The sequence below is a fragment of the Pseudorasbora parva genome, chromosome 5 (genome assembly GCF_024679245.1).
Source record: "Pseudorasbora parva isolate DD20220531a chromosome 5, ASM2467924v1, whole genome shotgun sequence".
Classification (NCBI taxonomy): domain Eukaryota; kingdom Metazoa; phylum Chordata; class Actinopteri; order Cypriniformes; family Gobionidae; genus Pseudorasbora; species Pseudorasbora parva.
In genome coordinates, this window is record NC_090176.1 from 35293682 (window position 1) to 35579168 (window position 285487).

The 285487-nt window shown below is 38.0% G+C and overlaps 8 protein-coding genes across 27 annotated transcripts; 4 read left to right on the forward strand and 4 right to left on the reverse strand.

The window, feature by feature from the left end:
- Positions 1-337: 337 nt before the first annotated feature.
- Positions 338-30745, forward strand: pikfyve (phosphoinositide kinase, FYVE finger containing). Of its 9 annotated transcripts, none has more exons than XM_067444022.1 (43): positions 338-475; positions 3790-3980; positions 7585-7632; positions 7871-8029; positions 9440-9549; positions 9720-9891; positions 11366-11573; positions 13412-13438; positions 13593-13676; positions 13771-13909; positions 14024-14181; positions 14368-14479; positions 16826-16973; positions 17061-17279; positions 18321-18383; positions 18822-18951; positions 19290-19470; positions 19549-19623; positions 19702-19809; positions 19940-20080; positions 20220-20346; positions 20888-22119; positions 22654-22754; positions 22854-22925; positions 23129-23300; positions 23406-23584; positions 23699-23812; positions 23894-24002; positions 24108-24262; positions 24344-24440; positions 24715-24769; positions 24852-24983; positions 25063-25186; positions 25278-25373; positions 26279-26362; positions 26450-26544; positions 26658-26717; positions 28714-28890; positions 29033-29136; positions 29247-29375; positions 29778-30039; positions 30119-30193; positions 30286-30745. In XM_067444022.1, exons 2-43 carry the CDS (start codon positions 3800-3802, stop codon positions 30399-30401), a joined length of 6330 nt encoding a protein of 2109 aa, XP_067300123.1. In that variant the 5' UTR covers positions 338-475; positions 3790-3799; the 3' UTR covers positions 30402-30745. The 9 variants fall into 9 exon arrangements, with proteins under 9 accessions (XP_067300123.1, XP_067300118.1, XP_067300116.1 ...); XM_067444017.1 differs by lacking the exon at positions 338-475 and adding an exon at positions 2096-2252 and having other exon boundaries at positions 9720-9870; XM_067444015.1 differs by lacking the exon at positions 338-475 and adding an exon at positions 2097-2252.
- Positions 30746-34716: 3971 nt separating this feature from the next.
- ankrd44 (ankyrin repeat domain 44) lies at positions 34717-67653 on the reverse strand. Of its 4 annotated transcripts, none has more exons than XM_067444026.1 (28): positions 67175-67653; positions 57813-57896; positions 56269-56347; positions 55904-55974; positions 55460-55660; positions 53902-53989; positions 52441-52583; positions 52118-52330; positions 51957-52035; positions 51467-51581; positions 51285-51367; positions 49196-49259; positions 48600-48668; positions 46901-47041; positions 45322-45387; positions 44005-44116; positions 43721-43792; positions 42781-42982; positions 42606-42693; positions 41913-42030; positions 40947-41166; positions 40753-40840; positions 40574-40657; positions 40302-40447; positions 40105-40187; positions 38596-38675; positions 38295-38386; positions 34717-37955 (listed from the first exon to the last, which is right to left on the reverse strand). In XM_067444026.1, exons 1-28 carry the CDS (start codon positions 67199-67201, stop codon positions 37720-37722), a joined length of 3144 nt encoding a protein of 1047 aa, XP_067300127.1. In that variant the 5' UTR covers positions 67202-67653; the 3' UTR covers positions 34717-37719. The 4 variants fall into 4 exon arrangements, with proteins under 4 accessions (XP_067300127.1, XP_067300128.1, XP_067300126.1 ...); XM_067444027.1 differs by having other exon boundaries at positions 34717-37858; positions 49196-49313; XM_067444025.1 differs by having other exon boundaries at positions 49196-49313.
- Positions 67654-71071: 3418 nt separating this feature from the next.
- Positions 71072-81112, reverse strand: sf3b1 (splicing factor 3b, subunit 1). 7 transcript variants are annotated; one of them, XM_067444029.1, is made up of 25 exons: positions 81015-81112; positions 80100-80272; positions 79902-80003; positions 79632-79746; positions 77595-77674; positions 77261-77449; positions 76703-76952; positions 76403-76615; positions 76184-76305; positions 75881-76078; positions 75574-75675; positions 75313-75492; positions 75127-75213; positions 74746-75016; positions 74492-74637; positions 74220-74366; positions 74006-74131; positions 73706-73927; positions 73443-73625; positions 73224-73335; positions 72644-72764; positions 72432-72563; positions 72077-72349; positions 71753-71969; positions 71072-71642 (listed from the first exon to the last, which is right to left on the reverse strand). In XM_067444029.1, exons 1-25 carry the CDS (start codon positions 81040-81042, stop codon positions 71484-71486), a joined length of 3948 nt encoding a protein of 1315 aa, XP_067300130.1. In that variant the 5' UTR covers positions 81043-81112; the 3' UTR covers positions 71072-71483. The 7 variants fall into 7 exon arrangements, 6 of the variants coding, with proteins under 6 accessions (XP_067300130.1, XP_067300133.1, XP_067300131.1 ...); XM_067444032.1 differs by lacking the exons at positions 79902-80003; positions 80100-80272; positions 81015-81112 and adding an exon at positions 77973-78027 and having other exon boundaries at positions 79632-79646; XM_067444030.1 differs by lacking the exons at positions 79632-79746; positions 79902-80003; positions 80100-80272; positions 81015-81112 and adding an exon at positions 77973-79560.
- Positions 81113-82344: 1232 nt separating this feature from the next.
- Positions 82345-92798, forward strand: coq10b (coenzyme Q10B). Its single transcript, XM_067444036.1, has 5 exons — positions 82345-82504; positions 84603-84755; positions 87015-87207; positions 90601-90702; positions 91322-92798. Exons 1-5 carry the CDS (start codon positions 82404-82406, stop codon positions 91487-91489), a joined length of 717 nt encoding a protein of 238 aa, XP_067300137.1. The 5' UTR covers positions 82345-82403; the 3' UTR covers positions 91490-92798.
- Positions 92799-94458: 1660 nt separating this feature from the next.
- hspd1 (heat shock 60 protein 1) lies at positions 94459-106244 on the reverse strand. The gene is made up of 11 exons (XM_067444037.1): positions 106092-106244; positions 104235-104410; positions 103197-103532; positions 102891-102986; positions 102704-102797; positions 102454-102622; positions 97610-97709; positions 97221-97466; positions 96887-97061; positions 96608-96786; positions 94459-95823 (listed from the first exon to the last, which is right to left on the reverse strand). The coding sequence occupies exons 2-11, from the start codon at positions 104406-104408 to the stop codon at positions 95665-95667; spliced, it is 1728 nt and encodes a 575-aa protein (XP_067300138.1). The 5' UTR covers positions 104409-104410; positions 106092-106244; the 3' UTR covers positions 94459-95664.
- Positions 106245-106766: 522 nt separating this feature from the next.
- On the forward strand, positions 106767-121857 carry LOC137075466 (MOB-like protein phocein). Of its 3 annotated transcripts, XM_067444041.1 has the most exons (9): positions 106767-106925; positions 108302-108460; positions 111178-111240; positions 111653-111753; positions 115390-115432; positions 115600-115686; positions 117839-117918; positions 119431-119542; positions 121340-121857. In XM_067444041.1, exons 1-9 carry the CDS (start codon positions 106923-106925, stop codon positions 121469-121471), a joined length of 780 nt encoding a protein of 259 aa, XP_067300142.1. In that variant the 5' UTR covers positions 106767-106922; the 3' UTR covers positions 121472-121857. The 3 variants fall into 3 exon arrangements, with proteins under 3 accessions (XP_067300142.1, XP_067300141.1, XP_067300140.1); XM_067444039.1 differs by lacking the exons at positions 106767-106925; positions 108302-108460 and adding an exon at positions 110360-110467; XM_067444040.1 differs by lacking the exons at positions 111178-111240; positions 111653-111753; positions 115390-115432; ... (2 more) ...; positions 119431-119542; positions 121340-121857 and adding exons at positions 108569-108658; positions 108847-109029.
- A 70-nt stretch (positions 121858-121927) lies between these two features.
- rftn2 (raftlin family member 2) lies at positions 121928-138487 on the reverse strand. The gene is made up of 9 exons (XM_067444038.1): positions 137975-138487; positions 129897-130077; positions 128692-128800; positions 127595-127772; positions 126794-127012; positions 125764-125870; positions 125570-125673; positions 125403-125481; positions 121928-123530 (listed from the first exon to the last, which is right to left on the reverse strand). Exons 1-9 carry the CDS (start codon positions 138111-138113, stop codon positions 123333-123335), a joined length of 1314 nt encoding a protein of 437 aa, XP_067300139.1. The 5' UTR covers positions 138114-138487; the 3' UTR covers positions 121928-123332.
- A 9852-nt stretch (positions 138488-148339) lies between these two features.
- plcl1 (phospholipase C like 1) lies at positions 148340-222784 on the forward strand. Its single transcript, XM_067444042.1, has 8 exons — positions 148340-149057; positions 199939-200562; positions 201678-203375; positions 208921-209283; positions 215003-215206; positions 217058-217133; positions 218006-218115; positions 219985-222784. The coding sequence occupies exons 1-8, from the start codon at positions 148884-148886 to the stop codon at positions 220150-220152; spliced, it is 3417 nt and encodes a 1138-aa protein (XP_067300143.1). The 5' UTR covers positions 148340-148883; the 3' UTR covers positions 220153-222784.
- The last annotated feature ends 62703 nt before the right edge of the window (positions 222785-285487 follow it).

A 285487-nucleotide genomic window follows, 5' to 3' on the forward strand; every position in this document is an offset into this window, starting at 1 on the left:
AATTCACTTGATGGTGTATAGGCTACTGAGTTACTCCACTTAATATTTTTAAATGAGTTTCCTTGGCTTTAGGAGCCACTGGAAAGCTGGTGTATTCACAATTTTTCTTTTACCAAAGCTTGCAAATACTTCCACAAACATTCATTAAATGAAGAACTGACCAGACATCTCCAAGCCGATCAAGAATACAAAGGTAATCACGACTTCAGAAGTGTTGAAGAACTTTTTCTATGGCTTTGGGCAGTACCCTGAAACGTATCGTTGTTTTTATTCGATTGGCTACGCCTGACTACGATCACGAGAAGCGCTATCATAACACTAATCGAACTCTCTGTAATCGACTGAGAGGGTCTGATCAAGTCGCCGAACATCACAAGGGTGGAATTAACTGAATATGTCTTTTGATAAATGCATTAAGGATTAATGACATCTCTAAACAGCTGATATTGACATGGTGTAAAAAGAGACGGCACAGGTACGTCTAACATTTATTTTATGCCATGATAATACATGTATGCGGTTATTAGTTTACCAGCCAGCTAGCTTTGCTAACTTTACCGGGGCCTTTGATGGATGAAACAGGAAATTAGTTCTTGTCAGAGATAACCGTGTGTGTTAAATATATGATGTATATGTTATTTAAAATGACCGCGAGCAAAGTTGAATGTGTTTTAAGCAAGCCTAGCAGATTAAATGAATGAAATAGCATCTAACGTTACAGCATCACATCTTAAATGTGACATCTCAGTATTCATCTGTATTTCATCTCAGTATTCCTCTGTATTATTAGCTCTGTAGCATTATATGAACCGTGTGTTCGCTTATGTGCATTTTGAAATAACGTTACACTAAACCTATGTATAGTTTTTCTCATCCACTTCGCACATGATCTGTTTTGAGTTTGCTTAATAACGCTATGGTTTGTAATAGTAATGCAAATGTAGTTGTTATGCTTTGCAACAGCTGTAAAATTAGCTTAACGTGTAACGTTACATGATAAAAGTATAATAAACGCCACGGAATGCGAATGTAATTGTTCTACTATGGCGAAGGGTGCTTCACGCTTACCTGATAAAGCGTGAAAGGAAGACGTCACCAGAGCAATAGAAAAACGACTCTGGTTGGCTCTAATTGTCAGGTGAGCAGTTAGTTCATTGGACGCTGGTACAGTTAACGTTAGTATTGGCCTTCGCCACAGTATAATTTTCAGGGAATCACATGACATATTAAAGGGATCCCATGGTGTTGAGACTTGTATGGCTTAATATAACATAAATGATGTCTCTTACTGAATTATGTGGTAGAAAACCCATGAAAGATCTACGTTATTTTAAAAATCGATTTTATATTTGGACCATGGGCGGCGCCATTTTGTTTGCGGTCTAGGTTGATGACGTAGTATGGTTGAACTCCTCAATCAGCTGGCGTTACCCGTAGCTATTTTTACCGCAACGCAACTCGAAAATTGTTTCAGAGTTAAACAAAACCAATGAATTGCTTTGTAATTGTACTTAAAACACACTCAAACATACATGTGCACACAAACTCACCTACACAAGTCACAAACAGATCGGCGGGCGCGCACACGACAGGCTCTGTTTCAATCGAGATGTTGGGCTGCTCAGTCTCCACGACAGGGGCTGAATCTGAAATCGACCCCTATACCCTTAAATAGGGCATTATTTGAAGGGACGGCCATTTGTAGTGTTTTCCGACACCATAGTGGACATGTTCGAGTGCAGTCATTCAGTCTCACGTTCCACCGCAATAACGAGTGTACAGCCGATGTACACACAACAGCTGTCCGACTTCACGCACCCAAACATACATGTGCACACAAACTCTCTCTCTCACACAGACTCACACACACCACAACAGATCGGCGCGAACACACACACACCCCAACAGATCGGCGCGAACACACACACACCCCAACAGATCGGCGCGAACACACACACACACACACACACACACACACACACACACACACACACACACACACGCACGCAGTGCGTGCGCGAATACATAACCCTCAATCTATTCCCTGTGTTGATATCCTAGATAGACTGTTGATAGTAGATTAACTGTAATGCCTAATGTGACCAGCAGAGGGAAATATCTAGGTAGGACGATGGGATAAAGTAACGTGAGGAAGAGAGGCAGGATGTTTTGGTGATGATGCATGGGATTGAGACAGAGCAGTCTGTCAGGTGTCGTGTGCGCGCCCGCCGATCTGTTTGTGACTTGTGTAGGTGAGTTTGTGTGCACATGTATGTTTGAGTGTGTTTTAAGTACAATTACAAAGCAATTCATTGGTTTTGTTTAACTCTGAAACAATTTTCGAGTTGCGTTGTGGTAAAAATAGCTACGGGTAACGCCAGCTGATTGAGGAGTTCAACCATACTACGTCATCAACCTAGAACGCAAACAAAATGGCCCATGGTCCAAATATAAAATCGATTTTTAAAATAACGTAGATCTTTCATGGGTTTTCTACCACATAATTCAGTAAGAGACATCATTTATGTTATATTAAGCCATACAAGTCTCAACACCATGGGATCCCTTTAAAACTCATGCGTCGTCGCTCATCGTTTTCCGACCTTTTTGAGCCATTACTCTAATAATCTATACACATCACTTGTTCACATACAGTTACTCTAAAGTGCCTCTCCTTGTTTTGAAATTAGTACATTAGTAGCTGTAGTGATTGGCTATTAACGTACTTTCTCACTGACATGCCTACAGAGAAATAATTTAAAAACCCTTATTTACTGGGTGTTTGAACTGATAACTCATTGTGCAGAAGGTCTATTGTTTATAAGGTCAACTTCTCTTCCATATTTCCTTGTGATTTTTCTTACGTTTTGTTCTGCAGTCAGCAATCATGTGTACTCTCACATGTCCTTATTTATAATGTTTTAGCGAGGTTAACATTATATAGTTCACATGACTGACTTCCCCATAAACTTGAGCTTCAACCTAGAGTTGTGTTGATATCAGAGAAGTTTTGTTTACGGTGCAGTGCAATGCAAGACAAGACATCAAAAGCATGAAACAGCAGTGTTTTATCAAACCTGCACCTCTTCAGGAAAATGTAATTTATTTCTGTGGGTTTATATAAAGGTCCAGTGTGTAGTATTTATGAGGGTCTATTGACAGAAATGCAATAATAGACATAACTATGTTTTCAAGTGAAGTATAAAGACCTTAGATTATTATTTTTGCAACAAGTTCAGGATGCTTATATACCTGGGTTGTCACACAAGACAAAAATGAATATAATTAGTGTTGTCATAATTTTAAATGTAGTAAATGGTTAAACATTTATTTGTCTTACATGGACCTGTTGATATAAAAATTGTCTTTAGATAAAAAATAAATAAAAAGCCAGATCTCAAAATTATCCTATGGTGTGGCTGTGCCTGTCTCAAGCAACTTTCATAAATTAAAACAAAAAGCAAACAAATGTAAATAATATTCAGGTATAATTTTACACATGTTTATTTTATCAAATTACAATCTTTTTTTCCCATCCATATATTTCTAAAAGTGTAGGAACGTCATACATTTTGTCCCCGAAAAACATCTCAGTCAAGATAAAGTGAAAGAAATGACAAATTTAGTGACCCCTTATATTTCCAAACATCATACTTCACACTGCTTACTTAACAATATGCATTTTTTTTTTGCATTTTGACTGCTTGTTTTTTAACTACCCACCTGTTTAAAAAGTGTTTGTAATAAAGCTTCAGTACTTAAATCCTTTGACATTTCTCTTTACTGCAGGGGCAGTGACATGGCTGCCGAAGACAAGACTTCCTCCTTGTCCTCTGTGATGGACTGGAGCTCTGAGCCGCCACTCTCGCCCACCAGTCCCTCCCATCTAACGCACTTCAAACCCCTGACCCCTGAGCAGGAAGAGCCGCCTCTGCGCTCTGCTTACAGCTCTTTTGTCAGCCTGTTCCGATTCAACAAAGGTGAAACAGAATTATTTCACGCCATTATGCTGTAATCAACATCTGTGCTCTGCATTTCTTTTTTTTAAGTCTTCAGATCATTAATTTGGTTTCAAGGGTTCACAGTTTGTTTTCTGTCATCAAACTCTGATTCATGGATATCTCCCTTCATTGCATAGCTTTATGTAATTATATGAATGTAGACATTTGGTACTGTACCCACCAAACCTTTACTGGAATGTTTGTAATCATTTTAGTAACTTTTGATTTCAAGTTCAAGGTTATATAGTAGTCATTCTGCTTTAGAGCTCTCAAAATAATTAAAGGGGTGGTAAAACGCATTCTTTCGAAGGCTTGATTGTGTTTTCAGGGTGCACTGTAACATGTGTTCATGCTTCGTTTTTTAAAAATCACATTATTTTGCATACATTTTACCTTTATTATACACTGCTCTGTCTCTCCTTGTAAAAAACGGTCTGATAGTTTCCGGGTTCTATGAAGCCGGTTCCTCAAAAATACGCATTGGGCACAGATTGGTTAGCTGGCACAGCTGTGTTGTGATTCGCTAACCGCCTAGCACACTCCACTGCCCTTTGCTTTAAACTTTGAGCATTGTAACTTTGCAGATGTCGTTTATGCTCAAACAGCAATATGACACACTAGCTAAAGCTAGAAAAGTGAAACCGTGTTTTACAACCCCTTTAATTGGTTTGAGTAGAGCCTACTCAAATTAAACAAATTAACTTTATTAGAGTATTTAGAACTTTCTTTTTCTTTTTAGTTAAATAATAATAATAATAATTTATTTTAATTTAGAATAATTTACATTTAACCGATGCTGGGCTGAGATTTCTATTTCCCAGCATGCTTTGCCATGACACTCAAAATGAAGTGTTATGTTTATTGTGCAAGATTAACATTAAGTTGGAGATTTAGTAGTGATTCATGTTTTTCATGAAGAGTTTCTGTTATTTTGTTTTTTATGTAGGGTTACCATCTTGGTGACAAGTGGAGCATGAGCTTAGTATATGTTAAAGGTCCCATTTTTCATTTGCTTTTGAAGCTTTGATTGTGTTTACAGTGTGCAATATAACATGAGTTCATGTTTCGCGTGTAAAAAAACACAGTATTTTCACACAATTTTCTTATCTGTACAGCGCTGTTTCCTCTGTCCTAAAAACGGCCTGATGATTTCCTTGTTCTATGAAGTCCCTCCTTCAGAAATACGTAACGAGTTCTGATTGTGCCAGCGATTTGTGTTGTGATTCGACAGCAGCTTAGTGCACGTTGCCCGGAAAGGTCCCGCCTCTTACCATAACGGGGAGATGCACACGCTCAATGTGTGCTCTTCTCCACGTGGGAGAGCAACAAGACCACGCCCCCTTTTTTGTGCATTCTTGTGGGTGGAGGGTTAGTCAACAAACGGTTCTAGTGACGTCATTCCTGCAGGAAGTGTAGGGATGTACTCCAAACCGGCCGTTCGCTGTAGCCTTTGAAAGGGAACTTTTAAATAAAATATCTCGCTTGGCATTGAACTTTGAGCTTTATAATTTTACAGGTATTATTTATCCTCTAACAGCAACATTACACACACTAACTAAAGTTTGAAAGATGGGATTGCGAAGAACAGGACCTTTAAAGGGATATTTCACTGCTGGAAAGATGAATGTGTATTTAAATTGGGTCATTTATGTGGTAGAAATGTAAAATATTTTTAAAAGTTGGTGCCTTCTAGAGAAAAGCCAGAAAATGTATTTTTGGCTCATGTAGATGAAAGACAACAACTCCCAGAATACACTTGTTTCGCTGACCTACGAGGCCACTCCCAAGCCACGCCTTCTGGTTATATCACTTGTCCACCGCGAGACCATCGTTTTCATTTTTATAGTAATAAAATAATTTCGTTTAGTGAGAGAACAGACACTACAATTAAAACCTGAACATCTCTGCTTAATACAGTGTGAGCTGAATGAGAGTCTCAGCACAGACCAGCAGTAGGAGTCTGATCATTCATAAGGAGTTCATTCTTCACGAGAACGAAGAGCCGACAGTCAAGATGATCGCAGAAGATTTGGTTTCAAAGCGAAATGTAAAATTCGCTTTGAGGGAGTTTGTCATTGTACCGTTTTGTTTTTGTGTTTTTCATTAAGAATAATAGGCTAACGAATCCACAATTCAAGCAACCCAAAGCCCCTGCGGGTGATACCGGTTTAATTGGTGCTGTCACATGTCGATTAACCAGAGGGAAAAGTTCCTCACTGTCATGTCCCTGTTCTCCACAGAGCAAGTTAGCTTAGCTTCAAAAATAAAACGATAGCTGACACTACTTGTACATTCTGTGAGTGAAATCTCACCCCCTATGGGTGGGTTGAAAACATGCAGAGCTAGCTCCTATTACTGGCTGCAATCTCTAGCCTCTGGCCAAAAAATCCTCAGATTATGCTAAATTACGATTTTTGATTCATCTGAGGGTTTTTTCCAGACACAAAATACAGAAATCTCTCATCTCACTCAGAGAGACTTGAGGGAGGGAGGGAGGGAGGGAAGCACGGTCATTTGAATATACTACTTCATTTCTACTGATAAAAAACGTAATACTAATCAGTGAAGTAACCCTTTAAATGTATTATATTGTTATCCTCATTCTATGCTAATGCTACCAAAGCAGTGTGTAACCAATGAGTAAGGTGGCATTTATTGAGTTAAAGCTAGTCAAGTTTCCACTAATACATTTTTTTGATTATATACATTATATTTTAAGATAAATTTAGGAATTAGCTTACTCAAATATTTCAACTTAAACTTTACATTTCTTAACTTAACACATTTTTGCCAACGTATTCGGGTTTAAAGTGTGTACAGGATTCTCCTCTGCTAAAAAATCCAGAATAGCAGAGCAGGGAATTGTATTAAAGAGTCATGTGATGGTGCTTGATATGTGCGAAGAACAGAGCGCATTCCACTCGACTATTTCTTTTACTCATGTTGTTGTTTTTTGTCCCTATGTATTGTATCAACAGGTTATTCCTGCTGGAAGTATTGCAGTACAAGACTGAAAAGGGAATCATTAAAATGAAGTTATAAAAGCATAGGAGTTTTACTCCAAACTGTTTATATGGCTGACAGGAATTGATGACTAAATAAATAATGATGAATGAATAAATGATGAATAAATGCTCTCTATTAAAGAATTAGTACACCCTAACTTGAGAGGTAAAAATCTTATTGTAAGAAGATGGTGTTCTCTAAAGGACACTTTAGAGAAGTCAAACTCTATACTGTATGTGTACTTAATTACAAAAAAAGAAAATCGAACAGGTTTAGCATCTATAATTATGGAATACACAGATTCTCTTATTCTCTGTTATAATGAAGTTGCATTTGTGTTGGACATTGTTATTTAATGATTATTTTTAGGTTATATATTTGATCATCAAGTCAGTGGAGCTGAAGAAAACTCTGAAGTACAAGAGAGAAGTTTCAGGAAGTCAAATAACATTTCTTTAAATATTAGTCTTGATTTGCAGTTAATCAATGTGATTATCTGTAAAAAAATAAATAAAAAAAATCAATAAATATATTTATATATTTATAGACTCTAACCTTTCCCTTTCATCCCTTTTAGAAAAAACAGGTGCAAACATTGCACCAGCAAAAAAGCTTGCTAAGTTTGGTAAGTCTAGCTTTTGTACAGAAATAAAAGTATAGAAAGTAATAAGGTAAATAAAAGTATTGAATTAATACATTGGGGGAAAAATTTGGGATAAGAAGATTAAAAGAAGAAATGTCAACACAATGCAAATTCTTTCTTGAAATCATACAATCACCACAAAATTTCAAACTAAATCCACTGTTTCCACCTAAATCTTCTATCTTTTGACCAAGCTTTTGTGTTGGTTTCAATTGTTCAGAGGAAGGACGGCCTCCTTCGGTGGCGGAGAAAAGTCAATCAGCTTCATCATCACCGCAGGGGCCACGGCGCAACTGGTCAAGTCCCTCTCATTCCATACATGGCTCCGAAACCCACAGAAAACATTCAGAACTTTTTAGAAGAACGTCCACTGCTTCAGGTATAAAAACACAGCTTTACATATACTTGTACCTATTTGCCTTTTAACTCGCCCACAATTATCATCCAGGTTTTAGAATGTTTTTACATTTCATCTTTTGATTTTGAGGTGAAATACGACCTGAACAGCTAAAATCATTTGTTCCTCCGTAGTCCGTAGACAAACCATTGTTCTGAACTAGAGTTAGAAAAATCAACCCTATCAGTGGTCTCTTTGATTGATGACTAGTCACTGGAGGCTGGCTCTTATAGGGTTTATCATTGAAGATAACAGTTGATTCAAAGGCTAGACTCTGCTCTCATTTGATCCATACCACTCTCAGGAGGGCCACTGGACATATAATGTAAGTGAAAATTCCGGCAGCTGTTGAGGAAATTCATGTTTCAATCAAGTTTGTCTAAGCCTGTAAAACTACTTCCTGGAGTAATGACAATCATTTGAGTGTGTAAATGAGTAGTGTTAACCATCACTTCTTATTTGGAAGCTTCAAACAAGATGATTTTAGGAGTGTTGATTGCATTTTACAACGATAAACGTATTGCATGTGCAGAAATATTTTAGGCTAAAGTTGTGTGTATGTTCCTTTCTGTTCACAGTGGAGTGGGAAGGTGAGGATTCTTTATTTTATTTCATATGTGTGAAGTCAGTTTTATAAATCCCTGAGATGATTAACTGCTTGAATTCATCAGCTCTGAGTTGGATTATATGTGTATACTGCAAAAAAAATCTTTATCAGCACTTTTTGTTTGTTTTAGAGATGAAAATTAATAAGATAAATGTCCTTGAGAAACAAATAAACTAAGGCTTGTTTTCAGAGAATATATCTTTATTTAGGTGTTTTTTTTGTTGTTTTTTTATCACTGGCTTTATAAAAAAAATACCAAAATAGATAGACTACTGGCCAGTTAAGTCAAAGTAAACTTTTTATCTGAAAGCAAGTCTTAGAATCTTATCTTACTCTCAAGTAAATGTATCTTGTTTTAAAGATATTTAGATATGTTCACTGGAAACTGATACAAAAATACTGATTAAGAAAATAGTTTTTGCAGTTTATCGTTTTGAATTAACTAGTTTGTTGCATGTGGAAGGGTGTGCCAAACAAACTGCCTGAAGTTCTTGCTCGACTCCTTTGGTGCAGTGAACTGAACATTTAGATGCTGTTCTAAGTAATTTTATATGCTTCTATTCATTCATAGTCTAGTTATTAGCTAAAGAATACACCCTGGCCTATGCTGGCTGACATGAGCAATCATTGATGGGATCAAGAGCGCTGGTGGATATTTCACTGCAAGCTTTGGTTTTGAATGAGCATGTGTGCCATGTATTTTCGTCTGCATATTGTACGTTGGAGTTGGTTTTACATCTTTATTTGTACATTACTGGTGCTTCTGTGTTTCTTTGCATTTATAGAGGGTCGACGGAAATCAGAAGCCCCTCTAGGCGGCCACGACCCGCGAACAGCTGTCCAGCTACGCACAGCCCTCAAGAGACTCAAGGAGATCATGGAGGGGAAAAGTCAGGTATTGATTTCCAGTGAATTAGTTGGGGAAATTTCTATACCGATGATTCAAAGCTTAAAGACAAAAGAGGCAACGGTTCAGCTGTGAATGGAATCCACTACAGATTACAACAGTGGTGTATTTTGTTGTTGTTGGATGTAAGAGAAGTGAATTGTGTCTTTGTGTTCCAGGACAGTGATCTGAAACAGTACTGGATGCCGGACAGTCAGTGTAAAGAGTGCTACGACTGCAATGAGAAATTCACAACCTTCCGACGGCGTCACCATTGTCGACTCTGTGGCCAAATCTTCTGCAGCCGATGCTGCAACCAGGAAATTCCTGGCAAGTTCATGGGCTACACGGGTGAGTGTTGTTGGGGTGTCTGCTTTGGGGAGCGAGGGTCTCGTTCTGAGCGCTGGTTTGTGGACGTAGCCTCTTTAAAGAGGCTTTCGACAAGGAGACAAGCAGCTATGTCAGAATAAGAGTAAGAACACCTCTAGCATGCTGTGTGTGTTTGCAGTGGGTTTCGGCCTTTGATTTAAATGAGCTGTAGTGTGACTTTTGAACTTTGACTTCATCAACTTGACCAACTAGTGTGATTCTGAAAAAGGTAAGAATTTGTACTATGACCTTTTAGGAAGGATCAGTACTTAATTAAAAAGCCTCATTATTTTTCAAGTTATTTTTTCTCATATAACTTAATGTTGGAAACTCACCTAAACAATTCAGATCATGACATTCAGTCAGACTGAATTCTCTGAGAAACAGTTACCCTGTTTTGGACCCCAAAATAGACAGTTGTCAGAATACAGTAGTCTAGAGGTATACAAATGCAGCTATGTCAGAATAAGAGTAAGAACACCTCTAGCACTCTGAGTAACAAGGGAGTCATTCTAGTAGGTCCATGGAAAATGTAACCAAATAAGTAATATTCAAATGTAAATATTTAAACAATTATTATATAAACATGCAATATTGTTGACGAAAAAAAGACGAGGCTAAAATGTAGTTTAAAAACGTGTGTCATGACTCACAAGCCACTTGTGCTGTTTGCGATTTTTTTTTTTTTTGCTGAATAACTGCACTTGTGTGAGCTACTGAAATGAGCCTTGCTGCCAATCATATTATTATTCAATATATTACTCAATACTAGTACTTAATATTATTATTCATAACCCTTTTAAAACAGCCCATTTCATTGTAGGGTTGTAAATGAACCTGTAAAGCCATATCTGGAGAATTTTTGCCCTTAAATAAGCCACATACCCTCTATTTAGATATCAGAGGACAATTTAAAATATTGTCATTAACTCATTCTAGGGCCCCTTAAAAATGACATTTTATGTAACAATTTACTCATTTTTATAGCATTCTATTCTTTCTGGTGACAGCCAAATCTGTCCTGTTTTTGGAAAAAAAATCGCTTTTTGTTATTTATTTATTTAGTTTTATTATAGTCTTATATTCATATCTTGAATTAGCTTTTATTTTATACTTTTAACTTTCTTGTAAACATTTTGTCGTTTCATTATGTCCTTTTGTCATTTTTATTATTTTTTCCCCTTCTAAATATTACTCTTTAGGTTTGATTTATTATTATTTATTTATTTACAGGTAATAATTTTAGTTCCTCAACTTAAATTTATTTCATTTTATTGCCAGGCAACATTTCTAATTTACCTTTTAGTTTACGTCTTTCAACTAATATTTATATTTTGTTTTATTTAAGCTTTATTTCAATGAGCAGAAATGTTTATAATACTTTTCGTTTTAGCTTTAGCGATAATAATCTTGGTTGGTTGTCAAACTTCTTGTCTCTTTTGGCTTCATACTGCAGGTGATTTACGGGCATGTACGTACTGTCGTAAGATCGCATTGAGCTACGCTCACTCAGCTGACTCGAGCTCCATCGGAGAAGATCTCAGCGCCCTGTCAGACTCAACTTGCTCCGTGTGTGTGCTAGAGCCCACCGAACCACGCACACCTGTGGGGGGCCGCAAATCCAGCCGGAACATCTTCCTGGAAGAGGACTTGGCCTGGCAAAGGTGAAACTACATAAAAGAGGCGGGGCATAAGGACATATCATAATCTATTCCACTGTTCTTGCTCACTTTACCTTATCCCGCTATGGTGTTTCTCTGCTCTGTTTTAACACTGCTTTCTTACCATAATCATTTATAACACTGTTTATCTCTTCCACATGAGGATAGTAGGAGGATTGGCCCTCCTAGGTCCATCTAGTCGAGTATCTCCCTCATAATTTGTGATTCATTTAAAGCATAGAAGCAAATGGGTAGTTAACAAATAGCATGGGATGTGAAAAGAAAAGTGAACCTTAATATGTTTCTTTTAATTGTATCTCCATTAAAAATAGTTTGCTGTTGAAATCATTTTAAATGGAATAAAGCATGTTGCTTGATAAAGCTCATGAATCCTGTCAAGAAAGAACATGTTTGGGGTTATGTTTCACATTAAAAAAGAGAATAATACATTATGTTGTCGTTAAAGAAAATAGAGCCTTTGTTTAAGACTCTTAAGATATTTTGCAAGATAATTATGTTTATTAATTATGTTATAATAATAATAATCATATAATCTTTTAATCATATTTATTAAGCAAGGAGCCAATTCTCATTACTGAGACGTAATAAACAATGATAGATTCATTAACTGATTAAGTATTTATACTGGTAATATTATTTAATATTTATGATTGAGTTGATTTTAAAAAAAAAGAGAGAAAACCATAGAAAATAACTGGAATTACAACAAACAAAAAAAAGTTAACTATTTAATGCGTAATTGTCATGAAAGTAATGCACAAAAAAAAGAACAATGCAAAAAACCTAACTGTCCTAAAAGCTTAAAGGGTTACTTCAGCGATTAGCATATGGCTTTGTATCAGTAGAAACCCTGGAGTATATTCAAATGATTGTGCTTTCCCCCCTCATATCCCCCTGAGATAAGAGATTTATTGCATTTTAGTTCTGGAAAAATTCCTCCCATGACCCAAATATCGTCAATTTGCGCAATCTGAGGAATTGTTGACCAGGGGTAAAGACTACAGCCAGCAGAGGGAGCCATTTCCGCATGTTTTTAACCTCATGCGTTTACTGAGGCTCTCATCACAAGCTCATCCATGACTGTCAATATATATGACTCCTGCAGCGTTTTGAGATGTGAGACTCCCTCAGCGGCTAAATCACATATTGAACAGACACTTTCAGTTTTTAATTGTAGTGTCTGTTCTCTAACTGAACTGATTTTATGAAAATGAACGCGGTCGCGGTGGGAAAGTGATCAGTGATTCAGTAATCTTGTAGCTGTGGCTTTGGGAGTGGCCTCACAGGGCAGTGACGCATTCTGGGAATTGTTGTCTTTCATCCCCATGAGACAAAAATACGTTTTCTGTCTTTTCTCAGTCTAGAAAGCACTAAATTAAAAAATAATTTCACATTTCTACTACATTAATGACCCAGTTTAAATACGGATTCAGCTTCCTAGCGCTGAAGTACTCCTTTAATTCTCTTTATCCAAAATTTGTGAAATATGAACTAAACATGTTTTGTGGGATTCTTGTCATTAGCTTCTTTAAATAATTTGGACTGGCAGACATTCTTTAGACAGTTCTGAGTAAAGACTCTCTTCTTGCTGTTTTTTCCTACTGTAGTCAATATTTACTCTTTTATGATCCATGCCATATTACTCCTAGAAAGCTTTTTGATCTGATGGCACATCATACCCCCAGTCACAGGACTATTACGATGCAAATGAACTTCAACCCTCTCTGCTTGCCTATATTCAATCAGCTTGCTCCTACTGTTCCATGTGTTGTGAGTCTATCTCAATGCACATTTTTTCTCCTTTCTCTTTCCATGCATAGAAAAAATTCCATTGGGATGAGGAAGAAGTGAGTTTTAGTGTTACTTTTGTTTTGCATGACCTCCTAGAGAAGACATGCTGCTGCTCTTGAGTGTGACTGACATTTATTAACATTTGACTATTTCAAATGGAAATGATTAAGCTGTTGCTGATGTTTTTGTGTATGTGTATGATCACTCTAGTCATCAGGAATCTCAGAACAGTAGTCTCAGTTCCAGACTTACAGCAGTACAAGAGGATATGGGCAAGTCACCAGCCAGGAAGAGGTGATTATGCTGTATTTTGGTCAAAGATTCTTCACTCAATGCTTATGTTTACAGAGTATAAATACAATGTTATCCATTTACTGCTTGTGTTAAGGTCAGCTAGTGTGACCAACCTGTCTTTGGACCGCTCCGTCTCAACCATAGTTCCTGCCTACGAGAGTTCAGTTAGTCCACAGAACAGCCGAACCCTATCCAAGACTGACCACAATGAAGAGGAGCGAAAGATCCTTCTGGTACGAACTGTCATACAGATTGCTCCTCAACTTTTCTTAACTTACTTGTCCTTTTATAGTGGTGTGTTATAGTATGTTGGTATATAATAATTATAATAGCTGATTATCTTGTAGGATTCTTCTCAACTTAAAGATCTATGGAAGAAGATTTGCCACAACAGTACAGGGATGGAGTTCCAGGACCATCGGTACTGGCTGCGTACTTACCCCAACTGCATTGTCGGTAAAGAGTTGGTCAACTGGCTTTTACGAAACGGCACTATTTCAACTAGGTAAGAACCAATCAAAATGGTTTTGACAAGCTTTTTTTGTTCATTACTTCTTCAAGTGTGGTCAGACGAAATGGTGATTTAACCTATAAAAGGGTTTTGTTTTCTTTGCGTTCTTCTGAGCTTTACATTAATAAACAGTAAAATAACAGTGTTAATGTTGTTTAACTTTCAATTAATCTCACATAGGGCTCAGGCCATAGCTATTGGGCAGGCTTTGGTAGATGGCCGCTGGCTTGACTGTGTAACCCATCATGATCAGATTTTCCGTGATGAGTACGCCCTCTATCGCCCTCTCCAGGTGAGTAACAGAATAAATATATGCCAGTTATATTAAAGGCACAATTTGTAAGACTTTTGCATTAAAGGGGGGGTGAAACACTCAGTTTCAGTCGATCTCATGTCAATCTTGAGTACCTATAGAGTAGTATTGCATCCTTCATATCTCCGAAAAGTCTTTAGTTTTATTATATTTATAAAAGAAATATGGGCTGTACCGAGTCTTTCTGGAAAAAAACGAGCGCCTGGAGGCGTATCAAGTGGGCGGAGCTAAAGAATGACAAGCGCGCAAAGCGATGACGTCCTCAAGCGTGGAGAAACTCATGGCTATCACAGATAATGATCCAGAATCATTCGGAGGCAGAAATAAATTGAACAGGAGAAATGGCAACATCAGGACGTCTGTCTCTGTGGTATGTACTGTATTTAGTGGCCTGTCAACATTTGTGTGTCTTTACTCGGAGTTTATGAGGACATGATTCAGTTTATGGACTATTGTATGTGATTAAACCTTAGCAGTAGCAAGCAAAACGGATTTGCACGTCAGATTAGTGTACATAGAACAACAATAGAGTCCGTTAGCGCATTTGAATGACGAAGCACGCGATCGTGTCGTTTACTGATGTTTACTCGCGCGACGAGCCAACAGCAGAGACATTTGAAGCAGTTTTACTCACCGGCTGCTTCCAAAGCAGGACCGAACCTTTATCGCTGGGACCGCTCCGTCAAAAACACACTTCTTTGGTATGATTTGGTGAAGTCCTTACAGCAGTGAACGGTGGAGATCCACTTTTGCGTCGCGACTGAAGCGATGTTGTGAAGCTTCCCGTCATTTCTGCGTTCAAATCGGGTCAAATGCAGCGCTGCCTTCCCGGAATGCTGTGCTGAAGCGTTGAAGTCACCCATAGGAATAAAGTGGAGCGCGGCGCCTGGATAGACTGGATCTGCACCTGAGTGTTTATGGGCGTGCATTTCCTCTCTCGCTCTAGTCACGCACGCGCACCCTACCGGAAGAAGAGCCCATGCGGCCCATACAAGGACCTTCCGATCTATTAACGTCAAGTCGACCCATACTCGAAAAAAACTCGCCGAAACTTGTGAGAAACCGGAAGGAGTATTTTTAACACAGAAATACTCCATCAAACGTCCAACATTAGTTTTTGAAACTTTGTCTATGTTTAGGATGGGAATCCAAGTCTTTAACAGTGTAAAAAGCTCAGTATGCATGAAACAGCATTTCACCCCCCCTTTAAAATATCCAAAAAACACCAGCACAGTGTTATAGATTTTGTTTAATTGTATACTTTCATCATATCTATAATTTGAATTTAAGTGATCAAATAAACTGTAACTGTAACATTGTTGGAAGGAGACAGGATTCAATTTAATTTGAATTGTATTAGACTGAAAGATAATGCGTATTTTTAATCATCTTCAATCATTTAGTCAGATGCATTTACATTGTGACTGTCCCTCAATGCAATCAATTCTATCTGTATCTGTAAAGGTGGATGTATGGCCCATAGAAACTGATTGGTGTGAAGAAACAGAATTGCTCAGAATAGATTGCAGGGCAGATTGTTCACCTGTAGGATGTATTAACAGTTTTCTGTTTTATGTAGCCCTTTTGTCTTCATGTATAAAGGTCTGTCCCACAGACAGAACTTGCGGGTAAGATTATTTGAAGGCTGACACGCTAACATTGCTGACGAAGAACTGTGCTACACTAGAACCTTCTATAAATTATTTTCCCCACAAGAACTCTGGTCTTGACCAGAGTCTTGAACACTTTGCTTTGTCTTGAACGCTTAATTATTTTATGTATTAGAGAAATCGGATACATTGGTGAACCTCCCAAATAACCGCTTGGACAAATACAGAGAAATCTAACAAGACATAAACAACATAACAAAAGGAGTGACAGCGGCCAATTTTGTCATATAAATTTATTAAAAATGCAACGTAAAATGCTCCAGGCCTGGTCCTCTCTCGCTCTTCACTGCCATCATTCCTTCTTATATATTTCCGGGGCTCCTCCATTGGAATGGAGACTGGTCTTGCCCTGCTCACAGGCTCTCGGCCCCACCCTGCTTTATACCACAGTAATGTTAATAAACTGGAATACATTAGCTCATCCAATGATCTTGATTTCTGCCTTGAGTTCCGTTGGATTGCTTTCCATCAGCTGTGGAAGTGGAGCTCCCACGACTCCACACTTATTCACAGCATCATCAAGCTTCGCCTTTGTTATTGTTTTGAATAACCGACCCGATTTGGATTGTTAATTGTAATGAGCTCTATAAAAATAAAATGGAATCCATTAATTTTTTTCTTTTGTCATATTAGTAATGTGTTTGTTGACTTTCAGAGCACAGAGTTCTCAGAAACCCCCTCTCCAGACAGTGACAGTGTGAATTCTCTGGAAGGACACTCTGAACCGTCATGGTTTAAAGACATCAAGTTTGACGACAGTGACACCGAGCAGCTAGCAGATGAAAATGACTATGTCACACCAAGTAAGTTTCCCATGACTGCTGATATCCTATAGCAGTCAGGACGTCTTTCCCTTACCAATATTCTGGCCCTCTCTCACATTTTTCCAGACTCGGCCAGCCCCAGTAAAAGAACATCCGTCAGCAGTTTCCATTCTGCGGTGGACAGTGACTCAGCCGCCTCCATCAATCTAAACATGGAGCAGGACAATGTCAATTTCCACATCAAGAAGCAGGCCAAGTACCCTCATGTGCCTCCTTACCCAGCCGAGCAAAAAAGTATGGAGCCCTATGACCCGTTCACCCCAGAAACCGACATCCATGCACCAAGTGAGGAGAGGCGGAGAGGCCCATTGGCCATCCTGGTTTGCCTCTGTCTGCTTCAAAAGCAGTACTAACTCACTGGCTTTGTTCTAAACCCTAGTGAACTGTCTCACTATATACTGTCTACATAGGCAGCTACCTCGTAAGGCTACAACCTAATGGCATAGAAACCTCATTGATGACTTGTTAAAGGCGCAGCAGTTTAATATTCAGGGTCAAAAAAACTAAATTATTGTTCAAAATCTTACTAACAAACACTTTAAAAATGAACAAAAATGTTTTATAATAAATAAAAAAACTGAAATTAGAAATAAAATAGATGACATGACATTGTATTTTGTATGACATTGATTTTATTTATTATAATATGTTTATATTTATTTTAATACATTATTTAAAAATAGTTTATTGTGTAATAAATGCTATCTCTGATTTTTTTTTATCCACAGAGATCTCCAAAATGCTTTCTGGGATTCTTAAAAAGAATACATGTGCCACTGCCTTAGACTTAAGCTAAAATGAGGCATCTTATGAGACTGCATGGTAATGGTGATTAAAAAATGAAATGGTGATGATACCTGAAAATCCTATCTAGGTTGGCAGTTCACTAAGGTTTGGAACAGAGCCAATGTCTTGCTGATCTGAGACCCACCATTCAATACTAGCCCAACCCTCCAAAATATAATTAACATTTGAAGTAACAGCCCTAACTATGGCATACAGTCCTGCATGACTGATTTATTCCTACCCAGCCTCACATGATTGCCCTTCCCAGTCAAACATTTACTATTAATGCATTTCCAGTTTGTCATACTACCTCAAAAGCATGGCTTGGTGCTACATCATGCGTGCCTCACAGTTACAAAACAGTAACACTGACTTCCACTTCCTCAAAGAGACTTGTTGAAACTAATTCATTGTCATGTACTAGACTGAGGCATTGCCGTATGGCGACATTTACTCTGTTAAATCTATATAATCCAATGTGTCTTCCGATGTCCACTCATGACTGTCTTGTCTCACATGTACTCTCTCTCTCTACATCAGTGGAAGTCCTGCTTTCTGAAGATGGAGGTCAGCATATATCCATTAGTGATGCCTTCATTAAAGGTAATTGTTTCTCGCATCCTTTATTTCAGTTTGTTGCAATACTTCCATTTAAAAGTTTAGAATCACTAAGACATGTTTTTGAAAGCTTGAAATTTAATTTAAACCTAAAGATGGTAAATGCCAATAAAAGAGTATTATGAATAGATTAATCAAAGAGCTGTTGGGGGAATCATAATGTTCCATCATAAGGACACCTATGGGAAGTGCAACAGAAAGCATGGAATGAAACTTCCTAATTATCTTCTTAAAATTACTGCTTAAAGGCATAGACTCTGCAGTCTGCTCAGCTGTCAGTTTGAAGAAAAAGTAATTTGTACTTATCTCTGTACTGCATTTTTACCAATTTAATGCATCCTTGATGAGTAAAAATATCAGTTTCTTGCCAAAACAGTGTAGTAACTATTGTCTTACCTATGCTGATGGGTTTTTCCTCCGTAGAGTCTTTGTTTAACCGGAGGGTTGAGGAGAAAGCTAAAGAAATGCTTTTCACTCCTCTCGGCTGGCATCACAGCTCCTTGGACCAGCTCCGGGAAGAGAATGGGGAAAAGAAAGCGATGGAGCGTTTACTGTAAGTCTCCTGAAAATTGCTATTTTAATGCATAAGATGTCATTTTTAGGTCGGTAACTTATATTCATGAACAATTAGGAGCAATATACTTTAAAAAGAAAGTGTGGTTGAACAATTCCATTATGACATAAATGCATGTATATGAATGAAATGCTAGATTCACTGCTGTACTTTTATCAGCATGTAAAGTACTATACTAATAATAAATACTAATATAGATGAAATTACTATTAGTAAATACTAAATATAAACAAGTGTCTAATGTATGGTCACACAAGCATCACATGTAAATGAGTTCAGGGACTTTTGGAAACACATGATTAATGGTTCCTCTTCAGGTCTGCTAATCACAGCCACATGATGGCGCTGCTGCAGCAGCTGCTGTACAGCGAATCGCTGTCTCTCTCCTGGCGTGACATCATCGTACCTGTGGTGAGGCAGGTGGTGCAGACGGTGCGACCGGATGTGCGCAGCTGTGATGACGACATGGATATCCGTCAGTTCGTCCACATCAAAAAAGTGAGGGACGCAAGTGGATGCAAAATCAATGAATCTAGATTTACTAGATACATTTGTCTAATTCTGGATATTTTGTAGATTCCAGGGGGAAAGAAATTTGACTCTGCTGTAGTGAATGGCTTTGTTTGCACAAAGAATATTGCACACAAAAAGGTTTGTATTGATTCAACATTATGCCACAGAGGAGGTCATATGATATTTGCACTAACAGTGCTGGGACTTTCTCAACAGATGAACCCTTACATCAAAAACCCCAAGATCCTTCTCCTCAAATGCTCCATTGAGTATCTGTACAGAGAAGAGACCAAGTTCACCTGCATTGACCCAATTGTGTTGCAGGTAACGTACGACCACTAACCTCACCTAAATGATCTCTGTGAATGTGATTTCAAGACTTTGTATCTCCAGACAATATGCTAAAAACACAAGAATCTGAAAAATACTTTAATTTACTATTTGCTTTTTACAGGAGCATGAGTTTCTGAAGAACTATGTTCAGAGGATTGCTGATGTCCGACCAAACCTGGTGTTGGTGGAGAAGACTGTTTCTCGTATTGCTCAGGACATGCTACTGGAGCATGGCATTAGCCTTGTGATTAATGTCAAACCTGTGAGTAACCATCTTTAAGGCACTGTCTGAACATTATTTACACATTGACCATTAATAATGCCGTAATTATGGGTTGTGAAGAGTTATTTTGGTCAGGTTTGGGGATGTTTCACGTAATAACTCTCTTTAATCGCCACAGCAAGTCCTGGACCGTGTAAGTCGAATGACTCAGGGAGATTTAGTCATTTCAATGGATCAGCTTCTTACGAAACCTCGTCTGGGTACCTGCCACAAGTTTTACCTGCATTCCTTCCAGCTGCCAAATAGTGAGTTATTATCTCTATTTATAATGTATGACACTCTTTCCCTCGATTTAACAGACAAGGCTTAAGTCTATTCCCAGACTAAAATGCATGTTTAAGCTACTTGCACTCACATATCTTAAAATATATCAGTGCCATTGTGTAGTCTCAAGATGCAATGTTTTTTAAGGCACGTTTATAAAAGCTATTTATATAGGTTTAACTCGCTTCTCATTTTATTAAATGGTAACCATATAAGCTATATATTTATCAGTACCTGTTCCTTTGATATCCTCTAACAATCACCAAAAGCTAATCTCTAAAAACACAAGAAAGTATTCTTTAACTAACCTGAAAGTGAATATCCATTTTTCATGCTGTACATTATAATGTTAAGATGCTTGCTTTAATTCACTTAAGGACAGTTGTGATGTTACTTTTCTAAGTGATCAGACCTAGGATTTGCACCAAATTAGTTTTATTCATATTTTTCAGGTCTAGCATTTTTAAATTGTTTTAATATTAAAAAAGCTTTTTTAAATTCACTTGATCCTTCTGTTTACAGATGAATTGAAGTCCCTGATGTTTTTTGAGGGCTGTCCTCCTCAGCTGGGCTGCACTATTAAGCTCCGCGGTGCCTCAGAGTATGAACTGGCCCGTGTGAAAGAAATCATTATTTTTATGGTGTGTGTGGCATACCACTCACAGCTAGAGATCTCTTTCCTCATGGATGAGTTTGCAATGCCTCCCAGCCTTGCTGAGAGTTCTTCATTCCCGTGTCTGCTGGAAAGCACCACTTTAAAGGAAGAGGACGAGACTGGTGGGAGCCAAGAAAATGATGGGTCCATGCTGGGGGATGACAATCTCACACTTCTTCCAGAAGCAGACTTTGAGCCAGGACTTCAGGAGGTTATCAAACTCCACAGTAGAGAGTCTTCCATCTCTGAATCTTTTTATAAAGATGGAGAAAGCCCCAGAATAGACAAAAATGGATCAGTTGCTTCCTTCTCTGGAGGAGATGATGACATTATAAAGACCTCCACACCCCTTTCCTCCTTTTCCAAACTTCCCCAGCCGGTGTCACCCCCTTTCCTGAATTCAGACCTGAGAGAGATGTCAAAGGAATTGAACAAGGGGCCAGGTGAGGAGGAGAAGAACAAAGAGCTAGAGGAGACTCTCGTTCATCGGGACAGCACAAGCTCTGAGACCTCCCTTCCCCCAGCCCGGCTCTTCAGGGATCCCTTACAGGATGACACAGACCTGTTTGTGACCGAGCATGTAGATTCCTCAGATGACCGCCTCAAGTCCATCTCAGCTTTATTTAAACAGGAGCTAAAAGATATTATCCTGTGCATTTCACCTTTTATTACCTTTCGGGAGCCGTTTTTGCTCACAGCGGCTGGACTGCGTTGTCCTAGCCGGGATTATTTTCCAGAACAGGTTTACCTCTCACCTCTATTAAATAAGGACTCGAAAGAGCTGGATGGACGCCGCAAGAGGCAGCTGCTGAAAGAGTCTGGCCCAAGTTCTGCCAGCCTGACTAATGGTATTGTGCCGCACCAACGGACCATCCAGATTTTGCCCTGTCACAAACTCATGAGTGCCCGTATAGCAGAGCAGCTAGGCTGCAGTCAGAATCTGGCACGCATGCTGGCTGACTACCGAGCCCAGGGAGGACGCATTCGGCAAAGAGAAGGAATGCAATTCCGCGAGGCCCCGCCCACAAAGGCGCCAGTAAAGGCAGATAGTGAAGAAGATAAAGGGGCAGGACAAAGTGAAATGACATGGGCTACTAAGGTGGGGGTCTATTACTTTATTCCACATTCTGAAAAGTGTAAAGCGCTTTCCATGATTAGGGCCTTAAACTCTTCAAACTTGAAACTATTGTTTTTGGTCAGTGAAAGGAGGTGCTTAATCTTAGGAAAAAGTCAGGGTCAAAGTAAATATTATATAAGCTATATATTTTTTTTATTTTATTTTATGAGGTTTGCTGTGTTTGTAACTTGTTTCTGAAAGTTTTAATGCAGTGTAGAATCCTGATTTATGATAATTTTTTATACTTATTTGCATTGACATGGATTGCAAATAACAAAGTTGGAAATGTAACTAAAATTAAACAGCTACTCATTAGGGGGCAGCTAGGTATCCATTATATATTGTGGACAAATATTTGTTTTCTGAGATATTTCATAATTATTTACAAATAAATTATTACTTTTTGTAGTGAGGGAAAATCATTCTTTAACATCATTGCATGCTAAATGTGTGGCTAAAATTTGTTAATAATTCAAAATAATTTTTGCTACAATGAATTGTTTTTAATTGTTTCAGCTGGACTGTTTAAATCCAATCAACCATCAGAGGCTCTGTGTGCTGTTCAGTAGCTCATCAGCTCAATCTAATAATGCACCAAACCCCTGTGTTAGTCCATGGTAAATCAAGATTTATTAACATTAACAAGACGGAATGATGTTTCTGACTCTATTCTGAATATGTCTATGTTTTTTAATGTATCTGCTATGTATTTACAGGATTGTAACAATGGAGTTTTATGGCAAGAATGACTTGACTCTTGGTGTATTTCTGGAGAGATACTGTTTTAGGTAATGTATTAATCCACTCTCTTATTTTTGTTTGTTTCCCTTTTTCAGGAAAATGTGTTTGTCACTCCTATGGTTGTCACTCAATACAGAAGTTCTGATGCTACAGCAAACAAAAATTATTAACACTCACCTTTTTATAAATGTGTCATTTATATTTTAATAAATCTTTGATATTTTTTTATATATATATGGGTGCAATTCAGACCCTCTTACCAGTGCCCCAGCATGTACTGTGAGACCCCCATGGTGCACCACATCCGGCGCTTTGTGCACGGTAGCGGCTGTGTCCAGATTGTTCTGAAAGAGCTGGACTCGCCTGTACCCGGATATCAGCACACGATCCTCAACTACTCTTGGTGCCGTATCTGTAAACAGGTAACAGGGGATCCTTTGAATAAAATAAAATAAATGAACAGACTTAAAGTAAGCTGTTTTGTGCTATAGTATGATTCGTGCAAATTTTTACCCGTTTTATTTCAGGTGACTCCCGTGGTCCCGTTGTCTAATGACTCCTGGTCCATGTCCTTCGCCAAGTATCTAGAGCTCCGTTTCTATGGTCACCAGTACACCCGTCGGGCCAACGCCGAGCCTTGTGGCCATTCCATCCATAAAGATTATCACCAGTACTTCTCCTATAACCAGATGGTGGCTTCCTTCAGGTGTGCTTCTTCACAGTGTAGATCTCATATATTTGAATATGCAGAATGACTACCTGAGTACATTTTTATGAACTTTGTAATCCAAGCGTGTTTCTACACTTCCGTCAACTGTAGCTACATCTCAGTGAGGCTTCTAGAGATATGTCTGCCTCCTCCAAAGATCATCATCAGGAACCAGGGGCCCTCTAAAGCTACCTTGCAGCAGGATCTCAAAGACTTTACCCAGAAGTAAGATTCCCTACTGGGTATCTGTCACCCAGCCTCATTAAACTGCTAAATCAGCTAAATTAATTGTTTCTCCATTTGTAGGGTGGCTCAGGTGTACCTGGCCATAGATGACCGGCTCACTTCTTTAAAAACTGACACTTTCAGCAAGACCAGAGAGGAAAAAATGGAGGACATGTTTGCACAGAAAGATGTAATTTCTTTTCATTTGACTTTACTCATGAAAACTCATCACTTTACTTTATCCAAAGTATTGACCGATGTCAAATTATTTTAAATGAATATTCTTCTGTCTTAGATGGAGGAATCCGAGCTCCGCGGTTGGATAGAGAAGCTACAAGTGCGTCTGCAGACCAGTGCGATGGACTCGCCACAACAACTACAAGCTTTTATGGAGTCAGTGGTGGTCAAAAAGCAGGGCTTGTGTGAGACCTTGCAGTCTTGGAATAACAGGTGAGGACTGCAGTCATACAGCCATAGAGACTAAATATCTGCCATCAGAAAAAACAGAACTGTTTTTTCTCTTGTCTTTAGACTTCAGGACTTGTTCCAGCAGGAAAAAGGCAGAAAGCGTCTATCTGTTCCTCCCAGTCCTGGCAGACACAGACAAGCCACATCAGATGACAGCAAGGTCAATCATTTATTTAGCAAATAATGTATTAATAACCAGGTAGTTTGTTATTATTTTTAATGTAGCATGTTAAAGCCCTCACTGAGACGTTAAAAAAAAGAAATACAGATTTTTTTTTTAGATAAATCCATTACACGATTAGTCAATTATTGGACCACTAGTTGCCCTCCCTGGTTCATCTGTACTGGGTGGATCTAGGGCTGGTAACCAAAAGAAGGAAAAAAAGCATCTACTTCATACTTTTGGTAATTTATTTGTTGTTTTTGATTCATAGACTAGTGCTTTGGAGTCCTCTCCTCGTAACTCATCCCAAATAGATGGAGAAAAAGGTGAGTTAATTAGTCCTTTATTCATCTAAAAAGAGTTCATCTTGATTGTTGCACACACTCAACTCACAGCCTTTTCCCACAGAGGACCGTCATCTCAACACATTTCCATCAAGTTCATCATTACTACAGTTACCGTCTCCAACTGAACAGGCTACAGATGTCATTACGAGCGGACCATCTTTTCCTGATCAGGACTCTGTCAGCATCCCAGAGGGTAAACTTACTTTGAACTCTTCCATATTTAAAACCACACAACATCCCACCTGATTTTCTAAACTTCTTTTTCTATTTAGACATGTTTGATGGACACTTAGGTGGCTCCAATGACAGTCAAGTAAAGTCAGAAAAATCCACCATGAAAACCATCCTGGCGAACCTGTTACCGGGCAACAGTTACAATCCCATCCCTTTCCCTTTGTAAGGCTGTTGTAATATTATGGATACTAAAAAGAAAACCAATGCTCTGCTCAAGCTGATAAAGGTCTTTTTTTCTTTTTTTGTACGTTAGTGATCCAGACAAGCACTATTTGATGTATGAGCATGAGAGAGTTCCTATAGCCGTTTGTGAGCGAGAGCCCAGCTCCATCATTGCCTTTGCACTCAGGTACAGCTTTTGTACACTTATAACTATTAATACTATAACACTTGACCCATTAATACTAACACTTACTATTCTATATATCAAAAAAATAAATGAATAAATAACCTTGCTACTTGTACTCTGCTAGACTAACTGGGACTAGTCACATCACTTGCATGTTGTTGCCCTATTGTTTGATTGCTTCTATTGTTCTCATATTTGTAAGGCGCTTTGAATAAAAGTATGTAAAATGTAAATAACGACAAATTAGATCTGGATATTTTGAAGCCCTTTGATGTCAATATTTATGTAATAGCTCAAAAAATGGCTTAAACATGTTATTTTAATATATATTGAATATAGAAAAATTATTTCGGGCCCACTTTATATTAGTTGGCCTTAAGTACTATGTACTTACATCAAAAAATAAGTACAATGTACTGACTGTGTTCAAATTGTATTGCAAAATACTTTTGCTAATATTGAGGTGGGATATGGGTAGAGTTAGGGATCGGTGTGGTGGTATGGGCTAGTTTAAGGGTAGGGTTAGGTGTAAGGGAAGTGCCAACTGTGTAATTACAAATGTAATTAATTACATTTGAAAAAAATCTAAACAGCCATTTTTGCCAGGTAGATTCAGTAAATCAATGTTGTGAAAAACAATAACTTCTCAGTAGTATCAGCATTTTAAATGAGACTCTTAAAATATGTTCTCATACTCACAATTTGTGAAACTGCCCTACCAGCATGGACTTAGTCATGTTAAATTCATAGAAATATTTCCGATATTGATTGATTTTTATTTTGTCAACGATGAATATAAAATACTTTGTAAATGTATAGCTGAAATGTCACTGCAGTGTTGTTTAACTGATTGTACTCAGGTGTTTTTTAAATATTATCCTAATGTTTCTATTTCCATCATCCAGCTGTAAAGAATATAAAACTGCACTTGAAGAAATTACAAAGACTACCGCAAAGAGCGGAGGTGATGACGCATCTCAGGGCATTAGGTACATCAAACACTCATTTCCCTTATTTGTTGTATTTTCTCAGTGTATATTGGTAAAACAGCAATTTTTCTTTTTTGCCATCTATAGTGTTGGAGAGAGTAGAGCAAAGAACAGCCCTGCTAAACCTAGTGATAGTAGCATGTCACAACTGAGCCGCAGCAGCGTTGATGCTGACCCTCTCAGTAAGCCAAACCAGTTTATCAAATACTAGCTACATACAAATAGCATGTATCATTTTCTCTGTCTAATATGGATTTGCATATGAGACTAAATGTTAATGGGATCTCTTTTGCAGAGGACCCTGAAAGTGGAGACAAACAGAAGAAGCAGACCGGAAACCCTCACATCGAGCTGCGTAAGTATCAGGCTCAAATGGCAGATGGAAACATATTTAGGTCAATATTATTGACCCCATTGTAGGTCAAACCGACTAATCAGTGAGTCCATTGTTAAAGTTATGCTTTTTCAGGTATTATGTTTCATGTAGTGTGTAATATTAGCCAGACCCACATCAAGAGGTTGGGTCTGAGAACACACTATTGGCAGGGCTCAATCCGAGGTGTGGGATAAACAGTTGTGGGATAAACTCCCTCTGCATGCAATAGGATAGCCTCAACCAGAGCAACGTCGAAGGGGACATATTCAGAGCAAGTCTTTTTAAGAATGACTTTAGTGCCGTTCTTTAAAAAAAGCGTAACTCCCAAGTCTTCTAGAGTCACGGCCATAGCCTAGTCGAGAGACCGCTGTTCGCCAGCTTCTTCGGTTTCAGGTAGCAGGGAATTCAAGCGGAACCGTCTCAACTCGACCGTCATATTAAGCCTGTCCACCAACTCTATACACAATATGATTGGCCTGACTAGAGTTTGCTTTTTCAAGCTTGGAAGCCAACGGAAAGTTGCTAGATGACCCTGGCTACAAATTACATCTGCTGCTGCTAGGGTGCGTCTAGATTTCTAGGCTAGTGTAATATTTGAATTTACAGTTGTGTAATTAGAATTACCGCCCCCCTGAGGTCTATGAAAATAAATCTGCATTGTTTATCCTTTTGACCTTTTATTTTTAAAAATTACACAAATCTAACCTTTCATTGAAGTGAAATAATTGAAATTGTAATAAATCTCTTTATGAATGAAATGTTTTTCTCCTAAACACGTTGGACATAATTATTAGCACCCTTTTATTCAATACTTTTTCAACCTCCTTTTGCCAAGATAACAGCTGTGAGTTTTCTCAGCCATGGCAGAAGCTTTATTTTGTGCTTAGTGAACCATTTTTGTGTTGATTTGATGTTTGTTTTGGAACATTGGCCTGATGGAAGATCCAACCACAGCCCATTATGAGATTTCTAGCAGAGGTAGTCAGGTTTAGATTTTGTATCTGCTGGTAATTACTAGAATCCATGATACCATGTATCTGAACAAGATGTCCAGGACTTTCAGGAAAAAAAATAGGCCAACAATTTCACAGATCCAGCAGTATATTTAACCTGGGCATTGGGTTCCAGTCATGTCTGACAACTGAATATGCAGTTTGTTTTTGGGTGAGCGAGGAAGATTTTTCTTGAATTCAGCTATTTTCTAACAGCCACTTTCTATTTTGTGAAGCTCCACAATCTTTTGCTGCACATCAGAACTATATTCTGTGGTTTTACTAATTGTGATGAATGATTGAGGGAATGTGGCCTTTGTGTTTCCTCATATTCATACTCCTGTGGAACAAGTTATAGCTGGACAATTTCATGTTCCTAGTCACCCCGGTGTGCTAAAAAAATTAAAAATTAATGGGCATATACTTCAGAGATATTGTACTCATAAAAAATTCTAGGGGTGCCAATAATTGTGTCCAGTGTGTTTTGGAGAAAACAGTTTTTTTAATGAAAGTTCAAAAGGATAAACAAGGCTGATCATATTAAAGGGTTAATTCACCCTAAAATGAAATTTATGTCATTAATGACTCTAATAAAGATTCAAACGGTTGTGAATCAGTGTATTGATTCATGATTCGATTGCCTGCCAAACTCCTGATTGAAAACAAAACCGGAAGAGAAGACAATTATGAATAAACTCGTAACTGTGTTCCGAAGATGAATGGAGGTCTTACGGGTGTGTAACGACATTAGAGCCAGTCATTAATGACATTAATTTCATTTTTGGGTGAACTAACCCTTTAAGGGGGCTAATAATTCTTACCTCAATTGTAAAAGGTCTGCAAAGTGATTGAAAAGTGTTATTCTGACTGATTCTGAACTGCCTAAAATGGGTCGTCAGTAACTCCTGAGTAGGTTTGTAACAAATTTGCATGATGCCAGAACATAATTAATAATAAATCTGAAAATTATACTTTTGATACAGAGTTCTCAGATGCTAATGCCAAGTTTTACTGCCGGATCTACTACGCGGAAGAGTTCCATAAGATGCGGGAAGAGATTATGGAGAGCTCACAGGATGAATTTGTGCGATCGCTCTCCCACTGTGTAAACTGGCAGGCTCGTGGCGGGAAGTCCGGTGCAGTTTTCTACGCCACTGAAGGTGCGAACTGAGCTAAGAGTGCAAGATTTACAGATGATTCTTTACTGAATGTTTTTTTTTTTTTTTTCATGAAGCTAGTTGTCGTAAGCGAAGACTCGTAGAGTGTTGGGTGTATTTTGCTTAAGCTGCTGTTTCTCCTCAGATGATCGGTTTATTTTGAAGCAGATGCCCAGATTAGAGGTCCAGTCATTCTTAGACTTTGCACCCCACTACTTTACTTATATCACAGGAGCAGTTCAGCAAAAGGTAAGCATATTCTGTACGTACCTCCTTTATATTAGTCTTGTGGTAGCTTTGTATGTGGCAGCGTTTTAGCATTTCTTTCTAAACTCGTCGTTTTTGCATCTGTTTTATAGCGGCCCACAGCACTTGCTAAGATTCTGGGAGTGTACCGTATAGGCTACAAGAACTCTCAGAACAACACGGAGAAGAAACTGGACCTGTTGGTGATGGAAAACCTTTTTTATGGGAGAAAGATGGCACAGGTACATTTATTTAAAGTGAAGTAATCATTTACTCAACCTGGTGTTGTTGCAATGCCATATGCCCTTCTTTTTTTATGGACCACAAACTGATGTCCCGCTCGTTCTTGTCCATATAATGGCTGTGAATAGTGAAAAGCACCTAGCGCTTTAAAAAAAGATGCAAAATGTATCACAGAATGATCCCATGCGTTCTGGAGGTATACTATAAGGTTTATTTAAAAAAAGAAATGTATTGTATTATTTAATATTGTGACTTTGGCCACTGGTCTTCGGGAGCACATTCATGAGACTTTATTAGTGTCGCAATTCATTCGCGCCCAGAAAAAGCACATAAGCTGTGAGAAATCAAGATCTTTTAAAAACACCTAGAAATCCCCAAAAAATTATCCTGTGTTTGAGCAGGTGTTTGACCTGAAGGGATCCCTGAGGAACAGGAACGTGAAGACAGATCAGGGAAAGGAGAGCTGCGAGGTGGTGCTCCTAGATGAGAATCTCCTGAAACTGGTGCATGACAATCCCCTTTACATTCGGTCCCACTGCAAGGCCATTCTCCGTGCTGCCATCCTCAGCGACGCCCACTTCCTGTCCAGTCACCTCATCATTGATTATTCCTTGCTGGTAGGCCGTGATGATACCACGGATGAGCTAGTCGTGGGGATAATAGGTGAGAAAATGTTATGCTATTGTAAAATCCATTTTGGACTTTTCTTTTAGTGGTTGTTAAGACTCTTGTATATTTGAAGATTATATCCGGACTTTCACCTGGGATAAAAAGCTTGAGATGGTGGTCAAATCTACTGGGATACTTGGAGGTCAAGGTACATTTTTGCCATTTAAAAAAAAAACATTCATAGTCCTGATATTTTTAGAAGAAGCTTAAACTTGTGTTATTGTTTTTCCGTCCTGATAGGTAAAATGCCCACGGTGGTGTCACCAGAGCTGTACCGGTCACGTTTCTGTGAGGCCATGGACAAATACTTCCTCATGGTCCCTGATCACTGGACGGGTCTTGGGCTCAACTGCTGATGGGCAAGAACAGAACATTACAGCTGGAAATGTATATGCTGCTCTCTTATGTACTTTGCAGTAATTATTTGAAAAGTTGAACCCTCCTTTATCTGCAGTGATGAAGCTGGGTGAAACTGAACCTCTCTTTTTATGCTGTGTACAGTTTGACCAAAACTGATGTGCCAAGACCCAGTTCCTGAAGATATACTGAAAACACTGAACTAAAATGGCATAACGTGTAGAACTCTGATATGCAGTAGTGTTTGTTTATAACCTATTAATCTGAACTGTGTATGATGTAAAAGTTTATAAATGTACAGAGATGTCTAATTAAAGATTATTAATACAGATAAAAGTGCCAACCTTGTGTCACTGTCAATCTCTATGAGGAAACTCTGAGATGTTTCTTAACCTAAAGAAAGTCCACTGTGAGAGACAATCTAAATAAAAAAATCCAGAAATCACACTGTATGATTTTTTAACTATTTATTTGTATGATAGAGTTATTTGAACACCTGAGAAAATCAATGTTAATATTTGGTACAGTAGCCTTTGTTTGCAATTACAGAGGGCAAATTTTTCCAGGTAGTTTTTCACCAGGTTTGCACACACTGCAGGAGGGATTTTGGCCCACTCCTCCACACAGATCTTCTCTAGATCAGTCAGGTTTCTGGCCTGTCGGTGAAAAAAAACAGAGTTTGAGCTCACTCCAAAGATTCTCTGCTGGGTTTAGGTCTGGAGACTGGCTAGGCCACGCCAGAACATTGATTTGCTTCTTACAGAGCCACTCCTTGGTTATCCTGGCTGTGTGCTTCGGGTCATTGTCATGTTGGAAGACCCAGCCTCGACCCATCTTCAGTGCTCTAACTGAGGGAAGGAGGTTGTTCCCCAAAATCTTGCAATACATGGCCCCGGTCATCTTCTCCTTAATACAGTGCAGTCGCCCAGTCCACCCCCCATGCTTCACAGTAAGGATGGTGTTCTTGGGATGGTACTCATCATTCTTCTTCCTCCAAACACATTTAGTGGAATTATGACCAAAAAGTTATATTTTGTTCTCATCTGACCACATGAATTTCTACCATGACTACTCTGGATCATCCAAATGGTCATTGGCAAATGTAAGACGGGCCTAGTCATGTGCTGGTTTAAGCAGGGGAACCTCCCATGTCATGCATGATTTCAAACCATGACGTCTTAATGTATTACCAACAGTAACCTTGGAAATGGTGGTCCCAGCTCTTTTCAGGTCATCGACCAACTCCTCCCGTGTAGTTCTGGGCTGATTTCTCACCTTTCTTAGGATCATTGAGACCCCACGAGGTGAGATCTTGCATGGAGCCCCAGTCCGAGGGAGATTGACAATCATGTTTAGCTTCTTCCATTTTCTAATGACTGCTCCAACAGTGGACCTTTTTCACAAAGCTGCTCGGCAATTTCCATGTAGCCCTTTCCTTGTGGAGGTGTACAATTTTGCCTCTAGTGTCTTTGGACAGCTCTTTGGTCTTTGCAATGTTAGTAGTTGGATTCTTACTGATTGTATGGGATGGACCGGTGTCTTTATGCAGCTAATGACCTCAAACAGGTGCATCTAATTTAGGATAATAAATAGAGTGGAGGTGGACATTTTAAAGGCAGACTAACAGGTCTTTGAGGGTCACAATTCTAGCTGATAGACAGGCGTTCAAATACTTATTTGCAGCTGTATCATACAAATAAATAGTAAAAAAAAAAAAAAAAAAAAAAAATATATATATATATATATATATATATATATATATATATACAGTCTTGTTCAAAATAATAGCAGTACAATGTGACTAACCAGAATAATCAAGGTTTTTAGTATATTTTTTATTGCTACGTGGCAAACAAGTTACCAGTAGGTTCAGTAGATTGTCAGAAAACAAACAAGACCCAGCATTCATGATATGCACGCTCTTAAGGCTGTGCAATTGGGCAATTAGTTGAAAGGGGTGTGTTCAAAAAAATAGCAGTGTCTACCTTTGACTGTACAAACTCAAAACTATTTTGTACAAACATTTTTTTTTCTGGGATTTAGCAATCCTGTGAATCACTAAACTAATATTTAGTTGTATGACCACAGTTTTTTAAAACTGCTTGACATCTGTGTGGCATGGAGTCAACCAACTTGTGGCACCTCTCAGCTGTTATTCCACTCCATGATTCTTTAACAACATTCCACAATTCATTCACAATTCTTGGTTTTGCTTCAGAAACAGCATTTTTGATATCAATAAGAACACCCCACAAGTTCTCAATTGGATTAAGGTCTGGAGATTGGGCTGGCCACTCCATAACATTAATTTTGTTGGTTTGGAACCAAGACTTTGCCCGTTTACTAGTGTGTTTTGGGTCATTGTCTTGTTGAAACAACCGTTTCAAGGGCATGTCCTCTTCAGCATAGGGCAACATGACCTCTTCAAGTATTTTAACATATGCAAACTGATCCATGATCCCTGGTATGCGATAAATAGGCCCAACACCATAGTAGGAGAAACATGCCCATATCATGATGCTTGCACCTCCATGCTTCACTGTCTTCACTGTGTACTGTGGCTTGAATTCAGAGTTTGGGGGTCGTCTCACAAACTGCCTGTGGCCCTTGGACCCAAAAAGAACAATTTTACTCTCATCAGTCCACAAAATGTTCCTCCATTTCTCTTTAGGCCAGTTGATGTGTTCTTTGGCAAATTGTAACCTCTTCTGCACATACCTTTTTTTTAACAGAGGGACTTTGCGGGGGATTCTTGAAAATAGATTAGCTTCACACAGATGTCTTCTAACTGTCACAGTACTTACAGGTAACTCCAGACTGTCTTTGATCATCCTGGAGGTGATCATTGGCTGAGCCTTTGCCATTCTGGTTATTCTTCTATCCATTTTGATGGTTGTCTTCCGTTTTCTTCCACGTCTCTCTGGTTTTGCTCTCCATTTTAAGGCATTGGAGATCATTTTAGCTGAACAGCCTATCATTTTTTGCACCTCTTTATAGGTTTTCCCCTCTCTAATCAACTTTTTAATCAAAGTACGCTGTTCTTCTGAACAATGTCTTGAACGACCCATTTTCCTCAGCTTTCAAATGCATGTTCAACAAGTGTTGGCTTCATCCTTAAATAGGGGCCACCTGATTCACACCTGTTTCTTCACAAAATTGATGACCTCAGTGATTGAATGCCACACAGCTATTTTTTTGAACACACCCCTTTCAACTAATTCAACTAATTGCCCAATTGCACAGCCTTAAGAGCGTGCATATCATGAATGCTGGGTCTTGTTTGTTTTCTGATAATCTACTGAACCTACTGGTAACTTGTTTGCCACGTAGCAATAAAAAAATATACGAAAAACCTTGATTATTCTGGTTAGTCACATTGTACTGCTATTATTTTGAACAAGACTGTATATATTGTGATTTCTGAATTATTTTTTTAAGATTATGTCTCTCACAGTGGACATGCACCTATGATGACAATTTCAGACACCTCCATGATTTACAAGTGGGAGAACTTAGCTCAAAATAGCAGGGTGTTCAAATACTTATTTTCCTCACATGGCTACTTTCTCAGTAAAGCATAAGGTTTACTTGATTATCTGCATGTAAAAAAAAAAAAAAAAAAAAAAACGGCCACACCAGGATGTCATGTTGTTTCATTAATATTTAATGTAATTTTTTTTAGCATACTGAGCAGAAATGTAAATTACAGAAATGTAAATGCAAAAACAAAAAGTACTAGTACTTATTAAGTTAAGAATATATTTTGTCTAAAAAGATTTTTTTTTAGATGTTTTAATCGTGGTTTAATTTCACCGCAGTAGAAAAAACGATTAACTGGGAGCTGTCACTCTGCAGGGCGATCGATGCGAGTGCGTTAACAGGTGGCAGTGACAAGTTCAAAGGGATGTGTGGAAGAGTAGGGGCAGGGGCTCGTGCGCTTCCGCGAAATTACAACACAAATGCAATTCATTAAAAACTAAAATATAAGATAAATCTAATTATCTAATCAGAGTCAAAGCCTATGCCCAACACTGTCCTTTTACCCTTACGTGTTCAAAATCTAAGTAACCTCACGGCTATGACGTTTGCGACCCTTCCCTCATTTGCTACACACACACACACACACACACGTAGCAAATGAGGGAAGGGTCAGTCATTATTCTGACCCTTATATTCTGATTTTATATATCTATATGTGGTGCTTTAGTTTTAACAGTAGGCCTACGGTTACATGTCCCCACATATTTATGAGTTCATTCACTGAATAAAATTCATATTAAAATGGGTAAACAAAAACAGACTAGACAAAAAAAACTCTGTTAAAACATTTTATATAATAGTCATACAATTTATGTATAAAAAAACTTGAGCTGACAAAGAACCTTCAAAATCAGAACGGAGGAGGAAACCATGATCTAGATTGTCATATTTTTCAAAGCTTTTTTTCTGTTATAATACTGTTTGACTTCTTCCTTCCAATCATAAAAGAAAAACAACCATGTGCTTTTATAATAAAGTTGTGTGCAATTTCTGCTCTGGTGATGATAATGTCCATGAGCTGATATGTACAAAGACTATTTTCTATTGTAAATCACACACTCGTAGGCACAAACATCAGGACTTGGTTAGAAAAAACAATTGTCTTATGATTGGCAGGTGTGACCCAGACTTATTTTCACATCTTCAGACTTTCATTACACTCTAATACATACACACCACAAACTCACACTAATGTAATCTAACAAACTCTGAAAATGCAGAACAAGGCACTGGACATGGAGAAACTGGCACATTGTGGACAAAAGGCAAACAGACAAAGGGTGGTTTACATTTTCGTTTTGAATTTTCTGAGAAGATTTTAAAACCCAATCTTTGCTAAAAAGCTCTTTATCTTTTGAAGCAAAATGGATTCAAATTTGAAAGCAAATAAACACTCTTGTGGCATCTCCCAAAAGCATGTTAGAAATCTGTTTAAAAAGGATTAATATTCAACCAGTGCAAAATAATTTCCAAAGGAAAGAAACAAGAAGACAGGGAAGGTTACTCATAGTTCTGGATTCAATGTTAAATTAATAGTTATGCCCAAAATGGCAATTTTGTCATTATTTACTCCCACTCATGTCACTCCAATCCCTGGTGTTGTTTTTCTGTTCATGTAGCACATAAGGAGAAGTCTTCTAAAGCCATACAATAATTTTGTGCGAGGAACAGACTGATATTGAAGTCATTATTCACGGATAAACTTCCCTGTTAACTGTTGTGACCTTATCAATGAGTCAGTGAGTTCAGTGGATCAGTCCATTAGTGAACACAAATCATTCTTTTGAACTGGTTCTTTTCAAAGAAATGTTTGATTCACCAAACAAACTAAATGTATTTTCATGATTCAGTTCTCGAGTTCAATTCACTGACACAATGACCAGTACCAACATCTCACTGAAGAGGAAGATTTTCAGTGGTTGACAGCTTCTCAGACAAAGCTTTCATTTGACTTCAGAAGACTTGAAATACAGTACATAGTCCTTTTAGGAGATTGGAAAATGTTGGTCACCATAAACTGCCAATGTAGGTTCTTCAAAAATCTAGCTTTTTGGATTCACAAAAACAGATTTTTTTTAAAAAAACATGAGTAAATAATGACAATTTTAATTTAGGGGCAAACTATTCCTTTAAACTCCCATTTACTCCTTTACATAAGTGCATACAACTGTAGTACCATTGTTAGCTAAATGTTAATAAATATTGGTACATGCTTGAGAACATCCTGGTTCACATAACATGCCATGTCCTGTGACTAAAACCTAAAATTCAACCTGAATAGAAGTATAATTTGAACACTGTCTCCATGTCTGAGAAGGAACAGAGCGACAAAGCCACTCTCCAAAAGCGTCAGACTTAAGTTTAGACCATCAAGGCCTAAAAATCTACTTATCTCTATAGCATAAAAATGCTCTTTTTCACAATATAAACCTCAAGAGCCTTCTATTCACAACGTGTCAAATTCAATATGTAAAGTACAACTGGTGTACGATCTTGACATGTAGAACTTCCATTGCATTTATCACATTACATTGTGCTTTATGGACTTGTAGTCTAAAGGCTGGAATACACTACACAACTTTTCAAATCTAAACACGTTTTTAAAACACGACGCGTCAAACGCGTGGGAACAAGAAAACACTGGGCATTTTACAGTAAACGACTGAGGATCACACACACACTACTAGATTTCAAAGTCACTCCAAACACAGCACAACAAACATGCGCCTTGTTGCTAGGAGATGAATGACAAATGAAAACAATATGTTGTAATATTGGTTCAAAATGTATAACATGTTGGATATTCACACACTAGATGCTATCTGGTGCATTCCGTTGGTCCTCGGAAGTGGGAAGTTCCTAGTTCCCAGTAGGAAATTTTAACTGGAATGCACTGGGAACCCAGACGGCAACCTAGTGTCGGTCCAGATCCGGCCCATATCTGGTACGTGTGGATTCCACGTGTATCAGATAAAGGCCGGATCTGGGCCGCCACTATGTTGCTGTATGGGAAACTTGGGGGAACCGCAACAACTCCGACTTCAGAATACAATATGGCTGCATCAACCGTAGTGAATCATTTATAATATAATGTTTATTAGAATTTTTGTTTGTCTGTCTCACTAAATTCAGTGCCTAGTGCACCATTTTCCAAGGTAAATGGAACACAGCAATAGTCTAAAATCAAATACTCTGTGTTCCCATCATATACTGGGGATTTCTATGAAATCTGTAAAGTCTAATCTGCAGACTAGCTCTGACTTTTGGCAAATATTGTTGACTTGTCCAGACTGAAAATCTGGGCATGTAGTGTATTCCAGCCTTTGCTCTTACTCACAAATAAATACTAAGTGACATCGGTAAGATTAAAGACAATTCCCTGTTGGTCCAAAAAAGTGATTTCTTGGTTCCTGATTGGTCCCACAATGACAACAGGAGTGTAATGGCTGTGACCTCACCTTTTGCAGGGTTTGTGCTTTCAAAAATCCACAGATTAAGACACACCGACCCCACCATACTATACTTTATCCTTCTTCAAGCGTAAGAAATCGGTCAACATTTGGTGATCTCAATCAAGTGATTAAAATGGCTTTCGAAAAAATCTGCTGTGCAAACAAGTGTGGCAAAACAAAAGCGTACCAAGTGTGCTATGTCATGCTTCATAATCTCTTGTTACAGAGGCTGCGGTCCAAAATAAAAAATCTGTACAACTTCTGTAAGGTTCATGACAATATGTGCTTTGAAAACTACGATGGGCGACTCAAGAAGGAACCGGGGTCAAAATGTCTCTGAGTCCGAGTCGTTTTCAGTGGTCGTGCCCTCGCTGGAGGGACCGGAGGGGTCCCTTGGACTGCGGGGACTCTTGGCCTGGCGGGGCAGCGATTTCAGCAGGGCGCCTGGGGAAGGAGTTCCAGAGCTGCAAGGGGAGCAGAAAGGCATCATGGTAGCCAGAATGAGAGCCAGGCAGTCAGCCACTTCCCTGCTGGGAGCGCAAGCCAGAGCAGGGGTGAGACCTGCGTGGAAAGACAGCCAAAGAGCGAGAGAGACAGGATAGCAGAAAGAGGTGAAGGGAGGGACGGAGCAGTGGAACAAAAGGACAGTGGTGGGGAGGTGATGGACGAAAGCGGCATTCCATTAGTGCCTCACTAGTCAGGGAGCCAAACACATGGTTGGGGCAAAAGGGGACACGCATGACACTGTCAAAGCTTTGAAACACAGCCACTGCTTTGGCAAAAGCTTCTATGGCACTAATAAAAGAAGAGTAAAACAGAGACTGGCATAGACAGATGCACATACACTGACAATCTAAGCATGAACCCTCTCTGTTGAGATCTAGTTTCAGGAAGACGCACCATTCTCATCTAGTACTTGAACGCTGGCCCCACGAGAGAGCAGCTCTTGCACAGTCTGCTTCATCCCGCTGCGAGCAGCCAAATGGAGAGGTCTGAGAAAGTCAACGAAAAACAATTGAGCATCAATTACTTCTTTAGTAATTACATAAAAGCATAGCACTATAGCAACGTCATAGGGCTTGAAATGTATGAACTGATAAAATATATTCCTTCAATGCAACGCAAGTGGCTTTGGATAAAAGCACCTAACAAATGCATATAAGTAAACATAATATGTAATATAATGTGGAGGGGAACTCACGTTTGCAGTGCAGCGTTTGTAGCAACGAGGGCAGAGTCTGGAAGTTTTCCAAGAATGAGCAATGCACATTCCTCCATTCCCTGGACATGGGCAGAAAGAACAGGAAAATCATCTTAGAAAGACCTCAGGTAATGGATTCATATAAACATTCCCAAATACTGTTTGTAATGTTTGTTTTCATATCTGACATCATTTTTTTTTTTGATAGTAATAATGAACATTACTAATATTATAATCTGGAACTGTCAGTGTCTGCATTACTGCATTATTAAAGGGATATTTGACCCAAAAATGTAAAAAAAATTACGCAAGACCTTCATTCATCAAACAAAAATGAAAATATTTCTGATGAAATTCGAGAGCTCTCCGACCTCTCCATAGACAGCAATTTAATTAACACTTTCAAGGCCCAGAAAGTTAGTAAAAACATTGTTAAAATAGTCCATATGACTCTGGTGGTTCAACCTTAATTTTATGAAGTAATGAAAATAGTTTTTGTGATTTTAATATGATTTTAGCGTCAAATAAATCTTAAAGGGTTACTTCAGCGATTAGCATATGGCTTTCTATCAGTAGAAACACTGGAGTATATTCAAATGATTGTGCTCCCCCCTCTCATATCCCCCTGAGAAGAGAGATTTATGCATTTTATTTCTGGAAAAATGACTCCGGTGACACAAATATTGTCGATTTGCGTCATTGGTCAAATGTTTATCCAGAGGCTATAAACTACAGCCAGCAGAGGGAGCTATTTCCGCATGTTTTTAACTCGCACATGGGGGATGGGGTCGCACTCACAGCTCAGCTCAGACATTCATGGAAACGCTGCGGCCGGCGGAGCAAAGTGAGTATTTTATCTTCTCAAGTTAATTCCTATGAAAGTTAATATTCCAAAGGCATGAACTGAAAGCACGCCAAACTGAACACGCGCTGAGAACTACTGCCCCGAGCGTGGACGCGTTTACCTCAGCTCTCATCACGAGAGCTCATTCAGCTCATCACGATGCGTGTAATCTGACTCCTGCTGCGTTTGTGCTGACACTCCTCAGCGGCTAAATCACATATTGAACAGACACGTTCAGTTTTTAATTGTAGTGTCTGTTCTCTAACTGAACTGATTTTATGAAGATGAAAGTGGTGGTAAGAAAGTAAAAGTGATTAAGTAGCTGTGGCTTTGGGAGTGGCCTCACAGGGCAGTGAAGCATTCTGGGAATTGTTGTCTTTCATCCCCATGAGACAAAAATACATGTTCTGTCTTATCTCAGTCTAGAAAGCACCAAATTCAAAAATAATTTCACATTTCTTCTACATTAATGACCCAGTTTCATCTTCCCAACGCTGAAGTACCCCTTTAAGATCAATTTGCACAAATGGGATCATTTTCTGAGAATAAGAATGTGATTTTATTTATGACAAATTATGAAATAATTATGAAAGATCACTGCACCACTGCTGAAACTATAAAATTATAGGGACTGATGAACCTTGCATGCAAATGGCTATACTTACATTATTGCAAGCTAGATGAAGTGCTGTATTGCCCTTATGGTCAGTCAGACTGAGGTTCACATTGGCACCAGTAAGCAGAGCTTCTGTTTAAAACACATGCCACACTTTGCATAAGTGAGCTCATTTTCATAACCCTTTTATACAAATGAACAGAGGCATGATGCAAAAGAGGAGAAAAAAACACAGGGAATCCATACCTACAACCTCAACTCTTCCTTTCTCCGCTGCCATAATCAGTGCACTGTGCCCTGATTGGTCAACATCATCCACAGATGCATTATGGGCCAGGAGCAGCTGAACACAATCAATGTGGCCAGCAAATGCAGCAGCATGGAGAGGTGTCCTGATAAACAGAGAAAGTTCATCTTTAAAAAATAATTGCCAATTGCTAATGTTTATTTTATTTGTTCATATTTTGGAGCCACTGAAGGTACAAATCTATTATCTCTAGTATAGGACTGTTACAAACCTGCCCTTGGAATCTTTGCAAGTTACAATCTTTGATCCCATGGCTTCTAATAAAAGGGTGGCACAAGTCTCATGGTCATTGACCCTGTAGGGGAGAGGATTCAGAGACAGACAAATTGAAACAGAGAATAAAAGTGCAACAGATGACAGAGATGAAGACAGATCTCACAGCAGACATACACAGCACAATGCAGCGGAGTGAAGGGGTTCCCATCAAACTGACGAAAGTCTCTTTGTTCGAGTATGACCTCCACACAGCCTTCGTGACCTATAACACAGACAGTGCTAGTCCACTATATTTCAAAAGCTACATTCTGTTCACTGATAAATAAAAGCAACTTTTTAAACCCATAATGGAGACTGTTAAAACTAACCATAGTAACAGGCCCAGTGTAAGGGTGTGAATCCCTGGTTGTCTCGCAGTGTGGGCATTGGGGGTTCAGAACATGCGATATTGATCAATTCGCTCAACCAGGACGCGTGACCCCTCGCAGCAGCCATGTGGATGGCTGTCCGACCCCGACAGTCCCCCAGTAACACTGATGCCTCCAGCTCCAGCAGGGACTGAACACATTCCTCCTGTCCACACAAGAGCTAAAAGAGAGAGATAGAAAGTTTAAATAAACAAATAAAATACCTATAAACAAATAAAATAACTCCTAAGTCATGACAACAAAAATATTTAAGAGTACATCTTAAGATATGCAAACGTGTTTTTTTCATTATTATATTTTTCAAAAGTTTAGGGTCAGTGTAATTTTTCTTTTTTTAATTAATACTTTTATTCAGATAGGATGCATTATCAAAAGTGACAATAAATACATTTATAATGTTACAAAATATTTCAAAAAAAATATTTTCTTTTAAAATAGGATTTGAAGAATCCTTAAAAAAAAAACATTATCACGTTTCCTAAAATATATTATACAACAACATATTAGAATGATTTCTAAAGGATCATGTGACAATGAAGACTGGAGCAATGGCTGCTGAAAATTCAACGTTGCCATTATTGGAGTAAATTTAATTTTCACATACATTCAAACGCAAAACGTATTTTAAATTGTAATACATTTTTACAATATTTCTGTATTTTTAATCAAATAAATGTAGCCTTGGTGAGCCTGAGACATTTATTTTTATTTTTTTATCTCACCGACCACAAACTTTTGAATGGCAGGGTATATAAATGGCAAGGAATCAATATGTCTGGGGGTTGTGCATCAACCATTAGGCCACTGCTCTAAATGTTTGCATACATTTTAATCTTTAGATTTTGCACCCTAAAGATTTTTTTGCACCCTAAAGATTTTTAATCTTTAGATTTTCCGGTAACTCACCCCCAGGTGTAGAGCAGTCAGACCCTGATGATCAGCCATGTCTACAGTGGCCTCACGCTCCAACAGAAGAGACACAACGTCCACATGACCCCCCATTACAGCCAGCATTAGAGGGGTCCTGCAAATACACACAGAATGAATGCTCATTTAAGCTCTCTCTCTTTTCACACATTTTCAACACTTTTCCACAGAAGGCGATCGGCCTGAAATTTAATTCAAAAAGTTTTAAATATGGATATTTTTCTTACACAAACGCAATGATTCGCTTCAGAAGGCCTTTATTAACCTCCTGGAGCCTTGTGGAGCACGTTATTTGACGGACACATGCATTTTTATGGACTTCAAAAACAGAGCAACAATCCCTGCCATTAACCAGGACTTTTATAATATAACTCAACTTTTATTCATCTGAAAGAATAATGTCATATACACCTAGGACGACTTGGGTGAACTATACCTTTAAGTTCTTAAGCACTTTTTTATCTCTTAATTTGGGCAGAGTTTTGTTAAAATACTGCAGTTTATCATTGTTTTTAATTAATTTAATAGCTGCATAGTAATTTTTTTTTTTTTACTAAAAGTAGTTATTGACTTAAGCGTAACTAAAAAGTTTAGCTTGAATGTAATCAACTACTTTAGCTTAACATATAATAAAAGTCAGAGTTATTAAGAGTTATTAAATGAATCACTCACTGTCCCTGAGAGTCCGCTGTGTCAACCAAATCTGCATTATCAGAGTCTTCCAGCAGGAGGCGCACACATGACGAGTGACCATTCATTACTGGAAAAAACAAAAATCTGTATTTAAGTTTCAATAATAAAAAATGTTGCACAATAGTGTAATTTCCACCTAACATAGGTGCAATACCTGCAAGGTGGATGGGTGTACGTTCTCGTGTAGTATCTCTGCTTCTCGGCGAGGCCCCGTGGTTCAGAAGTGTGAGAGCGCAGTCAGTGTGGCCCCTGAGGGCTGCAAGAGCCAATGGAGTCCGACCCACCTCATCCCCCTGATCTACTTCGCAGTGACCCTCTAAGAGCACCTCCAGAGCTTGTGCGTGACCATGGTATGCCTGAATAAACACATTCACATGTAAATCTAAGCACAGGCAAGACCAGCTGTCTCAAAATGTCTTTACAAATATTGGGGTCTTATTGCTATCCCAGCTAACAAAAATACGTTCTAAAAATATTTAGCTAGTGTTATGAAAACTTTATTAATGTTTTTTTTTTTTTGGTTATGAGTGTTAAGGGAATGTTTAATTTTATTATGTTGCAACTATGGGAACATTCTGTAAACATTCTGAAAAAAGTAGTAATAATTAAAAAAAAAAAAAAGTTAGACAAACATCTAACAAAAAAAAAGTTCCTTGACATGAATAATGTTTTTGTGCTAATGTTTTGAGAACATTATTAAATACCTGACAACTTGAAAGAAATATTCTGTCAATGATACTGAAATAATGTTTGTCCATAACTTTAAGCCAAAGTTCTAAAGAACATTCCCTGATAGCTGGGATGCCGTTAAGTATTTTGTTTTTAGCATGTTGCTATGTGGATGTTCTTGGAGTATACTATGCGCTCAGAAGTATTTCTTTAAATCAATAACCCTATGAGTGATAGCTATTGAGATGCTAGTTTTGCCAAACACTGCTTAATCAGCTTCATTTACAATAAATTGTCAATTTTATAATATTTTTATTCAGCAAGGTCAAGGATGCATTAAATTGATCAAAAATGATATTTCAAATAAATGCTGTTTTTTTTTTAACGGTGGTGTAAGTGAAAAGTGAAAAGGTGTTTGGACTTACAGCCAGATGCAGTGGGCTTCTGGTTTGGCTGTTCTCCATCTCATCTGGATGGTTCTCCTCTCTGTCCAAAAGCTGAAATTAAATGTAATCACAATTACAGCTGTTGTCATCAAAGGTAATTAAAAAACAAAGTGCAGGCATTAACACACATATCATGGATGAAACAATGAAACTTCAAACTGGACTGAATTCATTTGCATGTTAGACTACATATTTAAATGTAATGTTGTTGTGAAGGTTGAGTAGAGATGGAGGAAGTGCACTGGAAATATTTGTGTCCTCACCAGTTTCAGACAGTGTCTGTGGCCGTACGCTGCAGCATAGTGAACGGCACTGTAGCCTTGTTTATCTTTCAGTGACGGGGCGGCTCCGTGCTGCAACAGGAACTCAAGGCATCTACACACAAATATAAATATATATTTAACAAACTCGTATAACAAACACATATGTCTATTTAAATCTTGTTAAATGCATAGCTAACCAAGAATTATATGACCAATATCACACTCATAGTCATGCGATATGGATCTATATCAGCACAGCTTCGATGCCTATGGCCTAATAACAGCTGTACTTATATAGAGCCATATCGCACTTCTATTCGTTTGATATTGCATAATATATATATATAATGAATATGAAGTTGAATATGAAGTTGAATATGAAGTTAATATGAAGTTGGTCCACCCTTTGCAGCTAAAACAGCTTCAACTCTTCTGGAAAGGCTTTCCACAAGGTTTAGGAGTGGGTTTATGGGAATTTGACCATTCTTCTAGAAGTGCATTTTTGTGAGGTCAGGCACTGATGTTGGACGAGAAGGCCTGGCTCGCAAGCCTAACCCCTAAAAAACAACCCCACACAATAACCAAACTTGAAACTTGGCACAATGTAGTCAGGCAACTACTGTTCTCCTGGCAACCGCCAAACCCAGACTTGCCCATGTGATTGCCTGACAGAGAAGTGTGATTTGTCACTCTAGAGAACACGTCCCCACTGCTCTAGAGTCCGATGGCAGCATGCTTTACACCACTGCATCCAGCGCTTTGCATTGCTCTTGGTGGTGTAAGGCTTGGATGCAGCTGCTCGGCCAAGGAAACCCATTCCATGAAGCTCTCTATACACTGTTGAGCTAATCTGAAGGCCACATGAAGTTTGGAGTTCTGTAGATTTTGTAGTTGGCGACTTCTGCGCACTGTGCGCCTCAGCATGCGCTGTTCCCGCTCTGTGATTTTATTTGGCCTACCACTTCCTGACTGAGTTGATGCTGTTCCCAATTGCCACTTTGTTATAATGCAACTAACAGTTGACCGTGGAATATTTAGTAGTGAGGAAATATATATATGTGTGTATATGTATGTGTGCTGTGGACACATAATGCATAATTATGTATGTGCACTACTGTGAAAGCAGAGAAAGGGACAGTACATTAAGGTTGTTCAAATTATGAGGTTACAGATGCACAGAGATGCACGAGACTCAAACACCCAACGTTTTGGCATCAGAGCAGCACAAGTATAAACAGTACGAGGGAAGGTGGGACATAGAAGTGGGACAGAGAGATGAGGCTGAGCAGACAACTCTTCAACTCCAGAGACACTCACAGAGCTGCCTCCTTCTCCCTCTCAGCTTGAACACCGTCACTCTCCGGTTCCAGAACCACACGCCGCCTTCAGAGAAAAAAAACATTTACACAACCACTTCTCATTCAGCAATAAATATTTTTCCAAAAAACCATCAAGTAAATACAAAATAACTAATATTACATTATGAAATGTAATCAGGCATATGATCAGCAAATTTAAAAAAAATAAAAAAATATATTTACTATGCAGATTAGGGTATATATATAAAAAGTGTACATATATACATATACATACATACGTATATGTACATACACACACACACATATATATATATATATATATGTGTGTGTGTGTGTGTGTGTGTGTGTGTGTGTGTGTGTGTGTGTGTGTGTGTGTGTGTGTGTGTGTGTGTGTGTGTGTGTGTGTGTATGTATGTATGTATGTATGTATATGTATATATGTACACTTTTATATATGTACACATACATACATACATATATATATATATATATATATATATATATATATATATATATATATATATATATATATATATATATATATATATGTATATGTATGTATGTATGTATGTATGTATGTATGTATGTATGTATCATTGAAATCACATCCTTGTTAATTCAATATTAATCTACATATTTGTAGTTAATAATAATTAAAAGTGTACATATTTATAATTACATTATTTATAAATAATGTTATGTCTGTGAAACAACACTGTGGTATCTTATTATTAATCAATCAAATGACAATTTATTACATTGTAATTATACATTTAAGTACTGAGTAATAATAATTGACATACACACGTACTTACTACAGGGTTAGACTTAGTCTTTGGTTTAGTGTTAGTTATGCACAATTACGCTAATAACAATTACTATAATAACTACATGTAATAATGTAATGTGTCACAATGAAAAATAAAGTGTTACCAAAATTAAACAATAATAATTGAAATGGTACTATGATATTAAGTTAGAAACGACAATTGCCAAAATATTACTCTTTCACATTTTTTTGTTTTTTTTGTGCCAGTGAAATCTGGCAGCTAATCTATTAAACTAAGCACAAAGGTGTTTCCGTAACTTGATGTCAAACCCCTGTCTCTGCACACAAACTATCACAATGACATGAGACATAAAAATAGCCTGTGGTTGCCATGGTAACACAGATATGTGTTACCGTAGCTTCTAGCAGTCTCTAGAGATAAGGACTGGCAGTGCACTTGATTTCACCTGCTGTTGAACTATAGCTGCTGGTGTCTACACCATTTAATTGTGTTAGACATGCATCTACATCAATCAATTGCATGTTTTTTGGCCACAGCTAGCTCCATTTGTGCACTGTAAAACATACATGTGGGGATCCTCACTGTTAAAAGTACAAACTATAATTAGGGTGAAGGATGATTTAGACTGATGAACTACAGATTTTTGTTTTTAAACATTTGAGAATATCAGGTCCCAAAGAGCTCCATTATAAGTAGGTTTATTTTTTACAAACTCAGTGACAAATCTATTTAACTAAATCTTGGAGGAGGAAAACAAGATGTTGGTGTTTGTGTAAATGTGTATACCTCCTGTCCAGATCAGAAGCAGCAGCGTAGTGCACAGCAGAGCGCCCCCAATGGTCAGTGGCATTAATGCAGGTACCGCAGGACACCAGAGTCTCCAGGCACTGAAAGTGTCGACTAGCTGCCGCATAGTGGAGAGGGGTCCTGTCAACAGCCATAACAAAAGAGAGTGATTTAGTTTAATGTGTGTACTAGCAGGGGCGTTTTTTTCCCATTAGGGCGATTGGCAACGTACCACCAAAGTGCAAAAGGGAGTTTTCAATCACATTTAACTACAGAGTTAGGTTAGCTGTCACTATTTAAGACTGTTCTGCCTCTGGATATATAGTCCAATCAGCGTCAAGTCACATTCTGTGAAGCATCACCTCTTTTTGGGTGATTTCACTCTGGCCGAGAATCGCCCACACAGTTTACATAGACCTCCATACAAATTATAATATTTTTTTTTAACTGCAGGAACTGCAGTGCATTTTCAATGGGTTCCGGAAGGGCTAGCCCTAACAAAGAATATAGAAGATACAATATAAGCTCTTTGGCACCAGAGCCAGGACTCTGGCTCTAACGTGCTTTCGTCACCATATGTAACCTTAACTTGTGCATTGATTGGTAGGAACAATAACTTTATTGTCTTTAAGCTAATCTTTAAGCTAAAGTGACATAAAATAATTTCTTCAGTGCATAACTTACATTTCACAGACATATTCTTATCAGAACATTTTAAAAAGTCAAGCAAATATTTCCATTTTGCTGTCAGGAGTGGACGAGCCCTCTCAAGTACAAACTTCTTTGCTTTCGTGAACGGAGAGTAAATAGACGGAACACAATGGAATAAGAGCGCAATTATTAATAGAGACTAAATTATTATTATTATTTATAGACTAAAATATACATTTTGCAAAAATATTTGTTGTTGTTGTTGGTGAACAAAAATGTGCCATATGTTCAAATTCAAACTGTAAAGTGAGATATTGTTAGGGTAATCAAAATGTTTTTATTTATATTCTATTTATTAGTTTAGCGAATTTAACTTCTGCTATAAAAAGCTTGATTTTTTTGTATATAATGTAAGAATGTGATGCGATTTAACCCTTTTCTGCACATAATAGGCCTAATACGTTTTCATAGCCTTCAATATGAATATTGTTTGTAGGAAATATTTGGCAGGATCATACATTTTTTTAAAATAAATATATATAAAAATAAAAAAAATCGAATAGAAAAGTGTACATCGTCATTCAGCCCAAAAAACACAGATATATAATTTTCAGGCCATATCGCCCAGACCTACCTTATGGCATGCTTTAAATGCAGAATTTTTTTATAGTTTAGCTAAGCAGTAATGATACAATATCATAACATTTGTTAAATTCAGTTGTTACTGTATTACAAAAGTAACAGTTTTCCACTAAGTTAACTATTTAACATACTTAAATATTTTAATTGCATTAAGAACAAAACATGTATTATTTTGTCTTAATGCTTACTTAATTTTATAAAGCATTGTTAATGGTGAAAAAAGAAAATGCATGATTTTAGAAAATGTCAGATTTGCTCACTGCTCCTGAAGGCAATGAACAAGGCAGATATTTTATTGTCTATGTAGACGACTCGGTACTTAACTGCAGCTGAAGTGAGCACAGGCATAAAAAGTGAATGAGCAATTTTCCTGATGTAAATGTCTCACATTTACCAATTAACTTACCTTCCGTGTTTGTCCCTGCGGTTATGATCAGATCCGCTGCTAAGCAGTAGCTTCACACATTCCACATTACTTTAGAGAGAGAGGGAGAGGGAGAGGGAGAGGGAGAGGGAGAGGGAGAGGGAGAGGGAGAGGGAGAGGGAGAGAATTTAGCCTAAAATTCTGCAGGCACAGAACAGATCAAAAACATTTTTCTGAACAATGGAAGACGAGGTATTCATTATATATATATATATATATATATATATATAAAAATATATATAATTATAGACTTCTACATTTTGTATCACATTTCAATCAGAATCAGTCCAATCAGAAACAGAATAAGGAAACCGAGAGATCACTTATGGAAAAACAAAAGGGAGAAATTGCAATGCTCAATTATGGCAGCTGTAGGAAAGGATGACCCGCCTTTCAGTTAAAAGTTCCAGTCATCTTATTGGTTAAGACTCTACCTTTTAATTCGTTTAATTTCGGCTAAGCTAGATTTTTGAAATATGTTTTTGAAAAGTAGACTTAGCCAAAACCAGCACAACACCTGATCACAGGTATTTTTTCCCGCAGTCTAACTAGACTGTCTGCAAGACAGACAGACTCACCCGCCCGCAGCCGCGGCATGTAGACATGTCCTCCCGAGGTTGTCTGGCGTATCGATTTGAAAGCCTGCAGATAGGACCGAGTCATTATTGAGAGGGCACATTATGCTATACCGCCGTCCTGTAGAGGAATGGAAAGATAGGAGGAAGATGCAGTGCACAGAAGAGGAAAGTGCCCCCACAACCAGACGCAGACAGCCACAGTGTCAGACCGCAGGAGGGGAAAAGAATGAAATGGGGGGGAAAAGAAGTCCAAAAAAAGAGACGTGAGGGAAAGAGAGACAGGGAGAGAAAGTATGTTAGTGCAGGAAAAACAAAGACGTGCACACAAGACAAACACACATCGATCACACATGTGAGAACACAAATGTGTGCAACCAAGCAGAACAGTTTAAAAGTACAGATTTACAGCATCTACAATCTAGTGTGTTCCCTACAACAATCCTATGATCACGAGTCCAAGTTAAGCAAGCACAAATAAGGGCATTCCAGACGTCAGCAAAGACATGAGGAAAAAATCATGCCAATCAAATGTGAGACAAAAGATCTTTAACTCACAAAATAAACGTAATCTCATAAGGAAGAATTGCGTTTAACACAAAAAGTCATTTATTTTTTTAAATATGAGGGTTGACTGGGTCACATCCATTTGAGGGGTATCTCATGGTTCAGCACTTGGCCGGATTCTCATCTCAATAAAGACAACAACACTATATGGTCAAAATTATGTGGACCATTGGCAGTGATTACTGAATATTTCATTTCAAAATCATGGGCATCCATAGGGAGCTGTTCCTCTCTTTAAAGATGTAACAACTTACAGTTTTCTGGGAAGGTTTTTCACTAGAAGATGGAACATGGCTGCAGGGATTTGCTCCCATTTAGACACAAGACCATGTAAGGTCAGGATCTGTTGATTTACAAAACATGTCAGGTGACTTAAAATCATCCAGATATGAAAGCTTTTTTGGGGGAAATGGATATCAATGAGTGACCTTTGTAATTGCTTGAAAGAACATACAAAAAAAGCCTCAATAATAAGTGCTCTAAGTCTCCCACACCTGGTGATTTTTGGTCAATGACATAAAAATAATTTTATTCGGAAAGGATTAATTCTCTCACTCAGCAAGAATGCATCAAATTGTTCAAAAGTGACAGTGAAGACATTTCTCATGACAACTTTTACAGTGTTTGGCATTGTAATGCTATTAGAATGCTGATATATTTGCTCTTGGCCGAATAGATCTGCTACATTGCTGCTGTCATTACTGCTGGTGAAGAGCAAGTGCGGGACTTGCGATTGTCTATACATACACGACCAGTGCATGCTGCTGTGAGCAAGTCAGACATGCTGCTGCCGTACAATATACCGTACATCAATTACCCATAACAGATCTATACAGGTGGAGCTGGGGAAGGTGGAGGGTTTGTGAAAGCATGCTGCACTACTTGCACAAACAAGTGTTTGAAGGTTGAATATGCAAGATCATTGGTTACTGGTACATCAGCAGTGCCCTATAGAGAATGATGTGATTGCAAGCAGGTTAAGGACCTGTGCCCGCCTGTTAATCAGCCTGTGCCATGTAGAGTTTCATGACAGAACTTTGTATGTATGATGTTAAGAGATTTCTATTTCAAATAAATGCTTTTCTTTTGAATATTCAATTCATCAAGCAATCCGGACAAACATTTGCTGATAATAATAATTAGGCTATTAATGCCTAATTAATAATTAGGTGTTGATTAATCAAAAAAGCACATTAGTAATATTTGTAATATTCTTCAATTGTAATAATATTTAACAAATTGACCATTTTTACTGTATTTTGATCAAACACGTGCAGCCTTGGTGAGCAAGCATAAGAGACTTCTTTAAGTAGAGTAAAGTGAAGTAAAGTACTATAGAGCAAACAGGAAGTAATAGGGAGAAGTAAAAGGAACGGGATCAGGAAATGTCCAGAGCCAGATTCAAACTTGCAACTTCCGGCTTATAGTTTACGTTACATGTGCATTTCAGTCAAAAAAAAAAGCTAGGTTTAGATTGTTATATAATTGCAGTGCAACTAGTTTGATTCAGTGGCATAGTTGGTACCTGAGGAGAGGAGTTTACGGCAGCAGTCGGAATGAGCATTCAGAGCAGCCAGATGCAAGGGGAACATGCCGTGTACCCCTCTTCTGCAGAAGAATATAGAGGATAAGAAATAGTCTATCAGAGGCAACAAGTAACAATGCTTTACCAAGATTTTTGACAAAGATCCAAATGCAGAGTCAAACCTGGTGCAGTCAGCTCCACTTGTGATTAGAGTATTTATTAAAAGTTCATGGCCGTATCGAGCAGCGACGTGCAGCGGAGTGTTTCCATCCTTATCGACACAGTCAATCTCTCCACCTGTATCCAAAACGCACAATGTGTACACACAGTGTATATGCAAATCAGTCGATATCAGACTCAAAGGCAGTACAGATTCAGACATCTAAGGGGCCGTACACACAGAACACGGTTTTCCATTCCTACTTTCCCATTGTTTTTCATTTTAAACACAATAGACGTGTTTGGCTGCTAAACTTGTCTGGCGTCTTTTGCAGATTCCTGTGCATGACATGGCTTTCCAAAAATTAGGTGCTCAAGTTAAAAGGAGTTCATAAAAAATTAATCAAATCACTAGGCTTTGCTTTTTTTTATTCCACTGACCTGTGTCTCGCATTTTAACCGCAAAAACGCATTCTGTGTGAATGGTCCGTCAGCCAGCTAAAACAGCTTTACCGTTTTGGATGAGCGTCTGGGAGCGTGTGAATCGTCCGTGGACTGCAGTCAGATGAAGAGGGCTTTTCCCATCTCGACTCTGAGAAAACATCACAAAATATATTACATATAGCACAAAGGATTTGGACTGTCTGTCTATATTTAGTCGAAGTTGGGGATACCTGGACGTTGACATCAGCGCCACTGTTGACCAGGAACTCCAGACACAGAGCCCCATGGGTGGACGCAGCAGCAAAGTGGAGAGGTGTGAAGCCCTTGTTATTTGGCTGACTGACATTAGCGCCGTAGTCGATCAGCTCGCTGACCACTGCGTCCTGCCCATTAAAACACGCCACATGCAGTGCTGTGTTCCCAAAGGCATTGGCTTCGTCTATCTAAGAGTGAAGCATACAATGTGATGGTCAGCTAAAACTAGATGTTTTTTTCAATGACCCCATGTTCCCTTCCCTATATGTATATATGTCTCTATTTGCATCCTGGGTACCTCTACAGCCAGGCTGAGCAGGTGTTTCACCACAGCGATCTGACCGTTGGAAGCAGCAGCATGTAGAGGTGTGTATCCCCTCTTGTCCTTGCAGCTGATCTCGGCCCCTTGACTCACCAGTAAACAAACTACATCTAAGTGACCTGCAACAGCATAGAAAGGAGCTCATGAATACATAAATGCATATATAGCTAATTAAACATAGTTCAACCCAAAATAGAAAATCTGTTATTAGATACTGTATATAACTACATGTAAGTTCAAACCATGTAGATTCTGTAGAGCACAGGAGATGTTTTCCAGAATGTTAACTTCTTTCCATAAAAAACATCAGAAAGTGACCAGGGTCTGTCAAGCTCAGAAAAGGACAAAACATTTTTTTTTTTTTTTTTTTTGCATAACATAATATAAGTCTTCTGTTCTGAAGTCATGTGATAGTTTGAGGAAAAAACAATATGAATGTTTTCAAGTGCCAATTTCTTTTTGAATACTTGTAATAAGGGCATGCGATATTGACTAGTAATGATATCTCAGTATGTTTGGCGATTTTGTCGATATGACAATCAGACAATATTTTGCTGAGGAATAGGGAGCTGGTCCTCTCTTTGACGTTGTAACAACTTACAAAAAAAAATATTTTGCTGAGAAAGACTTCTGAAGATTTTAATATTCCAGTGTGAGTAAACTGAGCAGTGTTTAGTTCACAGCAGTAACAGAAATTATAAAGGGTCAATATTTGACCATCCAAACAACCAATGTTTTTTTTTTATTACATTATTAAATGTGTCATCTTTTTTCTATCTAGTTCATAGAAATTCTAATTCGAATGGATTATAGTCTATTACCAATCAAATGAAACCAGTATCAACAAAAACATTTTTTGCACTGATACCACAGTATGTTAAAACTAGAGTAGGAAATTATATTATGGAATTGTATAATTTTGCTTAAAAATGCCCATATATGGTATGGAAAATGCAAATGTATTTTTTGCCATTTTGCATATTACATTTCAAATGAAATATTGTTACCCATAATATGCTTCCAAACCACAGAAGCTACATCTGAAGTGGTATTTGGATGGAATGATTAGTTCAAAATGGCTGATTCATTCTAAAATGAAACTCTCTTTATGAATGGGTTATTCGCTCAAATGATTCATTCAGTAATGGAAGGCTGTTGTGTTTAACAGATGTGCAAGAATTTTGATTCGGGCTTGTTTGAAACAATTTGTTTGTCTAACTGCATTCTAACCATAACTTGAAGATGTCGGTTTAGTCAGCTTAGTACTACGAGTCGTGATTTTATGTCCTTTTTGGAGCTTATCAACCCCCATCCTAACACTTTTTTCACCTTTGAATGGCAGACAGTGGAATGGAACAACTCCTTTTGTGTTCCACAAAAAAAAAAGATAAGAAAACAAGTGTGTACAAGTCAGTTTTTATAGGACAGTTCCCTCACCCATATACGCTGCCCAGTGCAGTGCACGGCAGTCTTTCTTATCAAAGGCATTGATGTTGGCACCCTTGGCCAGGAGGAGGCTAACCATCTGAAGGTAGAGAGAAAGGAAAGTGAATAACAGTGACAAGATTGAGATGGAGTAATGGAGGAGAGAATGCATGTGTCAATAATGCGTCAATATTATGGGTCTACAGAATCTCTTATTGTGTGCTGCGTGTTTGTGTCACAAGTCATATAATGACTTTCTAAACCATTCTGCATTGTTGAGAGCTCAAGAAATGGATCTCTGTGTTGACAATGCAGTGCGGGAAAATTGAGTATTTAGCAGCAGGCTAAGTGACTTTATATCATTACCCAGTTGGATCGTCACTGCGGTCCTTTGGACTTGCAACATTCATTTAGTTAAACTGCAGCAAAATAAAATATAATCTAATTCTGTATTGCTAAGAATAAAAGGGATAGTTCACCCAAAAATGAAAATTACCTCATTATTAACTCACCTTCCAACATCCTAGATGTAAATGACACTCATATTTTAAAATGTCCTGGCTAATCCAAGCTTTATAATGGCAGTGAATGGGAGCCCAAAATTTAAATCCCAAAAAAGTGCATCCATCCATTATAAAAGTAGTCCTCTGCAGGGCCTTCTGTAGCCAATCTATGTTTGTGTAACAAAAATATCCATATTTATAACTTCTAGCTTTATAATTTATAAATATCTAGCTTCCCCCAGACCGCCTTCCATATTCAACTTACGAAAACCGCATAACTGAGCAACATATGACATCAGCGTACAGTTTGAACAGCGAGAGGCGCTACACTTTCCTCATAAGTTGAATATGGAAGATGTCTGGCAGAGGCTATATATTTCACTTTATAAAATTGTATTTTTCTTTATTAACCCCCCAGAGCCACGTGGATTATATATCTTTTTTATTATGGATGGATGAACTTTTTGGGCTTCAAATTTTGGGCTATAAGGGGTTTTTGAAAGAGGCGGACAGTAGTGGAGTATTTTTACTTTCTACTCAAGTACATAATAAATATATACTTTATTAGTGTTTTTCTGTGGAAAACTTTTACTTCACTACATTCCAAAGCATAATATAATGTCATACTTTTTACTGCAATACATTTTATGAATGAAAGTTTTTTGTTTTTTTTTACCTTTAACTCTTAATTACATTAAAAATGTAGTGCTGTATACTTTTACTCAAGTAAAAGTAAGAAAGTACTATATGTTTAATGTCATTAAGTATTAAAGGATATCCAATATGAAATGCAGTGCAGTAAAAAGTACAATATTATGTTTTGAAATGTTGTGAAGTAGAAGAACACCGATAAAGTACGTATACTTGAAAAATAATATTACTTGGAAAGTAAAAATACTTCAATACTGTCCGCCTCTGGTTTTGGCCAGGAATATTTTTTAAATAGCTCTGATTGTATTCATCTGAAAGAATAATGTCATATACTGTACACCTAGGATGGCTTAAGGATGGCTTTTTGGGTGATCGATCCCTTTAGGCACAAATATTTAGTCTTGAAATCGCAATACCTCTGTGTGCCCATTGAGAGCGGCGTGGTGTAGGGCGGTGCGTCCCCCGCGATCTGAAACGTTGACGCTACTCAGGAGCGGGATGATGACTTCAGCACAGCGCAGGGCCTTGTTAGCAGCTGCGACATGAAGCGGAGTCTGCCAGTTCTTATCCCGTGCATTAACATCAGCAGACTGGCGGATCAACACGCGAACGGCCTCCTAGATTTGTGCAAAAAAATATATAAAAAATTGTCAACAACTGTGTCACTATATTGTGTACTAGAGAACAGCTGTAGAAATACTGACAAAAAAGCATCCAGGTTTGAAAAAAATCCTTTTCTAATCACACAAGAGTTGCTGCATATGATTAGCATTGTTTTAAAGACATCCTGCCGTGTGACAACATCCCACAACATCTGTTTCTCATTCAAACATGTTTGCGTGTTTAACAACTGAGCCCACCTCGCTACGTGATGCCACTGCCCTGTGGAGTGGAGTCAGCCACATGTTGTCTTTGGCATTGACCCGAGCCCCTAAAATGAAGTAGTACAAGAGACATTAAACAATAATCATTTTTAAAGGAATAGTCTACCTAATTTTTTTTATTCTGTCATCATTTACCCACCCTCATGTCATACAAAACCATGCTTTATGATTTCTGGAAAAGAAAACAGCAAATGATGACAGAATTTTTCTTTTGGGGCAAACTATTCTTTTAAATTGGGGTTTTGAACATGCATTTATTTTTTTTGAGATGCAGTAAAGGTACCCAGGAAGGAAGGTGGGGACGGAAAGGAGGGAGGGAGAGAGAAAGAGAGAAGCTGTACCTGACACAATGAGGAGCTCTATGATCTCAGCATCTCCGAGGAAGGCTGCTGCATGAAGGGGAGCGCGCTTCTCAGGGTCCTGAAAGAGATTGGGGGAAAAAAAGAGTGAGACACATAGAAAGAGGTGGTGGAAAGATGATGTTTAAAATTAAATCAAATCAAGGTTTTTGTGGCGTTTAATACATGCCTGTCAGCTTTGAACCCATCTATATGCTACTGTAATCTCAAAAGCTGAATTAGACACATTTAGAAATTACAGTCTTCCTTTATTGTTGTTCTCACAAATCTTACAGATCCCAAAAGTTTGAGATGTTTTTATGTTTTTAAAAGAAGTCTTGTGTTCACCAAGGCGGCATTTATGATCACAAATACAGTTAAACAGTAATATTGTGAGATATTACTGCAATATAAAATAACTGTTTAAATATAATTTAAAGTAATATTCTTTAAGTATTTATGACAAAACTGAATTTTGAGCAGCCATTACTCCAGTCTTCAGAGTCATAAGATCCTTTATAAATCAAGCATCATATCTTATTCTTCTTCTTCTTATTATAATTATTATAATAATAATTCATTTTATAAAATCAGTTGTGCTGCTTAGTTTTTTCAGGATTTTTTTATGAATAAAAAGTTCAAAAGAACAGCCTTTATTTGAAACAGAAATCTTTTTAAGATTGTTGTTCTTTACTGCTTTTACTTAACTGGTTTCTAGTAATCCTGAAGATGTTGATTAACTGGTTAAGTTGTGTTTAATTAGGGTTAGACCTAAACTCTGAAGGACATTAGCCCTCAAGGAACTGATTTTGACATCCCTGGTTTGAAAGGTTGTGCATCTTGCACTTGGAGATATACTTTTTTTGTCTAATAAAATATCTATCAGATTCCATCTAATACCATCTACAACCACATAGCAAGAGCAAGCAACAAATCAACTGTGGCATAAAAATAAAGAAAAATGGCCCTAACTTCCTGTTTCAATAGGAAATCTACATCAACACTAGAATAAATACTGAGTCATTCAAACCAGACTCATGTGATCTAAATGTAATCTAGATTTTACCTCAAAATCTTGTATATTTTCGAAAGTCCCATTATGGGCATAAACATGGTGACTTCTGAATGGATTTTGCTGATTGGGAGTCATAGCAAGGGATCCTCAACAAAGGAGCATTGACTGGCTTTCTACAATCACTGATGGAGATGTCAGTGTGTATTAATGCGTTCATACACTTGACGTGTTGACATCTCAACGTGTGTACTGTCGGAACCTGTTTGCACATGCAGCCTGGAATCATGAGTTTGTCCAGCGGCCCTTTAAAAAACATTCAGACTAGTTCTTGCTGGAGCCATTGGGCGGACATAGACAGACAAGCAGAATAAATAAATATTCTGGAAGAAGAATGGCCTTGAAAACCGTTTTGTGTCCTGCCGTCTTTACTGAGACAAATGTATATAAATCTCTGGCAGTTTTCCATGGGGTGTCTTGACTATTGTGCTGCAAGAAACAAAGAGACAGAAGAATAGAAGGAACTGATTCATACCAGTGCATTGATGTCTTCAGATTTACATATGAGCACACGGATCTCATCAGGGTCTCCATTAAAGATGGCTTGGACGAGGGGTGGCTGTGAAAAACAAGAGATTATTTATAGAGTAAAAGCATGATGCATTGGTTTGAAATGTACTCTTTTGCTACACTATCAACTATTAGAAAAATAGACAATTCATACATTGGTACACTAGTACTGACAATAGATAATTGACTTTCCTTGTGACTGCACCTTTCAGGTTACACATTTAAACAATGCCCAAATGCTAGAAACCACCCAAAACACAGCAACCACATTGGAACACACTAAAACCCACTCAGAACACCTCCGCATCATACAGCAATGTGATTGCAACCACTATAACATTGTATCAGCAAGTTATGCAATGGTAAGCACCACATTTCCTTCAGAAAATGCAACAATCTAGATTATCCCTGTGCTGATTACACAAACGCAATGTTAATATCTACTGGAATAACTTAAAGTTTGTCATTAAGTTCAAATGATAAGTTCTTCGAATCTCTTTCTCAGCATAAATCACTAACACAACCAGACAAGTAGGCTTTGAAACCACACAGCCTCACCATTTCCATAAAATGGAGTCATTACAGGGAGGCCAAATCGGGTCCCAGAGAGCCTCAAGGAGGCTTTTGCACCACACAATGAATTAAAGTCATGCTTCCTTTACATAATTAACATCTTCAATCCTTGTTTATGGAGACAGACTAAAGACTAAACTGTCCCAAATATATTTATAAACTCCATTTTCTTGAATTCAAGCGCCAAGATCCAAACATTAAAGGCAACGCAATGAAAACCATGATAATCTGACACATGCGTGGGATAAGAGGCACAACTACACAGGGGTGGTTTGAGCCAAACTTGGCTGCATCTATACTTCCAGTCTCTATCTGCAATAACCCCCACATCTCACTTCCTGTTGCTCTTTTTCACCTTCTCAGAAGCAACACAGAGGAAGCGTGGAAAGCATTTTCACTTCCGCTATACAACAGAACACATGCAGTCAAGCCATCATGCAAATGAACACATACTGTGTTTCAGGGTTTAGCTTACGCTAAGGATTATGTCAACTTTTAATGTCTTACCAGTATATCAGAATACTGTGAATTGCAAACACTGAGTTGATAGCTGTAATGGTGTTACGCTATGTTTTTTGTAAAGAAAAGTTAAGTTTAAAGAAAATTATAAATACATTTTTCCTATGTTTTGAAGAAAAATTTCTTTCACTCTTTGACTTTCTCTTTAACATGCACACACACACGCAAACAAACTGTCAACAGACAGAGACAACAGGAGATGTGTTGTTGAGATCTGCTCTATTTTCAGCTGCAAAAACAGGCCATCTAACACCCACTCACTTCAAACTCATTTCATCATCCATTAAAAACGATCTCTGCTGTGCCAATTTGCCACAAGCCATCAGCCATTTCTGTTAGTCATTTCAAGTAACTCATCTCTCTAAAAGAACCAAGGGCATCTTAGGCATCTAAGTATATCATATGTATGACTAATATATTATATATATAATATGTATATATACAGTGCCTTGCGAAAGTATTCGGCCACCTTGAACGTTGCGACCTTTTGCCACATTTCAGGCTTCAAACAAAGATATAAAACTGTAATTTTTATCAACGACAAGTGGGACACAATTATGAAGTGGAATGAAATTTAATGGATATTTCAAAAAATTTAAACAAATCAAAAACTGAAAAATTGGGCGTGCAAAATTATTCGGCCCCTTTAAGGCGGGCGTACACTGTGCGAATTCGGACACTCGGGAGGTCATGAGATATTGCATTTAATTTGATCATCCCATCAAATCAGCTGGTACACGGCACGACTGTTTGCACCGCGAGCCGGCCGCGATCACACAAGTTTTCGTGTTAAACAGACACTGGAGCTTTCAATGTTGCTGCTTATAGCTTCAGATATAAAAAATAAAGAAAAAATGTGCGTGCAAATGATTTGTAGAAAAGCAGAGAACAGTAGCCATTCCTTTTAACCGAAACAACCAGAGGGAGAGAGAAGGGTGCACGTGAGAGAGAGAAAGTGTGTGTGTATGTGTGAACGCTGTAGCCTATGTTTGCAGCCACTGAGCTAATAATACTCATAGATTGAGCCTGACGTGCTTGTGCATGATTTGGCAATATGCTGGTAAAAATCGGGCCGACTCCCCGAACTTTTTAAACATGTTTAAAAATTATCGTAAGGTCGGGAGGTGCTCTTAACGTGCTCGGCTTGTCTCGTATTTCCTCTCACACGGCGCGAGCCGCGACCATACGAGCATCCACGATGTCCACGCGATTTCTCCCGAGAAAAAAAATTTGTCTGCAAGTTCATACAACAGCAAAAATCTCACCGTGTACGCCCGCCTTTACTTTCAGTGCAGCAAACTCTCTCCAGAAGTTCAGTGAGGATCTCTGAATGATCCAATGTTGACCTAAATGACTAATGATGATAAATAGAATCCACCTGTGTGTAATCAAGTCTCCGTATAAATGCACCTGCACTGTGATAGTCTCAGAGGTCTGTTTAAAGCGCAGAGAGCATCAGGAAGAACAAGTAACACACCAGGCAGGTCCGAGATACTGTTGTGGAGAAGTTTAAAGCCGGATTTGGAAAAAAAAGATTTCCCAAGCTTTAAACATCCAAAGGAGCACTGTGCAAGCAATAATATTGAAATGGAAGGAGTATCAGACCACTGCAAATCTACCAAGACCTGGCCGTCCCTCTAAACTTTCAGCTCATAAAAGGAGAAGACTGATCAGAGATGCAGCCAAGAGGCCCATGATCACTCTGGAAGAACTGCAGAGATCTACAGCTGAGGTGGGAGACTCTGTCCATAGGACAATAATCAGTCGTATACTGCACAAATCTGGCCTCTATGGAAGAGTGGCAAGAAGAAAGCCATTTCTTAAAGATATCCATAAAAAGTGTTGTTTAAAGTTTGCCACAAGCCACATCAAAGACACACCAAACATGTGGAAGAAGGTGCTCTAGTCAGATGAAACCAAAATTGAACTTTTTGGCAACAATGCAAAACGTTATGTTTGGCGTAAAAGCAACACAGCTCATGACCCTGAACACACCATCCCCACTGTCAAACATGGTGGTGGCAGCATCATGGTTTGGGCCTGCTTTTCTTCAGCAGGGACAGGAAAGATGGTTAAAATTGATGGGAAGATGGATGGAGCCAAATACAGGACCATTCTGGAAGAAAACCTGATGGAGTCTGCAAAAGACCTGAGACTGGGACGGAGATTTGTCTTCCAACATAAAGCAAAATGGAATGGTCCAAAAATAAACATATCCAGGTGTTAGAATGGCCAAGTCAAAGTCCAGACCTGAATCCAATCGAGAATCTGTGGAAAGAACTGAAAACTGCTGTTCACAAACGCTCTCCATCCAACCTCACTGAGCTCGAGCTGTTCTGCAAGCAGGAATGGGCAAAAATTTCAGTCTCCCGATACGCAAAACTGATAGAGACATACCCCAAGCGTCTTACAGCTGTAATCGCAGCAAAAGGTGGCCGAATAATTTTGCGCGCCCAATTTTTCCGTTTTTGATTTGTTAAAAAAGTTTGAAATATCCAATAAATTTCATTCCACTTCATGATTGTGTCCCACTTGTTGTTGCTTCTTCACAAAAAAATTACAGTTTTATATCTTTATGTTTGAAGCCTGAAATGTGGCAAAAGGTCGCAAAGTTAAAGGGGGCCAAATAATTTTGCAAGGCATTGTATGTATAATATATATATATACACACACACACACACACACACACACACACTCACTTACCTAAAGAATTATTAGGAACACCATTTCTCATTAATGCAATTATCTAATACCAATCATATAGCAGTTGCTTCAATGCATTTAGGGGTGTGGTCCTGGTCAAGACAATCTTCTGAACTCCAAACTGAATGTCAGAATGGGAAAGAAAGATGATTTAAGCAATTTTGAGCGTGGCATGGTTGTTGGTGCCAGATGGGCTGGTCTGAGTTTTTCACAATCTGCTCAGTTACTGGGATTTTCACGCACAACAATTTCTAGGGTTTACAAAGAATGGTGTGAAAAGGGAAAAACATCCAGTATGTGGCAGTCCTGAGGGCGAAAATGCCTTGTTGATGCTAGAGGTCAGAGGAGAATCGGCCGACTGATTCAAGCTGATAGAAGAGCAACTTTGACTGAAATTACCAGCAAAGTATGCAGCAAAGCATTTGTGAAGCCACAACAAGCACAACCTTGCGGCGGATGGGCTACAACAGCAGAAGACCCCACCGGATACCACTCATCTCCACTACAAACAGGAAAAAGAGGCTACAATTTGCACAAGCTCACCAAAATTGAACAGTTGAAGATTGGAAAAATGTTGCCTAGTCCGATGAGTCTTGATTTCTGTTGAGACATTCATGACAATGAGTTCACTGTACTAAAATGGCCCCCACAGTCACCAGATCTCAACCCAATAGAGCATCTTTGGGATGTGGTGGAACGGGAGCTTCGTGCCCTAGATGTGCATCCCACAAATCTCCATCAACTGGAAGATGCTATCTTGTCAATATGGGCCAACATTTCTAAAGAATGTTTTCAGCACCTTGTTGAATCAATGCCATGTAGAATTAAGGCAGTTCTGAAGGCGAAGGGGGGTTCAAACACAGTATTAGTGTGGTGTTCCTAATAATCCTTTAGGTGAGTGTGTGTGTATATATATATATGTCATATTAAAATGAGATCTCTTTACAATCTCAATTGTTTCCTCTACACAGTAATGAAATGAGCTAATGGCAGTTAAAATGACAGATATTTCAATACAAACTCAAACTGCAAATCATCTGAGCAATGTGAAACAAATCTTTTAGCTCTGTATTTTTAGGTGCAGTCAAAAAAAAGCTCTAATAGTGTATCGATATTTGAAGCACAACTCACAAATAAAAGTCACTTTTGAATCAAGCTGCGTTTTCTTTAAACGTGACCAACTTGAACCCGTTGCAAAATCTGCGTGGGGAAATATTTTGCCCTCACGAGAAAATCCCGATCATGTGGATTTCTATTAAAATGGCCCAGATTTCACCTGCAAAAATTTGCCAGACAACAATAAACGTGATCTCAAATGTACTGCAATTCAAATTTGTCTCAATTCAATTTTTATTCCTCTTAAAAAAATTATCAAGGGGTGGTTGAATGCAATTTCACTTTTTTAACTTTAGTTAGTGTGTAATGTTGCTGCTTGAGCATAAACAGTATCTGCAAAAACAGATGGTTTGGGCTACAACGTGCTTCTTCCCGGGTTGGTGACCCATCATAAACTCTTGCTAGTCACCCAGATGTGAATTCTGCCCGTAATGGTAAGGGGCGTGGCATTTCCGGACAACCTGTGCTTGGCACGTCAGCCAATAAAAATACATGAAACTACATTTGGCCATCTAACCAATCTAAGACCATTGCGCTTTTCGGAGGGATGGGCTTCATAGAAGCAGGAAGCAAATGAGCCGTTCAAAGGACAGTGGAGACAGCAGTGTGTAATAAAGGTAAAATATAAGAAAAATACGGCATTTTAAATAAAAAAAGAAGTAAGACATGTTATACTGCGCCCCATAAACACAACCAAGCCTAGATAAAAACCAGAAGATTGGAAAAATGTTACCCATTTAAAAGATACATCTGAGATCAAGCTGAAACATCTCCTGAGCAATGAAAGAGCAAAATCTGAGCAATTACAAATATTTTTAAAAATAACCTTTAATAATTAGTTCACCACTGAACCCCCAAAACTTTCTTCTCTTGGTGACATTTAAATCAGCAGAACATTCAATAAACCAAATATTTAAGTTTGCAAGGCATAAAACCACATGCACAAGATAAACAAATGTAAGATTTACAACATAGAATTGGCCCAAACTCTCTTATGCTGGCCCTGGGCCATCCTTATTTAGCTTTTTTATGAGAGCACTGAATCTATGAGAACACAATGTTGAATTCTCTTCACTATGAGATGTTGCCTCTGTTTTGATCACATACACAAGCACACATCTCGTCTCTCCCTGGAAAGAGAACACAACAGCTGGTGACAACAGTGGTGTCTGTGTTATGGCACCGCAAAGCTTCAGGATGAGATGGCTGAGCGCTGGCACAAGCAGGGATCTGGACGGGGCTCATCACAAATGAGGACATTCCCCGACCTCCCAGCGCCACTCCATGCCAAAGCCAAACACTCAAACACTGAGGCCATTGTTGACATGCATTAGGCCACACGGCCTCTCCCCAACTCCTCGTCTCCATCATCTAACTCTACGCCCAGAAGAACTGAGCTAAATTTCCTTCTTAGCCAATGAGGGCTGAGGTTTCTCCATTTTTGACACAGCAGGTTCTTCTTCAAAACAGCAGAAATAAGGAACTGCTGATGTCTCATTATAAATGAACTACGAAACTGAAATCTGGTTCCTTGTGACAGCGTTTTTCCCAGATGTATAAAATCAGCATGAAATGGAAATTTAACCAATCTCTTTTTTTTTAAACCATTGTGAACAATTCATCCCTGCATAGGTTTCATTTTGAAAATGTTTTTGGAACTTAATATATAATCAAACTTGAACTTGTCCACTTAAACCCGCCCTTTTCTTAAAATTAATTGTAAACTCACATTCAGATCTGCCTCAACCCAAACACAAACTGACGGATAGAACCAAAGCTATAACTAAGATAATTTAGGTAATCTAAAGTGTAAAAATCTAAACTGTTTGTTATGAAGAGCATAACTGAACCGTTTAAGCAATGATGTATAAGTAGCAAACACACTATCCTCTGTTTCCTCCCTCTCGGGCCCTCTGAACTTGTGTCATGTAACCCTCTGAGACTACAAAAAAGCATGAGAGAGGGGAATGTTGAGATTCAACAATTTCCTGTTCCTTTCCTCTTCAGGGGAAAAGTATGGAAATCAAACTGTACACAAGACCAAAAATGACTGTAAACATTACTGACGCTCCGAACACTTACTGTCACATATTAACTTTCGAAATAAATGTCATGGATTTAATGGAAGCTGAACTTTCTATAGGGCATGGTGTCAATTACCACACAAGGAATAATTTCAACTTGTGTTTGATTTTTGTAAAAACAAAACAAGACATGCGTTTACATTAATGCACTTTCAATGGAAGTCTTAGGGGAAAAGCAATGTGCCAGAATAAACGATAAAATACACAGTTTTTATTGCCACAAGACTTAAACAACTTCACAACATTATACGCTTGAGATGTTCCTCATTTTAAATTGCTAAGTAAATTAATGTAAAATATAAATGTGTTAAAGTATTATCCAATCTTTCAACTCCTGTCATGACACAGAAAAAAACTACTCTCCTCAGTAAATTATTCCAGTACCTACATTTACACTTTATTTCTGAAAACAGAAGTTTATCCACCTAAAATGGTAGTACCACCACTAAAGAAGGACCCACAAGTACAATGATATTGTGAGGGACTTTATTGATGAAAAGAAATGCAACTGTATATTTTTTGTAAAATATAATTAATTAAAAATCAATTTGCAGTATGATGAAAATATACATTTAATATTAAAATTAAGTAACTGTTTCCAAAATTAAACAGTTAGCATTCACATTATCATTATACTCAAACTAAATATATTCTGGAAAATATTTACTTTTTATTAAGATTGTTATTAAGTACATATCTGAGATTAGCACTTGACTTCTTTCCACAATTTTTTTTTAATTGACTGAGAAAAGAAAAAAGACTGTTCTTTTTTTCTGTTACTGGCAGTTGTTTTTTTTTTTTTTATAAAAATAAAAAATGGTGAAAAAAATGTTGTTAAAATGTGCTAATCTCAGATATGTATAAAATAATGTGTAATGTATAAAATGAATGCAGTTGCCATATTTTGCCATATTTTTGACCAGTCTTTAGAAAGCAACATTTTAAATATAGTGAATGTTTTTTTTTTTGTTTTTTTTTAAAGGACTATACTTTATTAATACTTTAACTGCATTTTGTGAAACAATACATGTTGTACCACAAAAAAAAACATGAATACAGCTCAAATATGGACATGTATGACCAAATTCATTTAAGTGCTTGTCAAAAATATGATCTCACTTCTGCTTTTAAACCCTCTGGAATCTCTGACCCTTTTTGTAAATGTTTTACTGTACACACAATTTTTGTTTATTACAAAGTGAAGGACAAGTTGGTGTTATTTTCTGTGGCAATCAACAACACAAAGCTGTCGATAGATTAACTTGTTTGAATCCGAAACATTCCTTTAATGGAATGCTTAGTGTGCAAAGATTTAGTGCACACTTAGATTTAGTCTCTAAAGTCTCACAGCTAAAAAATCTTCTTGACCTTGACATGAAGTCCACGGGGCCCCTGACAGACATCAAGTTACTTGTTGCAAGGACAACCTACTAGATCATTTGCAATAGTGTCTCACAAGGGCATCACATGACCGTTAAGGAAGTAGATCTACTTCACACAAAAACTAAACCTTCTCACTTTTTGCCCACCAAGTGACATATGAAAAACTAACAATTTGAGCTGACTAGACTCAAAAGATGTAACATGTCATTCCAAGTGTGTCACTGATAAAATCAGATGACATTGCATTCAATCTTTCACTAACTAGGCTGCAAACACAAAGCATTGTTGGAACCTAAATTACCTTGTCACAAGAAAATATTCAGAGAACAATCATAATGTTAATGACAAAAAGGAACTTAACTTTCTGAGCTTAAGCTGGGTGGAGCATATACATATATTGATATTCAACTTAAACTATAGTTAAAACAGAAAACTGACTAGGTGTGCTGCTGATGATGATATAACAGCGGTTTTGTTCTCGAAAAGCCATATCGACATCAGCATCACTACGGCAGACTGCAGGAAGTTTGTTTGTTCTCTTAGATTAAACCAGATAATTTTCCTTGCACAATTGTGTAAGTTAAGTTATGCAATAAATGTGAACAACGACTTGCACGAATTGCTCAGGATGTTACCGTTTTTGACTTTCAGTTAGACATTAATCTTACAACAAGAATAATGTCGTTTTATTCAAATGCATGAAAGCAGAAACAGACTTGCATGTGCTGTCAAGGTTTATATCGCCTATATGACTCATGTAACGCATATGCTGCACGCACATATCATGCAGTTTCTGCAGCAAGGAAGCATCACATTATGCGTTCATTGGAAATTACATTTAATCATGTGCAGACCCCTCAGTAAGATACAAGCAGCATGCCATCCTCCAAATGAACTGTTCATTTTGCAATAAAAAAATATATTAATTTAAAAAACCTTGCGCAATTACCTGGTCGACTAGTTTAAGAACAGCCATATCATGTGAAACAGCACATCCAAACTCCTGAAAAGACCTAGGGGTGAAGATCAATAAAATCCAGACGAGCCTGTTCGCTTTTTTTCACGAGGATGATGCTGCACAATGATGTGGCATCAAAAGCTTGCTTCCTGCTTTTGATGTGGATCGCACCCTCCAAGGGCCCGGGGTGATGTGACGGCCGTGGCCGGGTCTGCAGGCGCTATCTTCGGTCAGCGTGAGCAGCTGTGGCCGCTGCCTCACCACCAGCGCTCCGGCGCTCCGGGAAAGAGGAAAAGGGGAGGGAGGAAAGGATGCGAGGGCTGCTGTAAACAATCCGCATTTACAGCAATGGCAACAACAGCGACAGAGATTTCAGATATTATATCTCACTCGCTTATGTTCTGCGTTATGTATTCATTCGTTATAAGAAAATACAGGAAGTCAGCTTTTTTGTACGCTTCCCCCTTGCTATTTTCGGGATCCTACTATGGCGAAGGCCTGACTTATGAATATTAATAACGTGCCCACATTTGCGACAGATTGGTTGAAAGGCAGACCCTGTCAGAGTGGGCGCTGTTGAGATGACCAATTAAAGAATTCTACTGCGAATTTCTGAATTAACTAGTTGTTTCATGAATATTAATTAGGATATGTGGCTGGCTGCTCCAGGTAGAATAGGAAGTAACGTCACTAAAACCTGATGTATATTCATGAACTATTCCGTCACCATAGTAGGTTTTGTAATTTTGTTTTTCTGTATCTGATGCACAGGATTGTCAGTTCTTCCGAAGGGCCATCATCATCGCCTCACTGATGCCATCGCTTGACGAACCAATGAATCATTCTAATGAATCTTCTTTTAAAGGGGGGGTGAAACACTCAGTTTCAGTCAGTGTCATGTCAATCTTGAGTACCTATAGAGTAGCATTGTATCCTGCATATCTCCGAAAAGTCTTTATTTTTTTTATAATTATATAAGAAAGATGCGCTGTTCCGAGTCTTTCCGAAAAAAGCCGAGCGGGTGGGGGCGTGTCGTGTGAGCGGAGCTAAATAATGACGTGTGCACGCCGCTGCTATTGAGTTGAGTGCGTCGAGTGCGTCGTAAAGCTGTCATCCCTAACAGCGGGGAAAAAACTTTATTCAAAATAAAAATATGGCTTTTAATCAGATACAGCCATACATCTATGATCCGGAATCAGACCCAGAGGCTGCAGTTGAACAGGAGCAGCAGCAAAAACGACTAGAGCAGGACGTCTCTATGTGGTACGATATACACTAACTATATAATATGCTTAGCAGCTTGTGTTATTTACATATTTATACTTGAATTATATCGTCGTATTTTTGTCTTTGAAGGTGTACATGTGGGAAGTGCAGTTGTGCACGTGTGTTTGTGTGTTTACGCGTGGTTTGTGTAGACAGGTTAAGTTAGTGTTTACATAGATAGACACGGAATAGTAGCGCATTTGAATGAAGAAGCGTGCTTATTTAGTTCAACATATTTCCCCCCTCTTTGTGTATTGTTGAGTGCTTTTACAATACACAAACATAAAGTTACACATATAGTGGCCAGCTAAACAAATGTACACGCACTACACATCGCATGCTCCATTGATCAATTTCTATATATAGTAATATATATAGTAACTATACGTGATCATGTTTGGGCTACTTGATGAGCATAGACACAGACATTTGAAGCAGTCTAACTCACCGCCCGCGGTTCTAACGTTGGGACTGCTCCATCCTTCAGCATTAGGCTATTGGAAAATCCGGCGTCATGCTGGGCCATGTTTATGAAACAGTCGGCACCGAAATGCAGCGAACAGATATAAACATTCGCGCAACTCAGTTGCTGATCCGGAAAAGCAAATTACATCCACTGTTGCCTTACCGCGGGGTTTGGGGGGAATCTGTGCAGGACTGTCTTGGTCTGGCAACCAAAAACGCACTTTTTGATGTCATTGTTAATTGTGCACATTACCTGTGCAGCGCAGCCTACGAGCGCTTTGATGGGCATAGCCTGTTGCTTTCGCTCTCTCCCTCTCTCTCTCTCCCTCTCTCTCTCTCTCTCACGCTTCCGGTAGAATTGTCCGTAAGGCCCATACAAGGAAATTCCGCCCCCACTAACGTCAATGGGGACGCATGATCGCAAAAAACTTGCCGAAACTTATGACTAACCGGAAGTAGTATTTTTGACAAAGAAATACTCCCATCAAACGTCCACCTTAACTTTTGAAACTTTGTCCATGTTTAGTATGGGATTCCATGTCTTTAACAGTGTAAAAAGATCAGTATGCATGAAACAGCATTTCACCCCCCCTTTAAATGATTCGTCCAGTGAGTGATGACTCCAACGTATACGTGAATCGTTTTAGTAAACTTGAACAACGAACCGATTTGCTAAAATGAACAATTTTCAACGCTAGTTCTCCCTTATTTCATCTGCGCATAGAATTCAGCTATTCGATCTATTTGTTTTATAACTCGGACTAATAAATTATAATGTCATTAATAGCTTGCTTTGGTAATTAACGTCTTTAAACTGCTTTGACCTGTTTTAATAAGAATTGATTCATATGAAATGCAATTTTTGTTAACAGTAAAAAACTGAAAATTAAGGTGCCCGATTTTCATGAAGCTTTTATAGTTTGTAATTGACACTGCACCCCTTGATTTACACTTAAAAGATGAACACTTTTAAAACGTTGTTTAAAACGTTTATTTTGCTGCTGTTCTGTTGGTCTTGTTACCTGTTTAGTTAATAAATGACAGCACTACATTCTTCAAGGCAGGGGCGTGGGACTGGGGGGATAAAGGGTACTGAGTAACCAGGGCCCGAGGCAGGGGGGGGCCTTAGAAGTCAGTTTTCTATACATACACATACATGGTACGGGGGCCCAGCAAGATGGTTTGTACCCAGGGCCCAAAATTTGGTGCTACGCCCCTGCTTCAAGGAATGAAAAACAGGAACTTGCCCACAATGTCACTGGAAGCAAATATCAGTATTTGTTTGTGCTCTGCTGGATGACATCACCTAACAGCCTGTTACTGACCGATACCGAGGCTATATTTAAAGAGGCATGAGAGATTGGCCTGACAGGCCAGGAGACCACAGGAAGTAGCCGTTATGTATTTACACAGGAGAATATAATGAAATTAATGAAAACCCGAGCTAAAACATTCCAAAACGTAGTTTAGAATGAATGTGCAGTCTTCAGAAGAATAAAAGCCATAAAGATAATGTTTTGGCCAAGAACCACTGACCAAGAAAAAGGCTACAGAATATTTTCAGTCAAGACCAGCTCAAACATATAAAGTCCACAATAAACCCCTTTGTTTATAATTTCATAGCAAAGAGCAGATGTTATCAGAAAGGGTGGATGTAAAAAGACAAATGGTGTCTGAAATGTTCTACTCGAGTATAGCCCCACATTGTTTCAGACTGAGGAACACCAGGACCCTCATGTTTGTGCAGAACCACAAAAGACCGTCGTCCCTCCACATCTGCTGTTATGTCTAAGGAGAATGTGGGAAATAAACAAAATCTCATATAAATGGATGTATTTAACTAAGATCCTTGTGCAAGAAAAAGATAAATATTGTACCAGAAAAAAAAAGTCAAAATATGGCTTTTATTAAACAGGTTGAAAACATATTCATTTAGCTACAAGTAAAGGCTAGAAATATACCTTGATTAAAAGGTCTTTGATCCCACTACAGTCTCAAATGTTAGGAATGACTTTTCCATTTGTCATTTTGCAGGTAAACAAGTGTAATCAGTTTGTTCAGACAACATTTGAAAAGATTTTAAAAACAAAGTGTAGAATTAAATCAGTACTTAATTTGGTTGTGTGTAACCATCAAAAACATCACAGAGGAGCTCAATGACTTTTAATACACAAACGTTTATTCAGCCAAACTAAGCAACATTATAATAAGAACAGATGTGACTGAGCAAGAATGAACTTGACAGACCAGCACAAGCCTCAAGTTAAAAGACTTACTAAAGATAAATCAAATTCCTCAGAAACTCTGCTACTACCTTTACTGTCACTGTGCTTGGTGCCACGGCATAAAAACAGAAACGTCTAATCCAAAGATCTAAAAGCGCCACGTTTGACATTCTTTTTTTCGACATTTTCCTGTTCTTTATTAAGAAATTAATTTTAGACCACAGAATCTGTGGTACTGGTTGCAATCTACCAGAGAACATAAAAAAAAAATGGACCACGTCCTATAAACCATGAATTAGACAGATATAGGTGGAGAGAGAGTGCACATGTAAGGGTAGACATATTCACAGGTAGTACTCCAGCTCATAGCGAACGTATGAGTTCTTCTCATCATTGAAGACAAGAGGATAATGTGCGATCAGAGCGTCCTGGGAGCCGATATAGATGGAGTTGTAGATCTTCCAGTACACGTCACGCACTTTGCGAGCAGGATGAAACAAACCCTATTGAAGGAGAAAAAACATTAAGCCATTAGATAAGTCTTCATAACTCAATGTAAAAAATAATAAATAGCAAACAAATGGGCAGACTACATGTTGGAAGTGAAACATACCTGTAAGCAATACTGTAGCATACGACAGGGTCCGATTGCCACCCGAAGACCCTCGAGGGCCCCCATTACAGCCTGGATGACATGAGGAGATGTTTCAAAGACATTGGGCCAAACATAGTTGAGCAAATGATTGAGAGAATCTTCACAGCCAAAGCCATAGACTCCCAGAGACATATGCTGCACCACAGCACTGGCTGTTTGCCTGTGTACGAGATCCCTGTGACCGAGAGCAAAAATACAGGAGGTTTAGAGAGTACTACAGGGAACAATCTGCATGCTTTAAGTGGCAACTGTCTTGTAAAAAGCAATAATCTACTTCCTTACCTATCCATCAGAGCATCCTCCAACAGAGGTGTGACAGCATAGATATAATCTTTGCCCATTTCACCAATGTACTCAAACAGGAAGGACAGAGACTTTAGGACACCGTTCTGAACATTAAGCTCAGGTACACGGTACTCATTCATCAACGCGGGAAGCACGGTGAATGGCGAACACGTCTCGGCCACGATAGCGATGGCTACCGTTGTGCACACACGGTTCTGACGCTCCTGCACCTTCAGATTGTTGAGCAACGTGGCCAGCACATCATGAGGACTACAGGAGAACAGGACAAATTAAAAACCAACATTTCCATACCTCTAATAACAGATTCTGAGAGAAGGACATTGTGTTTTACCCAATGGCCTTGGCAATGTAGCCGAAAGTGTTGACAGTAGCTCTGCGGATGGCCTTCTTGTGGGCTTTCAACAACTCCAGCAATTCAAAACAGATACGCATCCATTCCCTTGCAGACACGTATTCCGCACCCCTGGAAAGGACACGATACGTTTAGAAGGCATTTTCAACATTTTTACATTTCTTAAATTCTGTGAAGACTATAGGACTGACCTGTCAGCGATTCTACCCACTAGATCAATGCAGTTCTCCTGCACCTTCTCGTGTCTGTTCTTCAAGATGGGAGTCAAACGTGGAAGCAGGTCTTTGATAGGTGGTGTCATCTTGTGCATACCTGAGAACGGGACAATTAAACATTTATTCAAAGTCAAAAGAAAGGAAAACAATAGAAATAGCATTCAAATGTATCAGACATTGATTAAAACTAAATGTAATGCACACAAAAAAAATTATTTAACCAAATCTAAACGAAAAGTTTCCATTTAGCCAATAGCAATTTTTCAGGGATAATTGGGTAACTGAACTAGGCAACTGTATGCTGTTCATGTTGTATTTTCAGTAATAAATTGAACCGGTCATAGTAAAGTTCCTCTGCCATAAGAAGCCTCTCGATAATTCAGTTGAACACATTTTACATACTGCTTCCGGCCCTTCAAAATCATTTTTGTTGCTTTGGATGAAAATTTTTGTTTGACGAAAATGTTTTGGATGTATCACTAAAAAGTTTAATAATTAGGATTAATGCATAGATGCTAGCAAGCACAAGTAAAGAAGTGATTTTGCCAACACTCACCAATGACATTGACAATAGCTTTAAGGGCTCCAAGAATGCTACCAAGCACTTCTGGGTATTCTTCTCCCAGATACTCATACAACACCACACCCAAATGGCCCATGAGCTTTTCCTAAAAGGAAATGTCAGAACAGGATATATATTACTAACTACAAGTAGTTTCTTTTAACAAATATAAATATTTTCTAGACCATAAATTAACATAAGGGCTGCACTCACCTCTTGACATGTCTTCATGACCACCGCTGTCCGAGAAATAAGGTCAGCAGCCTGTTGACGGACTTTGGCAGATTTGTTGTTGAGACGCCACAGTACTGTACCACAGATCTGAGGCAAGTACGGTTTAACTCTCTTTCCCAGAGCATTCACCACCGTACCAAAGCCATTCAGCATCACAGAGTCCTGGAGTCATAGGCAAAATTATGATGCAAGAAGAGTAACGGAGCAGGATTTTTAAAATTGCAGCAAAGACTGAAACTCACCTCAGTGGTCTGTTCCTGAAAGGCGTACAGGATGCCGTCAATAAGCTGCTCCTCCAGTTTGTGATCAATGTCAGCGGCACCAAGGTTGCCCATGATTTTCTCAATGGTCTCCATGACCATCTTTCTGTATTGCTCAGCTTCATCCTTCAAGTCATCCACGATACGGGAAATAATCTCAGCTGCGCCTACCTTATTGGCCAGCTCCACTGTAGTGTCCACTAACTGTAAAAAGACAAATTCATTTAAATGTGTATTGATCGTGTTTATAGTTATTCCTAATTAGGTGATGACCTTACAAACCTGTCTGTAGTTGCGCCTATCCAACGCCATTCTGTGCTGCCAGAAATGTTTAAAGAAGGGGGGCAAGATCTCAGTTTTAATGTAATTGGCTTCCACACCATCTGTGCCACAGCACTGCTTCACCACCTACAACATATAAGGAAAAAAGAGTTAGCCTAAACTGTTCAGTAAGATCATGTTTTTAATGGTTCCGAATAGTTTTTTCCTGACGCACCTTGAGGACAATCTTCTTCATCTCCTCATCAGGAGACTGGAACTCTCGAATCAGGATAAGCATCACTTCTCTGGTGTAATAGTTGGCATATTCGGCATCCATAAGAGGAATCAAGTATCCAATAGCTTTCAAGAAAGCAGCAAGACCCTGAGAAGACAAGTGTTACAAACATTCAGTAAAACATATTCTTTTAACAAAAACTAAGCTTGAAAGCAAACTTACAGGACAAGTAAAACAACAATGTAAATTTTCCAAAGAACAAACATCCTCACCTTGCCTCTGTGTTGCCTAATACCTTTCCAAAGCGGCTTCAGCACAGAATCAAAGGACTCGATACCATACGGTGTAGCAGCTTCAGCCAGGGCAGCGATAGCCAAAGCACTGATGGTTCGCACTTTCTGCTGCTCATCCACGAGACCTGAGGGGAAACAACAAATTTAGACTGGCCGATATAGGAGACAATGTAAAATATTCTTTATATACACACATACAGATGGAGTCAAACAGACCAAAATGCCATACTAACCATGCTCTATAATCTCCACCAAGCTGCGGAGATGGGGCAGGATAGCACAGCCCATAAGAATAGCGATCTGCTGTACGATCTTGATTCCTGTGTGACGAGCCTGCCAGGATTTCTTGCTCTTACAAACAGCCTTGAGGAAAGGCAGGAGAGATGGAATGCCCAGGGCAGACGCCACGACGGCAAAAGCACGAGCTGTTGTATTTCTCACATACTCGTCCATGTTGTCAATGTCAGGCCTCATGGTGGAGATCATGGTGGCCAGACCAGCAGCCTAAAAAAGAAATGTACATTTAATTAAAGCCTAAATAATTTCAACATATTTTGAGAACTGTTAACAATGTGATAATGTTGATATTTGCTATTTGAAGTCAACCATCTTACCTTTGCCAAGTTGGAGATGATCTCTCTACCCTCTACTCTAGCATAGTAATCTTCATCAATCAGCAAAGGCTCAATCACCACAAGAATCTGCAAGAACAAATAGGCATGTTAGAAAAGACAAACGAAAAGGAATGCATTTCTCCACTCATATTTCAAAAACAACACTTACAGGTAACTCCGACTTACCTTGTGGACGTATGGTCGAACCAAGTCGTCAAGTTTGTAGAGAATACGATCGATGACTTTCACCAAGAGATGACGCTCTTGGTCCTCCAGTGTAGGAGACATCAGCAGTGGCAGGATTTGGTTAAATAGGGGTCCTGCCCCAAATTCTCTGGCCTTATCTGTGATTTGACGAAGAGCAGCCTGAAAGGACAGAAATGGTTAAGAGATAATTTTTGCAAGATTACATGCTACAGGCCAGTAGGTATGAGAGGGGATACTAACCTTTCTCATGGGAGGTGTTCCATTCTTAATCTTCAGAAGAAGCTTCATGATCTTACGCTCCTTTTGTTCTTCTGGACTGAGGGTGGACTCATCAACTTCAACCTGCAAACAGAGATTGCAGAAAAAATTATTAAAATAATGTGCTTATATAATAATACAAATAAATTATTGAATACTACCACTAGTGCCACTACTACTGCTGCAAATCAATACATATAAAAATATACATACAATTATATTTGGGATAGTTTTTTAAAAAGTATCCCAATATTATACACAAGATATCCCTGGTGTACATGTGACTCACCAGCAGTTTGTCAAAGTACTGGATGTCATCTGGCTTGAGGAAGGGCAGGTTTCCAGAAGGCTGGTCGTTGACTTGTTTCATAGATCTGTCTTCTGTTTGCATGTGGAAGCCAGTCATTCCTCCGATGGGGGTGGGAGTGGCGGCCAGCTTACGAGCAGGGGTGCGGATGGGTACATAACCTGCTGGTGGGGGCAGTACCTGGAAGAATTGGCAAATGAAAACCAATCAGCAACCAAGGAATGTCAAATTCATTTTCAGACAGAAACAAATTATGTTCTGTAAACGTGAATATAAATTACACACTTTGTATCCTTCTGGAAACATGGCATCAAGTTCCTCATCAGTCAATGGGCGGTTCCTCTCATCAATCTCTCGCTCCCAGCGCCAAGCCTGCAGCTGTTCTGGAGTCATGCTCATCAGGTGACCTGCAAAATGAGAAAACTTTACAGCAGCGGCCACAAATTGATGCACAAACATTACATTCAACAACAACAGATATAAACAACAGCATTGGTCCAGTACCTGGAGTGGGCGTGGCCATATTCATGGCAGGCGTTCCCAGAGGGGTTTTTCCAGGGGTAAGCAGAGGAGTTGAAGAGCCCATCTGACTGGCTGGTGTTTCATCCCATCTTGACTTCCTCTTGCTTGCACCCGGGGTGGGTGTCTCACCCACTGACTCATCTCCTCTATCTGTACGTGGAGTTTCAGCCCAGCCACTGCCATGACCAGGTGTTTCTGAAACAAAATAAAAACTTCAAATCACTCTGCTTTAAGTGTCTACTATTAGAAATTGTACCACAAAATGGACAGAAAATTAAAGACCTCGCTCTGTCTTTGGTGTCTCATCCCAACGGTTCTTGCGCACGCTGGAAGAGGCCCCTCCATGTCCGGGAGTAGCATGTCCAGGGGTGTCTCGACCAGGTGTGGCAGCACCAGCTGGAGTGTGACTCGGTGTGGGCTCCCACATACGGGTGCTCGGAGTGGCTCCCGGGGTCTCGCTACCTTTGGCACGGCCAGGTGTCTCGTCCCAACGACTGTTGGAAGGTGTGTGTCCCGGTGTATGTCCGGGAGTCTGGGTAAAGAGAAGATCATGATTAGTAATATTCCTGGGCAAGTGGGCACAAATGTGATAATTCACAAAAATAAAACCTGTGCACAAAAAACATCCACGAGTTACATCAATCTACAGGAGTGAATAATGCATTTGTATGGACAAAACACAGATGAAATACAGCGAAGGACTTTTCATCTGCTGTGGGGAAGGTGCATGAACCAAGTTAACCAAATATGAGAATGCTTTAAACAAGCTTGTAAAAATATGTATAACAGTCTGTGTGCAATAAATTGCAGCCCTAACATTGTTAGTGAAAACAGACTCACTTCAGAAGATCCATCTGCCTGGTCCCAACTGGACATTTTTTTGGGTGTGGAGTTGGTGGGGGTTTGGTCAGCTGTCTGGTCCCAGCGACGTTTGCGTTTGGCCACAGCTGCCTGAGCAGCAGCAGAGCCGTTTACTGCTTTCAGCTCTCCAGATTTTGCTTTCTCTACCATCTGCAGCCTGATCTCTCTCTGTTGAAAGTAGCATAGAAGGTTTTCGTCAAAAGAAAATCTTTTAAATTAACTTAAGGTTCTTGTGACTTTTTTCAATCAGTAACATCTTATAAACCAGTAGTTTCATTATAAGAAGAGCACAAGGATGTGGAGTAACATTCACCTCTTCTTTGGACAGATGCTGCTCCTTCATAACATCCATGTACGTCCTGACCTGCATCTTGGGGTCCGGTGTTTTGCCCCCTATGCGAAAGAGCACCAACAAAATGCGAGACCGTTAGTCAAGTGAGTCTCAAAACCAGTGTTTTCACACACAAAGCACTACAGTCAATTGTCCCTGAATAGATGGCCTTAAATGTTTAAATTACTGTCCTCTCATAACACAAAACAACCCTAGACAATAAAAGCTAAACACTCTTTACAGTCATACATTAAGAACAGGCAGGTACAAAGAGGTTTCTGTTGTTTTTAAGAGGAGATAAGGAGAGGATATAGCCATCACTGATGCAGGGTCCTGGGCTGCGCTCTCCAGAATACGTACACTTTCAGTGCCAAGGGTCCCTCTGCAGTCAGACTTCAACCGGCAGAAAAGAAGCCTAGAAAATTTCTCTTTACCATTAGTAACACTTTGGAAAAGGGTTTGAACTCACACACACAATTGCATACCACCTGTTCTGCTCTTGTCACTCATTTATAAACAAAAAAGGGAAAAAAAACCTTGGAGTATTCAAAAACCGACTTCTAAAATCATTTATTTTACTATACGTGTTGCAGCCAGAGACACTGAACACTTTGGGGAATTTAATAAAATCTTAAAAAATATATATCAGAAAAAAATTAAGGATTTAAAACGCACACTTGTGTGCATAACTGTGCATCTGGTTTCATAAATAAAAAAAAGCTGGGATGAATTTCTTGAAAAAGATGAAATGAGAGGGGAGGACATGAAGTTGAGAAAATTGTCCTTGATGAGGCTTTAAAAATAACATAACTAAAAATATATATATATATATATTAAAAAAAGGAAGTTTCGTGAAACCATGGTGGATTCCCCTGAAAGGCCCTCTGACCTCACACCAAAGCAAAACTACCAACTACGGTCTTGATTTATTTGATAAACACGCTTCTTTTTGTTGACCATAACCTACACAGGACGAGTTGCTGCACCCTTAAGAGAGTGCAGACAGGACTGGCATAGCAGTACTGCTGTAGGAGAGAAATTAAGGACAGTTAGTATGGGCCTGTGGAATCTTGGTACACAGATTCTTCAATAGATATATCTCTATTTTATGATAATAAAATAGAAATATATTTACACAACAGTTTTGTAAAGCTTCCTCTGTCTGGGACTACATGCAAGACGGTTTGCCTGATCCAGAATCAATTCCCTCCCATAATCTGATCCAGATTGTTGCAATTTTGAGAGTGTGTAGCCTGTTTAAACATGTTCTAAACTTCCTAAAATCCTTGCAAATTTGTAGCGGTATGAGCACCCACAGGCCATGGGTTCAAAGATGCCAAATAGCTGGAAAAGATATCAATGGATATTCAATTTGGCTTTGAAAAAAAACACTACAACTGGTAAACAGTTCAATTGTAAGGTTTGTCCACAGGTGGCTCAAGTTTATCTAGAGTTCCACTCTTGTTTGGGTAAAGTAAAAAATATTTACTGACTTTGACACATCAGGGGTGTCTAGCAAACATGCCATTGGTCAAATATCTAGAATATATTATGGGACAAAAGAAACCAGAAAAGAAAACTGTAACTGCACAATGACAGTATGCTGCAGCCTCTGGTAATAATAAACTTTTGCTTATACTTCAAAGTGTCTGTGTTGGAGGTGCCTGACTATTATGTTGCCTGTTTCACACACAAATAAAATACATTAACCCTTCGAACAACACACCTACCTGCAACCTATGCCTTGATGGGACAGATGACACCACCCAACCAACTGTCTCCCAAAACCTTTGCTGCCCAACTCATTTATAACCATTAATCCATCATAATTAGCTTTCAGGGCATTCCATTAAATTATCTGTGCTACTGAGACAGTCTTACAGGTCAGTTGAGTCCAGGGAGCAAGCTGTTGGGTGGTGTTCGAAGGGTTAAGCAGCGAAAAGGAACTTCATGGGCAGAGTAAATACTGTTCGGCATGGACAGATAAAATAAACAGGAGAATGATGGTGTGAAATTTACCATCAGCAAACGGGTCATGACGCTCTGGGGAGATGATCATCTTTTGTCTGCGTTTCTTGTACTCGTCCTCGCGGTCCGAAATCTTCTGTGGTCTGTGTTCAGCAAAGGGATCATACTGTAGGATAGGCAAACGAGAGAATATTTTATAATCACAGTTTTCTATACTACAACAAATGCATTTGGAAAACATATAAAAGTGAACCTTCATTGAAGACTTAAAGCAAAACAAAATGAATATCGGATCTTGAAGATGTTAAATCTGTTAATTACCTGCTCATCTGACTGAGGGATGGAATTGAGTATTGCAACCGGTGCATGATATCCAGGTTTCTTCTGTCCAAGCAGACTAGTGGAAGAATCTTCATCATCATCCTGAAATAAAAAGAGTAGGTATCAGAAACACCACAATGCAGTGTTTACACATTCTTACATTGTTCTAAAACCATCAAGAGCATTGTCACCACTTACTTCTTCCTGCTCGTTGGCAGCAATTGAAGTCACATATCCAGCAAAGCGGCTGTCACTGCCTCCGTAGATCTCCTGGTCATAATATCCAGTGGAATCAAGCCCAACCCCCTGGTCAGCTCCCTCTGCCAGGGCGGCTTTCATCCCCTGGATTTCCAGGATCTGAGCCTCTATGTCTAAGGGGAAAAAAAACAAGTTAAAAAAAACAACAACTTCAGAACCCCACAATACCTATAAACTGCTTAAATAATATATAACCATCACACACACAAAAAAACTATTTACATACATATACACACACATTTATATATATATATATATATATATATATATAGTAGAGAGACATAAAAATGTACGCGCGTGAACATGTATAACATTGATTTCAGGAAATATAAAAAGCCATGCGCTTTACATAAGCAAAGTAAATAACTGAACAATGAATACAACTCATATTTCTACAAACTGATAGAAATAACCACACTCAGTTTAAACCTACATGCAGATAAACACACAATGGGAAAAGTTGTTCTGTGTTTGATAACGTTAGTATGTTTGCAACGCCATTTTGGTTTCAATACATCGGCGTTTAACCATTGCATTTTAACATTTACACAGTAAAGGCAAGTTGCATACGAATGAATACGTATTTCTGCAAATTAACGTCAAAAATTACTCCGCTATATACCAAAATACAAATCTCCAGATGGAGGATTTGTTGATCTTTCTCTTGTACGCCACGGTCAGGGTTTTATTCCAACGATCAGACGCCATATTCTATTCACCACCTCAAACTGATCTAATGATGCTTATTTCTCACTAATTCCACTTTTTAAGAGTAAAATTGCACCCCAAATACAATATATGTCTATGAACAAAAAAAATGCGATATATTCCTACGAAATAATTGAATAAATTTACCGTCATGTGTTTTGGCGATCTGCGCCATTTTCGTGCTGTTGTGTGCGCCTCAGTACCGGAAGGCCTTTGACTGCACATCCGACTCTACTGCGGTCAAGAAAACGCGCATGCGCAGACGCACTAGGCGTCCACACACTCCACAAAGCTGGCAAATGTCAACATTCTGCCGTCTATCCCTCACTCTGAGAAATGTAGCCATAGTAGCTTTGGAAAAGTTCTGTGTGTGTGCATTTTAATTGCAAGATATAGGTTATATATAGGCTGTTTTAGCCTATATCATCACAGCCTGGCAATGAGTATACTTGCAATTTATTAGCCCAATGAAAAATAATGAAAACAGGACATTTTCATCACTTTATAAAAACAGACAGGACGGTCAGGACAGGGCTTGAAAACAGGATATGTCTTGGGAAACCGGGACCTTTGGAGACCCTAAGCTATTTATAACACCTTAATAAATGAAATATTTATGTGGCAAAGACCATGTCATGTCATGTTATAGTTTCTATTCAGAGACCCAACTACAGTTTTAAAAAAGTAATAATAGAGTTATTTGCAGTTTTAATTGAGTAACTGTGATGCAAAACTTGAAAAACTGATTAAAAGAATAAATGGCAGAATTCAGCCATTACTGATTTAAACATGGACCTGGTAGAAATACATAATATACTTGATCTTAATTATTTGTTTTTGTTTTTTCAATGGAAATATTCTACTAATTCTAAATTAATAAAGGTGAGGTCAAATGTAAGTTGCCAAGCAATGAGCATTTTCTTAAATGCTAAAAAAGAGGGAGACCTACTTTGGAAACATAGTTTGGAAAAGTGTTCCAAACTAGGGCTAACCTATATTATATACATTTCATTGATGTAAAGACAGGCAGTGTGGTTCAATATAGCTCAGTAGTATTTTAACAGCTATAATACGGGGCAGACATAAGTGGACTCAGGTTGATTGGAACACTTTTTCCAAGTCAATTAAATGGCAAAAGAAGTGTCCCAATCACTCTGAATTCACCCTATGTATTTTAGACTAAATGTATTTTCCTCAACCTTATCGTTTTTAACGTTTTTTCTTTCAGACTTATTAATGCTTTTACATTGTGTCCTCAAACAAATTTAGCTGTAACCTTTACTAACTATGCACTGTAGGTCGCGCAGTCTGGGCAACCCAATCCCGCATCCCGTGACAATTCTGCGCACGCAAACCTGCACAATTAAAACACTTACGTCAGTTGACTCACTATGTGACGGACGGAAGATTCAACCAATCAAACGCCAAGAAAAACAGCGTCAGCAAATGAGATCCTAGGGCGGGTCTCTGAGAAGGCTGGTCTTCGAGACGGGAAAAGAGTTCTCGACGGGAGGCGAAAAAAGAGGTGAAGTGAAGATGGCGAGAGGCTCCCGGTGTTTGAGGAGAGCGGTGGCGGAATGTATCAGAAACTTACCGTCCACAACCAGTCGAGAAACACCGGGCAGGAATGGAGTGAGGTAATTAACGACGGTTTAATGTTTCGCACGGTCTGTGTGCGGTTATGTGAAGATCGAAGTGATTAGTGAGAACTCGCGAGCTACTGACGATAGTCGGACGGTTAGTTTCGCTCTTACAAGTGGATACAATTGAAGGCCAACTTGACACGTTTGTGTTCATAAAACCTTTTTTTTTTGTCCAACAATGTTTTAATGCATTTGACGTACTCAAATAAGTGTGTAAAAAAACACTAACTTTCGGTAGGGGGTTGGAGGGAGTCACATATCTGGTTGCCAGATAAGTGACAGTGGCAAGGTTAAGATATTATGTAATTGACCAGGTGTAACTTTTTAACAAGAGCTTTTCTCATTTTTGGTACAACTGATTATCAACTGTATGAAGTTGGTGGTTATTCTAGTTTATTTATTTTATTAATATAGCCCCAAGCTCAGATGCAACCAAATGTTTTTTATACGGAGAAAAAACAAAAGTGTGAATTTTTTTTTCTTTTTTTTTTTCTTCTTCTTTTTCTTTCCTTTTTGGAAAATCTGGTCATCAACAGTTATTCGTGTTAGTTAAGATTGAATTATTTAATATAGGGCATATCAGATGCAATCACATTTTTTTATTGGGGAAATAACAAAATATGTTACAATCATTTCATTAATAATTCTTTCCAGACACCAAATATTTCTGCACAATATGTGACGTCACAAGCCAAGCAATGACGTTTATCACCTGTGGCCAGGGACCTAGTGTACCCATACCAAGTGCTGGGCAGCCAAGTGCTATAAATGCTTGGCATAAGGCCATTTAAAGTGTCTGTGGTCTGCACTGACATGAATGAATTTTGGTGCCGCTCTTTCCATTGAGGAGATATTGTGCCATTTTTAGAGCAAAGCCCCATCCCCTTGCGTTTCAGATATGTACGTGATTGATCTGACATACATCAGACACATTTAATGGAATGGAGTGTTACTACTGCCCTTGACTTGGTTATAGTGCAGTGATCACGCTCTTCTTTCGATTTATGTCTTGACAAATAGAGGGCAGCTTAACATATCATGGATTGCATATCTTATATTTCCTGTTAACCATGCTCCCACGGCATGAATGTGCAACTCCATAAGGTTTTGTAGTTAATGATGAACTGTTTGAATCAAGAAGTACACTTTCTAGTACACAACAGCTTTACGCAGCTTGTTTTGTGGATTGCTTGAGTGGTCTAATTTGTAAGGTTGGTTGCATCACAATTGGCATTTTTAAACTTGTCATTAGCATTTCAAAAGTTTGTCATTCAAAGCCTTTGTAAATTAAATTACCCAGCGCATAACAATTAAAACAATACAAGGAACTCCTAAATGCTACATTTTTACACAGAATTCCAATTGTACATACATTCTGTGCCACCACATCTTGGCTACATGTACTTATCACATGCTGTTTGGATTTTGGAAAGGTTGTTGACAGCTGGCTAACTTTTTTTTCAAATTCAGATCTTCAAAGTAACAAAGAGTCTCGATAATTATAATATCATTTATTAACTGTTGCTTTTATTTGTTAGGGATGCCTCAAGTAATATGTCTTAGTAATGTTGAGATTGACATGATCACTGAAAGTGATTCAGTGTGTTTACTGTTTATCAATGAAGGATTCATCAGACTGCTAGCTCGACAGTTTGTGAATCTTACTGAATGATTTGATAAAAGAACTGGCTTCAAAGAGTTGTTCATGAATTAGACTACAGTGGTTGTGCTATATGTTTGTGTGCAACCCACAAGGACAAATTAATTTTGCAGTAGTCTGTTTTTTGTTGTTGTCTGTAAACACATTTTTGGGATTAGATTAAGGCGAGCGAGCAGTTGTTTTCACTATTCTTAATCAAGGCTCTGTCTTGATTGGGAGTCCAAATCTTGTTAATTGCAAACAGCTATCTATATATTTCATAGATACACACTTATCTGACTTGTAGGAGTCGTCTGCTATCTTGAAACATCCAACAAGAAGATAGTGCCTAAATTATCCCACAAAGTATTTTGCAATGCCTCTACCTGTCTATGTATAGGTACTAAGTATGCTGTTGCTGAATGACATACTTTCACCCTGTTTTGTCAACAGATATCTGTCTTCATGTGGAATTCTGATGACCAGAGTGCCGCCCCTCTTCAGGGCTGTGTCAGGTCGGGCTGTGGTGGCACCTGCCAGGAGCTTCTTCAACTTCTCTGAGTCTTTCAACAAGAGGAAGGAGTACTCTGAAAGACGTATCATTGGGTATGTTTCCAACGAAGTTGGATATGATGCATGATCTGTTGCTATTTTTATTGAGGTCCATGATTACATTAGCCCTAGTGTCCTTGCAGATGTTGTTTATGTAACAGGGCATGGGAATATTTATTGTGTCAGCTTTCTAGGTATCTGGAGTTATTGGAGTATGGATCTGTACTTGTTATCTCGTGTCATCACAAGTTACTTAGGAATCGTTTCTGACAACTGATGCCTGAAATTTTAGAGCAGAGGACTAGCTTTCCTGCAGAATAGAGCCCCAGCATTTATGCAGCACATGTGCACATACAAAATGATGAAAAACTTGTCTACAGTATATGAAGTATGTTCTGTAGGTATGCAGATGCATAGTAAATGCATTACAGGACACACTACATCTGCCATGTTGGCATCCTCCTTTGAACCGTGTTTTCTTTAAACTTTGACATACTAACAAAAACCTAAACTATTTCCTTCGTTGTTACTTGAACTTGAAAAGAGCCATCTAGCTCACAGCTCCCCTCACCCCCTTATTCATATATTTATTCTGAAAAGCTTTAACATTTTTATTGAATACATTTGATGGTTTTCTTTCTTTCTTTTTATTAAATTTGATAGTTCCATTGGCCTTATGGAATAGCAAAATCTCTACATGTTGCAACTTTGCACACTCAAAGCATGCATTGTGGTATCCAGGTATTGTTCACCTTCTCAGATTTTGCTTACCATGTAGGAGTAATGTTGCGTTCCAGACGAGGTTGGACGTGGGAATATCCCAAATTAAATGTCCCACTTCAGACCCCAGTGAGTTCCAGGCAATCAGATGTCATTTTCACACGTTGACCGAATAATGTCGCCACCACTCAACAAGAGCATATTATGATTTTGTTTCAATTATGGAAAAAAAATAGAATACTTTTTGTTGAATACAAGCAACTTAAAATCACTCTGAAAACAGCAGACGATAAGCAAAAACAAAGGTATTGTTAAATAAACGTAATGTCTAATGGTAAAGTTTGTTTTCACATTTAAGCAGAACTTGCTGACATCTTGGAAGTGATGTCAAATGAAGCATCTCGCTGAGGTCGGGGTTGATTGATGGACCCTGAGTTCACAGGTCGAATGTGTGACTTTGAGTGCCATTCCAGAAGTTATTTCCAAGAACGAGGTGGGAAAAATCTAAATCTCGAGCTGTCTGGAACGCAGCATTAAAACTAGTCTTAAGAACTAACTTGTGCAACTAACAATTATCCAAGGAGTAATAAATCAGGCTTACTATTTTTTGAAATCAGATTAGAACAATCCAACTTTTTATGTCAGTCTACATTCAGACTAGATTCTATAGGACGATGGTTCTCCTGAGGCATAGTATTGGTATCCAGAAGGCTGTAAGGAGTGAACCATGAGATTCGCCATTGTACCCTTGCATTGAACCATACATTGCTTCAGGGGAAGTCCTTGTAATAAATGTACCGTCAGTAGCTTTGTATAAAAGCATGTTCTAAATGATTATGTGAATATCCAGGAAATAAACTAAGCACCCGTGTAGTCAGTGCATTTTCAAATGGTTTGATTGTGGCTTACAAGCAAATGGTGAGGGATATTTTATCTTATCTTTCATTTTTAACTTGTTCTTAACATGCTCTAAACTGAGGACGTGTCCACATTTACCTCTGATGGACCCCGTGTAAAAAAGTGACTGTAAATAGTGTTTGACCTTTCTTCTATCTTGATTCTGTTCTGGAGTGACTCAATCCCACACTGATACCTGTGCCATCATATCTGATTGGTTGTCTGAATCGACTATTAGAAACATGTTTCAGTGACAACCCTATCCATCCTCGTCTTTAGCAAACAACCTTTTGTTTGGGTGTTTGGAGTTATATTTAAATCATCCAATTTCCTTTGCAGAGGTTATGAGCTGCCATGCCCCTATAGTTTGATTTATAGGAAAGGTCATTGCACTCTTCAGACTATAAATGCAGATTCAGTGGTGTGACGTAATGGCTAAAGGAGCTCAGGGCTGGTAATCAGAAAGTTTATGAGCTATCACCATTGTGACCATGAGCACTTAACCCTGGACTACTCCACTGTATTCTGTGTACTGTAAGTCACTTTGAGTTAAAGTGTCTGCTAAATTACTACTTACCTGGGTAGAAAGACACCCCCCAAGAGATCTACTCCCAAAATAAAAGCAGAACAATTGGTGTTATTTACATAGAACATTATTATATTATCCTGGCTAACAGTCTTGTCTATGGCATGCAGGTACTCAATGCAGGAAATGTATGAGGTTGTGGCCAAAGTAGAAGACTACCTGCTGTTCGTGCCCTGGTGCAAGCGCTCAGACGTTGTATTCCGCCGCACAGGATTTTGCAAGGCCAAGCTGACTGTGGGCTTCCCTCCTGTGGTAGAAAACTACACCTCTCTCATTACTACAGTCCGCCCTCATTTGGTAAAGGTATGTACATCTTAATTTTTTATGAATTGATGGAAGTGGTTTAGTGGCATATACACTGTGTGCAGAATTATAAGGCACATTTATTTTCTGATTATATATTTTTTTTCCAGGCACATTTTACCGATTCAAAATCACATAAATCTTAACAACAACTATTCATTTTATTTATATATATATATAATTGTCTATGAAGGTTGGAAATCAAAAACACCTTATATTCGGGTGTGCAGAGTAGGGGGGACACGTAGGGCTTTGCGATATCTAAAATTAAAAAGGGTATCTCGATATAGTCAATTTTTACGATATTTGATATGTATCTCGATATATTTGCTTTAATAATATAATTGCTTTTAAATAAAAAAATGCCCCTATTAAATACAAAATATTTACGTTTACTGAACAGGTTGGGATGACCAACATCTTAAATCATGATAGGAGTAATTTAATATTTTTTTAAATGTACTTTTATAATTACAATATAGATTTTTTAATTTATCTTGTTTATTATTCTTTTTTAATAAGCAAAACATGCAAATTACTAAGGGTGACCCCTAATAGTCGAAGATTCGATGCATCGATATGCAGGACCGTATTCGACCACTGATCTCATGGTCGAATCTTCGCGGGTGTTATGAAACGAGGATCATACTATTTTGGCAATATGGGGGTGCTCAATATTAGTGTTATAAAGACTTGTCACGGCGCTGAGTGATCGCCCCTTTAAGGGCACTGAGCTTCGCACCGGACGCGCCGCGCCTTTAAAATTCGAACACATATACACCTACACCGATGGCGGCATTCGACGCCTGTCTGCGGCGATTAAATGTATATTTCCCTCAAATCGTGAATGTACGTGCTGATTTCACCCTGTGCTACAAGATACACTCATCGTGCAGCTCTTCTGTTAGAAGTCGATTGAAAATTGAGCTCGCGCGCGGCACATAATGTTCACGTCTGCCTGAAGTGAGATAACGTTAACTTTACCTGAGACACGGCACTGAGCTTCAGTCCGGTGTGCGACCCCCTTCAGGCACAATCGGCTTGAGAACGTGCATATAAACGCACTCAAAGTGTACTTTCTCTAGGCAGGTATTTTTTTAGGTTTATTTATCAAAATGTTCTTTTATATATTTGTGTGATGTTCTGTGTTCTCTAGGCAGGTATTTTTTTTAGGTTTATTTATCAAAATGTTCTTTTATATATTTGTGTGATGTTCTGTGTTTCCATCGCGGCTTTTAAATGTTATGAGAGAACGGTTAATTTACAAATGTGTAGTGTAGCCTAGTTTTGATCACTTTATTAAAAGTGGTGGCTGTGTGCCTAAGAAAGAGTGGTGGCTGTGTGTAAAGTAAAATAAAAATAGTCTTAGCCTCCTACTGACTATTGTCCTGCCTTTCCCAACCCCTTTATACCGTTTTTTTCCCCCCAGTCTATGGTTTACACACACACACACACACACACACACACACACATGATTCGACTATCGGTCGACTATAGAGAGTTCGAAAATTCTGATTCGAATGTGTAAATCCTTAGTCAGGGACACCCCTACAAATTACAAACAATATGATAAAAACAGTGCTTTATTTTCAGCTACAGTGGGTCCATTTAACAGTAGCAAGTCAAGAAATAAATCAAATATATAGACCCCTGAGGTGTAACAATATATGCATACCCCTGAGTTATCTGGTAACATTTTTTGGGAAAGTATGAATATATGAATACATGACATAGAAATGGCATGTGGGAGAGATAAGGAAGGCTGGCCAAAGTTGGAGGATGCGCCAGTGTCGTATAACACAGGCTTTACACCGCATGTGCAAGCATTGCGTTGGCAGGCCAGACGAAGTGTGAATGGAGAGAGGGAGTCGCGCACGCCCGTTGTGCATTCACACTGCTAGCATTTGTCTCGCGCAGCTGAACACGGCTCGTGTATTGCAAATACAGACGAATATCGACCATTCTGTCACCTTTTCAGGTGTTCTCCTCCGACACCTGTCATTCTCTTGCTTTGATTTATGATGGGCAGCATATCTACTGCATATGCAACCGTGTTCCACTCTGTCACAAACACACATGTATATAGCATGTTGTATACAAGTATAGTTCACATGATAAATGTAACATTAAAGTGAAAATTCTAGTTTTAATAATTTAAACAGGCTTTGAAGCTTGGGCAAAAAGCTGCACATGCTGAATTAAAGCTAAAGGTGCTTTTTGATCAAAATTGACATGATTACATGAAAAATGTTACGCCAATGTGTTGGACTCAGTAGACAGCGTAAGCAGAAGACAGCCAGTTAGGAAACAGCTTCTACATATAACTTTAAATACTGTATCCTAAATTGTGTATCCTAAAATGTGACCCTAAAACCGTGATATGAACCGAACCGTGGGTTTTGTGAGCCATACCACGCCTAGTGCAGTTATTTGTTATTTTCTTTTACAGAAAACTTTGCCATAAAAAGATATTCAACTCAGACTGAAAAGTCAAAAATGATTAAATGCTCATGAGAAGGATACAATAATAAGGCAATACAAGAAAATCTAAAATGGAGAACTTGTTCGTATATGCATTTACAATTACTATTTCTCAAAAAAATTGTGTTGGTAAGTACTTTGTGTATCCTTAAAACACCGGCAAAGATCATCTTCCTCTTCTACTTCTTTCAGCGTGCTTGCAGCTGAGTTCTGCTGACAACTGTGTGTCACTCCGTTGCTCTGATTGGTTGTAGGTTTATCTAATTAAAATACGCCCCATAATCTCAGCCCAATGGAGCAGTATCAGACTCTTTAATCTGACTCTGATTAATTCAACTAGAATTAAGTATGATAATGTCAGGCTAAGTTATAAGGCATGACAATTGACACTAGAAGATGGCACTGGAGACCAAAGGGTTCCTGATGGTTCATACTTAATTCTTCACCTTAATTTCTCAATTCTTTTGCAGTTGACATGTTACAGCGCCACCTGTTTTTGTCTGACCCTGCTGACCCACTGAGCATTTCAGTGTCAAATGATCATGCCTTAACTGCAATTTCTAGTATTGTATTAGTATTGTATCCTTCTCATAGTATTGTATCCTTCTCATTATCCTTCTCAATAATTTTTGACTTTTCGGTCTGAGGTAAATCTAATGTTTGGCTTATTTTATCTGTAAAAGAAAACGTGCCTAATAATTCTGCAAACGTGAATATAAGGAGTTTTTCATTTCCAGCCTTCATGAACAATTATATTTCACATATAAAGGATTAAATACAAAATGAATAGTTGTTATTAAGATTAATGTGGTTTGGAATTAGTAAAATGTGCCTGGAAAAAAAAATATTATTATATTTTGTTGATCGGGTGTGTGAGCTACAAGTCATTTCTGTCTGACTTTTGCTCTTAAGGCATCTTGCTCTGATGGGAAACTTTTCAATAACCTTGAGACGGTGTGGCGGTTCAGTCCTGGTCTTCCTGGCTACCCCCGCACATGCACCCTCGATTTTGCTGTGAGTATAACAAACACAAACAGGTTTATCATCCTCAAGTTAAGCTGCACTGACTTTGGGAGTGCTTTTGTACTCCCAATTCTTTTTAGTTTTTCTCAGCATATGTAGATGGAACGAAAAAATAGAGCTGAACCTTTTTAGCAGTCTTAAGTGTATTTAGTGTATATTGAATCTTTAATATTATGTCTGGAGTATATTTAGAGGTGTTTGCAGAAATTAAAAATCATTAAATAAAATAAAATAAAAAAGACTACTTTGCTTCTATTAAGAGGAAATTAAAAATCCACTCATTCCATAAAGCATTGTGAAAAATCTAAATAAATACGTTTGTGCCTTGATTATGGTATCCTAAAATTTCATAACAGTGGCTTTGCTGCAATGCTGAAACAAGATCAACCAATCAGTTTCATTGCTTCCGGTGTTTGACAGAGGCACATTTTTGTAATAATTTGGTTTATAAGTCGTCTCACTGACTTTTACACAACCTTGTACCATCATTTAACAACCTTAGAGCTTATGTTAGGTCTCTCTTGAAAGGTTTATGGGTTTTACTTGAGGAACTTTACTTGTGAGCTTTATTGTGAGCAGCCTGTGATTCCCTGCTTCTGTTTGTTCCTAGATTTCCTTCGAGTTCCGCTCGCTCCTGCATTCTCAGTTGGCCACCGTTTTCTTCGACGAGGTTGTGAAGCAGATGGTGTCAGCCTTCGAGCGGCGGGCGTCCAAGCTGTATGGCCCAGAGACACAGATCCCACGCGAACTCATGTTCCATGAGGTCCACCACACGTAGTTCATTCCACAGCTTCAGATGGATGGGGAGGGGGTGTCATTTAGGGAACTGGGGGTTTTATTGAACGCATACATTTAGAGTATTATAAAGACAGTCAGGAGAATGTGAACGCTGTGTGCCTGAATATCGTCAGTGCCTGGTCCAAACAAAAGAGCTGATTTAAACAAATGTTATGCTAAGAAACATATGGCTGGATCTTTTTATGGGGGGCTTGATTGTCCCCACTGAGCCCTGCCCCACTACCTCCATGTTAACTTTTTAAAACCCGCTGTCAATATGGCACCAGGAGCTGTATTTTTTTATATGAGGACCTTGACATGGTTTTAAAAACAGCTGCCAAAAACCATAAGGGCTTCACGAATGGCACAGTGGACAAAGGTCATGGGTTTCTTCGAAAGGACGTTATTTTGAGGTATTATGAAAGATTGTCCATCATGTTACACAGTTTATGTGACAGGTGAGTGATGTATTTATTTAAAAGCTTTTAGGTGATCCTTTAAGATTTCAAGAAAGGAATAAGGAGACTTAACTTGAGTGCATGCCTTACGTGCAGAAAACTGACAGATACTGCACCCAAATGCACATTAATCGCTATAAGGGTATCAAGGCTGCACGCCTTGTTGTGTTGTGTTGAACACTGTTGTGTTCTTGCATACCAGCACAGACAAGGGCTTGAAAAACGAACGGCTAACAAAAACCTACGCTGCCTTGCGTTATACAAATTTGCGCCATGTTTTTGTGGCTCCAGTTCACTCCTTCGATGGGAGCGAAATCTCTCATGATTTTAAGTGTCTATATTAAAGAATCCTTTTCTCTCCTAGAGGTGTGCAATATATTTGTATGTAGTTTTTAACAGACTGCTCACCCATCTACGATATCCACTTCTTCTAAAAGGGCCCAAACTCTGGGAACGGAGAACCTTTCCCAGAGCTCTCATCAGATTGTAGTGAGGTAACCGTCACCACCGACTTTTAAAGATTCCAATCCACACCCTGCTCGCATCATCATGCTTACTGCCTTTTTACAGAGAAAGTAACATTATTTATCCTTATCTTAAAAACATGTATGCGTGTATCCTATATTTATTTTGGTTATGGGTTAACCACGTGTACATATCTGATGTAAGACCACAGACTAAACTTCAGTGCACAAGTGAGCTATAAAAAACCGAATAATCTTTTTTTTCTTCTTCTCCTTTCTTTTTGGGATCTATTGTTTTGTTTTAATTGAGGTGTTTTAATGAGTGTGTTGTGGGTGAATATATATCCTGCCTGCATGGTTTATAAACTATTTTTATATGTAAAACCTAGCCTTGTGTCCGGTGTGGTTTGTGTTTTGTTTATCAACATATGGTTCAGACTAGTTTCTAAACTTAAAATAGGTTGATCATGTGAGGGTTAATATTAGAATGCTTCCAAGTAACCCTTTTTATGACCCCTAGTGGTCAGTGCCAGTGATGGCTCTAAAGATCTAATTACATCACACTGGCTGTTGCGATGGAATATTCGTGTCACACAATATACTATTTTTATTTTGGGGGCTGGGGGGGGGGGGGGGTTACATTATGTCTCAACTCTTACATTACATTAGAGTTGAGACATTTTACATTTTAAATGGTGATTTCGTATTGTTATAGAATACTACATTTCTAGTATTATTATTGAACAGAAAACGTGTAAAAAATACTGAAGTTTAATAGTTTTAGCATAATAGTATTATGTTATTTACAAACTTTGGCTCATTGAGGCAGTCATTTATTATCCTGAGAAGTTTTGGTAACTCTTTCTTTTACAGTGTCCTTGTTACATGTACTAACTAGTAATAAAAGTAAATTGTGTGTAATTGCTTGCAATTCACCCTAATTCAAACCCTAAATTCTTAATGAATATTACTCGGACGTAAAAGTATAAATTCACTGTAACAAGGACACCTTATTTAAAGTGCAACTGTTTTTTTGTGTGCAAAGTACAGGAACATTCTATTTATAAACAAAACTATTATATAGTATATTATACTAGTAATAAACACTATTAGTATAAACACTTATTGGTAACTGATTACTGAACATTATTAAAAATATTAAGTGTTACGTTATACTTGCTAACTGATCATTAATGTACATTCAGATAAAGTAATGAAGCTCACCCAGGTAGCATTTATTTAATTAGAAATAGAATAAAAAACTAAATGTATTATTCCTGTGATGGCAAAGCTACATTTTCAGCATCATTATTCCAGTCTTCACTGTCACATGATCCTTAAGATCTCATGCTAATATGCTGAATAATTGCTCGAGAAACAGTTTTTATTTTATTTATTTTTTTTTAAATAATACAAAAATGATTCTTACTAAACACAGACTTTTGAAAGGAAGTGTATAGGAACTACTAAACTGGATTAGTTTGGCCAAAAATTAAGTTCTGTCATTTACATCAAACCTGTTTAGAGATATTTATGTTTTTAATGCAGCTCTTTTAGATACAATGTTGAATTATCTGGTTGCCATGTGCTGTCAAGCTCCAAAAGTGTATCATCAATAAAAATCACATACCCTATAGTGAAGTTTGGATTTCAAACCAACATAATTTTCATGCAAATAATTACTTTAATAAGTCCTTAAAGTCAAGACTCGGCATGAAATCAGAATGAACCAATTTCTTCTTGTTCCTGATTTCTAAATATGTTCCTTGTTGCATCAGTGCATATTAAAAAGGAAACAAATGTTTGTCTTATAATCAAAACAGAACTTGCTTCATTTTCAGCTGATGTTCCTGCTGGTGTTTTGAGGGGTGTAGTCTAGAATGGAATGCCCACTTTTCACATTCCAATTCTTCAGTGGATGAAATAAAGTTGAGTGCTGTCTTACACTGACTTAAAATGTCTTTAGTCCTAGACAGGCCATCTCTATAACAAGTTCATTACTATTGTATGCCACTGAATGGCTAGGACATTGATGGGACAAAAAAATATTTCTTTGTGAACACTGAATTTTATTAAATAAAAAATACAGAATTAATGACTATATTGTACAAAACATTGTTGGATGATTGTTGCACATTCATAGAGAGAATGTAGCTTTAAAAAAAACAAAACAAAAACAAGTAATTCTCTTAATGAACAGCAGTTTTTCAAACACGATTGCGTACCACTAGACTACTCAAAAGTTAGATCTTTAGAATTAATTCACACTAATTTTATTCGGTATATTGTTGCGCATTTATTCTTGTATAGCCGTTTTAAAACTGCTGTGCAACAAGTTCACCCATCCCTCCACTCAACCTTCCTACAAACTCTTGTTGACCAAAAGATGTTTATCCCTCAGATTTTAAAATAATAGTTCACCCACAAATAAAATGGTCATCACTCACACACAAAAACATATTCACACATCTCTCAAGTCAATAAGGTCCAGTATTGTTTTGGACCAGTATTGTTTTGTTTCACAGTAAATAGAAAAAAGAAAAAGACGTACAGATTTGGAACAACATGGGGTGAATAAATGGCCATTTTCATTTTTGGGTGAACTATCCCTTTTGATGTTAAACCAGAAACAAAGTAAAACAGCAGAATTCTTCAAGAAGAAGTATTTCTATTCATTGGGAACCTTTTCAACAACTGAAAAGCAAAACAAGTACATGCTCTGTCAGGTTGTGTAAACTTTAAATGAGGGTTTTATTTTTTATATGAAACAATGAACAGTGTACAAAAAAAATTAACTGACCAGTGAATTGGATTTTTTTAAAGATACAACTGGACAATTTATAGTATTTTCTTGCTCACAAAGGCAGATGCCTGACTTTTTAAGCCCCTACAGAGGGTCTGATTTAGAACCAGCTATATCACACAATACAACAGCATGACTATGTAATTTGTTAAATGCACTTTTCCATTAGACATTGGTGAGCACAATGTTACAGATCAAAGGCGAACAGACTTATCCCTGGTCACATGAGAAGGAACTTGTCTTTAAAGAAGTAGGGTAACGTCTTCAGCCATGAGTAAAGAGATGAGATCGGACATGGTGGTGGAAGGATGGGAGACTGTAACGTCCATTTCTTTTGCTCCATGTTCAGACCACCAACACTCAGTTTCGGCAGGTTTTTCCAAGTCGAAGGGGAGGGGCAAATCATGTCCCCTGCCCACAACCCTTCCAACTAAAGTCAGTGCAGATCGGTTTAGAATCCCATGCCACCCATTCCGCCCATGCCTCCCATTCCACCCATTCCTCCAGCCGGCGCGTCCTCCTTCTCCTTCGGTAACTCGGTGACAACAGCCTCAGCAGTAGACAGCAGAGATGCAACACCTGCGGCGTCTAGCAATGCTGTCCTCACAACCTGCAGGGGAGACAAATTTCATTTTAATAAAAGCATTGTGTTTTTGTTAGGGATGCACAGATGTTACAATTCAGGCAGATAATAAATAAGCCAATTATTTTCATGTTATGGCCAAAAACTGGTAAATAGCAAATATTAAAATGCATTACTATTTTGTCTAAATTGAAGACAAAAATAAATTGAAATGCTGCAAATGAATTTGGGCAATACAATAGAATGTATTGGGCATCACAATAAACGTGTACATATTATTTAAAGTATATGGTCAGTGCAATTTTTAAAAAAATTTTTTTTAAGAATTATAGCAAGGACTCAACAAACATCAATTGACATTAAACACTTTTATAATGCCATAACAGATTGTTTATTTCAGATTAATGCTGTTCTTTTGAATCATCCAGAAAAAAATGTATCCGAATTTCCATAAAAATATTAAGCAGCACAGTGTTCAACATGGATTATAATAATAAATTATTCTTGAGCACCAAATCAGCACATTAGAATGATTTCTGAAGGATCATGTAATGCCGAAGACGTTAAATTTAGCTTTTTGAGAACTAATGATTCTCAGTTGTTCCTGCAATTACTGCATTATTTTTACTGATTAAAATAAATGCAGTATGGGTCAGCATAAAACAAACCTTTGAAAAGGTAGTATGTATAATCCCAGCCAATATGGTCACGATATATTGAACATGTCATATTAATTTAGAAACGGTGCTCTGATAGATTTGTTACTGATTTAAACAAATAACTTCTAAGTTTGTCAACCACACATACACACCTTTGTGGGGTCAATAATGCCTCTTTCGACCATGTTGACATATTCTCCAAGCATAGCATCATATCCAATCTCTGGAGTGCCCTGCAAGATCTTCTCCACCACCAGAGAGCCTTCAACTCCTGCATTCTTGGCAATGGTCATTGCAGGAATACGAAGAGCTCTGCGAATAATGTCGATACCTTGAAGAGCAAGAAAACGAAAAGAAAAACAGTCCGTTTTAAAAAGTTAACACAGGGCTATTTCTTTCAGGGGCTGTAGGATGAGATCTCCTGTCCCTACCAATCTTCTGATCGGAATTGGCTGGCTTGATGTTCTCGAGGGCTGGGATGCAGCGAAGCAGGGCACATCCTCCTCCAGGAACGATTCCCTCCTCCACAGCAGCTCGAGTGGCATTCAGCGCATCTGTAACACGGTCTTTCTTCTCATTCACTTCAACGTCACTTGTTCCACCAACCTAACAAAGAGCATGGTTATTTTTTGATGACAGATAAATACATTCAACTAAGCTACATGATTCCTGCTTTCATACTTTAGCTACATGATTCCTGCTTTAATACCTAAGCTACATGATTCCTGCTTTAATACCTTAGCTATATGATTCCTGCTTTCATACCTTAATCACAGCCACTCCATCAGAGAGCTTGGCCAGACGCTCGTTGAGTTTCTCCTTCTCGTAGTCACTGTTCGTGCTATCCAGCTGTTCAGCAATCTCATTTACACGCTTCTCAATGGCTGATGGATCACCGCGGCCTTTTAGAAGCATTGTGTCATCCTTTGTCACAATGACCTCGCCGACCTTGCCAAAGTCATGGGACTGGATATCCTCAAGGGCCAGACCCATAGCATCATCACCAAACACCTGGAAACGGTTCAGGGGTGTTAAAAGACTACTTCATGATATGATACACGTCACAATACAATATACTATTGCATCATATAAGCAAGACATTTTAATAAGTTAATTTATAATCATGAATACAAATGAAGATCTTAGGAACATACTGTGCCTCCAGTGGAAACTGCCATATCCTGCAGCTGGTTCTTCCGGTTGTCCCCGAATCCTGGAGCCTTGACTGCCACGACCTGAAGTCCAACCTTCAACCTGTTGGTGAGATTTAGCATTGACCTTTAACCCAGAACCTTTAAATAACAGACTTGATAACAAAGAAAAAAAATGACCATCCATAACAAAAAAAAAAAAATAACAAAAAAAGCAGTTTCCACCAAAATACTAATATTACTACAGCACTTACACTTTTTTATTTTATATATATATATATATATATATATATATATATATATATATATATATATATATAAAAGGGCTGTCAACGTTAATGTATGCAATTAATTTAAAGTTGGTAACGCGTTAAAATAATTTTAAGCAAATAAATTACAGAAGTAAGTGAAGCTGCGACATTAACGTAAATTTGCATCACTCAGTCGATCATAGAAGTCGAGAGTTTATCAATCACACTGAACATCTGCACCTGTAACCCTGGAGGAAATTTCCATTCTAGCTATTTAATCGATTCTGCGTTTGTGATTTTACAATCACAACTGCGATTCTGTTTGTGAGTTTAAGCCATTAAACTCTCTGAAAGAGTTCAGTGATACAGTAATCGAAATCATTCAAACAGTCCAAAACAGTGCTAATGTAAAGAAGGCCAGGCTGATTAGGCTACATCAGAAAATAGAGACTCAGTACGTTTTAGTGAATTGTTTAGCGAACAGTGTGATTTGCTTTAAAACACAAGCTGTCGTATTCTGCAATTGTTTCTGTAGAGCACAATGTGTCGTACAGGAAGCACGTGAGAGACTTTTATTGATGCACAGAGAACGCGTGCGCACTCTCGATCACTGATCTCACGCAGCATTCATGTACATTTCAGTACATTCGCGTTGTTTCCACACACACTCAGGAAGGATGTTTGATTTGTCACGTGTGAACATTAATGATGACCGGTTCGCGAACGAATAGTTCGTTTGAACCGGTTCTTTTAAGTGAATAGTTTGTAAGACTGAAAAAACTATAAATGCCGAAATGTCTAAATGAGGAACAAGGACTCTCTGAGAAGATAAACGAAATTAACATCTGAACTGCCCCTCACACACCACTGGAGACGCAAGTCTCACCTCACTATCAGCTAATCTAAATCTTTCCCTGTTGACCCCCTCTCCCCCAATTGCTTCCCTCTCCCATGCTGAGATCACTGAAAATACACACAAAATCTCTCTCTTACAATGTCAATCCACACGATAGTATTATATGCGTTTGATATCATTTAAAATGTCTCAGTGCGACTGGTACAAATATCTCAACTCCACAGAAGTTAACCAAAAGATAATGAATGTTTAAAGAGTTTAGCAATATCTTGTCTTAGTATGGTGGGTGTGGCTTTCAGCCATTTGGCCTTCGCATCAATACAAGTCTTGATTAATGCAAATTCCCATTGTAAACTCTTGTTTACATTTGAAAGAGTTTGTACATTTGTTTCTGGGTATTTAAGGGAATGTTACAAAGAGCTCAGGGCTTGACATTTTAAACAGGTCAGCCCGTAACGCTGGATGTCTCAAGATAGCCAGCATTATGTAATTTTCAGAAGTCTACATTTCATTCTTTACTTCAGAGTATTTGATGTTATATATGGATTACCTTTGAATTGATTATGTAATTGGCTTTATACATTTATCTGACTGTTAATAAATTGTTACACTTTGATTGATTCTGACTTGCTCTGGAATTATTCAGGTTGGGTATAATTTCAACAAAGGGTTAAACGGAATAATTAAATGTGTACTTAAACTATTAAATATAATGACCAAATAACCAATTGGCATTCTAACCTAAATTCTAAATTATGATTCAACGGAGTCAGATAAAGAGAAATTTGAATAAAACCCCTTTGCCCCACCTTCACCCGCCGATCATTAGCCTCCATTGGGACGATTTGGGCGGCCTTACAAGTTCACCAAATCAGACTAAACCGTTCCAAACAGTTCACATCTCTAGTAAGCATTAATCCACACATTTCTAAGGTTATTCACTTTTTGACGTGTCTGACTCTAAATAAACCGGTTATTTGGTTAACCGTATACTGACTTAACCTACTATTAAGAGAGAACTGATGATGATGATGATAATGAGTAGCAGAGCCGATGATATGATGAGCAGGCGTGCAATGTCCATTTTAGATAAAATGTCTAAAATGAAAAAAAAATCTTGTTGTTGTTGCTCTGTACACATACTATTCACTGTGATGAATTCTGCTCAGGTGTGTACAAATGTATTATATAATAGAATTATATGAACTCCTTATATTTGGTTTCCTTTTGGAGTCTCCAATGATCCTTTTGAAGCTTGCCAAAAATACAATTTTGTGAGAATCACCCCTCAATCTGATTGTTTACTTTGGTTATGGCAAATTATTACAAACTTAATGGCCCTCATTTATCAATCTTGCGTAGAAACTGGTGTATATGTTGGCGTAAGATTATGCTTACACTCCTCTCACCGCCTGATTTATGAAGATGTGCGCACCTCTGCAATCCAGGTGTACGCAATACCTGCCCTTGATAAATGCGGCGGCTGAAAACGATCGTCATTAGAATAACACGCCCCTATATATTCAAGTCTCCGCCTCCCCCAAGGCCTTAATTTTACGCCATGGATACACGGAAGACGGCAAAGAAGCGAAACTTCTCCGACGTGGAGATCGGGCGCGTCTCAATCATCTCACTAGTCAGGGCACTGATTAGGACATAAGTCAATGGGCTGACTCCCTGATCAGTGCCCTGACTATTGAGATGATTGAGACTCGTCCATCAAGACCATCAGGGAAGTGGAAAAAAGCTAAATTGTTTTATTTGAGAGTTTAAAGAGTGGGAATAAAGGCACCTGCAAAAACAAAATGTGGGCCTAAATTAATAGGCCTACTGTTAATAGTGTGGAGGTTGAGAAGCGCACTCCAGCAGTTTAAATAGCTGTTTGGATGAGAAGTTATCACAATGCATTATTTTACAGAACATGTTTTGAAACAATTAGCATTTAATTTCGTACCACGGCACATGTAGGCTATTACATTTGGGTGTACGATAGTGATGATGATGTGATGTCGAGTACCATTCATTCACATTAATAACTGAATGACAATTTGTAAGATTCTTATTATTATTATTATGATTTTTATTATTAATGACGCGTATTGTTATTTAGAAGAAGAATGTCGTTATTATTTATTTTATTATTATTATTGTTTAAAAGAAGAAGAATGTAATTTTTATTATTTTGTCAGTCTGAATTATTTTCAGTCCCAGTCCGTGCGCAGCTGCCGGGCCAGGCGGGCATGAACCGTCAGGTAAAGCGCACAGGCTCGCGACTGGAGGAATACATGCCTACAAATCAGATGCTTTGGTATAGTCACACAAATTAAACATTGAAGTCCATGTTGCACAAAAATAAACACTGAAGTTTATAATTACTATGTTGTTGTTTTTTAACAGTGGGTCATATAGCATATCTTTGTCAGTGTGTTTTGTGGTGTTAGGAATGGTTTTTCTGCGCATTTTCCCACTAACTCAAACGTGCATACACCACCTCCTGAGCTGGCGTAGGATTTAAGCGTGCCGTACGCCAACGTCCATATTGATCAAATTTAAAGTCACCTTGGGTTTGGGTGTACGCAAGGTGTACGCTGGAAATTGGGTGTACGCACTTTTGATAAATGAGGGCCAATGTGTTTAGTAAGATAAATGGCGACAACTTAATTTCACAATAAGCATGCGATTAATCACAACACAGGTGCGATTAATCACGCTTTAAAAATATATTCTATTGACAGCCCTTACCGTATTTTCCGGACTATAAGTCGCACTTTTTTTCATAGTTTGGCTGGTCCTGCGACTTATAGTCAGGTGCGACTTATATATCAAATTTAATTCATACTGACTGACAAGAATAAACATATAGCCGCGAGAATGCGCTCTATGCTGCTCCTGTAGCCTAATATTTACTTATAGACAACAACTTAGAAAGACTGAACACAAACAAAATCCTCCCATAAAGAAAATCTTATTCTGCAAAATACAAACAGCATGTAGTAAAATATGCAGCGGAGAACGATTCTCACAGCGTTCGTCTCGCGCGGCAGAGCCTCTCCCGGCAGAGAGTTCAAGCCTCTGTGGACTCGTTCCTTCAGCTCTGGCCATCTTGCTTACAGTCCGCAAGTAGATTTCTTTTTCTTCTTCATCACAATTAAAGTAACCTCTGCTTTTCGCCAGTCCCTTACAAGTTTCTCACTCACTTCAAACTTTCTTTCTTCTGCTCGGGTTATGCAGTGAAGCGGGCACGTCGGCACGAGCGAGTGCACGCGAGCAGGTGCTCGCATGCGCGCGCGGGTGCTCGCGTGCTCGCATGCGCGCGGCTCCAGCTCTGCCCTAATGCGACTTATAGTCCAGTGCGACTTATATATGTTTTTTTCCGCGTCATGACGCATTTTTTGACTGATGCGACTTATACTCCGGAGCGACTTATAGTCCGGAAAATACGGTATATGGTTCTCATGGATCTAATTTATTCAACAACAACTTTTGTGAGGGACAATCTCATTAAAAATATAAATAAAAGTGAATTCCTTTTAATAGTAATTTAAAGGAGTTCCCATAATCAAATATCTAATACTATATCTAAAGTATTTTTATGAAAAACATGGTATTATGTGTGAGGGATGCCAATCAAAACCAGTCAGTACATACTTCTTTTTTTTTTTTTAAAGTTCCATTTAAATAAAACCATATATATATACACATTTCTTGTGGACTTGTGCGAATATGTTTGAGAAACAAACCTGTTGAGGACCAGAGTGCTGAGTGCCTCTCCATCCACATCTTCAGCCACGATGACCAGAGGCTTGCGATGCTGGTTGGCAATTTCCAGAGCTGGTACTATGCTCTGTACGCTGGAGATTTTCTTCTCACTCAAAAGCACGTAAGCATCCTGGAACTCACACTTCTGGCCTGCAAGCAGAGAATAAACGCTGTTGTCATTCTAGCCTTAATACTGGTGCAGACACATGACCTTTAACACAAAATACACACCTTTAGAGGTATTGATGAAGTAAGGAGAGATGTAGCCACGGTCAAACTTCATGCCTTCAATGATCTCAAGCTCATCATGTAGGGTTTTACCATCCTTTAAAAAAGAATAACAGTTTGAGTCAGATATTTTAAGGACTAAACCATCATTCCATCCGTACTAAATACTACTTTCACTGTAGCAGCCTACCTTCACTGTAATAACACCCTTGCGTCCAACTTTCTTCATTGCATTGGAGATGATGTTACCAACTTCAACGTCTCCATTGGCAGAAATAGTGGCCACCTATATCAAAGAAAGATTGACAGAAATTAGTCAACATTTAGGACTACATACGTACTACCAAAATGACCTGTTTTTAGTATTACTTTTTTTTTTTTGAAGTCCCGCCTTGCATTTTTTCAAGTTTGAGAAGTTGTTTTACTTGGATATACATTACAACAGGCAAGAAAAAAAATGATTGCAACTTCTATTTCAAGTCAAATTTAATTTTACCTGAGCAATTTCCTCTGGTGTTGTAACTGGCTTGGAGAGTTTCTTGAGTTCATTGATGATTTCTTCCACCGCCATCATGACTCCTCTACGGATCTCCACAGGGTTTGCACCTTTGCTGATGGTGTCAAATCCCTCCTTGGCAATAGCACGGGCCAGTACCGTTGCGGTTGTAGTGCCGTCTCCAGCCTCTTCGTTAGTGTTGTTAGCCACGTCCTGTACCAGCCTGGCCCCGATGTTCTTATACCTATCTTTCAGGTCGATACTTTTGGCAACTGTGACACCATCTTTGGTGACTTTGGGGCTTCCCCAGCTCTGCTCAATGATAACGGTGCGACCCTGTGGGAAAGAGGCCAATTTAGTTGTGTTTGTTCCATTAAAGGTCCTGTTCTTCGCGATTCCATCTTTCAAACTTTAGTTAGTGTGAAATGTTGCTGTTGGAGCATAAATAATACCTGTAAAATTATAAAGCTCAAAGTTCAATGCCAAGTGAGATATTTTATTTAACAGAAGTTCCCTTTCAAAGCCTACAGCAAACAGCCGGTTTGTACTACACCCCTGCACTTCCTTGCTTGAATGACGTCACTAGAACCGTTTGTTGACTAACCCTCCACCCACAAGAACACGCAAAATAAGGGGCATAGTCTTGTTGCTCTCTCACGTGGAGAAGAGCGCGCATTCAACGCTTGCATCTCCCCGTTATGGTAAGAGGCGGGACCTTTCCGGGCAAAGTGAGCTAAGCTGCTGTCCAATCACAACACGGGAAGCGCTGGCCCAATCAGAACTCGTTACGGGTTTCTGAAGGAGGGACTTCATAGAACAAGGAAATCATCAGGCCGTTTTTAGGACAGAGGAAACAGCGCTGTACAGATAAGTAAATTGTGTGAAAAATACTGTGTTTTTTTACACGCGAAACATGAACTCATGTTATATTGCACACTGTATAACATAATCAAAGCTTCGAAAACACGCGAAGAACGGGACCTTTGATGACTACAAACTTGTCTGTTGTTTATCTAGAAACATGTCAAATTAGCATACCTTTGGTCCCATGGTGACAGCCACAGCGTCAGCCAAAAGGTCAACACCCTGAAGCATGAGGGCCCGGGCATCTGCTCCAAACTTCACGTCCTTGGCATACGCACGAGTCAGGTGTGGGGCCAGCGCCCTGCACACTGGCCTCATCTGTTTCATTACACTGGGTAAACGCAGCATTTCTAAAAGAAAGAGCAGAAGGCATAACATTCAATTTAAAAAAATAAAAAATAAAAAAAGAGAGAGAGAAAAAAAAACACTCCAATCCTTAAAACTAATGGTTCACAACCTTTTTGACTCAAAAGCCAAATGACAACCCCCATTGTCCAAAAATTTTTCTCAAGGGCCCCTTTTCCAGTTAACAATTACTGCTTTCTGTATTTTAGAGCTTGGCATAACTAGACAAAATGCATATTCTTTTTAAACATGCCCACAAGATTTTGTTAATTTACATGACTTTAGAAAAAAAAAAAAACACTTTCAGAATGAGCATCTCATTTACAGGTTTTTAAATGCTAGTTCTACAATTAACGTTATATATATAATTTAATTTTTAGTTGTTTTGTCTTTTGTTAGTCACCGTTGGAAATGTGCCTGGGCCCCCTAGTTTCTAAAGGGACAGTTTGCTGTTAATTTATTCACCCTCAAGCCATCCAGATGTAGGTAACTTTCTTCCCCTCAGTAGTAAAGATTTTTAGCTGAAACCATGGTCCTCGGTGATTCACATAGCTAAAGTCAATGGGTGCCATCACTTTGAGATTCAAAAAAATGTGACAGAAAAAAAAACTTGGATGGCCCGAAGGTTAGTAAATTAACAGCAAATGTTCTTTTTTGGGTAAACTCCCACCTTTAAGAACCATTCATTTTAGACCAACATGTAGCCCCGCCCAAAACTAACGGCATTGGTTGAGGTTGGCAGACAGCCGTTTCTGATTGGCAAACAGTCACCGACAGCACTCTTTTTCTTACTTTTTTGATTTACAGAGCCTAGACACATACTACTGTGATTTGTCGATTCAGAGATAAATAAAAACTTTAACAAGTATCTTAATTTAATTAAGTCACTGAAAAAAACGTCTGTTGTCGAGGTCACATGAAACCTCAGATTCCAAATATTAGACTTTGCCCCCCGCTGGCCCTTGAATGGATTACAATGCCCGACTCATTCATTCGTTAACCTACTCTCCTTCTAAAATATTATAATGTATTTAGAAAGAAAAAGAAATCAAAAGCGGAAAAAATGTTTTAAAAAGCAGAGCTAAAAAGGTAAACTAAACTTAAATGTGTTCACTACATAGGTTCACTCAGACGACTATAGATGCAGCGAGTCCCTCATCTAAGTTACCCCACGTGTGTTCAGGGCGTCCGTCACAAGGTCAAAATTACTCGCGTCACGACAGAGACGGAAATGATCCCTTTCATCTCCATGAGTTCACGTTACTTCCCGGCGTATTCCTTCTGTTTTATTAAAAAATACCTATTGTAGCCCTGACACCGATTATGTACTATCCTTAGGCCTCATGCATAGAATTTGTTAGCATGCGAGCTATCATCACTATATTTCACTCAAGACTACGCTTAACTTGTTTTGCTAGTAAAACAATAACGTTAGTCAATGCAGCAGATATAACACTGCAATATAACTGTTAAGCAGTGCATATGATGTACGAAACACGTTTGTTACTCTAATGCCGGTTATTCTGATAACAAACTGACAGTTCTAACGTTACATGATGATGTTACGTATCTGCCTGTTTGAGCTCATAATTTTCATTTTTATATTACCAGACCAGTAAAAAGCAGTATGCAATGTAATATGCTCATATTCTTTTACAAAGGAGAATAATGTTCTAAATGACTTACTGCAGAGTGGTCTGGAGGTTGAAGGGATGCGCGTGACCGTCAGTACAGAAGACTGAATGATACAAGGAGAGGAGCCGCTTTAGAGCTGCTGCAGTTACACTTTACGCACATGTGTTCTTCATCCGGGTAACCTCCGCGCTGCCCTGACATCTGAATAATTTAACAATCTCATGATAGACAGGCGTTATTCGCTTTAAAATACATGTGCGCTTTCATTTGGTTTTTGCCTCAATGGCATTGAATATATTTATTCGATACTGAGGGAAAATACACACAAAATATACTAATATTGGTCCTTAAATTGTTAGTATGCTCGTTCCTGGGTGTCAAGTTCGAGAAATTTCGTAGATTCTATTGGAGAAAAAAAGACGTCAGAGGTCAGGATTGTGCAACCACAAATTTTATTGCGTTTTACAAATGTCTATGAATTTGTTAATAGTCTTGCAATATATTTGTATTATATAATTATCAGTGTTTATTAATCTTTATTTTATTATATAGGCATTTAACCATTTATTCAAAACCTTTATTTTGCTTTGGTTATTATAATAATCCACTTCAGTTTTGCATTTTTCATGTAAAGCATTCAAGCACTCAATGTCTTAGCCAAATGTGCCATTTAAAAAATATATATTAAAATGTATTTGTGTAACGTTAGGCGATCGAGGAATATTCTAGATCGCAGGACGGGGTCGGTAAGGATCGTCTTTTGGCGCATGCGCAGTGGCCTTCCAGACATTTCTTCTTCACGTGGATCGCAGGAGTGAAGTGATCCAGTGTGACTGTCTTATGCTTCTCTGCTGGACGCTCATTTAATAAAGATCAAACAAAATGGTAAGACGCGTAAGATAATCTGTCTAGCTGCATCATATTAATGAGTTGTTTCAATAATTATTTGATCTTTGTAACTGAGATAGCGCAATGTTTTATAATCCTCCATCATTTGTAACCGCAAGGTCACGGTTAGTAATGTAGTCATGCTCTTTTTTTCATGCTCGAGTTTATACGAGATAATGATGTGATGCTTAGTATGTTACTTAGTGCATGTAAAGCTAAAACTACACAAATAGTGGTTTTCTGTGTTCAGGATTGGTGATTTTGCAGGTCACCCGTTTTGTTTAATGAAAAGCTTAGCTGGTGGCTGGTTTGTAACGTTAGACAAGTAACTTATATAATCTTAGTAACGTTATAGTATTGTTTAAAGGGTGGACTAATTATTTTACTGCATACATTTGTATATGACAGTCTGTAGTATGATAACTTCTGATCACGTGTATAAATTATATTGCAGGTATCTGCACATCTTGTTTGTGAAAATGAACATATATCCATTATCATAACTAGATAACGTGAATCAGGTTTTCGCTAAGCTCCAAAACCAATAGCATTTCAGCAAGATATGAACTTCCGGGTCATTTTGAATGGCGTGCACACGTGTGGTTTGTGATGTACAGTAACTGTGATGCTTTTGCCTTTAGTTAGATTGAGTCATACATATAGCTATTCAAGTGTTCTCTTAAGCAGGGCCGACTGATATTTGTATGTATTGACCCTTGTAATAAGTTGCCATGACGTAATAAAGTATGCTTATACTTAAGTAACAAACGTCATTTGTGACTTGAATTATGAATAACATTGAAATGTATTATGAGGACTAGTGAAATGCACAATTGATTCATTCTGGAATATTCGACTTTCCCGACTGTTTTGCCTTGGGGGGGTTATCTTGTCGCCTGTCCTTTTGTCCTTCACCAGGAGGGTAAACATTTACAAAACCTCAACTTTTCTCCTCCCCTACATGATCTCTCAACATCTCCTATGTCCCATCTACCCTCCCTCACACACGACCTTCTCTCAAGGTCACACACACACACACATCTGTTCTCAGAAAAGCAGCTGCTTGTGTCTTTGAAACTGTGATACAGGGGGATTGATGGTCAATATTCTTTCTCCTAAGTTTTCTGCTTCAAGTGTACGTCTAGTTTAGCCTAAAATGTGTTGTCTTTTAAAGAAGGTAAATAACCAAAGTCAAGAACTTGTAGGAAAGGGGAAAAAAGGCTTGTGATGAATTAAACCTATTGGGTTTTACTTTGCTGGTCTGTAACACCCCCTGGTGGAGCGTGTTTTTTGGGGGGAATGCAGTTTTTAGTGTTGCAAAACATGAAGTGATTGACTTTCTACACTGCACTAAGCATACCTTTGCCCCACAGCAGGCTTTCCGGAAATTCCTTCCCATGTTCGACCGTGTGTTAGTGGAGCGGCTTGCTGCAGAGACCGTTTCAAGAGGAGGCATCATGATTCCAGAAAAGTCTCAAGCTAAAGTGCAACAGGCTACAGTGGTAGCAGTGGGTCCAGGATCCACCAGGAATGTAAGCTAATCAAATCCAAACATGTTTTAGGACCTCATTAAAGCATCTTTACAGTGTGTGATCTATAGGTTGTACTTCAGAGTTTTAATGATGTCTGTTTATTTTTAGGACGGGAAAGTAACGCCTGTCTGTGTCAAAGTTGGGGATAAAGTTTTGCTGCCTGAGTACGGAGGAACTAAAGTTGTACTTGAGGATAAGGTTAGAACATTTGCCATCATCAGTCCTCTTAGTTCTTTCATGATGTATTTCTTATTAATAAACATCTATCCATTGTTTTGCCATTTTTGTATATCTTGGCTTTTTAGTATAGAAGACATGTAACTAAATTATATATATTTTTTATAATTTGTATAAAAGTAACTTGTTTTTACTATTGTCTTTTGTAGGACTACTTCCTTTTCCGGGATGGAGATATCCTTGGCAAATATGAAGACTGATTGTTCAACTGCGTAATTCTGTAGTTCATAGAGCGAAAGGCTGTTCCATGTTTGTTTTCTTATTTTCTATGTCATTTGATTGTAAATAAGTATGATCATGTTTTGTTAAAATAAAGTGATCTTCATGTTTCATCTTTGCTTCTTCATGTCACAGAACAGTTTGGAATTGATTGTCTAAATTGTGTGTATTAGGAAACATAATATAAATTCTAATGAATTCATCGTCCATATTCCTGAAAAGTCAAATATTAATTATGCTCTTTAATTCTTAACTTTGGGAGTTTGGACTGTAATTTATGAAGTAACGAAGGAATTACTAACTCTACGGTTTGAAAATAAATTTGTTTTACTGAATATCTTATTTCCCTAATATGTGATTAGAAGGTATAAGTAAAATAATTATTGTACAGTGCCTTCTGAAAGTAATCTCCTTTTTTTTAAATCACTATATAATTAATTATAAAACGTGTTTTCAACTGATAACATTTTTATTCATTAAAAAATATTGAAAAAAATCGAAGATTGGCATTTTCTTATTTGATGATATAGAATAATCAGTAGCTAAGTACACATACAATGTTAATTAATATGTCTTAGAAACATGGGGGGGGGGGGGGTAGTGTATCCTAGGAAGTTAAATTTTACTAGGCTATCATTGAATTACCTTTCAATTGAAAAACACAAATTTCAGCAAAATATGAGTGGACCTAAGGCCTTTTATTTGTATAAGTAGGGCTTTGAGTCATTAAAAAAATGGATAAAAATCCTTGCAGTACTCTTTATCTATCAGGTCTTTGTGGACTGACTAGATGGAAGCAGTAAAAGTCATGGGATTTCCACATTGGGACCAGTTTCATAAGCCTTTAGTCATACATATAGTAAAATTTAGTCATACATTATTTTTTAAAGACATTTGAAATAGTGAAATTTGAGAACGAAATGTTTATTGGCTACCACTAGTTGGTACTAATGGACACAATGGCTGCGTGAAAGGGATAGTTCAACAAACATTTTAAGTTCTGTCTTTAATTTCTCACCCTCAAGTGGTTCCAAACCTATATTCATTTCTTTGTTCTGCTGAACAAAAAGGTTAGATATTTGGAAGAATGTTTGTAACCAAGCAGATCTCGGCAGCTATTGACTACCATAGTATCTCCCCCCCTCCCTCCAAATATATTATTTTGTGTTCAGCAGAACAAAGAAATGTATGCAGGTTTGGAACAACTTGAGCATGACTAAATTATGACAGAATTTTCATTTTTGGGTAAACTATCCCTTTAATGCACCTGTTCAGTTAAAACCTGAGAGTATGCAGTGCACTATTTCTTTTTCTACAGCAAACTAGAACATTATAAATGTTTTAAAATAATTACAAATTGTTTTTGAGATGTAATTCGACGATATAGGTTTTGTCCAATATTTGTTGGGGTCACTGTATCTGAGCTCTTCCTGTAGTAGCTCTTCTCGTCCATTGGGGGAGCGCTGTCAATCAAACTCTAAATCTGTCGAGATGGTCATGGCGGAGGGCACAGCTGTTCTGAGGAGGAATAGACCAGGCACCAAGGCGAAGGTAAAATGAACATCGAATTATAATTCAAAGCGTTTTCCAAGCTCAAATAATTTCGCAAGGTACACTCTAATGTAATAATAACATAAAAACTATTTGTTCTCCTGGTAGCGGAAGCCGAAGATATGCTAAAGAGCTAAGCTAGCAGTTAACCGAGAAAACTCATGATTCTCAAATTAAGGATTTTAACGGAATGTTCTGTAATATGTATTGGGTAATGGTAGGATTTGTTTTCTCTTTTTGAAAGTAGGTGAATATTTAGTGAAATACTTGTCAGAAGGTGTCCGAAATGGCAGGGTTTCATGATTTAGCTATTTGGCTAACAGCAGTCAGCTAGCAGCTATTTGAAAGTACCCGGATGATACTGCTGCTGTTCCTATAACGACATTACATTTTTGTATTAAAAACCCACTTAAGTTAATATACCATTATATAGCCGAGTCGTAGAGCTTTCCATTATTATAAACTGCTGCTTTGAGTCACTAATACTTAATGGAATTGACATAACGTTACCCATTGGGACATTTTACCATGGGTTTACTATTGATATAAATTATGTTTGCAACACAAGAACTGTAGTAAATAGTCCAAAAGTCCCTAGAAAGGTATCTCAAACATGTACTGTCAACAGCAACTACATCTACATTATACAGTTATACTGATTATTATAGTGAGGGACATTTTTAAAACAGTGTTTTTGTTTTAATCCTCAGGACTTCTATAACTGGTCTGATGAGTCTTTTGAAGAGATGGACAGCACCTTGGCAGTGCAACAGGTGAGAGTATTTTTTTTAAGTAGATCAGAAAAGAAGATTTTTGGGAGGTACTCTTTCCATACAGTGACCCATAAAAGCACTGTAAAAGTTGTCACTCACTATGATTATTGGCTTTAATTATACTGTCTAGTCTTTTTAGCAGTTCAGTAAGTTTACATGAGGAGCAGACTAGGGTTATTTGCTGCTGCTCCCATTTTTTTTACAGGCGCAAGGGCAGGGTTACCTGTCACTCACATGCTATGCCGATTGCAGAAATAGAAATCACAATAATTCAACAAAACAATTTTTTTCTTGTTCAAGAAGCTGTTCGCTCCTGTATAGATACCACAATAGCACACAAAATACATACATCTTCCATTCCATTTCTTGGTAACTTTAAAATGTTATTGATGGTCATTTTTTTTCGTTTCAGTATATTCAGCAGAATATCCGCTCCGATTGTTCCAATATAGAGAAGATTATGGAGCCCCCAGAGGGACAAGATGAAGGGGTGTGGAAATATGAACATCTCAGGTATATTATTAGTCTGAACATCAACTGTTTGATCATTTCATCCTTCACATCCTCTAGTGTCGTCATGACTCCTCTCAATGTACTCATGGGTATTCCAATTGTTTTTGATGACAAAATGGGTCCTACTTTATATCAAGTGTCATTAACAACTATGTACGTTAACAAATAATTCTAAAGTACAATGTGCGTATTTTGTTCTGTTGTATTGCAAAACACTTTTTCTGCTATTGAGGTGGAAATGAATATGGCTGTGATTACAAGCAGATTTTTTGTGATTAAAACATAAACATTGTTGTACACAATAAGTGCATTGTATAAAATGAGTCATTTAGATATTAGTACATAATAGTTAAAGATAGGGGTGAAACAATTCCTTGAGTAACTCGAATTCAAAAAATAATTTGCCTTAAAGCTTTGTTTAGTCAATTTAACTACACACGGTAATTTTGCAGAAAGACAATTTTTGTGTAAGTACTCAAAGTATGCACAGATTTTATCCGGGTCATGTGGATAAAGTAGGCCTAATTAAAAGTAACATTACAAAAATTGCAAGTGGATGACAGATAAATCAATCATCAGAATCATCAAAAATCAGATTTTAAAGGTGTCATTAAAAGGCTTTTAAAAAAATGTTATACTGTTGTCTGAGGTCAACTAATGAGATTTATGTGATTTTTACATTAAAGAAACATTATAACTAATAAGTAACAGGCTATTACTTCTACACTGGTTTTAAAGGCTTTCACACACATGTGCACACATGCGCATGCCCTTCAAATGTCAAGTCAAGAGAGAGTGAACAGTGCAGATCAAGAAGGGAATCATATTTCACTATTTGAGATTCACCGGCCTGCCGACGGGATCCATGTTGGTAGCCCGTCTGGAAAACACACAGCCCTGGGACGTTGGGCTTTGCGAACCCTGGCCCATACATGTCCAAGTCTGACCCTGAATCACAATGAACCAACAAATTAGGGATTCTCCAGCCCTGTGAAAGTGTGCTAACGTATGCTCTGTTAGACACATACACATAATCAAAGCAATCTATAGGAATGCAATACTATTGCATATATTTTACTCACATAAGTGAGTTGCACCATTCCTGTCGGATCCAGTATAGAAGGAACTGCATTGTGTTTTAATCTCTATATATCTGCAGATCCAGCATCGACCTGAGACTTGTTTACAAACGATTCCGTAGTGAAATGAAGCGAATACGCAAATGTCTTGCCCGCGTGAGCTGAAACTTAGGCAAACTGTGTATTTCCACAACCAGGAATACGACAATATCTTGCTATCTTCTTCGGCATGTTTATTCATAGATTCCATGTGTCGTCACACACTTAAAGGAACGCCCACCTGGAGGGCAACTCAAGGCTCTCCTCCATTGTTCGCCAGTCATTTTTTTTACCAGGTTTGTAGTCAGTATTAATCTAGTAAGACAGTGATATCAAAATACCAAATTTAATATTCCTGCATACTTTGTACAGGAAAGTAGATGAAGTCAGAATATTAGTGCAACATATGGTTTCTCGTTAGGTGTTTTTTTTCCCCCATCGAAACCCTTTTAATACCACTGTTGCACTGATAAGGATTCTATAGCCTGCATTGTGTCAGGTAACCCTCCATATGCTGCTTGATCAGCTCTATAATAGGTTTACTGCGTAATTCATATGGTGCAACAACTCGATTTTAAATAAAACCCATATCAACAAATTCTAGATAAGCGTTAAACTTAATTTGCTTAATTAAATCCTTATTTGTTATTTCGCCCTGTCTCACTGTTTGTAGTGATTGAAATACTGCAGCAGGTGCTGTATATGGATCATAAGTGCCCAAAACGTGCATCTTGTTCACATATTTTTGTTTTGAGATGGAAAATTGACAGGCTTGTGCTGGAGTTCTATGGAGTTCTATAGCGGTTTTGCCCTCCAAGGCGCCGCAACTGTCACATGACTGAAAACTATGAGTTGCTGCTGGCTATCAGCCTAGAAATCTAGACGCACCATAGCGGCAGCAAATCTAATTTGCTGTGAGTGTCGTCTAGCAACTCTCAATTCACTTCTGAGCTGTAAACGCCAAACTCTAGACGGGCCAATCACATCGTGTATAGAGTCTGTGGCGGGGCTTAATATAATGACGGCCGAGTTGCACGTGCGCGTGCTTCTAGTAAACACAGAAACTAGCGAACGTCGGTCTTTCGAATCAGCTTTGACCGCAACTCCGGAAAACTTGGAGTTAAGCTTTTCTCAGAGAAAAGAACAAAGAACGGCACTGAAGTCATTCTTAAAAAGGAAAGATGTGTTCTGAGTTTTGCCGACCGGATACGGTGAAAGTTAAATCTGTCAACGAGCTCTGTTTCACCTTCATTACTCTGGTTGATTGCAGAGGGAGGATAGCACAATCGGATTAGCTCCATGAGTCAGTGGGCGGGGCTACAGAATAAGATGTGAAACTTACAGGATATTCTTATAAATACCATGACTTTTTATATATCAAAAGCTCAAGGGAAATTAATAAAGACACGGAACTCTCATTCATGGTAATGTCATTCTTTAACTTTAATTTTCAGCTCATTTCAAGATCAAATACCACAATGTGAGAGAGAGCAGCATCAGCACCTGTAATATAATTTAGTCTCACTATTTTTAAAGGAAGACAACTGTGTGTTGAGCTTCAGGATACAACGCAGTCAGCTGGAGAGATACGAGCAACTCAATGCATGAAGTAACCAGCATTAAAGAGTTTTCACATGCATCAATCATAATTGTGATGTGTATGTGAAATGTTTAATGGAACTTTATATATACTTGAGATGTCCGAAATGCACCATTAAAATGCGCAACAAATAACAGAACAAGTTGTAACTGCTGTGTGCATGTGATGTGCAGCGATCGTGCTTTCAGAGCTGCGTGCTTTCATTGATTTGCGTCATTTAAATCTCACACTTCATATCATATTATTTATTGCTCCTAATTTAATAGATCAAGCTTTTTGTCTGATGAATGATTAGCTCAAAATGTAGATCTGTATGTGTGATGTACTTTATTTTAATTAAACACAAACGCATCTCTCGCTTTTGCTCACGTTCCAGTAGTTACTCCTCCATGTACTGTATATTGTCGACACTGGTTTAGATTATTCAATACATTTAATGTTTAGGAATTTCAAAGATTTTTTAAAGTAACTAACTCCAGTGTAGCTAATGTTACAATAGCATTACGCTTAACACTGAGAATTTTAATAATTGCAATGTGATCCATGCCTCTCTAGTATACCCATCTCTACTCTTGCTCTTGTTCAGAATTACCTTCTTGTCCATTATTTTTTGCTTCTTAAAAAAGCCAAGAAGACAGTAAAGGCTTATGTCATGCCTGAGCTGAAACTTGAAAGTTAAGTTGCACAACATAAATGCGATGTTTAGGTATCATTATTGTTTATTTATATTACTATTATTTTAATTTATAGATTGTAGTTTTAGGTAATAATCTGTGGAATACTCGATTACTAAAGTAATCTGTAGCTGCAGCCATAGTTAAAGGCATTTAATATAAAGTGGGTCCACAAAATGTCATCATATGTTGTTGCAGTGTCCCTGGGAATTATGTTAATGTTAATATTATGTGCTTTATATAGACAGTTCTGTTTGGAGCTCAATGGCTTAGCAGTTAAACTGCAGGTAATTATCATTCTTACCTCCGCTCACAAATAATCCAAGTAATTTGTATTTCACTATTAATTGAATTGAATGTCTTGTCATAGCAGATTGTTTTAGTTGACAGCCTTTACAAATGTCTTAAAATGGTATTTATGAAGACAATAATGTCTGATGCCTTCACTCCATAGAATGAGTGTCATCCGGACACATGTACCCAGATGACAGCCACTGAGCAGTGGATCTTTCTGTGTGCTGCCCATAAGACTCCCAAAGAGGTGAGTGTCCTCTATGGTTGGAATCGATTACTTATGACATGTTTTTGATTTTATTTTTTGTGTGCAGAATGTGATTAAAGGTGGGTTAAGTACTATTTCAAAACTGCTTTAGAAATGTGACTCAGGCCAAGTACCTTATCAGACTGATGGCAGTCTTCTATCAGTTTTCTTTTATGTATTCTCGTAGGCGAGTAACATTGGTTTTGTTTTGTTTTACTGAACTAAAATATGAATATAACTAAATATATTGAATATGCTTGTGTAGAGTTGTTCCGATTCCGATACTAGTATCGTAAATATTAACGATACCACAACAAATTCTGGTATTGGTGTCGGCGAGTACTTGATCCAATACCATAATTCTTAAACAAGACCTAATGTTAGTTATGATGACCACTAGCTTTGCCTAACCGCTGCACGGTTCTTCTTCGCTGCTCAGAATGCATTGTAAACACATTGTGCTGTGTTGCTACAAGCAACCACTGTTAGAGCAGTGAAGAAGAAATGAAAACGCATTAGCAGTATGTCCGATGTTTAGCAGTATTTCAGACTGGAAATTTGGTACTGAAATTTTTAAAAAGTGATGATACCAGTGTTTCTGTAGTAAGTTACAGACTCCATGTATATTCGGTACCCGCAGTTGCGTTCAGTCGCTTCCGTTTAAAATCCAAGCCCAGGGCTCCAGACTGTAGCCAAATATATACTAGTGTCTATGATTATTAAACTGCAAAATACAATTTAAATATTACTCCTGCATGTTCTGCGTCTCTGTGTGGATGTGCAGGAGTGCGTTTGACCCCCGCTGTCTTTGTAGTCTCTCCCTGTCACTATGAGAACACGAACAAGCTTATAAACAGTCACTTGATGAGAGTTTACCATTTCATTTGAGATAACTGTCATATTATTAACAGAGACACTCAAAGGTCTTACCGGCAACCCGTCAAAATAAGTGGTTTAACGTAAAGAAATTGACAGAATATATTAGGTTACTGTTGTAGCCTACAGTAGATTTAGCATCTCTATGTAATAATAATACATCTCTTATAAAAAATTATTATGCCTAAATGGTTGCTTATTTTTCACTTCTTTTGTGTAAGATTAATTTCTAAATAAATATTTTGTTTTTGTTTTTATTCCTATATTTATTTTATACAATATTGTAAAACTAAAATACCTTTTTCAGTTTGCGATGTTAGATTTGTGACTGCATTTTATGCTATTTTTTGCTTAAGAAAAATAAATAATATTGCTGTCAAATGCATGTCAGATAATAAAAATACTGTAATAAATACAGTAGTTTACTGTCTGTATTTGTTAATGTTTTATCAAGGGATAAGTCTGAAGCACACCATAAAATAAATCTAGAAATTCATACAGGGGTATATACAGACACACCCAGGTATCGGATCAGTTCTCGGTATCGGGAAGGGAAAAAGGGTATCAGAACATCTCTACTCGTGTGTCATGTTCGCTTGTTTGTCACTTTGCAATCGTATAATCGTTCACTTCTGCTATGATAAAGACCCGTTTATTTCCACACTGTATAAGCCTGGAACGTCTAAACCTCCCCTGTCTGTTTGAAGCGTCAGCTCCCAAAACGACCGACAAGTAAGATAATATACTCCTAATATATTTTTGTTTCCTCTTTTTGTGATCGATATCCCTCTAATCTTGTCATAATTGTAATATGTTTGTTACTTGGACTGTCATCCTTGTGTTATCGAGTTGTTCATGAGAACCTTTTGTGTTCGCTATATCCCTCTAATTTTGTCATTATTGTAATATGCTCGTTAGTGGGACTGTTGTGCTCATGATTGAGTTGTTCATGAGAACTGGAAAGGATGACTTTTTTTATTTTTTTATTCGACCTGGATTACCATAGTAACAGAGATTCTGCCATAGTCGTTGCCTGTGTTGCGTATGTGTGGGGCGGAGCTATCAAAATATGTTTGGTGATTTGAAATATGAACATCGGTCAGCAGAAAGCACTTACGCCACCTTTAATCAATTTACATTTGTTGTTGGTTATTTTTTTATTATTGATTAGTTTGTTGTTGCAGCCCTAATTCATTTGTGAATAGACAGAGCTGGAGACGCTAAAATATAGATGATTGTTTCTTTTGTTGATTTGTTTGTTGACTGTGGATCACAGTGCCCTGCCATTGACTACACGAGGCACACCCTTGATGGAGCTGCGTGTCTTCTCAACAGCAACAAGTATTTTCCTAGCCGGTGAGTTATTGAACATCAAATCCATCAAAGCAGGGGTGATCAGTGTTCCTCCTGGAGATCCGTCTTCCTGCAGGGTTTAGTTCCAACACTGCTCGAACACATCGGATAAGCATTTATTCAACCCCAAAACCTTAATTTTTAAGGGGTGGGTGATATATATCCATGGTCGAAAAATGTATAACCCTTTAATTTATATGCATAATTTAGTTGTGGCAGTGATGCAGATCACCAAATAGGACTTATGCTTGTTACTACACTATTATTTTTATAATTAAACAATCTTACAGAGCTCATAGCTCATACCTCAAATTTAAAACGAATGAATTAACAGCTTGCTCCAACTACTATAAATATATCCAGCTTTATCTGTAACATGCAGTACACTCGCATAAAGCACTATATACTTTATAGCAAAATCATTGAAAACATGAAAATGATTCTATCTCTCAGCTAATCTGCAATTTGTAGTAATCGAAAGTAATCATATTACAAACAAGGTCATTAATTTCTGTAAAGATGCTTTAAAACTATTTATTACACGGCTCTGTGAAATACTTGATTCTGATTGGTCAATCGCACATTCCAGCGGTATGTTATTTCCAGATAACACCCTCATACGGGTACTACAAGTTGTCTTGACCGGTACTACTTCTATGCTTAACGCTGGCGCCATCTTGTGGCTTAAACAGCCGTGGGTTACAATGGAAGACTTCAAGGCAGGTTTCCTTTATAACGTTTTTAATATAGATATTTTTCTTACACAAACGCATCGATTCGAATCAGAAGGCTCTATTAACCCATCTGAGTCATGTGGAGCATGGTATTTGACGGACAGCTGCATTTTTTTATGGACTTCAAATACAACTACAACAACAGCTTGGATTAACGTTAGCCTGGACTTTTTAAATATAACTCAGATTGTATTTGTCTGAAAGAAGAATGTCATATACACCTATAATGACTTGAGGGTGAGTAAATCATAGGCTTGGTTTCATTTTCGGGTGAACTAACCCTTTCAGCATTCATTTTCAACATTTAGCTGCAATATAAAGGCTTAAAGCAGTTTGGAACTGTTTTCATTCGCGGAAGCTTTGCGTAAGAGCTAATAAAATATTTAATCTCGAGACAATATTTTGTGTCTAATAATTATTTATTTGAGACTAGTAGCCGTGTAATAAGCGGGATAATGTACACCCAGCCGGTTGTTATCGCAGAATAAACCCTGACAGAGTGATCTGGACGCGAAGCGGAGGCGGATAACAACCAGCTGGGTGTACATTATCCCTTACTTATATTGTAAGAATACTATACAAATAATATTCAGGTTTATACAAATCAGGCTATACAAATTAAGTTTTAGGTGAGGGTTGGATCTAAACTGCCTAACAAGGAAGATCTCTAAGATTTGAGCATCCCTGCATTAATTACTATGTTAATATTTTCTAGATGTAAACAAACCACTGATGTTTTGTTTGTGTAGCCACTGATCCTCTCAATGCTTTCCGATTATAGTGTCAGCATTAAGGAATCATCTGTGGCCAAACTGGGCTCGGTTTGCCGTCGTATCTATAGGATCTTCTCCCATGCTTACTTTCACCACCGCCAGATTTTTGACAAGTATGAGGTAAGCAAAATAATTTCTTGCAATTCATAAGCACATACATTTATTAAAACAAAATATCGGCTCTGGTCCACAACCTACTGCACTACCTGTTTATGCATCATTTCAAACTTTAAAAATAGGAAAACATATTTAAATCATACAACTATTTTACGCAACATTTGTGTGCTGTATTTTTATGCTCAACACAGCAATTGTGAGTTTGTGCACCACAACAGGAATTGCTGCCCATTGGGAACGTTTTTAGTTTGTCACGTCGGAGATTTCAATGGAAGCTTCTTTCCGCCACATAATAAAAAATGAAAATGTAATTGCAACTTTTTATCTCACAGTTCTGCCTTTTTTTAAAATCAAAATTGATATAAAGTCAGAATTGCGATTTATATTGAGAATTTTGAGATTTAAACTCGCAATTGCAAGAAAAAAAGTCAGAATTGCTAGATGTAGACTCACAATTGTGAGATGAAAAAGAAAAAGTTCATACATGGTGCTTAAAGTACTTGAATTTGACCTTTTGAAATTTAAGTCCTGGAAAACGGACGTATTTATGAGGAAGTGCAGGAATTATTGAAAGACAATATATATGAAATTAGTGTTTAATTTTTTCGATTAAACAATATTTTCATGCAAAACTAACGCTGCAGCATGTCTGATATAGATAGACATTTCACATAACCATATATTTGATATCCAAGTATCCAACTCCTAAATATCCAAGTATGTGATACAGCTTTCATTCTTTAGGTCAATAATATATTCATGTGGGAAAAATCTGTTTGATTAAGGAAAGTCATACCCTGCATCCCAATTCACATACTACCCATACTAAATAGTATTCGAAAATTCCCAAATCGTAGTATGTTGAAAAGAGTATTCCAAAGATACCCGGATGGTTTACCCGAACTGCGGATCGATGCACACTCTTAACGGCTGATATTGCCCACAACCCATTGCGAGGTGGACGAGGATTCGATTAGAACTACAAATGTGGATAAAAAGCTTAAAAAAATTACAAACATAACAGTCTGACTCGCACATCCGTCAAGTATAGAAGTTTAGATAAAGGGGTTTGAGTGAACAACTATCAGTATTTAACCTGAGAAAAAGGCATTTATTCAGTGTTATCCACAATTATATTTCACCTGCAGCAGCTTTGTGAACTTTTGTAATGACACGTTTGACCATTAACTTTTAAATGCAAACATTATATTTAAAATGTGGAGGATGGTGTGATGATTGACAGAGCAGTTTAAATGTTGATGGGATGCACGTAACTAAGCGACAGAGTCCGTTAAAGATGACGAAGGTGTATGTCCTGAAGCTTGCATACTTTTCTGCTACACACTCAAAAGTATATACTTTTTCTTCACAAAAAGAGTACATACTTTTAGGATGTAGTCGAATTGGCACGCAGCACTAGTCATTTGTCTAAGATCCTTTTAGTGGTTAGAGTTGCCACAGTCATTGCATGTGCTGCACTTCATTTGTACCATTTTGTTTTATTAGTATATTATTATTTATCTTGGTTTATAGTTTATTTGATTTATTTTTAAAAGGTTTGTTTTGGTGTGTGGCAGAAACAAGCTTCCATAGATTTCTATGAGGTTTCTTAGACATTTTTGAAGCCATTACTTTAAATGAAAGTGAATGTTAAACATGATAATGACAGTGCTCATGACATGACAAAGCAACTACTGTTCATGCAAGCAACATTTCCAGCCACTGTCAGTAGGAGGCATCTTCAGACAGTTTCCTAAAATGGATTGACATTTTACAAAGACCATCATCTCTCTCCCACAGAATGAGACATTCTTGTGTCACCGCTTCACTCGTTTTGTGATGAAGTATAACCTCATGTCTAAGGACAACCTCATCGTGCCCATCCTGGAAGAGGAAGTCCAGAGTGCCACTGCCGGGGAGAGTGACGCCTGAGCTGTATCTTGTGCATTTTCAGCCTCTAGCATCCAGACAGTAGAGGCGTACAACTTTAGTCATTTGTTACTTTTCCACTCACTAATGCTTTGTTTTATCCAAATCTTATCATTCAGCTGTAACAATCAAACGTAACATCAGCAGCTCCTTGTACATATCTCATTATCTCCATTGTAAATCCTGCTTAACCAATAAGAATTTCCTTTCTTTTGTCCCTCTCTTGACTATAACAGGTCTGGTGATATTCACCCTGTCTTTTCCCTTGTTGTTAAGTTATTACATGGGTGGAGGGCTCTTATCTGGCCCACTTTGTCCTTTTTTTTTAAATGAACTAAAATGTATGGTATTTTCATTATGTCAATTGTTAATAAAAGACTTGTACCTAGTTTACGCTTATGCGTTATCTTTTTATGTCTTGCTGAGACATGTTGTGCTGACAACACAAACACTTTAATATGAGGTAAATACCCATTTAATAAAATATTACAAAAAAAACCCGGTCTGAATCGTTCAAATACTACAGTCGGTAAATAATACTGATCAGTTCTGGCACATTAGAATATAATGTTAAATATCTGAGTTAAGCTTCCGGAGTAAAGAAACATTATATTCGGTTCTCCGAGGCATCAAACATTTACAGCAGCTTGATAGCCTGTTTTGCAAGCTGAAATGTGCTTATTCTATTTTGCCATTCCTCAAAGAGGGATAAACATTGTCAAGGCAATATGGACATAAAAAGTACAACGCTTAACTCAAGTTAAAATCCTACAAATTACAAATGAATAAGGTGGCACAAGCAGCAACATTGCAGCTCAATTTGACAAAATCCAGCCAGATAAATTTAAATTGATCACCGGGCTGGGGAGAACTAGTCAGTTTATACTAAACAAGAGGAAGTACCCTGCTCATAGTCCTATAGCAGTTCTTGTAAAAATGAAATGCTGCCACTTAATTAACATGCAAATCTGAGTGCATCACTTTTCCCTTTTGGATAGCAAAAATTCCTAGGAGATTAACATAAATTCAACTCTAGCACCACTTGAGCTCATGGCACAGATCAGATAAGCCAAACTACAGCATCAAGTCCAGTATTTAGTAGTACAGGCTAATTCATGGGGTTCCGGCCTGCAGCGTTGTACGTGTACAGTGCAGATGAATTTCCCTTAAACGCTGACGTCCCAAGCTGTACTTGAACGTTCCTGATGTTTTGACTCCAAGGCCTGGAAAATCTAAGCGTCTCAAATATGCACTGCATATAAATGTCTGTGTCCTGCAGAGGCTGTTTGGACACTCAGTTCCTGTGTTCGTCACACTGAACCGTTGCAGGTGTTAGAACAAAAAACTCAATTGTCAGTTGGTTTGAAGTAAAAAAGGAACAAGGAAGAGCAAAATAAACAGCAAAAAATGAACAGTGAGGAAAGACACTGTGATATAGAGAAGGTAAAAAAAGATTTGTTGAGGTGCTGGAGCCTTTTTCTTGTTTCTGTCGTGTTGCTATTGTGCTACAAACGTAATATGAACTGTGCACGTAGTGTGTGTGTTGTGCGAGTGCTGTGAAATACTGTGGTTGCAAAGAACAGTGAGTTTCAGTGCTGTTTTTGATACTTTGTGTCAAAATTAAAAGATTGCACATACTTTGTGCTTTCCGTTTCAAATAAAAGGGTAAAATAAAACTGGCCTCTGATACGTTATGGCTTGTTAAAAAATAACTTATAAAAAGTTAAAAGTGCTATGAGTCCGTTTCTAATACAATAACCAATCTCTTTGTCCTTGGGAGGTGGTAAATTCTAGGGCACTGCTGCAGCTCGTAACCATCAAAGGTTTCTGTTTTAGGGTGACAGCTCGTCTTTTAGTTGGTGTGTCACATACAGGTGACTTCTGCAGCCCCATCGTCTGGCTCAAATCCTCCCTCATCTAGATGGGAGAGTGCACTGGGATACCCTCCTCCAAACACAGGGAAACCACCGATCCCCCCTGAGCATGGAGACGAAAGCTCTGTGTGCGCATCCTCCACACCTCGACTCACAGAGTGACTGGACACCTCTCGCCGCGTAGATCCCTTGAAGGATAAACGAGGGTTTTAAACATACTGTTTTGTTAATTGAATTACAGTAAAAAAAATAAAAAAAATTAAAAGATTAAAAAAAAAATAGAAATGTTATTTTAGTTTTTAATAATTTCTAATTTCACTTTAATTTTAAAGTTTTAGTATTTTAGTTGTTTTAGTCATTTTATTTAATTGCGGGGTTTGTTAACACTACAATGTATAAATTGTTAACATTAGTTAAAGGGTTATTTCACCCAAAAATACAAATTCTATCAATTATTACTTACCATATCTCGTTCGACACCCATAAGTTCATCTTCGGAACACAAAGAAAGATATTTTTGTTGAAATCCGATGGCTCAAAGGCCTTCATTGACACCAATGTCATTTCCTCTCTCAAGACTCATAAAAGGCACTAAAGACGTCGTCACAAAGCCCATCTCACTACAGTGATTAGATTATTTTATGAAGTGACGAGAATAGTTTTTGTGAGCAAAAATAACTACTTATATATGGACCGATTTATGAACGTTATGAATCAGTTTATCGATTCATAATTCGGATCGCCAATGTCACGTGATTTCAGCAGTTTGACACGCAATCCGAATCATGAGTCAATGCGTTCATAATGGTTCATATGCGACTCATAATGGTTCGAAACTTTGTTTTGAAATCAGCCAATCATGTTCGTCGCTTCATAAAATGATTGTACAGCCACTGTAGTGAGATGTGCTTTGTAACGACGTCTTTAATGCCTTTTATGAGTCTTGAGAGAGGAAATGACATTGGTGTCAATGAAGGCCTTTCTGAGCCATCGGATTTCAACTAAAATATCTTCATTAGTGTTCTGAACATGAACAGAGGTCTTACGGGTGTCGATCGACATTAGGGTAAGTAATTAATGACAGAATTTTCCTTTTTAGGTGAACTAAGCCTTTAATGCATTAACTCGCATTAACAATGATATAATTTTATTGATAAATATATTGTTACAGCATTAACTAACGTTAATAGATAATACATTTTTAATATCGAAAGGAATAAGTGAATGTTAAAAATTAACATTAATACAGTTAATGTTAACAAACGAAACCTTATTGTTAATTGTTACCTTTTATTAAATGTCTATAGTTTTTATTCATATTTATTTATTAGTTTTAGTCTATTTTAGTAATGTTAGTAGGTACTTTGTTAGTAAGTACTTCAAGTTCAAATGAATAAGAAATCTTCCCATGCCATGGCGCACATATTTTATATATAAAAGCCTCTAAGTCTGTCTGATGTTTTTTTTCTAAGTATTTTTGTCAGGTTTCTACCTAAGTACTGATATTTGTGAATGGGCTGAGGGCTGGGCTGGGCTGAGAAGTATTTTATGAATGTATACTAATAACTATTTGCAGAGAGCATTCACTCAGTATCATCTCCTTTTTGACTGAAGTGGCTTTGCATCTAAACTCTTCATATAGTATTATAAAGTATGATATAAGGATAAATAAAATAAATAAAAGTTATTTTATATTTTGTTTCAAGCAATGAAAATGTTTTTTTAATGGTTTTAGTTTAAGTTAACGATTATAACCCAACTGGCAACTAACTGAAATAAGCTAAAGCAATAAAATGATTCACTGCAAGTAAATAAATACTTTACTTTTTTTTTTTACATTAAAATAAAAACTAAAATTGTAGAAATAAAAGCTAATTATTAATAAATACAATAATTCTATATAAATAACACTGGCGTGTCTGAAAATAAAAGAAAAAAGTATCTCTCATAAAAATAGACTGTAAAAATTGGCATTTAATTATTTCTGACAGACCAAGTTACAAAAAAAGAAATGGATTTGCCAGTGTGATTGAACGGACACTGATAAGCAGGTACTGTACCTGGTTGTGCTGTGGTACCGATTGGCCTTTGACAGGTCTTTGCAGAAAAACAACTTGCTTAGTGGCGAGATTCCCTTCGCTGCAGGAAAGGAAAAACAGTCAGCTTTGGAAACGCTGATGGGGTGTAAATAAACCTAATCATACAGCTTGTACTTTGAGGGTCCCACCTGTCATGCCGAATAATTGGGGTGGGCAGCACACAGGTGAGCAGCCAGCCGAACTCTGCTAATGTGTGGAGCAGAGGACCATAGTCGGTCTTCACATCTGAACCCTGAAACGCAAACCATCGAGGAAACCATAAAATGCCATTCAGAACACACTTCATGTGATAATGTGAAACATTTCATACATGCAGTCACACCTCTATAACGGTCCACTGTTCCACTACAATAGTGTCATTGGCAGGTGGCGCTGTGCTTTTCTCCTCATAGACGAACAGCCCCTCTAGAGACCTGGGCACTGGCTCACCTGTAAAAATGACATGATACTGTAAGACCTAGTATATGACAATTCACAGCTAGATTTGACATTATGCGTGTACATGTATACTTGTTTGTTCATTTTACTGTTCAAATACCTAACCTAAAGAATGAGCAATAATTCCCTTTTAGCATGATTACTCATGTTATGTTATACGTGGCCGTTTTTATCAACTAAGGACAGAATCTTATTTTGATGTATAAAGTCACCAACTCAACCAGAGAGCAATAATTTGTAGGTCTCATTTAGCCAGTGCTGGAAGTGTGTCAATGACCTACAAAAGATAATGAAACTGAACTACTTATAAGACAGCAAGACAAATCCATGTGCACCAACGTGTGTGAGAGGACAAAGAGAGAGCGAGTGAACGAGATTAGAGCCAAGTTAACACTGAGAAGATGCATTTCAACATATGTATGTATGTATGTATGTATGTATATATATATATATATATATATATGCGTGAATGTAACAGTTCACATACACAGACACACACAGTACGTCCAGTACATACAGAGGGTATAGAAAGACTGAGCCCAGATGTCACAAACACCCACACACAAACACACATCTGATTTAGCTCCTATTTGCCTGGTGCGAAACAGGAAGCACGGTCATGAGGTTAGGGACGTGAGACTAAATTTAGTTCTGGTGGGAGACGGGAGAAGGGAAACATGGCTTTAGTTTAAGACAGAGAGATGTAGAGGGTTTAAAAAGATGAGGATATATAGAATATGACTTCTGAGAATGTAAAAATGTTCTTGGAGAAAAATAAGTTTAATGACTTCCTTGGGAAGAGCTAAAGAGGATGTTATCTTTCCTTCACAATCAGAGAAAAACAAACATGAGTCTCAGATGCCAGATGAACCACCATCTCAAAGAATCACTCAAACGAGAAGTCAGAGAACTACCTTTAGGTGTGTCCCAGTATACAAAGGAGTCGACCAGTGACCAGCCCTTGCGGTAGTAAGCTGCGGTCAGTTCCAGCCAGTCAGCTTCCAGGGCACTGACAACTTGGCCCTTTCTGGACACGCGCATGGATAGCGCCCCCTGGTGGTAACAGCAGGCAAGAGAGTCCAGCGGGGCACAGCCCGGGGCCCAGGAGTGAAACAGCACCAACAATCTCAGGTCTGAAAACGATAGTGACAGTTCATGCAAACTAAAATGCAAGCTCAAACTTTACCGGCATATTTTAATAAAATAAGTCAATGATCATTGCTTTAGGAACAATTTTTATTAGGTCAACCTTGCAGTCCATCTACCATAAATAATAAGTCTAATGGGGCAGAGAAATGAGGTACAGTACTCGTGTTAAGACGCTAACAGCATCTGACAGATCTTAATCTCACTTGTGACCCCAAAATGGTTGACATGGAGAATTGAGCGGCTGCTATGATGCCCAGAGGGTGAGAAGGCACTGCGGCTCCACAGAGGGCAAAGATATTACAGGGTTAAACCAAAATTAAACTGACACATATAGGTTATACAGACTGGTTATCATTTAAACAATGCTATATTTTTGTCTTTATGGTAAAAAAACAAAACACAAAAAACTTCACTTGCAAAATATAATTTTGCTTTTTGATTTAAGGCTAAAATATGAACAGTTTTACCAATCATGCTCTGTTGGGTGAATCTTAAAGTATTTACAGTTCATTTGTGAAGTCAAACATCATTATAGCTGATTTAAAAGTATATAATATAAAAATTACCTGGGCTGTAGCCACGGCCTTCTAGATCTCCGTCTCCAGGCGGTGTGCGAGGTGGGGTGCGGGACGGGGAGCGGCAGCCCCTCCTGGGACTGGGCACTCTACCGTTACACCCCCCTCCTCCAGCCTGCTGAAGCACTGATCCCACAAACCTCACACCACCCCGGGCATAGCTGTTTACCTGAGGATGCACACACGTGCACGCACACACACACACACACACACACACACACACACACACACACACACACACACACACACGGTTAGTAATACAAGTATAAACCTTCCATGAGGAACTGAAATTTATGTTATATTTCTAAATGCATGTTATTAATCTTATTGTGAACAACTTTTTTGGAGCTCCTAATTTCGAATCAAAATGTCAATTCAATATAAATTGTCAAAGCTCCTCCAATCATTTAGCCAGCGTAAACCCCGCCCCTTTCATACAATTAAATGCAAACTCACAATCAGTTCGGCCTCCAACCAATCAACAACCAACAGATAGAATGTCCCCGCTCTACATTTTCTGCTTTTCTGATACTCTGTTATACTTGGATGTACATCACAATACAGAAGAAACAATCCGTCACTTATTTCATTACAATTTGACTTCAAATTGCTAGACATCATGCATTTTGGGCACTAAAATTACTTCGTTCAATATTACATTTTGGCAAATCTGATTGCGAGTTTGCAAGAAAAGGGATTGTAAGAAAAAAAAAGTCCAGCATTCATCGTAAAAAATGAAGCATATGCCTACATAGATGAATCGTTCACAATAAGATCAACAAGTTGCATTTACAAACTGGTCGAATTTTCGACATTAAGCATAACATTCTGTCGACTCGCACAAAAAAGGCTGTGTGTGTGTGTGTGGGGGGGTGATCATCATAATTTTGCAGCCCTATTAAATACAGCAAGCAAATGAGGTTGTAATTCTTGAAATTTTGTGCATTTGTTCAACCTTTTTATTTTTGTAAAAGCAAATGTATAAACCTAAACATTCAATGAAAAGTAAACCTTATTTCTAGTAAATATAAAAATGCATGGCTAAAATAAACATTTTGCGTTTGTTTTGTGGAGGGGAAAAAACGGACCCTGTCTATGAGCAGTTTCACGGTGTCACTGGTCAGAGATTCTCCAGGCAGTGGCCACTCCTCCACTCGCAGCACTGGCAAGCTGTCAATCATCGGCACTGCATGATTACTGCAAGCACACAACACAAACAAAAACAAAAGCACGTCAGACGAGGCAAACTCACTGCATGAACACATTATGCATATTTTATAACTGTTGACATTTGCTATTCTTTACATGCCCTCCATTAGCAAAGTACAAATTTGCTCAGAGGTTTAACCCTTCTGCCCCTAACTGACCGCACCGCCGTGTTTCAAAGTCAATGATTCAACAGACAGCTATTCTGTATGAAGCAAGCATAAAACATTTCAGACATGCTTTCACAGCACCATAACACCACATTTAATGATCTGGCACTGAATCAAGAAAGTTTTAGATGCAAGCAAACATTTAATGACTACAATGCTTACTTCTTGGCAGAAATAGGTTCATTAAAAAGCCATATATAAATAAATTCCCATCAAACCTATTTCTAGCCCATCAGACAGCATTTTATTCTTTCAAGCAACCACTGAATCACACAGACAGTACTAATGGGCATCACAGGATGAAAAAATACCTCCTACAAGAAATGATCACATTTAGGCATCTTCATAGACAGCACGTTAAACAAACAATAGATGTGGACTTGTCTGGATGCCACTGCCTGAGAAGAAGGCAGCTTTTTGTGGGTTTCATTGCCATTGTCTCTGCTTGAAAGTGCATTCAAGCTTATGCTGACTGGATGCAGACATCAATTCAGTATTCACAGGAGCTGGCATTACACACCACAAGCGTTTTTCACACCACAATACTGTTAACACACTACAACTGTCCCAGACTTAACTTTTGAATAATTTATTGTCACCTAAAGCATCATAGTTGAAATTAGCCTGTCCTGTTCATCCACTGCTGCTTTGCAGGTTCTCATTGGTTGCTGAAAAACTACACTGTTGTCAGGGCATTTTTATAACTTAAATTTAACCCACATCTGCACCCTAGTCTGACTTTACACAGGCCCCGCCTACTCTAGCTAGACTGTCTGACTTCCCACTACTTATCTCGTTAAATATTCATGCTCACTCATTAAAAGTTAATTATTATTTACTTGGAAGGAGCTGGTCTGAGTTTTTTGGGGTCCAGAATGGGGGGTGCACTGATGAGGTATGCACATGGTGAATATTACCTGGATCGTGGACGGACCAGAATGGCCCTGTAGAGCAGGCTGCAGGGCAAAGAGCGGGTCCGGCCCACTGAGAGGATGATGGGATGTAGGGCAGCCAGTACATAGCCTTGGGTGTAGTAGGACTGCAGGGCATGGGGCAGCTCGCACAGCGAGGATAGATACTGCACTGTAGGCCGACTGCCTGTGGAGCATAGCAGAACTAAAACTTACAATACACTGGCAGAATACCACAGCTGTGCTAATATCGCCAAGAGCCGCCCATTTGGAGAGCAAAGGTTTATTCCAAAGATATGTAAAGTGCCTAGTCACTATTTATTTTATTATCTGTGGGTAGTTAATTCTTTGGGGTTGGGCAAATGTGAAATTGGATCTAACTTTTATCCAACTCCTGAAAATTGTGTGAAGAACAAGAACACTCAAACACACTTCTTAGAAAGCACTCTTCCAAAATACAGTTCACATGAGGTTCATCTGACTGGAGTTATTATATGCATTGTTCTAAATGTGGCATGACACATTATCATTTAAATGTATGTGGTTGGTAATACTATTCAATGTTTTTGAAATAATTTTCTAATGCTCTCCAAGGCTGCAAATATTTGATCAAAATACAGTAAAAAAATAGTAATATATATTTTTACTAGAATATTTTATATAAATTGTAACAAATATAAATGTAATTTATTAACTGAATTTTCAGCAGGCAATACTTCAGTCTTTCGTGTCACATTATCCTATAAGGAGTGTGTGAGTGTGTGTGTATTACATTGTGGGTGAGATCAGCTACATTGTCAGCAGTCCCCACAATGTAAATGGATTCATAAACATACTTAATTATGGTTTTTTTGAAAATGTAAAAATGCAGAATGTTTCCTGTGATGGGTAGGTTTTGGGGCAGGGGCAGTGTAGGGGGATAGCATATACAGTTTGTACATGTACAGTGTAAAATCCATTACGCCTATGGAATGTCCCCACAAATCACAAAAATACAGTGTGTATGTGTGTGTAGGCATGTTTTTGTGACATATGAGGACACGTGTATAATGACATGGGAATGACATAGGTATTACGAGAAGAGGGTGAAATATGAGGACATTTCCCCATGTCCCCACTTTTCAAAATGCTTATAAATCATACAGGGTGAGTTTTTTTTAGAAAGTAAAAATGCAGAATGTTTCCTGTGATGGGTAGGTTTAGGGGTAGGTGAAGTGTAAGGGGATAGAAAATACGGTTTGTACGGTATAAAAACCATTCCGCCTATGGAATGTCCCCATATGTCACAAAAACAAACGTGTGTGTGTGTGTGTCCTTATTATTATCAAAGTTTGCTGAAGACAATTTTAGTCCAGCATTATTTGTATGATGCAAACTGCCCATGTACAGCATTACATTTCCAAGCTCCATTCCACTTAGGATGCTGCCTATGTAGGCAGCAAACAGCAAGGCCAGCCACTAGGTTTTGGAACAGAGCCTATGTTAAGGTTTCTCTAAGCCCCTCTTCAATAGCGTGCTACCGTTTAGTTGGCTTCTCTTCCTCCTGCCTGCAGCCTCTGACAGAAGATCACCCTGACGTCTCCCTCCTCTCCCCCAACCCCCCTAACATACTTCCTGTGTCCACAAAGAGCTGCTGTTCACAGGGAGGCCTGGCCCCATGCCACACACACTCAGCCTCACAAACACAACATTCCACCACACACACAACACAAACATACTCGCGCAAACATTCAGACTTTCGGTTCCCACACTGGAGAAGACCCGAATTTTAAACTTCACATGAGAGAAGATCTCTTGGACCACATATCGACTCTCTGAAAACTTTCTCAGACAGCAAATATGAACGGGAATGAGCTATCGATTCTCATCCCAGACTGATTTGGCAGCTATACTGAAAGTTTCACCATCCCAGTGTCTGTGGCCTTTAAAGGGCTTTAACAGGCACGTATACATGTCCGTCCTTCACATCTGAGCTTCAGAGACACAACAACGGACACAACGACCCCCAGGGGCTGGGGAGAGCGGTGGCTCGTTCACAGAGACGCAGTCCTTAGAAAGGCCTGCAATTTGTCCCAAACCCTTGAACCCCCCTCCTGTCAACTCTCACACAGAGGCCTCTGTTCTCCATAGAGACAGAGAGTAAGACTGTGTGTGTCGTTTATATAAAAAAAACGTGAATAAGCAGAATGGATGAATAAAAAGAAAAAGGGTGAGAAGAAGACATGGAGAAAACTGAGAAGGATTTGAAGGTGTGAAAGCTGCAGAAGGGAAAATGAGAAACAGATAGACTGGGGTAAAGAGGGAGAAAGAGAAGGTAGAGGGAAGGAATTTATGGGATATTTTATGACCCAGCAAGGGTTTAGGAGAAAAATATGTCTTGTGTATGGAAGTAGACATTTTGAGAATGTGAAGGAAATGTGGCAAATATTCCAGAAATGCATTACAACAGATTGGTGATCAAAATATTTATAAAAGTTATTATGAAATATTTTGTTTTGCATTTATGCAAGAAAAAGCATCTTGGTAGTATTTTCTGAAGTTATTTTTTAGGTGAATCTGATATAATCTTTCCTTACATCCAAAAATAATGTTGCAATACAATAAATTATTTATCGCCTAAAAATAGGACTTATTTACATGCAAAAAACGTTCTTCCTTTTATTGTTTATTTTGGTGTAAAAGACCAAGGTCTGCAAGGTCATAGTAGTTCATTTTACTTACACGACTTAAAATAACCCAAATAAGAAGTTTTGCTAGATTAAACTACATTGACAGGAAAATCATTTTAATACTCATAAATCCATCAGCATGTCAGTAGGAGATTAACCAAAAGAGATTTCACCAACATACCTTACATGGAGTATCCAATTCAGTGCTCTGACAATAATGTTGTATGCTTTCATTTAAAAAAATATTTCACTCACAAATTAAAATTGCCATCATACTTATGCGCACTTATGAAGAAGGTGAGAACATTATGAATTTACATTTTTGGGTGAACTAACCCATAAGAATATTAATGACTCCTAAATGGACAGGGCAATTAATAAAGGTTTTTTCAAATTTAAGGCCAAAATGAGACATTAAAACTAATCCCTTTTTTGCCCTGACAGCAATGAAACTGATCCGAGGTAGAGATTAAGGCCACTCGTAATTCTGTCTGCTTCCTCTGCAACATGAACATCTGGCTTCCTACAACCAAACACTTAAATTAAGCATCAAGCAAGCTCCTGCACATGCCAATAGCCTCACTGTTGTATAAAACGTCATAAATTAATTTCTAAATATTAATTTCTCATTTTATTTTTAATAAATGGTCTTTTTAGGGGGAGTTTGTGTACATTACAGTACTTTACATACATTATTTTTATACCCTTTAGCACATGATCAAAAGTCATTAACCTCGTCTCATCCAAATGATAAATAATCGAGTATCCAAGAGAGCCACACATATGGAGCACACCAAACCTTGGACCTTCCCAGCAGCACCCATGTAAGGAGGAATATCCTTTAGCTTCCCGCTTGCACAACAGATAAGCCCTCTAAGGTTATCTGACGAAACAGATTTATACATTACAGCCCTACTTAAAAATGAAGGTTATGTATTTAGCATATATGGGTCCAAAAAGACCATTTAACCTCCATAAGCGAAAAAAAGTTAGATTATTAAAATGTTCTTTAAAGTAACACTAAGAAGAACCCATAGGAATCTAAATGGTTCTTCTATGGTATCGCAGTGAAAACCTGTTTTGTTTAGAAACTAGCATTGTGCCTGTCCTGACATGAGATGCAGGACAAGACAGGTTCAAGTGAAGAGTGCATGCAAGCAAGCTGACATTAACAGTGGGTTTTTTTTTTTTTTTTTTACAAGTGATACTGTTCTACCATGATTTTAGGTAGAGATAGGTGTACTTATCAAGCCAAGTGGCTGCAAAGAAGAACCGCGCCGAAAGGTGTAGCCACATCATCTTGTGTCAAACACTCGCAGGCACACAGCCGAGGAAGAGTTTCCACAGGTTACATTCGATATGCAGAGCGAGGCCAAAGAAGCACAGCCTGTGATGCAGATCTGTCTAAATTATGTGAGCGCTCCGGTGAGCAGTGTCAGACACCGTCGCTTCAGGCATCTGTACACCAGGTGTTCTCAGGAATGAAAGACTAGAACAAAGGGGGCGCTGACATGCCAATTGCCTTTTCCCTCAAAGGTCTCACTACCGCACCCGCAGTTTATGTTCAGATAAAAAAGTCCAACATCTGGCTGAAGATGTGTTGTATTTAAATAAAACGTATCGTTCTGTTATATTGACGCTCAGTGGCGAGCACAGACCTCCACGGGCAGGGGCAATCGCATTCCTGGTGTTGGTTACATCACCACCAGTAGAAATTAGAAATTGCGTTTGCGGTCTGCGTTTGCACTTACAAGATTAAAGGGGCAGGGGCTCAAGCCACCCCCTGTGCGAATCACTGTTGAGGCTTTTCATGTTGAACAGCTGACAACAAGCCAGGTAGCCTACTGATATATCTCGGTTTCAGGGACAGCAAATCATTTGCTTCTTAATCTTCTAAAGTGGTTGATTTGAGACCTGGGCAGGTGGAGACACATGACCTGCATACTCAACATACACTCACCTAAAGGATTATTAGGAATACCATAATAATACTGTGTTTGCCCCCCTTTCGCCTTTAGAACTGCCTTAATTCTACATGGCATTGATTCAACAAGGTGCTGAAAGAATTCTTTAGAAATGTTGGCCCATATTGGCAGGATAGCATCTTGCAGTTGATGGAAATTTGTGGGATGCACATCCAGGGCACGAAGCTTCCGTTCCATCACATCCCAAAGATGCTCTATTAACAAAAGGCGTTCTGAAGTGTAAAGTAGAGACCAGCTGGCCGTTGCCATCTTGGCAACGCGTCATCGCGAGTCACGCCCAGATAACAGAAAATGGGCAAAGAGGCGGGATGTGGGCGGAGCTTGGGTGACTTAATAGGTGTGTTCGACATCGGCTGCGACTGGATGTATGCGATCTGCGAGTAGCCGAGTGCAGGCGGGGAAGAGCTGCAAACGGAGACGTGAAGTCGGACACTTCCTACAATTCAATACTTGATAATACTTTATGTACTCCTTAATAAAGCGTCTATTTGGACAAGATTAAAGTTCAACATATAAACCTACACTATCAATGAAGTGTTGTCAACGGGTTTTATCAGTTTTAGTTTGATAAACATGACAATATAACATCGCGACTACATGAAAATAGGTCTTACTGTTATAAATTAATGATTTGTGAGCATTAGCATAACATAAGGTTTTAGAATAAACACGAAACACACATGAACGCTGTCATATGGTGAATCCGGCCAATCGTGGATCAGCTGTGTCGTCATCAGAGCTCGGCCAGCCTGCAGCAGTCGCCCTTGATAATCTGCACCGGCTGCATCAGCCGACTGGTCTCAAATTGCTCTTGCAGTACTTTGTTGACATACTTCACAGCCACGTGCCGTCGGCGCTGTCTCACGTCGGACAAAATTTCTAACCTGCATGCACTGCTTTAAGTCGGCCGCCGATCGGTCTGCGCATCGCTGGGTAAAGTCGAACAAGCCTTACGACTATAGACAGCAAATAAATGGCTATCCATCTGTCACTCAATGGGCCGTACGGGCTCTTCTCCCGGAAGGGTGCGCGCGCGTGACTAGAGCGAGAGAGCAAATGCACACCCATAAACACTGCTCTCAAGCTGCAGTTCCACTCATCCGTGCAACACTTCTGTCGCGCCACGCTCCATTTAATTCCTATGGGTGACATCAAGCTACTTCAACGTGTCCGCATAGCATTCCGGGAAGGCAGCGCTGCATTTGAACCGATTTGAACGCAGAAATGACCGGAAGCATCACAACATCACGCTTCAGTCGTGTCGCAAAAGTGGATCTCCACGGTCACTGCTGTCACAGGACTTCACGAAATCAACAATGTTACCAAAGAAGTGTGTTTTTGATGGAGAGGTCCCAGCGATAAAGGTTTACGGTCCTGCTCTGGAAACAGGCAGTGAGTAAAACTGCTTCAAATGTCTATGTTGTTGGCTATCGTTGCGTAAGTAAACATTAATAAACAACACGATCGTGTATAACGTTAGTTGATTTATCAAGCATGAGTTAATTTATTGTAGCATGCGATCTATGGTGTGTGTTTAAATACATTTGTTTAGCTGACCAATATAGGTGTCAGTTTGTTTATTGTAAAACCACCCAAAACACAAAGCTAGGGGACGTTCTCACAAAGCGTGCTTCTTCATTCAAATGACGGTTACTCCATTGTTGTTCTATGTATAACGTTACACTAGTCTGACGTGCAGAACTGTTTTGCTTGCTACTGCTAAGGTTTAGTCGCATACAATAGTCCATAAACCGAATCATGTCCTCATAAACTGCGAGTAAACACACACAAATGTTGACAGGCCACTAAATACAGTACATACCACAGAGACAGGCGTCCTACTGTTGCTGTTTCTCCTGTTCAATTTATTTCAGCCTCGGGAGCGGTACCTACAACTTTTACACAGTGGAAAACCAAACAAAGGCAAGTCGAGTCCAGCCGAACCGAGCTGGTACTGTGTAGTGGAAAAGCGCCATAAGTCACTTCCGTATTGGCTTCCAAGAGAAACTGCGGGAGGTTGCCGCTTGTTATGCTTGAGCTTCCGTTAACCTTAACTATGTGTATGTTGATGAATGTTTGTATGTGAATAAAAGCCTAAATTCTTCATATTATAAAGCGATCGAGTCTCTTCAGAAAATGTTAACAAACCAGCTCAATTCATGATGATTAGTTTTATGATCTCGTTATGAACTTTTTAAAGCCTTGAAGTGGTTGTTGTTCGCTGTGGAGAGTGCAGAAAGCTCTCAGATAAAAAAAAAGATCTTAATTTGTGTTCCGAGGACGAATGAAAGCCCTTTGAAACAAAATACTGCGGGTAAGTAAAGAATTTGCATTTTGGGGTGAACTATAACGAAAATAGTTAACGTACGGACTGAAATACGGTCAGGAGCAGAGCACGTGAGTGAAATTGAGCAAATGAAGTCTCCATCCATGCTTAAAGCGTCCTGTCCAGGTTTTCAAAATCCATTACGTGGTTTTCCTTTCCTGCTCCCAGCTGCTAGCATGCATCGAGGAACTAGTTCCGCACTAACTTTAAAACAAAACGCTTCTCCTCCAGGCAAAATAACGTAACACTACAAACAATACACTGACTATACAATAATATTTTAATTTGATAAATGTGGGCAATACTGTCCTGACTGAGTAATAACCCATGGTTCCTCCAAACCAAGAAAAAAGCTCTTATGGGAAATTCAGATAGTGGAAACTGTTGCACGGAGGGAGTCTGAGCATGAATGTCATCTTGTGCTGTCTGTTTTGTGTCTCAGAGACGCCGTTAATGAAGGTAAAAAAACACTGACCTATTTCCACATGTGATGAGGCTTCAGCGCTGTTGCTGGGTAAAACGTTAAGCCCTCACGAACTCCAGGACACACATGCCACCCTTCATGTATTCTGATTAAACCTATTTTATATACATATCTGCTAGTATGTGTCTTGTTATATTCATGTGACTGGAAGCTCCAATGCCAAGGGAAATTCCTTATGTGTGCAAGTAGGCTACACTTGGCAATACAGCTCTTTCTGATTCTGATCATGCAAGTTTGAAAGTGAAAATATGGTATTTTCTCAAATCCTAGTGAGCTGCCTTGCCCAGGGAGCATTTTTAGCACTGGCACGTGCCACTATATCTAGGCAGGTTGAGACCGCCAAGAACAACAGCTCTTCTTATTCATTAACTTACACTCTTACCAAATGAAAAAAGTACCATAAAACATACTATTCTTACTTAATTATTGTAAATACTATAAAAAGCTTTCAGAAGGTATCCGTTTAATTAGTTTATTTGGCGGCTAATACCAAGTTAATGCCGTTGTACCGCATTAAGTTACTGCATATAACGGACATAACTAACGTTACTCTTTTAATGGAAACTATGGTTACCATGGCATTTTTTGTAATCGAACATCACACCCAAACTTTTGTTTACCTTCTAAACTGAAGTCCAGAAGCACATACTCGTACACGGTGTCTGTTTTGGTCTCGACCTGCGGTCTCTTTAAAGTGGAGTAGATTTTCCCCGGGCTGCTGTCCTCCGGGTCCTCCAGTTTCCGTAGCCCGCATCCCATTATAACGGGATCTCCAGCACAAGCAAGACCAGACAAGGGGCGACCCACTCGGCCACACAGACAGAGGATTCCCGTTCCTGTGCTTAGTGGGTTTCCTCCATAGTCCTACAACTTAATCCTTTGGGAGTGGCACTGAACTGAGGTTGACGTGCAGTGTGTCCGATCCCCTTTAAGAAAACGGCTTACGTCTCAATGAACAAGCAAAGATCACCAAAGTCCTGCTGCCTGCGAGAGGGTTTATGAAACTAAACGATTTCTGAAGTTAATGTGCAGTAAAGAAATCCAGATTGTTTTCCTTAAAAACTCTTAAGTTACCAGAAAAAAAACACATCCAGTCTCCCTAAATGGCCGCGAAATAATAAAGCAAAAGTTGTAGTGGGGCTGGAAGCGTGCTGAAATTAATGAAGGGGCGTGGCGAAGGAAGAACGGGATTACTGAATAATTAATCAGGGCGGGACTGCATATTAATAAAGAGGAGGGGCATGCATAAATCATAAAACATAACTTACTTATTATAACTACAGTAAGGTTCCGTTAGGAGAGTAACCAACCCTAAATATTTTTGATATTTTGAAAAAATTATATATATATATATTCCAATATATATATATATAGCCTATACAGAACAGGCCAGAAGTTTGGACACATTACGTAATGTTTTTGAAAGAAGTTTCTTCTGCTCATCAAGCCTGCATTTAATGGATCAAAAATACAGATTTTTTTTTTTAATATTGTGATATATCATTACAATTTAAAATATTTGGTTTTCAATTTATTATACTTTAAATTATCCTTTATTTCTGTGATGCAAAGCTGAATTTTCAGGATCGTTACTCCAGTCTTCAGTGTCACATTTGACATCTAGTCTATCACATGATCCTTCAGAAATCATTCTAATATTCTGATTTATTATGAGTGTTGGAAACAGTTCTGCTGCCTAACATATATGATGAATAAAAGGTTCAAAAGAACTGCATTTGTTCAAAATAAAAACATATTTTTTAAATAATATAAATCTCCTTTACTATCAATTTTTATCAATTTAACACATCCTTGCTGAATAAAATTATTGATTTATTTCCAAAAAAGAAAGAAAAAATAAGACTGACCCCAAATTACTGACCAGTATTTGTTGTTACAAAAGATTTCTATATTTAAAACATTTGCTTCTTTTTTAATTTTTTTAAAACTTTTTATTCATCAAAGTATTATAAAAAAAGTATCACAGGTTATGAAAAAATATTAAGCAGCAGAACTGTTTCCAACTTTGAAAATGAATCAACATATTAGAATAGTGACACTGAAGACTGGAGGAATAATTCAGCTTTGCATCACAGAAATAAATGATCATTTAAAGTATAATACATTGAAAACCAATTATTTTAAATTGTAATAATATATTACAATATTCATTTTTTTCTGTATTTTTGATCAAATAAATGCAGGCTTGATGAGCAGAAGAAACTTCTTTCAAAAACAAAACAATACAAATAGTAACGTGTCCAAACGTTTGGCCTGTACTATATTAAGGGGCTATATATATATAGATATTAATAAAGATATTAATAAAGATAAATTAAAAAGATATTAATAAAGACATAGATATTAATAAAGAAAAATGATAACTATAACACATTAAAACACATGTAGAACGGACTTTAACAATTGTGTCCTCAAATGGTTTTCCTAAATTGGCAATATTTTTTTTCTTCTATTAAAATAACCTTTTCTATAATTATTTATAGTTGCTATATACAAGAATGGAATAGTCATTTTTCCCTCCTCCAACCATAATTCATTCATTCATCCATTCACAAGAACAGACCGCTTTAATTTTTACAGGGTCACATTAATGCTGGACCTAATTCATTTTAATAATTTTAAAATGAATTGGTGAATAATTCATAATAAATTTAGCAATGAAGCAAATGGCTTTTAGGTCACTTTCTGGCACGTTAACAAAGTAAAGCAGGCATGGAAACTCTATAAAGTGACTTGAAACCACTTTAAGTGAAGACCATATGCACTAGAAACATCTGTTCAAACTAAGTGGTGAGCTAAATTTGTTCACCATACCAAACTTGTGGAGCTGAGTAGAAAATGATATGTATGAGCATGAGCGATAGACCATTTGATTTGAAAGATTAATGTCTAAAATACTTAAGTTACTAAGCACATGGCCATTAGGCCTATTTAATAAAGTTTCTTTTAAGTTATATTTTATTTTATATATGTGCTCATGGCTTTCATACCTGTTTTAAGTCTACAGACTTGGGAGTGAGATATTGTGTCTACTGTGTGTCGGCATGCCGTAATGCAGTCCTAATATTGAGGGGGGTGTTTACAGGAGATCTGGATTATATTTTTGCATTTAATAAGTAGCACACAGCTAATGCACAAACATAGACACCACTGTGGCTGAAAAACAAGTAAATTTTCTCTTACATAAGCAATAAGAGCATTTTGTTAATAAAACTGAACAAAAGAGAAGGAAGGAAGGAGGCCTCTAAATAGGGGGGAGCAGAGGAAACTAAGAGACAAAACTCAAATCCATCAACGTGTGTATTATGTGGCTCTATTTTTACACATTTTTGTGAGTCAGAATTTCACCAGGCTAAAGCGGAACAAAAACAAATCATGAAACTACCAAAGTAGCTCGCTACTGTACCACCTGTCAGCCTTACAGCTGAAAACAATACCCACCTGCTGTCCAAGACCACCACACTGAACAACAGTCGCATTAACCAGCCACAAAGCGGCATATTTTAGTGGCTTTGTTGCTTTATTGTTTAGGCTCTTGTCGTTCAGGACACAATAGTTATGATAAGGGATTAGTTTCCATAGTATTCAAAAATCAATCCTTCAAAAACATCTTTGTGTCAAATTTCCTGTAATTCTTTTTAGATTATGTGGCCTTGGTTTGGCCTGCAATTCAACAGACATCTGATGCATTTGATTAAGAGCCAAATCCAAAGGTGAAATAATGGACCATATTTGTTAATCTTTCATAAATGAAAGAACATCTGTATTTTATATCTCGGCAGTATGTCACACATCTGTCTGCCCATGTTCCTCTTGGTCAGTGCTCAGAAATAACACAGAAAAACCAAGTCTGGGTCATAGACCGGAAACCACTGTCATTCTGAGACCACACCCAGAGGACACTGGGAAGGAAACCCATGCCTTCTTTAAACAGAGCACTGAAAGGAATCAAATATACAGTGGGCAAAAAAGTATTTAGTCAACCACCAATTGTGCAAGTTCTCCCACTTAAAAAGATGATGGCCTGTAATTTTTATCATATGTATACACTTCAATTATGAGAGAGAGAATCAGGGGGGGAAATCCAGAAAATCACAGTCGGATTTTTAAATAATTTATTTGCAAATTATGGTGGAAAATAAGTATTTGGTCACCTACAAAAAAAATCAAGGGACTCCTCTGTCCTCCACTTACCTGTAATAATGACACCCGTTTAAAATTATTTGCAGTATTAAAGATATCTGTCCACAACCTCAAACCGTCAGACTCCAAACTCCACTATGGCCAAGACCGAAGTGCTGTCAAAGGACACCAGAAACAAAATTTTAGATCTGCACCAGGCTGGGAAGACTGAATCTGCAATAGGTAAGCAGCTTGGTGTGAAGAAATCAAATGTGGGAGCAATTATTAGAAAATGGAAGATATACAAGACCCCTGATAATCTCCCTGAGGGTACCAGTGGCGTATGGATCTGTATAAATCTCCATCTAGGGCTCCACGCAAGATCTCACCCTGTGGGGTCAAAATGATCACAAGAACGGTGAGGGAATGGGGACCTAGTGAATGACCCGCAGAGAGCTGGGACCAAAGCAACAAAGGCTACCATCAGTAACACGCTGCCAGGGACTCAAATCCTGCAGTGCCAGACGTGTCCCCCTGCTTAAGCCAGTACATGTCTGGGCCCGTTTGAAGTTTACTAGATAGCATTTAGATAATCCAGAGGAGGATTGGGAGATATGGTCAGATGAAACCAAAATAGATCTTTTGGTTAAAAACTCAACTTATCGTGTTGGGAGGAGAAAGAATTCTGAGTTGCATCCAAAAAACACGATACCTACTGTGAAGCATGGGGGTGAAAACATCATGCTTTGGGGCTGTTTTTCTGCAAAGGGACCAGGACGACTGATCCGTGTAAAGGGAAGAATGAATGGGGCCATGTATCGTGAGATTTTGAGTAAAAACCTCCTTCCATCAGCAAGGGCATTGAAGATAAAACACAGCTGGGTCTTTCAGCATGACAATAATCCCAAACACACCGCCCGGGCAATGAAGGAGTGACTTCATAAAAAGCATTTCAATTCCTGGAGTGGCCTAGCCAGTATCCAGAACTCAACCTCAGAAAATCTTTGGAGGGAGTTGAAAATCCGTGTTTCCCAGTGACAGCCCTAAAACATCACTTCTCTAGAGGATATCTGCATGAAGGAATGGGCCAAACTACCAGCAACAGTGTAAAAATCTTGTGGAGACTTAAAGAAAACGTTTGACCTCTGTCATTGCCAACAAATATTAGGCCTACATAACAAAGTATTGAGATTAACTTTTGTTATTGATCAAATACTTATTTTCCAGCATAATTTCCAAATACATTCTTTAGACATTTTAGACAGATTTTTCCCCCTCATTATGTCTCTTATAGCTCAAGGGTACATGATGAAAATTACAGGCCTCTCTTATCTTTTTAAGTGGGAAAACTTGCACAATTGGTGCCTGACTAAATACTTTTTTGTCCAACTGTAGGTAGCCGTAGGTAAGCCATCACAGAACCGTATGCAATAAACCTCCTGTGACACACAAATGCATTATTTAGTTTTAAACTAATACTGAAACTCGCATTCACTATTCATGTCTCATCTGTCCATATTTTCATCCCAAAACGAATACAGACATCTCCATCTGATACAAATTACTCCACAATATAATCCCGTCTGTGAGATTGAACTGGCCTACATCAATCGCTCTGACAGATAATCCAGACTCTACACTATTCATCTATTCCTGAACTTCAGTGAGACTTTTTACAGTCATTTTTTAACAATGGGGAACTGTCTCTTTACAGCAAGAAGCACCCCGAGGTTTGATTGATTTCAACATTTATACGGACATTTCTTTGTTTGATTTAGTGACTTATTTCATCTTGTAAATTAATTAAAAGGCATGTACATAAGTAGACCAGGAGTGTTGTAACAAGATCTGAGTTGTAATAAGAAAACATTACATTTATAAAGACTCACATTACTTGATAAATTACTTATTTTTTATCAAAATATTCAATCAAATTAAATCATTAAGAACAAAATTCAACTTTGCACTGCATATGTTGCACAGAACATGCATCTAAATTAGTAAATTAGCATACAAATATTTATAAATAATGGTAAGAACGTTTTATTATTATTATTATTATTATTAGAATGTTTGTATGAAAGCAATATCATGTTTGCAGTAATGCTGAAATTTGTCAAAACAGCTCTCTTGATTATTGCTTAATATTATCACGTTATAATATAAAAATCCAGATCTCATATTCATAGTTTTTTGCAACATATCTTATATATTGTGAGCATTTGTATTCATTTTGGTGACTTTTTTAGACACAATCCCTCATTATTTTTTTTAACAGGCACAATAAATAAATCTAATTAGAAATAAGTGATTGCATCTAAGCAGTAAGTTTCACGTTCAATCACATTAATGATGCTAATAAATAAATCAGACAATGGCCGAGACAAGATCGAGTAGGCCTACAAATGTGGTTGAGACCAAGACATTGTGCCTTTTTTGTAAGCCACAGTCACCGCTTCTGCTTCTTACGGTAAAGCGTATGTGGAGGAACACTGCGCTGTTTTATCACATTAAATACATTTGCGTGTGTTTGTTATAACGTTACTCTGTGCGTTCGCTCCATTGCTGCTATGAGACACTTGTTACAAACTGCAGTAAGCTAGATCGATATTAGAATATCATATTATTAAATGCTGGATGGCTTGTGTTGCCAAATTGCATTCAATTCACCTTAAAACATATTGTATGACGGATTTTAACACCCAAACAAAAAAAAACAAAAACAAAAAAAAACACTCTTAAGATGACCGACACCATACCATACAAATATGGGAATATTATATCAAAGTTTTACGTAAGACAAAATGTGAAACACTCCCCATTCTCTCCAATTCTAATTTTCCTTACTGAGAAAATATCTAACGAGAAAATGTAAATAGCAATGGTATAATATCACTGATCACAAATTCAATCTGAGCTTATAACTACACAAAGGCAACTGAACTGGGCTCATATGCGATTCGATCTTACAAAGGATCAGCACCAGATCAGCAAGCACTTCTTCTCCAACACTTGTGACACAGCGCCATCTATCGTTCAACACATGTAGTAATCTTATATGTAATAGTGTCCTTATGTAGATACAATTAAAAAAAAAAAAATACAAGTGGCAGTCATATCGATTCGATTTCTTTTATTTTTAATCTCATTGTGTAGTACAATTTGTTGTGGATATTTTGTCATTTTGTCAGACAGTGGTTGTCCGACTGTGATAAATAATCAAAATAAATTATAAATACAAAATATAAATTTAAAATGATAACTATTATAGAATACAAAAATAAAATAAAAAGATAAATACATTTTTAAACAACCTATAATCTGATTTGTTTATCAATATTGCCTGCCTGTAAGTTAAACATGACATTCAATCCATTTTTTATTTATTTCTTTATGGTTTTTGGAATCTAGCAACTCTTAATGCAATAACTGCAAATAGTATAAGTATTACATTATTATTATTATTATTATTATTATTTAATTTTCTCAAAATTTAATCTAACTTTGTAATCATTTTTACATTTTGAAAAAAAGCATTATAAACTCACCAAAACATGACATATTTTCATTATTGAAATAGCTTTTAAACCACAAAAATATGTGTATTACAATACATTACAATAGCCTACATTTTAATCTAAAGAATATTTAAGAATATTTAAATATTAATGCAATTATTATTTAAATCTGTTGCATTTCGAGGTTAAGATTTTAGTTTTGCATTTTAAGACTGGATTTAGATTTTTTAAAATCTAGGGAATACTAATTTTTTTATGTTTTAAAAGCTATTACAATAATAAAAATATGACATGTTTTTAGTGAGTTCTCATAATGTACATTTTTTATATTAATTGTATAACATTTGGATAAAATTATTACATTATGAACATTTTATTACAATAATGTTGTAATACTTATAAATCTGTGTGCAGTTATTACATCATGGGGTGCTAGCATCTTCACTCTTGTAAAAATGTAAGAGATCGTAACCAGCTGCTCCTAGTCTTTTCATTACTTGAGAGTATTTTAACACTGATCTAACACAAGAGAAAAGCGATTCAATTTTGAATGATGTGAAGAGATGTAGAGTGCAGATGGAAACGACAGAACAACATGAAATAGGTCTGAGATAAGAGGATGGAAATAAACAGAGCTGACAGAAACTAAAAATCTCTGTAGATGAAAAGAAGCAATGATGCAAAGATCGTTTTAGATAATGTAGCGCTTCAAATAGGCCTACTTTTCAACCTTCTATAGAGTTTAGTGCATTGACCACTTATGTTCAAAACACATTGTAAACATTTGATTTTGACTGTTTTGAAATACAATTGAGGCACTAAAGTAGGCCTAGCCGTCTATAAAGATACAAATACTCCTTGCACCTGCAGTTACCTCACTCTTCATCAAAAAGAGAGCAAAGAAGCAGAGGGTAAGAGTGAAGGACACAGAGATAAGAGCAGCATGACCCTGACAAACATCTGTCACCTCTCACACTCGCCTGTTCTCTCCGGCAATAACAAGCTCTTGTTTTGGAGTGCATTACCCAAACACTAACTTCACTTAAAGCACTAAGGGAAAAACATTGTAGCAACATTTTAAAGCTAGTTTACAAGTTACTAGATAAATATTCAGTTTAGGGTTCATAAATCACAAAAGCATAAAAGATGTGCCATATTTTCAAAGTAAGTTGATATATAATAGTCTGAGGTGTCAAATGTCTGTCGTCAAAAAATATACTAGGCCTACGAACGAAAAGTTAATGTTAAAGGGACAGTTCACTCAAAAAAGTTACTTTTTAAAATGTAAATTTATTGTTTGGTTATATTCTTCAAAATATCGTATTTAGTGTTCAGCAGAATAAGGGAATTCGTACATGTTTGGAACTTGAGGGGAAGCAAATGATGACAAAATTAAAAAAAATTGGGTGAATCCCTCAGGGTTAGCCTGGATGCCAACATGGATGCCAACCGAATTTAGCCCCGCCCACATATTTTTTTAGGTCGGGCAGTTATTCTGACTAGAATTGAGTATGACCCTATGGTATGACCACGTCAGGCTATCTAAGGGTCTTAAATTGTAATTCACCTCACACACTTGAGGGCGCTGTTGCTAGTTTCTTAGTGAAAACACGCATTTATAATTACACTTCACTTCCGTGAAAACTGCTGTATGTTTTGTAATTTTTTTAAGGTATGAATATAGCCACACACATTTAAATTATTATAGTGAAGATAATTTTAACGTTATTGATGTAACGTTTGCTGAGTTGCATGTTATTAATCTTGTTCTAAAATATAAACATAAAGAAAACAGAACATCATCTTTTAGGTGATAGTCAAAGAATATAAGGCTAAATCAATATTTTCCAGTAATCCTCCATATATTGCTCATATAATTCATAAATATAAAGTGGTGGATGTTGTGGAGTTCAACTTTGCTAGGGATCTCAAAACTCCGGAACTGTTAGCTCAAACACACACATTCAACATCTTACACCAACTGTCTACTTTTGGCTGAACGGGCTGGCTAAAACGGACCAAATTCTTCCACAAATGTTTTTCTTGTTTGAATTCTTATTTTTCATTTTAAGAACATTTCATAACCATCCTGTGCCACTTAATGTCCTAAACATATAAGGTGTGGCAAAGCAAAGTATGATGTTAAAACAGTTATCAGTCTTAAAGTGTATATTAGAGCTCTGCTTAATGACAGTGTTCTCATAGAGATGGTTTAGTTTAACTACGGCAACCTGACACTAAGGGAAAAACTGCAGAGAGGTGTTAGAGTTTGTAGTCCTGTGCTAATGACCCTCGGGTTCTATCTACTTTTCACAGAGGGCTTGCATCTCGAGCAACCTCTTATCCGTTTGGTACATCAGTTAACTCATCATAGGGGCTTCACAATTTTCTTTTACTCTGCATTTCTGTGTGAGTTTTATGAACCACATTCACACAGTTTTGTCACAAGTTCTACACACACATCAGGCACATAGAGGGCAGTCCAGGTATCATTTAGGACTACATTCATCATTTAGGTGTTAAAGGCCTCATCTCAGTGTGGTTCTGCTGTCTATTTTTAACAAATAGGCAAGGTCTAATAATGGGGGATATTAATATAGCAAAACCTGCTATAAAGGCATTTGAAATACATTATTTTTATCAGGGACAGATATTGAGAAATAATAAAAATTCACTTTAACTTTTACATGCTCAGGGACTACAACTTTCCTGGATAATGAAATTATAAATATTTTGACATTTTTAATATGCATCTATGCATACATTTTGCAAACATTATTGGAAAATAATGCTCTTAATTTTTTGACATCAGACAAAGCAAAAGAGTGCCGTGAAATTAAAAATTCAAGGTTTGTTGGACTATCAAGTCTTTTATTTAGAATTCAAAAGTCATAAACATCAGAGCATGTGCTAATTCAATGACTGCAAATTAGTAAGTGAAGATGTAGCCTACTATTAAGAATCATATTTGGAACACTGCCTAAAACCTAAATGAAGCCTAAATGATAGCCTACCCTTTTAATACACAACACAGGTGTCAATATTATCGGACTATCCCCATTTTTCTACCCCCAAATAGCCTACTTAGGAAAAGTGATACCCCAAGCTTCTTTTCTTCGAAACATCTGGTAAACTCAAACGAGTAACATTCCTGAGGCTCATACGAATGGCTCCTCCTCTCTGAAAGAAGAGCGATTAGAGTTTGTGAAAAATTGAGAGTGTTTGATTGGTCACGACACCAGTCAATCACGAGCTTAAGGACGCGAGGGGCGGGTTTAGCGGATCTAATGGGTTGTGCCAGTGTCAGTGGCGTTCCTCCTTTTTGACTAACCAAACAACACACAGTGAGATGAGACGATCAACATCCACTAACCATTAGGTTACTCCGGCGTTTCTTTTCCATCATGCTGACACAGAGCGCGCACATTTGGGGTTGTTTTGATGCCCGTTAGTATCCGGTGAACCTCCGCTCTCCTGCATATCTGTTAACAATTGTGCATTTTTGCACGTGTCAGATTGTTTAGCGCACACTGGATCAGTGAGAGAAGTTAGGTACTGGCGGCGCTTCTTAACTTGTTGCACGGTGATGCAAGTGTCCTATTGCGCAAGAGAATGATTCACGAGTCAGTTATTATACACATAATTTGTTCTTCGAGCTATTTGACGGGCAAAAGTTGCTTTAGGATGGACTCAAGTAACGAGATCCATTCTCAACCTGCCGTACAGTCTGCGCAATTAAGTTAAATTGGACTACCGGAGCTACCCAAAGACGCATAACAAGAGTTGGATGTGGATGTTCTTGGGTCCAAATACGTGCATTTTTATAAGAGTAAAAAAATATTGATATCCTAACCAACACATTCTTGAGATGTCGGAGTCTTACGAGGACGGCGTGTGCGGAGATGGAGCTCCGGAGTTCATCCCACCGAGAGCGATTCGGTCAGGTCGGCGGAGTGGAGTCACCGTGCCGCTGGTGGAGCGCGATGAGGCGGCTCTCCTGGAGTCGGTGAAAACGGCACCGAGGAGGAGCAGCATCATTAAGGTAATGGCAGAAACACGCATATGAGTTGTCAAGAGTTTGGTAGTGTGAATCGTACTCGATTATGTCGGTTCAATTTTTTTAAAAACTATAATAAGAATTCAGATTCTGGAATAGAGTGAAGCGAGTAACCCTCAACATATAAAAAACAGCCCGTATCCTTGCTGTTCATAGAAGTTACGACAGGTTCAGTTCTCGTGGAGTTGCCTTTAAGCAAGGGTTTGTGACTTGATCAAGGATGCAATGTTAAAACGTGTGGTGTTTGAACCTCTAGAAGCTTTTACAAGCCGAATGTAGCCCAGTGGTTCTCAACAGGACCCAGATGTCACATTAAGTGTAATCCAAACTCGGTACCAAAACTGGCTTAGAAATCGAACATTGAAATGTTTTAATATTACGTTTCTGGTAAAAAAGAAAAGAAAAAAGTTCCTTCTAGCAAAATAGAGTTTGATTGAATGTATATTTGATATTAACAACATTGGTCACACTTTATATCAGGTGTCTTTATATCAGAGGTACATGAAAGGGGACTACTAAATTAATCATTTGATTCAATGCACTTATTGTGTATGTTTTTACAATGTTTAATGTAATATTGCTCTTTGTAACACCTAATTGATTTGTTGACCCATTTTGCAACCATGGGGTAGATTCACCCAAAAAATGTATACAAATTATGTTAAGTAAATCCTTAAATATAACTCTGAGCCCATTGATCAACATTACAGACCTTTCCGTTGTGCCTTTTAATCCTTACAGTTGAACCATTAACTTGATATTTCTTGTTTCTTGCTGATTCACACCCTCACCTGACGACAGTAGGAATTTAACTACAAGAGCGATATTGCCATGAGTCAGTGTTCTTATAGGCCTTCACAGAATTGAATGGCATTAACTTGTCTATCATCCAAATATGGGGTCAAAAGCATTAGTTTTTTTTAGTGCAGGTATGATTTTGTAAGTAACTAGATCGCTAATCATTAAGTAACATAACCATAGACTTCTGCTTTACTTGGATGGAAGCATTTTTGTCCCCTTTGACAAAAAATCAGTGAAATGAAACATGCCAGAGGCCGTTTTCCACAGAATGGTTGTTACAGTACGTAAACAGCAAGACCATTGTGACCTAAAGGCTGGCCTGAAACACTTCCATTTTTGCAATGAGGCAATGACTAAAAAGAGGTACATGAAAGGGGACTCAATTTACTATGTAAGAAGTTTCTCAGCATTTACAAGGATCCCTGAAGAAAAATACGTCAAGAGGTCAGATCAACAGCCAGACATGTTTGAAACACACAAATACCCTTAGGGTCTTGGGTTTACTAATGCTTTAGATAATCATTGATCCAGTGTTATGGACTAATGTAGCAATGACTCTCCATCAGTGCTTTTACAGTGAAGGTCAGCCAATTATCTTCAGCATGATTAGGTAGAAGGATTACGAAGCAAGCCAACGGTGACTGGCTGAGGGGCCTCCAGCTATGAGTCTCTGCATACGTAACATTTATAAAACAGCACTTAACAAGTGACTGTGCCACATTTGTGATGCAATGTTATCAGTGTTTCATGGTCATAATTGTAACTTTTGAGACCATATCTATTTAGTTAGGAACACTCTTAAAATAAAGGTTCCAACAGAGGGATTTCCCAGCAATGCCATGCCATAAAAGAACTATGGTTCCTCAAAGAAACTTTCAGTATACAGTTCTTAAAACATGTAAAGAACCTTTTCCACTATTGAGAACCTGTTGTGTTATATGGATGTGAAAGGCTTTTCAAGGAACCATAGAACCAGTAAAGAATTTTAAGACTGCACTTACGGGTCTTGAATAGGCTCTCTTAGTTCAGTGAGCAGGAAGTAGCTCAGGATAATTGACAGATGGCAAAGGAGCTGATGATGTCAGTGACAGGCACTGTCGATAGAGCGGAGAGAGGGGGCAGCGTTCATATGTGACTCATCCCAGACCGGGTTCTTGGTTCAGTTTGTTTCACATCCAGAATGTGATTAATGTTCCTGTCCTCAGCCCAAGTACACAACCCTCAGAGACAAATGTCCAGAGCCATCATTGTTTTTTAAATGGATGCAGAACTTATTTAATACAGACTTGAGAACTTGTTGCTTGCCTGATATCTACAGAGCTCTCTCTGTGCAGTAGTGCATGTGCAAGAGCGCACCTCAGCAGGGAATTGAAACTGAGCAGGCAATGAACGAACCCCCATTTGACTGAGATAATAGAACAAACTAATTGATTTGGGATGTAACTAATTGACAAATGTTTTCCAGATTAACTTGCTGTATATGTGTTCTTGGTTTGCTAACACACTCTAAAGACACTCTAAACTATGTACTCTAAAAATGGCTGGGTTAAAAACAACTCAAGTTGGGTTGAAAATGGACAAACCCAGAAATTGGGTTGTTTGAACCCAATTTCTGGGTTTGTCCATTTTAAACCCAACTTGAGTTGTTTTTAACCCAGCCATTTTTAGAGTACATAGTTTGCATTTGTTGACAGTATATTAATGTGGTACACAGGAGACAATCTGGATGATAGCCATTTGTTGACCTGCTGATTTTGGGGGTAAACTTGCACTGTCATGTTTGAATAAAAGAAATAAGGGCCTACATTTCATAGTGTGTTGACAAAGGAAGAGGTGTTAGTACTAAGTACTCACTGTGTCCAGATTGTTCTCTATATTAGACCCTAAGTATCCATTAACATGACCCTCATGTCACGATTCAATACATTATATCCAGACACTCATCTCACAATAAGATTTAAAGGTGCACTATGTAGTATTTTTGCAGTAAAATATCCAAAAACCACTAGGTCAGTGTTATATATTTTGTTCAGTTGAGTACTTACATTATCCCAAATGTTTCCAACTATTTGAAAATTGTGAGAAAATTGCTATTTTAACTAAGGACCGGGACGTTTCAGCATAGCGTTTGAGCGAGTCGCCTATCAATCGCGTCATATCTGCGCTACCCACGGTTTTATTCTGCAGAAGCCCTTTTTTCTTAGCAGTGTGAACATGTCACAGCAGTTCCGAGCGAACGCTCAGAGTAACGTCATAACATAATTTTAAAAACACATAAATGTATCTAATATGATAAACAGAGCTGCTTTACCTGACCGGAAAAAGCGGAAGTGCGAGCGCCCGGCGACTGTGTCCCGTCCCGTCATAATAAAAGTCCCGGTACTCGCGAGCCATGTGTTTGTATAACAATTGCTCCGGCGGCCGTGCTCAGCCCTACAACACTCGGTCCTGCTCTGCTTTACACTACAGTAACGTTAATAACCTCATCCATGAACATTATTTCTGCCCGAGTCCTATTTTCCACTGGCTGTGAGTAGGGATGCACCGAATGTTCGGCAACCGAAATTATAAGTAAATAGGCCGAATAATTTTTGCCGAACAATGACGTTTTTAATGACGCGATCAAATAGTAACCCACGTAGAGTGAGAGGCGCGCGCTTTATGCAGCAAACATGTCAGCAGTGTGGAAGCACTGTTTAGTGCTGCATCTCATGTCATCGATGAGAAGAGGAACCGACTTTCATGTGAGAAAGCAGAGAAGCTACTTTTCATAAAGAAGAACATGCCACTTTAACTGAAGAAGTAGGCTAAGTAGGCTTATGTCTAGGACAGTTATTTATTTGTTGTGGGTTCATCCACATTGTTTGCACTATTCAATGCACATTTGTTGTTGTAGACATACAGCGTTACATTCTTTCAGCAGTCAGTTATAGGCCTAACATAGGCTATTCAAGAAGGGGGGCTTCAAAGATGGCCAAATAAAAATATATTTTTTATTTTACTAATTATTTATTTTAAGTTATGTTGTGCTTAGTTTGTATAATATCTGCTGGAATGTTAAAAAATGTTCAGTGTTAAATAATTATTTTGAAATTGTATTTTTGTTGTTTGATTTATTTCTCTGAAAAGCAACACAAAATAGTAAAAAGCAAATGTTTACTATTTAATTATTGTAATGGTAAAAAAATGCCAAATAAATGGAAAACGAAACACCGCGTTCGGTATTCGGCCTTCGGCCAAGCATTTCATTATTATTCGGTTTCGGCTTCGGCCAAGAATTTTTTTTCGGTGCATGAGCTGTGAGGTGAAGACCACATGTCCCAAGATACTGTGCTCACACTTGGCGTCATCAAACTACACCTTTGTTTAGAATAGGCGCCCTCCAGTGGACGGAAAGTTGCATAGTACACCTTTAATTGTTACACTCCAATACGTATGGTAAAAGGTCAAAATGCTAAATTTATTATTACATTGGGTAGAAATGAACAGGCTTGGACTTGGTGCTGATAACCCAATGCACATGACAATAGTGACATCAAAATAAAAATCATGATTTTTCAGAAATTTCACAAAAAAAATACATAGTAGTACTTGATTAGTTCAATTTAAAATGAAATGTACCGAATGATTTACTTGCCCTCAAGCCATCCTTGATGACTTTCTTCTTTCTGATGAACACAATCTGAGTTCTATTAATAAATATCCTGATGTTTCCAGACTTTATAATGACAGTGTTTGAGGCTTGAGACTTCACAAATTTGAAGCTCAAAAAATTGCATCCCTCCATCATAAATGTACTCCATACAGAAGGTGGTCTGGTGAAAGCTATTTATTTTACTTTATAACCTGTTAAATATGGATATTTTTCTTACACAAATGCATCGCTTTACTTCAGAAGGCCTTCATTAACCCCCCGGAGCCTCGTGGATTACGTTTATGATGGATGGATGCTCTTTTTTCAGCATCAAATTGGAGTCCCGTCCACTGCCATTATAAAACTTGGAAACATCAGGATATTTATTAATTTGACTCCAGTTGTGTTCATCAGAGAGAAGGAAGTCATATAAATCTACACTCTTAGAAGAAAAGGTTCTATATAGAACCTTAAAAGGTTATATCGGCTCTACGTAGTTGGAACCCCTAAAAAATTCACTGCAAAAAATACTCTTCTTACTTAGTATTTTTGTCTTGTTTCTAGTCCAAACATCTAAACATTCTTAAAACAAAAAGTATTTTTAGACAAGCAAAAGTAATTGTCTTATTTTGGGGGAAACCCCCCTCAAAATTAAGAGAGTTTTTGCTAAGATAAGAAATGCATTTTTTTTCTTTGATAAGAAATGCATTTTTTTTTGGGATTTTTTTTTTGCAGTGTTCTATATAGAACCATTTTTAAGTGCCAAAAGGGTTCTTTCTTGTCATTATAGAACCCTTTTAGCATAAAAGGGTCTTTGGAGTATACTCAACTATACTTCTATATATAACCTTTTAAGGGTTCCAAATACGTAGCTCCGATAGAACCTTTTCTTCTAAGAGGGTGTCTTGAGGGTGAGTAAATCATGGGCTAATTTTCATTTTTATAGAGTTAACTAATCATTTAAGTATACAAATGAAGTACAGTTTCTCAGTCACTTTCAAGTTTAAACCGTGTGTTTTGGTGTGATTTTCATGAGGAAATAGGAAACCACTCTGTAAATTTCAGAGTAAAGCTTTAGTGAGTTTTGACAGTTGAGCAGAAAAACTAACTTGAGGAAGCTCAAGTACAGAGCCCTGGGGAACACCTTGCTTGTTTTCTCAGCCTCATGAGCACTTTCCATTTTTAATCAATGCTGACCACCGCTTAGTACTGTGTGTCCATTACAGTCTTCCATACAATCCCTACCTCACATTTCAGCTTATTTGCTGTGTTTCAAGATTCTCTCTCGTTTCATTTTCATTCTTGCCAATTTCTGTCCAACTTTTTACTCCCTCCCCCTCCATGTTTTTCTCTTCCTTCATAGTTTTCTCATACAGATGAGGTTTATCCAAATTTTTTAATACTGTCATCACTTCCCCTCATGTTGTTCCAAAACAGAATTACTTTCTTCCACAAAAGGAGAGGTTTCGAAGAATGAACTAGTCAATTTAACAACATCTAAATTCTACAATGATATTAAACACTTTGTAAAAGACTTTCTGTGAAGAAACCCTCAGGCCTCAACATAGGATCCATTATTCACTTTTGTTTACCAATTTAGTAATTTGACAGGCATTTTGATCTTTTTGATCACAGTAAACTTTGTTCTGCAGTGTTACACTCTGTTCTGGACAGTGATTGTTTAGAAAGTGTCACTGGCTGCTAGTCAAGATCAGTGTGTGACAATGTAGCTGCTATGACACTGTGGATGACTTTGTGCGACTGACTTTGTGGTTAAGTAGGCCTGTGTATGTGAGTTTGACGATGTCCTGAAGGCAGACTGGGTCCTCTGTCCTCTAGTGTCACTCAGATACTGGCGCCACAATCCACTGAATGCTGTTATCCTTCCTATCTGACACAAGTGCTCATCTAAGTCTCTGGGGCCTCTTTTGTGATCATGCGGTCTAGTTTGTGTGCTTTTTGTGTCTGTTATTCAAGTTAGTTTATATCCCAAATCTATGTGGAAAACTAGATGGTTATGGTGACCACTAAATGGGTTTTATCGCTGTCTGCGTGTCAGTTAGAAAGTATACACATTATTTTATGAGAGGATGCAAATTTTGACATTTTCACAGCCCTTTTCCTGTGTGGACTGAGGTGAATTTGACTCTGTTTCCTAGAATTACCTCAGGTGCCTGCGTCCTGAAGACTATGGGCCCTATCATACATGTTTTTTGCTATTTTCAGCCCGACGCAGTTATCACTTTCAATGTACAGCGCCATGTTTTTTAAAGAGCCAATGCACTCGCGCCCATCTGTGCGCTCATGGGCGTGCTGGTCTTAAAACGAGGTGTGTTCAGGCGTATCGTTGCTATTTTGAGACCACTGAAAACGACTGTGCCATTGACCAATAAAATCCTGGTGTGAAGTCAATAGTGCTGTTTTTTTGTTTTTTTGTTATTTAAATGGAAAGTTAGTAATATACGTCTATAGGCGGGTATACTCTGCTAATTACACACATACAGGGACACGCAGCAGCACACAGACGTTTATATATTGAAAATAAAAGGATTACTCTCTGGAGAAGCATTCAGGCTTTCCGCTCATAAATTGGCTTTCTAAAGGGAAGGAGAGACTCTGATTGGTTTACTGCACGATATTAGGCTCAAAACACACCCATGACTCATTAAGAGACTAGGTACAACCCTTTTAGACCATGCGTCTAGTACACAGACCTTTTTTCGTCATTAAACTAGCAAAAGTGGATTGGTACACGCCCTAAGCACACCTGTGCCATATGCTTCAGACCATGCGCTCCAATTATTAAAAAAGGGCCTTTTGTCTCATTAACATTTTATATATTTTTTCAGTGCCAGGTAAAAACTGGACAGAAAGTTGGCCTTGTTTGGCCACTCTGTGCGAGTCGAAGCTTGTAAATAAAAGGCAAACAAATGCCAAACTTTGTTTTTAGACAAATTGCCAAAAGCTGAAGACTATTGTGAAGTTCAAAACATCATTACCCAAATTTTGAAGCCAGCTGCCCTTGGTTGTTGTGTCAGCATTTGTTCGTTCAAGTAGCATTTTACGCTTATCTTTACTCCTTGGTGCAGAGACAGCTGGAATGCAAAGACATCAGGAGGAGATACAAAACAAAATGGAGAGATGTTTCGAGGTGAATGAACGTGATAGCTGAAGAAACTATCTGTTTATAGTTTCCTGTTTAGTAACACCCAAACCACAGCTGATGTTGAGCTCGTCTAGTGCACCTTTTACTTACATCTGCAATCTGCACTGTACTTGATTGTATTCTCCATACATCATGATAACAACATTATTTTAAAAGAGGACTTTAGGGGATGGAACAGGGCAGAGGTATAATACAAATGCCAGAGTGTGACTCTAAACAGAAGTGACAAAGGAAAGCCTTGTGTGCTTAGGCGTAGACAGGAAGTACAGTACAACAGATAGTATGATGAAAATGAAAATGTATGAAAATATGAGCACGCTGAATGTGGAGAAGGGGAGTTGAAAGTGATGGTTAGTAAATTTCATCACTAGAGCACACTTTATTTCAGGGTGGAGCTCAGCATGTGGGCACTCAGCTGAGAGAAGCGAATTAGAACTTCTCCCATGGTCAACCACAGCACACAGAGAAGTGATATTTGGCGGTAGGGGGATGTTTGGAGCTGACGCACAAAGTTCACAAACACGCTGTCTTCCTTGATGCATGGTAAACAAATGAGGGATGAGGTGACTCGAAAAGGACAAGTATATCTATTCAGGTTTTTTACATTGTTGTATATGCACCTCTTGGATGAAGTTCTCACCATGTCAGGTTGAAATTTACTCTGTTATTCTAGCCTGAAGTTGAAGTTCCCCAGCCCTCCCTGGGCCTGGCTTACAGGGTACAAGCTAGAGTCTGAGAAGACTGACTGAGACTCTAGAGACAAATGTTCTCAGCATGCTAGGTGACATGCTCATCAAATGTTCAGTGGTTTTGGTCGCTGAAGCTTAAATAAGTTTTTTTTTTTTTGTTGCCAAATTTGACGGAAAAAACATACTAATCTTATTTAAAGTCACAGTTCTCCAACAGCCAGGTTGCATTTGTTGGATTAAAAATAATAATAATCTTGAGAAATACTAAACTAAACATTTTCTATTTCAATATATTTAGGGTCAGAGCACTGATGGTGTGAGGACCCTATTGGAATTGCTCAGTCTATTCTTCTTCTCTGAAATTAATCACATTATTGAGGGCCTAAATGTTCTCAAAAACCTCATGAATCTTTGCATGTCAGAAGTGGTGAAAATTTCCATCTGATATGGCTTTCAGAATTAGGTGCGGCAAAATGGCTTGATAGCGCTACCTAGAAAATTTCAATTGAGCGTAATTTTGTAAAGTATGAAATCCGGTAGATGCATGTAGCAGCCTAATACCTACAAAAAAGTCCCTGGGAACAAAATCTGAAAACCGAACAGGAAGTAAAAGATTTTGAATTTTCGGTGCAAAATTTTTGCAGTTTTTGCTATTTCCAGATGTTCTTTAACAAATGATTTAATCAGATCTACATCATATTTGTTCAGTCTGATCTAAAGGCCTTGGCGAAGTTAAATTGCAAAGATCTTGTTTCGCTGAAGGGCATGTCCATGGCAGCCTGACAAAATTCAATGTTTCGCCATGAAACTTGTCATGTTTGATAAGAGTCCTGGCCTGAAGACATCTACATGCCAATATTCAGTTAGTCATAGCGCTGCCTGTTAGCAACAGGAAATGGCTTGCATTATAATGCACTTCACTCTCGGAAACTCATTTAAATATGCCATGAAATACCAAACATGCTAGAAACAAGTTAATTCATGCATCATTTGGCTAAGTGCTAATATATGCGATAAATGCCACGGAACAGGAAGTTGTTGTAACTCAGACATACAGTGTCCGATCTTCCCCAGACCTCACGTTTGAGAAGACAATATTCAGGTATAGTAATAATGCCACCCATAAGCAACAGGAAATGACGTGTTTAACTCTGTGATGCACTGCTAGCAACATACTAAAATATGCATGTTGAGTACTAAACATGCTATAGAAACATTCTTAAACATGCTAGCAACACTTAGCTGAGTGCTAAAGCATGTCATTATCAACACGTACAAAGTCCAATCGGCCTCAAAATTCACATGTTTGATAAGTGTCCTGGCCTGAAGACTTCTACATGAAGTGTTGCAAATACAAATGGCTGACGTAGTCCTCCTATTTTTATATACTTAAATGAATATTGCCCACGTGCTCTGTTTTCCTAAAGCAACCGGGTGGCGGGGGCACGGGTGTGAGGGCCTTTCATCACTGCTTACGGCTTTAATTTAAGATGTGATTTATTCCTATCACTGAATTACTCCAGTCTTCTTCAGTGCCACACGATCCTTCAGGAATCATTCTAACACTGTGTCCTAACCAGACACAATGTGAAATAAGATTCCAGCAACAAGGCGGTTTGTCTGTACATACAAAATGCAACACAACCTTATTAAAAAAGTGTACTGGTGGACTGAAACAGTCTTTGTCATAGCAAAGACTTGCATGTTCACATGGAGTTTACAGTTTGAATGTTTTTTATTTCCTTTAGAGGGTTCGTTCACCCAAAAAATGAAAATTCTGTCATTAATTACTCACCCATGTGTCGCTCCAAACCTGTAAGACCTTTGTTCATCTTCGGAACACAAATGAAGATATTTTTGATGAAATCCAAGAGTTTTATGACCCCTGATAGACTGCAACGCTATTACCACTTTCAAGGCCCAGAAAGGTAGTCAAGACATCAGTGAATACAGTAGTTTAACCTTAAAGGCCCACTGAAATCACTTTTTTTAGTTGTTAGTTTGACAATGTCAGCCTTAGTTATGAATAGCATTTAGGAGATATAAACATTCAAAACTTACAGTCTCTAACTTCCATTAAAACGAATTACAGATTTTGATGACATCATCGCAGACTTCACCTTCTCGTCAAATCTTCTGTCCAATCAAATGCTCTCTAGAATCTTAAGCCCGCCCCCGACGCTGCTGAAGACGTTGTGGCTGAAATCGGTCAGTTTTTAACAGATTTACTAATTTCTACATGGTGAACGGCACATGGCACACTATATATGTGATAGGAAACGATTCAGTGTAAATATGCTTTCAGTTGAGGTGAATGAAGTCTGGTTTCACGTTAGTTTCACGCAGCACACACACATAGTCTAGACCAGAGCCGTCGATTAGAGACATGAGAGCGCAGCGCGGATCATATATGCGAGTCAAAGCAGACAACAAACATATCGGACCCATTTGAATTTTGCACAGAATGCTGTGTTTCAAAGCAATATGGAGGAGATTATGAAGATAAACGGTTAGAGGAAACTGACTTTACCAGAAAGGCTCTAGTTAAACTGTAATATTATTAACAAAACACTATTGGCTGTTTCAAAAAAGGGGAGGAGCTGCTAACAGCTGTTTTAGGGGAAATCCCGTCAACACATTGAATAATGCGGCGTGTTTCAAGGCACTTCAGCTGGTCTTTAATGTTATGAAGCGACAGGAATACTTTTGTATTACTAAGTGCTGTACAGTTTATGCTCGTTTTATTTATTTTTTTGCCTGATTTTATAGTTAACATATAATACAACAAATGTAATAGGTTGTTTGCTTGTACCATTAAACTGATTGTTGTGTCTAGTGTAAAGCCCTGCATTTATGCCCGAGCCCGACGGGCCCCGACTTTTTTACGCCCCTCGGGCCGGGCTTCGGGCCAATTTTCATGTCATACCTAAAACGCGGGCCGGGCTTCGGGCCTTTTTATAGGCTTCTCCTTCGTTTTATATTTATTTTATCAATTAAAAGGAACAATGAGTTCTGCGCTGGTGGAAACAACACGAGACCATAATAGCTAACGCGACTGTCAAGATGGCTCGCACAGTGTTCAGAGCATAGGTTCAGAGTCCGCGCCAGCAGCAGCGCGCGTTTCTTCAGCACGGAGACGCACTGCAAGCGTGGTGTGAGCATGCCGTTTCTGTTGCGTGTCATCCGCGGGGCGTCTGGTGCTATTAATGTACAGGGAAGCCCTATACTTCATGTTAAATATAAATATATTGCCTATTGATACAGCAAAGACAACTTCGGCAGTAGCCGTGCATGCTTTGTACAGTCTTCCAGCAAGAGTGTGCTCAAGAATATAAAGGGCAGGCCTGCACGAATGTAATCTTGGATTCTGAATTGCGATGATTTCACTCCAGCTCGCCGAGGAAATCACTGGCACACACAGTTGGGCTACCATGGCAACCAATGGGCCTGACACAATCCACCTCAGTGTTCATTGACATGCAGAAAGCGGTTTTGTAGTCTGGGGTGTGGTCACAACTGTGTCAGCTGAGGTCTACCCAACATGCACTCATGTTCTTGTTCCTCTCTTTAAAGCACAGCCTGGCGTGTGTCTCTGTGGGAATGTGATATTTCTCTTTGGAAGAATTACAAGGAACACTTAAGAGTTCCGCAGAGTTTCACCCATATGCACTCCATCAAAAGATCTTTCCTCTCCCTGGGAATAACAACATTATTCTCTCCATTGTGCATGGTGAGATTCTCCATGCACAAGCACTAATTTACTACTTTAAATTCTTATTTTCTTTCCTCCTTCCACAGATAAAAGCAGCTTTTGGTCCTTTGACAGTTGAGAAAGTGTGTTTGGGTACAATATGGCATGCTATGAGAGATTGTTCCTGAACACAGTTTCTGTAACAGGATTACATTTCTAATCTTCTCCTCATCTACTCAGTCTCTGAGCATCAGTGAAAGGGTAAACAAGATGAAAAGGTGGACAACCAGAGGCAGACATTAAAGCATTTAAAATAAGAATATTCCAGGTTAAATGCAATTTAATACAATTTGGAAAGCAGTGGATTACCATGATCTTGTCCCTCAGCCTTTAAAACCATACAATCATTGTGTACAGTAATGCGCTTACAATGTACGGGTAGGACAGTTACAAGAGAAAAGGAAAATTGTGGTTGCCCTGTTTGGGTTTATCTAAGGAATCTGCTGAAAAGTACAAAAAATGCTATCAGTCAAATTCTCCTTTCACTTTTTATTATAGTTTTTTCTCTTTTTGGCCAATGATGGACGCTCGAGTGTAGGGAGAAGGAGAACCAGTTTTCACAGAATCCAAAACATACACTGTAGAACTGCACGATCGCTAAAAGATGAGATCTCATTCTTAAATTTGTCTTTGTCTATTAAACCTTTTTATATAGTGATGGTTGATTTCAAAACACTTCTTCCTGGAGCCTCGGAGCTTAATGAATCATCGTATCGATTCATGATTCCACTGATTCGATCCACTGATTAATAACGGTTCAAAGCTTTACGAAGCGGTGTTTGAAATTGGCCATAATCATTATTATACATTTTTTTGCATACAAAAACTATTCTCGTCGCTTAATAAAATTATTGTAGAACCACTGAAGTGAGATTTTACTTTTTAAGGATGTTTTTAGGACCATTTATGGGTCTTGAGAGAGCAAATGACTGTGGCCATTGGAGGCCTTTCTGAGCCATCGGTTTTCAACAAAATTATCTTAATTTTTGTTCCGAAGATGAACAAAGTTCTTACAAGTGTCGGACGACATGAGGGTAAGTAAATATGGACAGAATTTTCATTTTTGGGTGAACTAAGCCTTTAATAATTTATTACATTTTATTCAGCACTTTTCTGGGTACTCAAAGAATAGAAGGGGAAATCTCCTCAACGCCCACCAATATACAGCATCCACCTGGATGATGTGACGGCAGCCATATTGCACCAGGACGCCCACCACACACCAGCTGATTGGTGGCGAGGAGACCATTGTCTATTCAGAATTGTGAGAATTGTGATCTGCATATTAAACAAAACAAAAAAAATTGTGATTCTGAATTTATCCAGAATCGTGCAGCTTTACTACACTGGTGACTTTTCTCAGGTGTGGGTAGAGTGTCTTGTTTTCATTTGTCATTTCCTCTTACATGATTTTGTGTGGCAGTTGTATCTACATGCTGCCTCTTCTTCTATTTTGTTTTATGACCCGTGGCAACCACCGTTAAGGTGAAATACAGCCATCTACTTATGCTGTCAACCAGAAGATTACTGGTCTTGGATTATTTACGATATTATGTGTAGTATTAACGTAATATCTATATGTGTTTAATTATCATGCTATCATTAAAATCAGTTTCCTGCGACATGTCTAGTGATAACATTTGTTAACTTGTCTGTTTGAAGGTATATTGAGTGCTTCTGGCTTGGCCATCACAGGCATTCCAAATGTTTTAGGCAAATTTGAATCATAAAACTTCAATGTGAAATGCAAAAAAAAGAATAAAGAATTAAAAAAAAAGAATAAAATGATCGAGGATTTCTGGAATTGTGCATAAATCAAAATTTATCACTTTTTCCCCATAAATCAGTGATGTATTTTCCTTGTTTTATCCACCTAAATGAGTAGAACAAAGTAAAGCTTAAATGACAAGCATTATTTAAATGAAAACATTTATCTAAGTGCTTTAACAAAATTATGAGCTAAACATATCTGTTTTTAACCTCTCTGCCTGCTTGCCCATTTTCCATTGTAAGTGCATTACTGTAAACCAATTTTCTGTTTAATATATATATATATATATATATATATATATATATATATATATATATATATATATATATATATATATATATATATATATATATATATATATATATATATATATATATATATATATATATATATAATATGAAGGATGAGTTGGAATTATTTTCTGTGGAAATCGACAGCAGGCCACAGAACTGTTGCATTTATCCTGGAATATTCCTTAAATTGAGCAGATGGAAGGAATAGACTATTGGTTTAAATGGGAATTTTTTTGTGTGTTTTGCTTCATTTTGTGCGTGTAAAGCTGGCCACTGAAATAATTAAGACAGTGAAACAGATGGTATATTTGGGACGACGAAAGTACATCCACCTGTGCTTGAATTCTTAAAGTGTGTTGTAATGACACTCATTATATGTATCTTTTTGGTCCAGTTTTTCCCATGTCTTTCCAGGCTCTTCCAGTTAAAAACCTCAAACCGAACCTAGTTACAAATCTGGTCTTGTATCCAAAACAAAACTTTGTTGACTATTATGTCTAATTACTCATAATTCCACTATACTCATGCATGTCTGATTTTGGCTTGAACATTTCAATTGGCAGTTTTTAGTCTTCAGGCAATTGTTCTACCCTCATTTTCCCATTATTTGTTCTTTTGCTGTTTTGGCTGATGTTTTTTAGCAAATGTTCACATTTCTTCTTCTCTATCAGCGATTGGCAGTCACAGAGTAGACATTTCCTGTGCCGCACCAAGATTGAAAGTGCCAGTGACTCTGTGATCTTTGACTCTTAATAGAGACAGGTTGGGCTTTTTCCATAGTAATAAATAGGAAATATCTGCCTTTTTGTAGCTTTATCCATCTCTCCCTTCGTGTCTCTCTGTCTCTATTGCCTTATCTCCATCTCTGTACACTCCCTGCTGTTCAAGAACACTCCTGTGAGAACTGCAGTTCGACACATTACAAATCACCACTGCCAAGAACACCGGCTTATCTCTCTCTTTTGGCCTCCATTTCTCCATCTCTTGCTCTGATTTATCTGATCCCTATAGTTTTTTTTTCAGGGAGGGATGTAGACAAACAGACAAACAGGATGAAACCAAAACGGGCATGGCAGAAAGGATCAGGTCTGCAGACAGGCAGAGATTTAACAGATAAAGAGTGATGGAGAAAGACGACAGATAATGGAGTTTTGCATCATTAGCCTTTTGACGCGTACGATGACACAAGGCGGATCACACCGGTGTGATTAGAAGGTTCAGTGCGTCACATGATCACCTATATCCACTACAATTTTTCAAACTTACATGTGAAAGTTTTAATAAAAGCAACCATTAAAAATCAGAAAATTAACCATTTATGAATAACTGCATACTAATGAATATTGTCATTTTCAAAAGACCTTATGAGATCAGTCTGTCATAAATGCCATTGAGCATCTGATATGGCTTCAATCGATAAATATTTTTGCTTCAAATATTTTGCCTTATATTTATTTGATTCAATGATGAAATATTCTAGTCTGAGGGAATCTGTGACAAACCTCAGTTATTTTGAGCATAACCTTTCCCTCTGGACCCTTTATATGTTGATAATTTCATTGAACTCAACCAAATGTGGGTTAAAGCCCCCAATTCTTGGTTAAACTATTATTTCACACTTGTAATTTCATTAGCACACCATTTAACATATGAAACCTCATCTCAAAGTAACTAATATTAACAAATACATTTACATAATACCTGTTACCTTTTTATTAAGCTAAAAAAGCCGCTATTTGCCATCATTTCCCCCTAGATTTATTTGTTTATTTTTTATCATGAAAAACATCTCATATAAGCATACCAGGCTATTTAACAATAGGCAATTAAAATTGCCTAATTAAAATGGTTGGAAACTTAACAAAATCAGAATTCAGGTTCACATCTGACCCCGAGATGGCGTGAGGATTACTTACTCATGGTAAATGACGAACAATGTGAAAGTATGAAAAGCCCACGAATGTGTGAATTCCCACAGGAACAGTGAACAAACCTACAGCTGGCGCTTTAGTTTTTCTGTGCAGTATAGATGACACCCACCCCTCTGTAACAGACTTTGAGCTGCAGGCAGGGAACACACACATATACACAAACACAGCGACATACACATGCCTGTACACCGCAAACATGCAGAGAAACAAAAACAACCCTGGGCCTGCGTTCAAATACAAACAGGGACTAATTAAACTAATTAGTGTTGTAGTAGTATTGGAGTGTATTTTGCGCTGTGGTTTTGCTGTTGTGGTTTTTTCTTTTTCTTTGCCCCCCAGGCTCTTACCCATAAGTCCATTTGTTGGAGTGGGAGAACCATTAGAGGTTCCCGTCCGGCCTGTTGTCATACCCCTCCCCTCTCTGTAATATGTAAAACTCATGCTTAATTTCAGCTTTTTTTTTAAATTTTTTTAATTTCTAACAGATTTCTGTGTGTTTGTGTAAAATCCCTCTTGTCCTTCTTCAGCCTGTAGCTGGTTTAACATAAACCATACACTCTAAAAAATGCTGGGTTGTTTTAACCCAATGCTGGGTCAAATATGGACTAACCCAGCAATTGGATTGTTTTTACCCAGCGGTTGGTTTTTTTTATCCTGTGGGTGGGTTAAATATTTGCTTAAGACAACCCAATCGCTGGGTAAAAACAACCCAACTGCTGGGTCAGTCCATATTTGACCCAACATTGGGTTGTTTTTTACACAGAATTTTCCTAGAGTGGCTCAACCTTTGAGCGATGCTATAGTGACAGAAAGGTGGATAGTTCCCCAGGAAACATGCAAGTGTACGTTGAATGCACTGTAAATTCTACCAGGCAAGTATTAATGCGTACATTAGCATAAAATACACTTTTTTTTTTTTTTAAATCTGCCTTTTAGTGCAGAACGTGCCTGCTGTCTGAAATTTACCTCCATCAGTGGAATTTAAATGTGTTTTTTTTTTTTCTCAGGATTTCCATGAATCATGTAGTTCCACTAACATTTCACATTTGAATAATTTAGCTGCAAAGTGATTTACAAATGAGGAATGCACAAGTGATTCCAACACAGAAACGTACAAAGTTAAAAAAGAACAAATTTGTCCAGAAGAGAGAGAAAGAAAAAAAAAACCACCCCATTAACATAGCGTAGTGCTGTAGATTAAGCCTGAGCTAATGACAGAATTCTAATCTCATTATACATAATCCAACCGAAGCACTACAACAAAGAGAGATTGACACTAGCTTTGGGAGCAAAATACAGAACAGGAAAAAGACTTGTTATAGTTTGAAAGATTATACAAAATGATATACACATTGTACAAAGTCCTGATTGAGTTTGTGTTATTTATTTATTTATTTATACACACTATCAAATGTTTGGTTACACTGACTTATGTCATAGATTTATAAACGTGCGTATTTATTTCTTTTACACACTACATATCAAATGTTTACATTTATTAATTAGTTTCCCATAATTTAAAATATTTGCTCCTACAGTTTTACATTTATTTGTATAAGTAAACATGCATCATTTAAATTCCATTTTTCCCTAATAACCCATCTTAATAGAAAGCAAGCAATGAAAGATTTTTGTTACCCACCGCCATAATCATGTTTTAATTCTTATTTTCAGAGTAGATTGAAAGTGTTGTGGAAGTGGCTTTGAGTCAGTGCCAATCAGCTGACCTGTAAATAAACACAGCAAGGCATTGTGCTTCACCTTTCACCTGCCCTCCACTGATCTCAAATCAGATTACCATTACAGCCTTCCATTGATGACTTCCTAAAGCATCTACTGCAGTAATCTTTCGCCCTATTTTAGCTGCCAAGTTGTGCAACTGAGAAGGCTTCCCAGAGAGAAGAAATAACAGCATACACTGTAAAATTTACTTAATTTTTCTTTTCTAACATATTTTTAAGTATATAAATTTAACAAAAAAAGAAGTAATTTTAACTTGGCCAGTAAAAGTTTGAGTTATTTCTACTTAGTTGAAGTTTCCTTTGCAATAATTTTACTCAAAAAACATAACTGAATTATACCATGCTTTTAAAGTGTATGCTTTACTTAGATAAATGCAAGTAAATAATACAGTAGATCTACATAATAGTAAAGTCGCCCACCCTCAATACTTGCAAAAAATCCACCTTATTAATTATTCAAGCCCCAGTGCATGATGGGAACACCAATATCAAAAATGTATTAATTTTACTTAATTTTATAATGTTGATATTTACGCATTAATTTCTGCAAGCTTGAATTGAGCACTAACATAGAATTTACTTGTTTTTTTAAATTCTTGCCTGAACTAACTCAAAAGTTTTTTTTTTCTTCTGTAGTATTTACTGCACCACAGAATCATTTTAATCAGTGTAGAAAGCTTTTTAAAGTTACCTCTTACATTTTCTGACTATGACTTGTCTGTGCAAACCCATAGCCATGATTATTTTGAGTGGTTGCTAGGGTGTTGCTGTGCTTTTAATGTATTCTGAGTGATTTTTTAAAATCTTTTCAAGTAGTTTAGGGTGCTCTGAATGTTTTTTACAAGCCAAAAAAGAAAATGACAATTTTTCTATGATATTCAGGTCTCTAAATGACTCTTCAATATATGTGTTTTTTGTATTTGCAAAGGACCCCCTACCCACACATCTCAGTGTTTCTATAGTTACCCAGTTTGTCTGTCAAAGTCACTTACACAGTCTCTGAAAGAGTATCCTCTCTGTATCTATGGTTACCCCAGCTGTCAATCACCCTCTTACTATGAGCCTCCACGCAGGGGTAGAATTGCCGGAAGAGCTCAGGGTAAAAAGGAGTGCATGTGGTGACATTAGCTCTTCCTGATGGATCTGGTGTGGAGTTTCAGGTGTAGACGGGAGCCTTTTGGGAAAGCATAATCAACCATATGCTCCTCCTGTAACTGTGAGGAGTAATTATAAAGTACCTGCGGCCCAGTCTATTGTTTGGCTCTGTGTGATTGGTATAATTAAAACAGCATTTATTTGATTATTATAAAAATAATTCTACTTTAAATGCATTTATAGTCATTTAACAATGACAATATTGTGGTAGCACATCTCAAACAATTACAAAAAGCATCACAGGAATAAATTACATTTTTAAAATATATTAAAATTGAAAATCTTTATTTTAATTGTAATAATATTTTATAATATTAGTTTTTTCCCCCTGTATTTTTCATTAGTGACTTAAAACATCTTACTAACCCCAAACTTTTAAATGAGTGTATAGTTTTTTATTTATTTTTTTGCAGCAATTATTGGTTTCTTTTTTTATTGAGCTATCACCAGTGTACGTGCTGTTGTTGTTGTTTGTATATGCCTTTTTATATTGTTTTTACATAGTGTACAAATAAATGAGTACAAAGAGAAAAAAAAACAGGGTTGGGGGGTGGTCTAACATAAGCAACACATGCAAGGCATATAAGGCATAAAAGGCATTCAATGAATTATTACAGTAAAAGCATTAATAATACACTATTCAGACTTGAGGAAATCCACGAAGGGCTGCCATACCGTTTGGAATAAGCGATGAGATTTGGACTTCAAGGACTGTATCCTCTCCAGCTGTAAGCCCAGAATTTGAAACATAATTGAGAGTCTGAGGATTTCCAGTTTAAAAGTATTATTTTTTTCCAAGAGTCATACCCATCACTAGAGATCGTTGCTGAGAGTATGGAAGAGTGTTTGTCTCAGATCTGAGAATTGCAAGACCATGGTCTGGCTTAACCTCCTTTTGAAAAACAGGAGAGAAAAAAATCAAATATGGCAGTCCAAAAATTAAACAGTTTGGGACAAAACCAAAACATGTGACACAGAATGGGGAAATATAATTGTATATTTTACTCTATATAGTTTTGGAATAATACAATCCATGTACCCCTTTAAACTGAATCAACCTGTGTCTCAAATTTGTTGAGCAGTCTTGAATCTTTTTGAGACTTTCACTCCAAGTTTCATCGGACACTTCATCATCAAAGTTTTTAGCCCAGGCTTCTTTTATATAATTTGTATTCTCAGGCATTTGGAGAGTATTAACACTGCATGAAACCAAATGTCTAGATCTAGGATTTACCCCAAAACTTTCCTCGAAATGTATAAGACTTTGGTTTGTCAATAAATTGCGGAATAACCGTTTGTACATAATGTCTCCTCAAGTAGGTACTGAAAATATGCCATTTTGTACTTTTATTTCACACTGATTTCACATTTCTCCCTGATTTCTATGATCTATCTAAATTCTCCTAACTACATTTTTATCCCTTCTGCCATAGTCGGATGGGTCCATCACTTCCTCACATTTGCTTTCTCTATCTCCTATGATGTGGACGTATCATAAACATTTTCAGTCATACTTAGTCACAGTGCTGGCTGATTTATTACGTTTCTGTGCGTCCGCCTGCTCTCTAATCGTCCTGCTCCATCTTAGTCTCTGCCAGTCACTATATTATTTTTCTGCACACTCCCGTCTCTCCTTCCCCTGTCCATCCGTCCTGCCCTTTGCCTCATCTTACTGCCTGGCTGTCCTGTTTACCACTCCATTCATCATCTTTACCCCGGTGTCCATGTGTCCCCTTCTTCCAGATCTCCTTTAACATCCGCCCATCGCTTCCGTTTGAAAACGTTTTGTCACACTTAACTTGTGTGTCTTCAATCCTTGAGTGAGTCTATGTGTTCCCCTGTCATCCATCTCTCTTTCTATTACACTTTCTCTTGTCGCCACGTCCCCATCTGCCATTCCCACTCCTCTATTTCTGTGTCCTCTTTGATGTGTCCTTCCTCCTCCTCTTCCTGCTTGCTTCGTTTTTATTGAGCTGTCTCCCACCTGTCCATCCTTCTCGCTCGCTCTCATTTTCTCTCGCTTTCTCACCCACTCCCACCATTCCTTCCCTCCTTGGCCTCATTTCTATTCACAGTTTCATCACTCAGTCATTAATCCTGCTGGCCCCTCCATTAGTGTATTCTGAGAAATTCTCCTCACAACCTTTTCCAATCTTATCTTCTGGTTACACAATCTAATAAAATTTAAAGGTGAAGTGTGTGGGGTTTTTTGGTGTTAAAGGTGCCCTTTAATGATTTGAAACGATGTGTTAAATTGTTCTCTAATATCTAAATAGAGGATATGTGGCTTATTTAAGGTCAAAAAATTGTCCAGATACAGTTTTACAGGTCCATTTATAACCCTAGAAATTGTCCCTAGGATATCATGCTCTGTTTTTGCCTTATTTGGAAGGGTTGTGAATTAATTAATGCAGAGTTCTGCTCTGATTGGCTTTTTCACTGCACTGCTGCTCAATGACAGCTAACACATCTACCATCCGTCATGATAGCTTCTCAACTTTGGATCACGAACTGGCTAGCGCGTAAATATGTTGTTTACAGTAACGTTACTGTTTGACAGTAGAGTACTGATTTAAAAGTCGATTTAGTTAGCCAAACAAAGTAATGTAGAAGCCACTCAAAATAGTCAGTGTCATGTTTACCACTCACCCGCTGCAAAATAATCATACTTCAGTTCTCAAAAATGTATATTTATTTAACAAATTGACTAGAAGCCTTGTCAAATGAATATCGTTTCAACTTAGATGGTGGAGAAGGGGACGTTAGCTACAAGGTTCGAGTGAGCGATCTGTAAGCCACTAAACAGTAGTAGTAAATGTATAGTTAGCTTCTGAGTTGTGTTGATGATGAAATATAGGCTAATTTAGATTTCAATCCTTGCATCTTGCATTAGAACACAGAGGATATTATCGTAATGTTTTCTTACTAAGATTTTTTCAATTTAATCTGAAATGTGTTTGACAGTCAAGAAGTGGATAAAATCACTACTTACTGCTTGCAGGAATACCAACCCGATCACAAATAAATGCGTATAAATAGTAGGTTTGTATGTATAATACGCCATAAACTGCGTATCATATGCACGCGAAAAACAGCGTGCCATAGACACGCCAAAATGAGTTTTGGCGTATATATTTCACAACATTGCACAATCGTACTATTTATATGCATTTTCGTGAGAATAGCCTGGGAATACGGTTGGAATCGGCCCTTTCTTCAGTATCAGACGGAGTGCGAATCCTGCTATAGCCCCAGGTTAGAAAAACTCTCCGTGGTGAAATGGGCCGAGCACACAAACAACTTTGAATTACTTTGTTGTGGTATCCGATTGTAAATAAACATCAACCATGACTGTTGACATTGTTTATCTGTGGGAAAGGTATAAAAAGTCCTCACGTCCCCTGCACAGCCTTGAACATGACATTTATTTCCATGAGCTGCCGTTTTCGCTATCCTCGTGTGACGCTTGTTTACCTGCTGAACTGAAGATTCAGATGCACAGTTCCACCTGCAAATCAACATGGACTGACATGCAAATGTTATGGGCATACATATTAAGGATCCCAGCGGTTGCGTCACATTAGATTTGTGATTTATTCGAAGGAACAAAAAATTGATATAACCTCTCTATCCTCCTATTTTTTTGTCCCAGCTCTGCCCTTGTCCCTCTCTCAATTCATCAGATATCCTCTGACTGTGTCTAGACTTCTTATTAATGTCATTTGGATTGTGCACTGTACTAAATGAGCCTGGAGCATCAGACAAGAGTAGGTCATCATTTGTTCTTGGAGGTTCTGTATACATTGCTTTTGTCTAGAATATTATGCGTGCACGTGCACACTAAGCTTAAGTGTATGCTCGTGTATGTTCAGGTTAGCTTGTTATGAATTCTGCGTGTGTGTGTGTGTGTGTGTGTGTGTGTGTGTGTGTGTGTGTGCGTGTGCGTGTGCGTGTGCGTGTGTGCAAATGTAAATGAATGGTCACTGACTGAGAGGCAGGTTTTGTTTGTGAGCAGAGTTTAGCACCGAAGCATGACAATGCAAATACCACAGTGACTTTGCAGACGCTCATTTGTTTATTTCTGTGTTTGCAAACATTGTATGAATGCAAAATCAATGTTAGAGTAACACGTAATGTGCAGCAGAGAGCTTGAAAGCAGTCTGATTGAACTCTGCCCCATCAGCACTTAAATTTCACTGTAGTTGTGCCAGCTGAACCCTCAATGATACTCTGTTTTGTTCTTCTGTCTGGTTAAAGCGCATTACAAAGGTCTTTCCTATCCTATATACTTTCAAAGAGAAGTTCAGTGACACTTGTTTACCTGTCTCAGAAGACCTATTATAGGCTACAGCTTACAGGGTCAGTCTTCCTGGAGCTTCAACCTTCAGTTGAGTGCCTTTCCCATAAGCACACTGACACTGGTAAGAAAGAATATCTGTAATTCCTTATTTAATTGACATTAAATGAGGAGCCGTGTCGATTTCTACCCAGGCATCACACCAGAACTCCCCTTATCATGGTCAAAAAGACCTTGTCATTTTTCTTTTCCATTTCCTTCTAGATAATCATCTTTTCTATTTCAGATGTCATTCTTTATTCTTGGACGGCATCTTATCATGTCAGCATGCCCTAAAGCAATCATTCCTTTTCTTCCATTTTTCTACTCTCCTTATTCTCTTCCATTCTATCTCAATAATCTGCTGTTTTTCAGCTATCGACGTGTCATTGGCTTTCTTCCGAACCCTAGGGAGCTGTCTACCTAGACAGCATTTTAAATATCAAGTTATTCCAAACACTAAGCAGCGAAATGATGCTCTTCATTTCTGCCAGAAATGATAGCAGCATCACAATATGCATTGTTATGAGCTCAGGGAAATTGCATTCAAGGTGCTGAGATAAAAGTGCACATAACAGGTACACCTAAAATCGACTTGCGATTGTATGTGCTTTTTATGTATTTTCTATCGTATCGAGGAGTTAGCTTGACAGCATGCTAAATATTAGACTGACTAAGGGTCTGGAAAGAATGTTCTGCAAATATACTAGTCTAGTTTGTAGTCAGTAAGATTTTTTTATATGTATAAAGATAAAGAATATATAGTAAAAACTGTAAAAAGTAATAAAACAGTATAATTTAAAGTACCTGCTTTCTATATTATTTTATTTTTAAATGTTTATTTTGAATTTATGCCTATGATGGCAAAGCTACATTTTCAGTCTTCAGTGCCATTTGATCCTTCAGAAATCAATTGAATATGATGATTAGGTGCTCGAGAATTTTTTATTATTATTATTATTATCAATGATGAAAACGGTTTAATATTTTTGTGGAAACCATGATAACCTTTTTGATGAATAGAAAGTTCAAAATATCAACATTTATTTAAAATAGACATCTTTTGTATCATTGTAATTGTCTTTACCATCACTTTTAAACATTTGAATTCGTCCTTGCTGAATAAATATAATTAAATAAGTATTCATTTCTTTAAAAAAACCATCTGAATCTAAAACTTTAGACAGTAGTGTATTATGTGCAAAATACTTTACTAACATTATAATTGAACCTTTTGGAATATTAAAGGGGTGGTTGCATGCATTTTCACTTTTTTGACTTTAGTTAGTGTGTAATGTTGCTGCTTAAGCATGAACAGTATCAGCAAAGTTTCAGCGCTGAAAGTTCAATGCAAACGGAGATATTGTCTTTTAAAATCTTTTATTGCCTACAAAAAAGGCCGGTTTGGACTACAACGTGCTACTTCCCGGGTTGGTGACATCATAAACCCTGGCTAGTCTCCGCAGATGTGACTTCTGTCCGTAATGGTAAGGGGTGTGGCGTTTCCGGACAACCTGTGCTTGGCACATCAGCCAATAAAAATACATGAGACTACATTTTGCCATCTAACCAATCTAAGACTATTGCGCTTTTCGGAGGGATGCGCTTCATAGAAGCAGGAAGCAGACGAGCTGTTCAAAGGACAGTAGAGACAGCGGTGTGGAATAAAGGTTAAATATAAAAACCACCCCTTTAAAATTCCACTTTTTGCTTTTTTTGAATATGGTGAGCGTTAGAAATCAGGAATGGTGAGAGAACATTGTGATTTGTATGTTTTGTTGTCCTCAAACCAAACTTGGGTCCTCAAACAAAGTTAAAATCATGTCTGGCTAGTACGGTTTCCATAATGTTTATGCATTAGGTCAGTAGGCGGGCAGTTTTTTTTATGGCTGTTTGAACGCATTGGGCCACATGAGCGTTTACTTACGAAAGCAATCCGGTCAAACGTGTTTTCGGGCAACCTCTGAAAGTGGTCAGAAGTGGACATGCTCAAAATGTTTTAGACCCTATTTATACCTGTGTTTAGCGTCATCCACTTGTGATCAAATCAACCAAAATGTATCTTGATACCATAAACAGGGCCTTTCTGTTTTTCAGCCTCATTGTTCCATTATGTTGTGTTCCCTCAACACAATGCGTCCTGTTTGAACGGTAGCTTCATATGTTGACAGTAGAAACTGCTCTCTTGGGGTTTGGAACAGAGGCTTTGTTTTCAGTCGTCCTGTTAAGCTTGTTTCCCGAGACCTTTTAGCACTTTCTCACCAATTTCACACCCTGACTGAGAACCTTATTTTCTCTCTATGTCAGACAGTCAGCTGACCTTCACACCTGAGCAGCAGGTCATGGCTGACTGCTTATGGATTTATAGAGAAAGAAGCAGTTTGGGACTTTTTTAAGGAGCTTGTTGTTATACCGCCTTAACCATCTACTTTTGCCATCATAAAAAAAATACCGCTGACAGCAGCTGTGTGCAATAATTTGAACGTGATATTTGGCTGTGTGGCCCTAATTCAGGAATTGCATCAGTTGCATATTGATTTTCATAGCACATGCCATCCGTGTAGGCCACCGCAGGTCATCTGTTCACCGGCATGGTCTTTATTATAAGTTGATAAGCATTTGAAATGGAATAAATTTGCTCTTTGTGTTTCATTTAGGCCGACCCGAGCATCTGTGCCCCTATGTGCCGTAGCCCCCATTGCCATGGTAACCATTACCCAGCAGCACTGATGAAAGCATGTCTCCTGCAGACGCCTCTGTAGGTCCTCATTACCTCACCATGTGTGTCTGCCACCGACAGGGAGAGTGTGAGTGAGAATGTCGATGTGTGTAAGAGAGAGAACGAGGTGAAAACAGAGAGAAAAAAGATTAGGAATATTTATTGCGCTTAGAAGACCAGAAGGGTGATTTGAATATGAAGCATTATGCATTCTTTACTTGAGTGCAGGCATATTTTTTTCATCTCAATTATTTTTTCTTTTTAAATTATGTGTACATTTTGTTTCCATGTAATTACTCCGCTGTTAATCATTGATCTTATTTAGCCATACCTGTCAACATTTGGGTATCAAAATCGGGGGGGTTCGGGGGTGGCATAAATCCTCGCATACACCTTTAATAATAATACTTTATATTTGTACCTGTGCTCTTCCTACTTGTATAACAACTTAACAAGTAGGAAATATACTTGTTATCAGTTTACACTTCATATGTTATGAATTATATATAGATTAATCCTTATTAAAGGTACTGAAGTTATTTAGTCAAGAGCAGAGCATATTTAGTGAGCAATTACTATTGTTCTTTACATTGTCATTATAAGTGGTTACTGTCACTTTAAAAGATCATCTGCTGTCGCACATGATATGGATGTGAGATGCTGAAGTCACAGTTACAAAACTTACAAAACGTGTGACTGTCCCCCACCCTGCTCCTCTTCAGAAAATTAAATCAGCTGTCCCATTGATCATTGAGGGTTATGGTTTGGGCAGGAGTACCTTCTGTCTCTATCGTTACGTCTATCATCCGTCTCTGTTTTTTTTTTTTTTTTTTTCCCGCGTTGTCACTCGTCATCTGACCTCACACACTAACCTCGCGACAACGGCCTCCTACAGTACTGTAGTAGGCTACTGCAGATGGCAGTTAACGCGAGGCTAGTTACAGAGCTCAAATTGGAAATGTTTTTGTTTTTTTTCTCCGGTATTATTATTTTAAAAATAAAATACAGGATATTTACAGGAAAATTCTAATACGGGAGGACGGCGAGAAAGAAGGGTAAAATATGGGACTTTCCCGGCCAAAACGGGATACTTGACAGGTATGTATTTAGCTGAACTGATCTGTATAAAATTGTTCTTGCCAGCAAAGTATGTTTGAACATGAACAAAAATGGACAGGAACAGATGCAAATTGTTCCTATCCTCTCTCTCTCAGTTGGCCTTTAATCATTTCTCTCAAATTGCCTCTTTAATTGCCTCAGATGTCACACTGACAGACCGCCCATGGATGGCTCGTAGCGTCTAATGCATATTGCACGTCAAGATGGCAAAAGCTTTTCATAACGGCAAGCTCCAATATGATTGAATGGCTTAATGCAATTTTTGGGTGTCAGGGTGCACAGGTTTTCATCAGCATGCTCATGTTTATAAGTGGTTGTTGGTTTGCAGGCTTCAGTTGCAAGCTGTCAGTTTAACAGTTTAGTTTGAGACATTTTAGCAAATAAATCTGATTTCCTTTATCAGAATTACATCTGATTAAATCTGATTGACCTATGTCGGTCATTTATTTAATATTTTTAAATCAACTAATTTGTCTCAATACCTTTACACATTACACCTTGTCCAATAATTGAAATAAATAAAGTGTTTGAAAAAAATAATGAAAAAAATTACATTCTAAAATTGATAATTTTGATTAATCAACTTGAGACATTCTACTAAGTAACTTTGCAACTACATGTCAACTACCAGTCATTGATTAGAGCATTTGTAAACTGTTTAATATTTGCTAACACTTTATTTTGATAATCCCCCAACAGACATTCTACTGAACCTAACTGCAAATATGTCAACTTATTTGACTTACCTTAACCTAAGTCGACTTTTATACACTGTGAGTTAGCTGACATATAGTTACAAATTAATTAGTTAGTTGACGTTGTTGCTAAAGTCTATCGAGTGGACTATCGAGATGGTGTAACTAATAACTTAAAGTTAAATAGATGTACCGTATTGTTCCAAATATAAGATGACCCTGAAGACCAAATCTTGTCTTTAAAGGGTACATAACACAGTTTCTGCCAATCTGATGTTAATCTTGAGTACTTATAGAGTAGTACTGCTTCTCAAGAGTCTTTAGTTTTATCAGATTTATAAAAGACAGATACGCTGTACCTGATTCTTTTCGAAAACAGTCGAGGTTGTGGAGGTGTGCAGTGGGCGGAGCTAAAGAGTCATGAACTCACACGTATGTTTTTGTGAAATGTGGAGACATACCATAGGCGTAATGGTTTTTATACCGTACAAACCGTATTATCTATCCCCCCTATACTGCCCCTACCCCTAAACCTACCCATAACAGGAAACATTCTGCATTTTTTACTTTCTCAAAAAAAAACTTGTTGATTTTGTGGTTTAAAAATGAAATGGGCTGCCACAGTCTCCGTAACCCAAACAAAGCACGTTGATGGGCGAGCTCTCGCTCTCACTGTGGTTGTTGTTCGTATGATCTCATCCGGGATATGTGCTCATACAAGGAATTCTGCACTTTGTGATGTCATACAGGGCCGTACTAAAAAACGCTCTTAGCTGTGTTTATCAGTCCTGGGGGAAAAACTGGTTTTACCGTAATATGCGTTCCCTATTATTGCGGGTGTATTATTGACATGTAAAAATTTAGACCCCATTTTTTAAATGTATTTCCAAGAAAAAAACATGATCTTTTATATTCGGAACAATACGGTATTTATGAAAACAAAAGAAACAAAAATAATAACAGTGAAAACCCCTTAAACTAAAATTGAAAGGAAAACTGAAAATAAAAAAATAAAAGCCAATTCAAAATGATAATAAATACTAAAATGATATATAAATATTACTAAAATAATACTGGTTTTAACTGGGAACTGTTTCCAGCATTGTCCTTTTTTAAGGATGAAAACACAGGAACTACAGATGAAAATTAGCCTGTATGTCTAAACCTGGCACATTTACATGATGATCTTCAGTGTTCATTCATGTTAATTAATGTGCATTCATTGTCTCTTTTAAAATAAAAAGACGAACATGGAAGAGATGAGCTTTATTACCTGATGGTTTGCGCAATGTAAGAATTCTGAGCTATAGCCGCTATTCACCCAAATAAATTTGTCTAACTATAAACACTTTTTTTTTATGCAAGCAAAGGAACATCAGAAAGCTTTTATATGGGTTTATTGTGAGATATTTATGAAGGCTCTGGCCTCATGTGGTTTTATGTGCTACAGTTTGAGGCGCAAGGTAGACTTTATAGATATACGAAAGTAAATAACACCTGTCAGATGAGCTGTCTCCATGTGTGTTTTATGTGTGCAGGTCTAACACCTCTTGTATTGCTTTGAAAAAGTCTGGAGAGGATGTTTTTGCATAGCAAAAGCAGCGGGAGATTATTGATATTTGGCACTTTAAAATGAATTACAGTGACAATCAATCTCTTTCTTGAGCTAATCCCTGAAACCACAACAGACTATAAACTCAACGAAATAAACTCAATTCCGCCTCCTCTCACCTCACCCATTGGCCTGTGTGCTTATTACTCTGCTTTGATACTTTTTTCATCTGTGCTGCAGAGACAATGGCTCGTTAGCCACTCATACATCCCACAGCGACAGTTGTCATCTCGGGGTCGATATGGTTACAGTGATGACCTCACGCTGTGACTGTAATCAACAGGACAAACAAGAGACGATTGGACATTATTGTAAACTCGCTGAACAAGAAGCCATTCAGACTGAGTGGTTATTATAGACCTGTCCAATTTAATTTGATTGGACTAGTCTCTGAGGACAGGGACGACTGTATATGCATGTGTGTGCCTATTTCTTAAACACTTTCGCCGATCTGGCTGATTGGTCCAGTGGGTGTATTAGCAGGAAAAGCTCCATGCTGGCTATATGAACTGGAATAGTTCAGATCACGCTTGGTTGGACCAGTGAGATCATGTGGAATAACATACGAGAGGAAATTACACTCATACATAAATCAGAAATATATATGTATATATATTAGTGTTTGTGTGTGTCATTTTTTTTCTCTCCTTTGACATGAAGGTGCCAGAACGTTGTGCCCAGTTTAACCCTTGGCTGTGACCCACAGTGTGTGACATGCTGTTGACGTTTGCAGCTTTGCATGGAGCTTGTGCAGTCTGCCCTGAAGCACATGGCCTGTGCGGGTTTGGAGAGCCATCCGGGTTGCCGTAGTTTAGTTGACACAGTGTGGGAACTCGATGCAGTGTCTCTCCCTCTGCTCTGTTCCCACGTCGATCTTTGAGCGCTGCTCCCATAAACACACACCACACACTCATAGATACACATCTGGCTTTAGTCCTCAGCTAAGCATTGGTCTATTATGTGTGTGTGAAAGAGAGTTAGAGGATTTCAGAGCTTGCACAGCATGTAGGCGTGAAGAGGCATATTCATATTTTGGTAGCATTACCCCCTGATCTGTTAAAATCAGTCTTCTATAGCCATAGTGTTTATTTACTCACCATGGGCTTACTGAATGTGTGTATGTACATTTATTGTGTAGGTTTGTTTGTGTGCACATACTACACAATACAATAACAAAAAAGTACCACAGTGTTATATTTTTGGGCATTTTTGCCTTTATTGGAAAGGACAGTCAAGGAGAGACAGGAAGCGATAGGAGACAGGATGTTTATGTATGTATTAGAACATTTATTTTCATGATCACAAAATTAATAAGGTCAATGCTTATATTTAATATTACCCTCGGTTACTAACAGCCGTAAAACGTAGTACATGTACAGTACACTGAATTGCATTTTAATGTAATTTACATGAACTATCTGAACAAACTGATTCACTAGAATGAAATGGACATTCCAAAAGAGCCAATTCACTTGAATGAATCAATGAATCAGTGCATAATTCTGGGACTCAAATTACTGAAGGTTTTTTTTCTTTCTTTATGTTTATATGGTTATTTATTAGATAGTTTGTCTGTTTATATGTGAGTCTGTTTATATACTACGTGATGGCTGGTGTGTGAGAATGGAATAGTTTGTCAGCGAGCGTCTGTATATGTTTGTCTATGATGGCCCCCCAGAGCTGTTCTGTCATTCATTTGTTTATATGTATTTGTGAGGTTGTGTGAATGACGTGTGCAGAGGGAGGTCATCTCTCAGAGGAGCACGAGGCACAGAGAACAGGAATGGAGGGTGGGGATGGATGCTGTGCTCTCTTGTATGTTGCATAAGCAGATTATATTATGTAAGAGCTTTTTTTTGCCCCAAAGAGGGGCAGACAAACGCTTTTGTATTTGTTTATGTGTTGGCTCCTTCCACCATCCTGATTTTGTCCCCCTGTGCAACCCCCAACCACCCCACCCCACCCCACACACACCTTCAGTTCCCAGAATTCATCTGTATTTGTTGGGGAGTAGCTAACTAAAAGTATCAACGCTGCTAATGTAACTACATTTTTCAGTAGCCTGTCAGTAGCTCAGCTGCTAAAAATAGTTGTGCTTTTTCAGTGGCCAGCTCCTTTTGCCAACAAGTAGCACTGTGGCATGGCAAAATGCTATATCACTGTTGAATTGTGTAAGCATCCTTTTAGCTGACTGAGCTGAGTCAGTAATGGGATGTCCTAAACTGCCCTCTCTTAAATATAACATTGGGAAGTCTCTCTTTTTAAAATAAATAAATATTTTTAAATAAAATGTCATATAATTAACAAAATAAATAATTCACAGCAGTATTTTAATGCTGCTACTCACCATGCCTTTTTACTCATTTGTTTGTTTGGTTGGTTATTTTGTTGGTTAGTTAGTATTTTATTTACAAACCTAATTTCCAAAAAAGTTGGGACACTGTACAAATTGTAAAAAAGAACAAAATGCAATGATGTGGAAGTTTCAAGTTTCAATATTTTATTCAGAATACAACATAGATGACATATCAAATGTTTAAACTGAGAAAATGTATCATTTTAAGGGAAAAATAAGTCGATTTTAAACTTCATGGTATCAACACATCTCAAAAAAGTTGGGACAAGGCCATATTTACCATGTGTGGCATCCCCTCTTCTTTTGCCTGCAAACGTCTGGAGACTGAGGAGACAAATTGCTAAAGTTTAGGAATGGGAATGCTGTCCCATTCTTGTCTAATACAGGCTTCTAGTTGCTCAACTGCCTTAGGTCTTCTTTGTCGCATCTTCATCTTTATGATGCACCAAATGTTTTCTATGGGTGAAAGATCTGGACTGCAAGCTGGCCATGTCAGTACCTGGATCCCTTTTCTATGCAGCCATGATGTTGTAATTGATGCAGTATGTGGTCTGGCATTGTCATGTTGGAAAATGCAAGGGTCTTCCCTGAAAGAGACGATGTCTGGGTGGGAGCATAGTGCATGTTGTTCTAGAACTTGGACATACCTTTCAGCATTGATGGTGCCTTTCCAGATGTGTAAGCTGCCCATGAGCGCTGATAACAACTTGGGTTGTCCTTGTCCTCTTTAGTCCGGATTGTGTTCACCGACTACTGTTTTCTGGAAGTCTTCCTGAACACATGTTGTGATTTCCATTACAGTATCATTCCTGTATTTGATGGAGTGCCGTCTAAGGGCCAGAAGATGACGGACATCCAGTATGGTTTTCCGGCCTTGACCCTTACGCACAGAGATTGTTCCAGATTCTCTGAAACTTTTGATGATATTACGCACTGTAAATGATGATAATAACTTCAAACTCTTTGCAATTTTTCTCTTAAACTCCTTTCTGATATTGTTCCACTATTTCTCGCTGCAGCATTGGGAGAATTGCTGATCCTCTGCCCATCTTGACTTCTGCCAGTCTGAGAGGCTCTTTTTATACCCAATCATGATGGCAATTGACCTAATAGGTTGCATATTGGCCCTCCAGCTGTTCTTTATATGTACATTTAACTTTTCTGGCCTCTTATTTTTACCTGTCCCAACTTTTATGGAATGTATAGCTCTCATGAAATCCAAAATGAGCCAATATTTGGCATGACATTTCAAAATGTCTCCCTTTCAATATTTGATATGTTATCTATATTCTATTGTGAATAAAATATACGTCTATGAGATTTGTAAATTATTGCATTCCTTTTTTTATTCACAATTAGTACAGTGTCCCAACTTTTTTTTGAATCGGGTTTGTATTTCTTTGACCATAATTTACTGATTCTTTCTTTCACCAAATAAACACTACTTTTCAGTATTTTAGAGTTGGGAATATATTTTACAATGTGTTTAAAAGAAGTCTTTTCTGCTCAGAGAGGCTTCATTGATCAAATTGTTTGATGAATAGAAATTTAAAAGAACACAATTTTTGTAACACATTATAAATGGCTTTACTGCCACTTTTTAATGTGTTACAAACGTGTTCTTTTAAATTTAGCCATGTTTTAATGCATCCTTTCTGAAGCAAAGATGTATTAATCGAAAAAAAAAAAAATCTTACTGAACCCAAAGCTTTGAACTGTAGTTTTGTGTGTGTGTGTGTGTGTGTGTGTGTGTGTGTGTGTGTGTGTGTGTGTGTGTGTGTGTGTGTGTATAGCAACTTTATCTCTACCTTCTAACTTAGGATTCTTGGCTATTATTTCAGTAGCCTTCCCAACATTGTTGCTTTGTGCTGCCTGTGTGCACCTGAATACTTCTATACGCTCCGTCAGAAAGCATCGGTTTGCGTTTCACAGCTGACTACCACTTCTCTCTGTCGCTCTACATCTCTTCAGTCCGACCTTGCAGTAACTCTATTCAACATCCACTGAGGACCTACATGCGTGGCGGTGTATGAGCAGGCTATATTGAGCAGCAGAGAGATATCTGCTTCCATCCCACTCCTCTATACATAGCTTTAGATATTCCACCCTCACGTTCTTCAGTACTCATCCACAGAGTTTCCCTCACCTTTCACTTGCTTTGTTTTCACTGATCGATAGAATACATGCAGTGTTATAAACTTTTTGCGGAACTATTAAGAGACTTTACACTTGCCCACTCCAAACTTACCGGTTTGTGTCTTTTTAAAAGATTGTGACATTGTGAAGAATTTTACTTTGTGGTTTTCTGGCACTCTGAAACGTCTTCTGTTTTTATCTTTTGTAAAAGATTGGATGGATTGCTCAGTTACATGGTTGATTTAACTTGTGTTTTTGTATTGAAGCTCATTTACCCTTATCAGTAAGTCAAAGCAGTGATCAGTACACTCAGGCGATTCAAATTGGCACTTTTTTTTCATGTGTTTTTCTTTGTGTTGCTTTGGCGCTTTTGTGTCCCAGGGTTTAATTTGTATGTATTATTTGCTACTTTTCAAGTATCTGTATGCATAGATTTAATTGTGTATATGTAAAATGTTTTATAAAATAGCCATCAAATGTCAATCTATAACTTAATATGTATTTTATATGTATATGTTTATAATAGTTACAAAATTAGCAATCGAAAGGAGTCATTTCCACTACTGTCATTTCCAACACGTATTATAAAACACAGGACATACTTTTAATTTGAGATATGATGGGAAATGTTCATGAAAAATTCAAAAGTTTGTGTTCAATACTGTTTGGCTGCATTTATTATATTTCTAGAAAACAATCTCTCTGGCCCCAAACTAATGAACAGTAACATTTTAAATATTGTTAGTAGACAACTCCATCTAGTCAGAACATGAAAAGTGAGTTTAATAAAGATTTTTATGTTTATTTTGTAAAAGTCTACAGAGTGGAAATATCAGGCCCATAGTATCAGAAACGTCCAGCAGTGGATTTCGCGTATGTTTTGCATTACAATTCATCTGATGAAATCACTGGTATGTTTAAGCCTATAGTGTATATTTTGACACACTGCCCTGTCCTTTTACAATGTCCTGATGATTGAGTGTGTTTCTCTGAACCTTGCGTGTTCCGCTGACCTCTTCCCTTAGGCGATCATTCTGCCCTCGATTTTCATCTTGATGCTTGCCAAAGCTGGAAAATAATGACATCAGTCATAATCTCGGCCATTCCCCTCCCCACTCCATTTATTTTGTGCCTCTGTACATCTGCTTTTCAATCAACCTAGAGCCACTCCTCTTACTCTTTTTTTTGTCCCTTTATCTTTCATCTGCAAAGTGTTTTTTTTTATAAAAAGTTGACTTGAATGATACTTGACCTGAAAGACCAATACTTCAACAACGTAAATCAGTAAATGTCATCTTTTTTGAACCTGTATGACTTTTCTCCTGCCTGGGTTTTCTTTTGTCCATATAATGGTGTTTTGGACCCCACTGACACTCATTGCATAGGCAAATCTTGTTTTGTGTTCGACTGAAGAAATGAAAGGTTTGGAACAACATGAGGGTGAGTTAATGAAGACATCGTTTTAATTTGAAAGTACATGGCTCCGCTGGAAGCACAGCTTACCATCCTTGCGTTCTCCATGAGTCATGCTGTTAGCATTTAACCTCCTCAGATGTCAGCCCCTCAGTGGCCCAGCTCAGATGAGGCCCTCGGTGGTCTTTAGGTGCCCTCCCTCTGCGCCGCCCCATTCCTGCTGGCACCCAGCCATTCACACACAGCTGCCAGTGGACAGACGTTTCCAAACACACGAGCAGAACGAAAAATACAGTGTGTGCCCAGCGAAAGTACACATTGACTTTCACACACAGGCCTGTGATAGCACAATGTTTTGATGCACAGTATGCATGCCACTGTATTAACACAATCAACGAGAGTTATTTGCATAATACACACACACACAGACACCCTTCTGTCTGTAGCTATGACCCCACTCTCTTCATGTCTTATGCCTTTTCCAAGGCCATCTTATCTTTCGATTGGTAAGATTTGCTCTCCAGACCCCTTCCTCTTCCCATCTCTGCATCTCTTTCATGTTGTTTTAGTCCTTTGTGACTGCCTTTTCCCTCTGGACTGTTTGTTGCTCAGTGTTATTATTTCCCCTTTGTTTACGAATAAGCAAAAGATCAATTATGAAGCTTGAGAGCTCTCTATCCCACAGGAGATACTGTGCTCATTGGGGACCATTCTCCTTTATTGAATGACCTTTCTGTGTGGCTTTCAAGTTGCATTTTAAGTGTCCTTGTTGCCCGTCTAATTCTCTCTCTCTTTCTCTCTTTTATCTGCTTCTCTCTTGTGGTCTTTCCTTTCTTCAGTTTAGCTTATGGTTGGCTTGAGGATTAATATAAGCCTTGGCATCATGACTTCATGCTAATTTAGCATATTTAGCTTAATAATGTATTTATTTCTTTTACTGGTTAGGACTGGTCTCCTTGTCCTCAGAATAATAATAAAAAATGTATGCATGCAGTGTGTGAATGTGAATCATTGAATGCGATTGAAAGCTCCCAAATTAAAGACTTTTACATTGTAATTACAAATTAATTTGTCAAAAAATGCTGTTCTTTCGCAATTCTAGTCAGAATATGAGTCTGATTCCACTCCATTGGGCTGTGATTATGGGCCTTGTTTCAACCGAACCAGGGAATATCTCGATTGGACAGACCTACAACCAATCAGAGCAACGAAGCGACGCATTACGTTAGTTGTCAAATGTCAACAGAACTCAACTGCACTGTTTTGCCAAGTTCCCTTTTTTTCCCTGCATGTTTTTTCATGTCCGCGGGTTTAAGCGACCTCAATTATGTGCTATATAGACCCAGGAATGCAAATTTTAGCAGGCAACCTTGCCAAAATAACACACATTTTACCCCCCAAACACCATTTTTTTCCCCAGAGAACCCTCCAGAGAAGCTATTGTTTAGGGCCAGTAGGGTGGCGGGTTTTGTTGTAAAAACTTGGCTACCCTATCTGCACGCGCGCTGGAATAAACGGTCTTTGCCGTTGTTGTAAAAAAAAAGAACTTAATGTTACACAGAATACTTACCAATATGATCATTTCAGAGAGAAATAGTGAAGGTGAATGCATATACAAACAAGCTCTCCGTTTAGGATTTGAACAAATATAATCCAAGCCCCTTTGATGATGTGCATGATTACGTTACTGTTGATCCTCTGTCCATCATCGTCTAAAGCCCGCCCTGATGATTTCATTGGTCCGAACAGTTTCTGTTCAGGGATAATTACTCCTCAATGGATCGAGTCCAGACCGAACTACCCGAGTTCAAATTTTGTGGACGGGGCTGAGTTCGTCTGGCATCCAGGCTAGTTCTTTTGAACATCCTGCTCCATAAAAGAATCATAATCATGCGTCATGTTTGTTTACATAAAAATATTAGGCAGCACAGCATTTTTTAACTTTGATGATAAAAAAACTGTTACTTGAGCATTAAATCAAAATAAAGCATATTAAAACAATTTCTAATTAATCATATGCCACATTCTAAAATATATTAAAATAAACAGTTATTTTCAACCTCACACATACTTAAAACATCCAGCTTCTCTCTTGAGTCTATGTGAGGTACAAGATCCATTTGAGGTGTCCAGAGGTCTGACCGAACAGTATTAAAGGGACGGAGGTAAAAGAGATCTTTGACAACAAATAAAAGAAGTTACAGCTTTGAGGGAAAACACCAGAGCACCTGCTTAAATCGCTTTACACCTCCACAAGTTCACGGGTTATTTTATAGACCACTGCTGCCGTTTGTTTTGTGCTATGATGTTGTTTTCTCTCCAGTAGAGTGGGTGGCTTTCAAAAAGAACAGACCCATTGAAAAATAAATAGAAAGACCTAAAACAGATATCTTCAGGAAGTGGGAAAATCAGTTTTGACAAGAACAGAGAAATTGGAAAAGTCCAATCATCAAGAGTTATTATAAGTAGAAGGAATAGTTAAAATTCCTAAAATTAAATGTCTTCCCCCAAACTTCGTCTCTTTCCATCTAACTCTCTCACACTTTTTTTGTACCTTTCACTATACGTCACACTCATAGTCATGGTGCACAGCTGAATTCAGATCCAAGTGTGTTTCATAAATACTAAACGCTACTTTCATATATCAGAATTCAAAAAATATAATGATAAAAAATGAAGGATTTTTAGTGAAGGATTTTATCTTTGTCTGTGCTTACTAGGAAATTATTAGCAGTAAATGTACTTAACATACAAGCATGTACTGCCTTTAGATTGCTGATTGTTATGGATGGAGCATGGAGTGTGTCATATTTAGAGTTCCATGAGCAAATATGTCTTCCCCCAAACTTCATCTCTCTCCATCTAACTCTCTCACATTTTATTTTGTACCTTTCACTATACGTCACACTCATAGTCATGGTGCGCAGCTGAATTCAGATCCAAGTATGTTACTTATGCATGAGTAAGTGCCAGCCAGACAGTTAATTCTCTCCCTCTCTCTCATTCCCAGCCCCTATAGCTACTCTTTGCACTTGCTTTGCTGCCTTGTTTGGCTTGTGCTGTGATGCCCCAGATCCCTTCTCTTGCGCTTTCAAAAGCGATAATATTGCTTCCTGGCACGGGTTTCATTTTTGCACATTTGAAGGAGGGGAAGAAAAACTAATCAAACAGGAAATAGGTGTTACCACATTTGGGTGCAAGTTGATTAAAAAAAGTCACAAACAGATTGCACAGTATTGTGGATAAATACTATTTATGATGACGCATTTCCTTTTACAAGTATGGTAAAGGGTCCCTTGTAGGGTTGCCCCTGACAGTTTTTTCTTTTGTTCTTTTCGACTAGTAGTTGTTCATTTAAGCCATTAAATGTGAACTATGCAAAAATAAAATCAGCGAAATATCTATAAAAAAAACACCAGGCCAGTGTTATATTTTGTTCAGTTGAGTACTTACAATATTCTAAATGTTTCCAACTATTTGTAAATCGTGAGAAAATTGCTGTTTTAACCAATGAACTGTTCCGTGTGAAGGAGTTGCCTGTCAATTGCATTATCTGCGTTACCCTCGGTTTCAAGTTTTATTTTGTAGAAACGCTTTACTCTTACTGCAGTGTGCAGTATTACACGTCATAGTAGCCGCTGATTGAATGCACAGAGTAACATCATTTTCATTTTAAACACATTTAAATGTATCTAATATGATAAACAGAGCTGCATTAACTCATACTCATGACCAGAAAAGCCGACTACTGGAATAATAAAAGTCCCGCTGCTCGTGAGGTCATGTTCATCTTTCGTGCATTTTTCGTCCCCTTAGAATTATAAGGTTCTATCTGACGTTTTTGTCAAAATTAAGTTATTCACATATTCTTATTCTGTGACAACTCATTTACATTATGTGATCGTTTTTAAAAGTTGTGTACATTTTGGAACTTTTTATTGAAAAAACAAAAAGGTTCAATCTACAAAATCGAACTCTGACTTGGCTCTATAAGGTTCTAGCTGTGTGAGCCAATCAACACTTCGAATGCACAGAAGAGGACCAATCAGGATCAACTTTATAGATTGCGTCGGCAGCTTTTTTTGTGTCGCCTTGACAGGAAAGATCGCAGACACACAATGGTTGCGTCCGAACACCTTTAGGTAGTAAGGTGTTCAATAGGTAGTAGGTATGTAAGGCACCTCACAAAACTGATTTCGGACAGACTTCTAAGGCAGTGTAAAAATTCAATGAACTAAAGCAAAATAGGGAGAGCTTTGGTGAGAACTAAACAAATATTTAATTACTACATTAGTAATTTCTCGCTAGAAATGACATCAGAAGTGGAAAATATTGGTAAAAAACTGACCAGCAAACGCAATTTTCGGACACCATCTTTTCCCCCCAGCTTAACTGTCACTGAATGGAAAGCACAGGATTATGGGATATTAAAGGCAGTGAAGGATACATGTATGCTGCCTTCATAAATCATAAATCAATCAGATGAAGGTATTTCAGGAGACAAGAAGTGAAGCTAACATTAGATTCGGATGTGGCCTTCCTGCCTTGAAACGTGTCCTCCCAAAGCAGCATTTTCCAGGTTTCGAACGCAGCCAATATCTGTGAAGATTATGACACGCAACGCAAAGTTTTTAAGAAACCTCAAGATCGACAATTTTATTTTCAGTTTTAAAAATCTTAAAATGTCTTATTTTTTTACAATATTAAGCCATAGGTCAAATAGCAAACAGTTTAATTGATGGGGCCTTAATTACAAGCAATAAACGTTAGCATATTATTTCAGCCATACTGATGTCTAGAGAGAGAGCCATTTTACCTGGCCCACTTTAGGTGGGATAAAGTCATGCTCAGATGTATTACAGTATTGCAGCAATTGTTAATCTTTCTTTTGTTTAGACCGAAAGCAGCTAATGTGTTAATTACCCAGCAAATTGGTACCAAAAATTAACATCTGCGCTGAAAAAAATATTTAGACCTACCTTGCTTAATTTGAAATGTCCTAAATTTCCACTTAAATTGTCTTACTTTCTAACACATGTTGAGACATTGTTACGACATTCATTTTATATTTAATGTTCAAAATTTTTTTTGGTAGATATAACCTCATAATTCTAAGCGAAAAGTAGAATTAGAAGGTGCTATCTGCATTTGACCCATTCCAAAAAAATCCCCATTTATAATTTTGAGAGGATTATATTGTATATTTAGAATACATTTAGGGTATTCTAAATATACAATAAAACTCAAACAATTTTCATGTTTGAAAGAAACTTGTTCCCCATATACATTTTCCTATATGTAGGCCTAATGCAAAAACTTTGAAGCTCAATATCTCAACTGCTCAGAGGAGCGCAGATAGAACCGTATAATTCCAATGGGACGATATGTATATTTATATAATTTATGTTAATATGCATCTGCATTGTTATATGCATAGGTGATTCGAGAAAAATAGTGCAAAATACAGAAAAATAAATGAAAAGGAATGTATTATGAATCAATCAATCATCCAATCAATCAACCAACCAATCAATCAATCAATTAGTCAGTTTACAAATGGCCTGCTCTTAAATTGAAAATAAGATGGACACAAGTGGTGTAAATCTCCTTCCATGAGTTGATCAGTTCTATAGGCTTGGCCTAACCTCTTCCCCCATGTCTGCTGTAATTAACCCGAGGGATTGGAAAAAGCTTTTCTAATTAACAGCCTGGAACATCTCCTCAGGGTTTGAGGCGCTCAGAGAACGGCTTCTTAGTCACTGAACCACATCCCAACAAGAAATCTGACAGTACTTGGGCCAATCGGTCCACTTAAACAGCAGCTGCCTCCTAAGACAGGTTTGTGCACTTAAACTTGAATAAACAATGTCAGCCCAGGTGATTGTAAATTTACCCTGGAAGGCATTTTCTACCAAGGTAATGCAGCGGAAAATGCTGTCATTACTTATGTATTATCCAGTTGCATGTTGTTCTCCTTGAGTTGCTAGGCAGCAGAGAGATCGTCTTAATAGCTTATTCTTTTTTTTATACCACTAAACATTTTATGTAACTATATAACTATAACTGTCTTGTCTTTTAATTGTTTAACAGTCTTCTAAATGAAGATTTTTATTTTAAAAAAAAATTCTCTGATGGGTGCTTTTAACTTTTGCCACAGTCAATTATTAAAATTTCCTAGTTCCTTGTCTAAATCTATGGGGGTGAATAGTAAAAGATGCATGAACTTGTTTGTACTCTACTGTCAGGCGTATGTTGGCTGTGTGCATCCAGAGTTTTCCCTCTCCTGTTTTACTGCATGGAAAACCATTCAGATGTGCTGGAATTTTAGAAGGCATGGCTCTCTTGGCAGACTCCTGTGCTAGCTTGGAGTGGAGCAGCAGTGTTAATATGGAATGACATACCCTTTTATAAGTCTGCTTTCAGCCCTATTTGCTCTGGATGAAGACTCTCAGCAGCGTCTGGACGTGTCTTTGAGGCTCTTTGATGTAGGGTGGCAAGGGGAGACAGCAAGTTCAATGGTTTGAAGGGTGAACAAATTTGATCAAATGTATATACATCAATTGGACATGGCTGTACAAAACTAACACATTATCCTTTAGATCAAACATAATGTATTTTAAAGGGGTAGTTCAAAAATGAAATTTTCACAATTTACTCACCTTTGCGTAGTTCTAAACCTGTATAACTTTTAGTTTTTTGTTTAGAAATTGAGGTCAGTGGGGTTCAGATTAAAACATCATCAGACTCCATCAGACAAAACATTTCTGTTTTGGGGGGTTACTGGAAGAAAGAAGGTCATACTGGTTTGGAACCTCATGACAAAAATGTTCAGGTTGCATTTATCATTATAATCATCATGATTAAAAATCATAAAGAATTCATTAGCCAAGTAATATTAAACTAACTGTAAGCTGTTTATGATTGCAAAGGAACATTAAATTAGACACTTTAATAGGTGCCTTTAAAATGTGGCTCATCCAATCAGAATTTATCGGTGGTTTTATAATTGACAGTTCTGTAAATGCATAAACAACAGAAGTGTGATTTTTACCAGCCAAACAGATGGAAGACACTGGGCCAAATATTTTATTAGTATTAATCATTTTTACGAAGTGATAGATGAATGTACCAAAATACAGCAGTTTGACTGGACGCACAATCTTGGACTTATTTGACCAGCAAAATTATTATTATTTTAATGTGTAGTTTTATTATTTGCATTTTACCACAGACTTGTGACCCAGTTTCACAGCTTTCCAGTTGAGAATCTTTGGTTTAGCTAACTAGTATGTTTTTCTCGCTTTGGTCAATAGAAGTGTAAGTGCCGAGGAGGCTTTTTAGGAAACAAATAGTGCCTGAAAATCCCTCTTGGCAGACATGCGAGTAAGTGGCATATCTGAGCTTTCCTCTGCTGGTTCGGGGTAGCTTTGAAGACTGCCTGAGGACTGATTGTTTTCAGAATGAAACCTGTAAAGCGGTGTAGGCTGATGAATGTGTAAGCTATGTAGGCCGTGAAAAACTGATAAAGGGAGCCTGATTGTGGAAATGGTCTGCAATTACTTCAAGTGCTTTACTCTTGATCGTGCGAGACCAGCCGTGCTTTGCAATCATGCCTATCGACTTTTTTCTCTACTTCTGGTTGGCTAGCAGAAAACTCATCTGCTCGATAGATAATAAAATAAAACAATTTGAATAACAAAACCTGTAAATTACTAGATTTGTCTCTAAGTATTGCAAGGTTAATAGAGATCATTGGAGTATTAAATGCAGAATAAAACCATTTATATATTAAATTATTGAATACCAGTCTCTTACAGTGTAACATTTCTATCTTCTATAAATAGATATCAGTACTTTTACACTCAGAAAATGTCATGTTTATGACATATTAGATAAACCGATTAGATTAGGGCAATGGTGCATCTGTGTGAAGTAATAAAACTATTTCTTAATTACAGGACAGACAGGTATAATAGAAGGTTCAGGGAGTGTAATCATATTAAAGTCTTGTTTAAGCTTTATATCGTGCTTTTAATTATAAAGCAATTTCCGAGTGATGAGTTGAGCATTGAAGTCTCCAGTTGCTGCCAGTTGTTATTAGGCAGGAGTTTTTCACGTCCTATGGAAGACTTTTCTTTTACACTCTGCTATACTTTATCAAATTACTTATCAACAGGGCCTAAAATTAGCACTCACCAAGCACCAATTTCAAGTAAAAATCGGCATTGGTGAGTTTATGAAACGGTGTCAGTTACCAGTTGGCCAATAACAATTGTTTTAATTTAGGGCCGGGACTTAAATGCGTTAATTAAGATTAAATTACGCAAAAAAATAAATACCATAATTTTAACCACACTTGTTTTTGCACCGCGGAGCGTTTTTCAATGAATGAGTTTCGACGGACCGATTATACTGGAACACCAACTAGTGTTCACGAGTCACGACAACAACAAACCATAGTGAACATGAACGAAGAAACTGATGAGACCGCTTTGCTTGGCCCCGTGGATGGGAAATTTAGTTTTAAAAAACGAAAGGATGGAAGCGTCGACAAGAGCATGGTTGTGTGCAAGCTATACAACAAGGAATTTGCGTATCACCGCCACACATCGAGCTTCAAATATCACTAATATGCTTTTGCTACACCTAATGGTAAACATTGCGCTGGTCTGCTGGACTGAAATAAATAAACAATATTTTGTTGATTAAGCTTATGTATTCAGTCATTATTCAATGGTATACTAAAAATCCATGTGAAAAATTCTCATTGTTCTCAGGTGAAATATTTAGATGCAATTAAAATGCGATTAATTTCGATTAATTAATTACAAAGCCTCTAATTAATTAGATTAATTGTTTTAATCAAGTCCCGGCCCTATTTTAATTCTAACAATGCAATGTTGTGATGAACGTGAACAAACGTGACCAACACTCTGTACAGTTGATGGGTCAGTGCATCATCACAAAAGTTTCACATTCAAAAAAATGAACTTGCACTTTTGTTATTTGTACTCAAATCATACTTGTTCACATTACTTAAACTCATGAAACTAAATTAACTTAGTTGTTTATACTAATGAGTATTGTCCACTTTGCTTAATAAGTGTTTGTTCGACCAACTTAACATTATGGAGTGAAATGAACAAACCGGCCAGAGGATCTGTAGTTCCCAGCATGCTTTGCAAGGGACTGCATTAGGAGAGTAAATTTAGGGATTAAAGTGTTATTTTAAGTGTTTTTCAGTAAAAGTACATATGTTTTTTTTAGTGTGTGTTAGTGTTTAAATGTTCAGTTATGTTGGACATTTAGAGGAGTTTCTGTAATTATGGTTACCATTATGCAGAACAGTGGTGCCTGTGTTTTTAAACATTCTCTTGTAGAAGTAGTAGTTAATTTAAAAAGGTAAATTAAATTGATAAATGTGTTAACCTAAAATAATAAACTTTTATAAATGTAACATAACATTAGTAAGTAAACTACACATAAATATTATGTAAAAGTGAAAAATTCAAATGCTTTGTATTACTTAAAGAAACTTTGTCAGCTTTACTTGACATTCTTTTGTTTATATAACTAAATTGTTATTTGTAAAACGTATTCAATATAGTTATGTGGAACCACGTGATGCTGCTTTTTTGAATAAATACAACAAATACATTTTTGAGGGAGCCTTTCCAATGTAAATATTCAATTGCTGGAAGTGGAACATGCGGGAATTTGTTACACGCGCTCTGTGGGAAGTTTAAACATCTGAAATGTGCACTGAAAGCCACTTTTCAGGTAGCGCACAAAGTTGAGCTCTCTTTTATTCCTTTCTCAGCGAGTATCCTAGTAAACATGGTTGGTTACATCTTAAATGAACGCAAACACAAAACACATGATCCATGCGTGCATTCAGTCTTAACATAATAGCATCCTAATAATCCTGCTACTGCCTGCATTTTTAACGTTAATCAAACAAGAAAGGACAAATAAAAAAATCACTCACTGCTCTTCAACTTTAAAAAGGATATGAAAACTATGCAGTGCAGGCTTGCTGCGATAGACACTTTAAGGGTGGTCAGATGCAACACCGGTTACATCACTTGCAGCAGCATCACCCCCACCGAGGTTTAGAATTTTTTTTTTTTATAGTAGTAAAAATGATTTAGTTCAGTTAGTGAACAGACGCTGCAATTAAATACTGTTCATTTCATTTTCATCTTTGTATTGTATTTATTTGTGCTATTGTTTGTAATTTGATTGATTGTTCTTGTTTTATTACTGACTGTTTTCTTTTCTTTAAAATGTAGGCTATTAAATTCATATTAAGATTAATTTTAGCTGTGGTATTGAAAAAAGAATTGTACATTTTCACTAGTATCTAAAATGTTGGTGTCATAATTGCCTGTTTTTGCATCATGGCTGTTAAAATATATATTGCCTGTTTTTGCGTCATGGCTGTTAAAATATATATTTTCACCAGCCATTGGCAAGTGTGGCCAAAAGTTAGTTTTAGACTCTGCTTATCAGTATTACTAAGAAAAGTGAAGGGTAACTACTAGATTATTTTAATATAGTCTTTATGTACAACCTTCACTACCATCCTCTATATTTTGCTACTAATAAGAACAGGTGTTTGATAATCTCCCTTCTGCTATACTCATATTTGCTTTAACAACACATTTCATCCTTCAAGCTGTTTATAGACAAGCTCAATGTCAGGAGATCAGCTCTGCTTCACATTTCTGCGTGACATAATTCTATTTTGACCCACACATCAGCATTTTCAATTAGTTGAACAGTAGGATTGACGGCTTGCTAAACTCATTGTCAGTTAATCCATGAGCGTTCCCCTCTAACCCTACTAAATCACTGGCTCTCCATCCGGCGCGGATTACTCCTTAGGTCTCATGGGGTGGGAGTGGCACGGCTGTACTAATCTACTGCATTCGCAGAGCTGGGATCATTAGCTGGATTGGAGTTCTGTTCCGTGTCTTGCTCTTGGAGCTGGAGTGGATTACGGACAGCACCAGGTGTTGTCCCAGCTGATGAAGTCAGTGGTACGGGGCAGTATTTTGGGATGGGGTTAGTGGACTGTGTTATGAGTGGGTTAATGAGCTGGATTTGCCGTTTGCTTAAAGGGTGCTTATTTACTCACCCTGTTGTTCTAAATTTGTTGTTCCAAATATGTACTTTCTTTCCTTCAGAACACAAAAGAATTGTTTTTTTGTTCGTAAAATAAAAGTCGGTGCGGTCAAAAACCACTTTGGACTCCAATGACTTTAATTGTATAGAACAGAGATGGCCAACGTCGGTCCTGGAGAGCCACAGCCCAGAGTGTAGCTCCAACCCTAATCAAACAAACCTTAACAAGACAGCTTCTGGCAGGTGAGTTATTATCAGGGTTGGAAAGTGACTCTCCAGGGACAGACGTTGGCCACCTCTGGTATAGTCTCAGCTTCAGAAGTCACGCCCACAGACCTTTGGCTGAACATCTGATGCATATGGCACACTTTCTGGAAACACTTCAGGAGTTTTGTAGCCGTCATCTGATAAAAATTAGAAATTAAATTAAATTCTACAGGATGTACATGAGAAGTGTGTGTTTTGTTGCATTCTTTAACGTTCCGCCTCGAAAAGGACACCAAACACCCTCGAAGAACAAGGGCGTTGTGTTTACAACTGTGACGATGAGCTCTTACCAGGATCAACTAAACGCTGGATTTTCAAAAATATGTGAAGTTTTTGGCTCCATTGTTGCAGTAAACTTGCACAACCTTCTTGAATGATTAATTGTAGATACACGCCGGCCTTTTGTTGCAGGTACATCACCCCCCTGAACATGACGCGGAACAAAACTAACAGTGATTGGTTGCGTTACATATCAGTCAGATGTTATCTTGAGCGGTCCTTGACCAATGAAAGCCATGAAAGAATCCAGACCTTCTGCCGTCAGTCTGAAGGTCTGGCTAAGACTACCCCTGATATAGACACAAAAAAACTAAGAACATTACACGTATATATATATGTAACAGAGGTCAGCTAGTAGTTGCTGTGCAAGTAAACCTCACTCCTCTGACCTCAAGAGATGCTCTAGCGACTGATGCGAGAGGTTGCAGCCTTTAGCCACCTGCCAGAGCGTCCGACTCTCATGCCGGGGGACCGGGTTCGAGTCCTGGTCCGAACAGTAGGAGTTACATATACATTTATTTATTTAGTAGACACTTATATGTAGAGCAACTTTTATGCTGAGCAAGTCATTAAAGACCAATTCTTTAAAAAAAAAGAAGGAATAGAACAGTGAAGGAAATTTTAGGTCTAATTAATAAATAATTATTTTGAATTATTTGCAAATAATATTTGCATTATTTAAAATTAAAAATGTTGCTTGTCTCGTCACACTCTGTTAGGAACTACATCAATCATGTAAATGTAAATTTTAAATTCAAAACATTGAAAAAGATGATTTGGTGTTTTGAATAAAAGTATTAATTTGCTAAAATAATCTTACTGACCCCAAACTTTTGAATGGTATTGTGACTACAAAACAAATCTTGACATCACTAGTCAATTTATTGTCACCCATCTTTAAGATATGTTCTAGCAATTTTTGCAAATTAATTCTTGCACAGCCTTCAACTTTGTTGTCTTCCTTTCAGTCTAGAGTGTCTGTATTGACTTTAAGCAGATGACAGTAGTAAACACTGCTGTGTGAAAGAGTTTAGCCTCAGGCAGCATTGGAAAGGTTCAGTGAGGACTTGGTAGTAGCGAAGGCTGATGCCATTGTGGGTTTTAGCTGCCAAATCACTGATGAGCTTGAAAATGCCCCTTAAAGGGCAGGGACTCAACTGCTATTAAAACCAGTCAGCTCTTTTAGGAACAGACCCAGGGTTATTCATAAAGTCTGAGCCGTCACCAGTGTCCATACTGACGCATTTTAGTTCTTATTATTTTTTCCGTTGTCACTCTTCATTTTCTCCTCTGCCCTCAGTTTCTGTGTCCACCCAACCACCAATTATCTCCTTCTTTCTAGTGCTTGTGCTCCCTTTCTATTCTCCTCCTCTTTTCCTTGATTAAGTGGAGATGGAAGCTCATCTAAATTTAACCACACTTCATCTCCTAGCTCTCCCTCGCTGTGTTTGGTACTCTTATCCCTCTCAGACTGATGGTGGGAAATTGCATGTAATGTCAGTGTAATTTTATATTGAGAAAACATGGTATTTTACCTTCTACATAGTTGTTCAAGCTGTTTTTTGGTGTGTTTTGTTGCACTCCTCCCTCCATCTCATTAACTCTCATATTCTTTTCCATATTCCTCAGCTGTTACAATCCTTTCCATCCTGCCGTCCTCACTGGCAGACTTTGGTTGATAAAGATAAAAAAACAAAACATATCTATGTTTTAAAAAAACAAAGCAAAGTGAAGTGAGCTTAAGGGGATTAAGTATAATAGATGCTCCTTTAGGCCAAAACGATACATTAAAAGCTTTGCAGACTTGTTGTCATGGTTTCCTGGAGAACCCTGATGGGTGGGTGGCATGGATGGATGGACAGATGAGCGACCTGCTTTTTTTGCCTCTTTCTCTCATGGTGCCCTTGGGAGACTAACCATTAAAGCTGCTTTTTAGACTTTCGTGGTCATGCCTGCTAACCTGTGCAACTGTACTGCCTGGCTCACCCTGATTGCTTCAGCTCCACTATCACCCAGTCTGCTCAAACACCTGCTGACCTGGATTCACAGCGGCAGGCTGTCGTCTCGTCAGGCGGGTTCTGATCCAGAAGCACGGCAGCTTTGAGGAATGGAGCCTGCCAGCTGCATAAAAAAAACAGACAAACTAAGACAAATGAACATGTCAGAGTGCTCAGTGGCTGCACACTGTACTCTCTGACCTGACCCGATTCACTGCTTCTCTGGTCTGAATGTCAAAAAGGTTTTGCTCAGTAGAAGAATTCCAGAATTGTGAAGCTTGTTTTTATCTTTGACTCAAAAAAGAATATGGATTGTGATTATAAAGAAGCAGAAATGTTAGCATGCAAATGTGAAACTAAAGTGTATGAAAAGAAAAAAAAATCTGTAAAAAAATAAATAATCTTTGCAGAAAATTACTAGTACATTTTCCCTTAAGTTTACCGACCTACACAAAATAAAGGAAAAAACGCATGTGAAAAATCATTACTTCAAATTAACAGTATTTTTATTGGATTTTTATTAACTGTATTTCTACATTTTCTAAGCAAAATGCCAGTCGTTATTCCTTGTGCACTAAACATGCTGATATGATATTGCTAGTCATTTATAGTTGGTTGCTAGGGTGTTGGAGTTGGTTGCTAGGTAGTTGCTTACTGGCCCAAGTCACAAAAACTCACTTCTCAAGTACATGATAATCTGGTCTGGTTGAGTCTTTGTTGTTTTTGTTTTGTTTTTTTCTGCCAATTTTATTGTCCTCCAAATTATGTCTGATTGATTTAAAAAGTAATAGCTATGACATTCCAATGGGACCGTGCGTGTCTTGATTCTATTAAGCCCATCTTTGATATTTGGTATGCCTGAAGTTCATTAGCTTCTGCTTGAATACTGAATACTCTGTTATGAGAGCCAGTCTGGTTAGTGCCAAATGGCTAGGGGTGGAAATCCCAGATTACACATTCTAACTACTGCAATGACATAATGTGTTTCCATTAGGAGCCTTTGTTGTGGATTCAGTTTTAGGTATTAGGACATGTATAGGCCAGTGCTGCAAGCACACATTTTAAACCAGTAACACCCCCAGCCCCAGCCAACATAAACTTTTTATCTCCTTTTCTTTCAGTAGGTCAGGTAAGGTGACAGTTCCACAATCATTTAGCCTATGGCATGTTCTATTCCAAAACGAGTTTCATTATCATTTTATCTTTCTGAACCTTTGGGGTGAATTCTTGACAATGAAAAACTATTTATGTTTATAGGCATGGCTGAATTGCTACTCAAGCTTTTTCAGCATGTTACCAAATCATTGTATTTGGGAATTTAGTAAAATTTGAATATTTAGGTTATTAATTTATTATTATTATGAGGGCCAAGATTTTAGGCTTTCTATATGTAAAAGTAACTTGGATACTTAAATATAGCAAAGTCACATACATAGACAGGAATAATTTAATCATTTATTCAAAATTTAGGATAATAGAGGGAAAAAACAGGAATATTTTAGCACCTGACAATAGCAATACACAGTCCAATGCTGCTTGTCAGTGATGTAATGTAGGATGTGGCTGGTTTATTGTGAAAAGGCCATAGTTCATAGCACTGTTCATTTCCCTTAGATGACATGAAGTTCCATTTATGTCCAAATTGTGCCTCAATGGTTATATGAAAAAGTAATTCCATGCTGAAACATGCCACATTTGTTTAGACTTAAAACCTAGAGACATGTTTGAACACAAAAGAGCTTTCTGTGATGAATGAAAATTTCCATCTTGCTTTGTTGCTAAGGTGCTTTAATAGAACCACAATATGTAGAATGACATTGAAGATTTCTTCAATTGTGGTTTACATTGTGCTTAATGTTTTTCTTTTTTCCCCCAAGGACCCTTCAGTGGCCAAGGTCAGTGGTGGGAGGAAGAAAACAGTTTCCTTTAGCAGTATTCCATCAGAAAAGAAGGTGAGCAGTGCTGCAGATTGCCTTGCTTTTATGCAAGGTGGCTGTGAACTAAAGAAGGTGCGACCCAACTCGCGCATCTACTCGCGATTCTACACTTTGGACCCTGAGCTGGCCTGCCTTCGTTGGGAACCCTCCAAGAAAGATGGTGACCGAGCCCGACTTGACATCTCCGCCATTCGTGAGGTCCGCACTGGGAAAAGCACAGAGACCTTTCTCCATAACGGCCCATTGGATCACCTGGCTGAAGAAGCAGCCTTCTCCATCATTCATGGTGAAGAGTATCAGTCTCTGGACCTGGTTGCTCTCTCTGCCGATGTGGCCAACATCTGGGTGACAGGGTTGCGGTACCTGTTGTCTCACCCTGGTGCCATTGGAGGAGGGAGTGGAGGGGATGGAGGGATGGGAGATGCCAGCATTGGAAGCAAAATGAGGCGGAACTGGTTGGCGGCAGAGTTTGCTCTGGTTGATGAGGATGGACACGGAATCTTGTCTGAAGATACGGCAGTGGTTACCATCTGTAAACTCTGTCCTGGCATAAAAGAAGCAAAGGTAACACATTTCCTTATTTTCACAAACCCTTGCATTTCATGACTAAATTGGTTCAGAAAAAGCCAAACCATACTGATTTGTGTGACTCCCCAAATTGAAAGAAATCAGTAATACATATTCTGCGGCAGTTTGGGCCCATCAAATTAGAATCATTCTACTGTCCTAGAGCAGTGAGAGATAAAACAACAAGCGCTGAGAGAGCCATAAATGTGAATGGAGGCAATATAATTAGTGTAGAATTTATATGGCTCTTCCAGAGCTCGTCACTCTCTATTACTGCTTAGCTTGACTTTTTAGTCAACAATGCTAAGGCACACAGCAATTGTTGGGTTTTGAATCTGGCAGTGGATTCATGTGTGTTTGTGTGTAGAATGAACAACTGGGGACAGGAGGAAAACAGACAGAAGCTACAGGGCCAAGTCTTTGTGACAGCGGGTGTGAGGCATCTGCTTCATTTGTCTAGAGAGACAAGTAAAGGCAAAAAGGGCAAGCAAACAGCGCAACGAGGAGCTGACTGTATAGGAATGGCTCGCTTTGCTTCTGGCTGTGTCCTAATCTTGAAAAATATTGGACATGATATACCCTGTGAAGAGCTGCTGTCCTTGAATGTGTATGACTTGTGACATTTTGTCTATCAAGGTTCAAATCACTATATGCTGCAAGCTTCTTATTTGATGTGCTTCTTGTCTGTGTAATAGTTTTGGACTGTGATTGCTCATTAAGTTTAAAAGTCCTATTCAAGCAAGAAATTCACCTCCAGCATTTTTTTAAATTTAAGTAACAAAACCTGAAAAGTGATGAGACAAGCTTACAACATAAACAGATGATAATTAGCCTGAAGAACTCTCAATGCCTTGGTCATCATCTTTCACTTGGCAGTAGTCCTTGTGTTATTATGTATATCATTCAGTATATACTTTCAAATTCAAAGAAAAGCATTCCCTCTTGAGCAACAGTGGTCATAGTTTGTGAATGAATCCTTTCATTATTATCAGACTATAAAACAAGATTTGGATTACTAGCTCAAATAGTAATCAATGAAAGACCTAAAATTAAAATTATCCTTAAAGATCTAAAACTTTAATATCTCTTTCTTTTTTTTCTTTTTTTATCAGGTGCGTTTGCGCTTTAAGGAAATTCAGAGGAGCAAAGAAAAGCTAACTTCTCATGTTACCCTGGAAGAGTTCCTGGAGGCCTACTGTGAGTTGTGTACACGACCTGATGTCTATTTCTTGCTAGTTCAACTCTCTAAAGACCGAGAATGCCTTGACGCTCAGGACCTTCGTCTTTTCCTTGAGACGGAGCAAGGTCTGTCATTGGCCACCAATGAGGGCTGCTTGGAGCTTCTTCGCCGCTTTGAGCCCTCTACAGCTGGACGAGAGCGAGGTTTACTGGGCTTGGATGGCTTCACCCGCTACCTACAGTCATCTGAGTGCCAGTTGTTAGACCCTGAGCATCAGAATGTATGCCAGGATATGAAGATGCCCCTGTCTCATTATTTCATCAGTGCCTCCTACCGGTCCTACCTGCTGGATGACCAAGTGCATGGCCGGGCTGATCTTGGGGGGCTCACTCGAGCCCTGCAGGCTGGCTGTCGGTGTCTGGAGCTGGGGGTTACTGATGGGTCAGAAGGGGAGCCACTATTGGGTGTAGACAATGGCACAGATGGCAAGCATCATCACCACCACCATCACCACCACCATCACCACCATCATGGTTCTGTTACTCTGCGCAGTGCCCTAGAAGTAGTCAACAAGTATGCTTTTCTCACCTCCCAGTATCCTCTGTTGCTGTATTTATGCCAGCGTTGCTCACCTTCCCAGCAGTGTACTCTTGCGCAACATCTAAAAAAGGTTTTTGGATCCAAGCTCTATACTCCCGAATCGCTGCCTGTTAGTCTGGGAGGTCGTGCGACCACTTTGCCCTCTCCAGAGCAGCTAAAGGGAAAGGTGCTTCTTGTCGGAAAGAAGCTGCCCCCAGAAGAGGAAGGTTCTGAAGGAGAGGTATCTGAGGAGGATGAGGAGATTGGTGGTGGTGGTCCTCTGGCTGGCCGAAGGATGACTATCCCTGGGGAAGAGGAACTAGGGGTGGTCCTTGTTGTCCCCCCACCCCCACAGCCAAGGCGTCTCCGTTTGCGGCGTGAATTGTCAGATCTTGTTGCAGTTGCTCGTACTGGAAGTCGCAACTTTTATGCTTACCGGGCGAGTACTCAGCAGTCTCAGCAGCATTCTCCGCCTTCTACTCCTTCTACACCAGGTACGCCTATGACCCTTGACCCTCCCTACTGGACTCTGTGCTCTCTCGGGGAAGGGGAGGCAGGACGGCTGGCTAGTGAAAGCCCAGAGGAGCTTGTGGGCTTTACCAAGCGCAGTCTAACCCGTGTGCGGCCCAGCTCAGTAAGGCTAGACTCTAGCAACCCAAACCCACAAGGCTACTGGAAAGGAGGAGTGCAACTGGTTGCTCTCAACCAACAGACGCCAGGTGCCATGATAGACCTGACCCGTGGCCGTTTTATGCAGAACGGTGGGTGTGGATATGTGCTTCGTCCAGCAGTCATGCGAGAGGAGGTTTCCTACTTCAGTGCACAGTCACAAGGCTGCGTGCCTGGCGTACCACCACAAACACTCAGGGTGAAGGTCATTAGTGCCCATAGTCTACCCAAGCCACAAGGCTCTGGTGCCAAAGGTGAGGTGATCGACCCATATGTGGTGCTTGAACTGCATGGTGTGCCTTCAGACTGCACAGAGCAGAGAACTCGCACTGCTGCCCAGAACCAAGATAACCCACTGTTTGACGAAACATTTGAGTTCCAGGTAAGAGAAAAAGACTACCACATCATGAATGTTAATGTTGTAAGACTTTATGAAACTAAAGCCACCTTTCCACTATCTCTGACATTGGCATACCGGTATATATTTTTTTACATTTTGCCCCCTAGTGGCAGTGACATTGAACTGACATTGAGATTGGTTGTGAAGCAGCTGTTACCCCTGACAGCCATGACCTTCTGAGATATATAAATATATCCAGACAAAACAAATGACCAACAATACATCTGAAAGAAAGAAATAGTGGTTTTCTGTGACTAATCAATGTAAATAAAAATTAAGCAATTATAAAAGGAATATTACTGACATAATTATTTAGAACTACCCATATTACAGATAGTGTTTTTTAATTAAAAAAAAATCCACATACAAATGTGACCGGAGCTCCGCACTACTCCATTTGAGATGAAGAACTTGGGTCGGTCGTTTGATGTTTGTCTGAGGTAGTGAAAAGATGGCATAAGAAAGAGATTGAGAGTTGAGACATGGGATGTATTACACAACACCTTGCCCTGTGGGTTTTTTCTGTGGTGTGGTCACTGACATGCAAGGTTACTCTGAGCTTCTCTATGTATATCAGTCTTCTTTCTTGAGGGCAGAAATCAGAATGCTATAATCCATGAGGCAGCAACTGAGCCGTGTCTCGCTAATTACCTACTGCATGCAAAATTAATACAGTTCCGAGCTATACCACGTCAAACAACGTAACATATGTACTCACTTAACTCCCTCAGCAGGTTGTAATGATGAGTTTGACACGGTGATTCCAACACATGGTATATTTTATTGCTGTTAGGAGAAAATCCCACTGACTTTTGTTTCTGTAACAAAAATTGTTTTGCCACTGCTTGGGCTTAGCATAAACAGGTGAGCATAACAAAATGGCTGACGGCAAATTTTGCTGTCAGTGCAGATGTGAGACTGAATCTGTGTTTTGTGTGTTTTTTTTGTTTTGTTTTTGATGTTGTGCTGATTTTCTCTCTATGGATTTAAGACAAACTTATCCCAATAGTGAGTTTACAAAATGTAAGATCCCACTGGTTATTGCACTTGCTTTCATTTCTTAGCATGCATTGGCCTGAGCTGACAACTATAGCAGAAATTTCCCATGAACAACATGAATGTATAGCGTACTGACCTGTCATCCACAACCAGAATGAGGTTAATGGATGCAGTCTCTCCTCGTGGTTGCACGGGGATGACGCAAATGTGTGCAACTTAACACAACTCTTCCTAGATCAGTAATTAGGGAAGATCTCCATCAAAACTTAATAGCCTGCTACCACAAATGCTCTTGCCCTGGATTGTAGTTCAAACCTGTGGTCTACATAACTCATTACACTGCTGTATAAGTGAGTGCCAGTTTCTTCCAGCATAATTATTTTTCCAATGATGTGACCTTTCTTTTAGCAGGGCATAATTATACTTGCATGCCAAATTTAGACAGCTTTAATTATAAGATGCAGATTAAGGTAGTTTCTTGGTGCAGGTGAGGGTTTATTTTACCTGTGTGATCCAGAGCAATGAAGCGGACACAAACATTCAGAGCTCTGGGGTGTGAAGCAAGACTGCGTGAACAAAATCAGTAAATTTAACATGGTTCATCTGAGGAGAGTTAGTTTATGTTTGAGTGAATTATCCTGCCAGTAATTTCTGGTGTAAAAATAGATGGTTTTTCCTCAAGAACACTAGTTTATATCAACAAGTACATACACAATCAAGATGTTTGGTCTGGAAACTCACCATTGACAGCTCAATCTGAGGGGCGGGATAAATGGTTGTCTTTCAAACTTCCTCTGCACGCAGTAGGATAGCGCTACAACCAACCAGAGCAACGAAGAAGCAGAGCTAGTTGATAGATTAAACTTTCGCCGTATCCGGTCGGCAAAACTCAGAACACGTCTTCCCTTCTTACGAATGACTTCAGTGCCGTTCTTTGTTCTTTTCTCAGAGAAAAGCTTAACTCCAAGTCTCCCAGAGTTGCGGTCAAAGCTGATTCGAAAGACCGCCGTTCACCAGTTTCTGTGTTTACTAGTAGCACGCAAGCTCAACTCAGCCGTCATTGTTAAGCCCCACCCACCGACTCTATACACGATGTGATTCGCCTGACCAGAGTTTGGCTTTTATAGCTCAGTGTATTGAGAGTTGCTAGACGACACTTCTGGGAGATTAGAACTGCTGCAGCTGGCGCGTCTAGATATCTAGGCTACCATAAAAATGTTATTATCATGTATTTTTTCATTGATTTGAACCAGAATCCATTAGTTGTGTTTGTAGCTATCTATCCACAAGTTTGTTAAAGCAATGGGCACAGGCATGACTGCTCTGTTTGTCTCTTGTCCCTTTTTGGTCACATAATAAATCCTTGTAGAAAACCCCACACACCAGGGCTACATTTCCTTAAAGCTGTGTGACCTAAGTTGATAGTAGAGATCATTGGTGGAAATGGTTTTATGACCTACTTAGGCTTACAATGCTTTTAGGAATCGCAGACCAGAACTATTCTTATTATAAGGCATAAGATAATAGTTAAATATAAACATGATCTGATGTTGATTGTCACAAAACTATGATTTTTCAAGGACATATTTATATAGAATACTAACAAATCTCCATATTTCTTGCCTTTCATTCTGAAGCTGGAGGAAACTGCTTTAAAAATAAGATATCCTGTAAAATATCATATAAAATATCCTTTAATACCTTTAATATATAAAGAAGTTGTTATTATTATTTTTTGTCTTTATTAGATAGGACAGTAGAGACTTTGACAGGAAAGTGCAGGGAAAGAGAATACATATTTTTTAAATATTTCATTGTCTCCTAGATTGCAAAAATAATAATAAAAAAAAGTTTAATTTAGCACTTTTATTTTTTATAGAAAAGAATACACTTTTTTGGCTAACAGAATGTATAGCAGTGCTAATATAAATCATTCCCACAGATAACAGCAATAGTCTTACAGTATGAATCTCCAGATACTTTACTTCCATGTTCAATAAAAAAGTAGATATGTGCCTTTTGGATTGGTTTTTGCACAAAAGAAATACTGTTCTGTAAGTAGACGGTGATAAAAGTGTGGGCGAGACTTGCCCTTGGTGCTTATAAATTTAAATCCCTGCTATTGTGATTTAAACCAAAGACTGTGCCATATGGTTATTTGAAGAGGAGGTTTTGTGAGGGATCCAGTGAAATCACAAATATATCGCTCACACACACACTTATTCTGTCCTGGGGGATTGTGCCTCTTGTTGTTTGCATTTGTTTGTCTCTTGTTGCTTGGAGCTCAAGGACGTCATGCAATTATAAGTCATGGAGGGTGTACACCTATCAGAGTCTCACTGACAAACACTCACACACACAGACAGACACATGAACAGGAGCAAGTGTGCATCCCCTGGTGGGATCTGATAGAATGCTTTTGCATCTCTTCCTGTGGCCTTTTCCTCTAAACCCATATGTCACTGAGAACGCTGTGCCCCTAATGATGTCAGTGTCACTGTCAAGTTTGTTTGTATGGGTAATTTCTCAATAAATCATCTCAGAGCAGCATTCGTGATGTTAATGTTCGTATAATATTGTATTATCTTCATGCATTATAGTCACATTTACTAGATTATAGATGGGTGATCATATAGTTTACATTTTGTGATGATCCAAGCAATTGAGATTTGCTATATAGTAGAATATACATTACTTACTACTTTATCAACTTAATATATTTATCAATTTTATCAACTTAATATAATGAGCTGGCCCATAAAGTATTTGTATGCTATGTAATACATATATTTATCATAGTTTGTATGATACTTACAAAGAATACTGACATTTATGTACCATTTTATTTATTTACATGGTACTCCTAGGTTATTAAAAGCATGCTACCATGGTTTTTACATGGTAATACCGTGGTACATGTCTGAAAACATGGTAATATCATGGTACAGTTTTGTCTGTGGAGTTCATGAAATTTGTGCATCCATGAATTCAAATGAAGTATGAAGTAGGTTCTCAGAGATGCTGCACACCTGTCTCAAACTATTTCTCTTGTTTCAAGATGTCCAGGCATCTGTGTGGGTGTCTGCTGCCAGCTGAGGCTTTTATCTTTGTTGTCTGTATTTTCCTGCCAGATTTCTCTATTTTTCGTTTCCTTAGTATGAATATGCATATTCAGTGTGATATAACTCGTTTCTGTCTCACACGTGTGTGTGTCTGTCTATGTGTATTTCTGTGTGCCCTTGTTTGTATTACATTGTGGGGACCAAATGTCCCCATAAGGATAGTAAAACCTGAGATTACCTACATTGTGGGACCAGCCAGCGGTCCCCACTTTTCAAAAAGCTAATAAATCATACAGGATGCGTTTTTTTGAGAAAGTAAAAATGCAGAATGTTGATGATGGGTAGGTTTAGGGGCAGGTGCAGTCACAGTGTAGGAGGATAGAAAATATGGTTTGTACGGTATAAAAACCATTACGCCTATGGAGAGTCCCCACAAAGATAGGGAACCAGACGTGTGTGTGTGTGTGTGTGTGTGTGTGTGTGTGTGTTTGTGTGTGTGTTTGTGTGTGTGTGTGTGTGTGTGGGTGTGTGTGTGTGTGTGTGTTGTGAATTGTGTGTGTCATTTATAAGCTGTTTTACTTATAGGGACAAATAATGTCTGGTTTATTATCTTTGTGGGGATTCTCAATAGACATGTTTTTTTATAATGTACAAACTTTATATTCTATCCCCTTAAACTAACCCTAATCTACACATCACAGAAAAGGTCATTTTGTATGATTTATAAGCTTGTTTCCTTGTGAAGAACTCAATTTAGGTCAACAGGAGAAACATCTGCATTTACATTAAAAAAGCTAACAATTTAGTGTGATCTATAAGCTATTTCCCCACTAGGTGATTTAAAAAAAAAAAAAGTTTTACTATTTTTGTATGGATATTTTCCTAACACACACACCTCTGTAACAATATGTTTTCTTTTTTAGATTAGGCATTTAAGATATTACATTCAGGTATCATTGTACCCATTTTTCTGAACTGTCTGTACTGACTTCCTGTTATTATCAATACATATTTTACATGCGAGTATGCTTGTACAAACAAACACAATCATTTTTGTACATTGTTTCAACCTGTAACATCCCCCTGTTATACATGCTGTGCAAGATGTATGATTTGGTTAAATTGTGTCCTTGCTTAGTTATGTGTGTGTTTGTCCTACATAGCCAGATGCCCAGGCGATTTTGTGCATTTTCATATTTAAATAGATGAGACTGTGGAAATGTGCCTCATGCAAATGATCTTTTAACTATATTCTGCAGTGTTGGAGTGGCACGTTTGGCTCAGTGGTCTGCACTAAATTTTACATGCTTCATATTTTAGTGGGTCTAGTCATGTGTTGAGTGTCTGTTTACATACCCTTGATATTTAATTCTCCTTACAGTTGCATTTTGTTATAAAAACAATTTATAAAAAAAATTTGCCTACTTGAAGAGTCCAATAACACACACACTTTTTTCTCTTTTCAGGTGAACATGCCTGAACTAGCCCTGCTGCGTTTCGTAGTTTTGGATGATGATTATATAGGCGACGACTTCATTGGACAGTACACCATTGCATTTGAGTGTCTACAGCCTGGTTACCGCAATGTGCCCCTCCTGGGCCTCGCTGGAGACCCTTTGCCCCATGCTAGCCTGTTTGTACACATCGCCATTACTAACCGCAGAGGTGGGGGAAAGGCCCAGAGGCGAGGTCTGTCCGTCAGGAGAGGAGTGCGGCGTGGACGAGAGTATGTCACCCTGCGTAACACGGGCATCAAAGTGCTGGATGACACTTTCCGCCCAGCTAGCGGACCTTTGCGAGAAGCTACAGACCTGCGAGAGGATGCACTGGTAAGTGAGGTGGTGCATGTTCAGACAACAGTAATACTAACTATTTAACTTCAGCAATACTTGGCAGCCACACCCTGCTGAAAAGACCAGGTTACAATTTCCATTCTAGTTCGGGTTGGTTTATGTTGATTAGTGTGGTTTTGCTATATGATGCTGTGTGATCACGGAAAACTCGCTGGTTAAAGGGATTATACACAAAAAAACTCCCTCATGTTGTTCCAAACCCATAAGACTTTAACACAAATGGATCTAAAGGTCCAAAAATGTTGTAAAAAAAAAACCATGTGAACTGGGCAGTTTAATCAAAGTCTTGTGAAGAGATATGATTGCTTTATACACTGCCTGGCCAAAACAAAATTTGCTGTTTTAATGCTTATCACAACATTTATTTCCCTCAAGAGGTGCATTCATTTTTGGTAAGGGTCTTGGTTTGATAGTGCAAGAGTCAAGTGCCCTGTAAAGTCTACTCCAGCACATCCCAAAGAAATTCAAAGAATTTAAGGCCAGATGTGCCAATTCATGTGTGAAGATGATTCTTCATGCTCCCTCCCAACCATTCTTGCACAATGAGCATGATGATTCTTGACATTTTCATCCTGGAATATAGCCATGATGTGTCTTCCTACATGGTTGTTTAAGAAATGAAAAGCTACACACTCCATATATAGAGTGGTGCAGGTATGACGTCACTGTAGGCCAACCAACATTTAGCATTGCACTAGTTCCCTTGAGAAATAACCGAGAGGATTTTCCCATAGGCTTTTGGATTATTGCTAAAAAACAAGCTCTAAACAAAAGTTTATGATTGCACGTTTCGTCCATCAAGATAGTTATCACATGTGAACATCATTAAAGGGTTGTTTCATTAAATAAAATTTTCATTAATTACTCAGCCTCATGTCGTAGGACACCTGTAAGACCTTCGTTCATCTTCGAAACACAAATGAAGATGTTTTTGTTGAAAGCTTATGGCTGAGAAGGCCTTAAGAAAGGCCTCCGTTGGCTTTCAGTACATTTCCACTGACCCACTCACAAGACACATAAAAGGCACTAAAGACGACAATACAAAGTCCATCTCACTACAGTGGCTGTACAATAATGTTACAATGAGACCAAAATAGTTACTGTGCACACAAAAATCAAAATAGCAACTTTATCCACCAAGTTATTGATGTGAACTCGACGCATGTGAGAGAATATGACGCAGATCCGCCGTTCGAAGACATGACCCAGAAGAGGTGGAGCACCACTATCGCACGAGTTTACGTCCGAGACCTACATGGAAGACAATAACTTAGCGGATAAAGTTATTTCGATTTTTTTTTTGCGCACAAACTATTCTCTGCGCTTAAAATTATTCAATAAAATTATTGTACAGCCACTGTAGTGAGATGGACTTTGTAACAAAGTTTTTAGTGCATTTTATGGGTCTTGTGGGTGGGAATGTACTGAAAGCCAATGGAGGCCTGTTTGAAGCCTTTCTCAGCCATCAGCTTTCAACAAAAATATCTTCATTTGTGTTCTGAAGATGAACGAAGGTCTTACGGGTGTCCAACGACATGACGGTGCATTAATGACAGAATTTTCGTTTTTGGGTGAACTCACCCTAAATTGCTAACTCGCTTTCGTGTTTTGGCTTACAAAGTGATGTCATACCTGCACCACTCTGTTAGACTTTTTTTTTTGTCCAGCCAGTGTATGAAGAACTTATTTCAAGAGGTGATGATTTGAGAAATCAACTTTCCCTTGAGCTTTTGATATATAAAATGTCATGGTAATATAAGAATATCCTGTAAATGTCAGAGCTGAAAACTTCCTTGTTAGTCAAAGCTTTTATAGACACCAGGTCCAGAAAACGATTGTGTGCTTCATCCTGACGTCATTGTGTTGCGAAACACCGCCTCTACAGAATAATAAGCATGTTTAATTCAGTAGCCCCGCCCACTGACTCATGGAGCTGTTCGAATCGAGTTAGCCAGCAGAAATAAACATGCAGAAGAAGATAAGATATTGCGCCTTTTCTGGTTGTGGAAGAACACAGTCGCTGCATAAGCTTCCTTCGGATCCTAATATTAGGAATGTGTAGTTGAACTTTATTTTTAATGAAGTTCCAGCTCACGTGGGGAAGATATTCATGTGTTCACTTAATTTCACTGCGGAAACGTTTGTAAACAAGTCTCAGGTCGATGCTGGATTTGCAGACATATCTAGATTAAAACACATTGCTGTTCCTTCTATATTGGATCCGACAGGAATGGTGCAACACACTTATGTGAGTAAAACGTTTTTTAATATGTAATAGTATTGCATTGTTATAGATCGTTTTGATCATGTGTACGTGTCTAACAGAACATGCTTTTAGCATGCTGTCACAGGCTGGAGAATACTTTATTTGTTGGTTCATTGTGATTTGGGGTCAGACTCAGACATATAATGTTACGGGCCAGGGCTCGTAAAGCCTAACGTGTCTAGGGGCTATGGGTTTTCCAGGCAAACTACCAAAACGTAAGCTGGTCGGCAGACCAGTGAATTTCAAATAGTGAAATTATATTTCTTCTTTGATCTTAGCTGTTCACCGCTCGCTGACAAGGGCGTGCACGCACAAGTGTGTGTGTATACGCGGTTCGCGCTATATCCACTGAATATGGCGGGCCAAGTAATACAAAAATAATATTCCAATCAATCGCGGGTGGATGAGAGATAAGTAATTGTGTTTGTTTGATAAAGACCTTTATCTGTGGTTGAGAGATTCATTCCGGTTGCCACTTTCAAAACAATCTCTCCCTCATGTGAACTGAACTGACAGGGGAGCTGAAGCTCTTTAAATATGCAAACAAATCTTATCTAATCCTAGCCGTGGGCGTTTACTTCCAAGTCTCCAGTGCAGCACGCCCATCAAAACTCAGCGTTCAGGAGAGAGCCTCAAAATCAGAATAGCCTATTACTTATTAGTTAAGATGTTTTTGAATGTAAAAAACACAAACGTAAAAACTCAGATTTCAGGTTTTTCAAACTCAGAACACAGGTTTTTGAATGTAAAAACCACCTAAACGTCATTAGTTGACCTCAGACAACAGTATAAAAATAAATAAAAAGCCAGTTCATGACACCTTTAAATTCACATCATTAAATTATTTTATTTACATCTAAACAATGATCAACGTGCATACATAGAGCACATCACATTGGGTAGACATGGAAGCTCAAATGATGAATCATTTTCAAATATTTTAATTTTATTTCTAAATATTTTATTTCCTATTCCTTCTAATGCAGTATGGGGCAGCTTAATTTTTTTTTCTGTTTAAATGGATGTAGCTGTAATTGGACAAGTCCACATTAGGGTCAGGGTGGCACTGCTGACTCACCCGGTCAAAACTGTCTGAATGTAAATGGTGTGGAAATGGTGTGAACAAAACAGTTAAGTTAATTTTCGTCAGTGCTATTAGTGCTGTTCAGTTGGCCGTGCAGATAATTGGTGTTGTTGGAGTAAATATGCCTCGTTTATTAATAACATGACCATGTCAGACACTGAAAACAGATATTATAGTGAGACATTAGGTGGATGATTGTAATTGTTTTCTTTTTATTAAACATTTGCTTGGCTCACAAGTAATTGGTTCCACATTCTAAATTCTCACACATGAAGATTTTGACCTCAGTACTAGTTGCATACCTTTGATGCTGAGTCACTGACAGACTGGATCTTTTTATTTAATAATCAGCCTATATAGCTGACGTACATTTCCGGCTTCATTTAGGTCTCAGTTCTGAACATGTAAAAACCAGACACCACCACACCTCCACTCTGGAGTTTTGCCATCCATTGTGAAAGCAAAGCTCAATTTACTTGCCGTTTCTGGGGTTTAACTTAACTAATTAATCAACGCGCAACTCACACATTTCTAGCATCTTGATGTGTTCATCTGATTTTTCAAACAATTGCTACAAATAAAACCAAGCAAAAAACAACAGTTTTGCTGGTCTAGACTCTGCGAAGTCGAGGTATGATTTGTGTGTGACTGTAAGGAGAGGAAGGATGGAGGGTAGAGTATCAGGGTCAGGTGACAGAGCTGGGATCAGATGCCACCACAGTGTGTTGTGTGTTGAGGGAGAGGAGTTACTCCACATTCATAATTACTGTGTTCACAAAAACCTGCTGATCCAAGAGATACACACACACACACACACACACACACACACACACACACACACACACACACACACACACACACACACACACACACACACGACCAGACAGTGGCCCCAAAAACTATTTGGACCATTTCTAGTCTTATCTTTGCAATTACTCTTAGCCATCTGGTCCCAAGGCCATTTTTTATTAGAGTTATGAATATGTAACCACACAGACAACAGATATGTATCTCTTGTCTTGCTATTTAAAAAATATCAGACTTTTTTTGTTACATTTTTGTAATATTTCGCACAAAATACGTACTTGTCATCTTCACTGTAAAAAATTCTAGGTAAAAAACAACCCAATGGTGGGTCAAATATGGACTAACCCAGCAATTGGGTTGTTTTAACCCAGCAATTGGGTTGTCTTAAGCAAATATTTAACCCAACCGCAGGATTAAAACAGCCCAATCGCTGGGTTAAAACAACCCAATTGCTGGGTTAGTCCATATTTGACCCATATTTGACCCGGTTAAAACAACCCAGTATTTTTTAGAGTGTTTCTTTAAATTAAATGCCACTTTGTTTGATATTTTCTTATCTAATGCAATGACATTCATACATTTTCAGTGTCCAACTATACTTTATCCAAATACATACTGTAAACCACTGGACCTTTTTTGTCCTTCCATGCTTGTACTTTCCATCTGACATTATTGATGAGCCAACACAATGCCCCAATGTTTACACCCTGTGGACTTTCTCATACAAATAAACACTGATATACAGACTGATCCCGCATTAATCCACCTGAACACACGCATACATCTCCAAATAGCTTTGGTTATCACGGTTGTGGGTGTGTGATCCTGTCAGGTGGAAAATAGAAACAGCCTCTCTATCCGCCACATCGTAATGAAGGGAAATGTATGATAAAAAGCTGAAATGAGATTAGACGCAAAGCTGAAGCCTTTGACAGTCACGCAGACACAGAAAACAGTTAAATTGCACAGGTTTATCTGTCTGTATAAAGGAAAGCAGTTCATTATTTTGCTCTTTGCACAACATATTCAGTGTCTAATGTGTTGTTTAAATAATATAAATGCCACCAGTTTTCAGTGACTCTTAGCTCTCTTGTTTTCTCTCAATATCTTGCAGTTGTGATCATATATTTTGAGTGTATGCTACCCTTCAAAAGTTTGGAGTTTTTAAAATTTTTAATATTTTTATTTAGCAAGGACAGATTACATTGATAAAAAGTGACTTATAATATAAAGGGATGTATAATGCCCCATGAGATTACGGTTTCAAATAAATGCTGTTCTTTTGAACTTTATCTTTTTTAATTCTAAAATTTGCACTTTTTTACTATGTCACAATAGTACATTTTCATCAAATAAATACACCCTTGGTGAGTATTAGACTTTCAAAAACTTCAAAGACAGTTAGAACATTTCAGATTTATTTCCTGTTTATTAACATGCCAATTATTTAGTTTTGTGCTTTTGGTTACCGGTATGTGGTCTTTATCTCTGTTCACTGATATATTTGCGGTAACCAAGTGTGTTTTCTCTTTCTATAGAACGCTACAGTGGCTTTTAAAGAGCAGTGTGGGCTCCCCCCGATGGCCACACCGAAGCAGTGCATCCAGAGCTTGGCCACGAGATTGCAGACTCCAGACGGGCCCCCAGGGGCCACACTCATTCTGAAGGAAGGTTACCCATGCCTGGAACCTGTGGGCAACTTGACTGACGCCACTCGTAAATTGCTAAATGGTTATGACACTGTAAGAAACACATTTACGTAGGGTTCTTAAATGTCACACACCATTGCTGGTGGGCTGTTATGCTGGTTACTCTTCCATTTAATAAACTATAATAGGCCAACTTTGTGCTTATGCAAAATTTATAGCTAATGTTCTGATAAAACCATTCTCTAAAAGTTAGGATGTATAGACCTCTTTTAGTTTTGGCAAAGCAAAACATAAAACATGGTATTTTGCTGCTGTAAATATGAACAATATCATATTGGTGTGTAATACTAATATCTTAATATATTAGCTATTCTCTTCTTTGCATTACCTGCCATTACAATGGCATTTGTCTTTTTAGCCATCCCACATATCTGTGTGTGGGAGTAAGAACAGGCACGTTGGAATGAGTAAGAAATCTGGCTTTAGTCACCATCCTCCTTCTCTCCTTTCGTAGATTCGCTTATTTTCTGTCTCTCCCTGTGGGTTGACTCTGAGTCCTGTTGTGTGTTTGAGACCAGGAAAGTCAGGCCGCACTGACTGGCAGGACTACATTTTATAAATATCTTAACTGTGGGAGAGGGCAGCAAGGGTCTTCTCAGAAGACAGTTTTATTGCTTAAAGATCACTTTTTTTATATTTCATAATGTAGTTCTCAGATGTGTGTTTATGACTGAGCATCAACTTCGTCTCAGAAATTAGACAATAGTTAGCACACTATAAGAGTATTCAGCTATATGATGAATGCAATTTTAAAGCTCAGATAAGTCTTGGAAGAATTTTTGAGAAAATGTGTTCTTTGGGTTTTTATTAGCCAATTGTGTGTGTGTGTGTGTGTGTGTGTGTGTGTGTGTGTGTGTGTCTGTCTGTGTGAGCCTGTTTATGTGGTTTATGAGGACACAAATTTGTATAACTACATGAGTATTACACTGGTATTACACTATAAATGTGGTTTATGAGGACATATCAAATGTCCTCATAATTCAAATGGCCTTAAAAACATACAAAATGATGGGTAGGGAATGATGGGAATGTTTCCTGTGATGGGTAGGTTTAGGGGCAGAGGCAGTGTAAGGGGATATAAAATACGGTTTGTACAGTATAAAAACCATTACGCCTATGGAGAGTCCCTGTAAACCACATAGACCAACATGTGTGTGTGTGTGTGTGTGTGTGTGTTATGCTCATCAAGACTGTATGTATTTGTATGTATCAGAAATACAGTAAAAACAGTCAAAATTTTAAATATTATTACATTTTAAACTACTGGGGTCAAATCGATTAATTGTGATTAATCGCATCCAAAATAAAAGTTTGAATTTACATAATATATGTTTGTACTCCTTTATACATATAAATACACTCTCATTCTTATAATTAATAAATATTTGCATATATACATTGCATCTATATTTATCAAATATATATATATATATATATATATATATATATATATATATATATATATATATATATATATATATATATATATATATATATATAATATATACACATCATAATTATACACAATAAACAGACATATATTATGTAAACATGAACTTTTACTTTAGATGCTATTAAACGCGAATAATCGACTTGACAACAGTTGTCTTTTTGAATATATTTTAAAATATCATTTAATCCTGTGATGGCAAAGCTAATTTTTCAGCAGCAAATTTTGCCAGTCTTCAGTGTCACATGATCCTAAATCATATGAATATGTTGATTTGGTCCTTTGAGGCATTTATCAACGTTAAAATCTTCTTTTAAATCTTTTGTTACCATCTAAATACATTTTAATGTCACTTTTGATCAATTTAATACGTCTTTGCAGAATAAAAGCATTAATAGTATTAATTTTAAAAAATCCTCTCTGTGTCCCTTTAGATGATCTCTGCTAACAAACAGCTGATTGAAAATGCAGATGGAGTGCAGGAGAGAATTGCACAAGTGCAAAAGGAAGGTGAGTAGAGGTGTTGGGTGGAGAAGATGAGAGGAGGATTAATCATTTCTGTCTTTTCTTTCCACCGAATGATGTTTCGGTTAGGCCCTAGAGATGTGTGAAAATCATGAGAGACAATTTACAGATTTCTCACATTTGCATTCAGAGTAGATCCTGTTATCCACAACACTCACAGTACCCTGCCAACACTTTAAAACATCTGCTTTTATCCTCAAAATAGCTGCACTAAAATGTTTGAAGTGGTATATTTCACAAAATCTACCAGTGTTGATGAGTTGCTAACTAGTGATGCTGTTAACTACTATCAACTTATAGTGTCAGAGCAGGGACATTGTTTGGGTTCTAGCTCTCCTTGCTGGTGGCCCCTAGAAATTGTCACACCAACACCAACCCTATTTTCAAAATAGCATAGCTTTTTCCTGTTACAAGCCACAAGCTTTTTTTTTTTCAAGCACACTTGTTTTGTAGCAAACCACAACAACACTGCTGTGATCATTTAAGTGTGATCATTTAAGTGTGACCACTGAAGACTTCAGTTTAAATCGTTACTGCAAGTACAAGAATATCCTCACTATATATCCAAAATACTGTGTTTTCATGCCCTTATGAAGGATTATTGGTGAAATGAGTGAGAGCGAGTACAGACAACACAGCAGATTAGGAATGAAAGGGCAGTTTAAAGACACCATGCCAAAATTCATCCAGGGTAGCATGAATTTATTTCCTAACCAGATGATGAATGAAGACATACAACATATCATCCTTTATTTGGCAGCTGAGTTCTTACAGAACTTTTTGAAAATCTCAAACCAAAGCAATAGACATATACAACATATGTATCATTTTTTGTTTTCTATTACATGTCCTCTCAGGAATGGTGCTTCATGAAGACCTGCCCAGGTTAGGAGAAAAGGAAAATCTGAAAGGACGTAAACAGAGTAAAGCTGTGGAAAGTTTCACTTGGAACATCACTGTGCTGAAGGTAAATAGCGTGAGCTTTTCCTTCTCTACCTCAAATAACCTTGAATTTTTGGATAATGTTTTCGCTCCGCTTTTAGTTGGAAGGGAGAAGGGCTTTTGTTGTTTTGAAATTCTGTCTCCCAAATGTAAGTTGTTGACCTTATAATACAGTACAGTGTGCGGTGGCCTTTTGAAATCAGAAGGCAAAATCCTCTCAGAGTTTTTTCTTTTTTTAGTAGAATATAAATTCATGTTCCAGTTCCATTTGATGTTTATGGCTTAAAAGATTATGCAACAACATTTTGCCTCACACTTGGGACTATAAACAACCAACATTACCATAATAGCTATTTTGTATGTTTATGTGAACATACTTTTTATTAAAAACAAGTCTTTTGAGGTCTTGCGACAGAGCTTTTCTTCCATATTGTCACATACAAAAGAGTGTAGCAGATTATCGTAAAATAAAAAATCTGAGGTGGGGTTTGGTTCTATTCAGATTAAGTCATTATATCATTTAATATATTAGAAATGTATAGGATAATTTAAAAAAAATACTTCATCCTTCATTGATGCTGCTTCTCTTGTCTACTCATGAAAAATTGACCCTAATTATTAACACGTTTGCAGTGATGGGATAATTGTTTTTTGCGAGTGTTTTGCCCTATACAGTTCATTATATTAAGTAATTCACATTTTAGGCAAAATATTGTAAATCAGTGACTGTTTTTGCTTTGCCAGTTAAAAATAGTGCCAAATAAAGTCAATGGGCCCTATTTTAACGATCTGAAACGCAAGTGTCAAAGCGCTAAGCGCAAGTAACTTTGTGGGCGGGTCTCGGCGCTGTTGCTATTTTCCCGGCGGGATAAATGGCTCTTGCGCCCGGCGCAAATCTAAAATTGGTTGGTCTGAAGTAGCTTCATTATTCATAGGTGTGGTTTGGGCGTAACGTGAATAAACCAATCAGAGTGTCATCCAACATTCCCTTTAAAAGCAGGTGCGCAAGTTCCATTATGGATTGCTATTATTATGGCGTATTTACCAGGCGCACGCCAGGAGCGGTTCTCAGCCGACGAGACTGATGTTCTTGTAAGAGCAGTGAAAGACAGAGAAGTTGTGTTGTATGGGGATGGGAGAAACTCACCCAAAATAGCGTCGGTTAAACAGGCGTGGGAGGAAATAGCCACAATTTTTTCACATCTTCGTCGCACACCACACTGATTTCCGTCATCTCGTGTTAATATTTTTTTAGTGTAACAATTTATGATTTGAAAAAATAACTGTTACATCTGTGTAAATTACATGAGCAAATTGTATGCGCGTGCACGGTATACATTATGGTCAAGCATGCGCCCTTAAAATAGCATAATGAACAACGCGCAACCCGCCACTGACTTTAGACTAGGTTTTTTCTGGTCAGTGGCGCAATTGTTTAATGGAACAGCAAAATAGCGCCAGGGATTGTTTGTGCCGGAACACGCCTCCTTTTTTGCGCTGAACCGCCCAGGGAGCGCAAGTTCATTCACTAGTTTAGCGACGTGCTTCTGTGGAGGGAAAAGCGCGCTTTGCGCGGGTGCAAAATAGGAATGACACATGCGTCGGTGTACAAAGTCAATTGCGCTGGGTGCAAGATAGGGCCCAATATCAGCAACCAAAAGTTGCGCACTTCCGAGCAAAACAATAGTTTTTAATTCCTGAATGAATCTGTGTTTTTAAACAAATCAGTTTAGTGAATGATTCAGTAACTCACTCATAAACAGTCACTTGTTTTCTGAATGAATTAGACTGTCAGCCTGTCTGGAACAACAAATCAGATTCATGCACCAGATCTAACTATTGTAGAAGTTTATAACAAACCTGGTTCATATAATCCATGTCTCTCTCTTTTTAGGGCCAGTGTGACCTCCTGCGCAGTGCTAAGATAGATGCTTTGGATACGTTGAGGCAGCTTGCGTTGGCCTGCGAGGCATCTGGCCTGATCTTGACCTCTGATGGTCAGTACACTCCTCATGGCCTGTCGTCCAGACGCAGCAGTAGCCATGGCAACGGTCGCATCTGAGCCCCAGAGACACGCAGAGGGCTTGAGAGGGCGTGAATGAATGGTTGAATGTTGGACAGACAGATATATAGATGCAATTATAGGGACATTTGTCCTATTGCAATGGGTGCTTGTTTTTAGCACTGCAAGTTATTTGAGGACAAAATATGGAATGTTCTTATCAAGACCTACTGAATGAAGGACGTAAGAGGAGTTAAAGCGAATTCCTCTGTGACATAAAATGACTGATGTAAAAAAAAACATTTATTTCGCCGGAATGAACATCGTTCCTGCAATATTTAAGAGGACTTTAGTGCTGAACTTCTTGTAGTTCACAGGCTAAAAATAGGGAAACATTCTTTTAAGCATTTTAGACAAATGTGTAAACCTAAAACTTAGTGGTTCCCCTAGTTTATGACTAAACCACCAAAGTGTGAGGTTTGTTTACTCAGGTTAGCACAAACGCATCTCAGAAGCAATTTTTGGAGGGTCTACCAAGGGTCGATCTGCATCACCTCCAGGGCTTTATCTCCCTCTGTGCTGTCACTCAAACTGATTGAAATGTGACGTCCACCAGCAGGATTGCACTGTTTCTGCCCCCAAGCCCTATCCAGCCCAGCATGGACGGGGTGTATCTGGTGCCTCTCCGTTGAAGGGAACCGTATCCTCATCTTCCATCTTCACCAGTGACTCGGATCGTTTTCAACTCATTAACAATGCAGAATGAACTCAAGAAGGCTTTGTTAAAATACTGCTCAGTGCTCCCTAACAGTGTTAACTGAGCCCGTCGCTCAATGGGACGACCTGTACCGATTACACAACATTTCCCTGTAATCCGTACACAGTTCAGCACCTGGGATTGAAACATTGTTTCAAACAAATCAGTGAATTACTGTACATTTCCGGTCAGAAGCTCACATTCCTTGGTTGATTAGATGAAGATATCCGAAGACAGACTGAGACAGACATTGTTACATTTAAAAAAAAAAAGTGCTGGTTATAACAAAGAAAAAATGCTACTAAAAATGTAGGATTACTGCCGGATGTTTTATTAAAAGTAATAATAATGGTTATAAACTGCTTTAAGCACTGAGAAGACTAAAATAGATACAAATCTAAAGTAAAAAAAAAAACTGTTTTACAACTTTCATTGTGTAACATTTGACAGTTTTGTGTGATAGACAAGGAAAACATTGGCAGTATTTTGTCCACTGCCATCAAATACACTTACAATAGGCTAGGTTTTAAAGTTTTAAAGTTTTTTTTCCATATTAATAACAGAATAACAGAAATTAGAAATGAGATATATATAAGAATGATATATATATATATATTATTTTTCTTATGGTAGACAGTGTCCGTACGTTGTGTGCGTATGTGAATGTATGTGTGAAAGGGTGCTAATGTAAATTTGTATGAGACGTTGTGATAATTAAGTGACACATGTTCTGAATGTGACCAATCTGATGCCCGATCAATTTGGGCGTGGTTTTTAAACGAAAACCTGACTATTGGTTGATGTCAAACATTTTATTTTAGAAGACCAAATTAGCTTTTTACAGTCACAACAGTAAATGTGCGGAAAACGATAAAGAACGAAACAAAAAAAAAAGCATAACGTTTCCACACAAGCGGACTTCCTGTTGTCCTGTCTTTTAAACTGCTTTCTACTCTTCTCTTCTACTTTAAAGTTTTTAACTTTCTCTTCCTTTATCTGTGCCCTTCTTCCCTTCCTGTTCTCTCTTTCTGACTGAGGGGTGAGAGATCCACTCATGTTTTGTGACTGTTCGTACGTGTACGTGTCTGAACTGAATGTGTACTGACTCCTAAAGTGTTCCGTTTGCTGAAGAGTGAACAAAATTCATTTAGTGCATTATATAAGAGAATTGTAGATGGTAATATCTTTAAGCTACAAAAATAGTTCTCCCCTTTATAACGTCAATGTGCGTTTGTAACACGTTCCCCCGGCCCCTGGTCTTGCACTCGAGGATGTGTACCTGCGAAAGGGCCAAAATCTAAATAATGAACACCCATTTACAGTATTAGCTTTCCGTTCCAGTTAAGATGGCACTTGAGACCAATCAGACATGTGAAGTGAGTTGTCTCACTTTAGACGGGTACAATTACTCTTATGAGCAATCGGATACAAATACATTGCTTCACAAGGGTCGATGGCGAGCAAAATGAATCCCATTGAGGTGCACTTTAAACTAAACAGAGCAATCCATTTGGACTGGTCTATTGATTCTTGCAGTATTAGGTAGTGGTTAACATCTCAGGCAGTGCAATATTACTCTGCTGTTTGGCGTTAGGCATAATGACTGGTCTAATGAGGAGCATTAATCCAGCTGTCTTAATTTCCTGTTTCTGCTTTTTTTCCCGTGTGTGGTTACCATGCGTTTGTTGTGTCTGCCTTTCCTCTGACTCTTAAAAATGAAATATATTGTTTAAAATATTGTTTTGTCGCATTCTTGTTAGCAGTTGTCCTTGTATAAATGGAGAGTATTTATTAAAGGTGACAAGCGTGCATTAAACAAAGTAAACTTCAAAGCAACGTTGCTTTTATTTTGAAATGATGGTTTGTATTTTATAACATTAACAAGCTGATGTAACACAGATGTGCCGCAGACTAAATAAAGCTATCTTTTACTGACTGCTGTCTTTTCTTTTATCCGTGACTGTTTTGTCTTATCAGTATTGCTTGAGCTCTTTAGTCTCTTAATGACTTTTGTTTGGGATGCTTATCCGGACCACTTAACATTATTTTGTAGGGAAACAGTAGCTATATCTATCAATAATGGCCATGGAAAAATATCCGGCTTAGCCAGCAGGTGGAGTTGCTTCAGGTCTTTAAAATCTGAGGATTCTTGTAGGCCTATTGGTATTACAGGAGTTATGTACCAGAGACTTATTTTGACTTAATTGTAGTACTTCATAAATTGTACTATATTCAAGTATGCTACTTCTTGCACACAATTACATCTTTTTTTAAATTTATTTAGATCTTCCGAGAACAAATTATAAATTTCTCAGGTAAATATTACCTTTTTTGTTAAGCCAATAAGCCAATAAGTTACGCTACCATACATTTTACATTTTATATCTACTGAAACCCATTTCAGACTGTTATTGACCTCCTAAATTGCCAAATGTATCATAGCCATCACAACACTGTATTTGACATAAAGCCTTATGCTATTTTAATAGGCTAATTGGCAACGAAATCCATTACTGAAATGGACTAGCCTACTAGTGTGAATATGGTTAATGTTTGGTAAATTCATTTAAAATCAGCTGCTTCTGAATTTAAAGTTTATGCCAGGTGTTTCAGGATATATTTTGTTTCAAAGATAAAATTGTATGATTCCTATACATTAAGCCTCCTATTTTTGTATTTTATCACTTAAAAGATACCTAATAATTAAAGCTTAATTAGTTTTTGATTTGATACTTAGACTTACTCAAACTTTACCCTTCCAGTTATGGTGACTGAACTAAGATTAAAGCAAATCATCACGAACTGATATAGTCTAGTTTAGCCTGAATGAAGTGCAATCAACATATTTCCCCCATCAATATTGTTATTGTTATTAATCTATATCTAATTTCTCATATAGGCCAGCTGCTATCAACCGGAAAGCTGTATCCTGTTGTTAGCAGAATTACCTCTTGGTGGAGACAGTGACACATATTATGGCGAGAAATGAATATCCTCATCTCTCTCTGGTAGGCTCCTCGTTTAAAAAGGTAATAAATACATTAAAATTATAAGTTATATTTGGCAAATATATACGTAAATTAAAAATATATATTTTTATGCGTCCTATTGTTATTCATATTTCATGCATGCGTTCAGTAATGTTTTTCATTTATGTGTTCGTTTAGTCACTTTTAAGAACACGTTTTAATTCAAGCTATCATAAAACACAACGTGGTTTGATTTCGACCCGCACGGTGAGAACTAAGACCAGCTGCAGAGTAGGCTATCTTACACATGGCACTAGGTTTTTATAGACGCACGTCCCACAGGAACGGATGTAAGAACATGTGACATTGTGCTAAGTGGACAGGTGAAATGACATGCTGACAGCCTCTAATGTAGCAAACATCTGTCTGTTTTTGGTTTGTGTCAAGACAAGAGCATGCGCAGATCTCCCCTCCGATTCCCGCCTGAGGCCATGCGAGTCAGAGTGCAGCTAAGATGTTCTTCACTATACTAAAAACACTTTTAAGACATTCCTCGGTTCTATAATGCACACAGTGGTGTCAAAATGACCTTTTATTTTATTTTTAATACACCGTTTTAGACAGGAGGAACAGGGTTGAGAAAACATTTTCGAACTCTTCCAAATGGGATTAAACTCATCAGCTCATTAGTAGAGACTCAAATACCTGAAATGGATGGTTCAGATAAGAGGGATCCAGAATGTGTACGCTTGCTGTGCCTCCACCAACATAGTTGGGAAACACTGATTTGAGATGCTACAATCAACCTTAGATAAGTTACCTTAGAAGTTAATAATGCTTTATAATGTTGAAAACTATTTTTAAAGGGGCAGTTCACCAAAAAAAAGTTTTTTTTCACTCACACTGAAGTTGCTCAAAATCTGCTTGTTTCTTTCTTCCGTTGAACACAAAATATATTTTAAAGAATGTTGGTAACCAGACAGTTGATGGCACCCATTGACTTCCATAGTATTTTTTACTGCTACAATAATGTTCGGTTTACGTCATTCTTTAAATGACCTTCTTTTGTGTTCAACCGAATATAGGTTTGGAACAACATGTTATTTTTGCATGAACTATCCATTTAAGGTGTAGATGTGTTTATATTGATGTATAGTATGGTAAGTAGCACTGTTAATTTGAACCTCAAAGAAAAGTTTAAGTAGCGCTCAATGTCTTTGGCGCGACTTTTACTTAACAGCGGTGAGAGCAATCAAATCCTTGACACAGCTAGCGTTAAATCGACTAACCATTAGCAGCTGGTGCTCTTCGTGTTTTTGTCAGGATTCTCACAGCAAGTCACATCACGGGACGTTTTTTTGCCAAAGGCGCTCACCAACGATGACGCTGTGCTTCCCAACGCTAATAGGGCCCTGTTAATTTTAGCCTGGCGTGCGCCTCAGAGGAGAGCCACTTTGAGTTTAATTACAGTCTTCCTGAGGCAGCAATTTCACTATGATTTTGGCGGAGAAGAGGGAAAAAAGCGCGAGAAATGATCACCTCTTAAAAGTGTCTAAATTGCATCTTATTTTTCTCCTCTTTTTAACCACAACAAAAGGGACGGGCACAATAGCGCGGCATGTTTCCTCCCAATCTAGCGCGCTGTGACCAATTACCAACGCCATTATCTGAGCTGTATTAAAGATGGCACCGGAGGACTGATGAGGCGTGATTGAAAAGTTTGCTGTGTAAAGTTTCTTTCCAGCATGTTCTGTTTCCTCTCTGAGCTACGGCCCATTATTAACTGCCTAAATTTCCACCATATAGGCTACTCTACTGTAGATCAGGTTCCTTATAAAACGATCCTTTCGGTACAACTTTATTAAATTCAGAAGTGAAGTCCTGACCTCACTTCATAACCTGTTTCAGGATTGGACTATCTGAAGCATCTTACTAGTAATACCTAAACTCATTGTGATCTGATTTTGACAGAATCAAAGATAGGTTTGACAGGCAGGTTTGCTCAGAATCTCAAAATCATAACCAGGGATAAGAATGACAATGAAAAATGTGAATTTCTCTTGGAATTATCTAACATTTTATATATTTCCTTTTATTCTATTGTAGGCCTATCTGCTTGAGTTTAGACACCGTGGAGACATTCAGTTATTTGCTTCTGATTGAATTGATATAAACAAAATACACTATGGTTGAATCTGAAAACGTCCCTATACCCTCAAATAGGGCACTATATTTGAGGGGACAGCCATTTGTAGTGGTGTCCAAAACCATAGTGGACGTTATTGAGTGCCCGCATTCAATCCTACATTGCACTGCAATAACGGGTGTACAGCCGATGTCTGCTCAACGGCTGTCCGACTTCACGCACTTGTTTTCATTCACTCCTTCAAGTGAGCTGTAGCCTATTAGTGAACTAGTGGGGTAAGTAGGAAATAGTGAATGAGGGTTTAGAGGGATTCAGCAAATGTCTTTAGATCTATTTATTTCTGGGGAATATGTTCATTTTTTGACACTGATGCTATACAGTAAGTAGTTATATATTGAGGATCTTCACCTCATGACCGGATTGAATCAGTGAGTTGTACTCAAGAACCAGATCAGTTTGATTCAGAAAACATTCAATATATAGCGTATTTTGTACTTTTAGCTTTTCCATCCTTTTTTATACTTTGAGCTTTTCCATGCTTATTGAAGTTTGAAAGCTTCAGTCAATGTTCATTATAATTGCATGGGAAATGGTCTTTCTGACAAAAGTCATGCAGGTTTATTAGAGTATGAGGGTGACAGAATTTTCATTTTTGGACAAAGTGTCTCTTTCATAGAGAATTATTGTGTATTTATCAAGTAAATTATGCTGCCTTTGCGATGTAAAACTGTCTATTTCAAACAGAAATACTATGGTTGGGCTACTACAGCAGAAGACCCCACCGGGTACCACTCATCTCCACTGCAAATAAGAAAAAGAGACTACAATTTGCAAAAGCTCACCAAAATTGGATAGTTGAAGACTGGAAAATATGTTTCCTGGTCTGATGAGTCTCGACTCTTCTGTAGAGTCAGAATTTGGCATAAACAGAATGAGAACATGGATCCATCATGCCTTGTTACCACTGTGCAGGCTGGTGGTGGTGTAATGGTGTGGGGGATGCACACTTTAGGCCACTTAGTGCCAATTGGGCATCATTTAAATGCCACGGCCTACCTGAGCATGGTTTCTGACCATGCCCATCCCTTTATGACCACCATGTACCCATCCTCTAATGGATACTTTTAGCAGGATAATGCACCATGTCAAAAAGCTTGAATCATTTCAAATTGGTTTCTTGAACATGACAATGAGTTCACTGTACAAAAATGGCCCCCACAGTCACCAGATCTCAACCCAATAGAGCATCTTTGGGATGTGGTGGAACGAGAACTTCATGCCCTGGATGAGCATCCCACAAATCTCCATCAACTGCACGATGCTATCCTATCAATATGGGCCAACATTTCTAAAGAATGCTTTCAGCACCTTGTTGAATCAATGCCACGTAGAGTTAAGGCAGTTCTGAAGGTGAAAAGGGGTCAAACACAGTATTAGGAAGGTGTTCCTAATAATCCTTTAGGTGAGTGTATGTATGCGTGTATGTATGTGTGTGTGTGTGTTTGTGTGTGTGTGTGTGTGTGTGTGTGTGTATACAGTCTTGTTCAAAATAATAGCAGTACAATGTGACTAACCAGAATAATCAAGGTTTTTAGTATATTTTTTATTGCTACGTGGCAAACAAGTTACCAGTAGGTTCAGTAGATTGTCAGAAAACAAACAAGATCCAGCATTCATGATATGCACGCTCTTAAGGCTGTGCAATTGGGCAATTAGTTGAAAGGGGTGTGTTCAAAAAAATAGCAGTGTCTACCTTTGACTGTACAAACTCAAAACTATTTTGTACAAACATTTTTTTTTCTGGGATTTAGCAATCCTGTGAATCACTAAACTAATATTTAGTTGTATGACCACAGTTTTTTAAAACTGCTTGACATCTGTGTGGCATGGAGTCAACCAACTTGTGGCACCTCTCAGCTGTTATTCCACTCCATGATTCTTTAACAACATTCCACAATTCATTCACATTTCTTGGTTTTGCTTCAGAAACAGCATTTTTGATATCACCCCACAAGTTCTCAATTGGATTAAGGTCTGGAGATTGGGCTGGCCACTCCATAACATTAATTTTGTTGGTTTGGAACCAAGACTTTGCCCGTTTACTAGTGTGTTTTGGGTCATTGTCTTGTTGAAACAACCGTTTCAAGGGCATGTCCTCTTCAGCATAGGGCAACATGACCTCTTCAAGTATTTTAACATATGCAAACTGATCCATGATCCCTGGTATGCGATAAATAGGCCCAACACTATAGTAGGAGAAACATGCCCATATCATGATGCTTGCACCTCCATGCTTCACTGTCTTCACTGTGTACTGTGGCTTGAATTCAGAGTTTGGGGGTCGTCTCACAAACTGCCTGTGGCCCTTGGACCCAAAAAGAACAATTTTACTCTCATCAGTCCACAAAATGTTCCTCCATTTCTCTTTAGGCCAGTTGATGTGTTCTTTGGCAAATTGTAACCTTTTCTGCACATGCCTTTTTTTTAACAGAGGGACTTTGCGGGGGATTCTTGAAAATAGATTAGCTTCACACAGACGTCTTCTAACTGTCACAGTACTTACAGGTAACTCCAGACTGTCTTTGATCATCCTGGAGGTGATCATTGGCTGAGCCTTTGCCATTCTGGTTATTCTTCTATCCATTTTGATGGTTGTCATCCGTTTTCTTCCACGTCTCTCTGGTTTTGCTCTCCATTTTAAGGCATTGGAGATCATTTTAGCTGAACAGCCTATCATTTTTTGCACCTCTTTATAGGTTTTCCCCTCTCTAATCAACTTTTTAATCAAAGTACGCTGTTCTTCTGAACAATGTCTTGAATGACCCATTTTCCTGAGCTTTCAAATGCATGTTCAACAAGTGTTGGCTTCATCCTTAAATAGGGGCCACCTGATTCACACCTGTTTCTTCACAAAATTGATGACCTCAGTGATTGAATGCCACACTGCTATTTTTTTTAACACACCCCTTTCTACTAATTCAACTAATTGCCCAATTGCACAGCCTTAAGAGCGTGCATATCATGAATGCTGGGTCTTGTTTGTTTTCTGAGAATCTACTGAACCTACTGGTAACTTGTTTGCCACGTAGCAATAAAAAAATATACGAAAAACCTTGATTATTCTGGTTAGTCACATTGTACTGCTATTATTTTGAACAAGACTGTATATATATATATATATATATATATATATATATATATATATATATATATATATATATATATATATATATATATATATATATATGATTATAATAACCATAAGATTTAGCAGTCAATTTCCTCCAGCTACATTCTGTATTACTTTATGATGAAGTTGAGAGCTGACTGATGGGTCAAGCTCTGACCTCTATAAAACAGCAGTCAGATTTAAAGAGCTGCATTTCCTCCCTCAGCTTTTAAAGAGAGACAATGCCTGATGATCTGAAATCATTGCCTATTGTTTAAGCGTAAGGCAGAGTTGAGTTGTTTGCTATGTGTAATTGTCTCTCAGTATCATGTGTGTGAGAGTGGACTGAGCAACACCCCCTACTGATGACAGGATACCTGTGCAATCAGACGACACACCGAGAGCTATTGTATCATAATCACTCTCATTCACACACTTTAGCTTTCATTCTCATGATTCATTATCCTCCTGTCAAAGTCATTTACCTTTTCTTCTTTCTGGCCCTTCACTTATGTTACCTATCATGGGTATCAGTTTCTCTTCTCTTCTCTTCTCTTCTCTTCTCTTCTCTTCTCTTCTCTTCTCTTCTCTTCTCTTCTCTTCTCTTCTCTTCTCTTCTCTTCTCTTCTCTTCTCTTCTCTTCTCTTCTCTTCTCTTCTCTTCTCTTCTCTTCTCTTTTAATTTTTCTCTTTTTAACCCTCTTCTTTCATCTTTCCTTTTCTCACATCTCTTTATGTCTTGTTTTGTCTCTAATCTTCTTATCTCTTGTTTTATTTTTCTCTTCTTGTATCTTCTCATTTTGACTCTTCTCTTGTCATCTCTTTTCTTTGTCTCATCTCTTGTTTTATCTTGTCTCTTCTCTTGTCTTCTCATCTTATGTCTCTTTTTGTCTTGGTTCTTCTCTAGTATTCTCATCTCGTTTCCTTTTTTCTCTTTTTGCCTCTTATTTTGCCCTTTTATCTTCTTTCATCTCATCTCTTCTCTTCTCACATCTCTTTTTGTCTTGTTTCGACTTTAGTCTTCTCATCTTTTGTTCTCTTCTAATTTTGACTCTAGTCTTCTTTTGTCTCGTCTCTTTTTTAATCTTGTCTCTTCTAGTGTCTTCTCATATCATGTCTCTTTTTGTCTAGTCTTCTCATCTCTTCTTTTCTTTCATTTATCTCTTTTTCTTTTCTCATTTTGGCTTTTGTCTTCTTTCGTCTCTTCTAGTGTCTTCTCATATCATGTCTCGTTTTGTCTCATCTTCTCATCTCTTCTTTTGTTTCATTTATCTTTTTTCTCTTCTCATTTTGGCTCTTGTCTTCTTTCGTCTCATCTGTAGTGTCTTCTCATATCATGTCTCGTTTTGTTTTGTTCCATCTCTAGTTTTGTCATCTCTTCGTTTAATTTTTCTTTTCTGATCTCTTATCTCCTCCTCCCTTCTTGTCTTATCTTGCTCATCTGTTTTCTCCTTTCAGCCTGTTTTGTCTCATCTCTTCTCATGTCCTCTTCTCACTTGTTTGCCACTCTTCTCGTGTTGTTTCTTCTCTTTTTCTCCATCCTGTTCCTCTTTCTCATTTCCTCCTCTGTGTAGTACTGTCCTTTCTTGCTCTTTTGCATCTCAGCATCACTTGCTGGGATAAAGAAGAAGCCTGTGTGATTAACACACAATGCCTTTCTGCCATTTATCTTTCATCATTATGGTGACTCCTCTTCGTTCTTTCTTCCCCGCTCTCTATCTCTTGTAGTGCAGGAGTTGTTAATGGCCCGCGCTGCTTCAATTGGTTTCTAAATGCTTATGAGCGAGGGTCCAACTGTGCGCTTAATGAACAGGTATGACTGGGTAATTACAGCAATCTCAGCCCCCTCCCAAACACACACACACACACACACTAGCCCGGACCACACAAAGCCCAACAGGACTGAGAAACCAGGCCCTGCAGGAGTCTGCAGAGGCGGAAAGAAAGGCCAGGAATATAGAGAGAAACTGAACAGGAAAACAAAGGAGACTGAACAGAGAGATTTAAATGTAGTAACTGGCTATTATCGGTCATTTAGATAAATGCTCAAGACGCTGGAAAGTGTAAATGCTGGAGATGCATTTGGTACGCAAGTGTGTTCATGCTAGAGATAAAACATAGACACTTCACTAAAATGTTTTAATTCAACAGATACTGAGCTTTTTTTGCAATTAAAAGAACTTAGCAGAAAAAAATGATTAAAACTTTGTTGTGAAACTCATCCTGCATCATTTGTGTATAGAGGAGAGGTGATTTTTGCCTGATTACATTACGTATCAGAGACATGATGGTGGAAAACCACCCAGGACACCCTAACAACCCCCTAGCAAAGCCCTAGCAACCCCACAGAACAACCTAGCATCATGGCAGTGACTTTTGAATAGTTCACAACCACTCACATTTTCTTCAGAAAATGTAAGATCTACACTGTGATGTAAAGTTTTTATTTTTAAGCAGTTGTATAAACTACTTAAAAATAAAAACTTCACACTCTCTTCTGAAACATCTCCATTCCGGTGGGTCCCTTCCGTTCTCCCTCCATCTGTTTGCTGCTGTCTGTCTTCAGGCGGTAAGTGAAGTTCTGCTCCCTACGGCCGTCTGTCGCAACCACAACAGCCACTGTGCACACACGCCCCAACCAGGGATATTTATCATAGATTTTTATGGAGAGAAGACAACTGAGTTACTACTCAGTGATGGGGCAGAGATCACATTAGTGTGGCAATGTCCACCAAGTACGAGAAGGTGGGAGAGAGAAAAAGTGTTGGAAATGAAGAACACCAAAATTTGTGCCAGCCTTGGGACTCCCGCTGCTTGTATACATTTGTTTAAACGTGCCAATTTCTGAAAAATGGAGGGAGACTTGCAGGCAAACAGAGAGGGAGAGAGAGAGAGAGTCGGAAATCTGCAGCAGTGATGGGGCTAAGAGCGGGGCGACACTTTGCCAGATGCCTTTTTCTAAATGAACGCAAATCCTGGAAAGGGGCGTTGGGCATCTTGTTCTCGCCGGTCCCTGAGGATGCAATCACGGTGCGCTACTGTCTGCAGGGAGAGCAAGGAGAGTTAAAGGGGCTCGGCGCAGGGTGTCTGTTCTGTATGAGCCCCTGTTTTGACACGGCCAGGCAGCTGGTTAATTCATTAAACCAAGGCTCTAATATAAACAGCCATTCATTTCACTCTCTGACAGTGTGCCGTCTGGACAATGTGAAGCACCCAAATATAACTGCCATACTGTGTTTATGTGTAGCCTATGTGTGTGCGTGTTCAGGGGGGAAATATGAATGTTTATGTGTACATGATGTTGTATCGGAGCAGTCAGCAAATACGTGGGAGAGGGGCCAGCCAACGCTTTTCGTTCTAAACACAGGACGTTTTGAGAGACGCAGGGAAAGGTTTGGCTAATTGGCGGGGCTTACTGCATTGCTATGGCATTTCTCTGTACAATGCAATAAAACCGCAGAACTGTATGTAGGTATAAGCACTTTGACATGTTTCTACAATGCAGACAGATATTTTTTGACATAAATGAGGCCCTTTAAATAAATAAATAAATGTTAACTTTTGACAGACAAATGCAATGATCATGAAAGAGATTAGTTATAAATGTTGTGTGTGTGCGTGTGTGCGTGTGTGTGCGTGTGTGTGCGTGTGTGTGCGTGTGTGTGTGTGTGTGTGTGTGTGTGTGCATGTGTATATATAAAACATTTTTCATTTTAATAATATGTATAAATAATAGTATAATTTATTATTTAAAAAAATCATTAATGTTTCTTCTAGTTTGTCCATCATAAGGAAATAAAACTTTACAATAAGGTCATTAACTAACAACAGGCAAGACTTTTATTTATATATAGTATTCATTTATCTTTGTTATTGTAATAAAAATGCTACTGTTCACAGCATTTATTAATGTTTGTTAATATTAGCATTTGCTAAATATTTTTTTTTTAAATCTAAAGTTACATTTGTTAACATTAGTTAAAGTTCTGTGAACTAACATAAACAACTGTATTTTTATTGATAACAAATATTAATAAATGTAAAAATATATTGTTCATGGTTAGGTCAGTTTAGTTTAATGGAAGCCTTGGGACTTTATGGAACCAAATAGAATGTGAAGTGTTTCCAGAAAATGAAAGGCCAAATTGGATACTTTGCATTATGGCAGACAGTAATTTGTTCATTCTGCAGTGTATGCTGCACACTTGAGCAAATGTAGCTGTTAGCCTATTCTATGTATACAGAAATCAGTGTGCAGTGTACAGTATATACTGCAGATACAGTATAATACTAGTATGCTATACTGAACATATAGGCATAGTGATGTGAACATTCATAAAGTCTTATATCACTATGAGTTACATATAAAGATAAGATGTTTGCATTTTTTTTCTGAGCTGAGTCAAAATTCAAGACTGAGACAAGAATTGTGTTTAATTATGTATATTTATTGACACAATGTTCATTTGTTGATTATTACTTTTAGAAGGCGTAGACCTATTTATTGTAGCGAACAGAGGCATTTGAAACCGTACATCACATGTACACACGGCTGAACATAGACACAGGCACAGGGGAGTGAATGAGACGCCTCCTGCTGTGCCCATACTGTGTTGAATTGTTTAGAAGATCGCTCTCTCCTACTGGAGCTTTTAGCTCCATGTCTTCATTTCACCTTACAAAGATTGAGAGACGAGCGAGAGAGGGGAAAAAAAGCAATTGTGGAAAGAGGCTCGCTTATGTGTTCTTAAGGTAAAATGAGAGTGATTTTAAAAATGGGAGGACAAACAAGTGCTTAAAAAACTGGAAAGCCACACACTTCTCAGCTGTTTCGCTCTCAGCATCTTTTGTGATTTTCAAATTGGCAACTGCATATTCATTACAACTTGTAAAAAGATTAATTGGAAAGAATTGTTTTCCTACCACGATTGTTTCTTCCAGACAGAAATTAGAATAAGGGAAGAACAAATAGAGACTTAGTTACTTCCTTTTGAAGGAATATATCTCCTCAAGAGTTACAGAGGAGATATTTCTCATCAACAATGAGAAAAATCAGAGACAATATGTAAACTAAATAACTAGGAACTCACATGTCATTCATATTGAAAGCAGCTGTGAGGTTATTAGTAAAGCATCTTTTTGTCAGCGCGTGCACAAATATTTCAGCTCAGGTGTGAGTGTAGTTTTGGACGGACTGGTTTGGGTTGTGAGCAGACGGAGTGTCTGGTGTTAAGGAGCACTGCCTCGTGTGGTTAGCCTGCTAAACACTGGCTTTTCATGGCCCTGTCATTACCTCTCCACCACCGTTCCTCTCTTCATCTTCATCTTCATCTTCTCAGACGTGGCTGCATTCTCCCTCTCTCTCACTGCAGCGCGGCCCTGCATTCCACGGCACGAAGGGCAAAATAAGTGGCGGGTTGAACAAACACAACACCAGCAATTAATGGTTGCAGTCAACAGTCTGTACAGAGACAAATGACTGGGCCGGACCCAGGCAGTGTCCCTTTGACCTCCTCCCAGCATCTACTGTTTTCTCATCTTTCAATCGGAATCCATTAATTTACCCATTCTTGTCTCCCAGAAAGAATATTCTGAGTTAAATACAGTGCGTTACCACAGACATTTTCAGTTTGAAAAAAGGCGGGTCATTTAGAATATTTTCATGTTCATAGAATATAGGCTAAGATGAAATATTCAAGTTGTCATTATTTTAGCTGGAAATTATTTTAGCAAGATGTAGCTAACTTTATGTTCAAAATGAACAAAAGTTAATGAGGTGGGTCTTCATTTCTTCTTCTAAAACATTGGCATGGTTTCACAGACAGGATTAGATTAAACCAGGAGTAGGTCTTAGTTCAATAAGGACATTTAAGTAGCTTTTATAAACTATATAATGCTATATCATTTTTTGATTTATTGGAGTGCATGGATGCTTTATTGGTGTACAGGATGTTTGAGCTGTAAAAAATGAAATAAATTTGCACTGATATATCTTAAAATATGTCAGTGCCATTGTTTTGTCTTAAGATGCACACCATGTTATTTTTACTTTATTTTTCTTCCTAGGGCACATTTATAAAAGTTACTTAAATGTTCTTATTGAAATAAGGCCTTATCCTAGTTTAGTCCAAACCCTGTCTGTAAAACCGGCCTTAGTGTAGGTTTAAGTTTGTATGTGAAACTGGGAATATAACTTAAGTGTTTATACTTTAAACCTGATGAGATGATTTTCATGGGGAAATTGCATGCATAGCCTACTTTATAGGCTAGGCTACTCATACATAGTAAAACTGGCAGGGTAAAATTTGCAGTGTTAAAAGTGAATTACTCCCAAATTGCTAAATGAACAATATAAAGTGTTAAAGAGTACTCCTCTTCAGTGTCCTACATAGTGTAATTTTATTTTTACCTGAAAGTGTAAAAAGCCGCGCCGAATATTCTTGACTCCGCCCTTCGATGAATGCTGCGTCGCCAGACGACGACGCCATTTTATCTTCATGCAACAGAGTCGGTAGGTTGGGTTGCTTTTCTCTTTCTAGAATGAAATAGTAAATACATTTGTTAATATTTTAGTCAGATATGACGGTGAACACATTTAGGAATGATTAACGGCGCGTTTTTTGTCAGGAATAAGGAAGCTCTTCGAGTTCATGAGATGCCGAGATGTACAGAAGAATGTGAAAGTTTCTCATGCCGATTTAATTTCCTGGATGAAGGTAATTTTACGTGTAAAATATTTTTTTTGGGAATGTGTTAATAATTTGTTATAAACGTTTAGCTTCGTTCATTTTGGTTTGTTGACAGCCTTTTATGAAGTTAGGCATTCCCGCATTCAGCCACGCAGAGGCCTGGTTTTACCACGAGTCTGACTGAAGTTGATGAGGAGGTATATGAAAAATACCAGATTATTAATAATAAAAACAAACCTTGTCCATCATAGAGAACCATATTCTGAGTAATTTACAGTAGGTTTGAGTCTTTCAGGTCAAACGGTGTTGTCGTTTAATGGATTTAAATGGGTTCAGTACTCTATAGGAACAATACCATTTTATTAATCGGATTAAACAAGACTTGTGAAAAATACCAGATTATTAATAATAAAAACAAACCTTGTGCATCATAGAACATAATATTCTGAGTAATTTACAGTAGGTTTGATATGTTTAGGTCAAACGGTGTTGTCGTTTAATGGATTTAAATGGGTTCAGTACTGTATATGAACAATACCAGATTATTAATCAGATTAAACAAGCCTTGTGAAAAATACCAGATTATTAATAATAAAAACAAACCTTGTGCATCATAGAGAACCATATTCTGAGTAATTTACAGTAGGTTTGAGTCTTTTAGGTCAAACGGTGTTGTCATTTAATGGATTTACGGTATTGCATATATTACATTTTCTAAAATTATTATAAAATATGGGAAATGCTAATTCCAAAAACTGAGCCTTGTGCAATGAAAGGGATGTTTTTTCCTGAACATTGTAGCATTAGTTTGATAACATAATGTCATATAGTTAAATTGTTTAAATGATTTATACAGGTAATTATTATATTTTATTTGCAATAATTAAGCCTTGTGCAACTTAAGGGACATTGGTTTATGCATATTTGAGTTAGTTTGGGCTGAAAATATGAAATGCGTAGGGAGTTTAATGGTTATGAAACTGAATGTCTAACGAACGTTAAACTAACTTTACCGCAATTGAAGCAGCTACTTTTGGACTTTTTTCCTTTTTCTCCGCAGGTGAGAGAATTCTTCAAATGGTAATTTTAGATTTGTTTTGAAAGCATTAAGTGTGGCATTACGTTGTGTCCTTTCATCGAAAACGGTAAAAGTTAAGAATAACGTTTTTGTGACGCATGCACATTATTAACAGTGTGTTTAAGTGTCTTGTATCGCGCAATGCAAACAACATATGCAATCGTTTGGCAGACTGATTAGGGGAAGCGTTTAAAAACGTTTTATACGCCCTTTATTCGCCCTAACTTTTATTCGTGTGAATTACTTAATCTGTACGTTGCTTGTTCTTAGCACTGAATATCGTCTGTCATGTCGTCATATTTGCGTCAAGAAAACAAACGCGCTAACGTGGCCAGCCGTTCAGTTATGACCGTTCAGTTCAAACATTGATATATATATATATATCAAAATGTAATCAAAATGTAAAAACACATTTTCTTTAGAATATTACTTATTAGCTTTTTATCATGTTTTTTGTGTTTTGTTATTAATTAACAAACGTGAAGGAGACGCGCTGCTGAAGTGCCGCTCAGTGACAGCAGAGGGCGCTGATGAACGGCAGAATGCAGCCGGTTACCCCGGAAACCAGCAAACAAACAAAAAAAACGCGTGTAGTTTTTAAAACAGCCATTCGTTTTTGTAATCTCAATGTTGTTCATCACAACACCAAATACTTAATACTTAAAGACTTAATAGGCTATTTATTTTCAAACTTAAACATTTTCATGTTTTAATCTGGACTAGGCCTACAACATGCCTGTACAACATACAACTGTTCTGATTATTTGTTATTGTTCAGTAAAACTTTGAGACATACTTATAAAGAATTAATCATTCTATGTTAATTTCTTAGTTACTGTTAGATGACATTAAAATCAAAATCAAAATAACTTTTTTAATGGACCTGAGATAAAACTAACAATGATCAGTATTTCTTAACTAACATTACCAAAAACATTATACTTTCTGTACCAAATGTAGCTTGCTCAATCTTAGTTAATGCATTAAGTAATGAGACCTTATTGTAATTTGTAACCTAATTCTTTTGCAATTTAATCTTGAAAATTGTACTTTTACAGCTCTGAAAAATATCAAGAGACCACTTAACATTGATTTCTCAATGAGGGGTCTCTTAATTTTTTTTCCAGAGTTGTATATATTTTTGCTGTATATTTTTTTGGTGCATTATTGTATTTAAACATTCAGTTATTTTTGTTCTTACAAAAATAGTTTTTAAAGCTGTTATGCTATGGCAACACTTTTTTTTGCAACTTATTTCAATATCGTGATAATATCGTATATCGTGATAAAACTTCATCAATTAATCGCAACATGAAAAATTGATATCGGCACATGCCTAGTTCTGTGTAACAGGAATGACCATGTACAAAAGTGCACTTACAGAACAAGAAAGTTAATGGGGCAACCATTGCATGCAGCATAGGCTTTCGTTGTAAATGCATAGTTGTAGATAGTGCTTAACTTGTATTTAACTGGAAATATGGCATTATAGTGCATGTTTTCCCTATCCAGGCTGTTCTGATTATAAATCATGTTGTTTATCTGTTTAGATTGTCTATTTAATCCCTGTGTGTGTTGTTTGGTTGAGACAGACACCTTTCTCAGCAGATTCTTGACAACAATTTGACCACCCACAGATTTGGGCTCTGGTCTTAATGCAGAGCTAGTCGGCCCAGTCAGCCATACGCCATACTACGAGCAGCGTGTGTACTCTGCGCGTATCCATGTGTGAGTGACTGTGTGTGGGGTCGCCAGTTCACCGCGCACCATCACCCTGATGGCTTCTGACACGGGCCTCCTTGCTCTTAGCTCCCTTCTAAAGCTCCAAATAGAGGATGAAAGCTCTGCCCTTTCTCCTTTCCTCTCTCCCTCCCTTCCCTTGCTTCTGTCTCCTATATGTTTATCTTATCATCAGAGCTCTTTATTGGTAAATAAGGGTAGGCTGCCCGGCTGGTCTCTCCCGAACGTTAACCGCCGCTGATGTGCCTGTGTAACCATAGCACCCAGTGTTTAGGCTATTAGAGCTGCCTATTTACAATATGGAGTTTCCTATTGATTATGTCTGCCTTGAATTCTGTTTACCCGGGAAATAAATAACACATGTCTCTTCCTCTCTCTTTTTCTGTCTATCTCTCTTTCTTTACCACTGTTTTCTTTCTTTTTTTGTTTCTACCTTTTTACCACCATTTTTTTCAGTGGTCAGCCTTTGCATGCTTTCTGCCTTTGCGTTGCGGTTATAGGACAGTTTGTGAGTCACTGTGTTCAACAGCATTGTGTGCATGAAGGAATATTCCAGGTTCAGTACAACTTAAGCTCAGTCAACATTATTTGTGACATAATGGTAAAAATTACACTACCGTTCAAAAGTTTGGTCTCGTAAGTGTTTGTATTGTTTTTTAAAAGGAAATCTTTATGCTCAACAAGGCATGTATTGTTACGTTTACTATTTCTATTCTATATTATATTTCAGTGGCCATTATTCCAGTTTTCAGTCTCACATGATTCTTTAAAACTCATTCTAATGTGTTGATTTGGTGTGCAAGAAACATTTCTTATTATCGAATTAATATTTTTTGTGGAAACTGATTCATTTTCCCATTGATCTCACTGAGCCCAAAGTTTTAAACGGTAGTGTGATTTCCACTTGTGTTATTTAAAATACAATGGGAAATTGTTATTTATATATGGCAACATTTTAGTTCAGGATCCAATTACTTACTAAACTGCTTATAAGTATCTGTATTGGCTGTTTATTAGCACTAAAGCACATGTTAATGCCTCATTCTGCATGAATCTATATTCTACATTACTTAATAACTACTACCTTACTAACTACTAATAAGCAGTAATTAGGAGTTTATTGAGGCAAAAGTCATAGCTGTAGTTAAGTGAGAATTTGAGCGTAAAATAAAGTGTAACACATAGATCAATTTATGCAAGTGCTTTTATAAAATAAACTCCTTATTTCCAGAAATTTGCTCCTATGATTTCCATTCTATTCACTGTAATCTTAATTTTCCTTTATGTAAATGAGAGACGATTCCAAATAAATGTGTGTTGTAGTTAAAGGGTTAGTTCACCCAAAAATGAAATTGATGTCATTATTGACTCTCCCTAATGTCGTTCCACACCCGTTCATCTTCAGAACACAGTTTAAAATATTTTATGTTTAGTCCCAGAGCGTATGCAAGTGTATGCACACTATACTGTCCATGTGCAGAAAGGGAATAAAAACATCATCAAAGTAGTCCATATGTGACATTAGTTCGTTAATTAGAATATCTTGAAGCATCGAAAATACATTTTGGTCCAAAAAAAACAAAATCTATGACTTTATTCAGCATTGTCTTCTCTTCTGCCGTTAAAACCTCAAATAAAGATTAAAATGGTCATGAATCAGCATATTGATTCATGATTCTGATCGCGTGTCAAACTGCTGAAATCACATGACATTGGCGAGCTGTATCAATATGCTGATTCATAACCATTTTAATCTTTATTTGAGGTTTGAAAACAAATGCGGAAGAGAAGACAATGCTGAATAAAATCGTAGTTTTTGTTATTTTTGGACCAAAATGTATTTTCGATGCTTCAAGATATTCTAATTAACTAACTGATGTCACATATGGACTACTTTGATGATGTTTTTATTACCTTTCTGGAGATGGACAGTATAATGTGCATACACTTGCATATGCTCTTGGACTAAATATAAAATATCTTAAACTGTGTTCCGAAGATGAACGGAGGTCTTACGGGTGTGGAACGACATTAGGGTGAGTCAATAATGACATCAATTTCATTTTTGGGTGAACTAACCCTTTAACATCATGCTTTAAATGCTGTCAATTAAGCTTAACTTGAATTCAACCTGAAATAGTCCTTTCATTTGACAAATAAGCATACATACTTTCCCCATACTTTGACCCAGTTGCACTGCAATGAAAAGTAGACATGGAGAAAATGTCACCACTGTGGAGAGGAGACATAGATCACCAACAAACAAACAAGCATAGACTCGCTTACATTTCCTTTAATGCACTTGTATTTCTGTACGCATGTACTGTATGCTTTCAAACAGACGCACACACATACCTGCTTCCACTCAGCCTGCTATGCTTTGCCTCCTCTCATTGGTAACAGAACCCTATGTTAGAGGGGTGAAGGCCTATGTATGTGTCATTCGTTCCATCCCTCTCTTTCCCCTTTCCCTGATCACACAGATAGAGACGCAGATAAGGAAGCAGTATATGTTCATATGTTTGTGTAGCGCTGCACGCCACACTGCTCACACCAGTGTCTCATTCAGAAAGACTGCATTAACCTACTCTGTGCTACCCAATCCCATGTGTCTCAATCAGACACTCTGAGTTAACCCTTTGTGCACCACGGCAGATCTTTCCAGGCCTGATCTTAAACTATATGGCATATCAGGGGAAGGCTGGATTATGTTATATACTTGATTTATCAGGCTGGGACATCTTTCTCCGATTTGATCCCTGAGTCTCTGTAAGGAAGCACATTAACCCTTACTGTCCTTTCAGCCCCAATGTGCTCCTCTGAAAGACTGACACAGGCCTCTAATGAAAAGGCTATGTGAGCAGCTTACTGAGAGCAGCTCATGTTTGTTCTGCCTGTGACCATTATGAGTTATGTATAGTGACCTCACACGACTGGCATCACCGTCATGCTAATAAAGCTTTACTTGATTTAAATCAAACTGACACTGGAGAGAGGGAGTAGACCCCAAAGGCAAAAAACAATCTACACTAGGCACTGGCTTGATCTGTCCATATTTAAACACAAATAGTGTGTTTATGCATATACACTTTGGTTACGGTGTATATTCCGTTGTTTGTGCTTATTGCTTAAGCCATCATGGGTTTCCGCAAGGCTCTGTATGTGGACCTCTTGTTTTGTCCTTGAATGCATGGCTACACTGTTCTCTGCTTATGTATGACTACACTCTCAAATATTTGTGTAACAGCACTTAGCTATTACCTTTGTATAGCAGAATGTCTTGAAGTGATTAATATCACCACTAGATCCTGTCTTCTTTTGATCCTCGTCTTTGCCACCCTGTTGGAAGTCTTTCATTTCTGTGCTGCACACTTCAGAGAAAGCTCGCCTGTTTACAAGTTCAAGGCTCTAGTTTATCTTAACCAAGAAAGACAATAGTAATTATATGTGTGAAGTGAATTGTGTGTTTGTATTGGGCTGATGGTGGGTGGATGGGGAGCGCTGTAATCTTAGCAAACTGAGTACACAACAGCATAAACAGCAAACAGATGAGATCTCATTTGGTTTATCAAAGCCTCACATCCAAGTCTTTGAGATATAAGTTATGTGGTCTGGATCAGTCAGTACGCTTTATTATGGCTGTTATGTTTGTAACCTCTAGAGGGAGCTAGAGACTTGGCTAAATGATCCTTTACTAAAAATGGTGAAATATTTAATACTAAGATGCATGCACACATTCAAAATATATATTATATGAAAATATATGTAATAATTAAGTACTATATTAATATTTATTATTTGTCTACACTTTACATATACCTTTTCCATTTATTATTATTTACAATTATTAAGTAGTAATCATTACATTTTTATTTTTACTTTGCTGTCTGAGACCACTAGTGATTTTTTTTTCTTTCCCACTAATTATAATCAAAATTTCTAATTCTTATTTTTAGAATAGAAGATCAATCCCAAATTGTGATTATAATTAGGGGGAAAGAAAAAAATCACTAGTGGTCTCAGACGTTTGGATACTTCTGTATATATTCAAGCAGGTTAGGTTTGGGTTGAGTGTTTATGAATTTGTCCTTGGTTTGGACACTGACTCAGCATGGACATGAAGATGTAGAGGTGCATGCAAATTTGAGAGTTAGACTTTGTGTGTGTGTGTGTGTTCGTGTGTATGAGTCTGCTGTGCTGCTATTTTTACTGGCGAGCATGAGGTGTTGTACTGTGAAGGATCCATCAGCAGCGCTGAGCACCGCTCAGGAAACCAGCCTTGACAGACACACACCACTGACATTGCTGCATATGTGTGTGTATTTAATGCAGAGAAAGAAAAAATGTAACTGACTCTGCCTATCTGCTGCACTCTCAAAAGTTGAGGATAAAAGCTTGTTTCTGTTTATTTTATCAATCAGATTTGTGCTATTATAAAATATTACAGATAGAGGCTTTTGAATGGTAGTCTTGGAATTGTTCCTTTTATTTCAGTGTGATGAGCACGAAAGCACACATTTCGATAAATGCAATCTTCTTCAGAGGAGTTCGTATTTAAGCAAAGTTACAATAAGTGAAAACCGTTGTTAGTTCTGTTGTTTTCTACTATCTCTCAGCCCTGTCACAGCCACGCAGGAACAGCAACCCGTCAAATTATAGACTAATCAAAATACACTCTGTATCCATGTAAAATAGCTTCAGTAATTGCTATCTTAAGTATAGGGGAACCTTTTGGAATGCATTTTTATGAGTACACAAATGTGTTAAAAAAGTGTTTCCGCAGTTTGTGTGTGTGTGTGTTTGTGTGTGTGTGTTTTGGTCGGTCTGCATGTGTGGCTTGTAGAGAAAGTGGGAAAGGCATTGAAGGTGACACTTTGTGACCATAATCAGAACACCGCAAAAACCATGGACGCTCCACACTAAAGCAAACCCTAACCTGTTATACTGACCCTAGGCCAGTTTGGTCATCATGGTTACAAGAACCACAGACGAACGCGTCGTGCAGCGAGCTGATCTGGAGTCTGCGGTTAGGCGCAGGGAGTGTACAGTCGCCATAATGGTGCACTTCCCCTAAAAAAACCCTCCAGCCTCTCAAAATCCAGCCTGGCTTTTCCAGTTCCACTCCATTACAGAGTTGAGCGAACATCCTAAACGCTCATCCAAGAGCTTCTGCCTCTATATAAACAACACAATCCTCATGATTACAGCAGGGTTGAAGGGAAGAGAAGACCGTGAAAGATATCAAATTAGTGGCCACAAATAATTGGGCAGGTCGACCATTTCATGCAATCTTGACAAAAAAAATCATTACCTTTTGTTCTTCTAGAAATAGATCGGAATCAAGAGAACTTGCGAAGAAATAATGGCGGTGAGCTGTTTTTCTCAGGCATGTCTCTCTTTGGCCCGTGTGGTCTACACGCCCTGGTGACAAGTGGCCCCTGATTGTCTGGTCTCAGAGGGGCAGGGCAGGCGCTGTGGGCCGTAGTGACCACGCCGAGTTCACGCTGGCCCCACAGGCGCCTGCTCTCCGGGCCAGCTGAGGTCATAAACGATGGACAGAGCAGGGCCCACGAAGGACACAAGACATAGAATGGATCTTTCTGACCACATAAAGACTGGGCATGTTTTGCTCTGTGCCCACAGGGAAAACACATTCCCACGGGCACTTGCGTTTACTTATCATACTTGCAAAACGTAATTTATGAAATATGGATATTTAATACGTTATATGTTATATGTAAAATACAATTTAAAAATAAATATATATTACTGGTTCAAAGTTTGGAATAATCAAGATTTTTTTATTATGTCTTTTAAGCTCACCAAGGCTGCAGTTATTTTATCAAAAATACTTTTAAATGGTAGTGTATTACGGTTTCCTCAAAATATTAAGCATGTAAACATTTATAATAAGAAGAAATGTTTTTGAGCACCAAATCAGCATATTAGAATGATTTTTGAAGGATCACGTGGCTGTCATCACATAATATATTAAAATATAAAATTAAATTGTAATAATATTTCACAACATTACTGTTTTCACTGCACTTTCAATCAAATAAATGAAGGCTTGGTGAGCATAAAAGCCTACTTATAAAAACATTCAAAATATTTTAAAGAGGTCTAAAAATCAAAATAAATAAATCACTGTCCAATGGCCATACAATTAAATTATATTTGGTTCCATGTTGTTTAGATCCCCTCTGACTTTCATTATTAAAAAACAACAAAAATCATTAACAACAAAAACACCAGCTGAAACATAAAAAAATAATAATAGGCATTCACATTTTGAATGACATGGTGAGTGAATGAAGACTGAATTTTCATTTTTGAGTGAACTATCCCTGTACATCTAATGTAACGTTCATAGTGTAGTGTGAGTGCTGAGTTTGGTGGAGGGCGACAACACTATATCATTTCTTAATTAATGCAAGCGTGACAGAGATGCTTGTGGCTCTAAATCTTTTTAAGCAATCACAGTTCACTCCCAGCTGCAAACTTTGTGTGAGAGATAATGAATGTGTTCTGTCATGATCCAAATGTGCCGGAAAATGGTGGCTGCCTTGTGCGGTGAGACCTTCTGAGGCACCTGTATGATCATAGTGTAAAAGGTGAGCAAAACAGGTGATCCGGCATGTTGCTATGGATATGGTGACTCCACCCTAGTGCCACAACAAGAAATGTGAAAGACATTTTAATGGAGAAGTTTTGATATTAGTATTTTTAAGTATGTGTATCCTCGTTGTTGTCTATAAGAGAGAAAGAGGGAAAAATGTGTGTGCAAACGTGTGTGGTACAGGAAAACCTCATGTTCTGCAAAAGTTTATGAAAAATGATTGCCTCGACTTGATACTTAACTTAATTTAGTTGTGTATCTTATACTATAGGCCTTGTGTTTCGAGTAAACAAGGCAAAAAGAAATTAACTCTTGTGACTTGAACGAGCCAAGGTAAAGTGGTTTCCATAAACAATTCGAGTAAACTCAACAAACGGAAAGTGTGTGCGTGTAATGCTGGTGAAGAGGGGGAAGGTCTTATGGGAGTTTTATGATGTCATAAATACTTGTCCTGATCCTTGAAGATAAGCAATTGTGTGAGGATGATGAGCAGAGCGATGAAGATAACCATGGCCATTAATGATGGCCTTTGCACCAGGTCTCTAAGAAAACATCAAATGTGTAAAGCTGTGAGCAGCTGTTAAATGGATGAATGCATGTCCCGGTTTTATGCGGTCTGATGGCCTGCTTCTATCTCTCCTAACTGCGCGCTATTCCACTTTATCTCTCAGACCATCCATTCATTGGCTCAACTACTCATCTGTCTGTGTCTGTTGTTTGACTCGCTCTCACACGAATATTGGTTGTTTTTAAATTTAAATGTTTATGAATAACTTAATAGCTATTAATACATTCCTTATGAATTTCGCTTTTGATCACTGGTGCTGGTGATTTATTTATGTGAGTTTTAATATGCGCCTATTCATGCACAAGCATCTTCTAATTAATTCTTTTTGAATATGAGGCCAATCAATCACTAAATCGTGGACATAAGTGACAAATTAATAAATGCAGTTATCATATTTGATAGTATGAATATATTAATAGTAAACACTGATAAATAATTCTTTGTCTTCAAGACAGACCCGCAGACTATTAATTGATATTTAATTTCCATCCTTGCTTTGAAGATCATGCCGATTGTAAAATGGTGGATTTATTCGGGAGACTCCAATAGTAAAGACATTGGTCGTGAAGGTTATTTTGGCCACACATTACAATATTTGTGATATCGACGACATTTGAGCTCTGTCATCAGTCCCACTGTTTTATGACCATCAGACCCAAGGCCATGGCAGGTGAGGACAGAGGTTGGGCGTTAATGTTTGTTAAGCCCTGTATACGGAGGGGGTGGATTAAACACTGTTCCTCATCAGGCAGCGTAGCATGTCCTTGATCGCTTTAGCAGGTCGTTAAAATCATTAAAAGCACAACTCATCAGCACTTTTTGACAGCCCTAGCGTGAGAATAAGCTTTCTTACCCCATCATCTCAAAAATGACACCCATAAAATAGTCGGTTCACCTTTAGCATTACCTCTTTTCAGGGTCTGTTTAAAAACAATAATGCCGTAAAGCCCTCGTTAGGTTTACAGTCGCCGTAAAAAAGCAGCGGTAAAAGACTGGGCTGTCTCTCTGACTTAATGATGCCATTGTTTTATTGCGATGAGACGTATGACTGTCATCAATAGATGGGGTGGATAGTGCACATGATGCTCTCCCACATTACAGCTTTAATAGAGAATTAAACAACAGGCAGGTAGCGCAACAGGCCAACAGGCACCACACTGCGAAGCCATCGATTTTCATTGCCTTGTTTCCTCATTGACTTTCAGGCTAAAACAAATGGCTAATTGAGTACTATGAGGGAGGTCTGGTCATTGTTTATCTAATTATATATGACTTGTGTAATAACAGGTGATGTGGTTTGTCTTAATAATGTGCTTAACGATTATGATACCTCATTGTCCGCTTCTATATGGGGACTGGAGCAGTTAAATTACGTACAAACATGTTTAATTTGATGCGAAAGACATTTGTGGAAGTAGATTTGGACATCAGCTTGATCATTACGGTAGCACCTGATGAAGATGGACATCCAAAAGACACTGTTTTTACAGCCTGACCATAATAACTTACACTTTAGGAAATTGCAGGCCCTAAAATCACAATATCCCAGTAATCATTTATCAATCATAGCATTCCATGATCCCACAATAATGGAGACTACAAATGTTTGCAGTAGATGTATGAAGTACACACAAGATGTGGAATCAGTGTTGTAAAAATACATATAATACATTTATTGTGTTGTCTACGTGCATAAGGAAGTTATTTAATTCTGGAGCATTAAATCTAGGCAGCCTGGCACCTAGAAGACATCGTTTTGAAAGGCGTATTTTGTTATATTGATTCGAGGTCATCAGGCATTTTGAAAAAATAATTTTAATTCATGATGACATCATAAAGTATTTGCTGGAATCATTTTGATGCAGTTATCATGGGATGACAGAGGTCAAAATGCCAGTCAGTGACTGCCAATAAAACAGGATGTTTATTAAGTGAGACGTACTTCATTACGTTGCTCCATATGGTAATAAAACCATACATGCACTTATTATGTACAGGTAAACTTTGAACACCCAATAAACATTGAGGAGCTACAAATGCTATCAGCGTTTTTTAAACACGATTTTACACCCAGTATATGTCTAATAAAAATCCTTTTCTAAAGTCATACTTTGTTCTCATTAACTCAAGCTAGGTGCAACGTGAATAACACTGACCTTTGAATGCACTTCAGGACACTGAATTGTCCATCACAGTCCTATTAAAATAAAATGAAATTATGCATTTCTGTGTTGTTTTGCAGTTCGAATCATATTAATTGATTTTTTTGCTTGGGGTACAGATTGAGTTAAATTAATACATAGCTGTGGCATTCATTATTTAGACAAATAGCACAACGTTTGCCCTCTTGGATCAATTCTAATTTAATGATTCTGTGGTTATATGGTGCAGCAGGTTCACAGGCAAACCACATGGTGTTCGGGATCTGTGGAACATGGGCACTATATTATTTCTCACAATATTACTGATGGGAAAACCATTTCCAACAGTGGTAAGGACTGTGGCTAAACTGTACATGTACTCCAGTGGCATGTGGTACTGAGTGTCTCTGGCTTCCCTCGCTCGCTCAAAGTGGATGGCTAATGGATGTTTTCATTTGACCATTGCCAACTGGGCTCTGTCGTTATTATGTCAACATTCAATCAATGACAAGAGATTCTATTTAATGAACTCATAAATCTGAAAACTTTCTCTTTTTGTAGAAAGTCCTGTTGTAATATGTTACAACCACTCCCACCCTATATATATATATATATATATATATATATATATATATATATATATATATATATATATATATATATATATATATAGATATATAGATATATAGGGTGGGAGTGGTTGATTATATATATATATATACATACATACATACATACATACATACATACATTCATACATAATATTCTCTGGCAAGCCTTTTCTTTTCCAACGATGAGCTATGTGCTTGGATTGGTTTAAATGCAATTTTACATGATTTATCAAAAAAATTGGCATAACATTGTTTGAGAGGATGCGTAGATTTTCAGCTAGAACATCTGCAGTACATTTGCTTGACAGTAGGCTTAAGTATAAGTTACTAAGCATAAGTTACTAACTTAACATCATTAACATATTGATTCAGATCATATCAATACTAGATAAAGAGTTTACTCCACCATGTTAGGAAACATTCTGTTCACTTACACTAACATAATTTGTTATTGCTCTCAAAAGCATTACTGCATGCAATTTACAATTTCTTCAAATAAAATTGGACACTTAAAAGGTAATCTACACTGAGAATCACACCTTTTTTGCCATTTTTTTTCATAGTATGTATGAGTTAGCAGCAGCAACAAAGGAGGCGGAGCTTTGTGAAGGCATTAGAGGACATTTAATGTACTTTTTCTTCAAAACGTTTTGTACTCGTGTGTAGTGGGTTGAACCCAGTGTGACCAGTAAGATAAATATCCCCTTTTGGAGCCCTTGTGTGGTTTGGAGGTTTGTTTTAGACAAAAAACACACAATGACTGAGTTTACCCTTCATAAGTAGCTGGTATTTAAGTATAGGCAGACATGCACACACAAAAATACATAACAAATCACTATATTGCCCTGCCAGTATTGTGGTCATCTGCACACAGGGTTATGTGTGGGCAATAGTCTTTATAATACACTGTCTTTCAGGCTATTACTACCATTGCTGTGGTTTAGTTCTTCTGAAGGTTTATCTTGACCCTGTTGCATGCTTTCATATAGTGTATCTAAAATAATCTAAAACATAAAAAAAACTAAATATATCATTGACACCACTCAAAGAGCGCACCCTCATTAAAATGTTTGATAATTAGCGACCAGCTACAGTACAGCTACTCATTACAGGAACTCTAAATTAATGGGGTACAATCAGTAGGTTTTCCACATGGAGTACAATAAAAAACAACATTTAAACCACAGAGACTATGAGTCCAAATGTATTAAAATTAACAGAACCAATCACACCCTTTTGCATGATGCAAAATCACATTTAAAGGATACTATTTTAACTTCTTTCTGTGGCAAACCACGCCTTTGGTAAGTTTGATCCAGCAAATATCATAGTAAATCAGAGAATATTAAAAGTAAAGCCACAGCAAATGTGTAGAAAATAGCTTTACTTCTCGAAAGTGTATTCTAGTTCCACACAAGACCTTCATTAATGTCAATTTTTTCCTGTTTTCATGTAGTTTAAACCTGGAATATATTATGCCCATAGATAAATCAAGATAAATCAGTCCTGCTTTATACAAAAGGCAATGTCTACTGGGAGTTTGAGCCCTAATTCTCGTCTGCTGTGTACATACTTGTGGAGTTGTTTTGCAAGTGCATGTACCATTGCTAATTGAATGAGCTTTAAACTAGTTTCAGAGGTCAGCCAAGCAAAAGGAAATGGGAACAATTAAGAAACCATAGGCAGATATAAAGACACGGCCATCACCTTCCGTTAGGTGTGGCCCCTATGGTCCCGGCGGCGGGTGGTGTCCGTGCTGATTGCCTGAGCGGTTTAATTAAGAGCCCAGTAAATGCGGCGCCCCCACACCATTGAGTCACGTGGTGGAATGTGTCATGGGAACAGATGCTGAACTAATGACAACCTGGTGACACCCAACCGCATCCTACCGCCTTCTCAAACTGTCTGTGGGCCAGACCCCCCACATCTTTAAGTCTGTGTGTGTGTAAGTCTGTTCTTCTATCTTCTGATGGTGTATAACGGTGGTGAGGATGGCGACTGGGATGACAGTGTGAATTCACATATGGTTAAGACGGGAACAATCTTGTCCATTGTATCTAAACAGAAAATCTCTTTGGAAGTCTGGTTTACCATAAGAAAATACAAAACAGGAAATATAATATACTTTATGGAGGGAGGAAAGGAGAGAATTAGGCTTCAGTGATGGATATCTCAGAGTAGTCGAGGTAAACTAACCCATTTGAGGCTCTTTTTGTCCAGGTTAATGCGGGCCGCTCAGAGGTGCAGACACAGTTAGGAGCGGTTCATGATGCCACAGCTTGCAAACAGATGTGCTACCCTGTGCCCTGATGCCCTGTGCCAGTTGTACGCCGTTCTCCCACCATTCCCAACTCTCAAAATGGCACATTCAAGCTGTTATGTTTGAAATTATTCAGCTCTGGCAGTTAATTGTGACACTTTTTTCAATCACTCAACATGTATGAAAATCTTTCAGTAAAAATCTCATGTATAGCAACACTGGCTCAACCAATAGTGAGATTTTTACTTTTTTTGGCGAACAATAGTAAATTGGGGAAGTATTTGGCAAAATTTACTCATCACTTTCAATTTTGAAACAGTTTTTTTTATTTGTTTGTTCTTTGTTGCAGTGACCTGTGTGCAGACCTTTAGTATCCAATACACAAAAATATGGGTTTGGCTATTTGACCTTAAACACATTTTGAGATGGTATCATGTGGCAATTATAATATGTTTTATGATGGGCATAAAACTATTAAAACAATGTATAGGTACACTAAAGAAGGACTACTTGGATTCACTCAACAATGATTCTTTTTGATATACAGTACTAGATAATAACTGATACAGTTAAAGATGATGTGTGTAATTTTTAATACTTATTTAAATACTTTTTTAAATCTGTTTAATGTGCATAGACAATTTGTAGGTTTACTTCCCCAAAAATGTAAACATTGACTCTGTAGCACATTCAGACGGCCAGTTTATTTGAATGGCCTGACATGTCAACTTTTGGCTCAACCAATGGTGTGAATTTGGGGGCGGGGCTAGCTGTTTGTCTGAACAATGTTCAGGGAGTATTTTAAATTCCCTTTGTTCCATTACAAACAGTATGTGTTTGGCCAAGTGTAAAAATGGCAAAGAAAAAAGCAAGTTTCAATTTTTTAGAATTGTAATTATTGTTATTATTTTATATTCCAGTGTTGTTGGATATTTTTTTGTAGTTCTGTTAAAGAATAAAGCAATTCAATTTACTGTTGAATCTGTATCTGGCAATCTGTAACTGGACAATGAAAATTTGGAACTGGAAAGTTTTTGTCCTCCCCAATAATTAATTGTTTGCCTCTGGTTTTCTGTTACTTAACTTAAAAAAATATTAGGCTATAGCCTTATCCTCCTCTTCAAGAAATGGAGATTAGTCTCTGATAGATAATCATGTTGTGCATGTGATTTATTTATTTATTATATTTTTATCCTTAGTGTAATGCTGCATGTTTATTCTAGTGGGGCTGAAATGTGTAACTTTGATTCTTCTTGAGTGACTGAAGGCTTCCTGATTGATGAGACACAGACAAACAAACAGATGGCAGGAAAGAGGCACATTTGTATCCTCTCTCAAATGCCCGTGGGTAGATTGAAGTAAACACTCATTGATACAGAGAGAGTCTTCGACACATTCATTTTTATCTAATCTTAAGAGATCAGTGCTGTTGAGTCTCATTTGGCAGCCACTTTTTAATGGAACAGCCTTTATTTGTGGCTGTCAGGCCAGCTACGAGGGACAGACTTGACGTTTGGCAGCTTGTCGCCTTGCTTGGCCCTGATCAGTCTCTCAGGGTCTGCTAGCAGAGTGCAAAATCATGTCGCCTAACACCATGCTGTTTACTGCCCGGCCCACCAGCAGCCCTGCTAACACGCCGAACATATAATAAATAATACAGAGCAACAGACGGGTGGGGCAGGCCACCAGTGTTTGTGTGTAAATAAAGAAGTAGGAATGGGCCTGGAAGAGCAGTCTATTTATTTGCGAAGATTCAAAATGCAACACTAATGGTGCTCACGTGCAGGCTGTCATTTTGAATTCATGAATAAATAAGTTGTTTGGTCAGTGAGTAAGATCCTTCTCTGCTGGAAATTAGGTCCATCTCTTAACATAGTGATTCACTCTGGTAAACCTATAAAATAGGGAAAAAAATTGTAGCTTATGTGTAACGTTCGTTATATTTGGCCTACCTTGTGTTATAGAGGTCTAATCGGACAGGATACACTAATAATCAGAAGTCAGAAATAAACGTTTGTGTGTGTAACGCTCAGTTTAATTTCTCGTTTTAATGGACTTTAACATCCAAAATCGCATACTTGTTTGGGTAGGTATTACATTAGAATTTACACTGTGACTTAAATGTATGAATATGAGTAGCATGAATGAAATTTAGACGTAAAACATCCGCCATTTTGTTACGGTCACATGATTTACCAGTGTCAGTTGCGTTGCTTCACTTCCATTCATAAATCCTTTCCCGTGGCCTGCCGGGATAGTAAAGTGTCCATCCAATGCACACTTCAGAATCTCGGCAGAAGTAGTAGGTCATTCGGGGACTTTTACCTACTGTTTTTCTAACACTATGGCTGCATCCGAAATCACATACTGAAGTAGGTACTCATTTTGAAAAAGTAATTACTTCATGACAAGTATGTTCTATGAGTGTGTTTAGAATGAATGTAATCTTGACGTACTACATTCGCAATGTTGTCATTATCACGTGACCTACCAGTGTCAGCTGCACTTAAATTAGTAAGTCCTCTCCCGTGGCATCATGCGATTGTAAATATGCTAATAATAATAATAATAATAATAATAGTATCATCATATGCACACTTGGATAATAGTATCATATGCACACTTTAGAATAATATTTGACTACTCGCTCTCAGGATGTTGTGAATTCAAGCGTGATACCATGATAGGTTGACACCTGTGCAATAAGTCTATTTGTGAAATTTCCTCACTACTAAATAATCCATGCACAACTGTTATTGTTACAACCTCAACCCGATAGAACACCTTTGGGATAATTTAGAGCGGAAACTGCGAGCCAGGCCTTCTCATCCAACATCAGTGCCTTTTCTCACAAATGTGCTTCTAGAAAAATGGTAAAAAATTCCCATAAACACACTCCTAATCCTTGTGGAAAGCTTTCCCAGAAGAGTTGAAGCTGTTTTAGCTGCAAAGGGTGGACCAACTTCATATTAAACCATATGGATTATTATATATATGGACATCCCAGAATGGGATGTCATTAAAGTTAATGGGCATGCAATGGCAGGCGTCCTAAAACTTTTGGCAAAATAGTGTAGTAGGGAAGTATTCAATTTCAGATGCAGCCTATGTATTCTGACTAGTCTTCTGGCATACAGTTTTTTGCGTAGGGAAGTGTTCGATTTTAGATACAACATTAGTTAGTAGATCTTTGTTTCCATTTTTTCTTTTTCTTTTTTGTGACGCAATTCATTAATTGATTTGATTTACCTGGGGTGCTTCTCATTATCACTTCTTGTTTTGTCGCTCCTCCATCCTATGACCCGGAAACCGATGGAGCTCAGCCATCTTGTAGGAGGTCTCAATTCTCTAATTGCACCGCGAGGAGGCGAGGATGGAGGAGTGAGGAGGCTTCCTGAGGAGTCATGAGTGAGGATACACAGGTGTATTCTTTGCGAAAGTGTTTTATTGACTAAACGTGACGCAAGCATTAATTCTCCTCCCCCTTCACATCGTGCCACAGTTTATTGTGCCACAGTTTATTAATCATCATTATCATCATCATTATTATTATTATTATTATTATTATTATTATGTTTGCATGCACAAGACACAGATGTTTGTCAAATAACAGTTGCAGAATTATATCAAAGCACAAGAAAATGAAAGTAACATAGGGAAACAAATAGAAAATACAATACAATGAATAAAATGCAGTTAATAACTGGAATTCGTTGTTAATAATTAACTGGTAATGTTGGTTAAAATATGGACAAATGCGGTATTTTGTAGAGGCTGAAGCTTACAATATAAACAGTTATCTCTAATGTTCAAGAATCCCGACTAAATCCAGCAGTGTCATCATTAATTGACGCCGCTTTTAAGTGATGTTAAAGGGAGCGAGGATATATCATTTCACTTGATTCAATTCCTCCGTCCTCGCGTCTTTTCCTCGTGTCCTTCCCTCGCATCCTGAAGGGGTGGAGCTAAGACGCGAGGAAAGGAAACGAGGATGCACAAATAAGAATTGGGAAGCACCCCTGCTCTCCTCTTAACTCTTGTGTTACTCTGTGTATTTATAGCCCTTAGTTTTAGTAATTCTTTGTTTGATCTCATCTATGTTAAGTTGACTGCGTTTCACCTATGTTTCTCCTGTTTCTCCTGTGCTTATTTAGTTTGAATTGGTAAACTGACCCAAATAAATCCAACCTCACAACTCTCATTGCTGCAACCAACCAACCCTAACATTTTTAATTTCATTGTTCATAACACAAGTTCATATGAATAAATGTCTGGTTTATGCCGATAAAGAGTGCTTGAGTCTCGCTAATGATGCTGTGAAAAGGTGTAATAATTTATATTAAATGATAAAACCATAAGAAATCACATGACTTGGTTCAACTAAACCTAACCATGATTGTGATCTGAAAAAACAAAAAAAACATTTACTTTTATTTTAACATTGACATTTAATAATTATTATAATTAGTTATAAGAGCGTTTTGGAAACACTGTAGTGTAATATGATTTTTAAATAATTTGAATAATTTTGAATTTAAAAGAAAAAATAATTTATGGTTATTTCCCTTCTCTTTTCTTTTCTCTGTGTTGTTAATAGGACATGCTTGTCATATTCTGAAGCACATTACTGCACCATTGATCCAATATATCCAGCACCAGCACAGAGCTAAAATACATTCAGCATTGCCTTTCATTGCTCAATCTGAATAAGCTAGCATGTTTAAAGCAGTTTCTTGCATTATAAAGTCATGGAAAATAAAAAATTACCACGTCGTATAAAAGAAATATAGATTCCCCACAGAGAGGGGCAAGAGTTAACTAAATCAAGCCATTAGGGGCTGAGTGGGGAAAAGCGAATGGAAAACTAGCTACGGGCTCCTTTATTGTTGGGTTTAATTAAATTTTCAGCTCTAATTACAATTAAGCCACTTAGTATGTATAATAATGTTTGCATCACAGAGCAGCACAGATGCAGTCCATCAGCGCAATTAAATATTAAACCAGGAGGCTGTACTAATAGTGGCACAGCAAGAAGCCGTACTGTCTGCGCGCCAACCAATGCAACCGGGACTCTCCGTACGGTCGCTCGGAGACCCGCAGAGCATCATCGCCATTCCCTGCCGCTGAGCTGTTAAGCTGTGCCTTGGTAATTTTTGCCCTTTTTTAAGTTATAATGCTTTTACATCAAACCCTCCTCGAGGTGAATATAGGTCACTTTGAGGAGCATCTGATGGAGAAAGCATTAGACTAACTGGGAAAAAAGGCGGGAAAAATACCGACACATGGGTAAACAGCCCCTGAGAGTTGGCGAGAGTGTTTTTGAGCTGTGAATCGGTGGTCTAATGCAAAATTAGTGTTGTGTTGCCAAATTATTCATAAGCCAGGAATGAGTGCATTTTAAGCTCAAATGATAAATTTCTTGACTCATCCCTCTGTGCTTCTTTCCGTGTGTGCTAATGTCCTGTCCGCTCTTTCCGACGATAAAGCTTCACTCATCAAGGTGTTTTGCATTATTTAGGACACGGTGACCGCCAACAACACTAAACAAGGGTTTATTTGGTTCTGCTTTGTCAAGCGCTTTGACAGCACGTATGTTTCCTCTCAAGCATTTAGCATTAAAGAGCAAACTTGGATGATTTTGGTGTGGGTCACATCGGTGCTCTTTACAATGACGGATATTCTGCCATGCCCCAAGTTGAAGTCGAGATACCTTTCATCTGCAATATTTATTTTCATTTCAGCTGCAACCATTCAAAATGAGCAGCAGAAGCTGATCAAACAGTATTGTTGTGATACAAATCAGTTGTTTTAGCTCAGTTCGTAGTCACCCACGCCGTCCCTCGCGCTGATTGTTGGAGTCAGTGCATCCCTTGGCAAGCTTGAGTCCTCCATTATGGGCAGAGAGGAATGTGTAAGGGTGCAGGATCTTTGAACTGTAAAGTCAGGCTTTTGGCTCGGCCGCCATCAAGGCATGCCTGGATAAATTTAGCAGCCATAGAATAAACCTAAATAGAAGGCTCCTCTTGGGGTAATAATTGGGTGTTGCTGCCCTACATTGCAAACACTGTCGATTCCAGTGAAATATTTCTGCACTGAGGAACACAAACAAAGCATAAACACAAAATACATGAGAGAGGGAAAAAAGGCGATCAACCAGTGGTGGGTTGGGTGTGTGTGAGAGAGGTATTATAGTTTTGAGTTCCAATTTTACTTTAGTTTTAGTTTGTTTTAATAGTTTCCGTGTAGTTTTAGTTTTAAACCCTATTAGAATTACATCACTATTTATTCCATCTGCCCATGATGACACACTAGGTTTGGCTCCACGGGGCCTGGCCCACCTAATCATGAACTTGGCCCACCCTGGAAACCACCAAACCTCCCACAACCTCAAATATTTGGCCTACCTTGTGTTATAGAGGTCTAATCGGACAGGATACACTAATAATCAGAAGTCAGAAATAAATTTAATTGAAGGCTATTTTTCCCACATAATTCATTCAATGCTGAAAAATGCAATAGAAAGAAAGACATTTTAAAATGTATTCAAATGGAAAAAAAAGTGACTTGTAATAATATTTCACAAAATTAGTGTTGTAATGCAGCCTTGGTGAGCATTAGAGACTTATTTTAAAAACATAAAAAAACCTTGCTGACCTCAAACTTTTGAACAGTCATACATATCATATACGTGGATAAGTGGATATGTCTGTATACACATTTAAATGTTGGAACTGTGCGTGATATGGAAAACGTGATGTTGCCATCGAAAATTTGCGATGTTTAGGTTAAAGAGTCAATCTAGGGGTAACTATATGTGCAAACACACACCCTTTCATAACAACCAAATAACATGTGGTACCTTTTGACAAACAGAGCATGGTATACACAAACATATTCAGAGAACCCTAGTGTCCCATGAAACACTACACCAGCACGTCAGACCCTGCAGTAAATGTCTGACAGATATTCTCTTGTTTTTGCATGATTCGAATTTGATTGTCCTAAAATGTCTTGTATATTCAGATATGAGGCTTAGGTTGCATTTATTCAGCAATCAGTATTTTTTATCAGTTTGAGGTGTGATAAGCTGCTGTTTATTGATCCCTTTAAAAATGTTATCTGTCTTGCAATCTGTGTGTGTGTGTGTGTGTGTGTGTGTGTGTGTGTGTGTGTGGGCGGGGGTTAGATGAAGATGTTTATGATGAGGGATTATCCAGAAGTCCAAAGGGCACCCTGACTGCTGTCTTTAAGTTTCATCTGCACTGGTTCATCACCCTGCAAAGCCAAACTAAAACCTTTCATAAGATGATCAGCAGGGGTCATCAGTTAGAAACACTCAATTGTTGTTTAGTCTGGTTCTGTCCCTGGTTCTATTACCTATATGACGTTTTATCTCTTGAAATAAAAACGGTAGAGCATGAACAATTTAAATTATATTTTAAAGTCTGTATAACTTTAAAATATTTACATTTACATTTATGCATTTGGCAGACGCTTTTATCCAAAGCGACTTACATTGCATTCAAGGCACACATTTTTACATTGTCATTTTTTGGTAATAATGACTTTAAATATCATTTAAAGTCATTGACATGGCATCATACACTCACTCAAATGTACATTATAGTGATGCAGGGAATGTGTGAGGGTAAATGCTTTAGCTGAAATGATCATAAACAATGGAATGGGCACTTGCATAAAATAATTTACCAAATATTATTGAAAGAGAGAAGCAAATGCAGAATGTTCCTCATGTTCAGTGTAAATAAATATTTTTGCTTTTTGAAAGCTAAAGCAAAATTGGCAATCATGAAACAACGTGTATGACAACATAACAAGTTATGTTATAAATTTAGGAAGGGGTTCTTCTGCAGTTCTATTAAGAATATATGGGGACAGTACACACACACACCAATATTACCAGTGAGCGTAATGCGCAATGTTAGAAATGTTGTGTTTTATTAAAACTGTTCCTCACCTGAAAACTTTTTCTTTGCTTTAATATTTTCATATTTTGTAGATGCAATGAATTTGGCATATTAATATGTACAAATGCACAAGACTGGTGGTCTTAAAATTTGGTGCTAGATTAATACGACCTACTGGATGAACATTATATAAATTTACTGGAATAACATTTTTGTAAACATTACAATATAAGCATTTTATGCTAAAGACCTGTTATGAAACTGGTTCACATGGCTCCATAGACACTTTTTTTTATGAGGACAGTAAAAATTCATACTCTTTTAAAAGCATATTATTTTAAAATTGAAGTGTGCTTTTCTATGTTAGCTACAGCAATTAAATAAATAAATAGATAAAACTCAGTGTTAAGCATTTATTCAAAAAATATGTATAGGGGAGAGCAGTGATATATTTGTATTTCTATAATTCAGAAAATGCTTAGCCTAAAGCCTGAAATGTGTAGTTACTAATAATACTATGTGTGTGTTTATTGGACATTTAACAGTGAAGCATTGGGCTTGAATTGATGTGGAGATAAAATTCACTTTTATTAACATATGTAATGTGCAAAAACCTACATATTCTACTCTTATTTAATGTACCATTGCTCTTTTAGTATTATACTGAACTGACTGACAGCTTCAGGGATTATAAAGCGAGTGCTCGTAATTCAGTCACAATTTCATAGAAATGTTTTTTTATGAGACTTTGTGACTTCCTTCTTTTCTATATATTAAGTAGCCTGACTTGGTCATACTCAATTCTAGTCAGAATATGAGTCTGAAACTGCTCCATTGGGCTGTGATTATGGGGCGTTTCAACCCGAACCAGGAAAGACCTCAATTGGACAAACCTACAACCAGTCAGAGCAACGAAGCGATGCATTACGTTAGTTGTCAAATGTCAATAGAGCTCAACTGCACTGTGTTGCCAAGTCCATGTTTTTTTTCTGGGGGTTGTTTTCCATGTCCGTGGGTTGAAGCGACTATTATGTGATATATAGACCCATGAATGGCAATTTTAGCAGGCAACCTTGCCAAAATAACACACATTTAACAGTCATGAATCAGTGTATTGATTCATTATTCAGATTGCCAATGTCACGTGATTTCAGCAGTTTGACAGTTTGACGTGAGATCCGAATCATGAATCAATACGCTAATTCATGACCGTTTTAATCTTTATTTGAGGTTTGAAAACAAACGCGGAAGAGAAGAATGCTGAATAAAGTCGTAGTTTTTGCTATTTTTGACCAAAATGTATTTTCGATGCTTCGAGATTTTAATTAACTAACTGATGTCACATATGGACTACTTTGATTTCTCCCCCACCCCCCCCCCCCCCTCCTCCTCCCCCCCACCCCACCCCTTTCTGGACATGGACAGTATAGTGTGCGTACACTTTGATACGCTCTCGGACTAAATATAATAATATCTTAAATTGTGTTATGAAGATGAACGGAGGTCTTACGGGTGTGGAATGACATAAGGGTGAGTCATTAATGACATCAATTTCATTTTTGGGTAAATTAACCCTTTAATTGTTTTTAAAGCGTTATCCATATAAAACTGTCAAGTTGGCTGCTTCATCTTTTAACAAAAGTTTATTTGCACGCTTTCCATCACTGTGCCTTCTTTACAAAACAAAATGCGCCGAAAAAACATATAATTGAGCAGGCAAATGTCAGCTGTTAAACAACTGAATGCTAGTGGGGAGGGCCTATAGTGCGATGATGGTGCAGTGATTCCTTAATGTCTTGTTCTGGAGGCAATCATATGCAAATGTGTTTGCCCATGTGATGTCACAGATCCTGCAATATTAAAACTAGCCGTTTTTTAAACCTGATTAAAGCTACACTGTAACTTTTTGTGTAACTTTTTTAGTTTATTCTTAGCTAAAAACACTTAGTTCTTTCAAAAATATAAGTGCTCATTAATGTATATTTACTTCTTTAAAGTAATAAAGTATTCTGGTAAGTTTATAATATGCCATTGAAAATACATACAGGTGAGGGGTTCGAATGCCGGTCGCCATGTTGCCCCTCCATCTTGAAAGTACATTAGCCAAAGAGGGACATATCTGGAAATTCAAGCTTCGCTTTTTGTGTTTAACACTCAATGGCACCGTGTCGAATGTGAAGAGGGGGATTGCCATGTTAATCTTGGACCACCAAGATTAAATCGCATAAATCAGCCACCGTAGGAGTTAAATGAAATCAGAATTGAGAGGAACAGAAACTATTATTCATGGGATAGTCATATACCTTTTCACCGCTAGATGGGGGAAAATATTACACAGTGTAGCTTTAAATAAATGTTTAGTTTACAATGAGGAAGACGTTTTAAGCTATGAAACTTGCAATATGCTTTAATGGTACAAAGACCTCTTATATGTCAAAAGATCAAGGTAAATTTTATTTCTCATGATCCCTTTAAATATAGCCTACCAGTAAATTAAAAAGCTATAATGTGAATATTTGATGTGTACATATTGTTAATCAACACAAAACATACATCCTCTATTTATGCAACATAGTCATGTAATATATTTAAATGATCACACAGCAAAATTAATTTATAATAAACTTTAAACCCCGAAGAGATGCTTTTTAACAATCTACAATGAAATACAATAATTGTTTCTATATTAACAGTATGTTGCTGCTGTCCTGACATATTTTACATTTATACTGGCCAGAATTAATGCAGAATGTTTTAATGAAATGTGGTTTAAAATGATATATGATTTGTAAAATTATGACCTTAGTTGTGCCACTGTGAGTCCATTGTGAATTAAGTTAATACCAATGTTACATTTATTGAGCGTTACAATTATCCCTGCTCCTGGCAAGATGGTAGTATATTGAGAGGTAGTTAATGAATGTTGGAACTGCAGATTATAGTCACTCTGGCGCTTGTTCTGTACAGACTGCTTGTTAGTGGCTTGGTGTGGCCATCATGTCATGTCATCATCTTCAACCTCCAAGGTCACAATGTCTCTGTTCTCACCATCAATGGTCACATTTTTCCCCTGATGTTGATGTTCCCTTCTCCCTCCCTCCCTCCCTCCCTCCCTCCCTCCCTCCCTCCCTCCCTCTCTCTCTCTCTCTCTCTCTCTCTCTCTCTCTCTCTCTCTCTCTCTCTCTCTCTCTTTCTCTCTCTCACTCGCTCGCTCTTCCTCTCTCTCTTCTCCATCTTGCTTGCTTTCCTCTCACCCTCATTGTGCTGTATCATAATTTGCCTAACTGAAAGCAGGTGGGAAAATCATTTGACTGTGAGTGGGCCAGATGTGCTGCTCCCAAGATGTTGTCAGACTTGAAATAATTTTCTCAGCCCTATTCAAACTTCAGCAACTGACATGGCTCCGTCCCATATGCTGTCTTTCTCTCTCACACATCTCATCAGCTGCATGGCCCAACAGTGATTACGGGGCAGCTGTGAGTGGAGAGGACGATGTGAAGCAGTTTACACACATACAATTGCTATTAATGTCCAAGACTCAAGGGGCTCCTTTATTTATTTATCTCCCACAATGCCGTTGTTTGGACGTGAAGCGCGACTGATTGGGTGCTGTTGTGTGCAGCAGGAGGCAGCAAACCGTGAGGGACACACCTGTTAGTGTACACCTCACATCATGAGCTTCACATCTATCAATCTATCTGTCTGTCTGTGCTATAAAAAATTCTAGACAAGTTGCAGAAATGCTTATATTCCTTACCCAGTGTCTCTTGACCAGTCAGAGAAATGTCACAACCATTTTGATGTGAATCTGGTCTTTAGTCTGTGGATTGTCTCAGACAATGAGCTGTTCTGAGTTGGGTTTTAAGGTTTTATGGTGACAGACAGTAATATCATCTATACGCCACTCTAGGCAAAGAATGGGACGTAATCGCATGTGGGCCTCTCTCATCCACTAATGACAAGGGCAGCACGCTCTAATCCCTCTATCTTTCTTTTTCTTTACTTATTCCTTGTCTACTCTCTTGTCTAACCTCTTCAATCCCCCCCCCCCCCCCCCCCCCGCACAGCAGACCAGATGCCAGTGTTGGCCAGGAGTCTCCGGAGGCTTCCAGTAACATATTGGTTTATAATTAATGAAATTAGCGCTGTTATCTGTTGTGAAGATCCCAGCTCTGGAATTAGACACTCTGCAGAAAGAGAGAGGGAGAAAAGGCATGAGAAGGAGAAGGGATGGTGGTTGAGAATGTGGGATACCAAAATGAACAGAATGCCACTAATGAGGAAAAGGAATAGAGGAAAAGTGGATTTGACAGAACAAATGAGTCTCCATAGCAAGAAGGACAAAAAAAAGGCAACAGGGACGAGCAGGAAGACAAAGTCATCTTGAGCAGTAGAGAATTTTTTTTAGACCACTGTAACATAACTCAACATTCTGTATGTTAACACAACACTCAAGAACCATGATTTTCTACTCTAAAATGTTCACTACTTCTTTTTGTACAATCCAGAACCCATTGCCTATTCATTTTAAAACAGCTTAAATAGGTTTATGGGCTGTGAATAGCAATCAATTCACAGAATTTCAATTCGGCGAACTGAAAAATTTAGATGTGATCAGTCATTAGCAATTTTTTTTTTTTTTTTTTTTTACAGTGAATACGTTTTTTGCTAACTTTAGTTAATGTATTGGTTATTAAAAATAAATGAGAAACATTTTTACATTTATTAATTTAAGTTTAAAATATATAAATATGCTATTGTTCTTTAATTCAGTATTGTCCATCATAAAGTAAGAAGAAAAATGTGTACAATTTTAAATGTAGAAATTAAAATTAAACTACAGCATATTAATAGAAGCTGTAAAAGTGCTGTTCATTGTTAGTCTATGATACCTGATGCATTAACTTATATGAACAAATTTAACCTTATTGTAAAATGTTTTTAAATCTGTATGTGTAAATCAATTAGTCTATTTGACAAAAATGCAGACTTACATGAACACAGGGACCAAACCATTAAGGACAGGCTACATTTTTCACATAATCTATTAGCCCTGGTTTGGGTGGACAGTGTTTGGTCCTGGAGGAGTTGTGGTAATGACAGGGAACAGCACACGCTCGGCACTGAATGAGACACGGCCGCGTCTGCAGACACGTCGGCCTACAGGCAGCCCTCCAACATTCAACCTCAACTGCTCCTTAGGGTCACTTTAGTCAGAGTGCGTGGTTCCTGTTCCGCCCTGTGCCGATCACTGTTCACACATACACAAACACACACACACACACACATGCCAATGAAGCATTGTTCTGGCTCATAGGCACATAAACGGACAGTTGGTGTGTTTTAAGGAGAGTGTAATTAGTATATTCATAGAGAGGAACAAATCATGGGACATCACGGGAACAATTGCCACATGTATTGTTGCGCTAGAGGTTTGTTTAGACGGGGTGGGTAAATAGTTTCTGTTTGGAGGATATTTATCATGCACGGCATGCCCCTGTGGTCCAGTGGCTTCTGTAATGGGTCTGATTAATGGAGCCTTATTAACAAAAGGTGGTTTGTTCAGACCCCGCAGGCGCCATGTAATGCTGCCACTCGACACTGCTGTAATGGGCTGTTTGAGGAACACTGTGATTAAACACCATTACATGCTTACTAAACTCTTTAACTCCACTCAACAGAGCTGGGTTAGCAAACAATGACGCTTCAAATCACAATGAAGAATGGATGGACAGAACGATCAATTGAATGATGGACAGACAGTTGCTATAAGTGAAGGGATATGTAAATGGTATACAAATTGGAACATATAGAGATAAACAATGAATAACAATAGTTAATCACAATAATAAAACTATCCTTTAAATGCATTCAGCTATAATCTAGTATATATTTGCGGTAGGAGGAGTCGTTGATGCGTGTTGGCACAGTTCCAAACGCACTCCCTGGACAGACTCCTAATTACGGCCGCCCGAGCTGAGGCCGCCTGCGTGTGCTGCCGCTAACCTCATTCCACAATATCTAGTCTTCGCCGTTAACTAATCCAATCAGAGCTCATTTCAAACTTCACACTGGAGCACTAATAGAATAATGCCATCATATCAGCTCTGCACTGAAGGGGGAGGCACGTTCTGCGACCTCGCTTTCTCTCTCTCTCCTACACACACACAGGGATCAGCTGTATTTCTGGCCCTCCCCCCTCCACATCCACTGGCACCACAGGGCTGGCAATAATAATTATTATGTAAATAAATACGCCAACGGTAATCACATTCGTGCCACTGATCCAATTAGAGCGCTGATACTTGTGGGCTCTGTGCAGACCGGTGCCTGATAGGTAGAGTCTATATGTCTGTCTGGCCCCTAATGCTGGAGCCAAACTTCTGAGCTCACCTGCTCCATAGATATCCATCTACCTACTAAACACAACTATCTGCATCGCCAGAGTCTTGATCAAATTCACTCCAAGGCTGTTTTCTCTTTTTATCAAAGGCAAGTGAAAATATAGCATTTTAGGTGTTTATTTGGCCGTTTAGTCTCTTGGTTTTCTGATTAGGGTGTGTCTTTTTTCCAGGTATCTCAAATCTGACAATAAATTATTACCATTTAAAGGCCTTGTGAAAGTGTAAGTCGAAAAATTTGTTATTTTTAAATCTGCCAAACAAGTACATTTATATAATATAGAAAAAAAACTAAATTAGATATACAGCGACATATGCATTAATAGAAATTATATATGAAGTCCGTGTGACGTGTTTTTATTTATTGTATTTTTTTTTGTCAGGCTCCTGTGTATAGGTTTCTCCCTAAGTACTGGTACTTCTGAATGGGCTGAGGCTGGGATTTAGTGGGTTTGAAGTGGAAGTATTTTGTAAATTTATACTATATGCTGAGAGCATTCACCTTTTGACCGAAGTGTATTGGAACTCTTCATATAAATACACTGACACACAAAAATGGAAAAAAAATTACAGTAAAATGTTTACATTGTTGCAAAAAATTAAAAGAAATGCTGTTCTTTTGAAAACTCAAAACATCCTAAAAAACAGACAAAATATTAAGCAGCATAACTCTTTTCAACTATGATCATAAGAAATGTTTTGAGCACTAAATCAGCATATTAAATTGATTTCTGAAGGATCATGTGACAATGAAGATAAATAATGCAAAAAAACAACAACATGTAACCATTGTAAACCTGGACCACAGAATCAGTCACAAGTCACACGTGTATATTTGTGGGAGTCAAAATTATCGATTTTTCTTTTATGCCAAAAATCATTATGATATTAAGTAAAGATGATGGTCCATGAAGATATTTTATTACATATCCATAAATATATATAAAAATATATTATTATTTGTAATATGCATTGCTAAGAACTTAATTTGGACAATTTGGACAAATTTGAACAATAAAAAGCTTATTTATTCAGTTTTCATGTTATGTATAAATCTCAATTTAAAAAAAAAAAATATATATATATATATATATATATATATATATATACTGACCCCCAAAAAATGTAAACAGTAGTGTATATAGACTTTAATTTTATAGTATATTGTTTAATAAAACAAATATTTATGTTAATTTTTATAAACAATATGATAAGCCTGTATATATTGTACGTATGTGTGTATACCTTTCAGAAAAACTTTAGAAATATGTACACTCAAAAAAATTGGGCTATTTTAACCCAGCGATTGGGTTGATTTAATCCTGCGGTTGGGTTAAATATTTGCTTAATACAACCCAATCGCTGGGTTAGTCCATATTTGACCCAACATTGGGTTGTTTTTTATACAGTATTAGTTTTAGACCTCTGCTTTATTGTGTACACTGTTGTAAAAACAGATGCTCTTATTATTATATTATTTTATCAGCATTTCTACAACATGTCAAACTTGTTTGTAAAAAGCACAGTGTTGAAGGCACTTGCTTTTGCCATCACATCTGCTTATGGTTTTTTGCAATTTTTAGTTATGTTTATAGTGACTTTGAATTGTGTCATTGCATATGTTTCATGTATATGAGCAAACTGCTGTATTGAGTTACTCGCAGAAAGGTCCTACAGTAGAGGAGGCCGAGTGTAGCTGCAAAGGTGGCACATCACTAGTAGTCACTTATCAGTACTTGCACAACAATCCACAAATAAAAATGAAAAAGCCAGCCCTCATGAATAAACGCTTGCCTACTGAATTTATATGTAGAAATGAGAAAGGCCTATTAGTTTAAGCGGTCCCTGTTTACTGTGCATAGTGCCATTGGCCCTGCTGAAAACACTATGGTTAATGCATCATTCTAACGAATGACTCCCAGAGCTGAGTCCTGCCTTTTACATCTCAATCAGGTCATTCCTGTTTATTTATGTATTGTACTGGAGGAGGGGGAGGGGACTTGCCCAATGAATAGTGCATATTTTTTCTCTCTATTTAGTAAAAAGCTTTCACAATGACTCTGTGCATCCATACGGATTCAACATCTGAAATTTCCCATTCCCTCAGAGAGAGCAAGCACATGCACACTCACAGAAAAGAGAGGGCAGAGTGGCTAAATAGATAAAAGAAATCTTATATACAAATGTGGAAAATGTCGGCATGTATTTCCCCCATATGTATTCTTTATATCCACTTTCTCTCTCTCTCCCTCTGCCTCTCTTTTTTTTCTCTCTTATATCCTTCTTTTCCCCAGTTGGTCGCACGCTATTAAACAAACACTCTTAATATTTGGGCTGGCTGGCAGTTTGAATTTCATCTCATGGACGCATCTTGTTTCTTTCAAACCTTGACTGTTTTGACATTCGCTTCAATTAAGATATAAACAAGCAGGCCTCTTGATGGTGATGGCGGAGCCACTAATTTGCCTAATTGTTTGCAGTTGTCTGGGAAGCAGGGGCCTGATCGCCTGAACCAGAGAAGGGGAGACGAGGAAGGAGAGAAGGAGAAAAAGAGTTGGGAGGGGGAGACGTAAGAGAGAGAGAGGGAGGGACTGAGTGATTAAGGCTCTAAAGACTTCCTTCGCCTGTTTATGTGCTAGATCGGCTTCAAACACGGCCATTAGACCACAATTACAGATTTGGACAAGGCAAGAGAGGCTCTGGGGAGGCAGTGGAGTGAGGATGTGGCCCTGGAGGGTGGGCATCCCAGACCCTAGGGACTAAAAGAGCCATCCAGATAAGCACCTCCAGTAAAGTGGTGATAAGAATTTATCAGCTGCTCGGACAGGCGAAAGAGTCGAATGACAGAACTGAAACATTACCGCTTTGAAGAGGACGTGGAGGCTGGCTATGGACTATAAGTGTGCTCAGAGTCAAGTGGATTTTGAAAATTATATTAAAAAAAATATTTGTATTGTAAGTGTTTGTATTTTTTATAACCAAGTTGTATAGTTAAGTTGATTGTTAAAGTATATAAAAATGTCGAAGCTGATGTTTCCAGTTTAGTTAAAATATATTTATGTATTAGAAATGAATATGAGAGAGAGAGACAAAGATTGCACCTATATAATTACAAGTCTTTCTAGTAAGTTCTATGTTTTTTTTTTTCATATGAAGGTTTTAAACGTTTTAACCCAATGAACCTCTAAATACAATACTCACTTTGGGAAAGACAGCTTAGTTTCATGTACATAGTTGCATATTTCCTAAATTAAATCATTAACTTTTATTGTCATTGTACTAAATCCAAAATAAATGATTGAAATATTATGTAGAAAATATTTACTTTGTGTTAACATTGTATCTTTTTTTTCTACCTAATAGAATATAAGAAAACCTTTTCAATTCAGTTTATTTGAACTTTCCACAATAAATGTCATTCCAAAGTAGGTTTAAAACTGTGCCATTTAACTAGTGAACAAAGTAAAGGAAAAACACTCATGCAACAAATGCTAACTGTTCTTGAATGTATGTACTGTAAGTTTCATTCAGTTCCTTAAAAATATATTACTGTAAAACCTTCACTTGTAGACATTCCTACAATTTCCGTTAGCAGGGGTTAAGTGTCTTCCTCAAGTGCATGATGGCTCATAGGTTTCTTTTTGCAGTGCTCTAACTAGCAACCTTGCAGTTACTAGCCTTGAGTTTTGTCCACTACATCACACCACCTAATAATTACAGATGCCAGGTGTAAGATGTTACCTTGACCAGATGATGCAAAACCAGAAGTCAATTGTGAGAGACAGTGGCGACCTTTGGCTGAATTTGTCACCTCTTCCCTGGTGAAAGTGCCCTTAATGAATAAACCAATGATTCATTCACAGATAATGATGTGTGTTGGGTGAGTGATGACTGTTTGAGTGGTCATCTATTAGGGAGAAGGTCGCTGCCCTTAAAACCCATACAATGCCACTCGAGTGTGGAGGCCGATTCATTATTAACATACACACTTGAGCTTTAAGTGAGGAGAATCATTACCCTTATAGACTGTTCAATGTACTTTTTTCTTTTTGCCTTTTTACTACCAATGGAACAGAAAGAGCAGGATATTTATTTAAACCAGTATCATCCACATGAACATCATTGGTCAGTGTATCTAAACATTAATGCTCACTACTAAGCTTAAAGGATTAGTTCACCAAAAAATGAAATTGATGTTATTAATGAGGCACCCTAATGTCGTTCCACACCCGTAAGACCTCCGTTCATCTTCAGAACACAGTTTAAGATATTTTATATTTAGTCAGAGAGCATATGCACTCTATACAGCACACTATACTGTCCATGTCCAGAAAGGGAATAAAAACATCATCAAAGTAGTCCATATGTGGCATCAGTTAGTTAATTAGAATCTTTGAAGCATCGAAAATAAATTTTGGTCCAAAAATAACAAAAACTGCGACTTTATTCAGCATTGGCTTTATCGTCTGGGTTTGTTTTCAACCCTCAAACAAAAATTAGAACGGTTATGAATCAGTGTATTGATTTATGATTCAGATTACCAATGTCACGTCATTTCAGCAGTTTGGCAGTTTGACACTTGATCTGAATCATGAATCAATACGCTGATTCATAACGTTTGAATCTTTTTTTTGAGGATTGAAAACAAACCCAGAAGAGAAGACAATACTGAAAAAAGTTGTAGTTTTTGTTGTTTTTGGACCAAAATGTATTTCCGATGCTTCAAGAGATTCTAATTAACCAACTGATGTCACATATGGACTACTTTAAAGATGTTTTTATTCCCTTTCTGGACATAGACAGTATAGTGTGCATACAGTTGCATATACTCATAGCCTGGATACCAGCCGAACTTAGCCCCGCCCACAAAAATTTTAGGTCGGGCAGTTCGATCTGGCCTTGCTCCATAGAGGAGTAATTATCCCCGAACAGAAACTGTTCGGACCAATGAAATCATCAGGGAGGGCTTTAGACGATGATGGACAGATGATCAACAGTAACGTAATCATGCACGTCATCAAACGGGCTTGGATTATATTTGTTCAAATCTTAAACGGAGAGCTTGTTTGTATATGCATTCACCTTCACAATTTCTCTCAGAAATGATGATCATGTTGGGTAAGTACTCTGTGCATCTTTAAATTATTCTATTTTTTTACAACACCGGCAAAGATCATGTATTCCAGCCTGATTTCAGCGCGCGTGCAGACAGGGTTGCCAAGTTTTTACAACAAAACCCGCCAACTACTAGCCCTAAACAATAGCTTCTCTGGGGGTTCTCCGGGGGAAAAATGGCGTTTGGGGGGTAAAATGTGTTATTTTGGCAAGGATGCCTGGTAAAATTCGCACTCATGGGTCTATATATCACATAATAGTCGCTTCAACCCGCGGACATAGAAAACAACCCGCGGGGGAAAAAACACGGACTTGGCAACACAGTGCAGTTGAACTCTGTTGATATTTGACAATGCGTCGCTTCGCTGCTCTGATTGGTTGTCGATCTATCAATTGATGTCTTTCCTGGTTCGGGTTGAAACGCCCCATAATCACAGCCCAATGGAGCAGTTTCAGACTCATATTCTGACTAGAATTGAGTATGACCACGTCAGGCTAATATACTCACGGACTAAACATAAAATATCTTAAACTGTGTTCCGAAGATGAACGGAGGTCTTACGGGTGTGGAACGACATTATGGAGAGTCATTAATGACATAAATTAAATTTTTGGGTGAACTAACCCTTTAAGTGCCAACAAACCAATTTATATTTAAAGCTACACTGTGTAACTTTTTTAGTTTATTCTTAGCTAAAAACTAGGGCCGAGACTCAATTAAAAAAATTAATCTAATTAATTAGAGGCTTTGTAATTAATTAATCGAAATTAAGCACATTTTAATTGCATATAAATATTTGACCTGAGAACAAAGAGAAGTAATTTTTCACATGTATTTTTAGTATACCATTGAATAATGACTGAATACATAAGCTTAATCAACAAAATATTGTCTATTTATTTCAGTCCAGCAGACCAGCGCAATGTTTGCCATTAAGTTTAGCAAAAGCATATTTGTGATATTTGAGGCTTGATGTGCTGCGGTGATACGCAAATTCCTTGTTGTATAGCTTGCTCACAACGCTGCTCTTGACGACGCTTCCATTCTTTGGTTTTTTAAAACAAAATTTCCCATCCACGGGGCCAAGCAAAGCAGTATCAGCTTCTTTGTTCATGTTCACTCATGGTTTGTTGTTGTCGTGACTCCGGAGCTCCGGACATGGCTCCGGAGCACTAGTTGGTGTTCCAGTATAATCGGTCCGTCGAAACTCATTTATTGAAAAACGTGTTTTTTGTTTTTTTTTGCGTAATTAATTAACGCGTTAAAGTCACGTAATTAATTAATCTTAATTAACGCGTTAAAGTCCCGGCCCTACTAAAAACACTTAGTTCTTTCAAAAATATGTGTGCTCATTAATGTATATTTACTTCTTACAAGTAATAAAGTATTCTGGTAAGTTTATAATATGCCATTGAAAATACATACGGGTGAGGGGTTCGAATGCTGGTCACCATGTTGCCCCTCCATCTTAAAACTACATTAGCCAAAGAGGGACATACCCGTAAATTCAAGCTTCGCTTTTCGCATTTTAACACTCAATGGCACCGTGTCGAATGTGAAGAGGGGGATTGTCATGTTTAATCTTGGACTAAATCGGCCACCGTAGGAGTTAAAACAAAATCAGAATTGAGAGGATCAGACATTATTATTCACTGGATGGTCATATACCTTTTCACTGCTAGATGGGGGAAAATATCACACAGTGTAGCTTTAAAGACGCAATAAACCATTTAAATGTTTGCAAACATCAATGACGTGTTTTGTGGGCAGTTCTGCAGTAGCATTTTATGGTAGCCACTATTTGTTAAAACAATAAAAAGTATTTTTCCCCTCTGAACTCGCAATTGCAAGTCATAATTGTGAGGCCTAAAAATGTAGTTTAAATGTTGTAGCTATATAAAACATTATATGTTTAAAAATTATTTCATACTATGACTGTAAAGCTGCTTTGCCCCTATGAACTGCAAATGGGAATATTATGTAGATCTATTTTTTTACACAAATCCATGCTTTAATAGTACTCTTAAAGAGAGAGTTCATCCAAAATGAAAATTCTGTTATCATTTACTCACCCTCTGTTTGTTCCAAACCTTTATGAGTTTCATTCTTCAAAATATTAGAGCCCGACCGATAATGGATTTTTAAGGCCGATACCAATACAATCATTTGATGATTTAAAAAATGTGATATATCGATATCAATGGAGAGGGTGTTAATGAGCGTCAGCTGCACGCCACTCTGGTCTTGAGTCCCACAAAGGAACTCTGGAAGGATAAAAGGTCATTTTATCCTTCCGGAGCTCCTCTCTGGGACTCGGAAGTGACACACATTAGCACTCATGTCGCCAGCCTCACTCTGTTCCCATGGCTCTTGGCCGCGCCCTACTTGCCACAATGTTTTATATAGCAAACTTATGAAATTCCAAAGAACTAAACAGCAACATATAAAAAAATATATATTTAATTTAAGTGGATAAATGATACCCTTCAAAACTTTGGACAATGTACATGTACAAATGTACAAACTTTGGAAAGTAAATCATGAATGAGGGATTTGTTAGGATTTACAGTGGATTAGTAGAGGGCTCTTCCCTGTCACTTTTGTTGATTGGCAGACGTTAGCTTCAGCTAGCACGGATTTCAGTGTGACCACTGACCAATGTTTGTTTTCCCTCTATTGTGACTATTTAATGCAACCCTAACCTATGTGACCTCTGTTTTGGACAGGCCACAGTAAGGCAGTGGGTTGCCGGAAACAGTTTGTGCCCTTACTTGCTTGTGCCTGGCATCGGACCAGGAGATGTGCAGCAGATGAAAGTGTCCCGGTGCAGCTGTGAATGCTATCATACCAGCCATCTGCAGACAGAACGCTGCATGCTGGAGCTGGAGAGGAGACAGCAGCTCAATGCTATCACCGGGGCCATCAGCCAATGGCAGCAAACAAGAGAGGCAGCCCTGCACGCGCTCAGTGGCGGCTAATTGAGTGTGACCGCGGGGACATAAGGCATTGTGCCGCACAGGTGAGCTAATACAGCCGCCCACACAGGATAATGCAAAGACAATGTCCACACGCACGATCACACACACTTACATGTCATGTACGCAAGACTCAAAGTAGCGTACACTTCAAAATATCTCACATGAAATCTTAGCATGAATATAAATAAATGAATGGACTGTGAGTAAGGTCTGTATCTTGTAGCCGCCTTCTCTAGTTATCATACTTCCCCCCCCCACACACACACACAAAATATCTCCATGATTCCTTTGGGTGTCTTTATGTAACCTAGACTGAGAGTGGAAAGTTAATACCAACTGCTCAGACCGTCTTAATGACTTACATTTAGCCATTCACTGCTGTGGGGTCAGAAATCAGCAGTTTTTCTCATACATACTGGCCTGGGAACACATTAATCACCAGTAAACGGAGTAGAGATGAGGACAGAGTGGTGTTAGAGAATTTTACATATTGATTTACATAGTTGTCTTGGGTACACCCTGCGCCCAATCAGTATTGCTCACGTACCCCATTAGCAACACAAAACTTTATCATTATCCCTACTAAAATGGCCATTAATAGAATTACTCACCTTTAAACAGTGAATATAGATAGTTGAAGCTTGTTATTCATAAATTTTGACAGTCAGGGATAATCATGGAGAAACGCTTGAGTTGTGCAAAAAGACTATATATATATATATATATATATATATATATATATATATATATATATATATATATACATACAGGGAGTGCAGAATTATTAGGCAAGTTGTATTTTTGAGGATTCATTTTATTATTGAACAGGAACCATGTTCTCAATGAACACAAACTCATTAATATCAAAGCTGAATATTTTTGGAAGTTTTATTTTTTATTATTTATTTTTAGCTATTTTAGGGGGATATCTGTGTGTGCAGGTGACTATTACTGTACATAATTATTAGGCAACTTAACAAAAAACAAATTTATACCCATTTCAATTATTTATTTTTACCAGTGAAACCAATATAACATCTCAACATTCACAAATATACATTTCTGACAATTAAAAAAACAAACAAAAACAAATCAGTGACCAATATAGCCACCTTTCTTTGCAAGGACACTCAAAAGCCTGCCATCCATGGATTCTGTCAGTGTTTTGATCTGTTCACCATCAACATTGCGTGCAGCAGCAACCACAGCCTTCCAGACACTGTTCAGAGAGGTGTACTGTTTTCCCTCCTTGTAAATCGCACATTTGATGATGGACCACAGGTTCTCAATGGGGTTCAGATCAGGTGAACAAGGAGGCCATATCATTAGATTTTCTTCTTTTATACCCTTTCTTGCCAGCCACGCTGTGAAGTACTTGGACGTGTGTGATGGAGCATTGTCCTGCATGAAAATCATGTTTTTCTTGAAGGATGCAGACTTCTTCCTGTACCACTGCTTGAAGAAGGTGTCTTCCAGAAACTGGCAGAAGGACTGGGAGTTGAGCTTGACTCCATCCTCAACCCGAAAAGGCCCCACAAGCTCATCTTTGATGATACCAGCCCAAACCAGTACTCCACCTCCACCTTGCTGGTGTCTGAGTCAGACTGGAGCTCTGCCCTTTACCAATCCAGCCACGGGCCCATCCATCTGGCCTATCAAGACTCACTCTCATTTCATCAGTCCTTGTGCGTCTTGTTCAGTGGTGGTCGACTTTCTGCCTTTCTTACCTTGGCCATGTCTCTGAGTATTGCACACCTTGTGCTTTTGGGCACTCCAGTGATGTTGCAGCTCTGAAATATGGCCAAACTGGTGGCAAGTGGCATCTTGGCAGCTGCACGCTTGACTTTTCTCAGTTCACGGGCAGTTATTTTGCGCCTTGGTTTTTCCACACGCTTCTTGCGACCCTGTTGACTATTTTGAATGAAACGCTTGATTGTTCGATGATCACGCTTCAGAAGATTGGCTATTTTAAGACTGCTGCATCCCTCTGCAATATATCTCACTGTTTTTGACTTTTCTGAGCCTGTCAAGTCCTTCTTTTGACCAATTTTGCCAAAGGAAAGGAAGTTGCCTATTAATTATGTACACCTGATATAGGGTTTTGATGTCATTAGACCACACCACTTCTCATTACAGAGATGCACATCACCTAATATGCTTAATTGGTAGTAGGCTTTCCAGCCTATACAGCTTGGAGTAAGACAACATGCATAACGAGGATGATGTGGTCAAAATACTCATTTGCCTAATAATTCTGCACTCCCTGTATGTATATAATATATAATATATATAAAAACGAGTCTTTTTGCGCATCTCAAAAGTTTCTCCATGAAATTCATACAAATGGTAGGATGGTAAAAATAACCAGTAGCTGAATATGTTGAGACTGGGGTTTTCAGTCTTTTTCAGGCCAAAGTGCCCCTTTACATATTTTATTAAACATAGCATTACATTTCAAGCATTGCCTATATAATGCATTGCGTATAAGGTCATGTACTGTAGTTACATGCTTTTTTACATGCTTTACATGTTTGCCTAGTTAATGTATTGTCATTTTTTTTAATCAAATATTTGCCAAGTTTATTTAGTTAGTAAGTTAGGCTATTTAGTAACCGGCTATTTAGGCAGATTTTATTGACATTTTAAGAAAATCACTCAGTGTTATTTTTAAATAAATTAAAATAAAATAAAATCCATGCATTTTTCTATGAACACCATTAAAATGCTTTGTATCAGGGAGGGCCGCTGTTCTCTCAGCTTACTGGACTCGGGCTATTCTGAGCCCTGTTTACAAGCTCTGTGTCTTTTGCTCGGCATTCAATGCTGACCTTTAATACCATGAAGAGGCACAATGAACACCAAGCCCATCATTATTTCCTATTTTTTACACAGACTTTCCTGACCAACAATCACTGAAGCCCACAGATTGTAAACGGCACCATCCGCCACAAGTGTCCACAGAATGTGGCCTCACGGGCGATGTTTTAGACGGCTATACATAGAGCCCCTCTAAAAAAACCTCCATTCCACAGTGGCTGGGTTAGCTGGAGGGGGAGATTAGAGACATGGCAGGCTCTTGGGGTTGGTCTGCTCTGTCAGATGTTAACCAGCGTTGGGTGATTGAGTTGGCGGAAGAAGTGTATTATGTGACAGCTTGCTGATGAATATTGAATAATGTGTGTAGCTACATTAGCGTGGGATTGTGTGGTAATGTGACAAGTGTATATGTGTGCGGTACACATATACAAAGGAGGCTTCAAATATTTTGTGTGGGTGTGTGGATTTAAGGCAAGTTGACTACATGGCCTGAAGCTTAACACACTAATCTCAGATTTATCAATATTATGCAATATACATCTTCACACCAAAAGGTAGCAAAAAGTGACTCACATTATGAGTAAGTCATTGAATCAAACATTTAACTGAACAGTTTAAAACCCTGATGGATTCAGGAATGAAACAAATGACTGTGGTTATGAGTAAATGTTTGAATCATTCACTTAGCTGATTCAATGAAAAACTAATTCATTCATAAACTTAAAGGGTTACTTCACCCTAAAATGAAAATTCTGTCATGAATTACTTACCTTCATGTCGATCGGCACCTGTAAGACCTTTGTTTATCTTCGGAACACAAATGAAGATATTTTTGTTGAAAACTGATGGCTCAGAATTGGCCACAATGTCATTTCCTCTCTCAAGACCCATAAAAGGCACTAAAGACGTCGTTACAAAGCCCATCTCACTACAGTGGCTCTACAATAATTTTATGAAGTGATAATAGTTTTTGTGCACAAAAAAAATTAAAAAATAACAACTTGTTTAGCAAAGGCCCATTTCAAAACACTGCTTCTTAAATCTTCAAACCAATATGAATCAGTGTATCGAAACAGCGGTTCTGATAGCCAGAGTCACGTGATTTCAGCAGTTTGGCGATTTGACACTCGATCTGAATCATGAAACAATTCGCTGATTCTTTAAGCTCTGAGGCTTTAGGAAGCGGTATTTTGAAAGAGGCCATCACATAAGTCGTTATTTCAATGTTTTTGTTTTTTTTTGCATACCAAAACTATTCTCGTCGCTTCATAGAATTATTGTAGAATCACTGTAGTGAGATGGGCTTTTTAACAACGTCTTTAGTGCCTTTTATGGGTATTGAGAGAGGAAATTACATTGTGTCCAGTGGAGGCCTTTCTAAGCCATTGGATTTCAACAAAAAATATCTTCATTTGTGTTCTGAAGATGAACGGGTGTCGAGATGTCTTACGGGTGTCGAACAACAATGAGAGTGAGTAATTAATGACAGCATTTTCATTTTTGGGTGAACTAACCCTTTAACAAGTGACTTACTTTATGAGTGAGTCATTAAATCATTCACTCAACCAATTCATTCAAAATAACAATGCATTCAAGAACGAAACAATTGACTATAGTTATGAGTGAATATTTGAATCATTCATTTAGCTGATTAGTTGAAAATCCTTATTCATTCATAAACTTAACAAGTGACTCGCATTATGAGTTGAACATTTAAATAATTTATTCAACCGATCAATCCTGATTTATTCAGAATTGAAACAAGTGGCTGCATTCGAAATCGCATACTTCGCTACTATATAATAGGCGAAATGTATGTGACAACTAGTACGTTTAAATTCACAGTACTCATCAAAGAATAGTCAAAAAGTACCCGGATGACCTTCCGTTGAGATTCTGAAGTGTGCAAACAATGGACACTACACTTTACTTTATGGACACCATGAGGCTACAGGAAAGGATTTAAGAATCGCAGTGAAGCAATATATCACTGGTAGGTCACATGATAATAGTACGGATTATTTTACACATGGTCATACTAGAATATAGAATGTACTTTCTTAGCACTCACAAAGTACTTATTCCAAATAAGTACCTACTTAAGAGAGTTTACATACAGCCAGTGACTTAGGAGCGAAACATTCACTCAATGATTTGTTCAAAAACTGTCAAAGCTGATTCCATTCAGAAGCGAAACAAGTGGCTCTCTTTATAGGGGAATCATTCACTCAACTGATTATTTATAAAACTATTAATTCAGGAGCACTTCTTGGAGACACTCAATAGTTATTTCTGCTGTGGCTCTCTTTGGATTTTTTTTCTGTTGGCAGAGCTTAAACTGTAACTGGCAATATTATGTATAAAATGCAAGTTACATAATGTTAACTTGACGGTTGTAAGTGATTTCATACTTGCACTAATAACTTTTTACTCACCAATGCTCATATTTGGTGTTTGGTGAGTTCTATATTATGTCCCAGATTATATATTCCTCAACCACAAATGTATTCCCAATAAGGTGTTAATAGTAACCATTAACAGATTCCAAGCAACCCAAACACTGCCCTAATTGTGTTCACACACTTTAGTTCTTGGTATAAAGTAATTTTTTCATAGTAAATCTTTACAAGTATCTGCTTACTTGGCTTAAGGACCATATTAAGTTTAATATCAGGCTGTGAAAGACACTGATAGATAAAAGAATGACAGCCATCAGTCTGGCTTTAATAAGGTAAACAATAAAGGGACAATCAGTGACGGGGAGATGGGCTGCTCAGTCACGTCTGGTGCTGTGGTTAATGTCTGAAGCGAGTTCAGCACTTGCCAATGTCACGTCTGAATGGGTCAATCATTCATGGATGATGTGTCACTGCATAAGGAGGATATTAGAGGGAGCATATGGAAATGCATTGAAAGAATTACATGTTAATGGACAGCCCATTGTTTTGATACTGTGTCGATAGTGTGGGTGTGTTGATAGGAACTAAGCCAAGCTGGAAGTACTAGTATGTTGATCTTTTAAGTTTATACTGTTTATACTCAGATACTATTATCATTTTTATTAATATTTAAAATAAGTTGATCTAAAAACAAATCTATTTCTATTTTAGTTTAAGTAATTTTATTGCGCATCTTTATTTCAGTATTTATTTGTTATTAACACAGATGTGTCAAGAAATGTCTACACAGTACTATGTTTTGAACTGTGTTAAATTTTGCAGCTCTGTCCTCATAAGAGTGCCCAACTGTCAGAAAGCATCAGCTATAGAGAAGTGGAGGCACTTCACCCCGGGACCCCCTCGGGCAGGCCTGCTCCGCACACCTGTCATCATGCCCTGGCTGCCTTTGGGCATAAGAGCCGAGGCTGTGATGGCATCTTAGAGGAATCCTGTCAAGTGCATTCCTTTATCAGAGCCTTTCACATACACAGTACACATATCGATCTTAACCTGGTTCAGGCTCTTAAGCTAATACAGGAGATGTGCTTACATAAAAAAGACAAAAATGTTAACTAAAGAGTCATATGTTTTCTTGTGGGACTTTTCTCAAAGCTGAAGAATGTAGGCCTCACTTGTGTGCCACTTGTGGCACAAAAGAGAATCGGAAAAATAAGTAGTGTTTCCAAACAGTTTCCCCAAACATTCATACCGTCTGTTGTCTAGACTTTCTGGAAATTTTGCCAGTATCTAAAAAGGTAATTACAAAGACCTAGCCAGGCATACTCTCTTCTTCCTAGTTTACTTACAGTAGCTACTGTATATGGGGTTATAGTTAGAATAGTTACAAATGTAATAAAACAAAATAAAACTCCAGAACTTATTCCACATAGCTCCCCCAACACCCCCCCCCCCCCCCATTTACTTTGTGGACTATGTAAACTAATCTAATTGAAATATTATATATGGTTATATATGCAAATTCTGAAAAGTTGAACGATCCTATGTTATGCTGTAGCTGAGTGGGCAGAGCTGGTTAATTCTCAAGATAGTGTGTGACCGTCTAATATGTGAGCTGGTGTGTTTGTTCAGGTTTTTGATGGATGAAATCATTACATTTCCTCTCATATTTTTTTCATGTTACAGAGGAGATTAGTTATTCTGGGATTTAGAGAAATGTGGCGCATTATACATTTTTAATTGCAGCAGCTGTTTGGCCTCTTATATTGAATATTGTGCTTGACGGGGATACTGATTAAATCAGACAAATCAAACCCACTACAAACCTTCGTTATTTTTACCACAAATACTTTTTTTGGGACACGTGTATCTGACCCCTGCTAATGCATCTCCTGTGCAGACTCCATAAACCAACCAAATCTAAATATCCCACTTAGTAAAAAAGGTGTCCCACCAGGCCAGATATCTAACTTTGCAAAACGTGGAATAAAAGTATTCCTGTGTTTGTCAGAAGCCATTTCTATTTTTGCTGTCAAGATAATTAGGGTTTTGATAGTTTTGATTTTCATGCTCGGTTGAGGTAATTGAATGTTTATTCGTGAGAGCTGATTGGGTTGTGCTCATGTGAATGTTGTTGTTTTGTGCATTAGTGTCGTCGTATGACACTCTGATACGGGCCAGTGACAGATGCCCTGCTTTAGCCCGATCTCTCTTGGGACATCATCATGACAGCTCAAATTTCCTCCCATCCTCAATCTCTCACTCAAATGATGAGCAGGATCTCCACTAAGCTTCACTGGCACTTATTCTAGTGTCAGAGATCTTTTCGTCCATCTTAAAATTCGTGCTTAAAGGGATAGTTCACCCCAGAAAAATTATTCTGAAAAAAGATTTTGAAAATGTTATTTTTTATTTATTTATTTGACACCCATTTACTTTCATCAAAGGGGCAAAAACTGTTCAAAATATCTCCTTTTGTGTTATACATCAAACATATGCACTATATAGTATTTATTAATATTTTAAATTGGCTTTATATTTTGTATTTTCAAAGTTTTAGAAAAGTTTAAACAATATTTCCATTAAGCATTAATTTTTAGGTTAAGTCATTTTAATACTTTTACATTTTACATTTTAAATACTAAAATTTTGATTCAGGTAGCTGCAAGACAACCTTTCTAATTTCAGTTTTTTAGGTTTTTCATCTAATATTTGTTTTATTTTATTTCAGCATTACAGTTAACAAGTTTTAGTGAACCATAACAAGACTTAAACAGATTTGATATATCTATAGCTTATATTTAAAAATTTAAAATAAATAAATAAAACAAAAAATTTAAAAATATGAGCAAAAAAAAAATAGTTTTAGATGTACACGGAGCAGAGAGAAGCCAAACAGTTTGAGAGGAAGCACTCTCTGGGTATTAGCGTGTTTATCAGTGTGTGTATTAATGTGCGGGAGTGAGATTAGGGGGGTGGGTAGCGAGCATGCCAACGGGAGACCACAGGTGTGTGTTTGTGCTTCACCCCGCTGAATTCTGGGTAATAACAGGCATTGGTGCACCTGCGTCCTGTGCCGCCCCCTCTCTCTCACCTCTAATGGCCCCTAATCACGCTGCCATCAGGCCCTAATACCCCAGCAGCAGTGCCCTGGCAGCTGCCCCCTCTCCCCTGGCAGAGAGCTGTCAATCTCAGTTCATCTGTTCTCTGTCCATCACTCTCCATTCTGTGTCTAACCGCTCAGTTAAAAGACACAACATCAAAACTCCATAAATCTAGACTAGATGTGTATTTGATGTCATGCAATCGCGTAGTGTTGCAAACCATTGTTTTCCAGGATGTTTTTGTCACTTAATCAGGAAATACGAGTCCCTGGCAAAATTTAAAAAGCATTAGCGAGGGCTCATACAACAAACAGAATCAAAGTATTTATCAAAAAGGCCACACACAGACCTGCTCACAGACACATTGATGTAAACACAAAGCAACACAGTGAAACCGCATACAGCCACGACCTCACAGCTCTCCGTCACATGGAGTGCGACATCTAAACCTTTCCCACAGAAACAATGATGCCATTTATTGTGTCCGCTTAAATCCCTCGGCCACATGGGCCCCTTGAGTTTCCTCACACGCACTTTTCTGTGGTTTGATAATTACAAACAGACAGCACAGTTTTAGCAAGTTTGGATGGTGCTTTGGTGGGCCAATATTTATTCAGGGCTGCGTGCTTTGCTCATGCCCAAGTGATGCCCAGTTACCCAGAGGCCCTGACCTGATTATTATATTCACATGACAAACTAAAGTTGCTATGATCCCTCCAAACAGTGTCCATATGAGCATACTTGTAGATATTTATTTCAGTGTTTTTCATCTGTTAAAGCCATTTCATTGCTCATCAAAGTGGCGGATGTAGCAGACCCTCTGGCATTAAACATCATCACTAGTCTTGCAGCTTATTTTTTTTAAGAACCGCCTACTTAGACTGGAAGACACATCCGACCGACATGTAAAGCAACCCAGCCCGAGTTTTTTTTTTTTTTAAACTTGCTTTTAGATTACACCTCACTAATACACTGCAGTGAAAAACATTTTAAATTATTACATGGCAGACTACATGAAAAACTGTTAAAACTAATATATTATACACACTTACCTAAAGGATTATTAGGGACACCTGTTCCATTTCTAATTGATGCAATTATCTAATACCAATCATATAGCGGTTGCTTCAATGCATTTAGGGGTGTGGTCCTGGTCAAGACAATCTCCTGAACTCCAAACTGAATGTCAGAATGGGTAAGAAAGATGATTTAAGCAATTTTGAGGTTGGCATGGTTGTTGGTGCCAGATAGGCTAGTCTGAGTATTTTACAATCTGCTCAGTTACTGGGATTTTCAAGCACAACCATTTCTAGGGTTTACAAAGAATGGTGTGAAAAGGGAAAATCATCCAGTATGCAACAGTCCTGTGGGCGAAAATGCCTTGTTGAGGCTAGATTCATTGTAAAAGCGCTATATAAATAAAGTTGATTGATTGATTGATAGAAGAGCAACTTTGACTGAAATAACCACTCATTACAACCGAGGTATACAGCAAAGCATTTGTGAAGCCACAACATGCACAACCTTGAGGCGGATGAGCTGCAACAGCTTAAGACCGCACCGGTTACCATTCAGCTCCACTAAAAATAGGAAAAAAAGGCTACAATTTGCACGAGCTCGCCAACATTGGACAGTTGAAGACAGGAAATTGTTGCCTGGTCTGATGAGTCTCGATTTCTGTTTAGACATTCAGAGTAGACAGAGTAGTAGAGTCAGAATTTGGCATAAACATAATAAGAACATGGCTCCACCATGCCTTGTTACCACTGTACAGGCTGCTGGTGGTGGTGTAATGGTGTGGGGGTTGTTTTTTTGGCACACTTTAGGCCCCTTAGTGCCAATTGGGCAGCGTTTAAATGCCACGGCCTACCTGAGCATTGTTTCTGACCACGTCCATCCCTTTATGACCACCATGTACCCATCCTCTAATGGCTACTTCCAGCAGAATAATGCACCATGTCACAAAGCTCAGATCATTTCAAATTGGTTTGAACATGAACATGACTAAGTTCACTGTACTAAAATGCCCATCAACTGCAAGATGTTATTCTATCAATATAGACAAACATTTCAAAAGAATGCTTTCAGCACCTTGTTGAATCAATGCCACGTAGAATTAAGAGAGTTCTGAAGGCGAAAGTGGGTCAAACACAGTATTAAAAAGGTGTACCTAAAAATCCTTTAGGTGAGTGTGTATACTGGTGTAAGATGTGTTCTCTGGAGTGTCAAATCACACTTCTCTGTCTGGCAATCCGATGGATGAGTCTGGGTTTGGCGGTTGCCAGGAGAATGATACTGCATTGTGCCAAGTATAAATTTTAGTGTGGTGTTGTTAGGCTTGCCCCATTATTTCTATTGAAAGGAACTCTTGATGATTCACCATATCAAGACAATTTCATGCTCCCATCTTTGCAGGAACAGTTTGGGGATGGCCCCTTCCTGTTCCAAAATGACTGTGTACCAGTGCACAAAGCAAGGTCCATAATGACTTGGATGAGTGAGTTTGGTGTGGGGGAACTTGACTGTCCTGACCTCGTCCCGACAGAACACTTTTGGGATGAATTAGAGCGGAGACAGCGAGCCAGGCATTCACGTCCAACATCAGTGCCTGATGTCACAAATGTACTTCTAGAAGAATGGTCAAAAATCCCATAAACACACTCCTAAACCTTGTGGAAAGCCTTCCCAGAATAGATGAACCTGTTTTAGCTGCAAAGGGTGGGCCAACTCCCTATTAAACCATTTGGATTAAGAATGGGATGTCATTAAAGTTCATGTGCATGTAAAAGAAGGCATCACAAAACTTTTGGCGATATAGTGTATGTGTATGCTCACACCATCAACGGATGACTGAATTTAATTATAAAAATAAATAAATAAATAAATAATAATAACAACAACAATAAAGATAATATATTTATATAAAAATTTAATAAAATGTGGGCAAGATATTATATATTAATAAATATGATACAATATCATACAAGAATCATACTGATTGTTTTGCTGTAATTGGTATATGTAAAATGTGTGCGTGCGTGTGATGTGCTTTTGTACATGTGTATGTTTTAGTTATGTATTTAGCCTTGTTTTAAAAAAAACATTTTTACATACAATACAAAACCAAAAGAAGAAAGTATTTAGACCCCCTTAAACTTTTCACTCCTTGTTATATTGCAGCCATTTTTTAAAATCATTTAGGGTTTTTTTCTCATTAATGTACACACAGAACCTCATATTGACAAAAAAACAGAATTGTTGACATTTTTGCAGATTTTTTCAAAAAGAAAACTGAAATATCACATGCTCCTAAGTATTCTGAGACTTTGTTCAGTATTTAGTAGAAGCATCCACTTGATCTAATACAGCCTTGAGTCTTTTTGGGAAAGATGCAGCAAGTTTTCACACCTGGATTTGGGGATCCTCTGCCATTCCTCCTTGCAGATCTTCTTCAGTTCTGTCAGGTTAGATGGTAAATGTTGGTGGACAGCCATTTTCAGGTCTCTCCTGAGATGAGACCTTAATTGGGTTTAAGTCAGGGCTCTGGCTGGGCCATTCAAGAACAGTCACAGAGTTGTTGTGAAGCCCCTCCATCATTATTTTAGCTGTGTGCTTAGGGTCATTGTCTTGTTGGAAGGTGAACCTTCGGCCCAGTCTGAGGTCTTGAGCACTCTGGAGAAGGTTTTTGTCCAGGATATCCCTGTACTTAGCTGCATTCATCTTCCCCTCGATTGCAAAGTCACCCCACAGCATGATGCTGCCACCACCATGCTTCACTTTTAGGACTGTATTTGACTTATTTGGTGAAAAAAAAAAAATTCTCCACACATTCCGCTTAGAATTACGGCAAAAAACTGCTTTGCATTGCACTTGGTGATGTAAGGCTTGGATGCAGCTGCTCAGCCATGG

Bases quoted from the DNA above. Each gene is read 5' to 3' on its own strand.
- pikfyve (XM_067444015.1), top strand. From the start codon at position 2,176: ATGATGCATGGGATTGAGACAGAGCAGTCTGTCAGGTGTCGTGTGCGC. The intron at 13,677-13,770 runs GTGATTATGCTG...GCTTGTGTTAAG, and splicing joins AAGTCACCAGCCAGGAAGAG to GTCAGCTAGTGTGACCAACC. The intron at 23,585-23,698 runs GTGTGCTTCTTC...CGTCAACTGTAG, and splicing joins CAGATGGTGGCTTCCTTCAG to CTACATCTCAGTGAGGCTTC.
- ankrd44 (XM_067444025.1), bottom strand. From the start codon at position 67,201: ATGGCTGTTCTTAAACTAGTCGACCAG. The intron at 57,897-67,174 runs GTAATTGCGCAA...TGTTTTTCACAG, and splicing joins TTCTTAAACTAGTCGACCAG to CCACCCCTCGTCCAAGCCAT. The intron at 47,042-48,599 runs GTAAGTTAATTG...GGCTGTTGACAG, and splicing joins CGCAGGGACAAACACGGAAG to GACCCCTCTCCACTATGCGG.
- sf3b1 (XM_067444029.1), bottom strand. From the start codon at position 81,042: ATGGCGCAGATCGCCAAAACACATGACG. The intron at 76,079-76,183 runs GTGTGTAATTTA...CAATTCTTCCAG, and splicing joins TGTTTCCAGAAGGATACAAA to GTACTGCCCCCACCAGCAGG. The intron at 73,336-73,442 runs GTGAGTGCAGCC...ATTTCCTTTTAG, and splicing joins TCATGAAGACATGTCAAGAG to GAAAAGCTCATGGGCCATTT.
- coq10b (XM_067444036.1), top strand. From the start codon at position 82,404: ATGGCGAGAGGCTCCCGGTGTTTGAGGAGAGCGGTGGCGGAATGTATC. The intron at 82,505-84,602 runs GTAATTAACGAC...TTTTGTCAACAG, and splicing joins CCGGGCAGGAATGGAGTGAG to ATATCTGTCTTCATGTGGAA. The intron at 84,756-87,014 runs GTATGTTTCCAA...TATGGCATGCAG, and splicing joins TCTGAAAGACGTATCATTGG to GTACTCAATGCAGGAAATGT.
- hspd1 (XM_067444037.1), bottom strand. From the start codon at position 104,408: ATGCTGCGTTTACCCAGTGTAATGAAACAGATGAGGCCAGTGTGCAGG. The intron at 102,798-102,890 runs GTAGGCTGCTAC...TCTTTTTTAAAG, and splicing joins AGGGTGTTATTACAGTGAAG to GATGGTAAAACCCTACATGA. The intron at 96,787-96,886 runs GTAGGGACAGGA...TTGCTCTTCAAG, and splicing joins CAATTCCGATCAGAAGATTG to GTATCGACATTATTCGCAGA.
- LOC137075466 (XM_067444041.1), top strand. The intron at 108,461-111,177 runs GTAAGCTAATCA...TTTAATCCTCAG, and splicing joins GTCCAGGATCCACCAGGAAT to GACTTCTATAACTGGTCTGA. The intron at 115,687-117,838 runs GTGAGTGTCCTC...TGTGGATCACAG, and splicing joins CCCATAAGACTCCCAAAGAG to TGCCCTGCCATTGACTACAC.
- rftn2 (XM_067444038.1), bottom strand. From the start codon at position 138,113: ATGGGATGCGGGCTACGGAAACTGGAGGACCCGGAGGACAGCAGCCCG. The intron at 127,013-127,594 runs GTAATTTTTATA...TATCGTTTTCAG, and splicing joins AGGCCGTGGCTACAGCCCAG to ACCTGAGATTGTTGGTGCTG. The intron at 125,482-125,569 runs GTGGGACCCTCA...CCTTTCCTGCAG, and splicing joins CCAATTATTCGGCATGACAG to CGAAGGGAATCTCGCCACTA.
- plcl1 (XM_067444042.1), top strand. From the start codon at position 148,884: ATGTCGGAGTCTTACGAGGACGGCGTGTGCGGAGATGGAGCTCCGGAG. The intron at 149,058-199,938 runs GTAATGGCAGAA...TTTTCCCCCAAG, and splicing joins GGAGGAGCAGCATCATTAAG to GACCCTTCAGTGGCCAAGGT. The intron at 215,207-217,057 runs GTAAGAAACACA...GTGTCCCTTTAG, and splicing joins TGCTAAATGGTTATGACACT to ATGATCTCTGCTAACAAACA.